Below are 288,358 nucleotides of genomic sequence, written 5' to 3'. Positions count from 1 at the left end.
ATGATCATATGTGAATTTATCGAGAAGAAGTGTTTTTTCTTCATCATTGAATCACAAAAATATTACAATATCAAGGGTAATTTCCTATGTCCAATGAGAAAGAATAGGTTTAAGGTTAAGGTGGAAGGAAGCCACAAATGGCTGCCACAATGGCGCTCACTACTTTCATCTCCCTCTCTCTGCCCTCTGCCCGGTATGCAAAAAAAACAATAATTTTGTGAAACAGTGTGTAGAAAATTATTGTTTTCACACACTTCCCATCAAGTAATATCAACCAAACTCTAATCGATTACTCACAAGATATGAAATTTCCATCCGCCGTCGCAATGTACAATGAAAAACGTCGGCAAACTCGAGCTAGTGCTCTGAAAGTTAAATTTTCATTTATCAATTTTCCGCAATGGTTTTGGTTATATCGGTGAAAGAATCGATATTTTTTCGACACTGATGTTAGACAACATCATCGAAACAGCTATAAAAACCACTCAATAAAATGTTATTCTGTAAAATTATGGTAATATCAATACAATTATTATTTTTACGTTTAATGGGTCTTTAATGTAAGTTTCAGCAACTTTAACATTGGTTAAGAAAATTGTATTGCAGAGCTCGGAATGTTGCCTCTACTGTCAAAAATAATAAACGGAAAAGTATTACATTCAATCAAAATGCCTCGGCCAACGAAGAGGAGGGTTAAAGCTCTCCAACGTGAATATGTGAAAAAAATACGATCAACGTAGGAAAATATTAAAGAATTATCGAGAAACATCAAGTTACTGTGCGGAAGAACTTGTTGATACCAGAAGAGCCCCAAATCGCATTTGTTATAAATTTGCTCATGCTACGTAAATTTATAACACATGCTTGTCTGGCATCGGTGTCGAAAAAATAGCGATGTTTTCAACAATACAAACAAAACCATAGTGGAAAATTAAAAATTGGAAATTTAACTTTCAGTGCACTAGCCCAAGTTTTCCGACGTTTTCACTATACATTGCGACGGCAGATGAAAATTTAATATATTGTGAAAACGATAATTTTCTTCACACTGTTTCGCAAAATTATTGATTTTCGGACGAGAAGTGAGGGAGAGAGATGAAAGAAATGAGCGCCATTGTGGCAGCTCTCTTCCGCCTTCACCTCAAGGGATTTTTCGTGGAATTGGGATTATTCGACTTGAACATTCGTTTGGACGAACTGTTCACTTATTCTAGGACAGGTGAACAGTAATTTTTTAGAATTTCAGCGATTGGTAAGGTTCAATGGGAAAATTTCAAAACCAATATTTGTTACATCCGGAGTTTCTCAAGGCTCTCATTTGGGACCACTTTTGTTCATTTTATTTGTTAGTGAGGTTTGCGTTTTTCTTAACAGTGTTAAGGCACTTATCTACGCAGATGATATGAAGCTGTATATGGAAATAAAGAATGAAGAAGACTCTCAAACATTCCAAAATGAAGTTAACGTAGTTTATAATTGGTGCACTAAGAGTTTATTACAGCTCAATGTTAGGAAATGCACTTTGATGACTTTTACAAGAAGAAGAACACCATTGAACAATGGTGTTAAGCTGGGAAATCAACCCATCAATAGATGTCAACGAGTAAGAGACTTAGGCGTGGTCTTAGATTCAATACTAATTCAAAAAAACATGGCCCTATTTATCGTATGAGGAGCCTCTGTAACGAACACAGTGAAATAATTGATGTAACCATGTCAAGGTCAATGCTTAAAGACTATCTGAATAGAATAAAATATAGTTAAATTTCACTGTAATATTTGGGCAGCATATTTAGTGTACGCTGGTTTTGCGAAATAAATAAATAAATAAATTTAAAAAAAATTATTATGTAACTTGTTAAAATCGTTTTTTGAATTAAACGGATAAATTATCCAGCCAGCTCTCTTTTGTTTTTTTTTTAGTTTTAAGTAGTATTATTGGTCTACAATTTTGATTGATGACAATAAAATTAAAAAAAAACACATTTTAAATAACTTTGTGTTTTTGGGGTAAAATGAGCCAACACTGTTATATTTTCTAAAGCTGATATACAATATCACATGTGGCTCTTCAAGGGATTCCTTTTATTGCTTTGATCCTGGAAAAATATGCCACCCCAACCAAAACCTCTTTAAACCCAGCTTCTTGTGTTTCTTACAGGGTCTTCCAGATGAAACGCTCACGCAACAAATTTTAATAAATATTACAAAAGTGAACCGATTTTCATTTTAAAAAAACGAAAATACAGCTTATTTTAGGACATGTTCGATGTGACCACCCCTTTTTCGATAACGCATTCTAAACAGTGAACAAAATTATTCATGCACAACTCTAACATTACGACTTCTGTTGAAAATCCGTGTTATTTCTTCTTTAAGTTCCTCCAAAATTTATGGCTTATTAACATAGCAACGGTCCTTCACACCCCTCAGAGGAAGTAATCGACGACAAGAAATGTTGAAATTCTTACCATAAGAGGACAAAGAGGACATTAATCTTGACCATCCGTCCAATAATCAAAACCATCCGATCAGACTGAACGAGTAGCTGAATATTATCGTCCCGAAGTAGGGAATGCAGTGTTACCATCGACGAAGCGAGAAATTTTGTTTATAAGGAGCTATTCGATTTTTTTTTACGTGAACGTTTAATCTGAAAGACCCTGTTTAAACAGTCGGAAATTCAACTATATCGTAAAACGCCCGGATACAAACCATGATCTTTTTTTATTTCCTTATTTTGTAACTGTCAGTCCCAGTGATCAACGTCTTCCTAACCAAAAGCTCAATGTCAGTCCCTAAAGACCGACAAGGGGCTCAATATGTTAAGTTAAACGATTTTATTGTGATTAAACATAATAATAAAACAGATAACGAACTAAAAGCTAAAGAATAATTAAGCAAGTAGCAGTTAGCAGTCTGATGAAGCACGGTCATCTGTGTGAGAAGAGTTCGATGCATTGGCTTTGTAAACTTCAAGCCTTACATGATCTAGAAGCTGTTGCAGTAGTTAAACTGAGCGGAACAACATTTGTAAAAACCATGCGACCCTTTACTTTGGAGAAAAAAAAGAAACTCTGTCAATCCTCGGCTCTACGTAATCGTTCTGAAATGACTGTATTCCAGTGACTTCACTGCCATGTGAGCGAATTTTGTCGAATGCAGAACATGTTTGCAGTGAAAGACGGAAAATACTTTTATCAGATAACATAACAAAAACAGAACTACACAGGATGAAGACACGGCACATACCTCCCCACAACACGAACACGAAAATTAACGTCAATTTCACACGAATTACAAAAAGTAATTCGTAGGTCATCTTTAGTTCTCAATCAGTTCAAGTAACCCATTAGGGGTGGTTTCGACCAAGCTGCGACATGTTGTAGTGTGTATCCCGTTCTACGCAGAGGATACTGCTCGTTTAAGCTCTTCAAATCACTCATACTGCTTGTAAGCTGCATCTACTATTCGTACGATCGCTCATAATCGCCTCATAAGTTTTTGATAGGGTTTTAATCTGATAAACAAGCTGACCAGTCCAGCTTGTAAATCCCCTCAAAAAATTGTAATGTATTGCTCTAACTCAAAGTTCATAGCACTAGATACTTTATTGTCAGCATATGAGTATTTAGTTGGTAGTATGTATCAGGATCTAAAAAATTTTATCTTGTAGTAATCGGGCATATATGTTAAGCCTGTTAACATTCTGAATAAATTGAAATTGAAAAAATCATGATTATAAACAAAAATATGATTGTGATGAAAATTTATTAGAGGAAACCTAGAATAAAGTAATATTTTTGTTATTCTATGCAATGCTTTAAACTTATTTTTTTATACTTCCTGCTTTACATATCCGAATAAATCGCTTCTTGAAAATAGCCATCGAGCCGGCTCGTTTCAATGAACGAGTGGCTCTGAGCCGCTCACTGAAATTAACCGTTTGCCCATCTCTTCTTCTGGGCGATTGGTTCCTTTAGACCTGCAATTCTCAAATTAGTACCTGACCCCAAGGGGTCATATCGGTTTCCCAGTGGCCGACATAAAGGAAAACTGGTTTTGGGGTTCGACAAGATCTAAAAATCGACCCTATTGATTAACACAGGTTTTTATTTGAAACTTACAAGATACTGTATAAGTTGTGTTACGTGACATATATACAGTCAAAAACAGAACTACACAGGTTGAAAACACGACACATACTATTTACAGGTTCGTTGTATCCATAATTCGTTCGTGTTGTGGGGAGGTACCAAAAATTTGGGAACGCAGATACCGGCGATTGATGTTGAAATGTATCAACCGGAGGAGCACAGGACAATCAATATTTGATGTGATTAAATCTGATGTGAATAGCGCTTTTGCGACATCTCTTCGAGCAACTAATATGTCTAGCCCTAGCAGCTTGCAACGGTCCTCGTAGCTGGGAAGATTCAGTGGATCAGTCCACGGAAAATTACGTAGGGCGAATCGAATAAATTTTCGCTGAATTGATTCAATTCGCTGAATACTAATTTGGTAATACGGAGACCACACTATGCAAGCATATTCGAGAGTCGAACGAACCAGCGCACAAAAGAGAGCCTTGATGCAGTGTATATGTTTAACATGTTTAGTCACGCGAAAAATAAAACCAAGAGTTTTCGATGCTTTCGAGCAGAGATATGCAGCCCTATTCTGTATTCCGGCGGATTTCCATTTCGTTTGAAACCGTCATTTCGTTCGAGTTATAATTTTGCGTTCCTTATTTCGAACGTTTTGCTCAATTAATGTTCGAAGAGAAACAGATCGAACGAAATGCAAAGACTACTCGAACGGAATACAGAATGGAAATTTATGAACTCGTTCGAAATATTTCGAATCGATCGAAATGCAGAATAGGGGTGATGATATGTGCTCTCGGAATGTTAATTTCGAGTCCAGTATAATGCCGAGATCTTTGACGGGTTCAACACGGTTCAATGTTTGGCCATGTAGCCTATATTCATAGTTTATCAACGTTCGCTTTCGTGAAAATTTTGTAAAAAATTTACCGAACATTTCAATGGACTCAAGTTCATTCTGTTAGTTATGCACCATTCGGCAAAAATATCCAGTTGATCTTGTAGTCTTGCAGCATCACCAATGCAGTTCACTGGGTGGAACAGTTTAAAATCATCTGCATATGACAGTTTGGAGCATCTCATGCAAAAGTTTATTTCGTTTAGATATAGCAGGAAAATGTACGGACCAAGATGACTGAAGTTGACCTTTTAGGCATGAATCCATGTTGTTCCGTATCCATGATATTGCTATTATGTATTTTCAGGCATTATTGTTATTTATTCAAAGAAAAAGATATAATTGAGTGAAGAAACTCCAGAAAATATTTTTTTCTTTAACCTCATTCAGTTTTAATAGGCCACCTCATTGATGCTCGGTCTGTCAGACCTATGCGCAAGTATAGAAAGGTTAAGTAGTTCTCGCCAATAATGCCGACCACACACCGCTCTACCGTCTGTGGCAGCTCACCGCCTTTCTAAATTTGACGTTTTCATGAATGTTTTATGTTTTATCACTAGTGTATTATGTTGTGCTTTAGCAGCGATCCGCAGATATAAAACCGGCCCAAGATCTTTTGGCTTGCCTTAACTCGTGTAGAATTAATACGTCAGCTTCTTTCTCTAGCCAGCTATCTTCAAGTGGTTCTAAACGATTTCTTGTGCAATGTTTCGCTGATGAGCAATAGAAACAGAGCTTACAGGACTCATTCCATTATTGACGTAGGACTACGTCTAACCGGAAGATATAGGTGGTGAAATGGAAATCTAGGCACTGAACAAGTAGGAAAAAATGCAAGATTTGGAACGCTTATAACTCGAGCATTTCTCAATAGATCGCAAAGGTTTTTGCATCAATTGATAGGAAATATATCTACGCATCTATCATAACGAATAACATTTCATTTTTCTTGAGATAAATAATTGAATAATTGTGAAATATCAAGCATTGTCAAAATGCACTATGTGCCCATTTTTGATTGGTCCATTTTGTGCTCCTCAAATCGTACCGACCAAAACGGGCAACCAGAGCAGCAACGAAATAGAATGAAGCACGATTGGAAAGAAAAAGAAAAAAATGAACGAAACATTGGTCGCAGTCTCACACATGCGTAATTCTCGAGCCAGCCAGTCAGCTTAAAAATCCCCGCTCCGCTGCCGTAACGATCATTCTCATTCAAACCGTACACCACATCGGTTCGCATCACAACACATCAACAAACCAACCCAAGCAGCCATGTCTGGACATGGTAAAGGAGGAAAAGTGAAGGGAAAGGCAAAATCCCGCTCGAACCGTGTTGATCTGGAGTTCCCCGCAAGGGTAGTTAGGCCGAGCGCGTTAGTACCAGTGCACCAGTCCACCTAGCCGGCGTTATATAGTTTCGGCCGCCGAAGTGATCGAGTTAGCTGGCAAAGCTGCTCGTGACGATAAGAAAACCCGCATTCGGAACAGAACACATTCGGTTCGGTGGACATCAAGACAACAGGCAGTTGCAGCGAGTGGCGAGTGGCAAACGCAATCGCAAAACGGCATCAGGTAGCAGAAGAAAAAAGTTTGTTCTTTATACAAACTGCTTTGGTGGCAAATCCAGAACAAGGCGGCATCGAGGGCGTTCGAAATGGTTTTTTTCAAAACCACGAGTACTAAGTTTTCTAAATTGGAACCATTCCATAAAACAAGGCGCTTTTCAGGGCCATTAAACCTTCCAAAAAGAGTTTAGGAAATACAGTTCAATGCTTTCTAAAACATTATCCAAAATAATAATAAAACATAAATTGATTTTTTCATCATTTGTTTGCCAGGATCTGATGAGTATGTGAATTTGGCAGTTGTTCTGAGCTTATTGATAGTTGGGGACTTTCCTGATTATTCAATTTTCACCAATTCTTAAATTGTTTCCAGATTGAAAGTACAGTAATTTACAATTAGCTCGACATTTAGCTAATTGGACGGACATGTAATGCGACTTATTTAGTTGGACATTTTTGTAAACATAGAGATCCAAATTATGACCCCACATTGAAAGTCGACACTGTACCACTGTCATCGCAAATGTTCAATTACAGGTTAAAATCGCCTCCAATGCGACACTGAGTGGCGCTTCGGCACGTCGCATTGAATGTAATTTACTGTAAAATATGTCACAAGCTGGATGGGAAGAAATTTTCCAACTGTGAAAGCTGTGGCGAGTGGCAAATGCAATCGCTAAACAGCAAGGTTTAGCCGAACAAGATGGGGATATCGAGTGATAACAAAACAATAAACTCTTTAGATTGAAGATAATTTTGTGATCCTGAAAAGGACCCTTTTTAGCCTGCATGTGAATCCAATGAGCGAATCATAATGAATGTATTTTTTTTGCCATCGCTCCCTTTTAACGCTCATTCGTTCGTCTCGTTGGACTCGCCCCTCTGGCTGAGTCTGCCGATTTGTCTCTATCCTGTGAGTGTGTACCGCTAGAGTATAAAACACGCGGACCCCAAAAAAATATCTTATTTTCTTTCAAACCGTAAACCCGTGTGGTTGTACGGCATCGGCATCGTGGACGTAACAAAGGAGGACAAGTTAAGGGAAAGGCAAAGTCTCACTCGAACCGTGCAAGTCTCCAGTTCCCTGTTGGTCGCATTCACTGATTGCTCGGCAAGGGTAACTAGGCCGAACGGATTGGTGCCGGAGCACCAGTATACCTAACAGCGATTATAGAGTTTCGGCCGTCGGAGTGCTCGAGTTGGCTTGCAAAGCTGCTCACGACAATCAGAAAACCCGCATCAAGAACAGAGCAGCTTCGGTTCGGCGCTCATCAAGGCAACAATTAGTTTCAGTGAGTGGCAAAGTGTTTCTCCGGCACGTCGCATCAAATGTAATTTACTGAACAACATGTCACAAGCTGGATGGGAAGAAATTTTCCAACTGTAAAAGCTGTGGCGAGTGGCAAACGCAATAGCTAAACAGGAAGGTTTAACCGAACAAGATGGGAATATCGAGTGATAACAAAAACACAACACCAAAGGTTCTTTTCAGAACCATCAACATATTCATGAAGAGTAAACAGTAAACTAATCCATTTTTAAGGTAGATAGGTAGGTATTCACGTAGGAGAAGAAAATAGAACAATATATTTAAAATATATATTTAACAAAAGCTGTCCCCTTTGTATAGTCCTACGTCACTCCGGTTATGTCCCCGACATTACCCACCCGCCTTTTTTAACTACACTTAGGTGAACTGCGGGTTATACTGACAGTGTGAGTAATCTGGACAGGTGGTTGTTGTATGGTTTTGTTTGAATTTCAGATTCCTGTTAATGAGAACTCCTTCTACATGTTATTATGTAATATTTAAACCACCCTATTACAATAAATACTGATCAAAAACGGAAAAGGGAAACAATAACTGAAAATCGTATGATTCCGCGCGAGGATGTAATTTTAGCGGCTTCGATAATAAGCATTTTGAGTGGTTTAATACCAAAATTCAATTCGCTGATGGTTATATTTCGGTTTGTTAGGTATGTATGGAATATTAAATTAATATATGAGTGGAAAATTCAAATTATTGGAATAATTGTACTGGTGGGGTGAAAAGGACAGTTGTCAGTTGGAGTGAGATGGACTGTGAAAAGCCTGTTAAATCCTAGGTAGTGCGGACTGAATCAAAACGGCTGTCAAAAAAGATCCAATTGAAATGTCAAAAGAGATCCAACGATCAGGAGTGTTATTTTTCTTATGATAATCAACACTATAAAAGAGGTATTGTTGTCAAGGGCAAAAATAATTAAAATTATAAAATGAACGAACTACATTTTTCCGTCAATTGTTCATTAACCATTGCATCTCTGAAAGAGCATCTCAGCCTTTCACTGAGCAACGCATTTTTAATGTCCCCTCTCTTTGACATAACGTTTTTCCGAACGAAATAAAAACAAACGAAGTCAGAGTCACGTAAATGTTTACTCCTGCGATTTAAAAATATTCTATAAAAAGTGGAAGGAAGAGATGCCAGATGATTTTTAAAAAAAGTCTGTAAAAACATGTGAATGTCTGTTAAAAATGTGGAAAAGTCTGTAAAAGTGTGCAGATCTATAGAAATGTCTTTGAACGTTAATTTTCACATATTCATTAATACTTTGTACATCGCGATGCACGTAAGATTGTATTTTGTATATACATACAACCATTCCATGCCAAACCAATATAGTGGTTCTCAGATCTTCGTCAAAAGTTGTAATTTTGTTCTTTATCGCAAAACATTAGACTCGTATTTTATTTATTTTTTCATTAGGGTGCCCATTTCCATTTTATGGTGATCAAAAAAATCATTTTTTCCATTTTTTCCCAAAATGACTTTTTTCAAAAATTTATAACTTTCGAACCACTTAACCTATTCAGATGAAACACATCAAATTGAAGCCAATGAGCTTTAATTGAGAAATATTGAACTTGCAGATAATATGGATCCTATTTTCGTAACTATTGATTCTAGTCGTTTTTTAATGTTTTCATGGTTTTGGAATAGGGGGCACCATATTTTTTTATATTTTTTCTTGAAAGCTTAGAATTTTTTTCATAAAATATCTTGATATCAGATATGCAATTTTTTCGTTTTTGAAACATGATTTTTCAAAACTAATCGATGGTTCGAAAAACAATTTTTCCCTCTGCAAAAAGTCATAACTTTTGAACTATTGGACCGATTCATACCATCAGTATATCAAATTGAAGCTTATGAGTTCTTTTTCTGTGAAAAAATATTCATTTGCGAAAAAAATGAATTTTTGCTTTTGTAATTATTGATTGAGTTAGTTTTTCATAGTTTTCTCGGTTAAAGATAGGAGCGCTATATTTTTTTATATTTTTTATGGAAAGCTGAGGATTATTTACCTTTTTTGAACCACCGGTTAACTTTGAAAAATCATATCTAAAAAGCGAAAAAATAGCATCTCTGATATCGAGATATGTTATATAAAAAATCCTCAGCTTTCAAGAAAAAATATAAAAAATATAGCGCATAACAAAATATAGTCATAAAAAATAAAAAACGACTGAAATCAATAAATGCTAAAATATAATTATTCTTTTCGCAAGTTGAATATTTTTTAATAAAAGGCTAGGTCATTAGTTTCAATTTTATATGTCGATCATCTAAATCGGTTCAGTGATTCAAAAGTTATTAATTTTCGTTTGTCATTTTTGGGAAAAAGTAGAAAAAAATTATTTTTCGGACCACTTAATAACTTATGTATTGTAAGTGTGTTTAAATGTTTCAACGATCTACACATACATACATACACATACAAACGCGTTGTTAATTTTTATAAAAATCAGTATTTCTTCGTTGATATATTGGACATCCACCAAGGCTGGGGGTCTTGTCGTTGATGAAATTTATAAGAAAATGCAGTGTATATTTTCCATCCGCCATGCAAGGCTATACAAGTTTTAGATCACCACACGGCCATGAACCATGTCTGTGGTAACAATATCGAACAGTAACCCATATTTCGTCATAAGCAGACCCGAAAGCGAATGTAAGTTGTTGAAAATAGAATGAAAATTTTTATTCGATGTTGTTCATATACTTAGAAGACATAGTCCTGACCCTAACTTAACTATCTTCTATCTTCTATCTTATATATATAAAAATGGAGTGATGTCTGTCTGTCTGTCTGATTTTTATAGACTCGGAAACTACTGAACCGATCGACATGATAATTGGTATGTAGGGGTTTTTGGGGGTTTTCGTGATATTTTGAGACCCCTCCCCCCTCTCTAAGGGGGGGGGACTGATATACAAATGAAACACAAATTTCTGCATTACTCGGAAATTAACCAAGCAAACTAAACCAAAGTTGGCATGTGAAAGTTTTAGGGTGCAATAAATATTTCTATGATGGTTAGACAGTCCTTCCCCCACTCAAAGGGGGGGCTGTCATACAAATGAAACACAAATTTCTGCATTACTCGAGAATTAATCAAGCAAATGAAACCAAATTTGGCATGTGGAGGTTTTCATTAATTGTGTATAACCGTATCCTCTCTTTCGTCTGCAATGATGTCAGGGCAAAAGTACTTATGTGTATAAGTTCCAAACTATATACACACCAGATGGGCCAACCAGAAAGACTGCCGGGCCGCAGGTTGAGTATCGCTGGTCTAACGTCATGTGTATTGATATAAACTAAATATAATAACTTTTCTGTATTAAAATTGGGGAAAAATGTCATATGGTGAGTCAAATATCTTTGATGTGATGGATAGAGCCTCTTATTTTTCAAAAACCTGTGAAATATTGTTATATCCAAAAAGTCTACAACAAAAATTGAAAGTGTTTTACAGATATGTCTGTAAATTTACAAACATATTTGTAAATCTGGCATCTCTGGTGGTCTGAGAATTTATTGCAAGAAATCGCTTGAAAACATGCATGAATTTGCTTGAAAATGAAGTGGATTGAGTCCGCACCACTTAGGTTAAATCTATTCCTAAGGAAGACCCTGTGTCAAATCGCCAAAAGGTGGACTGTTTCGAAACTGATTAGAACCAGAAGCAAAATAGTTGAGAGTCTGTCCGTTTACACTGCTGAAATGTTGTACTTTTCGGTCTGTTTTTATTTTTTTTATTTGAAAAACACTTTTGTGTAAAACATTTGGCCGATTATGTCGAAAAACAGTATATTGAATTGTAAGAAACTGCATTAAAGTTTTGGAAAACATGAGTTTCCAAAGATGGGTGGGTGCTCCCGTGGCCGAGTGGTTAGCGTCAAACCTACCGGGGGTTCGGGTTCGGTTTCCCTTCAGGTCGGGGGAATGTTTCGTCGGAGAAAGTTCCTTCGACTTGCACTGAGGTCACGCGTATTCTACAGCTTGCCACTCAGAATACATTCAAAGCGTGTTATCTGGCATAGAAATCTCAACTAAGTACTAATAAAAATTACACAAGTAATACGACGTTGAGACGGCGAAGTTCCTCTAGGAACGTTAGTGCCATTTATGAAGAAGAAGAAGAGTTTCCAAAGATATAATCGAAGTTCTTCTTAACATGTCCACATTACCCCCACCTCCCCTACGACAATTGAACAGCGTGCTATTTTTAAACGGTTTTATTTAGCTCGCCCTGTAATCTGTTTGTATGCTTGTATGTTTGTAAGTTTGTAACATGTTTGTCTGTAACGCTTTACCACATTAATTGGAATTTGAAACCCTTCCTGTTGACCGATTGATCTGAAATTTGGAACACACCTTTATGTCTGTAGTTATTATAAAACTGCGTATTTCATGATCTTGAAAATCCAAGATGGCGGCTGCTACTAAATGTCGGATTACATATTTTCTCAAAACCTTATCAATATGGGTTTTTCCAAAACCCCATCAATATGGGTATCAAATGAAAGGGCTTGACTAGTAGAACAGTTATTTATGAAAAATGCAAATCCAAAATGGTCGCCACTACAAAATGGCGGCATATATGTATTTTTTCAAACTCTATCAATATGGGTATCAAACAAAAGGGCTTCACTAGTAAAACACAGTTATTTATGTAAAATACAAATCCAAGATAACTACCACTACAAAATGGCGGACTACATATTTTCTCAAAACTTCATTAATATGGGTATCAAATGAAAGGGTTTGACTGGTAGAATACGGTTATTGATGAAAAATTCAAATCCAAGATGGCTGCCACTATCAAATGGCGGATTACATATTATGTAAAAACCCCGTTAATATGGGTATCAAATAAAAGGGCTTCACTAGTAGAACACAGTTATTTATGAAAAATACAAACCCAGATGGCTGCCACTACAAAATGGCGGACTACATATTTTCTCAAAACTTCATTAATATGGGTATCAAATGAAAGGGCTTGACTGGTAGAATACGGTTATTTATGAAAAATTCAAATCCAAGATGGCTGCCACTATCAAATGGCGGATTACATATTAAGTAAAAACCCCGTTAATATGGGTATCAAATAAAAGGGCTTCACTAGTAGAACACGGTTATTGATGAAAAATCCAAATCCAAGATGGCTGCCACTACCAAATAACGGACTACATATTATGTAAAAACCTTGTTAATATGGGTATCACATGAAACGGCTTGGCTAGTAGAACACAGTTATTCATGAAAAATGCAAATCCAAGATGGCTGCCACTACAAACGGCTGACCACATATTTTCTCAAAACCCTATTTTTATGGATATCAAATATAATGGCTTGATTAGTAGAACACGGTTATTTATGAAAAATGCAAATCCATCGAAATCCTATGACGGACTACATATTATGTCAAAACCACATTAATATGGGTATCAAATGAAAGTGCTTGACTAGTAGAACACAGTTATTTAAGAAAAATGCAAATCCAAGATGGCTGCCACTACAAAATGGCGGGCTACATATTTTCTCAAAACCCGATCAATAGTAAATCACAGTAGATCATGAAAAATCCAAATCCAAGATGGCCGCAATCACAAAATAGCAAATTACTTTATTAAACGGTTTTATTTAGCTTGAATTGTTTGTATGTCTGTAAGGTTGTCCCACATTAATAGAAATTCGACCAATAGGAACTGACCCAATTTATAAAACACCTTCATCTCTGCTGTCGTTTAAAAACTGCTTATCTTGAAAAATCCAATTTGGCCGCCGCTACAAAATAGTTGATTCCATATCATCTAAAAAAAAGGTTGATTGAGATATGTATATAAAACGAACGAACTTGACTTGGAGAACACACTATGTATTTTCTGCAATCCACTCAATATCGGTATCAAATGAAATTATTTGACTGATAGAATACAGTACAGTGGTTTTATTATAGAAAAATATTCTAATGAAGCAAATAATGTACTAAAAACTAGAAACTAAAATAAGTAAAAAAACTTTTTAAGTTAATCGGTTTAATTGTGATTAAACATAATAATGTACTAAAAGCTAAAAAAAAATTAGGCAAGTAGCAGTTAGCAGTTATCACACCTCTCCTTCATTAGTCTAGGGCATTGACAAGACTAAAATAAAATCGACAATGTTCAATTTCGTTTGAATCATTATTGAGGAAGTAGGTATCCATGAAATAATCTGGGCCTATTCAGCAAGAGTAGTAATTAGAATTTTCTCATACTTACAAAAACGTAGTAAGAAACACATAACGCTTCACATATTGAGGTTTGGTTTTGTTTGGGGTGGCATATTTTCCCAGGGTCAGAGCCACAAAAGGAACACCTTGAAGGGCAACATGTGATAAGGTATATCAGCTCCAGAAAACATAACATTGTAAGTCGTTTTCCGGGGGTGGCGCATTTTGCCCCAAACAACAAAGTAATTTAGAATGCGAATTAATCGCTGAAATCAAACAAAATACACTGGATTATCTTTAACACGATAGATGCGTGCGCGCAAAAAAAATCGCGTTATTTTGAGCAAATCGCGTAAAAAATCGCCTAAAAAAATCCAGTGAATCTGTTTACTTCTAAATTCTAATTCTAATATGTGATCAGTCGTCCAAACTGACAATTTGTTGAAGAACTAGAGTCGAATAACTTAAATTTCACGGAAAATTTCTTAAATACGATGCGCGCAAAATTACATCCGAATGACTACCGTGAGAGAAATTTCTGTTTTATTTTTTTCTTTTCTACATTTGACAGTTTCATGCATAATAGGGTGTCTTGAATACCTTCATATATCCTAAAACTAGGATAATCAAGAAGTATGGATTGGCTTTTGGTTGAATTATTGGAATTTGAGCACCGCTTCATATTACCAACCCTGTTCATTTTAACCTTATTTCCCCTATATTTTGGAATATAATTGCAGGAACGAACGAAACCTAAAATTGCACATGATTGGCTTTTACAGTATCAGAACAATAAATTTCATTTATTCTGTCTTCATTTATCTTCTTGATTCTGCGTTAACGTTAACAGAGTGAGATATGAAAACATGATCCAAACTATCGATACAGCGCGGATTCGATTATATACAGTTTTTAATTTCTTTTCACTGTATATAATCGAATCCTGTATATAATCGAGTCAAAAAAAAAGTTGTGTCATTCGTTTTTTTTTTGCATGTATTTTTTGGTTTTTGAATATTAAAGAGGAATTTGGGTTTTGATTCAACCCCTTAAAGTCAGAAAACACCTTTCTCACATGAAAAAAATAAATTTATCCGGATTCTTTCAGAAGGTGATAGACGATTATATTTGATGAAAAAAACCTTCTACGCATATGTTCGAATTTCAACAATGACAGAGTTATAAAACTTTTTTTTTTGTTTCGGACTCTGTTGCCTCAAACTGGCTCTACATTACAAAGTACGCTACAGAAGACGATTTTGTTGCGTTCATTTGAAAGATGAGAAAATTTAGTACAGGATATAGTAATTTCATCCTAAAAAATTATATTAAACTAGATTGTTTTTATCAATTAAATTGACGCTTTTTAACCGTTCTACAATTTGTTCTTTGACACCGAACTTCTATCGTTCTTAATTTGGCTGCAATATCGATATAAACAATTCTTGGTGAAAATTCAATCAAAATCTTCAAAAATCACGATTTTTAACCCCACTGTACATGTAATAGCCACTTAAATTACACCTTAACGTTGAAAGGTTACATTTCTTCTTGAAATAAGTCATATTTGAAATATAAAAAAAAATATTTTTTTTCCAAACTGTATATAATCGAGTCCAAAATTGTATATAATCGAATCACATACAATCGAGTCTGTATATAATCGAGTCCGACCTGTATGTGGAAATGTTTTAGCATCTACACTTCGCTCCAATTCCTGAATATAACATCAATAACCGTTCCTTTGAATCCGTTCCATACTATACAAATAACGTTCCCATCCCATGCAGATACATATCCGAGTATGAGAAAACATCATCAGGATAGCAACAACATCCTGCTCCTGACTTAGAACCGTTCAATTAGAAGCTCGGATCACAACAGACTTTGTAATTAAGCTATCAACAGCTAACTCCACTCTGTGCTCATCGTAAAAGGCTGCTGGTGTGAAGTGAAGTCTGTTCATTCGTTTATTGTGTATACAGTAGCACTTCTGAACTTCGATTAATCGATTATAGAGCATTTTCTCATTTGAAACTCTCATTACAATTAGAAATAATGTACATACAAATTGTTCACTATCTTCATCAGGTTCTTCTTTCGGAAACACATAAAAAAAAAGACGGGTGGGTAATGTCGGGGACATAACCGGAGTGACGTAGGACTATACAAAGGGGACAGCTTTTGTTAAATATATATTTTAAATATATTGTTTTATTTTCTTCTCCTACGTGAATACCTACCTATCCAACTGAAAAATGGATTAGTTTACTGTTTACTCTTTATGAACATGTTGGTGGTTCTGAAAAGAACATTTGGTGTTTTGTTTTTGTTATTACTCGATATCCCCATCTTGTTCGGTTAAACCTTCCTGTTTAGCTATTGCGTTTGCCATTCGCCACAGCTTTCACAGCTGGAAAATTTCTTCCCATCCAGCTTGTGACATGTTGTACAGTAAGTTACATTCAATGCGACGTGCCGAAGCACTACTCAGTGTCGCATTGGAGCCGATTTTAACCTGTAATTGAACATTTCCGATGACAGTGGTACAGTGTCGACTTTCAATGTGGGGTCATAATTTGGACCCCGAACTCTATGTTTACAAAAATGTTCAACTAAATATGTCGTATTACAGGTCCGTCCAATTAGCTAAATGTCGAGCTAAATATAAATTACTATACTTTCAATCTAGAAGCAATTTAAGAATTGGTGAAAATTGAATAATCGGGAAAGTCCCCAACCATCAATAAGCTCAGAACAACTGCCAAATTCTCATACTCATCATATCCTGGCAAACAATATATAAACAATATATAGACAAACTTTTTCCTTCTTCTACCTGCTGCCGTTTTGCGATTACGTTTGCCACTCGCTGAAACTAGTTGTTGCCTTGATGAGCGCCGAACCGAAGCTGCTCTGTTCCTGATGCGGGTTTTCTGATTGTCGTGAGCAGCTTTGCAAGCCAACTCGAGCACTCCGGCGGCCAAACCTCTCTAATCGCTGTTAGGTATACTGGTGTTCCGGCATCAATCCGTTCGGCCTAGTTACCCTTGCGGAGCAATCAGTGAATGCGACCAACAGGGAACTAACACTCACACACTCACACTCACAGGATGGAGACAAATCGGCAGACTCAGCCAAAGGGGCGATTCCAACGAGACGAACGAATGAGCGTTAAAAGGCAGCGATGGCAAAAAAATACATTAGAGGCGAATGAACTGCAAAGTTTAAAGTCTCTTAAAAACAAAGAAAGAAAGAAAGAAAAAATACATTCATTACGATTTGTTCGCTCGTTGGATTCACATGCAGGCTAAAAAGGGTCCTTTTTCAGGATCACAAAATTATCTTCAATCTAAAGAGTTTATTGTTTTGTTATCACTCGATATCCCCATCTTGTTCGGCTAAACCTTCCTGTTTAGCGATTTGTTGCCACTCGCCACAGCTTTCACAGTTGGAAAATTTCTTCCCATCCAGCTTTGTGACATGTTATACAGTAAATTACATTCAATGCGACGTGCCGAAGCGCTACTCAGTGTCGTATTGGAGGCGATTTTAACCTGTAATTGAACATTTGCGATGACAGTGGTACAGTGTCGACTTTCAATGTGGGGTCATAATTTGGATCTCTATGTTTACAAAAATGTCCAACTAAATAAGTCGCATTACATGTCCGTCCAATTAGCTAAATGTCGAACTAATTGTAGATTACTGTACTTTCAATCTGGAAACAATTTAAGAATTGGTGAAAATTGAATAATCAGGAAAGTCCCCAACTATCAATAAGCTCAGAACAACTGCCAAATTCACATACTCATCAGATCCTGGCAAACAAATTATGAAAACATCAATTTGTGTTTTATTACTATTTTGGATAATGGTTTAGAAAGCATTGAACTTTATTTCCTAAACTCTTTTTTGGAAGGTTTAATGGCCCTGAAAAGCGCCTTGTTTTATGGAATGGTTCCAATTTAGAAAACTTAGTACTTGTGGTTTTGAAAAAAAACCATTTCGAACGCCCTCGATGCCGCCTTGTTCTGGATTTGCCACCAAAGCAGTTTGTATAAAGAACAAACTTTTTTCTTCTACTACCTGATGCCGTTTTGCGATTGCGTTTGCCAATCGCCACTCGCTGCAACTGCCTGTTGTCTTGATGTCCACCGAACCGAATGTGTTCTGTTCCGAATGCGGGTTTTCTTATCGTCGCGAGCAGCTTCGCCAGCTAACTCGATCACTTCGGCGGCCGAAAGTATATAACGCCGACTAGGTGGACTGGTGCACTGGTACTAACGCGCTCGGCCTAGCTACCCTTGCGGGGAACTCCTGATCAACACGGTTCGATCGGGATTTTGCCTTTACCTTCACTTTTCCTCCTTTACCATGTCCAGACATGGCTGCTTTGGTTGGTTTGTTGATGTGTTGTGATGCGAACCGATGCGGTGTACGGTTCGGATGAAAATGATCGTTACGGCAGCGGAGCGGGGATTTTTAAGCTGACTGGCTGGCTCGAGAATTACGCAAGTGTAAGACTGCGACCAATGTTTCGTTCATTTTTTTTCTTTTTCCTTTCCAATCATGCTTCATTGTATTTCGCTGCTGCTCTGGTTGCCCGTTTTGGTCGGTACGATTTGAGGAGCACAAAATGGACCAATCAAAAATGGGCACATAGTGTATTTGGACAATGCTTGATATTTCACAATTATTCAATTATTTATCTCAAGAAAAAAGAAATGTTATTCGTTATGATAGATGCGTAGATATATTTCCTATCAATTGATGCAAAAACCTTTGCGATCTATTGAGAAATGCTCGAGTTATAAGCGTTCCAAATCTTGCATTTTTTCCTACTTGTTCAGTGCCTAGATTTCCATTTCACCCCCTATATCTTCCGGTTAGACGTAGTCCTACGTCAATAGATAGGATTGTGTACGTAGAATAGTGTGCGGATAAATTGCAACAAATAACAGATGCTAATATCAGTATATCGTTGCTTTTAGTCAATTGTCCAAAACCAACGACACAACAACTAGTGAAGGTGTACTTCTGAATGGAGCTATATTCGCTAAGGCCATGGCTTTTCCGCGCCGCCAAGATTGTAAGACAGCATAGCTACCTAGTCCTGCCATTCTTTAATTGACCTTTCTTCGCATTGTTGAACGCTCCATTGATCGGATAAAGTGCCTCGCTCTTTTGTGTTGGCGCGCAATGTTGTAATGCTGGCAGGAAAGCGTTTCGATTATATCTAGAACGAGAACCGTAAGAGAAAGAATGAAAAAAGCGTTTGGAATCAACCGAAACGAGACGAACTTTATTGAATCGCTCCAAGCAGGATTGGGCAATTTAACAGTTTTCCGCGTAATTGCTTTTATTTACTTTGCTGAAACATTATTGCCGACTTGATCGATTGAGCAGTGTTAATGTAGCTTAATAAAATGTGTTGTAACAGTAGAAATGTGCTGCACCGATACAGGCGATTAGTTCCAATGCGCCTATAGTTATACTACAGTATGTATCCAAATCAGTTGCACCGTCGTAAAATGCAAAAAGCATTCCCATCCCAGCTCATTAGGATGAAGCTTTACTCGATGACTTTTGGATTGCGACAGCCAGCGTTGCCAACATTTAAGTTTAAACTGGATTCTTCCAGTTTTTTTGTCGATCTAGTCAAACAGTTAAATCTTAAAATCTTCCAGTTTTTTTAAAATATTATCCAGCTTTATCCAGTATCCACATTAAATGGGTAAAACGGAAGTACACATCAGTTTTACCCATTTAATGTTAAATAAATTCACAATTTATAAATACTATCTCTTCCACACCCTTACTATCCCTGTTGAAACTGTTTAAAGAACTTTTTCTGAATATAACCTGGGTTATTTGATATAAATATAAAACCCAAGTAATTTTGCTTCCGTTTACATCAATGGACTACTAGTTTCTCATCTTCAGTCAAACGAGTTTTAGTTCTAAGTAGCATTTATATTACGCATGATCTATACTCTCGTATTTGACGCATAGTTCGTAATAAAGATAAAGATAATTCATACTTTGCATAGAATGCATAAGCACTATAGTGTTTATTTTGCAAGTGTTCATACTGTGTATATTTTTTTCCTAAAATACTTTCTCGAGCAGAAGGAAATACTTGGGGATATCTCATTTTGATCTTGATACCAAAATCTGGTTTTGACAAGCTTGATATAGGAAATAAAATACCAAAAAAAAAATTAAGAGAAATACCTTTTCAAACCAAAGTTTCATAATTTCAATACTTGAGCAATGTTGTTCTGGTATTGAATGTGCACATTTTACATTCTGTCAAATATATACCGGGAATTTAAATTGAAATACACTTTATAACTGTATTCAGGGATCGCCGTCACAAGATCAACAACATATCAAATCAAAATCATATAAAAAAAGTCATAGAAGGTTGTGTCCGAGACATGACCGCATAGTTGACGTAGGATTACGTTAGGCTATCTGTCGCATGCTGATTTTGGATGTTTGAAAAAATATATTGCTAAACTCTTTGATAATGATCTGATGGCCCTGAAAAGGGCCGTTTGATTTGGTTGTTGCGTATTTTTTGTTCATTTCACCAGTGTTACAATCGAACTTTCGGTATCAGTGATAGAAAGTTGTTTCAGCTCCGATGCACGTTCACGAGATTGGCGCTCATATTGCGTGAACATATATTCCAACATATTTACTCGCGTAAAACATTATGGAGCAACAAAAACAACAATTCACTTCTGTTGTTTTTTGGCAGCGGTAGCTTTTTCGGAGCCGCTGCTGCTTATTTCTGTTTTTATTTTGGTGGTTTTCGTTGACACCATCACGTCGAGCTAAACGGCGAATAGCGAATTTGATACACTGGATATTGTCATGTAGAACCTTGCGATACGCTTCGATCCTCCTTTGCCTTCCTTGCCGCATGAAGTCATGTTGGTTGATGTTGATCTGATGTGACCACACTTAAAACACTAAAAACATATATGTTTACCGATCTGAGCGTCGAACAAAATGAGAAATCTGACTGAGCAGCAGCATCAGCAAAAAGAGAGAACATGCCTGAAACTTTCTGCTCATGATGTTTGCTGTTGCCATCAGTACTGGACCGATGCGGGACACAGCTCGATTGTTGATGTTAGGCCTCGATGTTTACCGCCGCTGCTGCTGCTACTGCCACTTAAGTTCGATATGAGACACAGCTCAATTGTTGGCCGCTCAGATTCGATGCTCGTCTTGAAGTTCACTGCTGCACTTTCACGATTCCAAGAAGCATGTGCTCGCACTTCTGATGGAGAGAGCGTGCCCGAAATGCTCCGCTCGCGATGCTTGCTGCTGCCACTAGTAGAGTAGTAGTAGTTTGTCGCTGCTTATACTGCCATAGAAGCTTGATGTGAGGCACAGCTAGCCCATTGACCACACAGCTTCGATGCTCGTCTATATATTAGCCGCGCCCACTGCTGCTGCTCTCCACTGTTGTCCGTTCCACGTCCGTTGTAAAAATGAATAAAATCCACGAACGCTCCATCCTTTTATATCATTTGGTATGTGTGAAGTAGGCGCCTCCTCCTCGATTGTCATACAGCTTGCCGGTGAACGAACGAATCGGGCGCGAAAAAGAAATGACGTCAATTTCGATCAATCAGGCTTAGGTATCTTCTGTTTGGATAGTGGTTGAGATTTTTTAATTGTTCGATTGTTAGTTACATGATATATATTATTTTATTCAATGTGAAAAATTATTATGGAGTGCCGACAACGTATGATGCAAACAACTCATCAATCCATCATGAAATGAATGAGCAATAAGCGTTTGAAATTGGACGGGTCGCTCATTTATTTTCTAACGATCATTTATTTTCTAACCGGGAAACAGTTGACATACTACGCTGCGCTTTTATGTACATGAAAAACCACTTTTAACATGCGGGGAAAAAATCGTATATGAAAATTACCAGATGTCAATGTAGCCAAGCGTAGTTATTGATGGTTAACCCATCCGTTACGAGCGTCGTCTATAGACGACATCTGCGCGACGTCCTGTGTGTACGAATGTCGTCTATAGACGACATCCACGCGACGAGCTGTGTGTACGAGCGTCGTCTTTAGACGACATGAAATTCATACTGCTCTTCGATCAAACCAGCGCGATGTGCATACTTTTCGGCGCAGTGCTTCGTACAGGGGTAGCACTTCGGCGGAGCACACTGCCGTAATGAAAGGGTTAAACCGACGCCGAACCGAATAGCGATGAACGCACCCATATCACGAACTTCGACATTTGATTTGCTATTATGGTGCTACTCGCCTGTGTAGTTCGCGCAAAGGCATCGGCAAAATATTATTTTAGAAAATTCCTTGAGGCATTTGTCTGAAACGTGCTGTGTATGACCGGAGCCGTTTCTCTATATATATATATATATATATATATATATATATATATATATATATATATATATATATATATATATATATATATGCATACATATGTCATTCGCCTCCCTTACCGCATCCAGTCAGGTTGGTTGATGGAAAGTATGTTTCTGACGTGATAAGATTCCTGTTGGTTGCACATGATCAAAGAAAATGTAAAAGTAAACAGGAAGGAAGGAAGGTATTGTATTATAGAGACTTTAAACTTTTGCAGTTCATTCGTCTCTAGCCTTGAGAAAGGCCCTTTAAAAACTCTACTCTATTCTACTCCAGCGCTACCACCTCTGCCCTCTTGCCTTGAGAAAGGCACTCGATCCCTCGCCGTCCAGCAACGATGTTGTCCAGTCGGTGTCCACACAAAGAATGATGAAAAGTAAACAGTATTTTTGATCCTAGTTTTATATCATTTTTATGATAAGTGGAAAACAATAAATTAAACTCTTTCGTTTCAAAGCAATATCGAAAGTCCTGAAAAGAACTGGAATGGTTAAATGGGTTGTATGGAATCTGCTGCGTGCTAATGTAATGAGGCTTCAGTCGGATGTAGTAGTTGTTAACTTTTTGGCAGCGGTAGTTTTTTCGGAGTCGCTGCTGCTTTCCTTGGCTTTGGCATCTTCGGCTTCTGTGCGTCGGTTTGCAAGGGTTTCGTTGACACCATCACGGTGAGCTAAACAACGGATAGCGGGTTTGATACACTGGATGTTGCCATGTGGAACCGTGCGATACACTATTCCTTAACCGGGTCCTTTGTCTCCTTTAACTCCATAACCGCATCCAATTGTATTGGTTGATGTGAACAGGAGTACCAGCAATGCACACTAGAAACACATATGTTTATCGATCTGAGTGTCCAACAAGAATGAGAAATCTGACTGAGTAGCAGCAGCAGCAGCAGCAGTAGAGAAAGAGAGAATGCCTGAAACTCTCTACTCATGATATTTGTTGTTGCCAACAGTAGTGGACCGATACGAGACACAGCACAACATCGATGCTGAACCTCAACACATTGTTGAAGTTCAGCATCGATGTTTACCGCCGCTGCTGCTGCTACTGCCACTTATGTGAGACACAGCTCAATTGTTGGCCGCTCAGATTCGATGCTGCACTTTCACGATGCCAAGAAACGTTCTCGCACTTCTGACGGAGAGAGCGTGCCTGAAACAATCCGCTCGTGATGCTTGCTGCTGCCACTAGTAGTAGACCGGTTTCGACAACCGTTGCTACTGTTTGCCGCTGCTTATGCTGCCATAGAAGCTCGATGCGAGACACAGCTCGCATTTTGTCCGCTCAACTTCTATGCTCGCCTATATATTAGCCGCTTTCACTTGTTGTTGTCCGTTCCACGTCCGTTGTAAGAATGATTGAGATCCACGAATGCTCCTTGCTTTTATATCATTTGATATGTGTGATGTAGGCGCCTCCTACTCGATTGCCATGCAGCTTGCCGGTGAGAGAACGAATCGGGCGCGAAAAAGAAATGACGTCAATTTCGACCAATCAGGACTGGGTATCACTGTTTGGATAGGGGTTGAATTTTTTCAATTGTTCGATAGTTAGTTATATGATATATACTATTTTATTCAATGTGAAAAATTGTTATGGAGTGCCGTAATCGTTTGATGCAAAAATCTCATCAAACCATCATGAAATGAATGAGTAACAAGCGTTTGAAATTGGACATTTTTCACGATGCGATCGATTTTCATTTTTCAATTTGTACCCCAATATGCTTCCGAAAGACGTAATCCTACGTCAAAAAACACCAAGCAAAAAAAGTTAACTTCTTCTTAATGAATCTGTTGTATAACTGAAATTTGCTATAAATTAAATGACAGATGGAATTACGTTGAACTGTTCTAAACCACACATATACACACCCGACCATATATAAGAGTTGATAAAACTGAAATAAAAAAAAAGTCTTGAATTGAAATTACCTGATGTATATCTTACTTCTCGACGGGAAAGAAAGGAATTATCGGTTGAGTGCGACGAAACATAGCATTTTTGGCGACGAGGAAACCCCTATAATAAAAGTAAATGCCAAAACCAGAAGAAAGCAATAATACACTAGATAAGAGTGTAGTTCTTATTGAACAACAGGAATTGTTGGAAGAAAGCAATTCATCCGAGGAGAGTTATTCTAACGAAAACGCGAGTGTAAACTCGGAACACGAAAATTCCGAAAACGAGAAGGATACCATGGCCATAATACCGGTGGAAGCAATTGAAATTTTCTTCGTAAATTCTGCGGACTGGGATGTGTATAAAAGGCGACAATGCAGCATCTTCACAAACTATGGCGTCACCGATACAAAGAAGATGGCGTCGTATGTTTTAATGAAGCTAGATCAGAAAACGTTCCGACTGCTGAATAATTTAAGCTACCCTGAAGAAATCACCACGAAATCATACGACGACATTGTTAAAATTCTTGACCAGCTATATGGACGAAAAGTATCTGTGTTTGCTGAGCGTGTGAAGTTCTATGAAGTACATCAGATGGAAGGAGAAAATGTTAATGAGTACCACTGTCGTATGAGAGGTGCTGCGGCTACTTTTGAGTTTGGAAATAATTTATTGTTCGCCATAAGAGATAAATTCATCTCTGGACTGCGAAAAGGTGCTATATTGGATCGATTGATGGAGGAAAAAGCTGACATCAAGATTGAGAAGCGGTGGGGATTGCAGAAAGGAAGGAGTTGCAGCAGCAGCAAGAAGTGAAGTCTTTTAACTATGTGGGCCGAAAATCACCCGCAAAAACACGAAGACCACCAATAATAATGAGTAAGGTATGCGGGATGCAGAATCATCGCTCAGAAGATTGTTTCTACAAGGACCGTAAATGTGACATATGTCACTATGAAGGTCATCTGAAAGCTGTATGTCGTAAGAAGCCGAGTGAACGCGGATTTCGAAATAATTTCATCACAGATGACAGCACTAAAGATGAAGAAGATGAAGCGTCTGATAATGGTGAATGCTCAGTGGGGACAGCAACCTTGTGTAATTTGAACATGAAACCTTATATGCTGTCACTAGATAGTAGAGACAAAAACCCAATTGTTCGAGCAGTAAAGCTGAAGGGTCACAATCTGCAATTTGAGCTGGATACAGGAAGTCCGGTGAGCTGCATCTCTATGGAGTTATATAAGAGAGTGTTTGGACATGAGCTGAATCCTACCGATCTTACTTTATTCGGTTACACGGGAGAAAAAATTAAACCAGATGGAAAACTTCAAGTTCAAATGCAGGTGGAAGGAATCACGATGAACCTAGAAATTTATGTAATGACAGGCGGCGGACCAACTCTATTGGGACGGGATTATGTCCGGAAGGCAAATTTGTTACTGAATATGAATACTGATGGAGTTCTAAATAAAATATTGAAAAAGTATTCGGAGCTTTTCAACGACATACCAGGATGTTATCGATATGGAAAAGTGGAGTTGCATTTGAAGTCGAATGTGTGCCCAGTTTTTCATCGACCACGACAGGTTGCTCACAGTTTGAAGGAAAAAGTCGATGCACAGTTAGACTTTCTCGAGAAAAATGGAACCATTACACGAATAACTACGAGTGATTGGGGAACTCCGTTAGTTCCCATACTCAAAGCTGATGGAACGGTGCGAATTTGTGGGGATTATAAGGTCACCCTTAATAGATTCCTCGAGGATTGCAAGCATCCAATTCCCAGAATTGACGAGTTGCTATCCCAGTTACAATGCGGGTACAAATTTTCGAAAATTGATCTACGCGATGCCTATAACCAACTAGAGCTAACTGATGGGTCAAAGCAAATATGTAGTTGGAGTACGCATAGAGGAATCTATCAGGTAAACAAAATGCCATTTGGCATAACCCCAGGTACTTCTATATTTCAAGGGATTATAGAACAACTTCTGCAAGACGTTGAGGATGTCATTGTCTTCATCGACGACATAATGGTGACTGGATAAAAGGGAGCAACTGAAGACGAAAAGTTGGCCAATCACTTAGAGAACATCGAAAAAGTTCTTCAAATACTCTCAGATGCGGGATTGAAGGTAAAAAAGGAGAAATGCGAGTTTCTAAGAGACAAAATCTCATATTTGTGATTCACCATTGACCACAAGGGTCTACATAAATAGTATCAAATGGAGCATGAAATCATTAACCTCAACGAACCGACGAACGTTCATGAAGTGAGGAGGCTTATGGGAATCGTTTCATTCTATTCTCGATTCATCCCGCATATGGCTACAATAATGGCTCCTATATACGCACTTACTCGTACAAAAGCAAATCGAGAAAAATTTCAGTGGACCGAGGAATGTAGGTCAGCTTGGAAGAAAATTGTTAATGTTATAAAAGGGGATCTGGCTTTAGCGCATTTCGATCAACGATTACCTACCATAATCGAAACAGATGCTTCTGATGTTGGAATAGGAGCTGTATTACTGCAGAGACAACCAGATGGGCATGAAAGGCCTTGCTACTTTGTTTCCCGTGCGTTATCGGATTCCGAAAGAGGTTACAGCGTGATAGATAAAGAAGCATTGGGAGTAGTGTATGCTCTAAACAAAATTCTACCCATACGTTTATGGCACAAAATTCGTCATAAGGACAGATCATCGACCTCTGTTGGGAATACTGGGCGAAAATAAGGAAATACCAGTATTTTCGAGTCGGCGTATGCAACGATGGGCACTTTCCATGGCAGCTTTCGAATACAGGTTAGAATACATTAAGGAAAAAAAACTATTTGGCGGATCATTTATCGAGGGCTCCCTATCCGAAACAAGAAATTTTATCAGTTTATGTTCACTATATCGAAGGAGGGATCCGCGTCGTCACTACTGATGAGTTGAAAGTAGCAACTCACAATAATGATCTATTGCGAAAGGTTCGTCAATATATTTTGAACAGGTGGCCAAGAAAATTATCGTCTGGAGGAGAGCTTAAAAGATACTTTGCAGTTCGCGAGAAGTTGTGCTACAGTGATGGGCTGATATTGCATGGTGATAGGTTGGTGGTACCTGCACTTCTTCGGAAGAGGATTTTGGATGAGTTACACCAGTCGCATCAGGGCGAAGTTAAAACAAAAAGCTTTGCTCGCCAATTCGTGTGGTAGCCCACCTTGAATATTGATATTCATCAGCTTCTTGAAAACTGTATGACATGTAGTCAATTTAGATGTTCACCACCTAAAACATCCTCTCCGTGGCCTGAAACTAAATATGCCTTTGAGCGAATACACCTGGATTTTGCCGGTCCAATTCGTGGACGATAACTGCTCATACTCGTAGACTCCTTCACTAAATGGATAGAAGTGTTCGTAATGACTCGGATAACTTCTATCAAATGTTTACGATCAACGTTTGCCCGCTTTGGATTACCTGCGCTTGTGGTTAGTGATAATGGTTCACAATTCACAGCTTCGGAGTTCAAAAGTTTTCTGCATGTTAATGGAATACAGCAAATAACTTCACCTGTAGCTCATCCTCAGTCGAATGGAGCGGCCGAAAATGCCAGTGAAGCTAGCTCTTGAGAAAATTTTGGCCACAGAAGGTGACATAATGATTGAGGATGCTATCGTGAATATCTTGATGGTGTACCGCAACACACCTCACTGCACTACCAATGAGACACCTTCACAACGAATGTTTGGTAGAAGAGTAAACCTGAGATTGGACATTGGTAATGAAGGCTACCAGAAATATTTCTCCTCCGTCTGAGTCTGTGGATGATCATCACATTGAAGCTGTAAGGGAGATAGCTGTAGGTGAAGCGGTATTAGTTTTGGACACGCGTATGCCAAACAAAAAGAGATTCGTTCGAGGCACTGTACAGAAGAGGATCGGGTTGTTTACTTGGTATTAACTGAAGAGCAACAAATATGGAAACGTCATATCAACCAGCTTTACAAACTGTCGTCAGGTAATACGTTCGATTCCACACAACCAGTGTCAATCGATACAAGTGATTCAACGATATTACCCCGAAGATCAAAAAGACTGAAAGAGAGAATGAAATGTTTGAAAGATTGCAAATGATTTGTTGCAATCTTGCAGGAGCCTATGTTGTATAACTGAATTTTGCTATAAATTAAGTGACAGATGGAATTACGTTAAACTGTTCTAAACCACACATATACACACCCGACCTATTATAAGAGTTGATAAAACTGAAATAAAAAAAGACGGGTGGGTAATGTCGGGGACATAACCGGAGTGACGTAGGACTATACAAAGGGGACAGCTTTTGTTAAATATTTATTTTAAATATATTGTTTTATTTTCTTCTCCTACGTGAATACCTACCTATCTACCTGAAAAATGGATTAGTTTACTGTTTACTCTTTATGAATATGTTGATGGTTCTGAAAAGAACCTTTGGTGTTGTGTTTTTGTTATCACTCGATATTCCCATCTTGTTCGGTTAAACCTTCCTGTTTAGCTATTTCGTTTGCCACTCGCCACAGCTTTCACAGTTGGAAAATTTCTTCCCATCCAGCTTGTGACATGTTGTTCAGTAAATTACATTTAATGCGACGTGCCGGAGAATCACTTTGCCACTCACTGAAACTAATTGTTGCCTTGATGAGCGCCGAACCGAAGCTGCTCTGTTCTTGATGCGGGTTTTCTGATTGTCGTGAGCAGCTTTGCAAGCCAACTCGAGCACTCCGACGGCCGAAACTCTATAATCGCTGTTAGGTATACTGGTGCTCCGGCACCAATCCGTTCGGCCTAGTTACCCTTGCGGAGCAATCAGTGAATGCGATCAACAGGGAACTGGAGACCTGCACGGTTCGAGTGAGACTTTGCCTTTCCCTTAACTTGTCCTCCTTTGTTACGTCCACGATGCCGATGCCGTACAACCACACGGGTTTACGGTTTGAAAGAAAATAAGATATTTTTTTGGGGTCCGCGTGTTTTATACTCTGGCGGTACACACTCACAGGATAGAGACAAATCGGCAGACTCAGCCAGAGGGGCGAGTCCAACGAGACGAACGAATGAGCGTTAAAAGGGAGCGATGGCAAAAAAATACATTCTTTACGATTTGTTCGCTCGTTGGATTCACATGCAGGCTAAGTGGAGACGATCTGGCGTAGTGGTAACATCCATGCCCTTCGCGCTAAAGGTCACGAGTTCAATTCTCACTCCCGACATTCTTCCAAAAATGGAAGTAGAAGTGACGAACCAGCCAAATGAGTTGAAAGTCACTATAATACAGATAAAAAAAAGGCTAAAAAGGGTCCTTTTCAGGATCACAAAATTATCTTCAATCTAAAGAGTTTATTGTTTTGTTATCACTCGATATCCCCATCCTGTTCGGCTAAACCTTCCTGTTTAGCGTTTTGTTGCCACTCGCCACAGCTTTCACAGTTGGAAAATTTCTTCCCATCCAGCTTTGTGACATGTTGTACAGTAAATTACATTCAATGCGACGTGCCGAAGCGCCACTCAATGTCGCATTGGAAGCGATTTTAACCTGTAATTGAACATTTGCGATGACAGTGGTACAGTGTCGACTTTCAATGTGGGGTCATAATTTGGATCTCTATGTTTACAAAAATGTCCAACTAAATAAGTCGCATTACATGTCCGTCCAATTAGCTAAATGTCGAACTGATTGTAAATTACTGTTCTTTCAATCTGGAAACAATTTAAGAATTGGTGAAAATTGAATAATCAGGAAAGTCCCCAACTATCAATAAGCTCAGAACAACTGCCAAAATCACATACTCATCAGATCCTGGCAAACAAATTATGAAAAAATCAATTTGTGTTTTATTATTATTTTGGATGTTTTAGAAAGCATTGAACTGTATTTCCTAAACTCTTTTTTGGAAGGTTTAATGGCCCTGAAAAGCGCCTTGTTTTATGGAATGGTTCCAATTTAGAAAACTTAGTACTCTGTGGTTTTGAAAAAAACCATTTCGAACGCCCTCGATGCCGCCTTGTTCTGGATTTGCCACCAAAGCAGTTTGTATAAAGAACAAACTTTTTTCTTCTGCTACCTGATGCCGTTTTGCGATTGCGTTTGCTACTCGCCACTCGCTGCAACTGCCTGTTGTCTTGATGTCCACCGAACCGAATGTGTTCTGTTCCGAATGCGGGTTTTCTTATCGTCGCGAGCAGCTTTGCCAGCTAACTCGATCACTTCGGCGGCCGAAACTATATAACGCCGGCTAGGTGGACTGGTGCACTGGTACTAACGCGCTCGGCCTAGCTACCCTTGCGGGGAACTCCAGATCAACACGGTTTGAGCGGGATTTTGCCTTTCCCTTCACTTTTCCTCCTTTACCATGTCCAGACATGGCTGCTTGGGTTGGTTTGTTGATGTGTTGTGATGCGAACCAATGTGGTTTACGGTTTGAATGAGAATGATCGTTACGGTAGCGGAGCGGGGATTTTTAAGCTGACTGGCTGGCTCGAGAATTACGCATGTGTGAGACTGCGACCAATGTTTCGTTCATTTTTTTTCTTTTTCCTTTCCAATCGTGCTTCATTCTATTTCGCTGCTGCTCTGGTTGCCCGTTTTGGTCGGTACGATTTGAGGAGCACAAAATGGACCAATCAAAAATGGGCACATAGTGCATTTTGACAATGCTTGATATTTCACAATTATTCAATGATTTATCTCAAGAAAAATGAAATGTTATTTGTTATGATAGATGCGTAGATATATTTCCTATTTATTGATGCAAAAACCTTTGCGATCTATTGAGAAATGCTCGAGTTATAAGCATTCCAAATCTTGCATTTTTTCCTACTTGTTCAGTGCCTAGATTTCCATTTCACCCCCTATATCTTCCAGTTAGACGTAGTCCTACGTCAAAACCAGTCTTGAATTGAAATTACCTGATGTATATCTTACTTCACGACGGGAAAGAAAGGAATTATCGGTTGAGTGCGACGAAACATAGCAGAATCTGTAAAAAAAACTAAATGACACATCGAGCTAAAACTTGGCATTAAGTGGAAAGTTTTACGCAAATAAAACCGTATCTTCTAGAGATTCTAGAAAAAAAAATTCTCAAATATTGTTTCACAGCAATGTTCGAGTGGTGGGAAACGTCACTTTGAATAATATGATTAACTAATGGTTTATTTCGTCATTTTATGAATCACATAACTATAAATATCACACGAAGCTTCGAATGAAATTTTATTTTTCAAGTAGGCAGGCAGAAAAGGCAGGAAAATAATTTTAGATAAATAGAAGTCGATCTTCTTAAAATAAAACGGTTTTACAGGATCCAGTTCATTCAAGTTTTTTTTAAGATCAATCTTCCAGTTAAAAAAAAATATTATTGGCACCCTGGCGACAGCTGAAATTATAGTTCGGAATGACAGAGATGTATTAAGGAGTTGGAGCCTAATATACAAATAGGCTATAATGAGAAAACAATTTTATTACCTACCTCACAAAATACGGAACGGTAAAAAAGGTTTGGTGGGTGAGAGCAAACATATTACCACAAAAAGTTAATTATATGACCTACGCTTCAAACTTCTTCCCCCTTTTGGGTGTCAAATTCCATGGCGTGCCAAATTCCAATCGAACTGCATAATTACCGTTACACGCAGAGATGCCAACCTTCCTGATTTTTCAGGATTTCCCAGGCTTTTTGGCATGTTTCCCGATTTCTTGACAAACATTAAATTTTGCCAGATTTTTCTGAAATGATCCTGATTTCTCCTGATTTTTGTACTTTTTATCTATCAGAATAAAAATAAAAATAAAAAAAATAATTGCGATCCCCGCCAAAGTTTTCCTGTTTGGAACTTAATACTGTAATAATATACGACATAAAAATCACTTTCATTACTACAAAGATTTAAGAAATAAAACAAAGATTAGAAAGAGACTGAAAATGGAAAGAAAACGAAAGGAACATTCGAAATTAAACTAAAAAGTAGAACTAAAAATAATGTGCAATTAAATAAAGAAGATACTGGTTCCGTTATATTGTCGCAGCAAATAACATTCAAATATAACAAATCGATTTTAATGAATAAACATATAAGCAAATTTTTAAATAAAATATGTTTGCCATTAGAAAGTGTTCTATTTATTGAAGAGAATACGAGAAAGCTAATATGTTCTGGGAGAAAACTATTTTGAGCTGCGTGAAACTTAGCGAAAGATTGTGGAAGAAAACTGTACATAATATTGAATAAATATATGTCTACTTATAGAAATGATGCTTTTCATTTCCCCAAAAATCGACACGAACTTTCCGGGCAACCCAATATGGGCTATCCTGATTTCTTCCTGATTTTCATTTTCATTCTTTCTGATTTTTGAAAATTTTAGTCGGCAACCCTGATTACACGTCGAACTCGTGTTGAACGTTATTAAATTTCGACTACCTTTTCACACGAAAATCAGCCATTTTCAGCGCAATTAGGCTCTTTTCAAAGAAGAGTAATTTTTGTAGCGATTTTTCATCCTTCGCTTGAGGTTCAGAAAAAATGTTTATTCGTTTTGTTCCCAAAACTTATACGAGAAGATTTTTTCGTGGTACCCCGTAAAGCGTTCGTTACAAATCCACTTTCCCTCGTTTCTTACCAGTTAAGTAGAGGTAGTGTTAGGATAAATATACCAACAATCGCAGAAGCTAAAAATTATATCTGTTGTTAGACTCGGGATGATTTTCAATTTGAATTAACCAACACGATTCCGTTAGTGTGATGGTTAAAAAATCCTTTATTTTATTTTTATTATATTTTATTATAAGATTGCATAACACCCATAGTTACGGTATCCAATGATTTATAGAAGGTATTTTTTCACTGTGGTGAGACTTCAGTGAAAACTGATGAGTAAATTTTGTTGTTTTGTTTCGCCGCCGCCAACGCACTTCCGATTCGTTTCGGACTTTCTGTTGCCGTTATGTGAAAGACGCTGCATAGTCTAATTTGTGAAGTATTTCTTTGGGAAATAATATTTCTAGAAGAGTCGGAGAGAGAGATTGGCGAGCGCTCACGAGCCGCTTATTTGAGCCGGTTCGTCAGAAAAAGCGTACGATCCACGGTTCTTTAAAAATGGCTCGTAAATGAACGGCTTTCCAATGAACGGCTCTTAAATGAACCGCGGTTCATTCAAGAGCCGTTCATTTGAGAACCACGGTTCAAAAAAAAACTGCGGTTCATAAAAGAACCGTCTTTCTTCCTAGAGCCGGCTTATTGGTAAAGAACCGTGGATCGTACGCTCGTCCTGAAGATCCGTGGTCTGCGGCGGTGCTAAAGAAATATGTTTCCCATGCTGGGGTTTTATTTAGCTGTTTGTATGTTTGTAAATTTTGGCGGATTACATATTTTCTCGAAACCTAAATCTAATTTTTTTTGAGAATATTATGTATTTTGGCGACTGGCGACTTCAGTACCTTTTTTTCTCTCTATTATAGTGACTTTCAACACATTTCGGTTGGTTCTTCACTTTGACTTTCATTTTTGGAAGAATATCGGGAGTGAGAATTGAACTCGTGATCTCTGCGTGAGAGGTATGGATGTTACCACTACGCCAGATCGCCTCCACTTCAGTACCATGTGAGCGAGTTTTTTCGAAAGCAGGATAAGTTTGCAGTGAAAGATGTAGTAGACTTTCATCAGATAACATTGAACCGATAATTTTAAAAAATGTAAAGAAGATTATTGTGATGGAAATATATCAGAGAAAACCCTCAGTAGAGTAATATTTTTACTATTTTCTGCACTGATTATTGTGTTAAACCATATTTTTTACGTCTTCCATATCCAAATAAACCAGTTTTTGAAAAGAACCGTCGAGCCGCTCAAATGAGCCGGCTCTTTTCATTGAGCGCACGGCTCTGAGCCGCTCACTGAAATGAACCGTTTTGCCCATCTCTAGCCGGAGATGAAGTTTTGCTAAGGGTACTCATACACTGTTTGATCGAAGCCAAATATTTGACTATTTTTGACAGATAAAATTTTATCAACGTGTACTGATCAAATATTTTCGACACAAAATACGACGAGCAAATATTTAGTACTTGTTTGCTTAAACTTTTTTAGACCAATTTGTCAAACAATGTACTGACGTACGTTAAATATTTCAATCAAAATTTCTGTATTTTTGATGTTTGTCATTGTGATAATTGAAGAGTGGCAAACAAAGTGGCAAGTGGCAAATAAAACTACCGAAAGGGATGCCAGATCTTTTTATTGTAATTTTTATTCATTCATTTCCAAATCAGTGAAAATCTGTGTAATCTGCGTATTTTCTATTTGAATTGTTCAGCCGAGTTTGTCATTCTTTATATTTCATCAACCCCAACGAAATTAATCAATGAATTTCAGGCCTGAGATACATTGAAAAAATGGAGCAACACGGATCAATATGTGCATCTGGCATTCATGCCTGAAAGTAAACATTAGTAAACTTTTCGCAATATGGCCGAAAGGTAAGTTTATTATTTTCTATAAAAGATTATATTCTTATTGAGATTAATTGCTAGGTTTTCGGACACAATAATAATTCAAGATGAGGCGCACAACCTGCAGACAATATGCGAGTAGTATGTATCAACACGGTTCGAATCACCCGACATTGCCTTCTGTATTGATGATATCAACTCGGTGATGCATACCTAACTCACTGCCGATTCCGAACGGCTGTCCAAATAAATTCAATATGCACCAACTGATTTGGTTAAAGGACCTGGTAATCAAGTTTGGAATTGATCTTCTCGAGAAGATTAACGTTAGTTTGTTGTTTTGACGTAGGACTACGTCTAACCGGAAGATATAGGGGGTGAAATGGAAATCTAGGCACTGAACAAGTAGGAAAAAATGCAAGATTTGGAACGCTTATAACTCGAGCATTTCTCAATAGATCGCAAAGGTTTTTGCATCAATTGATAGGAAATATATCTACGCATCTATCATAACGAATAACATTTCATTTTTCTTGAGATAAATAATTGAATAATTGTGAAATATCAAGCATTGTCAAAATGCACCATGTGCCCATTTTTGATTGGTCCATTTTGTGCTCCTCAAATCGAACCGACCAAAACGGGCAACCAGAGCAGCAGCGAAATAGAATGAACCACGATTGGAAAGGAAAAAGAAAAAAATGAACGAAACATTGGTCGCAGTCTCACACATGCGTAATTCTCGAGCCAGCCAGTCAGCTTAAAAATCCCCGCTCCGCTGCCGTAACGATCATTCTCATTCAAACCGTACACCATATCGGTTCGCATCACAACACATCAACAAACCAACCCAAGCATCCATGTCTGGACATGGTAAAGGAGGAAAAGTGAAGGGAAAGGCAAAATCCCGCTCGAACCGTGTTGATCTGGAGTTCCCCGCAAGGGTAGCTAGGCCGAGCGCGTTAGTATCAGTGCACCAGTCCACCTAGCCGGCGTTATATAGTTTCGGCCGCCGAAGTGATCGAGTTAGCTGGTAAAGCTGCTCGCGACGATAAGAAAACCCGCATTCGGAACAGAACACATTCGGTTCGGTGGACATCAAGACAACAGGCAGTTGCAGCGAGTGGCGAGTGGCAAACGCAATCGCAAAACGGCATCAGGTAGCAGAAGAAAAAAGTTTGTTCTTTATACACACTGCTTTGGTGGCAAATCCAGAACAAGGCGGCATCGAAGGCGTTCGAAATGGTTTTTTTCAAAACCACGAGTACTAAGTTTTCTAAATTGGAACCATTCCATAAAACAAGGCGCTTTTCAGGGCCATTAAACCTTCCAAAAAAGAGTTTAGGAAATACAGTTCAATGCTTTCTAAAACAATATCCAAAATAATAATAAAACACAAATTGATTTTTTCATAATTTGTTTGCCAGGATATGATGAGTATGTGAATTTGGCAGTTGTTCTGAGCTTATTGATTTTCACCAATTCTTAAATTGCTTCTAGATTGAAAGTACAGTAATTTACACTTATCTCGACATTTAGCTAATTGGTCGGACCAGTAATGCGACATATTTAGTTGGACATTTTTGTAAACATAGAGTTCGGGGTCCAAATTATGACCCCACATTGAAGGTCGACACTGTACCACTGTCATCGCAAATGTTCAATTACAGGTTAAAATTACCTCCAATCCGATACTGAGTGGTGGTAATGCGACGTGCCATTGAATGTAATTTACTGTAAAATATGTCACAAGCTGGATGGGAAGAAATTTTCCAACTGTGAAAGCTGTGGCGAGTGGCAAATGCAATCGCTAAACAGCAAGGTTTAGCAGAACAAGATGGGGATATCGAGTGATAACAAAACAATAAACTCTTCAGATTGAAAATAATTTTGTGATCCTGAAAAGGACCCTTTTTAGCCTGCATGTGAATCCAACGAGCGAACAAATCGTAATGAATGTATTTTTTCTTCTTCTTTCTTTGTTTTTAAGAGGCTTTAAACTTTGCAGTTCATTCGCCTCTATGTATTTTTTGCCATCGCTCCCTTTTAACGCTCATTCGTTCGTCTCGTTGGACTCGCCCGTCTGGCTGAGTCTGCCGATTTGTCTCTATCCTGTGAGTGTGTACCGCTAGAGTATAAAACACGCGGACCCCAACAAAATATCTTATTTTCTTTCAAACCGTAAACCCGTGTGGTTGTACGGCATCGGCATCGTGAACGTAACAAAGGAGGACAAGTTAAGGTGAAGGTGGAAGCTAGCCATTGTAGTAGTATAGGTAAACCCTCGTGTAAAAATGGGGTAATAGTGTTTGTGAGAGAAGAGCAAAGCACACGTAAATAGATCAATTCACTTATCAGACTGTGTGGCGCTTCATTGACACGAGTCTTTGAACACATTTGAAAAAAAAACAAATAACAATTCAATACTAAAGTAAAATGTATGAACGATATGTTCCGATGAACAATTGCAAATATAAATATATATAGAAGGTGCATTTGCATATGATTCTGATTATACGCGAGCGTAACATGAGCAAATTTATAACACATGCGAATTGGGGCTCTTTTGGTATTAACAAGTTCTTCCGCATAGTAACTCGATGTTGATAATTCCTTAATATTTTCCTTCGTTGATCGTATTGTTTTCACATATTCACGTTGGAAAGCCTTAACCCTTCTCTTCGTTGGCCGAGGCATTTAGATTGAATTTAATACTTTTCCGTTTACTGTTTTTGAAAGCATAGGCAGTCGTGGCAGTCGTGGCAGTGTTCCGAGCTCTGCAATACAATTTTCTTACCCAATGTTAAAGTTGCTAAAACTTACATTATAGACCCATTAAACGTAAAAATAATAATTGTATTGATATCAACACAATTTTATTCTATTAATTTTCATGACATGGGACGCATGGGACGCTACATTTTATTGAGTGGTTTTTATAGCTGTTTCGATGATGTTGTTTGGCATCAGTGTCGAAAAAATAACGATGCTTCCACCAATACAAACAAAACCATTGCTGAAGATTGAAAAACGAAAATTTAACTTTCAGAGCACTTGCTCGAGTTTTCCGACGTTCTTCTCTATACGGTGCGAAAGCAGATGAAAATTTAATATCTTGTGAGTACTCGATTAAAGTTTGGTTGATATTACTTGATGGGAAGTGTGCAAAAACGATCATTTTCTTCACACTGTTTCGCAAAATTATTGATTTTCGGGCGAGGGGTGAGGGAGGGAGATGAAAGAAATGAGCGCCATTGTAGCAGCCATTTGTGGCTAGCTTCCACCTTCACCTTAAGGGAAAGGCAAAGTCTCACTCGAACCGTGCAAGTCTCCAGTTCCCTGTTGGTCGCATTCACTGATTGCTCCGCAAGCGTAACTAGGCCGAACGGATTGGTGCCGGAGCACCAGTATACCTAACAGCGATTATAGAGTTTCGGCCGTCGGAGTGCTCGAGTTGGCTTGCAAAGCTGCTCACGACAATCAGAAAACCCGCATCAAGAACAGAGCAGCTTCGGTTCGGCGCTCATCAAGGCAACAATTAGTTTCAGTGAGTGGCAAAGTGTTTCTCCGGCACGTCGCATCAAATGTAATTTACTGAACAACATGTCACAAGCTGGATGGGAAGAAATTTTCCAACTGTGAAAGCTGTGGCGAGTGGCAAACGCAATAGCTAAACAGGAAGGATTAACCGAACAAGATGGGAATATCGAGTGATAACAAAAACACAACACCAAAGGTTCTTTTCAGAACCATCAACATATTCATGAAGAGTAAACAGTAAACTAATCCATTTTTAAGGTAGATAGGTAGGTATTCACGTAGGAGAAGAAAATAAAACAATATATTTAAAATATATATTTAACAAAAGCTGTCCCCTTTGTATAGTCCTACGTCACTCCGGTTATGTCCCCGACATTACCCACCCTTTTTTTTTAGAGTTTCATAACATTCAATGAATTTCTGTTTTCAGATAAAAGAAATCAACTTTGAAGTTTTAACCGATCTAATATAATTCAACACATGGCGGTAGTTTCCCGGAAGAGCTGGTTTAGGCGTCGCGGGGGTTTGCAAAACTTCGCGGAGTTTCTGGCAATAGATTTTGCCGTAGTCCCCAGTATCGACAATCGATCGATAAATGTTACAAGATGTACATTGACCTCGAGTTTGTGAGTTGCGAGTTTGTCATGGAAGTCGACGATATTCACGAAAGTGTCAAAGTGCTGAAGTCGGTTCTGTTGGTGATACGGTTTTTTGCGGAATGTGCTGTGGCTGGGCGCTCGAGACGTTGGGCAACGTTGAGATGGCTAAAGTGCGATTCACATACAACATCACGACACGTTCACGTCCCATCCCGTCACGTTGCGTCAATTATTCTTCCAAGCATTTCTTATGCAAACATTCGCATACACCGGCAACGGCAACTTCGACTTGCCTTTGCTGGTGTATATGAATGTTTCAATAGGAATTCCATGGAAGAATAATTGACGCAACGTGACGTGACGAAACGTGAACGTGACGTGGATGTTGTATGTGAATCGCACTTAATGCAGAAAAGAAGTTCAACCGCCTTCAAGGCGCGCACAATCACCAGCGGGGAGAATCATGAGCTGTTATCAATTAAACGGAGGTCCGCAGGTGTATGTGTATGTGTATATGTTTACATAGGTGTGCGATATATTTTTTAATAGTATAATCATTTCGATTTGAAAGAACATAATTAAGTGACTTTAATTTGGATAAATAAGAAAAAATTTAAAAATATAAAAAAACATTTCTTGGATTAACGGTTAGTACAAAGTCGGCAGAAATAGAGGTCTCACAACAAGATAAATATATTTTTCACAGACTCATTCTTTAATGCTGTTAAAATAGCATCTAGTACTTTGGGAACAATATGGAACAAAGTTGTGTAACGGGAGGAAGGATATCGAGGACAAGGAGGCGATACAACCTTCACTTAAGCGCCAGGCAAGTTATTACACTTGCCGTGAAGGAGCGAGATTTGTCTCTTCAGTTTCCCGTGCCCGACCGTGAGACCTCAGGGCGAGTTCCTGCCAATGATCTTCAACCCACACTTGAATTGTCTTGGCACTCACCAAGGAATAGAATTCAATCAAATTGGTATTCAAAAACATCCAGGATGGAAAGGTTTCCTTTGAAGGTTTGCCTTCCCAGAGCCTATGCTACCTCGAACCCGAAAACCGAACAATTGAAGAGCCTCCAAACAGCCAAAATTCAATCAACATAAATTATAGTGTGAAATACAGTATCTATACAATTGTTTTCTATTAAATTCAAATTATCCCTAATCACAAATTTGCCTTAACTCTAGTACTTGCAAGTTTTTTTTTTCTGTGGCTCCCTCGGTGGTCGAGAACAAGTGCACTTGCTGCTACGCTGAGTGGTGTCTTCGCTAGATGGTAACGCACGTAATGGTGTATGCGCTTTCTCCGGATTGTAGTTTGACTTTTTCCGGGCTTATCGTGCGCGACACACGGCCTTCCCGGATGCCAAAGGTCGAACCGGCCAAAGTATAGGGATTTCAACACTCCCAGATTGGCACCTTCGCTTGAAGGAATTTCATCTTCAAGCGAAAACTCGATTAGGCCTTATTATAAATTCATACTATTCGTATAGTTACCTTAACTAATACACCACTCAAAATAAAATCATTTTCTCAAATTTTCTCGACTTTCACTGTGATTCTTTTAATTCATCTAGATCTAAATTCAAATTCAAATTTCAATCATTAATCACTTTATACTTGCAGAATTTCTATCACCTTATAACCACTTTCTTTGTGTATGAACTCCTATTGTTTCCTACTAACTCAAACGTAGATCCGTTCTCTAAGCCGGTTGAACTGAAAGAGACCTTTCAATCCTTTTCAAACCCAATATTGACCCATGGCGATCGACCCGAGAATCCCTTTGCGTCACACAGACAACCGCATGTGGATTTAAATCGCTGACAAAACCCTTCTGGCGTCTTTCGGTAAAACAGGATAGAGACCGCGATCTAGTACCTCGTAAAAGTTGTATCGAAGTTATAGCGTTAGTCTACAGTTAATACTTTTTTTTTAACCGTATGGTAAATGTGTGACATCGTTACAGTTGTTTCCGGGATCCTAAAAACAGGAAGTGGGTTATATCTATGGTATAACCGCAATGGTGACGTAGGACTATCGTTGATTCAGTGATCATTTGTTTGAAGTTGAATCTGAATCCATTCTGAATGAAGAATAACTGAATATTCGGGGCACTTCGAAAACGAGAGCGTTACGTTAGAGGTACAAGGTTTTATGAATCCAATATTGGATACGAAAATATCCTACTGATGAGGAAGAATAATCCTCAGAAGCTTTCCTGCTAATTGCCCTTGATTGAAAAATCACAGAACGAAATGTATTTGGTCGCAGTGTTATATGGTTAGAAAATATTAAAATAAACTCTTTCGCTTGCATGTTATTTTCAATGCCAAGGGGAACTGGCAGATTATTTTGCAGCAGCGATATCTTTCCGGATTCTTCTCGAAGTCCATCACCAGTGGTTAATGCTAACTCGATAACCACCTGTTAATTGCACTTGATTGAAACATCACAAAACCAATTGTATTGTATTTTAAACCAATTGTATTTGGTCGCAGTATTATATGGATAGAAAACGTTAAAATAAACTCTTTAGCATGAATGTATTTTTCAATTCCCAGGGGAACTGGCAGATTATTTTTCAGCAACAATAACATCTTCCCAGATTCTCCTCGATACTCGAAGCCCACCAGTGGTTAATGCTAACTCGATAACCACCTGTTAATAGCACTTAATTGAAAAATATTTGGTCGCAGTGTTACATGGATAGAAAACATTAAAATGAACTCTTTTGCATGAATGTATTTTTCAGTTCCCAGAGGAACTGGCAGATTATTTTTCAGCAACGATTGAATCTTTCCGGAATTTTCTCGATGTTGAATGGCATCCAAACGAAGAGTTCCGCGCGTGTATGTGTGTGTGTGTGGCGGCTGCTCCGAACTCTTCCCGGGGAACCGTTTGTGGCATCACTCTCCTCCTGATGGATTCCCTTCTGGCCTAAGGTGCACAAACAGGCTCTTGGTGGCACCGTTCATCCGCGCTTTCATGACAAACGAAGAGCTTCACCACAACAGCGACAACATGCTCCAATCGCTGTTCAATTATAACTGAGTGGATTTCCGAGCGGCGCTCGCTTATATACCGATTGGTGATTTCAATAGCCTGTTTTGAAAGCAATTTTAAGGCTATTGAAACAAGTTTTTGGATCAAAAAGTAACAAGTATATAACGCGTAGACATTTTATCTTTCGAATGTAGTGTTTATCATACCATTTCGCTCAGTTGTTTGGGAGCTATTAACGCTCAAAATCTCGGTCTCCGTCGTAACGCTTTCGAAATGAAAGACGTAGTCCTACGTCAAAAGGTACTGTAGCGACACGAAATTGTCTCCGGTTGCCAAAAATCTTTATGTCAATGCACGTCGCTTTCCGCATTTGTATATTCTCTTTTTCTATTAAGGGTGTAGCGCTCGGGACAGTTTCACGTAAAATCGCGTTTGGGGTTTTTTGATCCACTCGTTCATCTACAGCTGCGGTTAAGGACCTTTTATCGTTTTTTTCTGATTCTCTTCAATTGTCTTAGGTGCAGCGGCTAGGGCAACAGCCTTAGCACATAGCATATGACGTCTTCAGTGGCCGTTGTCATTTACATCATTTTTTTTTGACGTAGGACTACGTCTAACCGGAAGATATAGGGGGTGAAATGGAAATCTAGGCACTGAACAAGTAGGAAAAAATGCAAGATTTGGAACGCTTATAACTCGAGCATTTCTCAATAGATCGCAAAGGTTTTTGCATCAATTGATAGGAAATATATCTACGCATCTATCATAACGAATAACATATCATTTTTCTTGAGGTAAATAATTGAATAATTGTGAAATATCAAGCATTGTCCAAATACACTATGTGCCCATTTTTGATTGGTCCATTTTGTGCTCCTCAAATCGTACCGACCAAAACGGGCAACCAGAGCAGCAGCGAAATAGAATGAAGCACGATTGGAAAGGAAAAAGAAAAAAATGAGGGAAACATTGGTCGCAGTCTCACACATGCGTAATTCTCGAGCCAGCCAGTCAGCTTAAAAATCCCCTCTCCGCTGCCGTAACGATCATTCTCATCCGAACCGTACACCACATCGTTTCGCATCACCTCACATCAACAAACCAACACAAGCAGCCATGGTTGGATATGGCAAAGGAGGAAAAGTGAAGGGAAAGATCAAAATCCCACTCGAACCGTGGTGGTCTGCAATTTCCCGTAGGTGTATCCGCCAATTGCACCGGAAAAGGTAGCTAGGTCGAGCGCGTTAGTACCTGTGTACCAGTCCACCTAGCCGGCGTTATATAGTTTCGGCCGCCGGAGTGATCGAGTTGGCTGGCAAAGCTGCTCGCGACGATAAGAAAACCTGCATTCGGAACATAACACATTCGGTTCGGCGGACATCAAGACAACAGGCAGTTGCAGCGAATGGCGAGTGGCAAACGCAATCGCAAAACGGCATCAGGTAGCAGAAGAAAAAAGTTTGTTCTTTATACAAACTGCTTTGGTGGCAAATCCAGAACAAGGCGGCATCGAGGGCGTTCGAAATGGTTTTTTTCAAAACCACGAGTACTAAGTTTTCTAAATTGGAACCATTCCATAAAACAAGGCGCTTTTCAGGGCCATTAAACCTTCCAAAAAAGAGTTTAGGAAATAAAGTTCAATGCTTTCTAAAACATTATCCAAAATAATAATAAAACACAAATTGATGTTTTCATAATTTGTTTGCCAGGATTTGATGAGAATGTGAATTTGGCAGTTGTTCTGAGCTTATTGATAGTTGGGGACTTTCCTGATTATTCAATTTTCACCAATTCTGTTTCCAGATTGAAAGTACAGTAATCTACAATTAGTTCGACATTTAGCTAATTGGACGGACATGTAATGTGACTTATTTAGTTGGACATTTTTGTAAACATAGAGATCCAAATTATGATCCCACATTGAAAGTCGACACTGTACCACTGTCATCGCAAATGTTCAATTACAGGTTAAAATTACCTCCAATCCGGCACTGAGTGGTGGTAATGCGACGTGCCATTGAATGTAATTTACTGTAAAATATGTCACAAGTTGGATGGGAAGAAATTTTCCAACTGTGAAAGCTGTGGCGAGTGACAACAAATCGCTAAACAGGAAGGTTTAGCCGAACAAGATGGGAATATCGAGTGATAACAAAAACACAACACCAAAGGTTCTTTTCAGAACCATTAACATATTCATAAAGAGTAAACAGTAAACTAATCCATTTTTCAGGTAGATAGGTAGGTATTCACGTAGGTGAAGAAAATAAAACAATATATTTAAAATATATATTTAACAAAAGCTGTCCCCTTTGCATAGTCCTACGTCACTCCGGTTATGTCCCCGACATTACCCACCCGTCTTTTTTCTTTTAAAAATGACAGCGGACGCACACAAAATATTATTCGACTCAACAAACAGTGTTGTTGGCAACACTTGCCTCAACGCACCTTCATTTTTATCACGTCTTGGTCAACACATACAGACAGCGACAAGTAGATCGACATGTCACTGAGTGACTATAATGTAAATAACAATACCACACAAAACCATGGAAATTTAAATAATTGTTATCTACTTATATTCTATTGTACGTAAAACTATAACTTAAATTTAATAGTCAAAAGCATCAAGTATTGGTAAGAGGTTAAATATTTATATATAAAGTCTAAACTAGAACTTGCTGACTAAAAACTACCTAAACTAGGGCTACAACTTATTAAATATTTATGACTACGGCTACGACTATGGACTACAACTATCTAGACTAGAACTAGGACTTATAATTGTCTAAACTAGGATCTACAACTAGATATACCGACGACACCACGCTTAGAATATCATACACTATAAAAAGGGAAACTAAACGTAAGTTCTAAACCTATTTGTTACCTTTGAAACTGTGAACAAATTTTATTTAGTAAATTATTTATTTCTTAGGAAATTATATTCTCGCTACAACCGGATTACACGACTTTTATTCGCTTCCAGTCGAGAATCATAATTTTGGAAACTTCCCGTTGAAATTTATTTGCAACAAGTGTACTATGCTATAACTGTGTTTTTCATTCTCTCCAAATAGCTGTATTTCGCCAAATAGTTTTATGTCAAATTTTTAACAAAAACAAATAGGTGTAATTATGACTATAAAATATTTTAGTCAAATATGGAATTTGTACTAAATTTTGACCAAATTTTATCTGTCAAAAAGTGTCGAATATTTGACCTCGAGTCAAACAGTGTACGGCCACCTTAAGAGATACACAGAAACTACTTGGATATTCAATAACTTCAGTGTTTCAGTTTTGCTCTAGATAGCAAGCAATCAACAGTACATTTTAATGTTGAGAGTTCAGTCATTATTTTTCTCAATTTTATTGTTTTTCGAATCGTTCGCGCCCCAAGTGTAAGCATTCGTTCATCGACCCGTGTCAGCGTCAATAAATATTTGTATTTGTATTTCGTCGAGTCTTGGAAACCACCCTTCTTCTAAGTATGATTACTCCATTAAATTTAATTTTATATTTGACTATGTTAAAAATTTTCAACACTGGAATATTTCAACAAACAAGGCTCTGTTCAAAGCATCAGCTGGAACCATACAAATAACGTTACCTCCTCCATGATATCGCTTTCATTTGTTTTGGATAGTTAAAAGGTAATAAATTATGATAATTATGTGCTGAATGGAAATAAATTACGTTTGCCACCCCAGAGTCGGTGGAGTGGGAATACAATAAATAATTGTCATTGCTTCTAAACCTATGCATTTGACTGAACTCGTGATTTACAGCAAATTGCCGCTGTTGAACCTTTTTTTCATACACCCACTCACAGGAGCTCGTCGCATCATGTACTCTTCTAGCACTAACTAACCGTGTATAATTCATTCCGCGAAATCAAGCTGATGATATTCATGGCGTTTGGCTTTTGAACAAATTTCCCTTCATTAGAAATCACTTCATTGACACACGGACGGGAATAACATATAGTATTACTGATGTATTGTTGTAATTTTTTATCATCAATAATGCTAGCACTCATTAATCCATGGATTATAAATAAAGCATGAAAGGAGTCCCAGTTATTGAAAACCATTGCTTCCTGAAAAGGAAAATTCTCTTTGTTCTCCAGTATATTTTAGTATTTCATTTCAACTGACCTTTCTGAAACTGAAAAAAAAACTGTGAAACATCACAATTTTATCGAGTTTACAATGCAAATACTGAATCGCCATATGAGAGTAATAAATCAATGAATGGAGTTTGAGGTTGCTCGCAGATGTCATTTCATTTTTATCACTCGTCCAACAAAAATCTCAAGTAACATGCACTCAATCGAAGACTACTAAGCCAATTCTCAATAGATATGCGAAATGGATAATATCTAACAATTATTTTCCCCCATTTCAATATTTAGCTTTCAAAACTTCTATAGACAAACGAATAAAATCTTTAAAATTTAAAATTTCAGGTGATTATCACGAACGTTAAGTTGATCTTCATCGCTTTCAGTGAATTTTTATTGAAAACGTGTCACCCTTTGCACATATAAATGGTGGTGTATGCCATTTCCGGGCATTCTTGAGCAGATTCATAAAACGTAGCAAGAGTTATTCTATACATTATATTGCCGAATGCGAGAAAAACATGATTTTTGTGTGATGAATTGCCATTAATCGATTTCACTTTCAATTGGTGACGTTGAATTTTATGCTTTGATTTTCACTAACACGCAATGATCTTCATTTTCGACCATACGAATACCATGACGATAAGGAAGGTGCAAATGAAAAATGAACTTCATGGCAAGCTGATGTTGATGTTTATTCCACTGAGGTTCATTAATAGCGTTGTTTCATATTTATCGACTCTCGCTTGAGCAGTAGGTTATCAATACAAGGAGGGCAGAAATTCGCCGAATTTGAATGTCGTAAACGTGAATATTTTCAGCACTGGTACAAATAGTTATTATTGAATAATTCATCAAAGTTTGATGTGTAAATAGCCATCAAAACACTCCTCAGAAAAAAATCTCATTTCCAGCATTATACAGAAATACTAAAATTGTAAATATTGGATAGAATTATTCTTTAAAATGTTGCCAAATGAGTCACTACTGATTTTTTAACAGCAACATTTTTTTCCATTCGAATTTTCATATTTTCGAAATAATCTCTTTACACTGAGTAGGGGTGAGAATGGGTCAAGCACAAAATTGAATTCCATGCCAAACTGATATAGTGATTGTCGGACTTTCATGAAAATTCGTAGTTTTATTCCTCATCGTAAAATATTAGACCCGTATTTTTATATTTTTTTTCATCAAGGTGGCCATTTCCATTTCATGGTGGTCCAAAAAATCAACTTTTCCTCCTTTTTTTTTTTTCCAAAAATGACCTTTTCCAAGAATTCATAACTTTTGAACTACTGGACCGATTTAGATGATCGATATATCAAATTAAAGCCAATGAGATAGTTTTGTTTGCAAAATATTACACTTGAAAAAAAAACAAGATTTCGTTTTCGTAATTATTGATTGTAATTGCTTTTCATAGCTTCGTGGTTTCGGAACTAAGGTCACCGTATTTTTTATATTTTTTCTTGAAAGCTGAGGTTTTTTTATATAACATATTTGAAAATCAGAGAGATATGTTTTTCGTTTTCGAGGGATTTTGCAAAGTTAACATGTTTTCAATTTTCGTTCAATATTCCTATGCGACTAGACAACATATATGCAAAAAAAAACAATCAATAATTACAAGACCAAAATTGAAAATTTCTGCAAGTATAAAAAAGAAAGAAAATAAACTAGCTACTGGCTTTAATTCGATATGTCGATCATCTGAATCGGTGCAGTGATTCAAATGTTATGAGTTTTTTTAAAAAAAAGGTAATTTTTGGAAACACTGAGAAAACAAATTATCCTTCGGACCACTCTGAAATGGAAATAGTCACCCATTTAATTTGATACACAAATAACCCAAATCGGTACAGTAGCTCAGAAAATATGAATTAAAAAAAGGAAAAAAATGGCAAAAAAATGAAAAATGGCAAAAAATTCCATTGCAACCTTTAAATGGAAATGATCACCCTAATGATAATAAATACGTGTTTTGTGTTTTACTCTAATTTACGATAGTTATTCAACAAAAAGTTCGAAAACTACCTCTTTTGACCCATTTTCACCCCCATCGACGGTATTCAATGTTGAGAAAGCGAGGCTCCTCTAGGAACGTTAGTGGGTTTTAAGATGAAGAAACTATGCACTGTTACACATAACTTCATGATTTCCACTACTACCTCAACTATTCCATACGTTTTGCTAATGGAAGGTTTCCCAAACTTATTAGCATCTATTAGCAGCACACCTCCACTGAAAGGGAAATGCTAATTCAATGTTTCCACGACTTTCCTACAGTAAATGTAGAAATGTCTCAGGAAAGCGGAATACGTCGATTATGCAAATCGGAAATCGAAGTGCAGCAGCAAACAGTTCAAAACAACATTCGGATTCGCACTAACGTTGGAATCATGACGCCCGCTTATTGCAGCATACTGTAGACAAATCTATATACAATCAAAGTGACTGAAGCACGTGCACACAAGGTGTGTGTTACCGAAACGATTACTTTTGAATATTGCTGATTTGTCAATAACGGTTAAGCGTTCTGCTAGCAAAGCGTGGCTACCCACACAAATTTACAACAGATTCTAGCGATATTGCTAAACTGTACTTGACTTCCAAATACATCCCGCCAAGTTTATGTATCGCTACTGATGATCTCAGCGAGATGAAAGAATAACACGTGCTTGTTTGTGCATCCTCGTTTGAAGAGGCTTGACTATGATATGGTGTCTACTATTGACTACGATCGAGCGAACACAAAGGCTGACTCAATCGAAAATGATGGACAGTTCATTGCACTCAACACACTCAACATGATTTCATCATATTGAAATCGAAGTTTATTTTTGAGGACAGCAGAATTAAACTTACGTCCCGTACTGCTCGTTGGATATATTTGGGTGAATGCGAAAAACTATATTATTTTTCCTGTAGACGGGTATAGAGATCGATATTTCATGACGTATCAATCCAACAATTTCAAATTTGTGGAAAGGTAACATTCACCAAGTTATTTTTTTAAGATCGATTCTTTTAAGACTCCGAGAGAATTACCACAAACCACACAGACCATCGCAAATTTTCAAGGCGTTCTGGTATCAGACACCTTCATTCTTACTATTTTGTTGGATATAGGTGAAGATGCGACCCAGGCGGCAGAAAATGTGAACGGTGTTAATGGTTTCGATACTGTAACCAAAGATTGTCATACCAGAGTCATTTTGACAAAGGACTACGTCTTTGATTTCTATATAGGAAGGTCAATCTATGAAAAATGTAACGTTTATGCATATTACGTAGAATCGTTCTCACGATTTATGTTATAATATTTACCATTAGACGGCAAATTTATCCAGCAATTTTTTCGCCTGAGACATCAGCAGTGGAAATAATAAAACAAGTGAGAAACTTAACAAATAAAAGAGCTATGTTTTGAAGCGAATGCGAAGGTAAATAATGTATTATGCATTCTTTCTTTCATGTATGTTGTATTCAACACAAAATTGTGTGCAATAATTCGTTCTATCAAACAAATTAGCAAGACCTTTTTCGAATGTGAACATGTTCAAGTAATCAGGTGCAAGATTTCACACATCACTCAAATTTCATGCAAGATTTCATCAAAGCAACAAGAAAAGTGTCACCCATACGGGGCCGTTAATTGGGCCGGAAAATCAACACAATCATCGAATTTTATTCGGTAAGTGGACTGCCAAACAGCAAAAGCAATATATATGACGCGGTGACTTAAGCATCGAACATCTTCCGGGCTGCGGCAACATGTGTAATTGTAGAGCGAAAAATGATATCAATACTAGAAGGATGGCAGCGATTATCATGCAAGGACTTATTGGGATCAGCATTACATCGCATCACAAAAATCAAACGAAATGAAATATTAATAATCTTTATGACTCATGTTCATAATTCTCAATGATGCAATAACTTCTTTATAGATTGAGCAGTAGAACCAATTCGACTTGATGTGATTTCGCATCACCCAATAAGCTACTGCTCCCAATGCCTTAGAATAAGACTAGTAATAAAAATAAGACAATGGAAAGAAATCACAATACCATGGCTATCCATTAAAAATAAAGCAACTTCATGATTTAATGTGTATTTCACCTCAAAATATCACAAAATCGTAAGTATTTACAACTTCTTTTTTGTTTCTTCCCCATAAACATCATATTCAATGTAATCAATGGCGGTATATTTTTTTTTGTTCACCGAACCACATATACTTCATCTACCATTACACCATATTATGTGCCACACTGATATTCATTAATCATTTTCAGTTAGACAGTTGAACTTCCCGCCAGGAGCTAATTTTCTTTTTTTGTTCATTACAAACCGTTTGACGGTTATGAGGTACAAATAATGAATGGTAAAATTTTTTGACGTAGAACTACGTCTTTCAGAAAGAGTGCAAAATCAGAAAACAGCGTTTTTATGGAATAAAGTTAACTTTAATAAGTATTTTTACTGTCAACGAATTCTCATGATTCGCATAACAATCGAATCGGAAATTCTCTAAGATTTGTTTGATATGTTATACATTACAAATCGCTTATCTCTAAAAGGTTCAAATTCATGAAAACTTGAAGAACTTCCTTTATTCCCATACATTTGTTCTGCCGATTTGTGTGCTAACCTTACCCATATTTCGAATGCTTATAACTCGAACATTTCTTAACAGATCGGAAAGATGTTTGTATCAAGTGATAAGAAATATTTCTGCGCGTCTATCACAATTAATAAAATGTTATTTTTCATGAGATGAACAATTGAATAACTGTAAAATGTCAAGCGTTATTTATACGCCCTAACAGCCAAGTTTTGATTGGCCCGATTTACGGTTTCCCCAACACAGACTTCAAAATCGATTTACCTGTGGAAATCCGCTCTGCAAATATACATGCAAGTCGGAGGTATTTTTGTTCTCATCGATCTGTGTTTTCCTAACATGGACTTCAAAATCAATGTGCCTGGGGGAATCTGCTTTGTCAAAAAATGCAGGTCGGGGATATTTTTGACGTAGGACTACGTCTTTCATTTCTATACCGGGGTGTAAAATCAAAGTTTCGAAAACGAAAGCGTTACGCCGGAGACCGAGATTTTGAGCGTTAATAGCTCCTAAACAACTGAACGAAATGGTATGATAAACACTTCATTCGAAAGATAAAATGTCTACGCGTTATATACTTGTTACTTTTTCATCCAAAAACTTGTTTCAATAGCTTTAAAATAGCTTTCAAAACAGGCTATTGAAATCACAAATCGGTATATAAGCGAGCGCCGCTCGTAAACCCACTCAGTTATGATTGAACAGCGATTGGAGAACATGTCGCTGTTGTTGTGAAGCTAATTTCGTTTATCATGAAAGCGCTAATGAACGGTGTCACCAAGAGCCTGTTTGTGCACCTAAGGCCAGAAGAAAATCCATCAGGAGGAGAGTGATGCCACGGTTCCGCTTGAAACATCGGAGCAGCTGTCGCACAAACATACACGCGCGGAACCCTCGTTGTTATCATCGTTGCTGAAAAATAATCTACCAGTTCCCCTGGGAATTGAAGAATACATTCATGCGAAAGAGTTTATTTTAATGTTTTCTATCCGTACAACACTGCAACCAAATACATTTGGTTTTATGATTTTTCAATCAATCGCAATTGACAGGAAAGCTTCTGAATATTATTTTTCCCCATCAGTAGATAATTTTCGTATCCAATATTGGATGCATAACATGAAAAACGGAAAATTTTTCACATCGCGAAAATCATGTAATTTTCGAGCGATTATTTGCTTCCTACTCATATAATGCTACGACCAAATACATTTCGTTTTGGATTTTTCAATCAAGTGCGATCAAAGTAAGACCACGTCTTTCGGAAATTTATTAGAGGTGCAATGAATCTTAAGGAATTCCCGCTCTACGCGCACTGGCAAACGATGTTTACTCAACAATTTCTCAAACGAGAAATGGGTGTTGTGAGAAAGGATTAGCGAACGCAATAACGATAAACGGGAGAAAGAGATGTTTGGAGGTTGAAGGAAATTGACAGAAAACATCTTCATTTTATCTTTCGAATAATGTGATTCATACCACTTCGTTTTGTCAGAAAGAGATTATTAATGCTCAAAGGAGGAATCGAGTCCTCCGAGGAAATTGCCCAGCGCAAATTAGAGTCGACTATCGATTGCGGCATTCGTAAACAAATAATTTTATAATACAGTTTCATCAAAGTGATTCCTTCGATATGGGGAAATATTCACTACACCATGTCATGTATTTCATACTCTTCACTATCAAATCCATATCCATATGGCCCCTATCGGTATCGAATTATCATCGACATCACGATTTTCGCTAAATGCTCATTCCATCAAATGTGAAGCCCTGAAAAGGGCCGTTGGTTATATGCTAAACTAATATAACACGCTCTCCTCGGATACGATGGGGTTCACATTTCATACTTTTATGGTTTATAATATCACGCTTTCGTTCATTTCTTACTCTACTCTCGCACCGTGAGGACTTGTTTGTTGAGGGACCAAGCAGACAGCTCGTTAGTCTTTCGGTGGTAAGGGACCAAATATTTTTCAATCATGTGCTATTAACAGGTGGTTATCGAGTTAGCATTCCCCACTGATGGGCTTCGAGTATCGAGGAAAATCTGGAAGGAACTAATCGTTGCTGAAAAATAATCTGTCAGTTCCCTGGGAATTGAAAAATACATTGATGCGAAAGAGTTTATTTTAATGTTTTCTATCCATGTAACACTGCGACAAAATATTTTTCAATCAAGTGCTATTAACAGGTGGTTATCGAGTTAGTATTAACCACTGGTGACTTCGAGTATCGAGGAATATCGGGAAAGAACTAATCGTTGCTGAAAAATAATCTGTCAGTTCCCTGGGAATTGAAAAATACATTGATGCGAAAGAGTTTATTCTAATGTTTTCTATCCATATAACACTGCAACCAAATACATTTGGTTTTGTGATTTTTCAATCAATCTGAATTAACAGGAAAGCTTCTGAAAATTATTCTTCCCCATCAGTAGAAAATTTTCGTATCCAATATTGTATGCGCGCGCAACGGAAAATGTTTCGTATCGCGAAAATTATATAATTTTCAATCGATTGCTCAGTCGCTGAAAGTTTCAAATTCAGAGAGTTCATTCTCCTCTAGTTTGCCTTCCAAATTGCCATCGTAAACCACACCTTCTCTCGATTCAATGACGTAAAAAAGGATACTTAAGCGATATTCTGGTGGTGAAACGCATTCATTTTTCGTGAGGACATCGACAAGACAACATCGTTACTAAACGAGCTGGACGAGCTGAACGGCGAGGGATCGAGGGATTCATTACCTGGCCTGACTTGACCTGAAACGCATTCATTCATTCCCTTGGAATTGAAAATTACATTCAAGCGAAAAAGTTTATTATGTTTTCTATCCATATAATACTGCGAACAAATACATTTGGTTTTGTGATCTTTCAATCAAGTGCGATCAATGTAAGACCACGTCTTTCGGCAATTTATTAGAGGTGCAATGAATCCTAAGAAGGAATTCCCGTTCTACGCGCACTGGCAAACGATGTTTACTCAACAATTTCTCAAACGAGAAATGGGTGTTGTGAGAAAGGATGAGCGAACGCAAAAAAATGTGTAGACTGATTTGATGCAACAGTTATTTTGTCTATTGGAAATGGAATACAAATCATATCACAATTATGTATTATGTATTATACAATTTTCGTGTGATTGCTTTTTTTGCTGAATATTGTGCCTTCAACGTAACGCTCTCGTTTTCGAAGTCCCCCAGATATTCATTTATTCATTCATTCAGAATTGATTCAGAAGCAACTAAAAACAAATGATCACTAAATCAAAGATAGTCCTACGTCACCCTTGCGGTTATACCACAGATATAACCCACTTCCTGTTTTTTATGTTGAGTACTTTTGTACTCGCTTGTCGTTGTCTGGTCTGCAGGAATATGTTTCCTTAAAATGTGCTTTTCAACTGTAAATCATTGGGAAAATCCTGGGAAAATCGCCATTTCAGATACTAGAGGTGAATGAACTTTCGCGGTTCGAGATACAAACCCTTACAATTTTTTTGTTCACCGAACCACGTATACTTCATCTACCATTCCACCATGTTATGTGCCACACTGATATTCATTAATCATTTTCAATTAGACAGTTGAACTTCCTGTCAGAAGCTAATTTTCTTTTGACGTAGGACTACGTCTTTCATTTCTATACTGGGGTGTAAGTTCAAAGTTTCGAAAACGAAAGCGTTACACCGGAGAACGAGATTTTGAGCGTTAATAGCTCCCAAACAACTGAACGAAATGGTATGATAAACACTTCATTCGAAAGATAAAATGTCTACGCGTTATATGCTTGTTACTTTCTGATCCAAAAACTTGTTTCAATAGCCCTAAAATTGCTTTCAAAATAGACTATTTACATCACACCAATCGGTATATAAACGAGTGCCGCTCGGTAATCCACTCGGTTGTGATTGCACCACGATTGAGGTACGATCGCTAGAATGGATGGATGTTTCCCTAACACAGACTTCAAAGCCATGGAGCCTGGGGAAATCGAAATGGCGAAATAGATGCAAGCTGCGGGTACTTTTATACTCGTTTGCGTTTCTGGAAATTGGAATGTTTCCCTAACACAGACTCCAAAACTATGGAGCCAGGGGAAATTACCATAGCAAATTAGATGCAAACCGCGGGTATATTTGTACTCGTTTGCGTTTTTGCAAATTAGAATGCTTCCCTAACACAGACTTCAAAATCATGAAGCCTATGGAAATCGGCATTGCAAAATAGATGCGAACTGCGGGTACTTTTGTACTCGTTTGCGTTTCTGCAAATCGGAATGTTTCCCTAGCACAGGCTTCAAAATCATGAAGCCTAGAGAAATCGGCATTGCAAAATAGATGCAAGCTGCGGATACTTTTGTACTCGTTTGCGTTTCTGCAAATCGGAATGTTTCCCTAACACAGACTTCAAAGCCATGGAGCCTGGGGAAATCGAAATGGCGAAATAGATGCAAGCAGCGGGTACTTTTATACTCGTTTGCGTTTCTGGAAATTGGAATGTTTCCCTAACACAGACTCCAAAACTATGGAGCCAGGGGAAATTACCATAGCAAATTAGATGCAAACCGCGGGTATATTTGTACTCGTTTGCGTTTTTGCAAATTAGAATGTTTCCCTAACACAGACTACAAAATCATGAAGCCTATGGAAATCGGCATTGAAAAATAGATGCGAACTGCGGGTACTTTTGTACTCGTTTGCGTTTCTGCAAATCGGAATGTTTCCCTAGCACAGGCTTCAAAATCATGAAGCCTAGAGAAATCAGTATTGCAAAATCGATGCGAGCTGCGGGTACTTTTGTACTCGCTTGCATTTTTGCAAATTGGAATGTTTCCCTAACATAGACTTCAAAATCATGAAGCCTAGAGAAATCGGCATTGCAAAATAGATGCAAGCTGCGGATACTTTTGTACTCGTTTGCGTTTCTGCAAATCGGAATGTTTCTCTAACACAGACTTTAAAATCATGAAGCCTTATTCTTCTTCTTCAATGGCACTAACGTTCCTAGAGGAACTTCCTCGTCTCATCGTAGTATTACTTGCGTCATTTTTATTAGTACTTAGTTGAGATTTCTATGCCAAATAATACGCCTTGAATGCATTCTGAGTGGCAAGCTCTTGAATACGCGTGATCACAGTGCAGGTCGGAGGAAATTTCTTTGAAGAAAAATTCCCCCGACCAGAACGGGAATCGAACCCGAATACCCGGCATGTTAGTTATGACGCTAACCACTCGGCCACGGGAGCACATCATGAAGTCTAGCATTGCAATTGTTTCCCTAACACAGATTTCAAAACCATGAAGCCTGGGAAAATCGGCATTGCAAAATATATGCAAACTACGGGTACTTTTGTATTCGCTTGCATTTTTGCAAACCGGAATGTGTTTTCCCAATACAGATTCCGAAACCAAGAAGTAGTGAAAATCGGCATTCCAGATACATTCAAGTCGGCAATACTTTTATACCCCCATGCATTTTACACTCCGGAATTCGTTTTGCTAACACGGTCTACAAAAGTTTCATTCATTCACTAGTTTAATCAATACACACAAAATATAGCTCTGCGCAGCGGCGATATCGATATACCCAATGAGGAACATCTGAGGCGGAATTATTGCTAATTGAAGAAATACAATTGATTACTAAGCCAACGGCAGTCCTACGTCAACCTTGCTGTTATATCATAGGTATAACCAGGGGTACCAAATGTACTGCATCAGCGTAGAGACGAATGAACTGAAAAAGTTTAAAGTCTCTATAATACAATACCATTACCATTACTGCATCACGACAGTAATCTCATAACTGTCGCCACCATTGTCCCGTGGCAGTCACGCGATTGAATTTTTAACTACAGTCACACAGTGGAAATGTTATGCGACATTTATTGTTACTGTCGTGTACTGTACACGAATACATTCCCATGTGAGAGTATTTTGGTCTTTCGTCTGCGACAGACCCGCTTGCTCATTAGTGATGTTTTTGTAGATTCTGAATGCAATAGTTATACGTTGCTACCGTCGTTGATGGTTTTTTTCCCTCGTGCTGATGATATCGGGTGTCTTAGTATATATTTTTCCAGCACAACGTCATTTTATTTCATTTCATTTTCGCAAACTAAAGAGATTAATCTGCTGTGCAGCGGAGAATTAATAACAATTAATAACTGGCGAATTCTGCAGCATATTCCGATATGGGAAAATTTAATTTGTCGATGACGCGGCTATTCTATGTAGAGAAGTTTTCGGGGGAAATAGTGTGAGCAACAGAAGAGTATTTTTGAAAGAGGTGCGTGGAGAAGTGTCGTGGGTGGAAGTCGTGTGAATGAAAGTTACGCGAATGCAACTGTAGGGCCAGATTAGAATGCGGCTGGGGGAAGTGTTGCGCACTTAGCAATGTAGGTTTGGACATGAAGGAGATTTTATTTTATTTATGAATAAAATATGTTTAGCGCGTAATCTTAATATTATCAACAAAAATGTAAAGTAACATTTTAGTATTATTATCATTATTACTAGCTGACCCGGTAAACGTTATGCTGCCATTTAGATAATTTTTAGTGAATATATTCGTTGTTATATGACAAACAACAAGTGTATTGCAAGTGTGTTTCATATTCATATTGATATACTGAATTTGAAATACAGCCACATTACTGCCCTCATTCACGGACTTGCAAATGTATTTAATGCTTTTCACGGAATTACAGAACTGCAGAACATTAATATATATGTTGCAAGATTTTATTACTCTGTTACATAGAACACATGTTTGATACGGTAGAGTGTGGCTAGGATGCATAGCTCGATTGAACTTGAGTCGTCGAACGGATTACAGAATGCAAAATTGCGATCCGTTCGGGTAATTCTAACTCGATTGTATTTCAGAATACGACGGTATACTTTAACCTGGTGAATTAGGTTTGCCTGGTTGATTCTTGCTTTGAAATATATGATTCATTGACATTCAAAACTATAATTATATCATGATCTGAAGAATTTTCCACATATAGAGATATTTCAGCTATTTTTGAAAGTGTGAGTTAATAAAAGTTAATAAAAAAAAACATTGCCTTTTTTATGTACAAATTTATTTCCATGAGATCTTCTACGTGCGAAAATTTTCGTTATACTTGTTTCATTTGCGATTTTTTCGGGAATCTGTTTAATGGGGGAATCAACTCTGGTAAATCGAAAAAATGGTTTTTATGCAATGTTGTACCGGAAGGATTCTTCGATATTTCATTTCGTTGAAAATCTGCAGTAAAAACTATGGGGTCATCTCAAGAGTAACAGGGCTGTACGAATCTTTAAGTGCATTTTTTTCAGCTGGTGGTACGTTTATCTCAGAATCTAGTGGACCAATTTAGCAGAAGTTTTTTTCTCAGCATGCAAAAATGAATTCTTGTGTGACCTACGAAAAGGACCTATCTGCTTTGATCGATTATCATCATTGATAACTTCTCTGATAACCACGGCCTTACGATTTTTGTTGAATTTTTTTTTATCAAATGGCCGACATTTTGGCAATTTTCATAATTTTCAAAAACCGCTACGTAACAATTCAGATAATAAGATTTTTACATGCTAAAAAAATCAGCCATATCGGTCTACTGGATTATGAGAAAAACGTACAACTAGCAAGAAAATGTTTTAAAGATTTAAAAAAAATATCTTTCAAATGAAAGCAACATAATTGGCTCACGTAGCGTACTTTTTAGTGTAGAGCCAGTTTAGTTCTATAACTCTGTCATTGTTAAAATTCGAACATATGCGTAGGGTTTTTCCCATGAAATATGATCATCTATCACCTCCTGAGAGATTCTGGGAAAATATATTAAATTCTTCTTTTACATTCAATAATCAAAAATTATATGCATGAAAAACAAATTTAAAAAAAACATTTTTTTGACTCGATTATATACAGGATTCGATTATATACAGTGAAAAGAAATCGGAGACTGTATATAATCGAGTTCGCGCTGCATTAGTTTCCAACTTGGAGGATAAATCTAAACACTCCCAACACTGAGTATTTCCGACGTCACCAATATATTATCGAAGAAACTCTCGCCTACAATTATTAAGCTGTGCGTGTTTTTCTCATATGAATTGTTGATCATTTGTGTATCTGGATTCAGGCATCCCAACAGTAAAGCATTCTTATTACAGTCGATATGAAATTAACTCGGCTTCCTATGTGTGCACGCAACTAGTGATCACAGCCATATGTCCGATACACATCTCAAAGCGTACTGGTGAAGAAGCACAAACGCATAAGATACAGGCTAGCATTACGATCGCCAGAAAAATGTCATGACATTTTTCTGGCGACAGTCACGTGTGACAGTAACCCGGGTAAACCGATGAGATTCATCGCTTCGTCAGCGACTGTTACGACGACAGAGCGAACGGAATAGCAGACACGAAAAAATCGGAAACGAACAGTCTCCCCGGCTCACTACGGTCGGGCACGACAAATTAGTTGAATTCGACGAAACACCGACTGTTGCTGTATAGTATTACTTTATGCATTCATGCTTTGTCGCTTGTATGCGAGTGTAGCGTGCTCACAGAGACTGTCGATTCAATTGCATACCGACTGTTATGAAAATGCAGTACTTTTGGGATGCCTGGGTATAACCCATCCATAGTTTTTTTTTGTTCATTACAAACCGTTTGACGGTTATGAGGTACAAATGATGAATGGTAATTTTTTTGTTCAGAGTCCGAAATAAACGTCTGAAATTCGTGAATCTACACTAGAATACCTCCTTAAAATGATACATTTTAACAAACACAAATTTTAAAAAACAATTTTGTTGTTTTTTATCGTTATATAATCTTTAAAGTATTAAATTGACAAAATAATGAAAATATCTTCTTTTTTTTTCAATTAAGATCAATAATCGAGTTCAAAATCGAATAACTTTTTGGGCAAAAACCTACTTCTTTTTTATCTCCATCCACGATAACAATTAGTGGTATGTTCTTCTAAAGAATTTCGCTCTCGCCATCCTCTATCATTCATTTCAGTACACAAACTAAAGAAAGAAATACAGGGCTCATACGGTTTGTATCCAATGGTAAAGTATACTATTCCATTCCATAAAATTTATGTGTTATTAGCTGATCAGCTAACTAATCTGACTAAAATCCCATGCCAATATCCTGCCACGTAGTGAAAGAGAAGGTTAGGCTGTCAAAGGATAGGGCTAATTCAAGGAAAAAAAATGCAATATGATTGATTAATAATTGTCCTATTTCCTCAACCAAGTATAATCTTTTTTTTTTTTTTTTTTATCCAAAATATATATTTTATTAAGGCTCATATGGCGTCAGCCTAACGGGGCCGGGAGTTCAATATTTTGACAATATTTGCTTAGACTATGTTAGTAATATGTAACCGATTACTCGCCCATATCTTGTATAATCGTATAATCTTGCCCATAATTATTCAACCGTCGTGCAATTACACCACTGCCGGAAATTGTTTTCCATTCCCCGAGATATTTCAACCTGGTCGCATCACATTGTTCGCCACGCCAAATGGAAATATCGCCTTGGGGATATAAAGACTCGGGTTTCATTATATATTTTTCCCATTCGAGTGCATTGCGATATTAGACGGAACTTTTTCCTCACAACAAGTTATTGATAAAGTTTCTAGGAAAGCTTCGATCTGAGCAAAGTGAACAGCGCGCGTTCCTGCAAAGTCAACAAACGTTGGTACCATCTGTGGCTCTGTGTACTCTCGTTGCGAATTATTCATGCGGTACAAGAAGGCAAATGCATAATTTGCTCGACGACTTGATGTGGAATTGATGAACAGTTTGAATTACGATTAAAAACTTTCGCTAAGTTATCCAACGCGTAAAGCGGGAGCGGAATAGATGCTGCTGCTGTTTCTTTCAGATTGTTTTACTGTTGATATCCAAAGAATGCTGTTCAAAGTTTCTTCTCTGAATATCAACAAGGGAAATCCCGATTTAACGTATGAATATGAAATTCTCGGTAGTCTAGGGTATACAAAAATTACTTAAATTATTATTATTAACGAACACCTAGCGGAGCCGCGATGCACAATTTGTATATTCCAATACTATTCCGAAGCTAATCATAACTCAGTCAACAGATCAGCAAAGGATTTCAGATTATTAAAACCGAAAAGGAAATTATTTGAATACAAAAAAAAATTTTAATAAAAAACTGAGTCGAACGACAAAACTTGTTAAGAAAACTAATAAAAGCCTCAAAAAATTTTTAAAGTTTTCTAAGAAATAGTTGGAGAATGGAGTTGTTTACAGAGTTTTCGAAGTTTGAAATGTTTTAGTGTTGTAGAACAGCTGAGAAATGTAATGTAAATTAGCTGAATCAAAAATGTTTCCTAATTGCCCACGAACATTCCAAAAGTTCTGAGAAATGCTTATTTTGTGGAATCGAACGAAACCAATCCTGTGAAAGATAATTGGCGTCGAAACGGAACCGAATATTATCATGCAGTTAACACTCAACAAACAACTTTTCGCGAGAAGTTTTAGTCTGCATAATTTACCACACAGAAAACCGTAAATCGTATGAGTGGCAAAGTGACATTGGCTTTATCATTTATGTCGCCTCTCTTGTGCCAAAAATAGTGAATCTTCCAGAGCAAACAGTTACACGCTGGTGTATGAATGAAAACTAGAGCAATCGCTGTGGGACAAGCCGTACTTCCGGGAAGCACAACTTTTTTCGTGAGTGCTCCTGCCACTGCAGCTAACATTAACGTCGTAATTGTTGTCAGCAATTTCGTTGGAAAGTGGCACTGTGAGGCATTTTTGACACACGTTACATTTCTCGGTATAATGAATTATGCAGAAAAATGTGCTCTGTTAATTACATAAATTCAAAAATGATTTCAAATCGAGTGAATTCATACTTATACACCAAATACAACAAAATCAGACACAAAAAAATGAACAAACGTGAAACGATGTGGTTTCGCCGAAATCTCAACGAAGCAATAAAAGTGCCCAGCACTGAGAATGATTCAATTAATTTGTTGTTTTACTTGAGGACAAATTCAGACCAATGATTATCCAGAAACACACCCCATATCAGCGCTAACATGGGACCTATTTACACCATTAATTAATTCAAACAAACTATGGTGCTCTCGTCGTTGAGCTTGCTGGATAAAGCGTCGATATCGTCAGCTGAGCTAGGAGACACCCTTTCGTATCCTACCGAACGCAATTTTCCTATTATCAACAAAGTTATACGAGAACGGAAACATGTTAATCATCCGACAACAGGTACAGGATCCATCATCCTTCTCACCAGTCCGTCTGAACGTTGGCTATTGATTGACTGAATTAGAGTAGAGGTTACCCATGGAATATATAACATTGTGATGTTTTAAATCGCCTTTCAAACGAGGTGTCCGCTTGCAAAACGGTTTGAGAGCTCAATCAATTATAAGCACTTAGTGGCATAATTTACTAATTGGCCCACTACAGGATGAAAAAATGTGGAATGAACAGCTGCTTTTGATAATTACTGTCTAAGTATGTATTTTCCAGTAAATTATGATTGGTTTCGATACTAATTATCTACTTATCTCTGGAGATAAGGTAAGAGGAAAGATAGGAAAGTGAATCTCTGATAACTAGTACCGTTTTTCTAGGAAACGAAAAGATTGACGAACGGAAAATTTCATAAAAAGCTATATTTCAAAAAAAATAAAATTGTATTCGCATTAGAAACAGTCTTTGCCCGTTCTGTATCGCTTTATCATTTTCTGTTTCTTGAAAATGGTATAAAATAATTCTTACTATAAATTATGTTGTTTTTTGACGACATCCCTTCTCAAGTTTTCTTAAAATATGTAAGTTTTTCCCCTATTTGCTCAACGGTCAGAGAGCAACTTCCTCCTTGTCATGCACATTTTCCACTGAGCGATGATAAATTTCCGCCGCTGATGGTTTTATAATGCCTACAAAGCTGCCGGCAATCAGTCTCGTTTGAAAGTTTTGTCATCCGGGGAACTCTTCACGAGTAAGTTTCCGACTGCTGCTGGCATTTCAACTCATGACTTTCGTCGGCTGTGGGAAAGTGTGATGGTGAACCTTGTCAAACACTGCATCGCAGCGTTTTCCCCCACGCTATACTCTCTATTAGTTGTTTTAAACTGACCAACTTTGTTGTTCATTGCTGGTAGAATTTGCCGAAAAATGACCATATGTGTCAATACAGAGACTACAGATTCTAACGTGCTAAAGATCAGGTATACATGCTTAAATACAGATTTTTTTCTATTCAGAATTACAGTACAATCTATTCAAACAATGTTTGGTTAATCGATTTCAGACGAACCGTTGCTCAGTTTCAATGTGATGATTCTCAGGATGTATATTTCTTTTTCAAATTGTCACAGATTAGTACTTACAGATATTTCAATGACGAAATAAAAAAACAAGATTTGAAACTCGATTGGATTTCACAATCCGATCGAGATGGACTTTTGCGTTCTGCAATCCGAACGAGATTCAAACAAAATCGACATATGCCTTGAAGCAAAGCAAACATCAAAATAATTCATTCGTGCAGCTATGTACTACATAGGCTCAAAAGGATTACGCTTGGTATAGCGAGTTTCCAACATTTCGATTCCCTTCCTGTAGTCTAATTCTACGAAATATGGCTCAGTGCTACTCTGAAGACTGCTTATTGGACTCAGGAGTGTGGTAAAGGATCTACGTGTCATCCATTGTCACAAAACGTCGAAAGAAGTCCACTCGATTATGCTTCAACAACGCCAAACCGGCTGTTGAATCATCAACGCGCCGCTGTTTTTGGTCGACGATCAGCAAACGCGGCCCCCATCGCACGAATGGCTTTTCCATGTCCAAAATGACGTGCAAAATGTATCCCACTCGTTCTTTTGAAAGGCCTATGGCCTCAGCTCACTCGCGTAACTTCATTTTACGATCGTTCAAAACTAGTCGATGCACTTATTTTACGATTTCTGGATTCCTCGTAGCCTCTTTTGGCCTTCCAGAGTGAGATGCTTCTGCGATGCTTGTACGGCCCAATTCACTAAACTACCGATAAACTCTTGTTCTCGAAGGAGCAGAGGTGGAATAACATTTCGTCAACCATTGCATTGATTGTTCAGGAGTTTTCCCATCAAAAAACACTGTTTAATCAAAATACGATATTCCTCTTTTTCCATTTTCTATACGAATGTTCAGGTTGTGACACTTAAACAACTGTAGTTTGTGGAATGTCATGAAACTTCACACATAAGCTAGTGACAGATGAACCTCTCGAAATTAATCTTGTTAATTTTTAGTGGCGCCATTTGTTCAAAAATCCCGGGACTTCTCAGCCCATGTAGTATGTGCAGCAAATGTCTCGAAGAAAGATCATTTCGCGTTGCTTCTTTTGGTATTCTGATTCAAATCCATTGCATGCTGGTCGTGCTAATTATTGAATGTACACTAGGATTCAATAGTAAACTATAGAACACATCATTCTTCTTGCCAAAGCGATTGGTCTTTCGAAGTCAATTTGGATAATGTACCCGCTTCTACTTATGATTTTTTGCTCTTAGAATACGATTCAGGAACAGGATTTTATCCTGTACCTTCTGTCAAATGTATACCGAGAATTTGTGTTTTTCATCATCTAAATTTATATTATCGCCTTCAAAATGGACCCCTTACGAAGCAATACACTTTTCCAATTAACAATCCAGTTATCGAAACACTTTCCACAGCTGTATTGTGACTGTTCGTGGAGGTGAACGTGTGAGATACACGAAATTAGCGCGTTTTAGCGCGAATTTTGATGAATCACCGTCGGGAAAAAGCTAAGCGTGGGGTTGCGTGAATTTTCGCCGCTTCACGCCTCACTTGCACCGCCACAACTGGGTACACGGCCCTTAACCGGTGATACCAGCTCCCGCCACCAGATGGCATTGGCATGGGCGACAAATATTAGGCTGTCAAAAAAGTCCTGCTTTATTTTTTTGAATTTTCATTTGTTCATAAAATTAGTTACAATCATCTGTTTTAAGTCAAATATGCGCCGTTTTGTTCGATGACTTGTTCCCAACGAGATGCCAACTTCATAATACCCCTGTTATAGAAGCTCGCATCCTTATTGGCAAAAAACTCTGATAGCCAATTTTCACAGGCCTCTTTTGTGGCTAACTTCTGACTACCTAGCTCGTTCGCCATGGACAAAAACAGGTGGTAGTCACTTGGTGCAAGGTCCGGACTATACGGCGGATGCAAAAGAACCTCCCATCCGAGCTCCCGGAGCTTCTGGCGCGTCACCAAAGAAGTGTGTGGCCTGGCGTTGTCCTGATGGAAGACAATGCGGCCTCTGTTTATCAAAGATGGCCTCTTCTTCATGAGTGCTACCTTCAAGCGGTCCAGTTGTTGGCAGTACAGGTCCGAATTGAGCGTTTGGCCATAGGGAAGCAGCTCATAATAGATTATTCCTTGACAATCCCACCAAACACACAGCAGAACCTTCCTGGCCGTTAATGAGGGCTTGGCCACCGTCTGAGCCGCTTCAGCGGGCTTCGACCACGACCGTTTGCGCTTCACGTTGTCGTAAGTAACCCACTTTTCATCGCCAGTCACCATCCGCTTCAGAAACGGGTCGATTTTGTTGCGATTCAGCAGCGATTCACATGCGTCGATACGGTCAAAAATGTTTTTTTGCGTCAAAGTGTGTGGCACCCATACATCGAGCTTCTTTGTGAATCCAAGCTTCTTCAAATGGTTTATAACGGTTTAATGACTTATCCCCAGCTCTTGGCCGATGCTACGGCTGCTACTATGCCGGTCTTTCTCGGCTAATTCAGCGATTTTGTCGCAATTTTCGACGACAGGCCTTCCGGAGCGTGGCGCATCTTCAACGACCTCTACACCAGAACGAAAACGTTGAAACCATCGTTGTGCGGTGGAAATGGAAACTGTTTCGGGTCCATAAACTGCACAAATTTTATTGGCAGCTTGAGATGCATTTTTGCCTTTGTCATAGTAGTACTGTAAAATATGTCGGATTTTCTCTTTATTTTGCTCCATATTTGCGACACTATAACTCACGAACGACTTAACCAAACAAAACACTGTCAAGGACTATATTATAGCGCGCAAAAATACCTTTCCAACAAGCTACTCGATACAATGAATACAACTAGAACTACGTGCTTACAACGACACCTCGCGGAAATACCGCAGGACTTTTTTGACAGCCTAATATTAAGATAGGTCCGAAAATGGAGATTCGGACCTGTACCTGGGATCATGAGGGTAATGACCGGGTCGAGAGGTTGACGACCAAGCTTGAAAAGGCATAAAGGAGACTTAAAAAGAAACCTTTGGACGGAACGGTCGAGTTTTTAAGAGAAAAAAGGATATTTCACGCGTGAAAAAAAGGCGATTGTTCACGCGAATAAGATCAGTGAAAAGATTGGTGAAAAGGAGGAGATCAATCCGGGGTTTAAGAGGATTGAGATTAAAGGTGCGATCGTGCGTTATCCGCGAGTGCTCGCGGAATTTCCCGGGAGTTCGCGATTTCCCGAAAGACGACGAATGAAGATTGGAGAACTGTCCCTTCTACAACCAGAACATCGAGTCGTCGCAGCCCAGCTTCCAGGTTAGTGTAGGTTAAGGAAGTCGGTGGTAAGGCAACGTAGCCAAACGCGAGGTTTTCCCCCAAGCAAATAATAAAGCGTATGCCGACACTGAGGCATTTTTAAAGGGAGTTTCGTGCGTGCCACCGAGCACCGAAACCCGCAGTACAGTATTCAGAGATTGCCTTCAGTTTACGCAGCGAATTCATTTTTATGTCTTCTGTTCTGCGATTGGACCCATGAAATAAATATTGGGCGGGACGAAGTTTGCCAATCCTCCTTATAAGGAATACAAACTTCAATCAATAAAAAAAAATGTTGGAAATTATAAGCAAATTCATAAAATTTCATGAACATGACGGTATAACACGACAAACATATTAAAAGGGATTATTTACTATAAAAAAAAACAATAAATTTGAAATATTTTCTTAAATATCTCGAGAATGGCTACATTTAGAAGGAGATTGATAATAACCTTTTTTGTTTTAAATCACATCAGGATTCATAATTTGTGATTGAAAATGACTGCTAACATACAAAAACTCGAAGTTTCGAAAATTCCTAAAAATTCGATGTTCCACAAAGTTCGTCAAAAACAGTTTTACCATCTTAGGCCCATTTTTTTAATTTTTTACATGACTTCTATTTTGTATGAAAAAATTAAAAAATATGTATTTTGGATATTGCATTGAATTGAATTTTTATTTTGTAAATAAAAAAAGGAGTATTAATTTTTTTTCTCAGTGTACATTTTTTCAAATATTCAACCATCAATACTCTATAACTCTTTCTAAGATTTCACTATTTCGGTACGACTCATAGTTTTTGAGATATAAATTATCAAAGATTTTTCTTACTAAAATCGATACGCCCTTTTCAAAAGTTACGCTTGAGTCAAAAAATTCCCAATTGCTGTGAAAAACTCATATTTCCTCCAACCCAAACGGAATACACACATTCATTGAAATCAAAAATACAAGTTTTTAAAATCTGCGTTTTTAGGAAGATTTCATTTGGAATTGCTGTTATATAGTTAATAACAGTATACCACAATGGACTGCAACACAATTTTCTCGTGTTGTAGACCGTTTCCAAAAAACTGTAAGAAATGTGCATCTGAAAAACGTCTTAACCATTTGTTACTGCGGGGAGCACCTTTTAACATAGAATTTTGTCTTTTGGGTACATATCGGGGGTACAGATTGAAAATGTCTAGATTCTATCGTTTATTACTCATCAAATTTTCGATGGATTTAAAAAATGGCACTTGAAAAGCTGAAGCTTTTATAAATATATCCAAATTCAATCGCAATTTGGCATATTTGCTCCGCACCCTATATAGTGATGCTCAGGTATTCGTGAAAAAATGTATATTTCCATTTTAGGGTGGTCCGAAAAATCCATTTTTTTTGCCTTTTTTTTCAAAAATAGCCTTTTGGAAAATAATAACTTTTCAACTTCTGGTACGATTGAGATGATCGACATATCAAATTGAAGACAAATGGTTGGTGTTCCTTAGAAAAATATTATACTTGCAAGAATCTAGATTTCTTTCGTAATTATTGATTGTGCCAAGCAAAACGATATTTTGCTTTAATGGCTTTGGACTAGAGGGCGCTATATTTTTTATATTTTTTCTTGAAAGCTGTTGTTTTGATACATAACATACCCAAAAATCAGAGATGTGATTCTTTTTGTGTTTATGTTATGATTTTTTTAAAGTCAACCGATGGTCCGAAACATCATTCTTGCCGCTATAACTTTTTCAAAAATTCTTTACTTTTGAACCACTGAACCGATTTTGATGATCGACACATAAAATTGAAGCCTAGCTAGTTTTTTATGAAAAAAATATTACACTTGTGAAGCTATTGGATTATAGTCGCATAGATCTAATCTAGTTGCATAGGAGCATTGAACGAAGACTCAAAACAAGTTAAATTTGAAAAATCATTACTCAAAAACGAAAAAAAGGACATTTGGATATGTTATGTAAAAAAAGCCTTATATTTCAAAAAATATATATATAAAAAATATAGCCCTCTCTATCTTTAACCGAGAATAGAAGAAGACTAGATCAATATCTTCTATTTGATATATTGATCATATTGATAATCAGCGGTTAACTTTGAAAATTTATAAATAAAACGAAAAAAAATCACATCTCTGAGTTTGGGATATGTTATGTTTAAAATTTTCAGCTTTCAAGAAAAAATATAAAAAAAATTGGTGCCATCTAGTCCAAAGGCATGAAAACAACAACAAAACAATTACAATCAATAATTACGGAAACAAAATCTAAATTTTTGGCAAGCGTAATATTTTTCCAAATTAACCTGAGTAATTGGCTTTGATATCGATCATCCGAATCGGTCCAGTAGTTCGAAAGTTATGAGTTTTCGAAAAAAGTCATTTTCGGGATAAAAGGCGAAAAATAGATTTTCCGGACCACCCTAAAATGAAATGGGCACCATAATGAAAAAATGAAAGCATACGGGTCTAATATTTTGCGATAAAGAACAAATCTACCACTTTTTATGAAAATCTGAGAACCACTATATCGGTTTGGCATGGAATGGATGTATATAGAGATATATATTTTTTATAATTTGCGGATTTGCAGAGGTTGAAAACAAAATCTCTTTTAACCCTTCAACATTCGAACATGTTTTTTATGTTGCTGCTAACATTGGTTGTTCCCCTCGACGTAAATCCCACAATCATTCTACGGCTATCAGGTTTCCAAACATATGCGTCACTAAATTAGCATAGAGCAACAATAAAAAAATCTTTCTCAGCTCATCTCAAACAGGTGTACAATGCAAATGAAATGCATGAATTGCTCAAATTCAGCTTAGCCGTGAAACTGAAACAGCTTACGTGAGAAAAGTTCATCAAATCCTGAAACTAACATGAATGTCCCAAAAGTACTCATTCTTGTCGATGCACCCACACGACTTGCTCTCGTGTCGTTAAATGATAACCTTTCGTGAAAAAAAAACATTCATACATTCTAATTATTTCATTTCTCTACTTTGTGTAGAATAAATACTAGTGGACAGGCAACTTGATTTCGCTTTATAAGCTATCAGTTCATTCTCTGTCGTGGTCAGTGCGGATCGCTGTTAGGAAGTTTTGAGAGATCCTAATAAGTATATCATTTCGACATGAACAGACTTTGTCTAACCGTATTTGCAATTCTACTCAGTTTGGCTTACTGTCAAGCTTACGTAGCATTCTTCCCCAACGCAGTGAATAAAGGTAAAACCGATATCAAATGATATAACTAAGCGTGGCTCGATAAGTGATCGGTTGTTCAATCAGATTTTCCCGGAGAATGTTATGATCCTCAAACCAAAATCCACTTCAAACCCGGTCAGAAACACCAAAGGAAAACGCTTTGCGAAGAGATGATATGTAATGATGATCTCTCATTATCTTATTACGGGTAATTATACATTTGTAATCCATTTTTTATATTTGTTTTAATATTCATTTAGCAATTACAAAACATACCGATGAGAGTACTTGTCACAAATTACCTGACATAACGAATTTAAAATTTCGATAAGATTTTCTGAAACTGCAGATCATAGCTAAAAACATATTCTACATACACTATTTGTTCACTTCGAGGCATAATGTACGCACAAAACGAAAAAAAGGCGCGTGAGCCACGTTTATTATTCAAATGTCAACAGAGAATGAAGGATATACATACAGCAATCTAGAGATGGAAAGAGAGAGATGGAAATAATAAAAATATTTTATTGAAATTAATTATAGCATTGTTGCATCAAAAACTGTACAAGCTTAGAGCAATGTTTATGGTTAGTTTATAATCTTCTTTTGATGCTTTGTGCGTTTAATAAACAACACTAGAGCTAAAACGACTGCTGAAAAAATATGCGGTGAACACTTAGAGGTGCACTTAGAAGACGACTTGTGGAACTATTCCGGAGACGCTCCCACAAGGGAGTCGATAACTAAACGAAAAGCAATATTGGAGGATATTCACGTTGTCCAAAAAAAGAGATATAGCCAAAAAGGTTACACTCTTCACACTCCTTCATTCACAAAATTGATGAATGATGTAAAAATACCTAAAAAGGATTTTGACTCAATTTAATACATTTTTGAGATTTGGCCGATTTCGATATAGGTGGTCATTTTATCGAGTGAAACAGCTTTTTATTCTAATCTGTTTTTCATAAATTTTCAAAATGTAATGATGAAAATGAGATTCACAAAGCACTTAGCTTGGTTGACGCTTCTACAGTTCCTACCCGACCTCATTCACATATTGTTTTAGCAGGGAACTACCGTCGATTTCCATCCTGAACAATTTAGCGAAAGTACTCAAGAAACTAATTGATGACTTGATGACGCGAGAAACTACTATCCTATTCTACATCAGCACGGATTCGTAAAAAACAATCGGCCACCACGAGTCTTATGTTATACACCAATATGTTCATCAACAGAATCGAAAAGCAGCAACAAGCAGATACATGTGGACTTCTCAAAAGCATTTGACATGATGCCTTATGGCTTTGTCATTCTCAAAGTGGGTCACCTGATCCCAGCATCCTGGATAATGGATTGGCTAGCATCACTAGGCTAGGGTAGTACACTATGGAAACTTGAAAAAATATTCGGTGTACCGGTAAGTTTCGTCGGTTTTACAACAGATGGCGTAACATGATCATTATTCCAGTGAATCAAATTTCTAGACATTCGTTGGAAAGCTACTGTCATTGCGCGTCTTTTTCAGTATATGTCAAAAAGTTGAAGCGTAAACAACATAGTTTTTTGCCACTTCGAATATGTCGAATTTCGTACCAACGAAAGTGTTTTTGGGGGAGTATTACTTCATTACTTCAATATGAAGAAAAAAGCTGCGGAAAGTCATCTCATTTTGGTGAAAGTTGATGCTGACCATGCTCCAACTGAGCGAACGTGTCAGACGTGGTTTGCACGGTTTAAAAGCCAGTTCGTCAAAAATCAATATTTTGAAAAAATCCTACGTACGATGACATGAAATATATCCAAGATTACGTAGAAAAATCATTGATTGAAATCAGTCCTCTAGAAAAATTTGTAGAACTCCCATCAGTTTGCAAGGTTTGGGCTGCAAGGGTTCAACAAGCCGGTTGCGGCTATTCAGGGGACAGTCCAATTGACACCAACATATTTTTTTGGTTGTTAAGTAATATATACCTAATAAAACTGTGATTACAGATTAATCATAGTAACTTATTTTCTCGTTGAACAAAATCGTGAAAATCGCTTTTTATGATGTTCATAGTGCACTACCTCCTTAAGTAGCAGCGTTGTACAATTTGAATACTTCAGTGGAGACAATCGTAGCTGTTCACGGTGCATGTCATTCTAAAATAGTAAAAATAAAAAAACGAAGCCACCAGTCAACCTCAGCAGACAACAGTCCTTCATACTGCTGATATTTCGCGTAACTTATGAAAAAGATCTATCTGCATTGATCGATTCTCGTCATCAACATTCTATTCCGGTAATAACACAGCGGTGAAAGCATTTTTTGATGTGTTCGACGGTCAGAAGGGAATCTCGTTGAACATACTAGATGGCAAAACTAATGCAAAATCTATCTGCAAGGTCATCAGAAGAGAAAGTAAATGGAGAGAATCGATTTAAGCAAATAGATTCTTTTCGAAAATTACGCGATGTATCGCATGCAATGATTTTGCTCGATAAGAAGGAAAATTGAAGATAACGCACACTGTTCAGTTCCTGGAAAGAAGTGAGACATTGCATCGCAAGCCTACCACTATGCGACTCTCCTGCCTCAAAAATATCTGCTCACCGAATTCGTTTCCCAAAATGTCCATCGTTTCGTGTGTTGTATGGCTTGTGGCACCCTCTTACTGAAACCACATGTCAACCAGATTTCGTTCGGGCACCGTATGCGTGATAACTTTTGCACCATTGAGCAATGTCAAAATTTAAAAAATTCTCATAAATTTCGGTTCCGATTTTTTTTTAATTATTGAAAAGGGGAACGTTTCTGTGAGTCTTAAACTATGATAATCATCGATCGAGTTTCCACTTGCTGCAATTACGGTCTCCACACGCTTCTGAAACGCACCGCAGGCAGGGTTGCCATAAAAAATCTTTTTATCTGTGTTTTTTCTCAGAAAATCTGTATCGGAATCTGTATAAACCGTTTGCGATAGTTTGTCCACTTTCAGCCACCACAGCAAAGCAGTATACTAATATTATAATTTATGCAACAATGTATCAGTTCACACTTTTTCTAAATTATTTTAACGTCTTGTGAACTTATTCACGAACCAAAACGGTGCTACTATGAATAAAATATAACGGTACTCAGTATTAACAAAAGTTGTCATGCATGCTTGAGGGAAGGATTAATAGAAAACTCCATGTATTGCGGAACTGTGTAGATGTAAAGAACATTGTTCTGTATATTCAAACAAAAATATGAAAGGCGAAAGACGCCAAACTAATTATTTTTGTGATACATGCGAAAGGTATCACACGAAGAATTATAGCAAATATTTTTGATCATAAACATAAAAACATTGTTCAGTAAATCCTTATCAGGAGTTTACAATAAAATTAAGGAATCTTGCTCATTTTTCATAATCTCACAATGTTATATATCACTGCTTTATCATGTAAAAAAAAAGCGACACACATGTCGAAATTTAATACGACCACAAAGAGTTAAATTTATTAGTTCAATCCTGAATCATAATCTTAGCTTATTATAAATTTGACGATGTTGATGGTATCCACGTAAAAATTCGTATTCACTGTGCTTTAGTAGGAAAAAGATAAGCAGTGTTATTTATTTATTGTAAAGCTAGCCGATGACGCAGACTTTATGAAATGTGTAATATGTATCTACGGATTCTTGGTTCCTTGTGTGCAAATTGTGCTCCGTTCATTTTGATATTTTCATTGTGAAATTGTGTGCAAACGTGAAATAAATTGTGTTCAACGTTCAGCTAAATTGATGATTTATCCAGATAAGTAGGGGAAAAGGGGGGAATTTGGACCACCTAAGCAAATCGCCTAATATTTCCAAACCAATACGGTCTAAATAAAAAATGTCACATTGTATACTGAGCTACACTTGTTTCCTCTCAATGTATAATGTTTAATCATTACATAAAGCTTCAATCTACCAAATATATCATAAAATAAAAGAGATGATTTTTGGACATTAAAATTTGATGCGGGGTGATTTGAACCGTCTGTGGGGTGATTTGGTCCAGTGTGTGTTTCATCGAAAAAAACATACTTATGTTTATGTCAAGTATTTTGGGATAATGTTACAATCAGTGTTCTGGGATCGATACCAGGTGTCTTGGCCAGATTCCAGACCAGAGAAATTACATTGAGACCATCTCGAATTCTGTATGGATTTTTTCACTGTTGTTCGAGCATTTTCGAACCCTTACGATGCTTGGTCAAAGAAAATCCGCTCTTGATGGCCTGTGTTGCTCTTTCAAGCTCCTTCTTCTTCCAACGTTGTCTGCCCATTCTTTTTTTATAATTCAATTAATTTCATTTATTGTTATCAAACTTACAGTTTCGGTGCATCAAATTGTTCCTCTTCTGTAGGCGAACAGAACTTTACTGCACAATACACGAAAAGTTTGTTTAATCAGCGGGAAAAACCTTAAAACCACGATCGAAAAACTCACATTTTTTGACTCTCAAAGTACTGGATGTATTTATGCTACCGTTTCCCTATACTTGTGAAGTTTTACCTAAATTATTTTACTTTAGGTACATACGGTTCAACAATAGAAGGAAATGACATTATAGAAAATTCAAGTTGAGCCGTCATTTTTGAGATAAAGGGGTGGTCCAAATCACCCCATATGACCAAATCACCCCGTGTTACCCTAAAAGTGCATGCCTTAATTTACTCTGGTGCTCATCAATTGAATAAATAATAACGCTACGGTCTGCTGTCGGTTTCCAGAGGCGAATGAACTGAAAAGTTTAAAGCCTCTATAAAACAAAGAATGAATGAATGCTATCGGTTTGGTGGCGACTGTAGCGGCATTATTGTTTGAACGTCCTTTTGTGTTTAATGTGTGTTTTTGTCTCGGCTGTTGCTGCCACTTGTACGGGTTATTGCATGCAAGATGAGTGTGTGCAGATCTTGTGAAACCAAAATTTTAATCAATGATGATCCAGTCGCTTGCGGAGGGATTTGCGGTGCTCGATATCACCGACGCTGCACATCTCTTACAAAAGCGGATGCTAAATTGATAACGGAGAATGAAAATATTCAGATTAAATGTAAGGAATGTTTGTTGAATAACAATAATTGTGCGCGAGACGATGTTCTGGACTTCGGAGAGGTGAAGAAAGAGATAGAAAAAATCTCTGCTCTTTCACTTTCTCTCAGCGAGGTTCAAAAGAACATCGATGAGCGGGTAAAGATTGCGACTGAAAAGGGAACGGAGAAACTATTCAGATCTTTCGATGATGGAAAGTATTGAAATCAGTATTTCCCAACATTTGAAGGATTTAAAAAGTTCGTTTAACGAAAAAAAATCATGATGAAAGAAAATTAGCTGGGATTAACAGAAAACGGGCTCTGAGTAGTAGGACGGGTAGTTTTGAACCTGACTGCCCGAGTAGGAAGAAAAAAATTGTAATGAATCAGCGCGAAGAACCGATTCAAGTAGAAATTACCGATACAGAAAATGATGACGATGTTGTGAACGATGAACGCACATACAAGTTTGGTGAAAAGCACAACTATTAAACCAAAACTTTAAAAGAAACGTAAGGCTTGCCCTGTAATAGTGATCAAGCCAGTTGAGTCTTCGCAAAATAATGACGAGACAAGGAAATTTTTGAAAAATAAATTGAATCCAAAAATCCATAAAATTAGTAATTTTAGGAACGGGAAAGACGGCTCGATTATAGTTGAGTGTGCCACAGGGGATGACATTGAAACTGTGAGGAATAGCATTGAAAGCAATCTGGGAGATAAGTTTAACGCTGTTGTTCCCAAACCGGTAAAACCAAAATTTAAAATATTGGGAATGAGTGATCAATATTTCTCAGATATTTTCATTGACCTTTTGAAAACCCAAAATGAAGATATCGCGTTCCGAGAAGTTAGACTTATTGCATAATATGAAAATCCACGTTTTGAATATAACAAATACAATGTAATTATTGAAGTCGACCATGACACTTATGGATGTCTGATGAAGACTCCCAAAGTAAGCATCGGATGGGATAAGTGTATGGTAGTTGAGACCTTTAATGTTCTACGTTGCTTCAAATGCGGACAATTGAACGGGTTACAGAAATCAAATATCTAGGAGTAGTTATTGATGACAAATTAGCCTTCAAGTCTCACATTGATAATGTCATCAAAAAGATTGCTAAAAAGTATGGCATCATATGCCGATTTAAGAATGAGTTAACTATAACTAGTAAAATCAGGTTGTATAAATCACTCGTTTCACCTCACATAGACTTCTGTTCATCCATCTTGTTCCTTGCAAATAGCACACAAGTATTGAGATTGCAGCGATTACAAAATAAGATTATGCGGTTAATATTAAGATGCCATAGATACACTTCCTCTAATTTAATGTTGGACGCGCTACAATGGTTATCTGTTAAGCAACGAATTTATTACTTGACAATGGTGTTCATCTTTGAAATTTTGAATGGTATGTTGCCTCGATACTTGTGTGATCGAATAGAACGAGGAAGTGATTTGCATAGATATAATACAAGAAACGCGAATGATGCAAGAACACCGATTTTTTTAATTATTAGGTCGCATAACTCACTATTATATAAAGGAGTGAATTTCTTTAATTCGATGCCCAGAAAGATTAAGCAAGCGGCAACAATGGCTGAGTTCAAAAAGTTGTGTATCGTACATGTGAAATCTGTGTTATGAATTATTTGCGTGTACATAAGCTTCTATGTTCGTACTGATGATGATGGATTTTTGCATTATTTTTGCTTTTAAATTAGATTTAAAAAATATATATACATGAGTAGTCTACAAACGTTTGAGCCACGCACGCGTTTTAGTAAACATAAATAACCTAGATTTTGGACATTGGCGAAAACCGACATACAATGAAAGTTTGTAGGGTCTACAGTGAAAACCGGATTCGAACTTGGGATAGCCCCGACGGAATACTCGTAAGCTATCGTATTAGCAGATGGTTATAACGAGGTTTTTTCTGTGCTGTGGCAGATCTCAGAGTAAGCATCTAGTGGAAACTTCAAGACATTGGGTTCAATTCCCGATCGGTCAAGGATCTTCCCGGGTTGGAAATTTTCTTGACATGCCTTGGGATAATGTTTTGTTTGACGTGGGACTACGTCTAACCGGAATATATGGAGGGTAAAATGAAAACCTAAACACAGAACATGCAGGAAAAAATGAAAGATTTCGAATGCTTATAGCTCGAACATTTCGTACTGGATAGGAGAGATGTTTGCATTACTTGATAGGGAATATTTCTACGCATCTATCGCAACTAACAAAATGTTGTCTTTGTGATTGTGGCGATGGCTACCACGACATTGAGCATGTTGTCTGGTCGTGTATCCGGTTCCATGCTGCTCGCTCTCAGCTCTCTAGAGCACTGAGAGCAAAAGGCAGACAATCGGATATCCCCGTCCGGGATATCTTAGGTAGCCGCGATCCTGATCTTCTGCTTCATCTATACCTGTTCCTCAGAAACGCCGATGTCAACGTTTAATGATGTTTTCTTCGTTGTGTCCCTGTTTCATATCCCTCCTATCCGATCTATAAACTTTTACTCAGTCGCGGCAATACATACACACACTCTTTACAGATACACGGGCCAAAGGTTGTGCAGTCCACTGATCATTCAACAAGAGCCAAAGGTTGTATCGCTCATGACAACTCTACACGAGCTGATGTTTGCGCCGGCTAGTGACCATCCTATCCTGGATTCCTCGAGTCGAGAAGACGCACCACGCTAGATATGGGGTACAGACTAGGGGGCGTTGCTGATTAATGGTCAGCTGCATCCCAAAAGGAAGTATCCCGTGTCGGGCACAGGTACAGAGCATTGGAGACAGCAACATCACAATTACGAAAACACTTGTAATACTAACCTCGAGCCAACCGCGAGTAATCGGTTACATATTACTAACATAGTTATAAGGCAAACATTGTCGAAATATTGAACTCCCGGCCCCGTCAGGTTGACGCCATATGAGCCTTAATAAAAATATATATTTTGGATAAAAAAAAAAAAAAATGTTGTTTTTCCTTAGATAAACAATTGAATAACTGTAAAATATTAGGCGTTATTTAAACGCCCTAACTGCATCGTTTTGATTGGCCCGATTTACGGTTTCCCTAACACAGCCATCAAAACCAAGCAGCCTTGGGGAAATCGGCATTGCAAATACATGAAAGTAGGGGGACTTTTGTTCTCATCGAAAAATGTTCCCTAACACAGACTTTAAAACCAAGCAGCGAAATCGGCATTGCAAACACACGAAAGAGCCTAGAGGCGAGTGAACTGAAAAGTTTAAACCCTCTTAAAGCCAAAAAGAAGAAGAAGAACACACGAAAGTAGGGGGAGCTTTTGTTCCCACCGAAATGTGTTCCCTAATAGAGATTTCTAAACCAAGGTGCCTGGAGAAATCGGTAGTTCAAATTCATGCAAGTCGGGGGTATTTTTGTTCCGACTGGAATGTGTTTCCCTAACACAGACTTCAAATCCATGGAGCGTGGGGAAATCGGCATTGCGAATTCATACAAATCGGGGGTATTTTTGTTCCGATTGAAATGTGTTTCCCTAACACAGACTTCAAAACCGAGGTTTCTGGGGAAATCGGCTCTGCAAATAAATGCAAACTGCGAGTACTTTTGTCCTCGCTTGCCTTTGTGCAGAGTGGAATATGTCTGTCCTAACATGATCTTCTAAACTTGGGAACCTGGGAAAATCGTGCAGACACTGGAAGCGAATGAACTTCCCAGTTTCAAGCAAATTCGAGATTCGAGAAGTATGTACACTTTTGGGATGTAAACTTCAGAGGGAAATGTAAAATAAAATAATCGTTTGATAATTTTTTTTTGTCTTTATTGGAAAGATTTTCAGCCTTAGGCTGGTTCATCAAATGTTTGATAATTCTTCCGTACATATATTTTGTTCTAGTCATCATACCAAACGTAAAAGGTCCGTCATTAAATTTACTTGTAACGAAGAACAATCAATCACAATAAATGAATTGACTTTACACGGCATTTGTTCATTTTTTTCACTCACAGAGCAAATATATTGAACTCAATTGAATTTGGAAACTGTTTCATTCAATCAAGAATTTAATCAATACAAAAGAATGATTGCTAAGCTAAGGTAGTTCCACGTCAACCTTGCGGTTATATCATAGATATAACCCACTCATTTTTTTAGTTTTCGCCTATTACTTCGATGTTCTTCTAATAGTCAATTTATGTCTGTACCAGTCCGTTTCAGTTGATTTACTGGTTTTCTTATGTAAGGTTAAATTCATAAAATCTTAATGATAAATCGTCCAGCTCAAACCATTGTAGGGGTATGAGGTGGGACCATCATCATCAACGCTAAAAGTCTGAAAAATCTGTATAAATACAGATTATTCTGTAGATATGGTAACCCTGACCGCAGGTCCTAATAATGCAGCGTAGATTCATTTCGCTCCAGGTACGAGTCGTTGTTCGTCCGAGGCTTGCTGCACTCGGATGGTGTTTGAGACTGGTCTTCGGGCTGTACTGCTCTTTGATCCACGGAAAAACATACTTAAAATCCCGATGGAGACCTCCGTGTCTACTTTGTCGCCTTCTAGAATGAACACCAGATTTATTTTTTTGCCACTGGAAGCCGCCAATTCAAACACCATTACGCTAGCATAATACTCCGATACACTGTTTTATGCTCGTCGGTCAATTCTTTCACCAGGTGAGAACTAATAAACATTATTGCTCATACGGTATGTTGGGTAGTAAAAAGTTGGAAGTCATTGTGCGATAGCGATCACCATTTATCCCATCTTCATATTTTATGATTCCTCCGGACCACAAACTGCACCAAACAATACATTTTTCGGGACGCACTTATAGCTACTCAGCGGACCAGATACGGCAATTTTGACGTATCCGTGCAAACAAGAATGTGTTTCATCGCTGAAGGCAACTAATAAAACACATTTTAACAGAGTATTGATTGATAAAAAATGTAATGATTTGTAAGCTTTGTTCGTTTGTAAGTCTTTCCATAATGAAACAACAATGAAAACTACACAACTTTAATCTTGACACATGGTATGAATAACGAGCGAGCACTCTGAAAAAAAACAACTACAAAATCACCCGTTTCAATAAGTACCATGGAAGAAGACGAAGCTTCGAGAAATTTTAACGTACAAAAACTCACAATAGGAACCACCAAATTGTTCTGAAACAACTAATAATGGATTATCAATGATTTGTCATTCTTTGAAATATTAATGTAAATGTGATAATTTAACCAGATATTTGATACATGTATCCGTTTTTAATACATCTACATACATTTTAATACATTTACTTTAAATACATACATTTGAACTTTTTGTTTTGTTTTGTTTTCTAGTTGCGGCGTTGTTGTGATGGATGACCCTCGCTGTGTGAAAGTCGAAAAAGACTTAACTAAAGACTATCCAGCGTGTTGCAGGACATACAAATGTGAAATCGACGGAAACGTGTCGTACCACTGATTTTGACAACCGACGTTACGAAAAATATTCGAACTAGTTTTGTGTTGTGAGGTATTTTCCATCGACACGGCAATAAACCATTGAAATAAAATTCGAAATTGGAGTTATAATAGTTATAATAGTTATAAAGAGTTATAATTCTTCAAAATGAAATGCCCGCAGAAATATGTTTTTATCCAATCCCTCAACGGTCAGTATTTTCTCGCTGTCGTTTCAGCTACCACAATGACACGCAGGATCCTGTGAGTCCGAAAGGACCATAATTATTGTCATTAATAAACATCATACAATGAACAATCAACATAAAAAAAACTATTCTTAATGAGAAGACTGTTTTATTTCGTGCTGCACTTATGTACTTGATGTTACTCGTTTCATAGACACAAACAGAATGAGGAACTATGCGAGTAATTGTAATTGTTTTTCGTGTTTGCACTTAATTTTTAGTTCTTCATCTCGTTATCCGCGATTTTCGTTATGCGCGGTGGCCTAGCCAAACTATTCTACGGATAATCTGGGTTCTACTATGCATAAATGCTACCGCGAAAACAAACGTAGCTCTCCGACATGCATTTCATTCTTAAAACAATGAAAGTCTGAAGAGAAGCGAAAGATTGCATCGTAAGCCCCACCCCTTTGTGATTGTATCGCCAATCAAATCGAATAAATTTCTCAGTTGCTTTCCGAACCGATAATTCGTTTTCTAACCGCGAAGCAGAGTTCATATACTGAGGCCACGCAATGGGTAGCGGTAGCAGCAGCCAACGATTTTTAATCTTTCTGCCATCCAGCGAACAACCGTCATCCATCGCCTTCGTGTAATCGATCAAGCACACAGTAGGGATGATAATGATGCAAAACTGCCTGTGGCTGCATTCAGTTTGTCTAGAACAGCTATACTCAACCTGTGGCCCGCCGGGCTCTTTTGGTTGGCCCATCTGATCCGTTACCATTAAGTAATATTAGTAGATCAAATATTTATTTAATATATTTAATCCGGGCTAATCTTGTAGACATTAGTGAATGAATATGAAATTATTACTTACTAGCTGACCCGGCAAACTTCGTCGCGCCCACAATTGCTTTTCTGATTTATATAATTTCGAACACTCACGTTCCCCGAAAATTATTTCTCTGTGCTCGATCTATATTCGCAGCATATAACTTCTTTTTTGACATATGCATTTGATGCAGACTGAGACACTTCAATGCTGATACTGACTGTTCAAATCCGTTGCTCCGTTCTTGAGTTAAATCGCGAGGAACGGACACCAAATCATTTTTTTTTATATAGATTATTTTACATACAACTATGTTTATCGTTGCTATCAAATCAGAAAGCACGTCACATTTTTATGAAATAGTTTCAACGTTTATAATTATTTTAGCTCTGAACGGATTTTGATGGTTTGCATTCCTATCAAATCGGAAATTCTCTATTTTTTCCGGAACGTAATACATTACGGTTACCTAACCCATATACGTTTAAAGTTTAACGAAAATTGGAAGAATACACTTTTTCCTATCATGTTCCAGTGGTCGAGGTGCAATATTTAAATATCACTGCTAATCGGATGAGCATAAATCTGTCATTCGAAATGCAAATGCAGTATTCGTTCTAAGGACAATGTGGATAGACAAAACATTGCAATCTAAGCTCCACCGTATTCCATTAATTGAGTGAACAAGCCATTCGCGAATTAAAATTACAGTATTCACAAATTATCAGCCATCTAACTAGCGACCAGACAGCAGGGAGGCTTTCAAAATGATTTTTCTTAAGGCCGAGTGTTAAGTTCACTTTTTCAAGTTGAACTTTTTCAAGACTAGAGGCGAATGAACTGATGAATTTTAAAGCCTCTATAATTTGAAACAACAACATCATCAAAGTCATCTCGCTCCAACTATCAGACAGCAGTCTTTCTCAATGCTGATGTCACACAGCGGTTTTGCTCGATTGAAGGAAGAATGAAAGATAGATATCGCTCAGTATGATGCCGTTTTGTTCGGGGGGGACACAACGTCGATTTGTACGCCGTCTGGTGAGAAGTGCCTCTGTTTTTTTCGAATCCCATCACATTTGAATCTGTACTGTGGTGTAGGTTTAAAATTTCTAAAACCAGAACGTTTCGTTTAGGGAGCAACGCACAAAACCGTCAATACTTTTTTGTCGGTTGAACGGATTCGCCTGATAACCACTTCATTCGAAGAATCAAATGTCTACGAGTTACGAGGGCAGTCCAAAGTACTTAGCCACCCAAAAAAAACAAAAATTTTGGAAAAGTGACTATTTATTTCTCAACATAGTCTCCTTTTAGCTCGATACACTTGAAAAAAGTCACACGGGGCCAAATCTGGAGAATACGGAGAATAGGGAAGCAGTTCGTAGTGCAATTCGACCAATTTGGCCGTGGCGACAGCGAAATTTCCACGGTTGAAACAAAACTACGAGTGCGATTCGGCTGAAATTTGGACGGTAGCCGTTTACGAGAATGTACTACACGATAAGTAATCTCTCTTGCGATACTGACACCATCGGGCGAAGAGCTCTGTACTTATCGGACCGCCCTCGTATATGCTGGTTGCTTAATGACCCAAAAGTTTGTTACAATAGAACTATTTAAATCACCAAAATCCATAAATATGGGTCCTTCGTAGTCGAGATTTGTTGATGCATGTCGTTGGCTATCAGTGAATGTTCTCTATATATTATGCTCGCTCTAACCAATCTCAATTTCAATTTTGATACTATGTTGAAACATTTTTTCACTGCAGAATGGATCTTCAGAATATGCAAGAAACAAGCATAATGTAGAGCAAAATTAAAGCAGAAAAGAAATTCGAATTTCCTGTTGCCGTTCTACGTCTTCTGAGATGCTCCATTCTGCGTTAAAGATGTAATTTTGCTAAGAGATACTGAAAAACTACCTGGAAATTCAAGAAGATCAGTATTTCATTTTCAGTTCTCCAGACAGCGAGCAATCAACAGTACATTTCAATGCTTGGAATCAATTTGACAATCTTCTCAAATTGCTTCGCGAAAAGTTCGCGCTCTTCACTCAGTGAAAGCATTTATTTATCGGCCCTTGTCATTGCTATCAAATATTTGTATCAAATTTTTTTATTAATAAATTACTTTGATGTTTCTACTCTCCGGCAATGATTTTGTAGTTCTAAGTTAACAATGCGGTCGTGGCTCGTGGTCGTGGAGATTATTCTTCTTTATTTATTTATTTGCGGCCCGCGACACAATAATAATACGTGTTTGTGGCCCCTATGAAAAAAAAAGGTTGAGTACCGCTGGTCTAGAAGAATGTATTGGCAAAATAAGCACTCAAATTTTAACATATGGCCAGTACGCTCTCGCGAGAACAAGAGAGAATCCATTGACGCTTTTCAGGGCCACCGAGCCTTTCACTAAAAAGTTATTTCAATAGCGGTCAATGCAACTATTCGACGCATTCTAAAGTAATATCTGAAATAATAAAAAGTAGACCGATTTTTGTTTGTATAGGAGAGCTTGTGTAAGTTTATCAGTATTTTTAGGCTTATTGGTTGTTGGCGACTTTCTGACCGAAAATTCGATTTCCACGAATTCGTGCATTGTTTCCGAATAAAAAGCGGCGGAAAATTACAACACATTGCAAGCCAGATGGGAAGAATAAATTTTCCAAATGTGAGAGCTATGTTGATCGATTGAAAACTGAGGTGAATATTCGTTCCATTGCGATTGCCGCAAACAATCGATTTCGGATGTTCTGTTTTTTACTGTTTTGATGGAGAAACAAAATAGCATATTTTCACCGCTCTTCTGTGTACGTTCGACAGAAAAATAGTAAACATAAGCATTTAAGTGACGGTCGTATTCGCGACTGTGCATTCATTTCTTATGTGATAACTACAGCCAAGGCAAGGCATTCATGGTCACGTTCACAGTATATATTGAGTCATAACTTTCACACAAGGGCAATGAGTGAACGACACCAAAAATATCTACCGTTTACAAGACTGCCCCAATGCAGTTCACTCGGTAGGCCAGCTTAACAATCCTATACACGCGCATAGGTCTGTCAGACCGAGACATCAATAATTCGTTCATTTCTCAGAAAATATTAACACTACGACTTTGCGATTCTCTCGAGCTTCGTTATTCGTTATTCGTCTTTCGTCATTGTTTAGCGTATTACATGTGTTGGTGCGAAGGGGACGTGTGTCACTTTTTTAACACTTTCGGTCACTTTCGGACACCGACGCGAGTATAGTACAGGGCAACTTCGATATAACGTAAATTTCGCTTTCAAAATTGGACGTTGTATCGAATTGTACGTTATATCGAAGCATAATAAAGAACTCACAAACATAGTCTATAATACATTATTGTATTGCTATTTTAGTAAAGTTAATGAATAAATTAAATCAGAAAACGAAGCCAGCCTTTCTCATGTTGTTTCCTTTCGTACTGTTGATTAAAGCTTGATTCATTTAGATTTCGAAATCACAAAACCAGCTGTATTTCGGGATTGATTAAAAGTACAAAACATGTATTAGCATCACAATACAAATAATTCATTGTTCTTTCATAAAAAAATATTCTATTTTTTTCCTTTACACTTTGAAAATATGTACGTTATATCGAGGGTACGTTATAACGAGAGTACGTTATATCGAAGTTTCTCTGTAGTAACTTTTTTGGACAAGTGCCTTTTTTCATATTCTAGAATATTGTTGAATGAAATGTATAAATTAATGTTAGTGGTGTGGAATATTTATTGAATATAATGAATAAGATCATTACCGAACTATTCTTATTTAATTTTAGTCCTTTTTGTCGGATTGAACACATTCATATACTATCAACTATTCGTCGATATATTCGTCGTTAGATTCATACGTGCAAAAGCAAAATAGAAATGTTTGACTTTCGTATAGTTATTCGCTTAATACAATGGTCACACATATACACACTTGTGAATGAATTGCACATGTGGAAGAATAGTAAACAATAAATTAATCACTAATGGGTGGCTTATGATTATTTCTTACAGTTACAGTTTCGGAGATATTTTTTTAAGATGAGTACGAATTGTACAGTCTACCCAAGCTCAAGCTCGAGCTCAAGCGAGTACAGGAGGGATAAAGGTAAAGCACTTCTGGTTTCGAATATTACAGATTATCGTTGAAATATAGCAGAACGACGTGTGAACCAAGATGACTACTGTCTTGATACCACAGATCACATCTCAGTTTTGCATCCCAGTTAGCGAGAGGAATTCGATAATTTAGCTGAATTTCCAACGAGCGAGTTAGCGAACGAGTACTGTAAATGTCGTTCCCGTTAATCCAGTTTGTAGCCTACCTTGATTTCCGTAATATTTTTTTTTGTTGGTTTTTCGGTTTTTGGAGTCAATAAGTTTTTAGTAATGATCGTCCATGACGGGGCTACCATCTTGAGTGTAGTACCGGGGAAAAGCATTGAGTTTTAGTTTAGCATAAGCATTAGCATTAGCAGTGAGCAAGTTACACAATATCATAGGTAGTTATATTATTATTACTATTACTATTACTAGTTATATTATTATTACTATTACTATTACTATTACTATTACTATTACTATTACTATTACTATTACTATTACTATTACTATTACTATTACTATTACTATTACTATTACTATTACTATTACTATTACTATTACTATTACTATTACTATTACTATTACTATTACTATTACTATTACTATTGCTATTACTATTACTATTACTATTACTATTACTATCACTATTACTATTACTATTACTATTACTATTACTATTACTATTACTATTACTATTACTATTACTATTACTATTACTATTACTATTACTATTACTATTACTATTACTACACATTACCGCTCATAGATATCATTCTCTATTGCGACAATTTTCAATGTCACTTCATTCACAGTGTTGTAATAATAAGCTGAACTGAACTTAGTTGGGGATAGGGGGGGGAATTTGGACCCTCTTAACAAATCGCCTAATATTTCCAAACCAATATGGTCTAAATAAAAAATTTCACATTGTACACTTAGCCACACTTGTTTTCTCACAATCAATAAAGTTTGATAATTATATCAAGCTTCAAACTACCAAATATATCATAAAATAAAAGAGATTCGACATTTTTAGGCATAGAAAACCTGTAAACTGTTGGAAGCAAGGGAAAGCTTATTGAAACAAATCAGTTGAAACATTGTTGTTGTACGAGAACCCCGTTCTTGAGAAAATAAAGTATTTGCATTGAACCTAAAAAGGAAAGTATTGCCCGCGCAACATGGTAAGCCTTCTAAATCTAACTCACGCAACAGTTTGAAGTACAGTTTGTTATACTCTAAATTTCCAGTTCCAAAAGAAATCTTTAACGCTAAAAAATAAGTGGGATATAATTGAGAAATTAGAAAAAGGCATTAAAAAAACATTATCCAGTGAATTTCATGTGCTCAACACGATTTCATCCATAATCAAAAATAAGAACCAAATTCTTGAAAAGGTAAAAATAAGGATTTATTTTTTGTTTTTTGTTTGAAAAACTTGTTGGGACAAATGAGCTGAATTTTGTGTCTATTGTTTCATTTTTTTCAATAAATTACCTTTGTTAATATTATAATTGATTGTTTCGTGTGGACTTGAGCGTTTCTCTCTTTATAACGACATCCGAATTCTCTATAGCGACAATTTTCTAAAACGACTGTCCCTTGCGATGTCGCTATAGAGAGCTTTCACTGTAATCAAATAATTCGATGAAAATCAATAACTGCAATAGTTTTGTTCGTCATGATCAATTGCAGTTATTCCATTTTAATCTATGTTTAGATGAAACAGGAAGTGGCTTATATCTGTGGTATAATCGCAAGGTTGACGTAGTACTATCTTTGGTTTAGTGATCATTTATTTGAAGTTGAATTCTCAATGAATGGATGAATGAATATTTGAGGGAATTCAAAAACGAGAGCATTACGTTGGAGGCACAAAATTTCACACAACATCGAACACAAAAATTGACTGAAATATTTAAGGTAACCTAACCACGTACCAACAGGTTTGATGAACATACCGAAAAAATATTTTAGGCATCCTATAACTGTCGTGTTTTGGGTGGAATATGTTTGATCAGTTTGATCAGTGTATCCTCATCCCTACTACCGTGTGCTGAGCGATCTCTGAACTGGTACAACATTGATCGAGGATAAGATTATTTATGTTGAGGATGTCATTCCTTACAATATACCAGCGGAGCTGAAACTAACAAGCCGACGTACTTTAAAGTGGTCTGTGGATGGATTGGATTAAAATACATACGGATATTGTAAGGAACACGCGACAGGACTCTTACTTCTAAAACTTTCAATACATCTTCTCAGGACGCACAGTGAAAAATTAACGAATGACGGTTTATGGCTATCATTCCTTTCGAATAGAAAAACGAGAAGTTTATTAATTTCAAATGATCTTGTCGAACATCGAATGGACTATGAATTGACCATTAACGTCATATTGATCCATGGAAACTCAGAATTGAAACAATTGACAAATTAAAAAAAAACTAACCACTTATGAATAGATCCCACTCTTGCGTAAGCGTCAATCCATTGTAGCTCACTGAGTCACCCACGTTAAATTTTCTACAGTACGCAATTACAATCACTCGTACAGAGAATGAATGAAGAAAAAACTAGAAAGCACTTATTCTTTCCCAAATATGTCTCGCATGACGCGTGCGTTCAAAATAAATTAAAAACCTGTATTTCTAGTATGCTGTCTATATTTATACCTATCTAAGGACCGGAATAAAAAAAAGCTGAGATGAAATACCAATAACCACCTGATAACGGTCGAAATAAAGCTTAGACAATGTACACACAATGTACTCGCACATCCCAACTTGTTTCTGCTCCATACCATTTAAATAAGATCGCCAGTGATCGCCAGTGTTTCATTCAAGTTCTAGCTATCGTGTGATTCACCCAGTGGTTGAGTGTTTGTTTTTTTTTTATTTCAAAAATGAAACTCTGCAGTGTTATCTTAGTGATTAGTTGTGCATTCGCTGTCAGTCAGGCGGCCCAAGCAGTGCTACCAAATGCCGTCCACCCTGGTTAGTGGTATCTCTATTTGGTTCATATCATACCTAATGGAAGCACGTTGCATATTGTAGATCACCCAGGAAAGTGTTACGACGAGGATACGAAAACAGCTCTCGCTCCAGGGAAGACCAAATCCCTTCCAGGAAGATGCATGGAAGTGTACTGCTCTGATAACTTCACACTGACCTACACAAGGTATTGCCATATAGTTTGTACCACAACAATTAAGCTTCCTGCACAATCGTAATCGGCTCTACTATCATTTTGAAAGGAACAATCTCAAACGAAAACTGGCAGGAGTCTTTTACTGTGATGTTTATATGATTGGGATTGATGCAAAAATTAATTTTAAAATTTCGCGAATCATGTGAGATCGATCACTTGTTGATGGATCACTTGTTTATAACATTTGTTGGCATTCGTTGCCATTGGAAAGAGTATTTTGATTACAGCTTATTTTCTGCCACCACGATCATTCACCCCCTTTTTGGGAATTACTTCTGCCCTAGCCTAGCCCTTCCATTCAAAGGATTGCGGACAAAAACGGCTACCAAGGACACCCTGAATTAGTCAACATTCGATTGATAATCGGTACTGATTTCCAGAGCTCGGCAAGGTCATATTCAACTCAGGATAGTCAGGGGACTATGAAGAAATTCGCCTTCGCGTTCAATTGGAAATGAGTTTTGACTTTTTCCAGCAGTTTCTCCGTCAACATGACTCAACAGTCATTCGGGCGTTTAGTTGCTGTCTCACTCCACGACTCGACTATCTCATGCCATTCTTCCCCGTCAAATGGACTTCATTGTATATTGAAGTGACTCCTTCCAAAATGAATTAGTTTCTCTCACTCATGTATTACGTATGCATGTATCGATGTTTGAGCTCAACGTGGTTTGACATATACTACATTTTATTGTATCGTACACGAAAATTACTCATACATATAAAATAGCGTGCAGTTTTGTGTTCGGAAACTCTGACAAATTTGTGAATTTTGTTGATATAAACCCGTTATTCTGTCTTTTTTTCACTGCGATTATCTGCAGCAGTTTACTGAAATGATAGCAATCAGTGCTGACCACAGATCGTTCTTTTCAAACATAAAAGTCGGAATGTTCAGAGATCTTCAAACTACAGAGCTGCAGAGTATAACTTTTTTTTTATTTAAAGTTGAAATATTTTGCTAAATGTCAAAACAAGGCAATGTTTCCAATGCAATTTGCATTTTGAGGATTACATTGACAGTGCACTTTGCTGACAAATTGCGGTTTCTTATTTATATGCCTGGTATATAAACTATAATCTTTTGACGTAACACTACGTCTAACCGGGATCAATAGGGGGTAAAATGAAAATCTAAACAGTGAACATGTAGGAAAAATTTAAAGTTCTCGAATGCTTATAGCTTAAGCATTTCATAATGTATCGCAAAGATGTTTGCATCAATTGACAAGGAAATATTTCTACGCTACTATCACAATGTATCAAATTTTATTTTTCTTGAGATAATCATTGAATAATTGTGAAACGTCAAACATTATCCAAACGCATTAAATGCCACGTTTTGATTGGTCCGATTTGTGCTCCTCAAATGGTACTGACCAAAAGGAGCAGTCATAGTAACAGCGGAATACGGTATCCCCAACACAAACTTTAAAACCCAAGGGGAAGTACATGCAAACCGGTGGCATTTCTGTTCCTTATGCATATATAAATAAAGGCATGGATGAGTTTTCCTAACACGAACTTCAGAACAAAGGAGTCTGGGGAAATCAGCGTTGCAAATAAATGCAAGCTGTATTTGTACAGACCGGAATGTGTTTCCCCAACATGGACTACAACTGAAGAGCCAAGGAAAACCGTCTTTACAGATACTAAAAGCGAATGAACTTTAAGTTTGAAGCCTCTATAGAAAAAAAATGAAGTTGAAGTTATTGATTCATGCAAGCAACATTGTTGTACTCCGGAATGTGTTTTCTAAACACAAACTACAAAAGCGGGTACGAACACAACACTCATTCGATCAATAATTAATTCAGTAGTCCTACGTCAACCTTGCGGTTATATCATAGATATAACCCACCCATTTTTTGTAAGCGTTCATTTATAATTAGATTCTATTATTGTAAACATTCATTCGTTATGAATCACCTAATTGTTGATTTCAATTGATATGTCACTAATTCAAAAATATTAAAATAATGTCATAAAAATTATGTTCTTTTCCAATCGTTTAAGATTTAAAAATAAAAAATAACAAAATGCTCCTTTTATTTCTAGTTGTGGCGCTGTTGTGATGGACGACCCCCACTGTGTAAAAATGGAACAAGATCTCACCAAAGACTATCCGGAGTGCTGCAAGAAATACAAGTGCGTAATTGACGGACAAGTCTCGTATTTCTGATTGCGACAAGTGAAGGCACGAAAAGTTTCCAAACTAGCAATACTATCCTCCGTTGGAAGCCATTTTCCATTAATATGACAATAAAATTAATGAAATGGTACCATTTGAAAAGGATGTTTGTAGTCGTTTTTTCAGGGGATTGAATTTACGGGTTACATACCCGTGAAACATATAGTGGGACTGGTGTGAATGACACCTCTGCGATATCACAACCAGGGTTGCCAATAATATTTTTCAAAAAACTGGAAGATTGCTCTTAAAAAACTGGAAGAAAACTGGATCCTGAAAAATCATCTTATTTCAAGAAGTTCGGCTTTGATTTATTTAAAATCTTTTTTAACCTACTTTTTTTTAACCTGAACCTACTTTCGAAGCTTCGTGAAGTAGTTATATGTAAAGTGGAATCCGATGTCATTATATCGAAAGGAGTAATAATAAGCGGATGTCATGTAATTACGTGTAATTACGTATGAATAGGCGGTAGGTCAGTATAAGCGGAGCCATAATAAACGGATTCTACTGTAGTTCATAATATAGCGAAATAAACCATTGATTAACCATTCGAGCAGATCAAAATAACGTTTCCCACCACTCGAACATTACTGTAAAACAATATTTAACAATATTTATTGCTCGACAATGTGATTAATTGAGGTGCTTGAGGACACGGTTTCTGATTCTAGATCACTGCACAAATCTAATCTCAATCCTCTATCCTTTTTCTCGAGTTTTGATATTTTTGTAGCGCTTCTTTTGACCATCTTCGGTCCATTAACCATTTTTCATAAGATATCTTGTTATGAACATTGTACCATTCGATGTTGAAATGGTAAATCAATTGATCTTGACTTTAGAATGTTTTGGAGAACCTATAACATATAATATAAACTCAAAGACAAAGTAGCGCGTTGTTGCCTGCGAAGTCACCACACGCACTACGCGCTGACCGTATGGAATTCGGAAGTTTAAGCAGAAGAAAAATAACATTGAGAGTATGTAAGAAAATAAAGATCGATCCAAAGTAAATACACCTTGGATCGATCGAACGTTAATCAAAAATGTCAAAAAACAAAATTAATCAAGGAAAAGGAAAGGTGAAGGCGGAATAATATTTATGCATTGTGAATTTATTTTGCATGAAATTGGTGAAACTGAAGCACACGCATAAAAAAACTGGATGAAACTGGAAAGTATTCTAAAAAACTGGAAGATGTTAGGGTTTAACTGTTTGACTGGATCGATAAAAAAAAACTGGAAGAATCCAGTTCAAACTGGAACATTGGCAACGCTGATCACAACTACTTGTATCTCATAGCAGTTTCCTATGTGAATAACTATGTTTACATTTAGTCAGTACATTTCGACGTAGGACTACGTCTTTCATTTCTGTACCGGAGTGTAAGTTCAACGTTTCGAAAGTGAGAGAGTGACGCTGGACTGCAAGGTTTTCAACGTTAATACTTCTTTACCGGCTGAATGGAGTTGTATAATAATCACTTCATCCGAAAGATAAAATGTCAACGAGTTATATGATGGTCACTTATTGGTCCAAGAAATCGTTTCAATAGTTTAAAAATTGCTTTGAAACCAAGCTATTGAAGTCATAATAATCTAGCTCATTGATGATGATTGGTGATCGCAATGTGTTCCCGAACACGGACGCAAAATCTAGGCACCTGGAGAAAGCGTCATAGTGTTTGTAAAACCATAGCGGAAACATGCAAGGCGTGATTACTTCTACTCGCATCAGTTTCTGTTCTGCTTTCGCATGGAACAGTCATGAAAAATTGTTTGCGTGTGAATGCGTCCTGGCGGAGGAATATTCGCACCCATTTCCGCATTCGACTTGATGTTCCCGTGATGCAATCCAATAGCATTAGTTTCTATTCTGCTTCCGTGTGGAACAGTCGTGAAAAATTGTTTGCGTGTGAATGCGTCGGAGCGAAGGAATATTCGCACCCATGACTTGGTGTCAATGTTGCCATATTGAAAGCTGTATTTCCGAGCTAAAAAATCTTTTTTATCTGTAGAGAACATAGAAAATCAGTATTGGAATCTGTATTCCGGATGTTGCACCTGATAAAACTTTTGCGTTAGATTTAAGTACGAAGTACGAATTGCATACTTGTAGTAAAGTGTATACATTCTGCTTAGCCATATTTTGAAGCTCGTGATCACTGGTATAGCTTGCCAATAGTTTTCTGAATAAGACTATTTTTTTCAGGCATATGCAAAAAGTTTGATCGAAAATGTGTGATATCTCAGATTGAGAGTTTTAGATACATAGAGAATTATGCCAAATAAAAAAATTAAAATGTATTTTTAGGGAAACCCGACGGAGAGAGCTGTTTAATTTAGTTTCGCGTTATAAACATTGATTTAATACTCACTTTCCTAGTGGTGTTTATACATGGTTTTGCAGAATTTAGCGTTGATGTCATTTGACAACTGTCCTGAGGCGCCTCCCCTCGGATTTTTGCAAATATTTTAGTAGATAATTGCATTCACAGTTTTTGTAGCGAGACGGTTCATAACTTTTGTTTTGTTCGCATTATATTGCGAAAAATACGATTTCTATCACTGCTATATTTAACACATTTGACAGTAGCAAAAATAGATTGAGTTTGTTAATTGTTGCGAAAAATGATCAAATATTTAAAAATAAGTTTATCTTGTTACAAAATCTGTATAAAATATGCATGGATATCTAGTAATCTGTATATACAGATTTTTGGTCAAAAAACATGCTGAAAACCTGTATCATTACAGAAAAATCGGTATATGTAGCAACACTGCTTGGTGTACCCGTGATGCAATCTAATAGCATCAGTTTATGTTCTGCTCTCGCATGGAATAGACATGAAAAATGATTTGCGTGAGAATGCGTCCGAGCCAAGGAATATTCGCACCCGTTTACAAATTCGACTGGGTGTTCCCGTGATACAATCCAATACCATCAGTTTCTGTTCTGCTTTCGCATGGAACAGTCATGAAAAAATTTGCCGCATCATGATAAAAACGAAATTAATTTTATGCAAGGTTATATAGCCTTTTTTTCGTTTTCACTGTGAAATGCCCTCAGTTTCTATTCTGCGTATGGAGTGATAATGAAAAATCTCGTGTTATTCTCACGTGCTTTTACAAGCCCACTCAAATTCCATCGGTTCGTTTCGGGACCATCAACAATTTCGAAAGAGTTGAATTAGGGTAAATGATCTTGGTTTGTCCAATTTGGGGTGTTTTTACGCAACTAGTGAATGCAAATCGATTTTTCTTCATGAAAATCACACATAATCGATACGAGTTTGGGTTTGTTGAAAAGCCCCAAGTATCTAGTTGCTAATACTACCATACGGTGTTGAAATTATTCAAATTTTTATGTTTTTCAACAATTTTCCTTAAAGAAGAATTATGATCATGGTTTGACCACTTCTGATCATGGTTTGCCCAAAAAAATGATCATGGTTTGTCCGGTTTTAGAAATCTCCATTTTTGAATGAAAACATTCGAATTCACAATTAGATGTTGCATTTATCATTGCTTGAGTTTACTGTCATCATATTGATTCATTCATAATTTAGGCTTTCTTCAGAATATTGCCTTTTCTTGGGCATTTTAGAAGTGTTCACCTCAACACAATCAACACAGAAAAACCATACTTCTGCTATGTGCGAAGCACACCATAAACAAACATAAACAAACTGCAGCGCGCCAAGCAGTTGCCATAGAAATCATGTGGACAAAACAACATTATTGAATCGGACAACTCATGATCAGAATTAAGTTCATCAAAATGCGTTAACTTAATGGTTTAGCTATGTAAATCCGATACTAATGGTGAGCAAGCATGATGTTTACAATATTTATAAGTGTTGTAATCCAGAAAAGGTCTGAATACGTGCCAAATAATCATCTGGTGATCGATTAAAAGTTAGCTCGAATGAGGGGCGCATTGACACAAATAGAAGGTGTATTTTAAAATCCTTTAAAACATGTGATTTCGTAAAAATATACTATCAAACTACTATAAATCATGTAAAAGGCAATTTCATTTATATGTTTCGAAACATTCGAAGGCCTTATTTGACACAGGAGCGCTGAATTAGAGCATTCAAAAAAGTGGGCAAACCATGATCATATTTTCGACTGGACAAACCAAGATCATTTACCCTATATGTTAATAACAATTCCATACCCACACACTAAAAAGCAAAACTTTCAGCAATCTTTCACAATAATTATTCATTCATTAATTAAGAATTGATTCAATTGCAATTTCAAATAAATGATTACCGAGCCAATGATAGTCCTACGTCTACCTAGCGGTTATATCACATATATAATCCACTTCTTGTTTTTAATTAATTGCAAAAAGAAAAAAAACTTATTGTAGCGAAGCCAAGATGATATTTTGCATAATATGACTCCACCAGTAAGTGCTGGTCGAATTCGACATACAGTCAATCCCAAAATTGAGTATACACATGCTACTTGACGAAACTCTCCATTTATTTGGTACAAAATATTTTGAATACATTTTTTCTTTTGATGCAAATTAATAACACACACATTCAACTAACTATGCGCGCAAGAAAATTTCGCGAGAAGTTTTTTGCTAATCATTTATTCCAAAAAATTGAAAACAATCTCCATTCTAAGCATCGCAAAATTGAGTGTACCCCTTAAATTTCTCCAAACGAATTAATCTTTTAGTGAGATCTTTGCGAATTAGCGTACTTTTTTTACGTCAGTTTGTGACGTCAACACCAAACCACTGCTTGGGCAGTGTTGGTTTTTGTTTTTTGTAGATTTTCGAAAAAGTTTTTATTGAAATGGCAAGTAAAAGGAATGAAATAGATATTGTTACACGTACAATGATAATAAGTAAGACTTGTCGAGAAAAAACATTGCGGGAAATAGCAGCTGCTGTCGGAAGAACCCACTATACAGTAAAGAAAATCATAAACGAGTCGAAATACGAAGGAACCATGGAAAATCCCCCGGGTGGAGGACGCAAACGGATCCCACCTTCTGATGATGAACGAGTAATTGTGTGAACATTGCGAAAGAACCCTATAACAAACATTCCTAAATTGACTTCCGAAGTAGCCGGCATCATTGGAAGACCTGTCAGCGCAGACACTGTCCGGAGAACAGCATACAGGAACAATCTGAGAGGTCGTGTTGGCCGTGAACATTATTTCATCTCGAAGGTAAATATTAAAAAAAAACGACTACAGTTTGCTAATGCATGTGTAAACAGACCTAAGGAATTCTGGATCAATCCCGTTCTGGTAATCTGCAGTCTCCCGTTCAGAAATTGAGTCTCCATCGTGATTATTACTTTCAACCCGAAGCAAACTGTCTTCATGATGAGGATATGCCTGATTTATAATATCCCAATCAACTCAAAATACCTCCGCAATCACCGGGCCTGAACATTATATTTAGAGTATCTATAGTGGGAAAACAAGAACCATCTGAAGAATAAAAATCCAGGGAACGAAGCGGAACTCAAAACGACGATTACGGAGATCTGGGGCACTTTCATCTACAGTGAACAGAAATCTCACCTCGGCGCTAGTAAAAAATGCTGGGCGCCAAAAGGGGGCCATACCAAACACTAGGGGATTGATTTTTGTTAGCATTTCTGAACTGATTTCATTTTTCTTTTTACGAAAAACTTGAACTGTACATTCAATTTGTCATGTCTCAATTGGAGATTTTATGTTTTTTATTTTAAACATGAAGTAGAAATGTGATCACTTTATTTTTTTTCTTATCACTAGAGTAGTGCGGGACACCTAACTGCGTGCGTGCGCACCTAACTGTTGTCGTCCAATAACTCTTGAAATGAAAACAAATGAAATTCAGTTTGCTTACCAAATTGTAACCATATATATTATCTTCGAAACTTAATACAAGAATTTCTCGAGTTTTGTTTGTAGTTAGACACATCCTATTTTAATACAAAATGGCAAATGCGTACTTTTGCCCCATAGTGGGGAAAAGGTGCGCACCCTACGGGGCAAAACTTGAATTGTACTTATGAGGTAACTTGTAACAAAAATAAATTCTTTATCATTATCAGCGGAAGAAGCATCATTACCAGAGTGTGTAGGCACCATCCAGTGGAGAGGAGGGGGGGTGCTGTATGATGTTTTAAGGGTAGAGATGAGTTGGTGTTATGGTCGAACATACCACGTGGAAATTTTTGAGAGGGAGGAGACTGACAATATAAGATATCTGAAAATGTCCAACATTTGAAACAGAATTCGTTTTTATTAACAAACTAGCTAAATCATGAGGAACGGACACCGAATCATTTTTAATAATATAGATCAAGTTTATAAATACATAGTTACCTTCACTTAATTTATTTGAAACTCATTGTTGAAAAAAAACACAATATTTATTTGAAGTTCCTTGTGAAAACATAAATGAAACATAACCGTTATTGAATTGAATGCATGGTGAAAATAAAAATATTTTAGATTTGAAATTCATTTTGAATTATTTTTGAGCAATTGTTTATTTTTCTTCCTCATCTTGGATTTCAGTTCTGAGGATTCCGACGCTTTGCCTTGGAGCACTGTTGCTTCGTAGCGATGTTGTATGATTCGAAGAGACAGACGAGGGTTCCTCGTTAAGCTAAAATCCCAAACTCTTTCTGCCTGTTTTACAACTCGGTTGAATTCGTGCTGGAGGATCTTGGCTCCCGCAAAATCAAACGTCAGACGACGTAAATCTTTGATAGTCATACCATAGAAAGCTTTGTCCAGTGCTTTGCAATGGCCCGCCAGATCCTCAGACTGTTCACTCGTAAATATTTGTCTGAACCGCCCTAGGTGCTCGTTGGCACAATCCAGCAGAAGCAGAAATGTCAATAAAAGAAGGTTCAAGTCATAAATCACTCACTGACATAAGCCTCTGCCTCAGAGTTGATTCAGAAATATCGAGAACTGCCGCAATCCGACGCTTCGAGACTCCCTCCCGAAGCCTCCGTCGGTCCGACAGCATCAAATCAGTTTTTTTTCTTGTGGGTCCCGTTAAAAATTTGATTGAAAACATTTTATAATTTTTTTCAGAGCAAAACTCTGGTGCGAGCTTTTGCCCCACAGCAACTGCGCACCTTTGCCCCACAAGCAATTATTGAACTAATCCAATTTTTGAAAAAGCTCTTGAACTTTTTCACAAAAACGAATACGCACTATCATCTACTATAGACTGAAAGTTTCCTTGACAGTGTAGTTTCGAACTTTTCAGTTATTTGAGGTAAGTAAATCGTCATCTCCGAAACTGAAAAAATTAGATCCAAACATCAATAATGTATCAAACGAATACACTGTTGTGGAAATTTTATGCTCGTTTGCTTCAAAAAGGCCAATGCACACTTTTGCCCCGGGCGTACCTTTGCCCCGCACTACTCTACATAAGAGTAAAATGGATCGATTTTACGATGAATACGAGGTCTGTTTAAAAAAGTATCGCGACTTTCGAATTTACGCAGGTTAAGTGTTTAGGTTCATCTTCGATTTTTGTCTATTGCCTATATTTAGAGAAATCCCTTCGTAGTGCTGAAACAAATTCGGCTATGGCTGTGGGAATGCTTAATGGAATGAGATAGAGTGGACCACCCTATCTACAAGAGCTGTTCTAAAAGTATCACGATTTTTGTATGCCCACGGATTACTTATATTCGATGTCAGTTGTTGACGTGCTCGGGCATCCGGCACGCTTTGCGTCGTTCACATCTTTTCGATCCTCCGAGAACATTTTTTCGAACTCCAATAAACGTTGTTTCGCTCCAAGGTAGGTTCACCAGATGTCACAATCAACATTCGGAATGTGTTCGCGCACTTTATTTATTTATAATGATACTACATCCCATTGAGAGATTAGATCTTCTTCACAATTTTTCGCCAATAATCCCGATCCATGGCTGCAGTTCTCCAACTCCCGGCTGCACCGATTCTTGCCAAGTCCTGCTCCACCTGGTCCAACCACCTCGCTCGCTGGGCTCCTCTCCTTTTTGTTTCTACCGGATTCGATGCGAACACCATCTTTGCAGGGCTGCTGTCCGGCAATCTTGCAACATACCCTGCCCATCGCACTCGTCCAGCCTTGGCGACTTTCTGAATGCTGGGTTCACCGTAGAGTTGCGCCAGTTCGTGGTTCATTCTCCTTCTCCATACTGGTGCGCCTGTACACCACCGTATATTATTTATTCTGAGCACTCGGCGTTCGAAAACTCCAAGCGCTTGTGAGTCCTCTTCAAGCATCGTCCATGCTTCGTGCCCATAGAGAACAACCGGTCGAATTAGGGATTTGTACATGGTACACTTCGTACGGGGTCGGAGTTTGTTGGACCTCAAGGATTTGCGGTGCCCATAGTCACGACTTCCATTGACAATGCGTCTTCGAATTTCACGGCTGTTGTTGTTGTCAGTTGTTATCAACGAGCCAAGGTAGACAAATTCCTCTACCACCTCGAGCTCGTCGCCGTCGATCACAACACTACTACCAAGAAGAACTCTGTTGCAATCAGTCCCTCCAGCTAGTATGTATTTAGTCTTAGACGCATTGATCCCAAGCCCAATCAGCCCTACTTCGTGTTTCAGTCGGGTATACAAGTCGGCTACCGTCGCATGTGTTCTTCCGATTATGTTCGCGCACTTAATTTTTGTTTTTCACACAAAGTTCGATACAGATTCTTTAATCCATTTTTGTAATAGGCAAAAATCGAAGACCAAAACACGTGTAAGAAAAGCAGTTGTCATAATTAACTGAACATTCAAAATAGCCGTACTTGTCAGCGTAAGTGAGAGACATGAGTACCAACATAATGCCACAAAAAATCTAGAATCTAATTAACATAACCCGCGTAAATTCGAAAATCACGATACTTTTCGAACAGACATCCTATGAGTCGCATTTAATGATTTACTTTTAACCCCGAAAAACTCAAAAATAACAAAGCAGCTCGAGGTGCATACTCAATTGTGAGATTGACTGTACATATCCGAAATCGTGGACCATGAACATGAAGTTATGAACCAAACTCAGACATATGTAAAATAAACTGCTTTGACACGTTAGTGTTTTTGTTTTGGCATCATATACTTTTGGTTATGTGAACATTTGTGATTGTGTGCTAAATAAGGTAAATGATGTTGGTTTGTCCATTTTGGATGTTTTCACGCATCTAGTAAATGTAAATCGATTTTTCTTCATGAAAATCACATGTAATCAAGACGATTTTGGGTTTGTTGAAAAGCCCCAAGTATCTAGTTTCTAATAATACCATAAGGCATTCAAATTGTTCATTTTCCAAAGTTTCTTTACGATTTTCTTCAAAGAGAAAATATGATCATGGTTTGCCTGGTTTTATTACCATTTTTGAATGAAAAAAAAAAATTTTCAAGTAGCTGTTGCATTCGTTTGCTTGAGTTTCTTGTCATCATATTGATCCATCAATAATTAAGGCTATCTTCAGAATAATGCATTTTCTTTGGCATTTCAAGGGTGAACAGCACTTAACACAGAAACTTTATTGCTGTTTCGCGCGATGGAGAACTTAACAAAACAAAACAAACAAACTGCAGCGCGCCAAGCGGTTGCCATAGTAATCATGTGTACAAACCAACATCAGCGAGTCGGGCAAACCATGATCAGAATTGAGGTCATCGAGATCCATTAATTACATGATTTAGATCTATCTAGATCAACATGTCAAAATGTCTATCTTCTTTGATCGTTTCTCTTCATCTACATCCTCTTTCATTAATAACTCAGCAGTAACAGGATTTCCTGATGTGTTCGACGGCAAGGAGTGTGAAAAGGGGACCTCGTTTATCAAACTACATGGCAAAACTGGAGCAAAATCTGTCTGAAAGGTCGTGGTTATCGAAAGAGAAAGACGATGAAGAGAATCGATCAAAGAAGATAGACCCTTTTGACATGTTGATCTAGATATATTGGGTTGGGGCAAAAGAAATGTCGTATACACTTATCCCTCTATTTACACGGTACCTGTTTTACACGATTTCGCTTTTGCACGGTTTATGGAATAACAAATTTTGAAAAACTTGAAGAATGTATATATGTAGTTCATATGAAAACAAATAAAAAGGATGATAGTTTTGACTACGACTGCGATTTTATGTTCCAGAATTGGCAAAAAAAAACAAAAAAACAAGAAAACAAAAAAAATAGAATGATAGTTTTGACTACGAGTGCGATTTTATGTTCCAGAATTGGCAAGTTATCAATTTACTAGCTTTTTTGGAGTTTTGATGTGTGATTTGTGTCAATTTTTCAAACTCTTAGAATACCAGGAATATCTACAAAAATGAAAAGTAAAAGAAAGTTATATCTTCGGCTTTCGGCTGAAAATCTTTTTAATAGATTTAATGATAAATAAAGCAAAACAAATCTACGCAGCTGTTAATTGAATCTTTTATCACTAAGTCTGAGGTCGAATCTGAGATCTTCCTGAATTCGTCGACTGAACCAGAATCGCATCAGGAATGCTCAAGTGATAAGGATGACTTTATACTAATCAGAATAAAAAGACTGGAGATTTCTAAAAGTGGTAATAGCGAATAAACTCATTACAATTTAGTTTCTTGAAGAATTCTTTGTTTTATTTGTATCTAGAATTCATAATGAATTCCATATAATAATGAAGTTACCTTCTAAATAGCAACAAGTTTGCGAACAAAACGGCGTATATTTGACTTAAATTAGATAATTTTAAGTATGTTAAATAAAGCGTCAAATTTCGATCAGAAATACGACATTTCTTTTTCCCCAACCCTACCCTTAGAAAAATCCTCGGTCGAAAACTACTAAATACATTTGGTAATGCAAAATTAGTAGAATGTACAAATTTTTTGTACATATTGTCAACAAACCCGCATCCCTACCAGAGATTAGTATATTTTACTCGATAACATTAGTAAGCTTGGATATTGTCCTATCTGAAAATTGGTGAGAAAAGCGCGTATTAACCATTTTCATTGTTCCCATAAGGCAATACGGAGGTATAATAAGGATATAATTCTGATACGTGCATCTTCGGCGAGAAAATGTAGCCGATATTGGGCTTCCGATCATGGTTCTGCTTGACATATGTGTTTATTAGTACGGTCGAAAATGACTATAGATTGGTAGTATTTACCAGAAAATTCGTTATATTTACTAATTATTTCTCTCAGTGTATATATCTGATACAAATCGTGTGCAAGCATGATTTTTACACTATTTGTATGTGTTATAATCCATAAAAGGTCTGAATACGTACCAAATAATCATCTGATGGTTAATTAAAAATTTGCTCAAATGAGGGGCGTATTGACACCAATAGAAAGTGGATGTTATAAACCTTTAAAACATGTGAATCCGTAAAAAATACCCTATGAAACTACTGAAAAAACAATTTTATTTATATTTTTTGAAACATTTGAATAATTGATTTGACACAGGTGCCCTGAATTAGAGTATTCAAAAAAGTGGACGAACCATGATCATATTTTCGACTGGACAAACCAACATCATTTACATTAATCGCCATTTGCGGCGATTAAGATGATTTTTTCTTTTGTTTGAATAAAACGGCGACCTTGAGTGAAACAACTTGTCAAGATTGTAAGGAGGGGAATTTTGATATGTACGACCGTCCGCGTGAAGGAAGACCCAAAACCTTCGAAGACGCCAAATTTGGGGAATTGTCCATGGTCCAAACACAACAAGAGCTTACTTATGAGGATTGCATGCGTTGCGAATGAAACAATAAACTTGGGTTCATTACGATTTAAAAGCAAGGTACCGCCGTTCCTTGTCGCTGCTCATGGCAAGGTACCGTTGTACCGCTGCCCCAGCAGCAAAAAAATTAAAGGTATTCTTCATGACAGCGCGACCGTTGATGAAAACTGGATCCATTATGTTCTAATATGAATTTTAGAATTGGATGATCTCGAACCGATTTTAAAGAAATCGATTTTTGTCTATACCGATTTCCATTTTTTTATCGATTCTTTGTACTCGGAAAAATTGTGAAGATCTTTTTTTTTCGATCTTAGCAAAACTTGGATGGAAAAACGGATAACGTAGGAGGGGTTGTCAATAACAGCAATTTGAAATTCATAATGTAACTATACAAATCAACCACCTGTCCATTTTACATCCACTGTCCGCCTTACCCGCACCTACCCTATATCCGATAGCTCGAAAATATCTCAGCTGGATAGTGGCATCAGTTCCAGCCGAAAAGATGTTTTCTAGAACTAGCGCTACAACCAGGAATCGGCTTCGACTGAATTGGTTGTAAGCTGAGTTCTGGGCCGATACCAGTTGTTCGATTTCTAATAATTCTTTCTCGACTAATTTATTTAAATCAATGATCACCAAACTCAAGTGTACGGAATCGCTCCCTGAAAGCAAGTGATTTATTCTTACAAAATTCGGAATATATATACAATGCTTATCCTAAACAACACATACCAATAACCAATATAGCGTTGGTTATCGCCTTCTCTCGTGGCATCTTCAAATTCCCAGCATCCTTCGCTAACATAACAACCGAACACATGTCATTTTCTGGTATTTTAATTTTAATTGCCGTGCGTTGTCTGCATGAGCCGACCGACAAGCGATCCTGAAACGCATCACGAATCGTAAACACATGTTATCGCCATTTCTTCGCTTCGTTGCCTCACACGCAACGTGGGAGGGATTTCTTGGGCACTTATCTTAAAAGAAACATTTCGCCCTCGTGATTCTAAAATTCTTTTCCTGTTTACTTCATTCTATGTTACTTCGTAAAATCTGTCTCCTACTTCCAAGACATGTTTGCATTTACAGATAGGCGCATATCTGTTCCACATTTTCTGTTGATTATTGTTTAGTTATTCTTTTCCCTATAGAAATTCATGTATCAGACAGACATCAAATAGCAAATATATCGCAGATCCTGCTTTGGAGTTTGTTTATTTTGTGTTTATTGTTTATTTTATGTTTATTTTTCCCTTACAAATACACCAAGAAGTATTTTACGGTTACGGTGGGCTGTAAGGAAAGCTTTAGAGCGGAAGACGAGTTAAGTTTGATTCACATACAACATCCACGTCATTCATTCATACTGCTTGTAAACTACATCTACTATTCGTAACATCACTCCTCATAAGTTCTTGACAGGGTTTTGATTTGGAAATGATTTCTAACTTTTTTTCATATGTAAATTAACACGGGGTGATTTGGACCACCCCTTTATCTCAAAAAGTACGGCTCAACTTGGATTTTTTATAATGTCATCTCCTTTTATTGTTAAACCGTATGTACCTAACGTAAAAAAAACTGGTAAAATTCGATAGGTGGAAGGAACACAGCAAGCACATTGATTGCCAAAAAATGTGAGTTTTCCGATCATGGTTTTAAGGCAGGAGACCGGAGACAGTCCGTAATGCTTTGTTGTAGATCGGTGCCAGATATTTTGGGAGCTTGTCTCCAGCCAAACACGTCAGTTCAAGGCCATAGGTGAGGCGGCTGCTGATGATGGTTTTGGCCACCCGTAGCCGAATATTTCTGTTGTTGCTCCGGTGCGGTTTGGAAATGGTTTTCAACAGATTCAACCGGGTGGCACAGCTCTTCTTAACTTCTTCGAAATGGCGGAGGAAGCTAAGTTTGTGGTCAACAAACACTCCAAGGATCTTTAGCGTTTTTCGGCGGGAATGTTGTTTTTGTATAGCTGGACCCTGAAGTTGCGAGTGTAAGGACGTGGCCGGCGTCGTTATTGGCTATTTGAAGCTCGATTCACCAAAACTTGAGAGTGATTTGCTACTCCCAAGCGTCATTTGGTGTGTTCTTTGTGAAATTTCGCTGGTTCAGGTAAATCACGGAGAGCAACTACGAAGTGCACAGTCTACCCAAGCTCAAGCTCAAAAAATATTTTACAACAACGCGACAACTTCCTCTGAATTGAGACTTTTTGAAAAAATTATCCTACGACAAAAAGAAGCCCACACTTGACGGTATTCATCAAATTTTCAAGAAGAAAATCTGCATTGTTGTGTTTCATTTTCAAAGTAAACCTAAATATTAAAAACACCAACAATGTGATCAAACGTTCATTTTCGGATAAAATGAAACAAATTTTTCATTGAGACATCTAGCAAATTCAAATTTAATCGTGGGAATACCGAACATTACATACCATACATGCTTTCTACTAACTATATCGCATAATTAATGCAATAAACCTCAGTCACTTCAACTGTCCCGGTTGTTTTTGAACCGGATCAACAACTCATTATCCGAATCTGAATCGAATTCAGAACTCGATTTAACTTCTTTTTTCGTGACCACTCTCATAGCGCTTGTACGCTTGATACGTTTTCGTTCCGGTCTCCAATCGTCGTCATCGTCATCGTCATCATCAGTATCCGAAGTAACGATTTTCTTAATTTTCCGCTGTCGCCCCCGTTTGTGTTGCTGATTGTTCCCCACAGTTTCCGCCACTTTCGCCAGTAGATATACTTGCTCGGTAATCTGTGCCACTTTGTCTTCGGAAAGATTCTCCAGCTGCAGAACCATTGTTGGCTGGCGCTCGAGGAACTTTTTACACTGCACTTGTACGATTTTCCCCTCATCATCTTCATAGTGCAGAGGCATCAGAATCGCCCGGTTATACATTACTTCAGTCATTTCTTCGTCGTTGGCACTTCGGACATAGTTGAGAATGTCTTCGACGGAACCACATACAGTGCGATGTGCATCCACCTTACTCAGTAGTAGACCATTCGGGAATAGCATCTTTATTTTCAGGAAGAACGATCGATATTGATCCAGATCCTTTAGCGAGAAATCGTTATCATAGGCGTTGTGAAGTAAAATTTGATGTTCATTCAGGTGTGTCAGCTGCTTGAACTCGCGCTTACAATAACGACAATTGTATTGTGCCAAATGAGTTCGCATATGCTTTGCGATGCTGTATTCACTGCTGAATAAATCATTGCAGCAACTACAAATGTATCGTATTCTCACCGATTTGGTCGTCAAACTGAAGCTACTAGGCAGTCCAGCGAACGCACAGGTATCGATATGATTCTCATAAGTAAAGCGACTGTCGAATGTCAACTCGCAATGGTTGCATGTATACATACTGTTGTTTTGCTCCAGCATTCTGTGGAGGAAATCATCGTCAATATAATCACACGGGTCTTCATTCTTACTTGCGTGGTGATATATCTTGAAGTGTTTAAGTAGGTCGACTTTCTCGCCTGTGAGAACGAACGGACATTCGCCACATTTGAACACGTTTTGGTAATCAACGCAGGCAAATGTTTGCGCGGGATGGCTTACCAACGCGTGCGATTTGATGTTATAGTATGAGGAAATTTGATCACAATAAAAACATTGTACCAGCTTGAATAACTTGAACATCAGCGGTTTCGCACCGTCCTCGTCCTTGTGCTGTTTGTTCCAATGCTCCACGATATCATCGACTGTGTCGCACTGTACCTGGCAATAGTTGCATACGTATCTCACGAAATAATCGAACCTCTTTCGCTTTTCCTTCTCTGTGATTGAATCGTCAAACACAACCAGTGTTTGATCCGGGTGGCTCGCTAGAAAATGTTCTTTTGTGCACGGGAGATCGTTCGACGAGAAGGAACAAGATTCAGTGCCACACGAATATCTGCTCCTTTTGCTCCTATCATCATGTGCTGTTTCGCTGCCACCGGTCGTCACCATGGCCGATTCGTTGGCTATCGCTATGAGCTGCTTTGGGGGAAGCTCGTGAAATAATGAAATAATTAATATTCCGCTAGCGGGATGATTGGAAGCGAAATGTGCTTTGAAAGCATCGTTTTCGGAAGATTTAAACGAACAGAGCGAACACTTGTATTGATTGTCCGTTAGCTTGTGATCAGCTGTCATATGGTCTACCATTTCAGCACGGGTTTGACGAATCGTTTCGCAGAGATCGCATTGCCATTCTGGTTGGGTTGTAACAACAATAGCCTCCCGTATTACCGCCACTGGCACTGAAGGATCGTGGTTCTGCTGGATATGCGCCGTGATCAAATATTGTTCGTCCCGGTAGTAATCACATTCGCTGCACTTGTACAGGTTATTCCCATGCAGTTTCAGATGATTTGTGATGCTGTCCACACAGAAGATACCTTCATTAATAAGCTGGTTACAATGCAAACACTTGTACTGTTTTTCATTTCGGTGGTTTAGATACATATGAGCTCTGAAGTCTGCTAATGCTGGAGGGCACTCAAATTTGCATATACCACACTGGTACAGCTTGATTGGATCGATCTTCTCTGGGATAGCCATTTCACTAGTTGTCGTCGTGGACACAGTGCTTCTATCAGTTGATGCAGAGTTATCTGTCAGTAACAATTCACCTAGATGCTTCTCCAGGTGACGCTTCATATTCTTCTTTATCTTGGTCCGGTAATTACAGCTTGCACAAAATACGTCTTCCGAGAAAATATCCTTTTCCGGCAGTTGATCAATCTCATCGGGAGTGAAACGATTTTTTATCAAAGTGGCATCTTCTTTTAAAATATTCTCAACGTAATCCCGCAGCTGAACGCCCGTGACATCCTGCGGACATATCACTACTAGATCATTGTGGATGTCCCGCTTTTTCGGATGCAAATAGGAGAGGATAACATCGGTACTATTGTGATCGTGCTGCACATGAAGTATCATCATCTTTAGGAAATGACTTTTCCGATCACACAAAAAACAGAGATACCGATGCCACCCGTGCGTTTTGATGTGTGTAATCAGCTCATGTGCGGTTTTGAACCGATCAGAGCAATGGTAGCACTTGTAGTTGGCAACATTGTGATGCTTCAAAAGATGCAAGTTAAGTTTAACAGGATCACTGAATCTGCCGTTACATTTCTCCACTCCACAAATATTCAAATCCAACCCGGAAAATCCGGTATGCTTTATCGTCATGTTCACCTTTCTCTCCAGACGATCAAACTTTTCGATACTACCATTGAATAGAAAATCGATCCGAATCTGGGTGGTACTGGAAAATTTTTTCAATCCTGTTGTGTCTTTCGAGCTGCCGGGTTGTGATACATCGGATGGAGCTGGAGATTCAGATTTGTCGTCATTTGCTCCAACATCTTCTTCATATTCCTGATTCTCTCCGGATACCGTGCAAGATTGGGTATCTGCTTCCGCTACCGTGGTCGTGTACATATCGGTTTTCGGTTTAGGAACAAGCGTACATGCACTGTTTTCCACAATCTGAACAGTGAGATTAGAAGCAGTGGAAATCGATGCAGTCGAACTGGATGTTGTCGTGGATGTTACGATCGCTGGTTTAGCAGTGATGGTGGTACCGGGTATGTTCGGTAGTATTACCAACCCTTCAGGAGAAATGGTAACTGAGGGTGACTTTAGTGGTGCTGCCAAAGACTGGTCCGGAGGCAAATGGGCAACGCTTTGTACGCTGCTTATTATCGGTAAACCATCGCTACGCTGAATCGCGGTGAGTGGCGGAAGAGATACCATTCCTTGCACACTGCTTATCACAGGGAGTGGTGTTGATGGTGGCGATGGAGGAATGTTTTGAACACCTCCCTGAACCGTACTGATCATTGGCATTTGAATCTGTGGCATGGCTGGTGATGGAGCACTTGCTGGCTGACTGCAACTAGGAGCCGCAGGGCCTTGCACCGTTGGGTTGTTTGAACTATTTTGCACAGGAATTGATATAATTAAAGGGCGTCCTGCTTCGTCCGTTATTTGAATTTGAATGTTGGCTGCAGGAGTAGGTGCATTGGTACTAAAAGTAGCAACTGTACTGGGAGGAATTTTAGTAACGGTAGATACCTTTTTCTGAAATTCTATCGAATCATTTACGTTGAGACTGACTGGCTTATTATTTAGCTGATCTGTCGAATAACTACATCGTTTGAACAAATCAGGCGAGACGGTACAGCTCATCGTCTTCAATTCCATCGATTCAACTTTATTAGGCGGATATTCAACGCCATCAGGCCTCTGTAAAAAGAAAAAAACATTACTTTGCTTTTGTTTTGCTAACATGTATAAAACTTTACCTTTTTATTATATCGCACACAGCAATACAAGGGTTTAGAGCTATGTGCATTGCTAACGTGTAGCGCCATCGTGGATTTTGTGTTCGCCCCGAACAAACAATACACACATTCGTACAATCCGATGGAATGCAGCAGCAAATGTCGGGCCATGCTTTTCTTCTCGATGTTCAAATTACACACCTGGCAACAAATGAAATTCTGCTCATGGCTAGCGAGATGGGTCATGTAGGCCGACAGAATATAGTACGAGTCCTTGCAAACTATAAAGAGAAGAAAATTTCAGTTGAGATAATGTTGCTTCGTTGCAAGATTTTTTTGACGTGGGACTACGTCTAACCGGAATATATAGGGGGTAAAGTGAAAACCCAAACACAGAACATGCGGGAAAAAATGCAAGATTTCGAATGCTTATAACTCAAACATTTCTTACTGGATCGGAAAGATGTTTGCATCAATCGATAGGGAATATTTCTACACATCTATCGCAATTAATAACATGTTATTATTCAATAGATAAACAATTTAATAATTGTAAAATGGTCAGTGTTATCTAAACTAACTGCCTCGTTTTGATTGACCCGATTTACGGTTTCCCCAGCACAGCCATCAAAACCAAGCAGCCTTGGGAAAATAGGCATTGAAAATACATGCAAGTAGTGGGACTTCCAGCAAATTCGCGGTTTGAGAAGTACGTACACTTGAGAGATGCAAACTTCAGAGGGAAATGTAAAATAAAATAATCGTTTGATAATTCTGCCGTTCATATATTTTGTCCTAGAAATCATACCACACGTAAAAGGACTGTCATTAAATTTTCTTGTACATAATCTATCACAATGTATGGATTGACCTTACATGGCATTTATTTAGCCTTTTACTCACACAGTAAATAAATTGAATTCAGTTGAATTCGGAAATTGTTTCATTCAATCAAAAACTCAATCAATACAAACGAATGATTGCTAAGCTAAGGTAGTTCCACGTCAACCTTGCGGTTATATCATAGTTATAACAAACCCATTTTTTTTGTCTTGCAAATATCTCCATAATGCATCATTAAACTAAAAACAGTAGAACCCCGATTATCTACGTAATTAAGTGATAAGGTCACCACGGATAACGCAGAAATCTCGCGTAACTTTTGAAAAGGTCCAATGTAACATTTTCGCCAACTCGAGAGAAACGAAGACCCGAACATTATTTCGCGAATTGTCCTAAATGCTATCGATCTTTATCACTGTTTTCACCACTAGCTGTCAAGAATAACTCCATAAAACCAATCGTAACTGTTGTTCCGTGATTTGAGATTAAGGTTGAAGCCTCGCACCAAAATATGTTACATTGGACGTTTTGACTGCCCGCGTTTGCACATTGGACATATTATGTTGCACTATATAAATTTGAAACTAACTAATAAACAACAATCCAAATATCAGCATTTCGTCCTGAAGACTTATTATTATTATTATTACTCGTTGAATTGCACTGAAATCGAAAACAACACCTGTAAGAAACAAATTCCAAAACGACTTAGGTACGACTGCGTGTTGTTTTGACTGCTTTGTTACTTCGGACGTTTCGGCCGTCGGAGGAAAGTGGTGTCCAAACAGCCGGTTGCTTAAAATCCGAATCTGTACATTGGATATTTTTTGTATCGGCGACAAAAAGATGAAAAAGATAGATACGTGAACGATTGTTTTTGTAATACATTCAATGATTGAAAACTAATAGCGTGCATCCATCAACTCGATTTGTTTACATTTGTTACATAGGACCTTTTCAAAAGTTACGCGAGAAATCATTAAATTATATAACTGTAGGGTCGTGTGTACCGTTCAGAATCATATTTCCGACACTTTGTTCTAATATATTGAAATGCTTAAGGTGAAGGTGGAAGCAAGCCTTTGTAGTAGTATAGGTAAAACCACGTTTGAAAATGGGGTAATAGTGTTTGTTAAGGAAGAGTAATTTGTCTCATTTTTTTATCTTTAGTAAATAGATCAATTCACTTATCAGACTGTGTGGCGCTTCACTGACACGAGTCTGAGAATACATTTGAAAAAAAAACTATACAATACTGAAGTTGAATATATGAACAATTGCAAACAAAAATATACATGTTTTCCAAAACTTAAAAGAAGTTTCTTACAGTTCAATATACTGGTTTTAGAAATAATTGGCCAAATGTTTCATAAAAATGTGTTTTTCCATGTTTTTTACTGAAATTAAAACAAGCCGAAAAGTAGAACGTTTTATTGGTGCGAGTATAATGGACATGTAGTGGGGGGAATAAGGACAGGTTCATAATATACGAAGCGTACACTGGAGACAAAGTTTAGTAAATGCAGTTACCAAATCTTTAGTAGTCAGAACATTGGTAAAATACACAAATGTTTTGTATATATTACAAAAAACGTGTAAAATCAATGTCAGATGCAATGAACATCCCTACTAGAGATTCGTACATTTTACTCGATACCATTAGTAATCTTGTTCTTTTTATCATACCTAGCATCTGTGATGTGTGCATTTTGCCATCGCCATTTTTGTTTTGGAAACGAAGCGATTCGGAGGTAAGCATTCTGCTCTTGTTTTAATTTTTTTTGTAAATATCTATTTTTCGCTTTCCTTTCAGCTTATTATTTTACCCAAACAACAACTTGGTATATATATATATATATATATATATATATATATATATATATATATATATATATATATATATATATATTTTATTTCTTTATTTTATTAGTGGTACTAATATGAACTGCTTCATATGTGGTCAAATGTTCGACACTTTGCGTTACATGACGAAACATTTTCGCTTAGTTCATAATAGGACTGAAAAGGACACATATGTATGTACCCTCCAACACGGTTGCAGCATCACGTTCTCGAGCTTAAGTAGTTTTGTTCGACACTGCAAGAACCATACGAATTCAACTGAGAATGAAACTAATATACAACCTTCGATTACATCCACGGACAATAATGCAACAATGACAAATGATGAAACATTTTCGGACACCTCACATATTCTCAGATCTATGGACGATGAATTTTCATTGGAAAAGGGTGGTGTATCATTCACTTTGAAACAACACAATAATATCAACTTTTCAAGGAAAAATGTTGTTGGAATTCAAAACGATGTGCTCAAGGATATAATAGAGCCCATGGTAACTTCAATTCTGGATTCTCTTGAACAACATTTTCATGAATGTTTGTCGGATGAATTGAGCAAGAAGATGGTCGCCTCTTCTTTGAAGCATCGAATTTCCGACCCTTTTGGGCATTGCCGAACTGAGCACACACTGTTAGACTGGTTGAAGAGAAACGATTATGTGTGTGACTTTGAAAAGTTCACCATCGATGAGAAAATAGAAGAAAAACATCATCAAGGAGAAATAATATATGATGCACACAATATAACCGGTGTGTTACTTCCGTTAACATTCCAGTTTCGTAAGATTGTTGAAAAATTCGATCTACCTGAAATATTGCGTGGAATAGGACGGATTGAAGCCGTTTCAGATAGCAATGCACATTTCCTTCACGGGTCACTGTGGCGTGAAAAAAAATGATTGGAGCTGGAAAAAATATCATACCCTTCCATTTATACATAGACGACACGGAGATTAACAATCCTCTTGGACCACATACCGATCCGATTACTTTTTTATACTACTCTTTTCCAGGAAATTTATTTAGCCGCAGTGATTAAATCTATACATTACAAAGAATTTGGAAACGAAAAATGTTTGAAGGCTGTTGTTCGAGAAATTAAAAATTTGGAAGAGCACGGACTCACAGTTTCAACTTCAGAAGGTTCAAAAAAAGTTTATTTCGTATTGGCGCTTCTAATTGGAGACAACCTAGGCCTGAACAAAATTCTTGGATTCACGTCTTCATTCAGCCATAACTTTTTCTGTCGCTTTTGTAAAGCTAAGAAGCCAGTAACCCAAACAATGCAAGTCGAAATACCGCAATTAGCTAGAAATTTGCAGAATTACGAGGCCGATGTTAGTATGAGTACCGCTGATTCAACGGGAATAAAGGAAAGCACGATTTTCAATGAAATTGACACCAACATCATCACCAACAGATTTATACACCATTAGTTCATCGTTTATCAAGATTAATTCAAAAATATGTTCGAAAAATATATCCAACTTCTGAAATATTTGTAGAAAAATATGGAGACAAATCCGAATTCTGATCTCAGCCAAACTATAATGGATGTGGAGAATGAAAATATCATCGAAACATTCGTAACTCAGGGATCGGAATCTCTAGAAATTGATGAATTACGTTCACTTTTGTGCGAATGGGAGATGATGAATTTGTTGGATTATTTTATAGGTAGGTATTTCATTCCCCGGTCCAAAGAACTATACTATATCTGTTTTTATCTTTTTTTGCAGAACAAAAAATTTTTGTCAGAATTCTGAAGCGTTTGACGCCTGAAATGTCTACAACATTATTTCAGGGTACGAATATATTAATTAGCGATCGCATTAATTTCCATTATCATTGGTCAAAATGGATCAAAAGAACAAATAAAATAAATTATCATCCAGAGTATGACACTAGCGAAGAACAATCTCACTATCTTAAATTGAATGGAAATGATGAGAAAGCTACCCCATCAACGAAGAAAATTGATTTGAATCGGATATTGAAATCTAACTCATACGGAAAAAATTTAATAGATGAATTTCGTTGCGACAAAGTCATGAATGAAAATTTACGAAAGCTTTTATGTGAAAGCGTTTTGCAATATTGTATCGAATACAATCATCACTTGTCTGTAAAAGATTGTGCATCATTAGCGAAGCAGATTTGCGAAATATTCCCAGGAGAAATACAGGTACCTAAAATATAATTAAAATATTTATTTGATTTTATTGTATTATTTACCGTTCAAGGAATACTATTTTATACAACAGAAGAACTGTTCTCCACTGGGAAAACTATATCACAAATATAGGAACTGGAAGAAAAATTGGAAAATAAGTAACAGAACAGAAGAAGATTGTTCCGAATCCAGAAACAAAAAACGGAAGATTACTCAGTTTCCTGTCGGACTTAACGAATAAGAGCGTATTAGAGCACTTTCGTATGAATATGAAAATATGAATTATAAAGAAAAAATGGAACGTTGGACAGCGTGTGCCGGATCGAGGATTAATACAATCAGAAATTACGGACGTGATTGTATGGAGCACATATTCAATGAATGGCCTCATTATAAATTTCCTGATGGATATCGTTTGGTACCATTTGTTAATATTAGTTTAAAATTCTATAAAGTAACGCTATTTGAATTGTTCACAGTTGGAGGCAGACTTCATATTCATTCATGGGCAGAAAAACGAACTCCTTGACAATATGGAGAAATTTTTGAACATAATGATTGAGAAAATATTACCTGATCAGTCGGAAAAATTTTTCTCCGCCGAAGATTCCGAAATGTGGAAACAATTGGTGGATAAAAATAACAATCTCACAAGAAGTAAGCATTTTTCATGTTTATATAAACAATTTTCACTTTAAGATTAACTACACACAAAATTATACCCCATGCATTAATTATTTATATATTTTTAATTATAAATAATTGTTTATTTATTGTTTATACTTGCTTTACAGGTGCAACATGCTTGCTGGTGTTTAGACTGATTCAGTCTTTGTTATCTCCATGCAGAATTTCCTCAAAAATTCTCCAAGATGTGGAAAATACTAAAAACGTTTCAAAAAAATTTTATAGTCTACGGGAGTCAAGGGATGCCTTTTTAATAAAGTGCACCAATGAAACTGACTTGAATGAGAAAGTCTCCATTAAATTAGCTAAAGAATCGTCAGTATCTCCTTATATCTTCATTGTTGGATCTTTGAACCAAGCACAAGCGTTCATAGTAAACTTTGAGAACATTACCTACAAATTTCACAGTCTGACGAAAGCTATAGATATTTGCTTCAAGGCATACACGTTGTTCAACATAGCATATCCAGAAGCATGTTCATCTGTTTGGGATATAATTAATCGTGTGTTTTATAAGTTGCCGGACGACAACACGAACACGAAGCCGTCAACGTATTTGTTGATAAACGAAATAAGAAGTATGTTATGAGTTTATCGCAATATGTTAAAAATGCATTTTCAAATTTCTTTTTACCAACAGCTGCTATGGAGCAATAAATACCAGGAAGGGATACTTCGATGCAGCTATTTTAATGAATTTTCGATATTAATGAAAATGTAAAATGAAATTGGACTAGATAAAAGTATAGAAACATCATTTAATTGTCATGTACATAAAATGTTTAGAGAAAAGAATTCAACTTGAAATAAATTCAATGGAGAAATTATTGAAAAAAATAAATGGGGATTTGGTTTAGACAAAAACGAAACGATTCTCTACATTGAAACAGCATAGTAAACACCATTAAGATATATCACATATTGGACTTGAAATTTGCAATACTTAACCTATCCTAGAAAATTTCAGGTAAATACACATATTTTATAATGAAAACATTCGTCGCTTAGAATTAACATATTTGTATTTCTCTTTTTCAGATGAGAACGAAAAAAGGATAACCGAGCTAGTGGATTGAAACCGCCCAGAAAATTATTGCAATATTGGACATTTGTGATTTATATTAAAATTTGATATATTTAAATATTTGTCACTGATCATTAACAATTTTGTATTTTTCTTTTCCAACTTCAGACTAAATGTATGGAGCACTTTGCCATGTTTCCTGTAGAAGCAAAGCGATTCGGAGGTAAACATTTCGTATTTTCGTGATTCGTCGTATATAAATATCTTGTTTTCAGCTTTCAACCGTGGAAAATTACTCAGAGCATTATTATTTTATAGAAGCATTTTGCACTTTTTGTACTTTGTGTTTATTGGATTTAAATGTGTTCGTTTGCTCGGTAGAGTAACTTTCCATACTTCCGCCAGAGAGAACAATAAGTTTGATTTGATAAGAATCAAAATAATTCACCACTTTTTTCTCTTCTTTTGTAGCTGGCCTTGAAAATACCGTGTCATTCCGAAGGCTCAGAATACATATTCATATAATTAATCTATTATAAATACATATATATCGTGTATCATTACAATATTTATGTTTCTCTTATTTTGTACAGGTAAATATTAAGAAATGGATGAATCAGGCGACTGGATTAAAAGACAGTACAATTTTGGAATACTGGGCTAAACATTTGTCACACTTATGCTATCCAGAAAAAATCTCGGGTAAATATGCAAATTTAAATTGGAATGAATTCATCACTTGTCACTAACATATCTGTATTTATTTTTATTTATCAGGTAACGGGAGGACACAAAATAAGACACAAAGTGCTGTTTTCTGATGCCTTCGATTGCCGACCAATCAGTAAGGAAAAGCATTGTGGTCTAGCAGGAAAAAGAATATGAATTGAATTATAATGAATCTGTTATTAGTAATTAGTTATTAGAAAATTATTATTAGTAATGTATAAATAATATGAGTATTTGTATCATAATGTGTAATTAAACACAACAATTTCAATAAAAACTAATTATCAATAATATCATAAGTGATAATTACGATCCCTGATTATTATCCCTTACAAATGAGCAACCAAATTTTGAATGACATTGAACCAATGGTGGGTCCCCAAATTTGCCAATATTGAACCGACGAATCGCTTTTATTGAATCGATGTTGGATCAACACTGAACTGACAAACCATCGTTCTGCTTGACATGTTTGCCTACAAATATGTTTTCGTAAGATGTACCAATAATTAGTACGGTAGAAAACGACTAGCGAATTGGTAATATTTACCAAAAAATTGGTAATATTTACTAAATTTTCCTCTCAGTGTAGAGGTTTATCGCTCGCGTGAGGAATAATTTCGCTCTCTCTCTCGGTGTTTGTGTGTCCAGTAACTGAAATTCGCGTTGACAGCGGAAAGGTGTCGACATCTGGATACGACATTAGTTTGTATGAGGCCAACTATTCTCTATCAGATTGGTCGGTCCTAAGACAGTTTTAAATTGCTAAAATTTATATGAAATTTTTTCTTTGCATTTTTTATCTACTAGAAGTGTCTTGTTCTGACCCTCATTTAAACTTTTTTCTATGCATTTCCAGATATTCTGACCAAAACTAACCATTATAATATAAAATTATCTTTAGACACGTTTTTTGTATGACATTTTTTCCCTACTTGCAACAGTGATTTTCATTTACATAAAGTACTAATTTGATATGAGAAAAATAATTTTAATTCATAATTTTTATTTTAAAATTGTGTTCATTCCTTCTGCAAATCCATATTGTCATGCCTACTCCCCCATTTCGTAATACGAAGCACAATGCCGTCAACGCGGATAGAACTAACAGAGAAAGCAATAGAAAAAAGAGTTGAAGATTCTTCTCTTCACTTTCTCTCATGCATTAGATGTGATTATGGATGTGACCAGAGATGCCAACCTTCCTGTTTTTTCAGGATTTCCCACACTTTTTAGCACGCTCCCTGATATCCTGACGAACCAGATTTTTTCTGAAATGATCCTGATTTTTCCTCATTTTTGTACTCTTTACATTATTCGTAATAAATATACTGATTTCCATGTCAAAGTTTCCTGTCATGATAGTTCTCCGGTTCGCACTTGTACATATCTTACATTAAGTTCAATTCTCTAGACGCTGTACTTATTTTTTTATTCTCTACCCTCGATTGTTTCGTGGCTTTCCAAAACAGTGCTAGAAAATTTAATGAAGCCAGGTTGTCTGACATATACAGGGTTTTCCATTTCGGGCTTCCGAAAGTATACAGCCCTGCGCTGACAACCGTTTGGCATAGCTGTCAACCAAAGCGTCATATCGTTAGTTGAATGTCTGCCATTTTACAATATGGATCGTTTTAGCATCGCACAACGTGTTAATTTTGTTAAATTATACTATAAAAATGATGAAAAACCGGTAAATGTTTTTCGAGCATAACGGACGGATTTTGGTCGTCATGGACGGCCTACAGAGCACACAATCGCTAATGTACTGCGTAAATTCGAACAAACTGGATCCGTAGCGGATATTGTGAAACCTGTGCATCATCGTAATGTGCGTTCGGCCGAAAATATTGCTGCTGTTGCTCCCAGTGTGGAGGATGACCCGAATGTTTCGATTCCACGGCGTGCTCAGCAATTGGGCTTGTCAAACACATCATTGTGGCGAATTTTGCATTTGGATTTGCACCTACATCCATATAAAGTCCAACTGGTACAAAAATTAGAGCGTGGTGACCATGAAATGCGTCGGGCATACGTCGATTGGGTGAACGAACAACAGCAGCAAAATGCTGAATTTTCGCATCAAATTTTCTTCAGCGATGAGGCACATTTCGAACTCGGTGGCTATGTGAACACCCAAAATTTCCGTATATGGGGCTCAGAAAATACACACGTGATTGTTGAGAGGCCATTGCATCCGCCAAAAAACACTGTTTGGTGCGCATTATGGTCTGGTGGAGTCATCGGGCCGTATTTTTTTGAAAATGAGGACGGCGAGACGGTAACTGTGAATGGTGAGCGCTATGGCAGCATGTCAACCATTTTTTTTTGCCACAAATTGAAGATATGGATACGGATGACATGGGGTTTCAGCAGCACGGCGACACGTGCCACACATCACGACCGAACATGGCCATATTTCGAACGAAATTTGAGGGACGCATAATTTCGCGTTTTAGTGATGCCAATTGGCCGTCCAGATCATGCGATTTGAACCCGCTAGACTTTTTTTTGTGGGGTTATGCGAAAGACCGTGTCTATGCAAACTCTCTGCAAACTCTTGAACATTTGAAAGACAACATTCGTGAAGTTATGACCGAGATACCGCCCCATATGTGCCGAAAAGTCATCGAAAATTACCTGTTCCGGATCAAAGTGTGCGGGGAAGCCCTAGATGGACATTTGAATGATATTGTATTTCACACATAATGGCATAAACCAAACTTTAATTTGAAATAAAAGTTTCATCGAAATTCGAATTCTAAGTGTGTTTTATTTCAATTTACCTTCGGAATTTAAAGTTGTAAAACCCTGTATATGAAATTAATAAGAACGAGATTACGTTTGAGGAACAACATTGCGGATAATGTGTATGTAGATTTATCCCCAGAGTAATTCATGTAGGAATACGTTTCAGAGTGTAAATTCAATTATTTCTACTTTTTCCCAAAAATGACTTTTTTTTAAATTCATTAAATTTGAACCACTGAACCGTTTTAGATGATCGACATATCCAATCGGCTAACCTTTTATTCAGACTTCCTGTGTGCGCGCTTTATTTTCGAGAGACGAGTATCGATTTTCTCTTCCTCACAACCCTTCCATGTGCAAGCGATGAGATCGGGCTTTAGCACGCGAGCTTGGGATTGGCTCTATTTTCTTTCGTAAAATATTGAGAGGTTTTCAGACTTCCTGTGCGCGCGGCTGTATTTGGAGATACGAGTATTGATTTTCTCCTCCTCACAACCCCTTCATGTGCAAGCGATGAGACCGGGCTTTAGCACACGAGCCTGGGTTCGGCTCCTTCTCTTCTCTTTCGTAAAATATTGAGATGTGCTCAAGAATCTCCGTTGCACCTCAACATGAGTGATGCACATGTGTTGGTGTTCGCGAGACTTTCTCGTGTGCCTGCCTTAAAGTGATATTTGGTGTTGTCGGGGGAAGTTGTGCTTCTGGTATTAAAAATTTAATCTTCGTAATACGGCACACAGAACAATTAGTGATGAAGAAATGTTTCACATAAATATAGTCATCCAATCAATTCATTCATTTGTTGCATACAGCTCGCAATGATTGTGTGAGAAATGAGGATGAATAGGGGAAAGCACATTGTCTCTTCTACGTGCTGTGCGAGATCTCAGAAGGCCTAACCAAATGTCACTTTGATGCAGGTACACGAGAAAATCTCGCGAGCACTAATGCACGAGCATCTCTTCGTGTACACAACACATGCGCATCGTTCGCATCGAAACGCGACGAGGCATTTCCTGAACACATCCTAAAATTTTACGTAAGAGAAGAGAAAGAGCCAACCCCAAGCTCGCGTGCTAAAGGCCGGTCTCATCGCTTGCACATGGAAGGGCTGTGAGGAAGAGAAAATCGATACTCGTCTCTCGGAATTTCAGCGCGCACAGGAAGTCTGCTCGCTCGGCTGCTTTCTACCTCGCTCATTCGTTGCAGATAGCTCCAAATGACTTTCTGAGATGCGAGACTGGATAACGCAAAGCACACTGTCTCTTTTGCGTGCTGTGCGAGATCTCGGAAAGTCTACTTTTACAAAATATTGAACCAGCAAAAACTGGATGTTGTTTTCATGGCTAGAGGGTGCTATATTTTTTTATATTTTTTCTTGAAGCTGAGGATTTTTTACCACTCTAAAATGAAAATGGGCACCCTAACGGAAATATCTTAAAAAATACGGATCTAATGTTTCGCAATAAAGAACAAAACTACCACTTTTCATGGAAATCTGAGAACCACTATATCGGTTTGGCATGGAATGGCTGTATAACCGTACTTAATTCTGCTGATATGCTTTCCACATTTGTTGAGTAAAAATTCATTCATGGACGATGAATTCAGTGAAAATTTGAATGTTAATTTCTCTGCAATTGACTGTAGTGATGCTGTAGGTTTATTTTTCGAAAAATATAAAATATAAATGATCAAAAGGTTAGGCGAAACACTAGCATTTCCGCTTATTATTAATTCTTTTACATATCCTGTCCGAAAGAAGGATATACTCCCACCAGAATTTGGAATGGATTCTGTACTACGAGCTACTACCAAGCAACCTGTTTCTCACATGTATGGCTTGCAGCAGTTCTCGACGAGGAAGCAAGCATGTTCTGGGAGGATAGAATATTTAAGCTGTGTGAAAGATGGCGAAAGAACAGAACTATGGATATAAAATTAAATTATAATGATTTGATTGAAAATTATTTTTTTGTTTTCCCAAAAATCGACATTCATTTAGAGAACTTTTCGGACGACCTATCTATGAGCTATCCTGATTTTTATTTTCATTGTTCCTGATTTTTTAAAATTATAGTTGGCAACCCTGGTGTGACTGTCCATTTTAACCTCACCAGCGCAATTATTCCAATAATTTAAACTTACCACTTACGAATGAATTTACTTTTCCGTACACACCTAATGTCGCTTCTCTGTCAACTTACAAACCGAAATAAAACCATCAACGAATTCAATTTTGCAATTAAACCACTCAAAATGCTTAATCTCGAAGCCGCAAAAGTTACATCTACACGCGGAATAATTTTCGGTTTTTATTTCCCTATTCCACTTTTGATCAGTATTCATTGTCATAGGATGGTTTTAATATTATAGAATAGCATGTAGAAGGGTTTCCCATCAACAGAAATTTGAAATTCATAATGGAACTATACAAATCAACCACCTGTTCATTATACCCCCACTGTCCGTCTTACCCGCGGTTCCCTTATTTAAATTTCTCCCGTGTTTCATCACTTCTCATCATCGTTAATAGTTTACTGTGACTGCTTGGTAAGTGTTTCGCAGTTGACTATAAAATATAATCAATATAATCAAATATAATCAAAAATTACATTACATTTTCGTCCAAAAAACTACAAAATAAAGTTTCCGAAATTTGAATTCAATCTGTCCGAAATTTGATTTTTTTTACAAATAGTGTCCGCAGTTTCATTCTTATTCGCTTCATTTAAAAAGCATTTTATTCGATGATTTTTTTAAAGTTTTCAATCAAATAGGTACCAAAGTAGAAAGAGCTTAAAAGCATATTGAACTAATTTATTAAAAATATCAACCAAATAATACCTGTGCATACAGCAGAGGCGCCTCGTCCGCCTGTTCAAACTGTTTATAGGACAGGTAGACAATCTCAGAATAAAATGTATATTATTTCACAGAAATTATCGAAGTTAATTTTTTGTGATTTCCATATTATCCTGAATATCCTTATTTTATTTTCTATTTTGCTATTTTGGTGGAACTCAACCGCACCGTGTAGAATACAATCTGATAATTACAGCAATCCGCGCGCAACACAGCCTTAACGCTACGAAATAAGCAGTAACGACTACCGGGTTCAAACCATTCATCCGAACCCGCCGTCATCCAAACACAAGGCAAACATAGTCAACTACGTATGAAACGATCACTACTACTAATGCGCCGCCTTGCGTAAAAATGACGTTTACGGTTCAATATTTCTGCTGAACGAAATCGACGAAAACGATGGAAAATACACACCACCACCAGTGTTTGTTCGTGGTTATCATCGTTTCCCTTTCAGTTTCTCTTCCTATTCCTGACGAGAGGGCACGAATACTAATCCCCGATTCTTAGAATTAATTGTTCATCAGCTAATCGAATACTTTTCAGCAGTTTGCTATTCGATACGATTAATCGCCCCAAATAATCGATTAATCGATGATTCGTCACACTGAGAGAAATAATTAGTTAGACTAATATTTCTCATTTGCTAGAAAGTCATATGAAATCAAAAAAGTGTTCATTCCGCCTGTAAATCAATTATCATCTTCTACGCTCCCCCAAACTCGCAAAAGATGCTCAATTCGTGTTGACTGCATTGAGCTTCGTTTACGAGTCTAGGGAAGCGCCAAAGATTTCAGGATAAAACTGCTTTTTTTTCTCTGGGTTTGGATCGATTAATCGACATAAATTATTGGTTCGCTTCGATTATTGGTTGCGCAGTATTCGTTCGATTAATAATCGATTTCTTTAGGGAATATTTGATTAATAGATTAATCGAACGATTATCGGGGATCACTAGGCACGAGACCGCGAGAGTACACAACACCAAACACCCCGAGCGAACATGATGCAAAAAAAACCAACAAATTCATTCATGATTTCTGTGGATGTAGTGGTATTCTTTCGTTGATGTGTGGTTCTAATTCGAGTGTTTTTATCGATTTTGTTCATTCGACAACTTGAACCCGGCATATATAGTGCACGTTTGTCTGCTTACGTTTCAAAACCTCCGCTGCATTGGCCGGACATGTGGATGAAATAGCTGCGTACTTTGGTCTTAAAATTGTGGCCCAGAGCTATAATGACGCTACTGTAATGTCCAGAGATAAATCTGGTGCGCAAATATTGGTGAAACAACGGTTATTTACTGGATATATTCACTGTCGCGCACACGTATTGAACTTGGTTTTCCTTCACTCGTGCACAAACAACAAGAAAACGTAAAGGTTTTTCAATACGATCATCTCTTGTGGCATTTTTCTTGCAGTCGTCAAAAAGAAACAAGACATATTGAAGCAATTTATGGAGACCAAAATACCAAATGTTTGCAAAAATAGATTATTTGAATTATGCACCTATCAATGAATCTAAAACAAAAATTCGCAAAAAATGTTTTTGCACATAAGGACGTTCTTTATCAAATTTTGCAAAAAAAAAGAAATTAGACGTAGTAGAACTTGCGCGTAACGTCAAGGCTTGCCTTCTAGTTGCCACATTTAAATATGTAAAATTTTCTGAGAAAATCTGTATATCTGTATATTTAGCAGAAAAAATCTGTATGGAAGAAATAAGGGAAAAAATGAAAATTTAGCTTTATTCTGAATTAATTTTTCTTATTTATGACTTTTCGTATCAATACAACAAAATGAATCATAAAAAGGTTTCTCATAATCCTCTGAATTGTATGATGTTTATACATGGCTTTATTGAGCCTTGCCTTCAAATTTTTCATCAATCCTTGAAGCTTCCTCTTTGAGCCGATACGTAGGTCTTCGCTTTCAAAATAGAGGCTTTAATTGTGGGTGCCAACCGATTTCCGGATTTCTTTAGTTGGCATTGTAAAGCGAAAAGATTCGCTCAACACAACCTGATAAATGTTATCGAAAAGTGTCTTACAAACGACCTATGCATTGAATACAAAATTTTCTCATCACGTCCTTTGGCATCCAACAGCTGGGATCAAGTTATATCTGAGTCACTCAATTTTTGAGCAAGAAGATTCGTCTTGAGTAGCCTAAATTCGTTGTTCAAGTCTTACAATACAAAGGATTATTATTACCTCCTTTGACGAATTGAGAAAACTGGCGCATCAAATCATTAAGATTTAGTAGCTTGACGAAATTTTGAGGGTTTATAAAAGCCGTGGTTTTGATAACCGGATTGCTGAAATCAAATCGCTTTGACATCTGTTTCATGAGTTCAATATAGAAGTCACGACAAATCGATTTGAAGATCAGATTCCTAGCTACATCCAATCTTCTTTCAGCTTCTTCCGCATCAATACTAACGTAAACATCCTCAGGCTTCTACTGAGAGTCTTCACAATCTTTCACATCAATATCAGCATCAGCGAATGGTTGCACGTAGCTCTCCAAACATAAGTTACCCAACATGATCAGCAATATCATTTAAGTCTCATTACAAAGTTCGCAAAATTGAGATTTCTGATTGAAAAGTGTAATTGTCGTTATCGATGAGCGGTAGAACAATGTTTAGAAACAGCATAATCAGTATACCATTGGCGTATTGATTATGGTCATACATAACTTGAAACGAATAGAATAGCTCTTAAAATCGATTAAGATTTCGCTTAAAAACTGCCTCCAACGAAAGCCATCTCGTTACGTTGCGTTCAACATTGTTATAAATCAAGGTGTATGCACTGTAATAAATTCAATATTTAAAAATGAATTTCAAAAAATCTGTAAATTCTGTATTTTTGCTGAAAATCTGTTATTCTGTATATACAGATTCTTTATCTAAAATTTGGCGAAAAATCTGTAAAATACAGAATATTCTGTAGCAGGCTTGCCGTGCTTCTATAGAGGAGCTCAAAGCAGATCATCATTTCGATAGTACGCTCAAAAATGCAGTTGATGTATCATGCGAAACTATGAATGGCAGTAACGTCATCAGTTGTCGTTTATATGAATCGATTATAGACAAAATTATTGACGAAATGGTTTAAGGAACTAGATAATTACAAATTCGTCGCTTTGTTGAATAAAGAAAAAATTGCCGACTTCGATGTCGCATTACTTACTGAGAATTTGAAAATGCTTATTTCATACCACTCGGATCAAGAATTATTTACGGTGAGATCTGATAAGAAACGGTTATTCGGAATTATAATGATGACTGTGGGAAAAGATTTCCATTATTGAGATAATGCAGATGCCTTTATTTTATGAGGAAATCATCGATAAGTTTGCGCTCATAGTTGACCGTAGTATTCTTTTGTTATGAAGGCAAACCTGTTTTTTGTGCGGGTGATAGGGACCGCACAAAAAAAAAGTGTACACTAAACAATTTGAAAAAAAAAACTTTTTGTTATGTAATTGATAGGGACCGCATAAAAAAGTTTCCTTAAGAAAACAACCCAAATCCTAATGATCCCATTCGTGATCAGCATTGGATTTCCTTTCTTCACTTTCATAAGCGGTCTACTCACGCAGATCATAAAATCAACTCTTTGCTCCTGTCAATAAGCTCCTACTGACACCTTAAAACAAACAAAACAAAACATAAGAATGGAAATTAACTGACACAGTCACTATGTAGAGCGATGAAATACATATCAAAGATAGAAAAACAATTACCGATGACTTCATTTTTTTCGAATACCGCACAAAAAAGCCGCACCAAATAATCGCACAAAAAACAGGAAGTGGGTTATATCTATGGTATAACCGCAAGGGTGACGTAGGACTATCGTTGATTTAGAGATCATTTGTATGAAGTTGAATCTGAATTCATTCTGAATGAATGAATATTTGGAGAACTTCGAAAACGAGAGCGTTACGTTGGAGGCACAAGGTTTTATGCATCCAATATTGGATACGGAAATATCCTACTGATGGGGAAGAATAATCTTCAGAAGCTATCCTGTTGATTGCGATTGATTGAAAAACCACAAAACCAAATGTATTTGGTCACAGTGTTACATGGATAGAAAACATTCAATTAAACTCTTTCACATGAATATATTTTGAAAATTCCCAAAGGAACTGGCAGATTATTTTCAGTAACGATTAGATATTTCCACATTTTCCTCGATACTGGAAGCCCACCAGTGGTTAATACCAACTCGATAACCACCTGTTAATAGCACTTGATTGGAACATATTTGGTCACAGTGTTACATGGATAGAAAACATTCAATTAAACTCTTTCACATGAATATATTTTGAAAATTCCCAGAGGAACTGGCAGATTATTTTCAGTAACGATTAGTTATTTCCAAATTTTCCTCGATACTGGAAGCCCACCAGTGGTTAATGCCAACTCGATAACCACCTGTTAATAGCACTTGATTGAAACATATTTGGTCACAGTGTTACATGGATAGAAAACATTCAATTAAACTCTTTCACATGAATATATTTTGAAAATTCCCAGAGGAACTGGCAGATTATTTTCAGTAACGATTAGTTATTTCCACATTTTCCTCGATACTGGAAGCCCACCAGTGGTTAATACCAACTCGATAACCACCTGTTAATAGCACTTGATTGAAACATATTTGGTCACAGTGTTACATGGATAGAAAACATTCAATTAAACTCTTTCACATGAATATATTTTGAAAATTCCCAGAGGAACTGGCAGATTATTTTCAGTAACGATTAGTTATTTCCACATTTTCCTCGATACTGGAAGCCCACCAGTGGTTAATGCCAACTCGATAACCACCTGTTAATAGCACTTGATTGAAACATATTTGGTCACAGTGTTACATGGATAGAAAACATTCAATTAAACTCTTTCACATGAATATATTTTGAAAATTCCCAAAGGAACTGGCAGATTATTTTCCAGCAATGATTAGATCTTTCCGGAACTTTCTCGATGCTGAATGGCATCCTAACGGAAAGAGTTCTGCGCGTGTATGTGTCGATCCTTCGCCGTCCACCTCCTCCAGCACGTTAGGCAACGATGTTGTCTTGTCGATGTCCTCACGAAAAATGAATGTGTCTCACCACCAGAATATCGCTTAAGTATGCTTTTTGTGTGTGATTGAATCGAGAGAAGGTGTGGTTTACGATGGCAATTTGGAAGGCAAACTAGAGGGGAATGAACTCTCTGAGCTCGGAACTTTCGGCGACTGAGCAATAATCGATTGCGGGCGCATACAATATTGAATACGGAAATATCCTACTGATGGGGAAGAATAATCTTCTGAAGCTATCCTGTTAATTGCGATTGATTGAAAAACCACAAAACCAAATGTATTTGGTCACAGTGTTACATGGATAGAAAACATTCAATTAAACTCTTTCACATGAATATATTTTGAAAATTCCCAAAGGAACTGGCAGATTATTTTCAGTAACGATTAGATATTTCCACATTTTCCTCGATACTGGAAGCCCACCATTGGTTAATGCCAACTCGATAACCACCTGTTAATAGCACTTGATTGAAACATATTTGGTCACAGTGTAACATGGATAGAAAACATTCAATTAAACTCTTTCACATGAATATATTTTGAAAATTCCCAGAGGAACTGGCAGATTATTTTCAGTAACGATTAGATATTTCCACATTTTCCTCGATACTGGAAGCCCACCAGTGGTTAATGCCAACTCGATAACCACCTGTTAATAGCCGCGCGTGTATGTGTGTGTAGCGATGTCTTCCCAAGGAACCGTTTGTGGCATCACTCTCCTCCTGATAGATTCCCTTCTGGCCTAGGGTGCACAAACAGGCTCTTGGTGACACCGTTCATCCGCGCTTTCATGATAAATAAAGAGCTTCACCGCAACAGCGACAACATGCTCCAATCGCTGTTCAATTTGAACTGAGTGGATTTCCGAGCGCCGCTCGCTTATATACCGATTGGTGATTTCAATAGCCTGTTTTGAAAGCAATTTTAAGACTATTGAAACAAGTTTTTGGATCAAAAAGTAACAAGTATATAACGCGTAGACATTTTATCTTTCGAATGAAGTGTTTATAATACCATTTCGTTCAGTTGTTTAGGAGCTATTAACGCTCAAAATCTCGGTCTCCGGCGTAACGCTTTCGTTTTCGAAACTTTAATTTTACACCCCGGTATAGAAATGAAAGACGTAGTCCTACGTCAAAAACCGCACAAAAACTGGTTTTACTGTATAGATAAATGTTGAAAAATAAAAATGTTAAAATCTGTCATCGCAATACTGTTGCTTTAATGTTGCAAATGAATTTGAACAGGTAGCTCAGTTCGTCACGCGTACCTCTGGCATAAAGTTTAGATCCGTCATATGCATCATATGCCTTAAGCGTCCGAAATATGATTCAGAACGGTACCAGTGGTTAGGTAATGTGAAAGCCATGATCAAAGCAGAAGAGGCTATCACTCACTGTAAGTTTTCATGAAAGTGTATTACTGTGGAACTTGTTTTCGTGTTCAATCCGCACCGCAGTTAATCGTGGTTTTGTTGTAATTCTTCGTTTGTTTACTAATGCCGAATTTCGCGCCAACTAGGGCTATGGGACTGGCAGCGCAGGATTCATTCAAACAGGATTCATTCAAACTTTATGGATGTGTGGATATCAGCTAATCAAACCCTCTTGCATAATCAATTTATCCTAAGTTAGTATAGACTAGAAACGACGGAACTTGTACTTTTTGACGTAGGACTACTTCTTTCATTTCCGTACAGGGGAGTAAGTTCAAAGTTCAAAGTTGCACGTTAATACCTTTTTACCGGCTGAATGGAGCTGTATAACAATCACTTCATCCGAAAGGTAAAATGTCAACGAGTTATATGATTGTCACTTATTGGTCCAAAAATCGTTTCAAAAGCTTAAAAATTGCTTCGAAAGCAAGCTATTGAAATCATCATTGCTCATTGATGATGATTGGTGATAACAATGTGTTCCCGAACACGGACGCAAAATCTAGGCACCTAGAGAAACCGTCAAAGCGAATACATGCAAGCTGCGACTTTTTTTGCTCGCTTGCATTAGTGTTTGGGAAACCATAGCGGACACATGCAAGGCGTGAATACTTTTATTCGCATTCAGTTTTTGTTCTACTTTCGCATGGAACAGTCATGAAAAATTGTTTGCGTATGAATGCGTTCGAGCGAAGGAATATTCGCATTTACGCATTCGACTTGGTGTTGGTTCCCGTGATGCAATCCACTTGACGAATTTACGCAAAGCTGAATCAGCTCATGCGACACCTACATTAGAGTTCAGATCCACAAAAGTGATGATGTTTGTTTATTCTACGCACTGAAAAGCAAAATTCGGCCGTGATTATTCACTTTATTTCAATTTAGATTCATTTCAACCATTAAATGTATTCAGTATATAGTAAGAAAGTTAGAGCTTTGTATATTTACGATGATTTCAACACGCGATTGGACCAAAATCATTGATAATCTTCGAAAATTTTGAGTTTGATAATGCATACAGGTTATGAATACTGTGGATAATGGTGATGAAATCGATATCATATTAAGTTGGATTATATCATTGATAATGTAAGGGCCGATACAAGAAGGATTTGCAGTATTTTTAGCGCAACACATGCTACTCATTGTTTATCTAGTTGAAAAAAAATAAAGTTACAACACTTATACCAAGCTATTCTTCAAAATATACATACCATATTGTATAATGGCGATTTGCTAACCTTTTTAGCGTAGAAAGAATACGTAAAACCGGGAAATTTGAAGATAAATTCTGATTTTTCTAAAAAAATTGAACGACCAAAAAAACAAAACATCATCATTTTTCCCACTTTTTCCCAGATGGCGTAAATCTAACGTAAATTCGTCAATAGCATCAATTTCTGTTCTGCTTTCGCATGGAACAATCATGAAAAATTGCCACATCACGATAAAAACGAAATGAATTTTATGCAAGGTTATATAGAATTTATTTCGTTTTCACCGTGAAGTGGCGCCCTCAGTTTCTATTCTGCACATGGAGTGATCATGAAAAATCTCGTGTAATTCTCACGAAAACAAAAATGAATCATGTATCAAACATCTTCAGTTGCTTTTACAAGGCCACCCAAATTCCATCGGTTCGTTTCGGGACCACCAACAAGTTCTAAAGAGTTGAATTCTATGTTAATAACAATTCCATACTTATACTCATAAAACCACACACTAACATGAAAAACTGTCAGCAATCTTTCAAAATATTCATTCATTCATTCATGCAGAATTGATTCAGATGTACTTTCTAATAAATGATTACCGAGCCAACGGTATTCCTACGTCTACCTTGCGGTTATATCACAGATATAACCCACTTCTTGTTTTTTTTTTAAATCGATATAACCCAAAAACGGCAGCTGCTACTGAAATGCATTCTATGAGTGGCTTGTAAGAAATTATCTGAAAACTCATGTTCATTTGCCATGAACAACCTATTCAAGGTCCTGCAGAGGGAAGTTTTCATAGTTGCGGACGACATTCTCCTGGTGGTCAGAGACACGCCCAAAATCCCACCCATCAAGATGCAGGCAGCGACTAAAGCTGAAAGAAGGTTTGAAGTTTAAAGCACAAAGGTCCCAACTCTAAGATAGAACTGTATAACGACTTCATCCCGCACCATAAAACACTAAAGAGGTCAGGTTGCGATTTTTATTGCATATCTAAAGGCAGACCAATTCCTAGTTTTGTCCGCCACAGATCCGAATGGTCGTAACAAGGTCCGTGTAGGCAAAAAATCACTCGACTGTTAATAAAAAAAATATCACTCGACTGTTAAGAAAAAACAATATCACTCGACTGTTAATAAAATACAGCTTTAACCTGTGAAAAACAATCGAGTGAAAAATGACATCGAGTTGAAAACATTTATTCCTTTGAAGCACAACGGATTTTGTGAAGCATTTGACAAGAACTGGGGTTTTCTTAATTGTTTTTGCGTTGCTAATACTAGAATGAATCTATGAAAGTATTGAGTTGTCCGAAAAGTAATTGCTGATTTCACACATAAATTGCATTAGTGGTATTTGTGAAGGTCTTATGTCAATAGTACTATTCAAAAAGAATCGCGACTTTCGAATTTACGCGGGTTGATACAAATTTTTTGATCCATTTTTGCAATAGGCGAAAATCAAAGATGAACCAAAACACGTGTAAGAAAAGCAGTTGTAAAAAATTAACTGAACATTCAAAATAGCCGTACTTGTCAGCATAAGTGAAAGACATGAGTACCAACATAATGCCATAAAACAACCTAGAATCGAACAAACGTAACCCGCGTTAATTCGAAAGTCACGATACTTTTTGAACAAATAATACAATATAATTGAATTTTTTTTTCGATGATAGAAATGATAATTAACTTGTTAAACCGTTGATTAAGTGAATATCCCTCCTATTCTTCCACAAAAACTGAACTGTGAGAAGTGTTCTATTAAGGTAACATGTACAAAGATTGAAATGCCAAGAAAAATAGAATGAAAGACTCATTTGTCAAACATTTTTCATAAATAGCTCAATTTATTAACTTTTCTTTAAGTTTTTAAGTTTTGCTTGTAACTCAAACCATATCCACAAAACTAATCATTAAAACGATATGGAACCGGAAATCCTTCTATTTGTGGAGTGACCGTGGAAAAAGCGAGTGAATGATACCGAGACAAGCGTCTCAATTGATTACTTATTCGTTTTTGTTCAGTTTCAACCCCAGTGCCGCACTAACTGCTGTCAAAACGTTTTTTTATTCACTCAGTTTCAACCAAGGAAAGTGAAGTGGAAGGTAAAACGTAATGTCAGAATTGCCGTTCGGACCTATCCCGTAAGTTTGAATTTATTTACATAGATGATATCCAAACATCACTAAACATTGACTACAGTTTCACCGGCACGGTTGATTGCCGTTATGAACCAGCACAAAAAACAAAGCTGCAAATTATGCGCACGATCAAAGCCATCCCCTGAATAAATCATATCACATTAGCCGAGCCAGCTGGCGGAAGCATATGCATAAAGGTTACTAGGTTACTATTTTCAACGACAACTGTTTATTTATTATACTGCTTCAAATACCTTCGACGAAATCAAATGTAACCATACCAACGTAAGTAATAACATAAACAAATCCAAACTTTTTTTCTTGCCATTCCTCATACGTCTTTTCTAAATAGTGTAAATTACGAGCCACCTGTTAACTCCACCATCTTGGTTTCAACCTAGTGTCGCACTAGGTTCGCCCCGAAAGTTGTTAGTTTCGCACTGAGATGTTTCACAGGTTGGCACTCGGGTTCACCAATACAACTATACTGAACTGTCAAGTTACGAGTATTATTTTGGAAAATCTAAAAATAAAGACTATGAAAAAAGGGAAAACCTGCTGCTTTTGTATTATTGGAATGGTAATCCAATTCGGATTCTGATTTAGAAGAGTATATTCACGTAGACGGCATCAAGCTACGTGTGCTTTCATTGGGAGGCGAAAATAATGATGGATATTCAGGTGGAATAAACATGCTTTCAAAATCAAAATTATGAATGAAAATTTACTTTAACGTATGGACTATTTATTTTATATGATGAAATAAGAGGTTTTTCCTGTTATCGCAGAAACATATTGAACGAAAACTGTGTCTATTTATGATTTTATATTATAATAGTAATTATTTGTGGAACAAACAGGAAATGCATCGACAAATGGTTATGTGAGTGTCAGAACTACACGTGTTAGGTAATCAAACAATATGAAGTAAAAATTTTCATTCAAACTTTTATATTTTTACACTGCACTTGAACCTTCTGATCTGATAGAGAATAATTTAGGAATATATATGAATAGGGTATAATTGAGAGGATGAAAAAACTCCAGAAAATATGTTTTCTTCGTCTATACTAATCTAATTCAGCCTCCTCAGAACAGAATATAATTCATGAAATTTAAAGAGCTAGAAAATAACATAAAAACATATTAAGCGATTGTGGTTTCATTGGTGTGAAAATCAGAACATACCATAACTGCATGCTCGAGACAAACATATTGCTACATTTTGCAGTTGTAGCGTGTTTTTTCGGATCTTTTTTCGAAAAGAAGAATGTATAACGACCTTCTAGATAGTTACCAGATGATAAAGGCTCTGGAATTTCAAGTTTTCATATTTCTAATATTCTTTGTCTCTGAGTTCTTGGTACACTAAAAATTAATGCCTGTTTTTTATGGGGCACAAAAATATAATATAGAAGGATTTCTAGGAACTTCCTGCGGAACTTGTTTTCTTGTAGATATTGTTCAGCTCATATACACTCGATAAAAAAAATAGAGGAAGAGAGTGCGAAGTCGGAAATTTTAAGTGATTTTTGACATGCTGTAACTTCGTAAAAAAATCAACGGACATCGATTGGATGCGCATCGTTTTGAAGCTACAACTTTAAGGTATTAGAATATTTTACGTACATATTTTCATCTTGGTGTATGTAGGTGTAGTGGGCAACAATACAGGGAAGAGATGAAAAATCAATTTTTCTTTGTTTTTTTTCAAGAATATTCTGGACTAACACAATTTTTTGCTACCCAAATCAATAAAAAATCAAATTAACCTTATCAACCAGCTTTTATTTGGTTCAAAGAACGTTCCTGTAGGACCTTCCCACACAGAAATATTTCAATTTGAACGAAAAATCACCCCTTCGTTTTGATGATTAATATTTCAATAACCAACCATCGCACTGCAAATCGAAAAGCAGTTTTGAAAACTCAAATAAATTCTGCAAAAGGATAATTTGTTACTTCGTCGAAAAAAAAAATTAATTTTTTTTGCATCGATTTCAAAAAAGTGCTAAAAACAGGATTTTTATAGTGCTTTACAAAATCCACTGTGATTTTGCAAATATCGCAGCAAGTTCTAATGTTTGCAGGCAAATTTTTAGCCTAGTGTATTCCCTAAACATCTGTGACCGTTTCATATTGATAGTCTCAGCCGTTTTTCTAGCCGATTTTTCAAAGTTTGGGGTAAATTAGACGAGCATTAATATGTTCGTCGCCCTATCAGCCATAGACATATGGGTGACACTTTCATCGTTGCTTTGATGAATTCTTGCATGAAATTTGAATGATGCATGAAATCTTGGCATCGATTATTTCGACATTTATATGTTCGGAAAAGTCTCGTTAGACCGGCCGTCGATTGATGCATGGCCGGGGTAGTCATACGTTGCCCGACGTTTAGGATTGTTGTAATGGACCCACTTTTTATCGCCAGTAACGATTCGATGCAAAAACCCCTTTCTTTTAAACCGTTGGAGCAGTTGTTCGCACGTGAAAAAACGGCTTTCGACGACTCGTGGCTTCAATTCATACGGCACCCAATATCCTGTCTTTCGGATCATTCCCATTGCTTTTAAACGATCGGATATGGTTTGCTGAGCTACTCCAAGTGTATCTGCAAGTTCTTGTTGCGTTTGTGACGAATCTTGATCGAGTAAAGCATCCAATTCTTCATCTTCAAACTTTTTTGGCGACCCGGAACGTTCTTCGGATTCTAAGTCAAAATTACCACTTTTAAATCGTGCAAGCCACGTCTGACACGTTCGCTCAGTTGGAGCATGGTCACCGTAAACTTCCACCAAAATTCAATGACTTTCCGCAGCTTTTTTCTTCATATTGAAGTAATGAAGTAACACTCCCCGCAAAAACGCTCTCGTTGGTACGAAATTAGACATATTCGAAGTGGCAATGTGTTGTTTACGCTTCAACTTTTTGACATATACTGAGAAAGACGCTCAATGACAGTAGCTTTCCAACGAATGTCTAGAAATTTGATTCACTGGACTAATAATCAAGTTACGTCATCTGTTGTAAAACCGAAGAAACTCACCGGTACACCTAGTATCCAATTTTGGGAATATTTCGGTGCGATTCTGTAGGAATCGTGTCAGGTTCATTAAGCGAGGTATCCACTGCAGCTGAATTCCTTTGTGCATTAATTAAAAAACCTGAATAAAACATCGAATCCAATTTCTCGTCAGTTATTTTTTCGAGATACCCATTTGCATTTTGTCTCAATTCATCCATCCTGATCTTTTGATCTCAGGCCTAATTTTTAATATGTAAAGATACTTAATTAGCTAATATCTCCTCCACCTCCACAAAGTTTGAATGGGTTCTGAGAGGATACTGCCAGCCCCATAGATCGAAGTCAGCGCGAAATTCGTCATATGTCGAAACGATAATTGTTTGGTATGGCGGCGATCAGGCCAAAATCCAGAATTGGCGCTTGATTCAAATGCTTTATGCCGAAACGTGAAAGTTCTGACAACAAGCACGGGCGTCCTTTGCCCAAGCAGATACTTTGTGATCGTCTCAGAGTCGTTCGTAAGTTATGACTAAATGTGTAAAACAGGGATTCTCAAACTATTTTGGCCAGAGACCCCTTTTACAGGTTTTACAAGTGATACCATCGACCCCTATAGCCACTCGACGTAATCTTCTCATCAAGAAATAGACGTAAAATTCAGTAAATATCAGGTGTAATTAATAATTATTAAAACAAATTACAAAAACAATACTCTCTACTATTATATTAGTCATTGTTATAGCAAGTTGGTTCACGTAACACAACTTATGCAGTATCTTGAATATTTCAAATATGAACTTGTGTTAATTAATAGGGATCGATCTATAGATCTCATCGACCCCTGGGAAACCGATATTGACCCCATGGGGTCGATATCGACCACTTTGAGAACCCCTGGTGTAGAAAGATAATCAACCACATAAATTGTTGGACTAGCGATATTTGTGCGAAGTCAATTTTTACCATAGTTTACAATGGATGCTATGGATGTAATAAAACATAGCGTATAAAGCGAACCAACATATGTACCTAACCAAGGATGGAAATTATCCGACCATGTTTCGATTCACGATTAATCATTTACTAAAATGATTGCGATCTGTTACAAACTGCGACTAACGATGAATCGCCTCTCTTTTTAACAAAATTATGTTCTCTTGGTTACTCTGAGTTGATCGATGCACAGCAAGACTAAATCTAGATCGGTACATATTCCGCATAACTTCTAATCCTCTACGGCTCAAACTGAGATTAATCGTTTGTAACGTGCCCCAACGATAAACAATGCGTAGTGTAAGCAATGCCTCAGGAGTGCAGGCAGTAGTGATTTCACTTCCATGTGCTTTTTTGGAGATTTTGGAAGCTCACCGTTCAAAGTATTCTCCCTGTGTAAATATAAAGAATGAAGGAGTATCGCTAGCTGATGGTGATGTTAATACACTAGTGAGATATACAGATTTATTGATCGTTAGAAACAATTTTTCACCATCACTATACCTAACCGAAGGATTGTCTCCTATGCTAGTTGAAAGCCGAAAGAACTCGAAGCTTCCGATGAAGGATTGGATCACTTATTTTCTTTAGGTAAATTACTTTACCGAGTTATTATAACATCTTGATCATTTAACTTAGAAATTTGATGAAATTATAATTACTTCATTTTCGCCTTGCATCATATGTATCAGAGGATTCTTCAACTAATTCGAATATCGAATAACAAACGTCAACTTGCCTACTCAGATGCCTAAGAATACACTTTCTGGCCAAAGACCTAACTAATCGTATCTTTTCAGCTCGAAACAGAAATAACATGTAATAAAAAATGAATGCACTCAATAGAATAATTTTACAGTACACATTGTGTTATTTATTTCGCTTTTTTTAATCACAACTGAATGATTTTTCTTTTGAACAATAATCACTAACTTACAGATAGAAATGGAACAGAAGTTGCTAATGCTGCATTGTTGCAATGACCGTATCGGCTGGTAAAAATAAGATTAGGATCTTCGGAAGTACACATCCTAGGCATCTCTGTCGCAGGTATAAACATTTTCACTGAAGATATTCGCTTTCTACGCTTGTGTACGAAAATGTTCCACTATTATCTATGGATAAACAAAATGGCCGAAAGTTAGAAGAACATCGAAAAACTTGTTGAAGGGAATTATTAATATCTATAATCATTTCACCAACTTTGGCGTTTGAAAAACGTAGAAAAGTCAGTTCCACGAAAATACAAAGTGGCAAGTTATGTTGACCCTTCCCTACTCTGACTCATGTAATTAACAAAAACATACTCACTGGTACATTGCAGCGGCAATACATTCTTTCTCAGAGATTCCTGCATCGATCTCCATTCATCGTCCCCGAAACTTTTCAAATTCTCCGGCATGATCAGAATCTTCTTTGCCACACCACTGTTTGGATGATAGGTTTTCTGATGTACAACCACATTGGTGGGATCGCGACTCCGATAGAAGCAAAGGTTGCATTGAAATCCGCAAGCGGCGTGCTCGGAGTCAATGTGAGTGAGCAGGACAATGTTGTTGGGAGCTATCAGATCACAGTAGGCACACTCTAGCCAGCATTTACGGGTAGCATGTGTTGCCAGTGAGGAATACATAGCCTCATGCAGCGACATATGTTGTTCCATGAAGAATCGGTTGTTGGTAGTGAAAGCGCACGTGCGAGCCATGCACTTGTACAAACACAGCAAACTAGTCTCCTCGAGCATACTGAGGCAGTGCTCTTGATTCTTCGTAGTTATCATATTGGTCCAGGGCTTCAAACGCGCCGAATTCAATATCAGGCCAGCCATGGACACGTTATTACCACCACCACTGCTTGATTGAACAGATGCAAGAGGAGGCGGTACATTGGGAATCATCGTTGCCGCGGGTGGTGGATTCGCTATTATTGGTCTTATTTGAGCAGGAATTGTGTGTGTTGGAGTCATCATAGGACTGTTGTTACCCATTGGCACAGGAGATATCGTTGCTGCCGATTGAATTATTAGCGGACTCTGTCCGAAACAAAATGAGGACGATACTGGAGTTATGGACGTAGAAGGTGGTAGTAGTGGTGCCAATGGCGGAGGAACATTAGAGTCTACTGCAGACAGTGTATCTCCCGGCATTTTGCGTATACGAAGAGTACTTGGTGCAGTGGAAATTGCAGATATTTCAAGTGTGGGCGTTTTTCTCCTAGCATGAACGTCTAACAAATGTTGCAATTCGTTCGCTATCAAGCAGTTCTCCATTATCATAATTTGTGACTGACATGGATGACAATACCCATCCCATGTCACACTTTCGTGCTTTTTCGAAACATGATTTTTAAAATCATCAATTTTTTTCGTAACAAGCCTGCATCCAGGCATGAGACAGAGGTATAATATTTCCGATTTTTGCTCCACAAAAGCGACATGTTCGATGCGTGTGCTGTCCAAGACGAGCTCGACGAAGTCTAATCCCTCTCCATCTACTTCTTGTTGTGATCGATGATCCCGGTAACCGTCATCTTTTTTCTCACTTTTTATTACTACGGTTTTCACTTCAATTTTATCCTTTTCCTCTCCCTTTTTTTCTTCCGTTTCCTTTTCCATTTTTTCTTCCTTTTCCTTTTTATTTTTCTCTTCCTTCTCCTGTTTGATATTCAATGGGAGTGGGAATTTCTCTTTCTTGCGATTGTCGTCATCATCTCCACCGGACCCTGATCCTCCTCCTCCTGTGCCAGAATTGACAGCTCCGCCTACAGAAGGTAGCGTGCCACTATTAGTTCCGCTAGTCGACGCTCTTGAGTTTCCACCGTTTGTCGCCCCATCTTTAGCTCCATTGTCGTTCGAATTTCCATCGGTTTTCTGTTCTCCATCACACAAACTCTCCGGTGCCTCATCGGTGTCGAACATGTCGAAGTCAGTTGTTTTATCACTGGCATCCGAATCATACTCCATCTCTTTGTCTTCTCGCTTGACAAAGCACCTCTCCGCATCAAATCCGCCTTGAATCGATTGTATCTGCATCACTGGTATGATAGACTGTGCCTCGGCTGCATCGTCTTCCGTCGGGACAGGTGACATTGGCGATTCATAGAAACCGGAGCTCGAGCTAATTTGATCGCCTTGCAGTTCTTGTTCAAATTTGATCGAAAACGGTTTGTGACTGAGTTGGCTGCACACACCAGCAGGGCCAATATGGATCGAATCGAGTCTATAATCTCTCCGTCGCGAAACAGATGACTGTTGTTGTTCAGCTTCAGATTCCTGCATTTCTTCATCTTCCGTGAACGGCTGATTGACGATGTCGCACGGTTCGAGTGGCTCTGCCTTTGGGAGTAGTGGAATACTAACCGTAGGAACATGCGAAGCGCTTGAATCTTTCATCTCTTGATCCTCGTCGATTATTGGTTTTGTGTCAATCTTATAATTGACTATGCTGAATCGAATGCAGCCGACATCCGCAGATGGATGTTCCCTTTTCAAGTGCCGCTCCATATTAACCCGCCGAACTTGAATGTAATTACATGCATTACAAATGAAACCGTACAAATGATTGTCTTCGAATTCGATGTTGTTATACACGGCAAGCGACGGTTTCAGGCAGGACTTCTCGTGGAAAAAGGAGCTATCCAGTTCCTCTGCTTGAGACATAACCGGGCAGCTCGTACATCGATAGCGATATTCACCTGTGTGGGAAGCTAAATGTTTGCACCACTCGGAACGCGTCAATTCTTTAGAAGCCAGACAGAAAAAGCATTTGAAATTAATGCTCTCATTGCCACTTTCCTCGTTCGCAAGAGTTCCATTGGTGAGGAAGGGATCGGCTCGAATGATTTCTGCCATTTTGGGTGAAACGCGACTGACAAAGACTTCATACTGCTTGTGATCATACACATAGTGGTTGACAATCGCCGAGCCGTTGAATGAGCAGAGAGCACAGTTACTAGCATAGTTGCTGTTGAAATGCACCGTCTTTTTGTCATTGTAAACGAATGTAGCTTCCTTCTGTTTCTGTTTTCCTTTGGTCGGTGGAGACTTTGCTATCGTTAGCAATGAATCTTCTTCTACTGCAGTCTTTGGAAGTTTTTCAGGAGAACTATACATTATTTCCTCATCTGAATCCGAACTCGAATCTTGCAAACGAGCTTGCTTCGTGGCTGGTTTGGAATGGGTCTGAGTACCACTTGTGCCTCTTCGTCTTGTGTGCGATATTTCGCCGCCCTTTCCTATCCATTCAAAGTTCAATAATCCGATCACCTCGCGGCTTCCGCTAGATGAATGCTTCGTGGTTTTAGCCTTTCCTTTCTTGGCGTTATCTTTCTTGGACGCATCGTCTTCAGACGAAGACTCATCCGTTTTGGTACGAATGCGTTTAAACTTCTTAGCTTTCTTCTCCTGGACACATTTGTTCTCAGACGTTTGCTGTTTTTCCGATTCGTCATCGGAATGCTTGCTCATTACGTCTAAAATTTGTTTGACCTTACTCTCGTCGGCTATTCCCTTTAGTAAACTCAACAAATTCTTGTCGAGTGGAGAACCATCGGCATTCCGTTCATCTGTCTTCGTTTGATCGACTGGAGTTTTACTTTGTTCGTTCTTTTCTGACACTTCTTTTTTCTTATTCTCAACAACGGGTTCAGTAACCTTCTGGACCACAGGCTTAGACTTTTGTTTGTCTGTTTTCTCAGCGTCGGGTGTAGAGTTGATGTTTTGTGAACTTTTCTCTGCTGTATCCGCACTTTTCTCAACATTTGTGGTAGTTTTCACGGAACATGAAATCTTCTTCACATTTTCTTTGCTCCCTAGAGGTATGAGATCATCCTTAGAAAATACTGGATTGATTGTTTTCTCAGGCCGAATGACGGGTTTTGCAGCCGCTTTACGAGCGGCCGGTTTTGTGTTGGCAAGGGGTGCAGCCGGTGACACAAATCTCGCTCTAACAGCCGGCGGATTATTCGGCCTTGTCGGTGAAACATTCGGTCTTGTCGGTGGAACTGGAGCGGGAACCGCAAACTGATAAGCAGCTGCGGCTGGTCTGTTAGGAGGAACCTGAAAATGATGCCTTGGAACCTGCTGATGATGATGATGACCCTCGTATGGTAATCGATTCTGCCCGGTGTACATATATCGGTTATAATGTGCGTGATGAGTACGCGGATCTCTATTGTTGTCATACAATGGTTTTGCTGGAGGTAATTGATGACGTCGTTGGAACAGTGGTCGCTGATGATCCTCTGATGTTGAAGGAGGAATTGGAAATGGTTTCTTAAATTGCTCATTCCCGCTAGGCTTTATATCGCAAGTCGGCCGCTTCTTTGTTTTATATCTTAGCGCGAATCTTTCCGGTTCATGTGTCGATTTTTTCGTCGATGAAACCGACTTTGTCACAGTCTTTGTTTCGTTTTTTACTGCGCTCAGAGGTTCCAATCGAGTCGGTGTTCGCCATGGTATCTGTGGCTTTTGCTTCAATTTGGCTTCCTCAGAAATTACTTCTCGTAGCAGAATCGATCGCTTCTGCTTTCCATCAACTTCCTCTGTAGTTATCACAGATTTTGTCGGTGATTCGATAGCCTTTGTTGGGGATGAAATAGAACATACTTCGAGGGATGGAGTAATTTTTTGCACATCAGTCTCCGATGAAATTGGTTTGACAGTATCTGATGCCTTAGATTCAACAGTGGTGGACTGTGAAGAACTGCAATCCGTGGAAGAATCTACGCTACTGTCCGATCGTTCCACTGGCTCTGATTTTATTTTAACTTTGTTGACTAAAATCTGAATACTTTCAATAAACTTTCGAAGCGTGTCTGACTTCAATCTGAAAAAAAGACAAAAGAAAACATTCGGTTATTCATCATTGACTAAATTATTCATAATGTGAGTTTACCTCTTGTTCCGATCGCTGATCAGCCCTTCAAACTTAGAATACTGTGTTTTCAGAAGTTTTTTGTGATCTTCATTGCCTGAGAACTTATCCAAGAGATCTCGAGCAACTTCCAACTGCTCGTGAGCCTTCTCGCGAAGCTCTTTGTTGATTCTCTCGCGTTCCGCTAGCTCTGTCATTATCTGTAAAGGTAATATAGAAACGAGAATTTAGTTTTGTAAATCAATACTCTTGTGAAATTGAGAGAGCTAATTGAGCGGTTTTTCCACTAGAATGGAATTAATCTCCTGTATTTCTCGGTCAATTGGTGAAAAACAGACTCATAATTAGGTAGGGGAAAAAATTTCTGTCAAACATGTTCCTTCACAACCTTCACAGCGAATCGTTCGTCACTAAATTGTATTTTTGTGTCTATATTTTCTCCTTCTCCACCCTTATATAGCACTTGAACTTTATTAAGATTATGCGTTCGCAAATATCGAAAAATGTACTGCGTCTACTATCGGTGTTCTAATTTTTTTTATCATAGATACCCCGCCTCATACCCATACACATCTTTTAGAGTGTGTAAGGTTTACGATCTTTCCATAACTTTTTTTCTCAATTCTGAAAAATTCCTTTTCATCTTGCTTCACTTCTGTGTACTTCATCTTTGTTACTCAATCCAAGGTTCGTTGTGATACAAACACTTTACAGATATCTTTGAATTCTCTTAAACATGGTTTAAGAAGGCTTCTGGAAGCTGGTTAAACAAATTGTAACCCAACTAAGAATTTTGTTTGCACGTCTGTTTCAAAATCTGCAATCAGAGAGCTACAGCTTGTCTTGTTTCATAGCGTTGCACATCCCCTCCATACACTACCATACTTCTCAAGTATTGTGGTACCATTCATTTTGTTACTTTCTGTGTATTAGAGATAGGAATTTGCGTCACGTAGAGGGGAGGAGGGGGTTCCAAAATCCGAGCGGTGCGTCATTTGTGCACGACGCCTTATTCTTGGTGTTAGCCGATCACAACATAAAATTAATCGCATCATCTTATTCTAGAGGATTTGCATTCGGTTTTTTCCTAATGCGCTGCAGAAATGTTGGGTAATGCACCAAAGAGTGACTGAGTGATGTTGCTGCTGTTGGTTTTCTCTGCTATCCTTACTTTTTTCTGCATCGGTCGGATCATTTCGGCTTCGGTTGTCGTTCGTATCTCGGTTGTCGAATGAAACTGTATGAATATGCGTGAGTCGCGCTGGTCTTATTGAAAAGGCGTTTGATGTTATTTCTTCGTTCGTGATTTTTGATTGGAAGAGCAAAACTACAATCTCTTTTCCGTTGAAGACGGAACATATGTATTGTACGTATTGTATGTTTTATGTTTATGTAATGTATGTATTTTTGACTTAAATGAAATAAATTTAAATTAATTTAATTTTTGATTGAAATGAAATAAAAAAAAAAAGATAAAATGCATTTTGAATGATAAACCATGTTACATATTTGACAAATTTGGAACCGATCTGATTACAAATTGAATCAGATGAATTTGTATTAGAATAAATGATTCCTTATACGACTTTTCGCTTTGTGGCCAAATTTCGTGGAACGTATCTAAGTCGTAAAGCAAGGTATGGGTGTAATTCATAGTTTTCGAATCTTTCGTCAAGAAGCGATTGACTCTGCACAGTATACCAAACTTTCGAGCGACCTTGCGTATTATATCGTTAATGTGCTCGTTTAAATTCAATTTATCACAAAATTGAACAGGATTTCACAAACAACTATGTAATATTCCTTAGACACAAAATACAACGAACTGCAATCTTCGCCATTACAAAAAGCTGTCTGAACAACCTCACCGTCAATTTGAATTATTTTGTCCGCATCAGTACTCAACCGTTTGGTAACAACCATGAATTTTGTCTTGGTAACGTTCAGCTTGAGGAGGCGATCTGGCGTAGTGGTAACATTCATGCCTCTCACGCTAAAGGTCACGAGTTCAATTCTCACTCCCAACATTCTTCCAAAAATGGAAGTAAAAAGTGACGAACCAGCCAAATGAGTTGAAAGTCACTATAATACAGATAAAAAAAAAACGTTCAGCTTAAGACTCCTCCATTTTAATCACAATAAAAACATGTTCAGCTCATAATTCATCTTATTGAAGTACTCGTCGAAACTGTCTGCAACGACAAACAGTACTATAGCGTTGGTATCAATGGTTTCGAAAGCTCGTTGATTTTGAATATATTAAAATAATTAGAATTATTATTTAAAATATACTTAAATATTCACTATATTTACTAATTTACATTAATTATTTAAGTTAATTAATTGAGTAAATTAGTAATTCAAGTAAATATTCAAGATCTACAAAAGCAGCAAGAATTATTTTTCCTTGCCATATTTAGTACTTCCACTTTAAGAACAATAAGTTCAAAGCTTATTCACAGGAGCGATGTTTCCAAAATCCGAATTGTTCTTCCAATAGAATTTCGATTCATTCCACATATGTCAACTGTTCCTTCACAATCGTCTCCTTTTCGTAAAGCGGTAAAATATTTATCCGCCTATGGTCTCCTGGCTTAGTCAATTTCGGTATTCTTGGTATTGGAATTACCACTGTCTTCTTCCATGTCTCCGGAAACATATCATGCTCAAGAGAACTTTACAACTGTTCTACTCTTGCCACATGTCTCACCGAAATCTTAGGGACTATTTACCATTGGGTTAAAGTTCCTTAAAAACAATAAGAGAACCACCGAAACCTTTCAAAACAAAGTAACTTATCCCAACGATTTTTGAAATACTGTAAAATATTTGTGTGTTCAGGTAGAATCGGAATATTTTTTTTTGTTTGTTTTTATTGGAAAAACGTTTGTATTTTATAGTAAATCAACGATCTAAAATAATGTCAATATTAATCAGATCACTACATGAAAGAGACTAACTATTTAAAGTCCGTTATATATAGGGCCTGATTCTCGAATACACTTCACAGTGGAAACGGAATGAAACGTATTCGCGATGACAACGGTACGGTGTCGACATCTGGATACGAGATTAGTTTCCAACTGAACTTATCATCATAATATCAAATTATCTTCAGATGAAATTTTTGTATGAGATTATTATACCACACGAAGAAAACAAAGTTTTCCACTCACATTGAATACCAGTTTGATACGAAGAAGTTAATTTTCATTAATGATATTTTATTTGAAAAGTGCTCATTCTGCCTGAAAACTCATCATTATCTTCGACACTTCACTAACTCGTAAAACGTAGTTCTATGGCGTGCCGTTTATTTCGTTTCCACCGTGAAGTGTATTCGAGAATCAGGCCCATAGTGCCAACTTTTGACAAACAGTTCACTAGAAAAAAATAATCCAACCGCGTATCAAATGATTACTTAAAAACTGATGATACTCACAATTATCATTGAAAAATATAGTAACAAATTCTAATCCTTATTCTTAGCTTTGACTAAAAACTTCACTATTATTTTTAATAATATGATTTGAATAAAAACACTGATTACTTGCTAACAAAAAAAACACAACCAATAAGGTGAACGAATAGGAACGAATGAAGTCCGCGTGCTGCAATGCGCAATCCTAGTAATGAAACGATTGCGCATAAACGGATAAACAAACTGAAAAGTTATTCCTTTTCAGTTTGTTTATCCGTTTAAAAAAAAAGGAACAAACCATGTATCCCCATCTTTCTCAAAGTGTCTACCACTACAGACACTGCATTGAACGTCGATATTGACAAAACTCAGCAATAAATTTCTGTCACACGATCCCAATATGGTATTACTTGTGAACCATTTCTTCTCTTTCGTCAACATGTTTTTATCTATGCTTTTTGTTTATATTTCCGTAAGCGCATGTGTCGTATAACGAAGCCAGTGCTGACTCGATAGCCACACAAAAGCACGCTGTTTTTAGGGTCCCTACATAAAAATTAATAAACGGCATTGTTTATGAACCGATGACATTTTGTTTTGTCAGGAGTTTGTGAGTGAGTGATACAAAAACCAAAACACAGTAAGGCCCTCGGATTCAATTCTTAACAACCATGGTGAAAACACGAGCGAATAAAATAACGCACTGGTAGCGCTATTTGGTGCGGATAAAGTGCGGAACTTTTGCTGATATTAGGCATCGAAATTGAATATGAAGTCTTCTTGATTCAATGGTCATTGTACTCGCACTACTCGACGAATACAACCAGAAAAAATATATAGACCGCGCAACAACTCGAAATGACCACGTTTACGAAGTGGTCATAAAATTCCGTTGAAAAGATTTTTTTTCGAATGAATCACCAACCGACTAATACACATTTTTATAGGATAGTTAGCACAACAAGCTATATTTATAAAGCTATGTATATAAAAACTATAAATAAATTTTGCATTTATTTACTGGTTAGTTGATGGGATTTTGTGGAGAAAATTTATCTAGAAATATAAGAAATTTTAAATCGTTGCAAAAATATGAATGAAATCAAAAATTCTACTATTCTCGTTGTTATGCTATCGATGCGAATATTATCGTTACTTTTTTTTCTCGCTAGTTGACTGCGATCATAAAATGCTAAGACATAAAATGTTGCTACTCGGTACATTACTATATTTCGTCAACACGTGTGCTTTTTGTTCGTATTGCCGTCAGCATATGTGTGCTACATAACGATTTTTAGTGCATACTGAACGATCACAAATGCACTGTATGCACTGGAGGAGCTAACATTTATTCATGGATTGGTCGGGTTGAGTTTCGATATGTTAAAATTTATAAACAGTATGCTCCTGTGGCCGAGTGGTTAGCGTCCCACATTATAATGCCGGGAGTTCGGATTCAATTCCCGTTTTGGCCGGGGGATTTTTCGTCAAAGAAATTTCTTCCGACTTGCACTGTGGTCACGCGTATTCTAGAGCTTTTGCAACTCCAGAATACATTCAAGGCGTATTATTCGGCATAGAAATCTCAACTAAGCGCTACTAATAAAATTGACCCAGGTAATACCTACGTTGAAAAGGCAAAAGTTCTACTGGGAACGTTAGTGCCATCCAGGAAGAAAATGCTCCTGTGGCCGAGTGGTTTGCATTAAACGTTATCATGCCGGAGGTTCCGGTACGGTTTTTCGGCAAAGGAATTTCTTCCGATGTAGTAGCCTGGGCCGGAGTCTGCCATCTAAAAATGTTGTACGTGGTGACACCAGATGATGATGAAGACGATATTATTATTGCAACAAAAGCTGAAGAGCATTGCGAATGGAATTACCAATTGGATATAGATGATGAAGAAGACGCAGAGTTTTAGATCCCAAAAGGCAAGCCATCAGCTGATATTCACTCTCGCTCTTCGAACCAAGATGTTGAGGACATCATTCGAATTCCGGTATCAGTTGATCCTGAAGATGAAAATCTCAACGTATCCGACGAATCTGCTTTGAATGGAGCCGATATTTACGTTAGAGAATAAGTTTGGTCTCTTAATTCTCATTGTGCTTTGCGAAAAATGAATATAACATATTCAGGGAAGGTTATCACCCCGATTCTAAATTTCGATCGACGTGATAAAATTCCATTCTGCATTACGTTCGAGTGGTTTTTGCATTTCATTCGATCTGCTTCTCTTCGAACATTAAATGAGCAAAACGTTCGGAATAAGGAATGCGAAATTATAACTCGAACAAAATGCAAATCTGGCGAAATGCACAATCGGGGTGTATGTTTCCGATTATCATTTTTATGAATTGGTGTCAAAAATTCTCAAAGAAAACTGTTTCACTTTTCTGAAATTCTCGCGTAACTTTTGAAAGGGTCCTATGTAGTGTCTTACAATATCAACAAATATTCACGAGTAACGAATATGATTTTATTTCAGTGAATGACTTTTTTTTCAGCTCGAAACACACTGCCCTCATTATATTGATGACAATAACAAACGAGTTCATTTTGTTCATATCGCTGATGCATGAACAAATTTGCTATAATAAATGAATGCGGCATTGAGTGGGATTCATAACTTCGCTGTTATTTATACTTTGAGTAACGAAAGCAACAAATTGATATTTCTCACATTCGAAACGATATTCGTTCTGGCGTTCTGGCAAAAATAAAATAAAATTAGTCAGGCTGGATCATTTAGAAAACAAAAACGCCAGAGCTCGATGAAACGATCTTTGCAAGAAATCGCGCAGGATTTTGTTTGGCGAGACGGTAACAACGACATTGCGAACGATCCCTAAACACCGTATTGCAATTGAAATCTAGGAGCAATAGACTCGATGGTCAAATGGATTACAACATATCATAATCTTCTTGTTGCCTGCGTTGATTTGGAAGGACTTAAGCATCAGTACAATCCGACCTACATAAAAACCAGCCGCACACAGCTACCTCTGGTTAAAAGTAAACAACAGCTGATATTCATTTGGTTAAAATGAAATTATGTTCTGACATTCTGAATAATCAAGATGAAAATTACATTGGGTGGAAAAATAAACATCAAAACATATTGATCAACAAAAATTCATTTGCTCATATTCACTGGTTGCTTGGATCTGTCATTTTGATTTTCGTTTGGAGTATATAGGTTTTCGATGCAAGCTAGCCCGAAATTATATGCTTTTGAGCTAAACGAAGATGATTTTTTCCAACACTGGTCCTATGTAACATTCACATAAACTCGAGAAAAACGAAGTTGAAGACCGGAACATTATTCCGCGAATTCTTTCAAAAGGAATCGATCTTTATCAATGCATTCATCACTAGCAGTCATTAATAACTCTGAAAATCCAAGCGTAACTGTTGTTCCGTGATTTTAGTTTTAAATTGAAGCCTCCGAGCGAAAAATGTTACATTGGACGCTTTGACTGACCGCGTTTGTACATTGGACAAATTACGTTGCGCGATGATAATTTCAAAATAACTACTGAACAATGATCCAAATACGTGCACTTCGTGCTGAAGGCAGATCTAGAGACGTCGGTGATGCGTTCGATTAATTCAAATAATCGAATATCTGCAATTATAATCGAGTAATTTGGTATCGAATAATAAAAAATCAAAATATGGATACATCGAATAGTTATCACAGTAATCGCGATTAATAGAAAAAGGAACCATTTTCAAGATTAATACATTTTTAGGTCAAGAGTTAGGCTATGATTTTTTTAATTCAACAGCGACCATCCGATAGACAACCGTGATACAAAAAATCATGAAATGGTAAATTTATCAATATACTGAAATATCATGTCATTCAAAAACCGAGATGCTACTCCATGTTTATTTTACAATTATATTTAATGCAACTTTTAAAATTATAATATCATATTTTTTTAAATTATGCAATTTCTGTTCATAATTATTACAAGAAAAAAAAATTCGCTCGATTAATCGAATACTGAAAGACAATTATTTGAATGAATAGAATATTTAAAAATGATCCGACGATTAATCGATAATCGAATAAACGAAAAATTTAGACATCTCTAGGCAGATCTTTACTGTTATCACTCGTTGGATTGCACTTAAAACGATAACAATACCCGAAAGTAACAAAAACTCAAAACGACCGAAGTACGACTTCGTGTTGTTTTGATTGTTTTGTTACTTCGGACGTATAGAGCGTCGATAATACGCTTGTGCGCAAGCTCGCTCGTGATCAGTATATGGTATTTTAGAAAAGTAAATATTCCGGAATCTCAATTCACACTGTTCTATGAATACATATTGCAAACAGTAGTTTGATGGGGATCAAGAACCACCATATACACCACTATTCTTGTTTTTGTTCGCTCGAAAGTTTTGTTCGTATTCGTATTGCTGTTTTCGTTCGAAGCACGAATAATTGTTCGTTCGAACAAATGGTCTAATTCCAGGTTTCGTTCGAATGCGTTAAGGTACGAAAAATGTAATTGCTGACGTCGATTTGGTGTACTTGATTGCAACAAGATTTTTAAGTCCGAAAAAAGTCTCACTCGAAAACGAGAACGTCTTTTTCGAAAATGTTCACAACCATGAACTTTCCTTATGGCGCCCCGCATTTTTTATTTATTGTATCATCTTTTGTTGACAAAAAATCAAATGACCCAGTGGTTTCAATGAAGTCAATACATATGCTCGCAAATGCTCGATGACGTGAATTTTGAAACACTAAAACATATAAAAAAGGCACCCAAAATTGCGATTTGTTTGAACATGCAAATTTTAGAGAATGAATTTTACCAGTGAATGTGACAGAGTACTCTTTCGCAAAATTAGAGGCGAATGGACTGAAAAGTTTAAAGCCACTTTAATCCAAAATCATCATCATCTTTCGCATTGTGGAGGCGATCTGGCGTAGTGGTAACATCCATGCCTCTCACGCTAAAGGTCACGAGTTCAATTCTCACTCCCGACATTCTTCCAAAAATGGAAGTAGAAGTGACGAACCAGCCAAATGAGTTGAAAGTCACTATAATACAGATAAAAAAAAAAAAAAAATCTTTCGCATTGGTGTTCTGATTGGAAAACTCAAAATCTTTTACGGAGATCTTACTTTAAATACATAATGATTAGACACATATTTATCAAGCAGTTTGACTATGTATGAATAATGACGCCACGATTTGAGTATCCGAATATTTGAACTTCGAAGCGCTTGCGTGAGCAGAATCGTTCGCATAGAAGAAACTCGCGTTAAGCGTTCTGTGGAAAACGCATTAGCATAGGGCCTGAACTATATGTGTTATAAATGACACAACAATGGAAGTCTCGTATCAACTGTTTCCACTAATCGGCCTAACGGAATAGTGGAACAAAGGGAATACTCTTACGCCGAAAAGGCAACCTTTTTTAGTTCACCATATTAATCGACAAGATCAACATGTACACGATTTAGCAATTCAACTGTAACAGAGCCGGATTTATTCGTATAACGAGCAGACAAGCGCTCGTCTCGTTTGTTTTCATATTCCAGAAGCCGAGCTCGACCAAAAAGTCATAGGAGGGTTGTGTTCGAGACACGACCGCATAGTTGACGTAGGATTCCGTTAGGCTATCTGTTGTATGCTGATTTTGGATATGTTTGAAGAATAACATTGTTAAACTCTTCGATAATGATTTGGTAGCCCAAAAAAGAGCGGTTTTGTCTGGTTGCTAGGTATTGTTTGTTCACTCCACCAGTGTTCACAACCGACTGATGATAGAAGGATGGTGATTAGTCATTGGGTGACGCTTATCACGAGAGAACACACTCATCAATTTTTCTCACCAGAAAAAAAACCTGTTACTTTATTACAGAGAAAAAATTTTTATATGAAATTTCACGAAGTAACCAATAGAAAAGTTCCAAATTAAAACTTCATTTATATTCTATCAAACATAAGTTCTATTCAGTTCATTGAAACACCATTCTTTAATTTTCTTACTATTCTCCAATATTCTTAAACACTAAAAAACAGGAAGTGGGTTATATCTATGGTATAACCGCAAGGGTGACGTAGGACTCTCGTTGATATAGAGATCATTTGTATGAAGTTGAATCTGAATTCATTCTGAATGAATGAATATTTGGAGAACTTCGAAAACGAGAGCGTTACGTTGGAGGCACAAGGTTTTATGCATCCAATATTGGATACGGAAATATCCTACTGATGGGGAAGAATAATCTTCAGAAGCTATCCTGTTGATTGCGATTGATTGAAAAACCACAAAACCAAATGTATTTGGTCACAGTGTTACATGGATAGAAAACATTCAATTAAACTCTTTCACATGAATATATTTTGAAAATTCCCAAAGGAACTGGCAGATTATTTTCAGTAACGATTAGATATTTCCACATTTTCCTCGATACTGGAAGCCCACCAGTGGTTAATGCCAACTCGATAACCACCTGTTAATAGCACTTGATTGAAACATATTTGGTCACAGTGTAACATAGATAGAAAACATTCAATTAAACTCTTTCACATGAATATATTTTGAAAATTCCCAGAGGAACTGGCAGATTATTTTCAGTAACGATTAGTTATTTCCACATTTTCCTCGATACTGGAAGCCCACCATTGGTTAATGCCAACTCGATAACCACCTGTTAATAGCACTTGATTGAAACATATTTGGTCACAGAGTTACATGGATAGAAAACATTCAATTAAACTCTTTCACATGAATATATTTTGAAAATTCCCAAAGGAACTGGCAGATTATTTTCCAGCAATGATTAGATCTTTCCGGAACTTTCTCGATGCTGAATGGCATCCTAACGAAAAGAGTTCTGCGCGTGTATGTGTTCTCCTTCGCCGTCCACCTCCTCCAGCACGTTAGGCAACGATGTTGTCTTGTCGATGTCCTCACGAAAAATGAATGTGTCTCACCACCAGAATATCGCTTAAGTATGCTTTTTGTGTGTGATTGAATCGAGAGAAGGTGTGGTTTACAATGGCAATTTGGAAGGCAAACTAGAGGGGAATGAACTCTCTGAGCTCGGAACTTTCGGCGACTGAGCAATAATCGATTGCGGGCGCATACAATATTGGATACGGAAATATCCTACTGATGGGGAAGAATAATCTTCTGAAGCTATCCTGTTAATTGCGATTGATTGAAAAACCACAAAACCAAATGTATTTGGTCACAGTGTTACATGGATAGAAAACATTCAATTAAACTCTTTCACATGAATATATTTTGAAAATTCCCAGAGGAACTGGCAGATTATTTTCAGTAACGATTAGTTATTTCCACATTTTCCTCGATACTGGAAGCCCACCATTGGTTAATGCCAACTCGATAACCACCTGTTAATAGCACTTGATTGAAACATATTTGGTCACAGTGTAACATGGATAGAAAACATTCAATTAAACTCTTTCACATGAATATATTTTGAAAATTCCCAGAGGAACTGGCAGATTATTTTCAGTAACGATTAGTTATTTCCACATTTTCCTCGATACTGGAAGCCCACCAGTGGTTAATGCCAACTCGATAACCACCTGTTAATAGCACTTGATTGAAACATTTTTTTTTTCTCTATTATAGTGATTTTCAGCACATTTCGGCTGGTTCGTCACTTTTACTTCCATTTTTGGAAGAATGTCGGGAGTGAGAATTGAACTCGTGATCTCTGCGTGAGAGGTATGGATGTTACCACTACGCCAGATCGCCTCCCCTGATTGAAACATATTTGGTCACAGTGTTACATGGATAGAAAACATTCAATTAAACTCTTTCACATGAATATATTTTGAAAATTCCCAAAGGAACTGGCAGATTATTTTCAGTAACGATTAGATATTTCCACATTTTCCTCGATACTGGAAGCCCACCAGTGGTTAATGCCAACTCGATAACCACCTGTTAATAGCACTTGATTGAAACATATTTGGTCACAGAGTTACATGGATAGAAAACATTCAATTAAACTCTTTCACATGAATATATTTTGAAAATTCCCAAAGGAACTGGCAGATTATTTTCCAGCAATGATTAGATCTTTCCGGAACTTTCTCGATGCTGAATGGCATCCTAACGAAAAGAGTTCTGCGCGTGTATGTGTTCTCCTTCGCCGTCCACCTCCTCCAGCACGTTAGGCAACGATGTTGTCTTGTCGATGTCCTCACGAAAAATGAATGTGTCTCACCACCAGAATATCGCTTAAGTATGCTTTTTGTGTGTGATTGAATCGAGAGAAGGTGTGGTTTACAATGGCAATTTGGAAGGCAAACTAGAGGGGAATGAACTCTCTGAGCTCGGAACTTTCGGCGACTGAGCAATAATCGATTGCGGGCGCATACAATATTGGATACGGAAATATCCTACTGATGGGGAAGAATAATCTTCTGAAGCTATCCTGTTAATTGCGATTGATTGAAAAACCACAAAACCAAATGTATTTGGTCACAGTGTTACATGGATAGAAAACATTCAATTAAACTCTTTCACATGAATATATTTTGAAAATTCCCAAAGGAACTGGCAGATTATTTTCAGTAACGATTAGATATTTCCACATTTTCCTCGATACTGGAGCCCACCAGTGGTTAATGCCAACTCGATAACCACCTGTTAATAGCACTTGATTGAAACATATTTGGTCACAGTGTAACATAGATAGAAAACATTCAATTAAACTCTTTCACATGAATATATTTTGAAAATTCCCAGAGGAACTGGCAGATTATTTTCAGTAACGATTAGTTATTTCCACATTTTCCTCGATACTGGAAGCCCACCATTGGTTAATGCCAACTCGATAACCACCTGTTAATAGCACTTGATTGAAACATATTTGGTCACAGTGTAACATGGATAGAAAACATTCAATTAAACTCTTTCACATGAATATATTTTGAAAATTCCCAGAGGAACTGGCAGATTATTTTCAGTAACGATTAGTTATTTCCACATTTTCCTCGATACTGGAAGCCCACCAGTGGTTAATGCCAACTCGATAACCACCTGTTAATAGCACTTGATTGAAACATTTTTTTTTCTCTATTATAGTGATTTTCAGCACATTTCGGCTGGTTCGTCACTTTTACTTCCATTTTTGGAAGAATGTCGGGAGTGAGAATTGAACTCGTGATCTCTGCGTGAGAGGTATGGATGTTACCACTACGCCAGATCGCCTCCCCTGATTGAAACATATTTGGTCACAGTGTTACATGGATAGAAAACATTCAATTAAACTCTTTCACATGAATATATTTTGAAAATTCCCAGAGGAACTGGCAGATTATTTTCAGTAACGATTAGATATTTCCACATTTTCCTCGATACTGGAAGCCCACCAGTGGTTAATGCCAACTCGATAACCACCTGTTAATAGCACTTGGTTGAAACATATTTGGTCACAGTGTAACATGGATAGAAAACATTCAATTAAACTCTTTCACATGAATATATTTTGAAAATTCCCAAAGGAACTGGCAGATTATTTTACAGCAATGATTAGATCTTTCCGGAACTTTCTCGATGCTGAATGGCATCCTAACGGAAAGAGTTCTGCGCGTGTATGTGTCGATCCTTCGCCGTCCACCTCCTCCAGCACGTTAGGCAACGATGTTGTCTTGTCGATGTCCTCACGAAAAATGAATGTGTCTCACCACCAGAATATCGCTTAAGTATGCTTTTTGTATGTGATTGAATCGAGAGAAGGTGTGGTTTACGATGGCAATTTGGAAGGCAAACTAGAGGGGAATGAACTCTCTGAGCTCGGAACGTTCGGCGACTGAGCAATAATCGATTGCGGGCGCATACAATATTGGATACGGAAATATCCTACTGATGGGAAAGAATAATCTTCTGAAGCTATCCTGTTAATTGCGATTGATTGAAAAACCACAAAACCAAATGTATTTGGTCACAGTGTTACATGGATAGAAAACATTCAATTAAACTCTTTCACATGAATATATTTTGAAAATTCCCAAAGGAACTGGCAGATTATTTTCAGTAACGATTAGATATTTCCACATTTTCCTCGATACTGGAGCCCACCAGTGGTTAATGCCAACTCGATAACCACCTGTTAATAGCACTTGATTGAAACATATTTGGTCACAGTGTAACATAGATAGAAAACATTCAATTAAACTCTTTCACATGAATATATTTTGAAAATTCCCAGAGGAACTGGCAGATTATTTTCAGTAACGATTAGTTATTTCCACATTTTCCTCGATACTGGAAGCCCACCATTGGTTAATGCCAACTCGATAACCACCTGTTAATAGCACTTGATTGAAACATATTTGGTCACAGTGTAACATGGATAGAAAACATTCAATTAAACTCTTTCACATGAATATATTTTGAAAATTCCCAAAGGAACTGGCAGATTATTTTAAGTAACGATTAGATATTTCCACATTTTCCTCGATACTGGAAGCCCACCAGTGGTTAATGCCAACTCGATAACCACCTGTTAATAGCACTTGATTGAAACATATTTGGTCACAGTGTTACATGGATAGAAAACATTCAATTAAACTCTTTCACATGAATATATTTTGAAAATTCCCAAAGGAACTGGCAGATTATTTTAAGTAACGATTAGATATTTCCACATTTTCCTCGATACTGGAAGCCCACCAGTGGTTAATGCCAACTCGATAACCACCTGTTAATAGCACTTGATTGAAACATATTTGGTCACAGTGTTACATGGATAGAAAACATTCAATTAAACTCTTTCACATGAATATATTTTGAAAATTCCCAAAGGAACTGGCAGATAATTTTCCAGCAATGATTAGATCTTTCCGGAACATTCTCGATGCTGAATGGCATCCTAACGAGAGTTCTGCGCGTGTATGTGTCGATCCTTCGCCGTCCACCTCCTCCAGCACGTTAGGCAACGATGTTGTCTTGTCGATGTCCTCACAAAAAATGAATGTGTCTCACCACCAGAATATCGCTTAAGTATGCTTTTTGTGTGTGATTGAACCGAGAGAAGGTGTGGTTTACGATGGCAATTTGGAAGGCAAACTAGAGGGGAATGAACTCTCTGAGCTCGGAACTTTCGGCGACTGAGCAATAATCGATTGCGGGCGCATACAATATTGGATACGGAAATATCCTACTGATGGGGAAGAATAATCTTCTGAAGCTATCCTGTTAATTGCGATTGATTGAAAAACCACAAAACCAAATGTATTTGGTCACAGTGTTACATGGATAGAAAACATTCAATTAAACTCTTTCACATGAATATATTTTGAAAATTCCCAAAGGAACTGGCAGATTATTTTCAGTAACGATTAGATATTTCCACATTTTCCTCGATACTGGAAGCCCACCATTGGTTAATGCCAACTCGATAACCACCTGTTAATAGCACTTGATTGAAACATATTTGGTCACAGTGTAACATGGATAGAAAACATTCAATTAAACTCTTTCACATGAATATATTTTGAAAATTCTCAAAGGAACTGGCAGATTATTTTCAGTAACGATTGGATATTTCCACATTTTCCTCGATACTGGAAGCCCACCAGTGGTTAATGCCAACTCGATAACCACCTGTTAATAGCACTTGATTGAAACATATTTGGTCACAGTGTTACATGGATAGAAAACATTCAATTAAACTCTTTCACATGAATATATTTTGAAAATTCCCAAAGGAACTGGCAGATTATTCTCAGTAACGATTAGATATTTCCACATTTTCCTCGATACTGGAAGCCCACCAGTGGTTAATGCCAACTCGATAACCACCTGTTAATAGCCGCGCGTGTATGTGTGTGTAGCGATGTCTTCCCAGGGAACCGTTTGTGGCATCACTCTCCTCTTGATAGATTCCCTTCTGGCCTAGGGTGCACAAACAGGCTCTTGGTGACACCGTTCATCCGCGCTTTCATGATAAATAAAGAGCTTCACCGCAACAGCGACAACATGCTCCAATCGCTGTTCAATTAGAACTGAGTGGATTTCCGAGCGCCGCTCGCTTATATACCGATTGGTGATTTCAATAGCCTGTTTTGAAAGCAATTTTAAGACTATTGAAACAAGTTTTTGGATCAAAAAGTAACAAGTATATAACGCGTAGACATTTTATCTTTCGAATGAAGTGTTAATCATACCATTTCGTTCAGTTGTTTAGGAGCTATTAACGCTCAAAATCTCGGTCTCCGGCGTAACGCTTTCGTTTTCGAAACTTTGATTTTACACCCCGGTATAGAAATGAAAGACGTAGTCCTACGTTAAAACACTCGTTCATCGCCCCCAACTTATTTGTCAGCACGTATGAAATCAGCAATGTCCACGCTAGTTATAATGAGCACTATCCATTTGTGCGCGCCATTTGTTAAACTATCGACCACGAGGGTATTAACATGCTGATTTTCCCCAGGTACCTTGAATTTGAAATCTCTGTTAGGGAACAAAAGTTTTCCCTACTTTCATGTATTTGCTATGCCGATTTCCCCCAGGCAGCTTGTTTTTGATGTCTCTGTTAGGGAATACATTTCGGTGGGAGCAAAAGTCCCCCCTACTTTCATGCATTTGCAATGCCGATTTCCCCCAGGCAGCTTGGTTTTGATGTCTCTGTTAGTGAACCGTCGCATGTGTCGTCAATTTCGACCAATTAGAAGTGGGTATTTCCGTTAGGATAGGGGTTGAGATTTTTTAACTGTTCGATAATTAGTTTCAAGTCATATATTATTTTCTTCAATATCAAAAATTGTTATGGAGTGCAGAAATCGATTGACGCAAAAATCTCATCAATCCATCGTCAAATGACTGAGCAATAAGCGTTTGAAATTGGACAATTTTCACGATGTGCTCGTTTTTCGATTTTCAATTTGTACCCCAATATGTTCCCGAAATACGTAATCCTACGTCAAAACAGATGAGTAGCTCGTCTGACTCGACAATCGTTTGGCCGCGCTCGTCGATGAATCAGTCGAATCGTTTAGTTTGTTTGATGTGTTCGTTCACCTTGTCAATTTAAAGCATCGATATTCATCTGGTCCGCCTTTATCTTCGAAAATTGTTTCATGGCTAAACTAGTATTGCATAAGCAATGTATGTTCTCAACTGCAATAATCAAATTCAATTCAGTAATTGCAAGATTTTGCAGATTTTCAAATGGGCCTTCTCGAAACAACACAACCAAATGTAAACATTGAACTCATATCCAGGGATGCCAGATGATTGTTTTGATATATTAACACGGCGCGAAAAGCGTTTTCACATCATATTGAACGAGAATGAGTAAATCAAAACAACTATTTTATTGGAAATACATGCATATAGATTTAAAACTTTTCTTGATAAATCGATGATTAGGTGAACAAATATATGAAATTGAAAATATATAGCGAGTATACATCAACGGAATAAACCCCGAGTTATATGCGTTTTGCTTGTAAATGACATTATCATTTTATTTTTCTTTCAAGCGTTCTCGTTATATTTATCCATTCCGTCCAGCGCAAATCAGTTCAGCTGCACTCGTTCGTTCGCAAACAGTTCGCCCGCAAACACTTCGTTCTCAAAAGTTCATTCCCATACAGTTCACTCGCAAACAGTTCGATCACAAACAGTTCATTCTCAATCAGTTCGCTCTCAAACAGTTCACTCGCAAACCGTTCTTTCGGAATCAGTTCGTGGGGAGAACTACCGTTCATTGAAACGGAACGACCGTTCGTTCACTTTTTTTGGAGAACTAGTTCTTTCGTACCGTTCGTGAACGGTTTGCCCATCTCTACTCCCGACATTCTTCCAAAAATGGAAGGAAAGAGACGAACAGCTACATGTGTTTGAATGTCACTATAATACAGAAAAAAATAATAATTTAAATCAGGCTCAAATTTTAAGATGGGTGGAAAGGGTAGATTATTTAAATACAGCGAACGCGAACAATGCGAGCAGTAGAACGTACATTTGCTCGCTTGCGTTTTCAGACATAAGTGAGCATAATGGAGACGAAGTCCCACTCTAACGAGAATAAGGATCTGAGGCAGCCTCTAACTGCCGAGATTTCGTTATTCAATTCGGCAGCCGACACACCGTCGGGAGCAGCGACCACTCGCAAGCAAACCTTCATTTCACCGAATGCTCGATTAGTTTCAAACATTAGAGACGATCCTTTAGTTAAGTCCGACAGTGTTAGCGAGCGCCGGACGACATACGTTTGCCTGCAGAAATGCAAACGTGAATTTTTGCTTTGAAAATTGAATGAACTATTTCAAAGCAAAAAGCGTGATGCACCAGGCAAACGTTTGTTTTACTAAAGGATCGTCTCTTAAGTTTCAAACTAAACGTACAATCGGTGAAACACAGGTTTATATGCGAGAGGCCGCCGCTTCCGACATCAGGTCGGCGGCCGACGCTTATTCCATCACCTAGGCGGCTTGGAGCCGTCTCGGTACCTTATTTTTGTTAGATGGTAACTTCGCCTCCATTATATCGAATAAATTTCATAATAAAAATTGCGCTGCGGTGGCATTAATATGTTAGTGCCATTCTTCCGTGTAGGTAGTGATGATGGAGCACTTGAAATGTGCTTTCATTCTGTCGTAACGTTTTTCAATGCACCGGTTCCTTTCGGCGTAGTAAACAATTCTTTGACCAGCGGAAGTTTGTTTTCTGTCAACGAACAAGTGTCACTCGATTCACTATTTCCGGCAAATGTTTCGGACATTTTTCCACGTTCGATTTTTTTCGCACCGCGTCTTGTATTTATTCTGATTTACTCACAACTCACAAAAAATCACCCACAGCTAATTCGGTTAAAGTCTCTTAAAAAATAAGAACAAAACAGCTAATTCGCACTTTTTCACCCAGAAATTTTCTCCGTGAAGTTCCTCTTGCACCGCACTGATCACGAGTCAATTCAAAATGCTGGCACAAATAAGTCTGTCAGATTTACAGCACGAAACCGTTTTAATTTGTCTAAATTTTACATGAAAATTGTCCCTTCATGTTATTTGAACACGTTAAACATAGCATCCTGACTCTTACTTATTCATTTGTTGATGCATATCGTTAAACTTTCACTAAAACACTTCATTATATAATAAACTTTATCAAACATAGTTTATAATCATTTAATATTTTTTCATAATTTGCGAAAAACGTGTTATTCTATTACATAGAATACATATTCGACACAGAAAAGTTAATTTTCATTCATAATTTTTATTTTAAAAATGTATTCTTTCCACCTGAAAACCAATTATTATCATTATTGTTGCTTTACACTTGCACGTTTGAAATACAATAAAGACCTCCGAATACAACCCTGAGTACATTGATAATGCTATTGTGGTGATAACAACACTACACAAATTGCTTACGGATTCTATTACACTACCGACAATCACTCAAATTGATTAGAGTTTTCGCAAAACATTTCAAACAGCATTGTTTTCATGAGTTAAATTGGTATAATCTAAACCAAATGCCATTGATGTATAAAACTGAAAGAAACAACATCAGATAGTTTGTATCATTTTATTCTTCAAAAAATACTGTTTTCTGTAAGAAAGGTACATACTGATCATGTTAAAAATCTCTAGAAGGGCCCGCAAACCCTATTCGATTGAAGACTTTGCATTCACTCTAAAGAGTCATACAATTAGTGTTTTCAAAGAAAAAAGCACAATACTCTAGAAATCTATCGTTTGAATCCCTGAGTCCATATTCAGGAAAAACTCTGAATTATCCCAATGGGTGTTTTGAAAAAAGGAATGTCTGAATTATCCCAATGGGTGTTTAGAAAAAATGAATCTCTGAAACAAATCTCCAGAAATCAACAACTACAGTTTCGAATCTCCCAAAACCCAGTGCGGTAATCTATAACCATCAAAGTTAAGTAAAATGCGATCAGAGTCGCTCAATTCCTCTCACGGAAAATGGGTGAAAATTGTGAAATTCAAAACAAATTCAAAATACAGTAGAACCCCGATTTTCCGCAAAATAGTCGGGCTAGATCACCGCGTATAACGAAATTAGCGGATAACGCAATAAAGACTAAAAAAACACAGAAAAAAAGATATTTTAGCATGAAAGCTATGTTTTATCTATACATAAATTATTGAACTCTGTAAGGTCGTGTACATCAGCGATCAGATAATGTAAAAGCTATGACCAAAACAAAATAGCCGGACTCTACCACTCACTGACAAATTTCGCGACGATTTATAGAATTACTAGGGACCTCGCATTCGCGGATAATCGAGGTACTACTATAGTTCATCAAAGCATCAATTTTTGGCTCCTTACGATTTCATATACCGCTATAGAAATAGATAGTTCTATGGAATATATAACACGTAGAGCCCCGGATTGTTCTTGCTGCACTTTCCATTCAATCAGCATCAAGAGTGTTTGCACAATATCAGTGTCGGTCCCCGCTCCCAAAGATATTTGTTGTATAAAAAAAAGTCATAAAATAGACTAAAAACAAAAAACATCGTAAAACAAACCATGTTCTTATTTATTTTCATATCTAGTAACTGTCAGTCCAAGTGATCTGAGAATGCTAAATGTCAGCCCCTAGCAACCGACACGGGGCTCAACGTGTTAATAAAAACAAAAGCGTCTATTTTTCGTTGAAACAATGCATTGTTCGCCACCATATTGATAGTTACGGTTATTGCATTCACGAAACAACCAATTGAATCGCAGTGCGAACAATTAAAAAAAATGGTATATAAAAACATGAAACCTTGATCGCATAACACATCTACCACATTTTGAATGTATCCATTTTTTCGGATTTGATAGAAAAATGTTTGGTGTCAGCCATTTTATTGCTTTTATATATTATTCAATACAAAATAGGAAATAATTGAAATTTCAAAAAGGATCAATAAAGTTTACATCCGATCGATAGAATCGTGATTCCATCGGATAAGAACAAATTTATCATATGAAAAATGTTCTTCGATTGCTTGAAAGAGAACCAACAAAAACTATACGAACAGGATTGAACATGAAGGCCTACGCCATCTTGATAAAACAAAATTCCACGAAATTATTCACCGTCCATATGTCATGGACACAATTTCCCCCCACTATGTAGCAGTTGTAGTGAATTCATCACATGCGCATTGAAATTTTTCTATCTTTTCTAAATTTATTCCATCGGATGATAATTCGTAATCTTTTTTCGTAATCAGTTTTGATTCACCGGAAAATTTGTGCCACTATCTCGTACATTCACAGCATCCACTTCTGTTCCTCTATTTGCGAAACAGTATAGAGGACAACACTATATCATAAGCACATAGATTGAGGAAATGTCTGCCGAAATAACATGTACAACTTCGTTCAAAACGACCACAAAATATCACGTACCGTCATAACAAACGCTTCCCTACTCTCTGCTCAATGCTAGCTCGAGCCACACTGAGCGCAAGCACCCAACTCAGTGTGCATTATATAGCAGACCGCTCAATATACCCGGGCGAGGTCATGACGACTCTTATTTATATTGTTCATTCCATTCTCTTATCTTCGTGAAACAGAAACATAAAATACGTCGGCGCGATCGTTTCCTCAGGCTAAATAGAAAATACAACACGACACAGATGCGTCTTTTTTTTGTGTGAACATGTAAATATATTTCAACTTGTTTATTCTTTAATGAGAAAGGACCCATTATTGTCACTAAATGTAATTTAGTGTGGAAATTGAAAATACTAATTGAAACTAATAGAAAACGTTTTTTGTCTTGGGTGTGCTTTTGTGTATAATGTATTGAACTCAATTGTTCAATATTATATCGTATATTGTTATGTACAAAGGGTGAATAAAGGGGAAAAATTTCGTTCGTGTTGGATAGCCCACAATGAAGCTATCGGCAAGAATAAACCAGAAATCTGCTCAAGAACGTGCTGCGGGCCCAGCGGGAGAGCTGGTAAATTTTGAGCCGGAACTGTATTGCACACTGAAGCATACCACGATAGGGAAACACAAAGTAGAATATAACCAAGATAGATTCAAGACACAGTGTGAATACGCATTTGAGAATAGAATAGGAGGAAAACAGCAACACAAACCTAAACAGGGTCAGTAAATAATATAAATCCGATAGTCGTATTCTCTCGTACCTATCTGGAGAAAATTCTGACTAGTTTAGAGCATGCTGTTATCTTTAACTCTATTTTACTCAGGGCCCGTTTCGCTCGCGCGATCCAGCAACTCAAGATGATGTTTATCAGGGAAGCATTTTATGGGTAGAAACGCGTCGCTACCTGTGAGGGCCCAAGTTGACAATTTGTCATGACTCATTGGGTTCGTTTTCCGAAAATATTATCGAATGTTGTGAATTAATTGCACGGAACGCATTTATTTCAAATTTATTTCATATAAATCTTGTTTTTGATGCGAATGATGTCATTTTTTGTATTAACCAAGTGGAATTAGTGTTTTCACTAAATTCCGTCGTCCAAGGCAGTGATGATTAGAATAATGAACACATTCCTATCGTTAGCAGTTTTCTCTATTTGCGCTTCGTTTGATAAGCTGGATGCTGTGAAAATACTTTTTAGCGATTTGTATTATTCGAACGAGGAACAGACACAGAAGATTTTTTTTTTTGTCAGTGACTATAGAATAGTATTGCGGATACTGTTTTATGGATAGCGAAGAAAAATATTGAAAGATTATACTTTTGGATATACAGTAGAACCCCGATAATCCGCGGAATAGTCTGGCAGTCATCAGCGGGCCGGGTTATCCGTGAAAGCAAGTTTCATAGTAACTCTATAGAGTTTCCCGAAATTTGTCAGTGGGAGATAGGTACTTGGTCTTTTTTTTTGGTCATGGCTTTCACATTATCTGACCACTGGTGTAAACGACCTCACAGATAGATAGTTTAATGTTTTCTGTAATGCTAAAACATAGTTTTCATACTTTATTCGTGTGTGTACCTCATTTTTAGCCCATTAACGCGTTATCCGCGATTTTGCTTAGACTACTTCGCGCATAATCGGAGTTTTTGTACAATTTTCCATAAATCTGTTCCATTTTTCGGATGATATTTTACAACCTCTTCTTTAATAAAATTCTTTGGGTTCATCAAGGAATTAAAACATACAATACAAGGCTTGCCAATTCTACACTCAAAAAAATAACACAAACAGAGTGCGGAGTTTTTAGGAAATTTTTTAAATACTGTAACTTTGTGACAAGCATGAAAATGGAAAAATAACTTTCAAGGCATGAAAATGGGATATACAGTCAATCCCAAAATTGAGTATAGACCTCGCGCTGCTTTGTCATTTTTGAGTTTTTCAGGGCTAAAAAGTGAATAATTCAATTCGGCTCATATTCATGGTAAAATCGATCCATTTTACACTCATGTAGTAATAAAAAAATTGTCACATTTCTACTTCATGTTTATTTGATATGGCTCCCCTTTGGCGTCCAGCACTTCCTGCAAGCGCCGAGGTGAGATTTCTGGTCACTGTAGACGGAAATGCCTACCAGATCTCCGTAATCGTCGTTTTAAGTTCCGCTTTGTTCCCTGGATTTATATTCTTCAAATGGTTCTTAATTTTCCACCATAGATACTCAATAGTGTTCAAGTCCGGTGATTGCGGAGGTGTTTTGTGTTGGTTGGTACATTATAGAGCAGATATTCCCGCACAATGAGGTCAGTTTGCTTCGAATCATTATTCTGTTGAAGTAGTAATCACAAGGGAGACCCAATTTCTGAACAAGAGACTGCAGGTTACGTTTCAGGAAGATCAATTAAGCCATCTTGTCCATCGCCGAACCGATAAACTCCATTGTTCGAGTTCCAGAAGCCATCAATGTAACAAACATCAACTGACTACCGCCGCCGTGTTTTTCTGTGTGAACCAAATGCTGAACCTGGGGCACCAATCTTGGTTGATCTGTCTACCATCCGATTCAATGAGATTGGATTTCAGTTCATCCGTACAGAAGACCTTGTTTCAGAACTTCTTAAGTCTGTTTACATATGCATCAGCAAACTCTAGTCGTTTTTTCATATTCACATTCGAGATGAAAGACTTTTCAAGGTCAACACGACCTCTCAGATTGTTCCTGTATGCTACTCTCCAGACAGTGTCTGCGCTGAAAGGTCTTTCAATGATGCCGGCTACTTCGGTAGCCGGAATGTTTGTTTTAAGGTAATTTCGCAATGCTCGCACAATTACTCGTTCATCATAGTTATATGTGTTATTAATATGTATCAAAAGAAGAAATGTATTCAAAATATTTTATGCCAAATGAATAGAGTATCGTCAAGTATTATGTGTATACTCAATTTTGGGATTTACTGTACAACGTTTTGAAGTTTCAAGTTTCGTGATATTATCGAACACATTTTTATCTTGGCTTGTAAAGGTGTAGTAGACAAAAATATGGAGAAGAAATAAAAAAAATCGATTCCATCCTGTTTCTTCAAAGTTTTTGTGGACTCACAGAATTTTTTATTAACTAAGGTTCAATTGCAATCGACCTCATCAGCCACTATTTATTCACAGAGTCGGACAAAACATTAAGACCACTGCTCAATCAAAAAAGAAAATGACGAAATTTTGAGAAAAAAACAATCCAATCCAGTGCTTCAATTCATTTATAATAATTTATTTGCATTGTTCAAAGAAATTTATAACACCTACAGTTAAAACAATAGTCATTCATTAAAAAAGTGTTTTAAGCATACTTAACAGCTAAAATGACGCGACAAAAATTAAGACCGGGTTTAAAATTCATAGTAAAAAAATAAAAAACAAGAAAAGTCATACCGTGGAAGATTTGTAGGGTGTAGTACTTGGTCATGTAACCTTTGTTACCATTGAGGAAGTGGCCGAGCCTGGACTACGATAGCTCAGGATTTTGGAATGTGGCTTGCACTGGAGAATTAAAGAACACTTGGAAACTTCTAACTAAACAAAGGTTGGATTTGGAATGAATGAATATGGGTAGTGATCGATTGTATGCACATATTCGTTTGTGTGCGTTCTTCTTGTTATGCTGTGTATCGGTTTATTGTGCTGGTTGTAGATGTGTCATTCATTGCATTTTTAATGGGAGGGAAGGATTTGGATGGGGATGGGGACAGGGTGAAAAAAGGGAAGCTATTTCATTTCACACTTGCTCAACATTCGCGCTGTTGGTCGCGAACAATGACTGTTGTTTTAACTACAGATTTTATAAACCTTTTCGAACAATGCAAACAAATTATTACAAATGGATGCAAATGAATTATAAATGGATCGAAGCACTCGATTGGATTATTTTTTCTCACTTTGTCACCATCATTTTTTCTGCTTGAGCAGTGGTCTTAATGTTTTGTACGACACTGTAAACAAACAAACAATCTACTAAATTAGATGTTCAACTACTATATCCTGTACCAATGTTGAAAAAAATCATCTTCGCTAAGCTCAAATGCATAGATTTTAGGGCTAGGTTGCATCGAAAACCTATATTAGGATGGCAGCGAAAATGGTCATGTCAAATTTCAAAAACCGACCATGTACATTTTGTTTATTGGCCCAAAAAAAAGGACCTGTGCAAAGTTTCAGCTTAATCGGACATGATTTAGGGGTGCCTCAAAGCTCTCAAAGTTGTGATTTTTTTTCCTCGAAAACCTTCCAAGGGAAGAGTAAAGAAAATTTTATAAATCGATTTTTTTTTCGATGACCGTCGAACGTCGAGATTTGGTGTCATCTAGAAAAAAAAAACTTGGTGGTCCCGAAACGAACCGATGAAATTCGAGTGGCCTTGTAAATGCAACTGAAGATGTTTGATACGTGATTCATTTTTGTTTTCGTGAGAATAACGAGATTTTTCATGATCACTCCATGCGCAGAATAGAAACCTAGGGCGCCATTTCATGCTGAAAACGAAATAAAGTCTATATAACCTTGCATAAAATTTATTTCGATTTTATCATGATGTGGCAATTTTTCATGACTGTTCCATGCGAAAACAGAACAGAAAATGATGCTATTGGATTGCATCACGGGAACACCAAATCGAGTGCGTAAATGATTGTAAATATTCCTTCGCTCGGCCGCATTCACACGCAAACAAATTTTCACGACTGTTCCATGCGAAAGCAGAACAAAAACTGATGCGAGTAAAAGTACTCACGCCTTGCATGTGTCCGCTATGGTTCCCCAAAACCAATGCAAGCGAGCAAAATAAATAACAGCTTGCATGTATTCGCTATGACGGGTTCTCCAGGTGCCTAGATTTTGCGTACGTATTCGAGAACACATTGCGATCACCAATCATCATCAATGAGTTGGATTGTTATGACTTCAATAGCTTGCTTTCAAAGTAATTTTTAAGCTATTGAAATTTTTGAAATTGAAATTTTTTGAACCAATAAGTGACAATCATATAACTCGTTGACATTTTATCTTTAGGATGAAGTGATTATTATACCACTCCATTCAGCCTGTATAGAGGTATTAACGTTCAAAATCTTGCAGTCCAGCGTCACTCTCTCGCTTTTGAATCTCTGAACTTGCACCCCGGTGCAGAAATGAAAGACGTAGTCCTACGTCAAAATGACCTGTGCAAAATTTCAGCCTCAAAGCATGATCGGTTTTTGAAATTCGATGATGAAATTTTTTCCATACATCCATTGCCACCCTAACCTATATATTCCAAACGTAAATCAAAATGACAGATCCAGACAACCAGTGAATATGAGCAAATGAACTTTTGTTCTTCAATATGTTTTGAAGCTTAGTTTTCCACCCAGTGTCATTTTCATCTTGATTATTTAAGATGCCACAATTGAATTTCATTTTAGCCAAATGAATATCAGCTGTTGTTTACTTTTAACCTCAGGCAGCTGTGTGTGGTTGGTTCTTATTTATGCCGTTGTTACCGTGTCGCCAAACAAAATCCTGCGCGATTTCTTGCAAAGTTCGTTTCATCGAACTCTGGCGTTTTTGTTCTCTAAATGGTCCAGCCTGACTAATTGTTTTATTTTAAAATTTTGACTCAAAATCAATGCCAGAAAGAATATCGTTTCGAACGTGCTGAATATCAATTTGTTGCTTTTGATATTCAAAGTATGAAAAAATGAATAACCCTACTCAATGCCCTATTCATTCATTATAGCAAATTTGATCATGCATCAGCGATATGAACAAAATGAACTCGTTTGTTATCGTCATCAATACAATGAGGACAGCGTGTTTCAAGCTGAAAAAAGTCCTTTACACTGAAATGAAACCATATTCGTTACTCGTGGATATTTTTTGATATTCTAAGACACTGTCCTGTACTAAATTATCTCATCTTTCAAATTAAAGCAAACGAATCGTCTTACGTAGCGTACTTTTTAATGTAGAGCTAGTTTCAGATAACAGAGTTCGAAACAGAACAAAAAGTTCTATAACTCTGTCATTGTTGAAATTCGAACATATGCGTAGAAAGATATTTTCATCATATATAATCGTTAGGGTGTCAATGAAAATGATTATCTCGAACTTCAAAAAGTTACCCCATAAAAAATGTTCACCACCTCGGACTTAACGGAGAGTGGAGCAAAGCGGTCAAATTTATTTTTTATTGAAAATCGAAAATTAACCCAAGGGTGGAGGAAATCGGGGTTTTAAAAAAAAATATGCCAAATGTTTTAACACATTAAGGACTGAAAAGAAATCTGTAAGACATACGCCTGGGACCGCACGTTTTAGGGCAAACATGTACGCTTCATTTGTTCTGTTCGGATTCCACGAATGAGATCGTTTCCTTCGGTGTGGATGAGACGAAGGCTAAATCCTTGGAAGACCAAGAATTTAGCCATAAGTGCAGAAAACACGAGTTATTTTCTGATACATCCGTAACAAACCGAACGCGAAACACGAGAAAATTCGTGCGTGGTTCTTAATATGTTAAAATTGCATGAAACATCGAGATTTACTGTCATCTCTAAAAAAAATTTTTTTTAAATCGACGCTCTGCGATGTATTTTTTTTTCGGAATACGAGATAAGACGTACGCGTTTGGGTGCCTATAAAAATAGTTATCTCGTTTTTTTCATTCGGAGCTTAACGTTGATTTGTACGATAACATTATTATTGAATCGCGTTAACCTTTTCTTATGAAACTTTTGCCGTCTCAATGTATGCTTTAACTAGCGTCATTTATTAATACATTATAGGGGCAAGCTCTCGAAGGAAAATTCTTTGACGAAAAATCCCCCGGCCAGAACGGGAATCGAACCCGAACACCGGGAATGATAATGTGAGACGCTAACCACTCGGCCACGGGTTGTACGATAACATACCCAATGCAAAATATCAGCTCAATTAGACTTTATTTTTGACAATTTTTGACGTAGGACTACGTCTTTGATTTCTATATAGGGGGGTCACTCTACGAAAAATGTAACGTTTATTAAGAGTTTTCAAATGCATATTACACAGAATCGTTTTTACGATATATGTTTTAAAATATACCATTAGACGACAAATTTATTCAACATGTTTTTCGCCTGACATCAACGGTGGAAATAATAAAACAAGTGAGCAATTTAACAAATAAAAGAGGTAGGTTTCGCGAGCGAATACGAAGATAAATCATGTATTATGCATTCTTTCTTCCAACTTCGTTCCCACGAATGTTGTATGTAACACAAAATTGCGTGCAATAATTCGTTCTATCTAACAAATTAGCAAGGTGTTAAAGTAATCAGATGCAATATTTCATGCATCACTGAACTTCATGCAAGATTTAATCAAAGTAACGAGGAAAGTGTCACCCATGCATTGATCGTTCATCAATTAGGAGGCAGCGATTATCAGGCGAAGACTTATTGAGTTCGGCATTACATCGCATCACAAAATGAAACGAAATGAAATATTAATATTCTTCATGACTCATATTCATATTTCTCAATGACTCAATTCCTTCTATGATAGATTGAGCAGTAGAACCAATACAACTCGATTGTGATAGTCTGCAAAGGAACATTATTTCATCGCAATAGCTACTGCCCCTAATGCCTTAGAATAAGACTAATAATAAGAATAACACAACAGAAAGAAAATACAATACCATAGCTATCCATGAAAAATGAAGCAACTTCATGATTTCATGTGTATTTTACCTTAAAATATCACGAAATTGTAAGGGTGGTCAACTTGTTTTTTTTTGTTTCTTCCCCATAAACTTCATATTCAATGTAATCAATGACGATATCATTTTTATACCATTCCATCCTGTTATGTGTCACATTGATATTCATTAATCATTTTCAGTTGGACAGATTAACTTCCTGTCAGAAACTTAATTTCTTTTTTTTTTTGTTCGTTACAAACCGTTTGACGGTTATGAGTACGTATAACAAACGGCCCTTTTTAGGGCTACTATATGGAGTTTCAAAAAAGTTAAACTAAGAGATTTCTCAAAAATGACAAGAATTACATTTAAAATAACCAATTGTTCTGAACAATCACAGTCCTACGTCAAACTTCCGTCCATGCCCCAACGCTCAAACCCCTCAATTTTTTTATAACATCGAGACATTTGACTTCAAAAAAAAATTTTGAAAACCCCGATTTCGATGATTTTTCGTTTTTAAAAAACTCGAATTTTGAAGTCTGTGGCAAAAGAAGTCCAATTGAGATAATATTTTGCATTGGATATATTATCGTGCAAATCGACGTTTCGCAAAAAGTTCCGAATGAAAAATCGAAATAACTATTTTCATTCGCACCCAAAACCATACCTTTTGTCCCCTATTCAAAAAAAAAACACTACGTCCCAGAGCGTCGATTTTTGACAAAAAAAAACCGAGATGACAGTAGATCAGTGTTTGGATTTCGATTAAAATCGAATGATACACAATGTGTCATGCAAGTAAACTCTCACGAACATATAACCAAATATGAGAGGATCATTCAGATACTTGTATGAATGTCAGTAATCACTTGTGTAATATTTAGTGATTAAACTGAGAGAGAAACGAAGACTGTTGATTACATATCCGATCTGTATCAAACATCGCATACCATTTTCGAAGCCTGCATACAAGTTTGAACCGCATATATCGTCCCATTTTACTATAGCGAAACCCACTGCACAGACAAGTGCAAAGCAATAAATGATACAAGAAAAATTACGTCATCAATCTTTGTGATTGTGGCGATGGCTACCACGACATCGAGCATATTGTCTGGTCGTGTATCCGGTTCCATGCTGCTCGCTCTCAGCTCTCTAGAGCACTGAGAGCAAAAGGCAGACAATCGGATATCCCCGTCCGGGATATCTTAGGTAGCCGTGATCCTGATCTTCTGCTTCATCTATACCTGTTCCTCAGAAACGCCGATGTCAACTTTTAATGATGTTTCCTTCGATGTGTCCCTGTTTCGTATCCCTCCTATCCGATCTATAAACTTTTACTTAGTCGCGGCAATACATACACACACTCTTTACAGATACACGGGCCAAAGGTTGCGCAGTCCACTGATGATTCAACAAAAGCCAAAGGTTGTACCTAGTGATCCCCGATAATCGTTCGATTAATCGATTAATCGAATACTTCCTACAGAAATCGATTATTAATCGAACGAATACTGCGCAACCAATAATCGAAGCGAACGAATAATTAACGTCGATTAATCGATTCAAACCCAGAGAATAAAAAAACGTACGGCCGCTACAGTTTTATCCTGCAATTCAATCATTATCTTTGACGCTCCCCTAAACCCGTAAAAGCAGCTCAACGCCGTCAACGCGAATTGAACTTCGTTTACGCGTTCCAGGCGGAATGACACTTTTTTGATTTTACATGGCTCTCTAGCAAATGAGAAATATTAGTCTAACTAATTATTTCTCTCAGTGTGACGATTAATCGATTAATCGATTATTTGGGGCGATTAATCGTATCGAATAACGAACTGCTGAAAATTATTCGATTAGCTGATGAACGATTAATTTCAAAAATCGGGGATCACTAGTTGTACCGCTCATGACAACTCTACACGAGCTGATGATTGCGCCGGCTAGTGACCATTCTATCCTGGATTCCTCGAGAAGACGCACCACGCTAGATATGGGGTACAGACTAGGGGGGCGTTGCTGATTAATGGTCAGCTGCATCCCAATAGGAAGTATCCCGTGTCGGGCACAGGTACAGATCATTGAAGACAGCAACATCACAATTACGAAAACACTTGTAATACTAACCTCGAGCCAACCGCGAGTAATCGGTTACATATTACTGACATAGTTATAAGGCAAACATTGTCGAAATATTGAACTCCCGGCCCCGTCAGGTTGACGCCATATGAGCCTTAATAAAAATATATATTTTGGATTACGTCACCATTTGCGGAGAGCAGCGAATGGGAAAAGAGATAAAACGCGAGAGTTTTTGCTTCTCACTGGAGCGGTGTTGCTAGTAAAACTATGCGGTCTATATGAATATACACATTTCAAGGGATAGAGGCGTTAAAAATGGAAAATATAATCTGACTACCCTTCCCTTAGCCTCTATCGAGCTAAATAATCATATAGTTTGCACTCTCTGAGACTTAAAAATCAGGATCTGCTACATTAGCTGAATTTGAATCTTTCGCTTTGCGTTGTCCGTACGATCCTGCTGTTTCATGATGCATGGAGAGGTCGGTATGCATATGTTAGAGGCAAAGAAGAAAATAAGCTTTCTGCACCGAAAGCGTATATGATAGCTTTGCTTGCATGCTGGTGTGAAATGAAGTGCGAGTCGATGCAGAGATGTCTCGTTCTCTTTTGTGTCGTGATTTGCAGCACATAACAACAATAGAATACCGCTGGGGGAAATGTTTCCTGAAAGATCATATTTGAACGAACGAAAGCGATTTTTTCAATGAGTGGATCATTTGGCAAACACTGCAGTAGATCTCGACATTTGTCATCAAAATTTTTTTTGGATAACCCCGATTTCCTTTACTTCCCCCTTGAGTGATTATTCGATTTTAAAGAAACTCAATCTTTGATCGCTTTGTGCCACTCTCCCTTAAATCCGTTTGAGCTGAAATTTCGAGTATTTTTTTCAGGATCGATTTTTTTCCCATACATTCATTGGCACCCTAATAATTGTCTATCACCTTCTGAGCGATTTTGGATGAATTTTTTTTTTTTCCTGTGAGAAAGGTATTTTCTCAGTCAGCTCGCGCAGTCCGAAGCCGCCGGACGCAAAGTTGTTCGTGTCCGTTATTGTGTTGGAACAATACCGTTATCGGTTTCGCTGAAGTGATTGTGTCGCTCTAACGGTGTTTTCTTTATTGCGAGAGTGAAGTGATAAGTAATCACAACCAGCGGGAGGGAGAAGTCCTCCACTGCGGGCGCTGTGAGCGTGTGCCGTTCCTCGTCATCGTATTGTGGTGCGATACACCATTGCTGTTGTGCCAAGCGATCATCACGTGGTTCGATTGGAGCACCGTTACAAATCATCCGCACCGTGCGCTTCAAGTATTTTAGTTTATATATATATATTAGGTTAAGGATTTAAAAAAAAAAAAAGAAAAAGTATAATTGTATATCTGCCATAATGGCAGAGTGCGATCCTCTTGATATGGACATTGAATCTGATGTTTCCTCCTCACTAACTACTGGGAAGTCGCTTAAACGCGTTCCCCCCTCAGACGATGTCTTTTCAGAGGAAGAGTTAATCAACCTCAACAAGCCCCCTTCAAGAAAATTGGCAAACTTTTCCACTTCGCCCCCTCAATCTCCCGCTACCGCTTCCGATTATCTCCCGAACTTGCCTCCCAGCCCAACAGTTCCCGCTCCCGCTCAACAATCGACCTCGTCCTCCCCCGCAGTTGTCCCCTCTCCGCGTGTCAAGGTCTATCCAGAAGATGCATCTGGATCTGGCCCATGGGTTGTTTTCTTCCGGCCAAAACCCAACGGGAAATCGCTCAACGTCATTCAGATCATGAAAGATCTGACAAAAAATTATTCCTCCGTGGTCGAAATTAGAAAGGTTCGACCGAACAAACTGCGTGTTGTCGTGGCTGATCGGAAGCAAGCTAACGAGATTGTTGTCGACAATAGGTTCGTACTAGAATATCGCGTCTATGTGCCCTGCCATAACGTAGAAATTTCGGGGGTGATCACAGAAACGGGTCTGACGAGCGCATTAATAAAAGAGGGAGATGGCAGATTTAAAAAGCTCCCTTTGACGAAAGTTAAAATTTTGGACTGCCATCAATTAGGAAAAGTGTCCCAGGAAGAGGGAAAAACAAAATTCACGCCGTCCGACTCGTTTCGAGTAACTTTTGCTGGTTCCGCCCTCCCTGACTACGTTATGGTGGACAAATTGAGGCTTCCGCTGCGTCTCTTCGTGCCAAAGCCCATGACTTGCAACAAATGCAAGTCAGTTGGTCACACAGCAGACTACTGCGCCAACAAGGAGCGCTGTGCCACTTGCGGAGAGCAACATGTGGGCAAATCCTGCAGTGCGACTGAGCATAAGTGTCCATATTGCGGGGGGACCCCACATGAGCTCTCAGCTTGTGAAAATTACAAGAGTCGCTGGGAGAAACAGAAGCGCTCTTTAAAGGAACGCTCGAAACGCACTTTTGCGGAAATTTTAAAGGGCGCTTCTCCACAGGCCCAACAACAACAACATCCAATCTCCTCACACAATATCTTTTCCACGTTGCCAGTTGACGAAATGGAAGCGGACACAGCTCACGGGGGTACACCGTTTATTTCCCAAGGGAATCCCCGGCGCAAAAATGTGACCACTCCCAAAATTCAATCACAAGTCCCTCCGGTGATATCCCCTGTTAGCTTGCCTAAAAAAACGAGTGCAGCGGACAAGCAAAATCAGGTTCCTCCTGGCTTCCGTGGGAATAGTTCACCTTCGAACGACCCAGCACTCGAGGGGACATCAAAAACCCCAACTGTCCCTATTTTTCCGTCCAGCTCAACTTCCCAATCGGGATTTATAAAGTTGTCTGACCTTTTGGATCAAATCTTCAAGTGTTTTAACGTTTCCGACTCCATCAGAACCATTGTCATTTCAATGCTTCCAGTATTAAAGACAATTTTGCAACAATTGATGCAAACATGGCCCCTCCTTGCAATGATTATCTCTCTTGATGTCTAATTCAAATAGAGAGGTCGGAGATATCACTGTTTTACAGTGGAATTGTCGTAGTCTTATCCCTAAATTGGATACATTCAAATTTTTAATTCATAAGTTCAATTGTGATGTTTTTGCTCTGTCCGAAACTTGGCTTTCTTCGCGAGATGATCTCTCTTTCCATGATTTCAATATTGTACGCTTGGACCGTGATGACAGATACGGAGGGGTGCTATTGGGGATCAATAAGTGCCACTCATTTTTTCGAATTGACCTTCCACCTATTGGAGGGATCGAAGCTGTTGCTTGTCATGCAAACATCAGAGGCAAAGACCTCTGTATTGTCAGCTTGTATTGGCCTCCGAGAGCTGCGGTTAGCCGCAATCAACTTGTTGACATGTGCTCACTCCTTCCTGAGCCACGATTGATCTTGGGAGACTTCAACTCTCACGGAACTGCCTGGGGGGAACAGTACGACGACAATCGTTCATTGTTGATATATGACCTTTGTAACAGCTTCAATATGACCGTTTTGAACACTGGGGAAACAACACGTGTACCTAAACCTCCTGCTAACCCAAGTGCTCTTGACCTCTCGCTTTGCTCGAATTCACTATCGTTAGATTGCAAGTGGGATGTAATCCAGGACCCCAACGGTAGTGATCACTTGCCAATCAAAATTTCCATCACCATTGGGTCGAATTCTTCTGAATCTATAAACATGGCATATGACCTCACAAGACACATTGACTGGAAAAAATATGCGGACGCGATTACTCTAGCCATCAATTCCAGAGATGGTTTACCTCCATTGGAGGAGTATAACTTCCTTTCTCGTTTGATCTATGACAGCGCAGTTCGCGCTCAAACGAAACCCAATCCAGGTTCCACCATTTTCCGAAGGCCTCCCAATCTATGGTGGGATAGCCAATGTTCCAAGCTTTATGTAGAAAAATCGAATGCATTTAAAGCTTTTCGGAAACGTGGTACTCCTGAAAATTTTCAAACGTATTTAGCCCTTGAGAATCAGTTCAAAAATTTGATCAAAGGGAAAAAACGTGCTTATTGGCGAAATTTCGTGGGAGGTTTGTCACGAGAAACGTCAATGAAAAAATTATGGAAAGTGGCTCGAAACATGAGAAATCGCTCTTCATCCAATGAAAGCGAGGAATATTCACATCGATGGATCTTTAATTTTGCACGAAAGGTTTGTCCTGATTCAGCTCCTGTGCAAAAATTTGTTCGAGATATACCACAAGATAGGTGCGATCTTGATTCCGAGTTTTCGATGGTAGAATTCTCTCTTGCTCTCCTTTCATGTAACAATTCTGCTCCGGGATCGGATAGAATTAAGTTCAACTTGCTGAAAAATCTCCCTGATGTGGCGAAACATCGCTTGTTGAACTTATTCAATCGGTTTCTGGAGCATAATATTGTTCCAGATGATTGGAGACAAGTACGAGTTATAGCTATCCAAAAACCCGGAAAACCCGCGTCCGACTTCAATTCGTACCGCCCAATAGCAATGCTGTCTTGTATACGGAAATTGTTGGAGAAAATGATCTTGTTTCGCCTTGATCGATGGGTTGAAACGAATGGCCTACTCTCAGATACACAATATGGGTTCCGCAGGGGCAAGGGGACGAATGATTGTCTTGCGTTGCTTTCTTCAGAAATTCAATTGGCTTACGCCGAAAAAAAACAAATGGCTTCAGTATTCTTGGACATAAAGGGGGCCTTTGATTCTGTTTCAATAGAGGTCCTGTCAGACAAATTACACTCTCGGGGTCTGCCGCCTCTATTGAATAATATGTTATATTTGAATTTGAATTTTTCTCACGGGGATTTGACAGTAAGTCGGGTCTCCTACATGGGACTCCCCCAGGGCTCATGTTTAAGCCCCCTTTTGTACAACTTCTATGTAAGCGACATCGACAATTGCCTTACACAAAATTGCAACCTAAGACAACTTGCAGATGATGGAGTGGTGTCTGTCGTAGGATCAAACGAATCCGAACTGCAAGGACCCTTACAAGATACTTTGAACAATTTTTCAACCTGGGCCATTGGGCTAGGGATCGAATTCTCCACGGAGAAAACAGAGATGGTGGTTTTTTCTAGGAAGCATAGACCAGCAAAACCAAAGCTTCAACTTTTGGGTAAACCGATCACTCATGCTATGTCTTTCAAGTATCTTGGGGTCTGGTTCGACTCCAAATGTACTTGGGGGGCCCATATTAGGTATCTGAGTAAAAAATGCCAACAAAGAATAAACTTTCTCCGGCACCTGGTGGGGAGCCCATCCAGAAGATCTTATAATGTTGTATCGAACAACTATTCTCTCAGTGATGGAGTATGGCAGTTTCTGTTTTCAATCAGCTGCCAAAACACACCTCATTAAACTCGAGCGAATTCAGTATCTTTGTCTCCGTATTGCGTTGGGATGTATGCCCTCAACGCATACCATGAGTCTCGAGGTTTTGGCAGGCGTACTCCCACTAAAAGATCGCTTCAATTTATTATCTCTTCGGTTCTTCATTCGGTGTAAGGTTATGAACCCATTGGTGATCGGAAATTTTGAGCAGCTGATCGAGCTAAATTTTCATTCTGGATTCATGAGCTCATATCATGAATTCGTCTCCATGCAGGTTGATCCTTCTTCGTATATTCCCAACCGTGTTTGTTTTCCTGACTACATCAATTCCTCTGTGCATTTTGATCTGTCCATGATGCAGGATATCCATGGAATTCCAGATTATCATCGATCGGGGATCGTTCCTACGATTTTCGAAGCAAAGTATGGGCGTGTCAATTGTGATAATATGTACTTTACTGATGGGTCCTCTATGAATGAGTCCACAGGATTTGGAGTGTTCAACAAATTTTTTAGCACCTCACACAGTCTTCAGTATCCTTGCTCAGTGTATATTGCTGAATTGGCAGCAATACACTGGGCGCTGGACAGCGTCGCCTCACGACCTGTTGAACACTATCACATTGTAACGGATAGTCTTAGCTCTGTCGAAGCTATCCGTTCAGTGAGGCCGGAAAAGCACTCGCCGTACTTCCTTGAGAGAATACGAGAAATTTTGAGTGTTTTATCCAGACGCTGTTATGTCATTACCTTTGTCTGGGTCCCTTCACATTGCTCAATTCCGGGTAATGAGAGGGCTGACTCATTGGCAAAGGTAGGTGCAATTGAAGGCGAAATTTATCAGCGTCAAATCGCCTTCAATGAATTTTATTCTTTAGTTCGTAAAAATACCATCGTTAACTGGCAACGCAAATGGAACGAAGATGAATTGGGCCGGTGGCTCCACTCAATTATCCCTAAGGTTAGCCTCAATCCGTGGTTCAAAAGTCTGGAATTGAGTCGGGACTTTATTCGCACCTTCTCCCGACTCATGTCCAATCACTGTTCGTTAGACGCGCTGCTTTTTCGTTTTAATCTTGCCGACAGCAATCTCTGCGATTGTGGCCATGGTTACCACGATATCGAACACGTTGTTTGGTCGTGCGAGTTGTATCTTGTCGCCAGATCGAATTTAGAAAACTCCCTTCGGGCTGGAGGAAAGCAGTCCAATGTGCCGGTGAGAGATGTGTTGGCTCGGTTAGACCTTGATTACATGTCCCAAATATATGTTTTCCTTAAAGCTATCGATCTTCGAGTGTGATTGTTTATACATCCTTTTCCCCTCCTTTTCGTCCTTCGCGAGCTATCGGTTCCCTTCCTACTAACATTAGAATAAGTTAAATTGTAAATACATATTAGATGTAAGGATAGTTTTAAGAATTGAGTGTGAAGTGTCAGTGTGAATGAGAATGTGAATGTGAATGTGAGTGCGAGTGTAAACACACATCTCCTTACATCCCATCCTTTTCCTAATGAAAATGTGTCACCCTTCTAAACTCGAGTCGACCGCGAGTAATCGGTTTCCTATTTCATTAACCATAGAATTAAGGAAACAACATGTTGATATATGCTAGTTGAAATATAGTTAAGAGTTTGGCTCCATTAAACTTATGTAACTGAGCCTGTAAAAATAAACGGATTAATAAAAAAAAAAAAAGGTATTTTCTGACTTTAAGAGGATGAATCAGAAATTAAATTCTTCTTTTATGTTCAATAAACGAAAAATATATGCATGAAAAACGAATATTTTTTTTTAACTCGATTATATATAGCATTCGATTAAATATAGTGAAAAAAAATCTGAGACTGTATATAATCGAGTCTGCCCTGTATTAGAGATGGGCAAACCGTTCACGAACGGTACGAAAGAACTAATTCGCCGAAAAGAGTGAACGAGCGGTCGTTCTTTTTCAAAGAACGGTAGTGCTCCCCACGAACTGATTGCGAGCGAACGGTTTGTGAACGAACAGATTCCGTAAGAACGGTTTGCGAGTGAACTGTTTGAGAGTGAACTGTTGGAGAGTGAACTGTTTGTGAACGAACTGATTCCGTAAGAACGGTTTGCGAGTGAACTGTTTGTGAACGAACTGTTTGCGAGTGAACTGTATGGGAAAGATCTGATTGAGAGTGAACTGTTTGGGAACGAACTGTTTGAGAACGAAGTGTTTGCGAACGAACTAGCGCAGCTGAACTGATTTGCGCTGGACGGAATGGATAAATATTATGTTATCGTGATTGTTTGTATGATTGATTGTTAGTGAAAATCGCTGCTGATTTTTTCCCTGAATGAACATTATGAAATATGATCTTACATGGAACCTGCGTGTTGTCCAAAAAGAGAATATGAAAAATTGCACACATTTTGTGCGCATCAAATTATTACATAAACTTTTGTCGACCGATAAACATATTTTCACACACAGTTTGCGACTTTTCATGAAGCAGCTTATCTTTCCCCACTAAATTTCAAAAATATAATCCCCATACGTACACTATCCAATCCAACGATATCAATTAATAGCTGTCTATTGATGTTGGGTTCCAGCCAACATTCTATGTTGTTCTGAATACCGCTGAACTAAAGAGCGAAATAACGATTCAAAAGAACTGATTCACTTGAATGAACGGTTAGTGAGTGAACCGTTCATCAAAGTGAACTGTTTCGCCCATCTCTACCCTGTACACCCAGGTTTTTTGACGTAGGACTACGTCTTTCATTTCTATACCGGGGTGTAAAATCAAAGTTTCGAAAACGAAAGCGTTACGCCGGAGACCGAGATTTTGAGCATTAATAACTCCTAAACAACTGAACGAAATGGTATGATGAACACTTCATTCGAAAGATAAAATGTCTACGCGTTATATACCTGTTACTTTTTGATCCAAAAACTTGTTTCAATAGTCTTAAAATTGCCTTCAAAACAGGCTATTGAAATCACCAATCGGTATATAAGCGAGCGCCACTCGGAAATCCACTCAGTTCTAGTTGAACAGCGATTGGAGCATGTTGTCGCTGTTGTGGTGAAGCTCTCCGTTTATCATAAAAGCGCGAATGAACGGTGTCACCAAGAGCCTGTTTGTGCATCTTAGGCCAGAAGGGAATCCATCAGGAGGAGAGTGATGCCGTAAATGGTTCCCCGGGATGCCATTCAGCATCGAGAAAATTCCGGAAAGATTCAATCGTTGCTGAAAAATAATCTGCCAGTTCCCCTGGGAACTGAAAAATACATTCATGCGAAAGAGTTCATTTTAATGTTTTTTATCCATGTAACATTGCGACCATATATTTTTCAATTAAGTGCCATTAACAGGTGGTTATCGAGTTAGCATTACCCACTGGTGGGCTTCGAGTATCGAGGAAAATCGGGAAAAATCTAATCGTTGCTGAATAATAATCTGCCAGTTCCCCTGGGAATTGAAAAATACATTGATGCGAAAGAGTTTATTGGAATGTTTTCTATCCATGTAACACTGTGACCAAATATGTTTCAATCAAGTGTTATTAACAGATGGTTATCGAATTAGCATTAACCACTGGTGGGCTTCCAGTATCGAGGAAAATGTGGAAATATCTAATCGTTGCTGGAAAATAATCTGCCAGTTCCCCTTGGAATTGAAAATTACTTTCAAGCGAAAGAGTTTATTTTAATGTTTTCTATTCATAAAATATCCATATAATACATTTGGGTTTGTGATTTGTCAATCAAGTACAGTTAGCAGGAAAGCTTCTGAAGATTATTCTTCAGAACAAGGTTTTTCGTATCCTATATTGGATGCATAAAACCTTGTGCCTCCAACGTAACGCTCTCGTTTTCGAAGTCCCCCAAATATTCATTTATTCATTCATTCAGAATGGATTTAGATTCAACTTCAAACAAATGATCTCTATATCAACGATAGTCCTACGTCACCCTTGCGGTTATGCCATAGATATAACCCTAGGTAGTGCGGACTGAATCAAAACGGCTGTCAAAAAAGATCCAATTGAAATGTCAAAAGAGATCCAACGATCAGGAGTGTTATTTTTCTTATGATAATCAACACTATAAAAGAGGTATTGTTGTCAAGGGCAAAAATAAGTAAAATTATAAAATGAACGAACTACATTTTTCCGTCATTTGTTTAATTAACCATTGCATCTCTGAAAGAGCATCTCAGCCTTTCACTGAGCAACGCATTTTTAATGTCCCCTCTCTTTGTCATAACGTTTTCCCGAACGAAATAAAAACAAACAAAGTCAAAGTCACGTAAATGTTTACTCCTGCGATTTGGAAATATTCGATAAAAAGTGGAAGGAAGAGTTGCCAGATGATTTTTAAAAAAAAGTCTGTAAAAACATGTGAATGTCTGTTAAAAATGTGGAAAAGTCTGTTAAAGTGTGCAGATCTATAGAAATGTCTTTAAACGTTAATTTTCACATATTCCTTAATACTTTGTACATCACGATGTACGTAAGATTGTATTTTGTATATATATACAGCCATTCCATGCCTAACCAATATAGTGGTTCTCAGATCTTCGTCAAAAGTGGTAATTTTGTTCTTTATCGCAAAACATTAGACTCGTATTTTTCTATTTTGTCATTGGGGTGCCCATTTACATTTTAGGGTGATCCCAAAAATCATTTTTCCGCTTTTTCCCAAAATGACTTTTTTCAAAAATTTATAACTTTCGAACCACTTAACCGATTTAGATGATCGACATATCAAATTGAAGCCAATGAGCTTTAATTGAGAAATATGGAACTTGCAGATAATATGGATCCTATTTTTAATATGGATTGAAAGCTGAGAATTTTTTACATAAAATAGCTTGATAACAGAGATGCTATTTTTTTCGTTTTTGACATATGATTTTTCAAAATCAATCGATGGTTCGAAAAAAAAATTTTCCCCTTTTTTCCCACTACAAAAAGTCAGAACTTTCGAACTATTGGACCGATTCATATCATCAACATATCAAATTGAAGCTTACGAGTTATTTTTCTTTGAAAAAATATTACTTTTGCGAAAAAATTGATTTTTTTCTGTAATTATTGATTGAGTTAGTTTTTCATAGATTTCTCGGTTAAAGATAGGAGCGCTATATTTTTTTATATTTTTTATGGAAAGCGGAGAATTATTTACCTAACATATCTCGATATCAGATATGCTATAATTATCGTTTTTAAGTTAGAATTTTGTAAATTTAACATGTTTTAAGTCTTCGATCAATATTCATATGTAACAGAACTAGACCTATGCTACTAGAATCCAATCTTCCCGCAAGTGTGATATTTTTTCAAATTTTGCTTATTGGATTCAATTTAATATATCGATCATCTAAATCGGTTCAGTAGTTCAAATGGTATGATTTTTTCACAGAAAGTTGTTTTTGGACAATTGGGAAAAAATGATTTTTTTTGAAAAATAATATCTAAAAAACGAAAAAATAGCAACTCTGATATCGAGATATGTTATGTAAACAATCCTCAGCTTTCAAGAAAAAAAAAATAAAAAATATAGCGCCCTCTAGTCCAAACTCATAAAAAAATAAAAAACGACTACAATCAATAATTACTAAAATATAAATTTTTTTTCGCAAGTTAAATATTGTTTAATAAAAGGCTAGGTCAATTTTATATGTCGATCATCTAAATCGATTCAGTGATTCAAAAGTTATTAATTTTCTTTTGTCATTTTTGGGAAAAAGTGGAAAAAAACGATTTTTCGGACCACTTAATAACGTATGTGCTGTAAGTGTATTTTAATGTTTCAACGATCTACACATACATACATACACATAAATACACATACATACGCGTTGTTAATTTTTATAAAAATCAGTATTTCTTCGTTGATATATTGGACATCCACCAAGACTTGCGGTCTCGTTGATGAAATTTATAAAAAAAATGCAGTGTATATTTTCCATCCGCCATGCAAGGCTATACAAGTTTTAGATCACCACACGGCCATGAACCATGTCTGTGGTAACAATATCGTACAGTAACCCATATTCCGTCATAAGCAGACCCGAAAGCAAATGTAAGTTGTTGAAAATAGAATGAAAATGACATAGTCCTGACCCTAACTTAACTATTTTTCAATAAATCTCCTTGCATTTCAGCAAAACAATCTTATCTAGAACAGAAAATAATTATCAGAAACAATTTTCGTTCAAGATTTTTCCTTACCTGCAGAGAATGCAATTTTTCATTAATTGTGAATAACCGTATCCTCTCTTTCGTCTGCAATGATGTCAAGGCAAAAGTACTTATGTGTATGAGTTCCAAACTTCATACACACCAGATGGGCCAACCAGAAAGACTGCCTGGCCGCAGGTTGAGTATCGCTGGTCTAACGTCATTTGTATTGATATAAACTAAATATAATAACTTTTCTGTATTAAAACTATGGAAAAATATCATATGGTTAGTCAAATATCTTTGATGTGATGAATAGAGCCTCTTATTTTTCAAAAACCTGTGAAATATTGTTATATCCAAAAAGTCAACAAAAATAAAAAGTATTTTACAGATACGTCTGTAAGTTTACAAACATATTTGTAAATCTGGCATCTCTGGTGGTCTGAGAATTTATTGCAAGAAATCGCTTAAAAATATGCATGAATTTGCTTGAAAATGAAGTGGATTGAGTCCGCACCACTTAGATATAACCCACTTCCTGTTTTTTACGCGGTTTTTTTACGAGGTTTTTTTACGCGAATTTTCGAATTAACGCGGTTTTTTTTACGCGGATTTTCCAATTAACGCGGTTTTTTTACGCGGATTTTCCAATTAACGCGGTTTTTTTAACGCGGTCACCGCGTAAAAAAACTGAGCAATATCAAATCTGTTCCTCATGCTTCCTGAGACCATATGACGGAACTTAGTGCTATTGACGGATATTAGTGCCGCACCTATGTGCCAGGTTCGATGCATCTGTAGCGAACACAGATTCAATTTGCCCGCGTTGTTCACCACCGCCTATGCCAGTTTCGATGGGAACGACCACGTCAAGTCGGAGGACAGATTTTGCAACGCAAATGCCTGACAGAACAGAAAGAATTAGAGCAGAAGCAGTTAGAGTTGGAACAGAGGCAATTAGCGCTGCAGAGAAAGCATTTCCAGGAGAAATACAAGCTGGGTCGCTAGCTGATGAATCTGCAAGTGCAAGAAGAAGTATCTCGAGATAGCATAAAGCTTGTGCAAGAATGGGTTGATGAGCACACCACTGCGAAGCAGAAATCCTCCGTACGACCTTCGTGTGCAACGAAGTTTCATCCAACCCCACATAACGGCTGGGGGAAGAAAGATTCGTGTACATGTATTTAAGTCCGCTCGTCGAGAGCCACACACAATGAAATTCATGCATAGCATCAATCCCATTTAGGAATGAAATAAGCGCGATTTTTGCGCGTAAACCTGAGCAACATCACTTCTCTCTCTCTCTCAGTTCATATCTCTCCCTTTCAAGCTCCCTCAGAGCGTATGCCGCACCCCATCACGATTCTCAAGAGGATTTTGACGTAGGACTACGTCTTTCATTTCTATACCGGGGTGTAAAATCAAAGTTTCGAAAACGAAAGCGTTACGCCGGAGACCGAGATTTTGAGTGTTAATAGCTCCTAAACAACTGAACGAAATGGTATAATAAACACTTCATTCGAAAGATAAAATGTCTACGCGTTCTATACTTGTTACTTTCTGATCCAAAAACTTATTTCAATAGTCTTAAATTTGCTTTCAAAATAGGCTATTGAAATCACCAATCGGTATATAAGCGAGCGCCGCTCGGAAATCCACTCAGTTCTAATTGAACAGCGATTGGAGCATGTTGTCGCTGTTGTGGTGAAGCTCTTCATTTATCATGAAAGCGCGGATGAACGGTGTCACCAAGAGCCTGTTTGTGCACCTTAGGCCAGAAGGGAATCCATCAGGAGGAGAGTGATGCTACAAACGGTTCCCCGGGAAGATCTCGAAGCAGCCACTACACACACACACATACACATACACGCACGGAATTCTTTCCGTTTGGATCGAGAAAGATCCGGAAAATAATCTGCCAGTTCCTCTAGGAATTTAAAAATACATTCATGTGAAAGAGTTTATTTGAATGTTTTCTATCCATGTAACACTGTGACCAAATATGTTTCAATCAAGTGCTATTAACAGATGGTTATCGAGTTAGCATTAACCACTGGTGGGCTTCCAGTATCGAGGAAAATGTGGAAATATCTAATCGTTACTGAAAATTATCTGCCAGTTCCTCTGGGAATTTAAAATTACATTCATATGAAAGAGTTTATTTTAATGTTTTCTATCCATGTAACACTGTGACCAAATACATTAGGTTTTGTGATTTTTCAATCAATCGCAATCAACAGGATAGCTTCTGAAGATTATTCTTCCCCATCAGTAGGATATTTCCGTATCCAATATTGGATGCATAAAACCTTGTGCCTCCAACGTAACGCTCTCGTTTTCGAAGTTCTCCAAATATTCATTCATACAGAATGAATTCAGATTCAACTTCATACAAATGATCTCTAAATCAACGATAGTCCTACGTCACCCTTGCGGTTATACCATAGATATAACCCACTTTCTGTTTTTATGTGACCTTTTTTTCTTTACGGGGAGTTTCCAATTAACGCGGATTTTCCAATTTACACGGTTTTTTTACGCGGATTTTCGAATTAATGCGTTTTTTTTACGCGGATTTTCCAATTAACGCGGTTTTTGACGTGGGACTACGTCTAACCGGAGTATATGGGGGGTAAAATGAAAACCTAACCATAGAACATGCAGGAAAAAATGAAAGATTCCGAATTCTTATAACTCGAACATTTCTTACTGGATCGGAAAGATGTTTGCATCAATCGATAGGAAATATTTCTACGCTTCTATCGCAATTAATAAAATGTTATTTTTCATTAGATAATCAATTGAATAACTGTAAAATGTCAAGCGTTATCTAAACGCCCTAACTAGCTCGTTTTGATTGGCCCGATTTACGGTTTCCCCAACACAGCCATCATAACCAAGCAGCCTTGGTGAAATCGGCATTGCAAACACATGAAAGTATGGGGACATTTGTTCGCACCGAAATGTGTTCCCTAACACAGACTTCAAAAACAAGCAGCGTTAGAGAAATCGGCATTGCAAATACATGAAAGTTGAGTATTTTTGTTCTGACTGGAATGTGTTTCCCTAACACAGACTTCAAATCCATGGAGCGTGAGGAAATTGGCATTGCAAATACATGCAAGTCGGGGGCATTTTTGTTCCGACTGAAATGTATTTCCCCAACACAGTCTTCAGAACTAAGGTGTCTGAGGAAATTGGCATTGCAAATTCATGCAGGTCAGGGGTATTTTTGTTCCGACTGAAATGTGTTTACCTAATAAAGACTTCTAAACCAAGGTGTCTGGGGTGGAGGTGGACAAAACAAATCACTTTAATGAACCGTTCAGTGACCAACCGTTCACCTAAATGAACTAGTTCTTTTGAGCAGTTCACTTACTCTTTTGTACAGTGGCGGGATATGTCAAAGGAAGTATAAAAAGTGTGGGATGTAATGTTGGACTGTTCATTCATAAAATGCCGTTTTAATCATTATTCGTCCGATATTTGTTAGAAATAACTTAGCACAATAGAAAATCAAACTTTGATTTCGAAATTTTGGTTTTGTTTGAGTCGTTACTCATTATTTTCAGCATAAACTAGCATTGTGCTGCTTTACTTACGATGTATTGCAATAAATGCTATAGCAAAACTGTACCCAAACCGAGAACGTCCATCTCAAAATTATCGAGCACAATATGATATAATATAAAACACATTTCATATTAGCGACGCTAATTTTACTGTTTAGCAAGACTGTTTAAATATTTCCGCTTTCAACTATATTTTCTAAGTGAGGTAAATTTGCATATCAACTTTCTGAAATATTTACCCTGAACTCCAAGATATGAAATTTGATACATAATTAAACAATCTAATTTAAAACCATCGTAACTTGAATTGTTGCGTTTCTTATGTGACAATACCGACATATTATTTTTGTTGTTTCATGGGGCTATCGTTTGTTTCCATTCGTTAATTTGAGAACTATTTACCTTGCAGCACCATTCATCTATCACTCGCTCGTTGCTTTCCTTTTATGTATTATCAGTTCATCGTTCACCGTACACATTTCGTTCTGAACTGGGTATACAGTTCAAATGAACTGTTGCCCAGCAAAAAAGAACGGCAGTTCGTTCACTCTTTTCGGTGAACTAGTTCTTTTGACCAGTTCATGAACGGTTTGCCCATCTCTAGTCTAGGCAAATCAGGGACATTTTTGTTCTGACTGAAATGTGTTTGCCTAACACAGACATCAAAACCAAGATGTGATCATACCAAACGTAAAAGGATTGTCATTAAATTTACTTGTAACGAAGAACATAATCTACTGCATGAATTGATGAAATATATTGAATTCAATTGGATTCGGAAATTGTTTCATTCAATCAAAATTTTTATCAATACTATCAAATAATTGCTAAGCTAAGGTAGTCCCACGTCAACCTTGCGGTTATATCATACATATAACCCACCCATTTTTTTTTTACGCAGATTTTCCAATTAACGCGGTTTTTTTTACACGGTTTTTTTTTACGAGGTACGTATCCCCCGCGTAAAAAAAACCTGGGTGTATATATTTCTAAAATTTCGGGACTAAAAATATTATTTATGAAGACACTGGTGCTTGTGAGCGTATGAGACCTTGAAATGTCGGTACCTCGCTGGCGGAACATTTATCTCGTACTATAATTGGCTAGAATACGTAAAAATATAGGTTTTCCAATATTTAAAAATTTGTCAAAATGAGGGTTGTATGATTTTGTCTCAAATTTGATAGCAAAAATCGTCACGTAAAATGCTCGTATAAAATCGAAAAATCAAAGCATCGAAAAACCGCTATGCTAGGTGATACAAAATTCATTTTGCTGTAATCTTGTCAAATTTTAGCTTTATTGATCGCATGATTCCTGAACTAAATGTGCCGCATGGTGGAAAAACAAGACTTTCTAGAAAAACACGTCACTAATACTGCGCTGTGTTGTTATGGATGAAACATATTTATCAAAAAAATAAATGTAAAAATAAAAAAAATCGAATTTTGAAATTTTCCATGTCGGAGTTCCTTATAAACGCAAATTGTTAACAAGATGATAAAAACACTAAAAAAACAGCATATTCTAGAAAAAAATTGAAAAAGGTGATTTTTTTTCGTTTATCATCAAGTGATCTTTTTAAACCAGAGAAAAGCTAACAAGCAATAAGTTATAGAACAAGAACAACGAATATACCACATATACAACTTTATTTCCCTTATCGTGCGAATAGAAAACTTCCGAAAATGTTTCCCATCAGTATTTTTGTTTTGTTCGAATCAATTCTAACTACGCGAACTTTCAAAAATCTTTCGGATTTCCTTGGAAAATTTTCTATACATACGAAAACAAAAATATCATAAATTTACTTGAATGTTTTTTGTTTTGCAATTCAAAATTACATAAATAAAGTTTTATATTTGATGATATTGAAATATTTTCTGTAATTCTAACAATTTTGAATGACAAAAATAAACCGATGTTCCCAGTCATTATAATTTAATACATAAAAAAATATGTGAAATAGTTTCAGGTAATACGAAGCATTACTCACCAATACATTCAATTGCTCACAATAAGAATCAAGTCGATCGAACAATTCGTTGCGATCGACACGGCTTTCATTGAGTTGGTTTTGTGTTCGTGAACGCTTTGTATTTCGGCTAAATATTCGTCTCTGCTTTATCGACCCTTGAGTCTGTCTCGATAATGATGATGCATTGAAGTTTACGCCAAACGCAGGATTGAGAGTTACTGCAGTCATCGCTATAGAAAAAGAAAAACGAAAAGCAAATAGAATATTTAAAACATTGTGGATGCGACTTATTATAGTAAACAAACTAATTTCTAGTTAATTATAATGGAATATATCAGAAATTACCTAAACATTTCCAAAACGCGTGGTTTTTTCGTATGCAAAAAGAATGCTTCTACCATTTACTACTCCTCAGAAAAGACTAACTCACACGACCCAATACTGAAACGCCCGTAAAACGAAGATTGTAGTAGTGACATTTTCTTCCTATGAAATCAATAATATACAGCACAAAATAAATTCAGAGTTCTATATAAACTCTGAGCACAGCAACCGCATACGAAAAGAATGTAACGAAAAGTAACCCAGCATGCGTTGCTCGCGCTGCTACCGTCGCCCGGCCCATATGCCATGCCGAACAGCGTGTAAAACGACAGAAACGACAAACGGTATCTTTTTCGCAGGCATGATTTTTACGTTTTGCTTGCGCCTCTTATATACGGGGTATATAGAGAGAAAACAACAACTCAGAAAAAGGGTCGCGAGAGAGAGAGGGAAATAAAAGCTCTGATGTGTTTTGTTTGACTGAGCGCAATTATGTGAATCGCGCTCGTTCCACAGCTGCAACGAACGAAATATAAATGGATATAAGTGTATGGAGCGTTTGCTCCGACGAAAAAGGTTTCACGCTCAACTCAATACAATGACGGAATAAGTGAGTTTTCTCTTGGCGCCGAGAAATGTATTTTAGATTCTTCTCGAACATGAGCGTGACGATGATATAGAGTTATTATACCACTACATACACAAATTATCGACATTTTTATAACATCAACACTCATTTATATTTGATTGAACTTTTCAATACATGTGTTAACTTTTCCAGTGCTTAAGATTTCGTTTGAAAAATTTGTTTTCATTCTTGTTCGAATGATTTTTAAATCATCCCATAAATCTTTTTACATTTAAAAACGATTTATAATAATAATATTGCGAGAAAAAAATTCTAATTATGTTTAAAGAAAATAAATTATTAGGTAAATAAATATAAAATCACTACGAATAAGACAAGAAAAACTCACAGAGCAACGTATCGGTAAAAAAAAGTTTAGGATTCATAAAACGAAAAATACGAGAAAAACAAGAACAAAGACTTTAAACGCATTTCACAAAAAAACGTTATTGCGATATATGTTGTTAAATATACCATTTTACGATAAATTTAACGGGCCATTTTAGCGTAAATAGAAATACTTGCAAGAGTTAAGAAATGTGAGGGATAAAACAGAAAAAATATTAGTTCTCCCTCGGAATCCCCTCATAATGTCACAAGTAGAAAATCGTATACAACACGCGCATTAGATTACATTGTATGGTTGCTTTCTCAGTTTTTATAGGAGAAGTGTATAATACGCTCATCCTAAAATAAAGTGGAAGTATTTTGACTGTGCCCTTCTAAATGCAGCTTTTATTTGCACACAGATTAGCTGAATGTAGGTCAACTGTAACAATAAAACATTTTGAAACTCTTTGCATTGATCTATTAACAATCTAAAACTGTATTTTTCCATAGTAATGTCCATGGCTTATGCTTGATTCATTACCATTAAATACCATCGTAGATGTCGACACCGTATCTTACCCATGTGCTTCACTAGATACATGAGTGAAATAAATGTCGACACTATACCATCGCCGTCGCGAATAAACATTATAATCAACGTTTAATCGTTGTGAATAGTGATCCCCGATAATCGTTCGATTGATCGATTAATCGAATACTTCATACAGAAATCGATTATTAATCGAACGAATACTGCGCCACCAATAATCGAAGCGAACGAATAATTTACTTCGATTAATCGATCCAAACCAAGAGAAAAAAAAAAATACGTACGGCCGCTGCAGTTTTATCCTGAAAATCAATCATTATCATTGACGCTCCCCTAAACTCGTAAACGAAGCTCAATGCCGATGTCAACGCGAACCGAGCTTCGTTTTCGAGTTTAGGAGAGTGTAAAATATAATAATTGATTTTCAGGCGAAATGAACACTTTTTGGATTTCAGATGGATTTCTAGCAAGTGAGAAATATTAGTCTAACTAATATCGAATATTTGAGACGATTAATCGTATCGAATAATAAACTGCGGAAAAGTATTCGATTAGCTGATGAAAAATTTTTTCAAATCGGGGATCACTAGTTGTGAAGTGAAAATGTGAACGGATTTTCAGGTGGAATGAACAGACTTTTAAAATCAAAAAATATAAATGGAAATCATTTCTGTGCATCAAATATGATGCTCTATGCAATCGAGTAGCATGTTTCTCCGCAAATGGTGTAAAAATCTTGAACTAAAATAATGTCTGGTGGTAATTTTATTTTATAATAATGGATTTTAGTAAGGATTCCATATAAATTATTGAACATTCATCAAATAAGGTTCAATGCTACATGTAGAGACGTCGGTTAATCGTTCGATTAATTCAAATAATCGAATATCTGCAATTATAATCGAGTAATTTGGTATCGAATAACGAAAAATCAAAATATGAATACATCGAATAGTTATCACAGTAATCGCGATTAATAAAAAAAGGAACCATTTTCAAGGTTAATACATTTTTAGGTCAAGAGTTAGGCTAGGGTTTTTTTTAATCCGACAGCGACCATCTGACATCGGCAACCCGATAGACAACGTGATACAAAAAAACATGAAATTTTATCAATTTAATATATTTATCCATATACTGAAATATCATTTCATTCAAAAACCATGATTCTACTCCATGTTTATTTTACAATTCTATTTAATGTAACTTGTAAAATTATAATATCATAATCTTTTTTTATTATGCAATGCCTGTTCATTATTATTACAAGAAAAAAATATTCGCTCGATTAAACGAATACTGACAATTATTCGAATGAATCGAATATTTAAAAATGATCCGATGATTAATCGATAATCGAATAAACTAAAAATTTAGACATCTCTAGCTACATGTTTTATATACTTTAGTAACAGCAAATAATAACTTTCACTCAAATTTTAAGAATTTGAAATCACCTTTGGACCCACTAACCTTCACAAACATAGATTTTAACACAAGATGTCGCACAGTATCCTAGACACCTCGAATGATAGTGTCCCTGCCCTATTACAGTAATGATGAAGCGCGATCAGAAAATCCGGATTTTCATCATTATTGCCCGTCATATCAATTTTGTCAACCTTACACAATCATTATTACTGTCATTCTGAAGAAGTAATGTCATTATTATTTATCGTGTAAGAGGCCCTTTACATTTCTCGTTAGAATAAATATTCTATATTAATATCCTATCTAGTTTTCTAGCAATGGTAAAGCGGCCCTTACACGATCAGTAGCATTGACATTATCAGTAATGGCAATACTAGCAAGACACACTCCATTCACCATTCACCCACTCATTTTGGCAAAAGATGTCGACACTGCACCGTCGCTATCGCGAATTACCATTTTAAGCTTCGTGCTCCATCGTTGTGAAGCGAAAATGATAACGGGTTTCAGGTAGAAGAAACAAACTTTTAAAATCAAAAAGTATAAATGAAAATCATTTTTTTCGCATCGAATATGTTGCCCAAAGGATATTCTATACAAATGTAACACAAATTTCTGCATAACTCGAGAATTAATCAAGCTAACGAAACCGAATTTGGCATGTGGAAGTTTTGGGGTGCAGCATCTTCAATGCTTCAAAATCTGTTCGATTTTTGTTTGTTTCAGATAACCAGAAGGGCTGGAATCGTGTACGCCATGGCACAACTTTTTTTAACCCTCTCATTGCATCAGCTTGTAACTATTCTAATTATGATTTTTTTGCGTTGACTACGTCTTATATTAAGGGTGTCAAATCAGAAAACAGGTCACGTTTTTATGAAATAAAGTTAACGTTAATAACTATTTTTACTGCGAACGGATTTAAAAGATTTGCATACCGATCGATTCGGAAATTTTCTAAGATTTGTTTTATATGCTATACATTACAATCACATAGTCTGTATATGGTTTAAATTGATGAAAATTGGTGGCATTCCCATTTTCCCATACATTTGTTCTGTCCATTTGTATGCTTTCCCGAACGGAGCTGTCAATAACGGGGAACCTATGCAGCCGCTAGAACAGAAACAACGAAGGGGAGGATTCTCAGAATTATTCTGTGCCCGAAACAACAAAGGTCGCTTAGTCAGTTCGCTTTGTGTTTTATGTTTCCCCTCGAGTTGTGAACGCTAACGAATATTTCACTTGAAGTGCATCTGGCATTGCAATTAACACAACCATCCAAGCGTGCATCTGTGCGGGTTTGATGCTTGTTGAATGGCAATGCACGAAAGATGCCTCTCGTTTAATACTTAGTGCAATGCGTGCATTGATATAAAGAAACAAATTGACATATGACCAATAAGTGTATTGTTCTCGCAAAGACAAGAAAGGATCGTTGCTTCTCGAAATGATTCTACAAAACCACGCAAGCTTAAACCTTTTTAGAGTACCCGGAACATTTTACTAAAGAGGTATCTATGAAATTTCGACGCATTCGCAAATAATACCAGAAATGATAAACCAATCAATTTCAAAAGAAAAAGATTGCCTACGTTCTAAGCGGTCGTGTCTCGGATACAACCCTTCGAATTTTTCTTTCAATTTTGGTTTTGTTGTTAAAGGATAGATAAACAAATAGTGGTATAATGGATGGTAAAATATTCTTTGTTCTATTTTTTCGGAGCTCGAAAAAACGTCCGAAATTCGTGCCTGTACACTAGAGCACCCCCTTGATTTGACCTTGTTTTGGTCATACCTCCCTTTGTTTTCCTTAAAATATATAACGTTTTTTTTGAACCTTTACGAGACTCGTTGAAAGAGCTTGAGAATTTCTAAACGAATGTCGTAAAATCCGAACACAATTAATTTGAGCATTAATTTGCTATTAAAACAAATATAAGCGTCGAGTAAAACAACGCGACATTCTGATCTAAGCTTAAGTCAGCATGTCCCCGCGGTTTTTTTACGCGGATTTCAACATTTACGCGATTTTTTTACGCAGCACGTATCAACCACGTACAAATTCAATGTGTTAATTGATGTGACTTTTCACAAAATAAGTTTATATTGTATCACTGATTAGTAGCTGAGAAATGAAAGGAGGTACAGATATCGTGATTGCAGCATACAAAAAAAAAATCAGTTAATCAATTGTTAAAATATGAGTTGAATTTTTAATTAATAATTTACTGTTTGTTAGATTTTGATACGGATTTTGAAATTCATCCGGTTTATTTTTACGCGGATTGTGGAATTTACGCGGTTTTATTTTACGCAGAATTTGGAATTTACGCGATTTTTTATACGCTGATTTTGGAATTTACACGGTTTTTGTTTACGCGGCACGTATCCCCCGCGTAAAAAGCGACTCCAGTGTATCCATATTCGATTCCCTACACCCAGAAGACAGATTACTACAATAAGCTACCAAATCTTTGGTAAGCCAAACATTAGTAGAATGTACATATTTTCTGTAAATATTACCGATCGTTAGTAAAATAAATGTCAGATGCAATACACATCCCTACCAACGATTGGTATATTTTACTGTGCGTTATCGGTAGCTTTGACAATTGTCATCCCTGGCAACCGCGAAAAACTATCTGTCATCATTTCAATTTTTCCGTGCTGATAACAATAATAAAGGTAAGTTCTTTTGAATAATTTTCCAACATTGCATATTACAGTTTGTTTTATAGCTTATTATTTCATTTCGTTGCTGTATTGTAGGTTTTTACATATAGTCCACCTAATCGTGCATAGCGCAGAGCGCAGAGAAACCGATTCACAGCGGTGGTACTTTTCGAACCACTAGTGGAGATGGAGGTATTGTGCTGGAATTAACCGGCGAAGATGGTGATAACTTGGTCGATAAACACCCGCATGATTTGGTGGACCATTCTTTTTCTAAGCTGGTTAAATGTGATATGTGTCAGCAGAACTTGCGGGGCTGATACATCAGGGATTGCTATGCGAGCAATTTAATCTCATAGTGCATCGGCAGTGCGGGGCGGGAAGGGACTTGAATCGTGCGCAGCGGAAACTGGCAGTCGGACGGTACAGTTGACCAACCGTAGTCAGCAGGTCTTTGTCAGCAGTTTAACGTGGTCAAGCTGCCGGCGCCGCAGATTATCATAATACTTTGCAACGAGATCGAACAGAAAGCGATGTGTTACTTGAACCTGGATCTGTACAAGCTGTATCGAACGACGCCACCGAACTACGACAAGATTAACAAACTGCGTGACTCACGTGACAAACTCGCGGACATCTGCCAGGTCTTCTCGGCCGAAGTGGCCGGCATCTTCGAGGCAACTACAACTTCATCTTCAACGGCTTGTTGGTCGTCTCCGATTCGGCAAGCGCCATTGATGCCATCGGTGCGACCAGGTCCAAACATCCATGGGTACAGGCCATAAGGACGAACATATTGCCCGATTCTGTGCTCATGTGGGTCCCCGGACACCACGGCATCGCAGGGAATGAAGCGGCCGACCGGTTTGCCGGAATCGGTCACACCAGACCGTTCTTCACTCGGGATGTGCCGCTTGACGATGTGAAGTTGTGGATCATCAACTCTTTCCGCACCTTTTGGACCGAAAGGTGGTTTGCAGAGAGGGGGCAGTTCCTCAGAAAAGTCAAGGGCACGATTGTCAGGTTTGACGATGTTAAAGGAATGAGAGAATAACGAATCCTGTCCAGATTGAGGACCGGTCACTGCTCGGTCTCACACGGATTCAATAGAGGACCCTTCCATCTACTCTGCGACCTCTGCCAAATCCACAACTCCGTCGAGCACTTCTTGTGTGGTTGCCCGAAATTCGATGATCTGCGAAACCTGCATGGAATCAGCGGAAGTGTAAGAGACATCTTGAAGGACGATCCAGCAAGAGTAGCAGCGCTTGTCTGCTACCTAAAAGATGCCGAACTATTTTTTAAGATCTAGCGTCTGAACAATGGATCAGACAAGAAGATCCTTGTTCCTTCCCCTCCACGATGAAGGGGAATAAGAACACGTCGGCATCTACAACGGCACGGCTTCCTCTCCACTAGCTTGGAGCCATGGTCCGAGGACATCCATGCCATCTGGTCCAACAAGCAAACAGCAAGTTCTTTGTTAAGTCATGTCTCGCAAAAGGATTTATATGTGTTTAATTTTTGTGATAATTTTATGTGCAATCTGTTCCTAACGAAACCTTGCGGCAATGCCGTCGATAAAAAGGCGAACCAGCCCAGGAGGCTGAAAACCTCTCAAATAATGAATAAAAAAAAAAAAGCGAAAATCTAATCAACACCGATCTGAGCAGCTACTCGCCGGAGTGTGTAGCCACGGTGCTAAAGAAGTTCTTACGGGAGCTGCCCGATCCGATCATTCCGGTTATGTTTTACGACAAATTCGTCGTAGCCTCAAATAGGATATTCGATATTTGTTTCATATAACTTTTTACTAACTATCCATGTATCTGTCCACACAGAAATTACCAGTGATGCGGTAGCAGTAGCTTTGCATGGCGCTCAAGTACATCATGATCCATCTGATACGAATATGCCGAAAGTAGTATCAGCGGGGACTGAAAGAGGAGCCGATAATACTGATACAAGTGGTGCCATATTCTAATGCGTCCTCCTTGGGAGAAAATTATGTAAGTATACGTGCCAGCATTGCCTGACTGATACATGTTAAGGAGTTTGTTTATTTTTTCCAGTCAAGTCGTGTATAACACGGAAAACCACTTGCGAATAATGGAACTGTTGCTCTATAAGCTGGACTGGAACAAAAAACTACCAGAATTTCTATCTGCTCCTGCAGTACCACCACGGAAACTCTCCCGATGTACGGCTGTGTTACAGCAGCAGCAGGAGCAACAAAAAGTACCCGGTTCATCCACTGCTTTACCAGCAGCATAGGCTGCTGAAAACCGGGGGACAGCGTTGATACGAGTAGTTGGTGATGCAAACACATCAGCTGACCTGACGGATCAAATCGACCGATTCCTTCCTCGAGTTCCAATTTTATTTGTATAGAAAAATATATATTTATTATTTTTATTTTTTTTTATCCCATTTATTTATTTATCAGGCTCATTAGCATTTTATCTGTAACAGAGCCGGGTTTTTATCGTGTACATGTACATATGTTTATGTTTCTATAAATTGTAAATTACACAGTAATTTACAACGCCATTTAGGCGTTACGTTTCTCTGTTCCATTACATTATGGTAAATTACACTGTAGTAGCCATTTAGGCGTAAGGGTATTCTATCTGTTCTTCCATTGTTCAGCAGACCGGACAGCAGAGACAGTTGATATTGATCATTGTTGGGTTATTTATAGAACAGCAGCCGGATGTTTCTTGCAGAGCAGAGCAGTTGTATGGATGAATCGATCTTTGTTCCACCGTGGATCGATCTCCATAGCTGATGATGGTTGCGTGGACATAGTTATTCTATAACAACACAAAGATGGTCAATTGAGAGCCCTGAGTTTGAACTCACGATCGATCGCTTAGTAAGCGAACGCGTAACCAAGTGGCTACGAAGACCCCCTTATTATTTTTATTGATTACAAGAAATAAAAAAAATGTTTGTTTTCAATATAATTGAAAAGAAAACATGACGATTCTAAACCTGATCAAAATACCATTGAACCACAGCAGTGGAACTCCATACAATTCACTGACTAAAAAGTGTCCACATTTTCATCGCTTGTTTACGTGAAGAATATATTTTTTTCAGGCACACTTGATTTGAGAGTGTATGGATTTCTAGCTGTCTTGACGCAAGGTCTTTAATGAAGAATGAGAAGATGGGAAGGTTTATATAAACATGTTTATAATTACATAAGTTTATTCCAATATTAATATTGCTCTTATTTAACTATTCAGTGCAATTTTATCAAAATTTGAAAGAGAAATTAAAAAAGGAATGTTTTTTTCAATATTTTTCTTTTTTTTTTTCTATTAAAAATCCATGATTAATATTGCTTTATTATTTACCCTCCATTATTTGTTAATCTCTCCTGCTTTTCGTTCTTTGACCTCTCATTTTAACAATTCAATTTGAGAGGTTTAAAATTGCGACAAGAAAAAAATTTGGTGTGAAAGAGCGAATTGTGGAAAATTAAGTCGCAAATTCTCTAAGCGTTATAATTAAAGTTTTTCTGTAGTATTTAATTTTTGAGTTTGTGTGAATGACAGATTAAAGTTGATTCATAAAAGAATAAGATTTCATTTGATATGACGATTTTTGAAATCGACTCAATGGTTGTAAAGTTATGACGTTTTGTAAGAAATCTTACTTACTTAATCAGCAAGAGGCCCTAGTGGCATGTGCAAATCAACATATCATATCTTTCCGTTATCCGCAAACATGCCAAGCAGTAACTTAAAAAAAACAAACTCTTAAACGACAAAAAGAGTCTTAGATTGTATATTTTTTATATATTTTTCACAGTTTTACAGTACCATTTGCTTATTGGCGTTTTTTTAGTTGGAGTGCCTTTTAGTTGGCGGTTCACCAGTTGGAGCACGCGCCAATCAAAAAGCAATCATCTGTCATAATTGTATGTCAGTTTTACTGTGTTGTTCCAATGCCATTTTTATTGAAGGGTCTTTGAACGTTAAACTCAAAAAATGAAGGCACAGTATAAAAGTATTTAGTTTTGCAGTTTGTTCGACAAATGTATTCGTTTGAAAACATTTATTAATATATATACATATATAAAGTGAATTATATCACATCCACTATTCAAGGAAGTTAATGATATTTTGTAGCATCAATCCAAATGCAGTAATTCTAATTATTATTATGGCCGCACTAAAAGACATGAAAAACAACAGGAAAAACGCGAACTTTGAAATTTGTGAACTATTGCGGTATTAATTCAGCCATTCCATGCCAAACTGATATATTGGTTTTCAGATTTTTGGAAAATTGGTAGCTTGTTTTCGTTATGGTAAAACATTGAACCTGTATTATTATTTTTTTGGGTGATTTGATTTTTTCACATTTTCCCAAAATGACTTCTATCAAAAACTCATAACTTTTGAACCACTAAGCCGATTCAGATGATCGATACATCAAATTGAAGTAAATTAGCTAGTCTTTTTGGAAAAATATCAAACTTCCAAGAAATTTGAATTTTGTTTTCGTAATTCTTGATTGTATCCGTTTTTATAGTTTATATGGTTTCGGGACCAACGGCGCTATATTTTTCTATATTTTTTCTTGAAAACTGAGGATTTTTTTATATTTTTATATTTTTTACTCAGAATTAGATATATTCTTTTTCCTTTTTTGAGTTATAATTTTTTAGAGTTTACCCGATAGTTCGGAATATTAATTTCTTCCCCTTTTTCCTATTTTCAAAAATTCATTACATTTGAACTGCTAGAGCGATTCAGCTGATCGATATATCAAATTAAAGCCAAGAATTCAGAGTTGTTCGAGAAATAATAACACGAAAAATAAATTTTGGAAAAATATTGCACTTGCGTAAAAATTATTTTTGTTTTCGTGATTAATAATTGTATCTGTTTTTCATAAATCAAAAAAAAAATTTTTTTGCACGTGTGAAATTATTAACTTAAATTAACTATGTCGATTATATGAATCGATTCAGTAGATAAAAGTTATGAATTTTTAAAAAACGTCATTTTTGGAAAAAAGGAGAAAAATGATTTTTTGAACCATCGGTTAATTTTGAACAATCATAATTTAAAAGCGAAGAACACATTTTTGGATATGTTATCTAAAAAATCCTCAGCTTTCGAGAAAAAATATAAAAAACATAGCGCCCTTGAATGAAAACTATAAAGAACAATTACGATCAATAATCAAGAAAACAAAATTTTTTTTTGCAAGTATAGTATTTAAAAAAAACTGGCTAACTGGCCAATTTGATATGTCGATCATGTGAATCGGTTTAGTAGTTCAAAAGATATGAATCTAAAAAAAAATATTTTTTGGAAAAAAGGAGAAAACTAGATTTTTTGAACCACCCTAAAATGGAATGGGATCTAATATTTAACAAAAAGGAACAAAACTACCAATTTACACGAAAATCTGAGAACCACTATGTCAGTTTGGCATGGAATCTATATATAATACAAAAAAAAAAATATAGTTTGGTGTTAATTTCCCCTGCAACTAAAAAACTGATTACTAGAAACTAATTGACGTTAACGTTTTATTACCTTGTAAATTCTAGATACAATACCAACAGAGGGTATTTAAAAAAATAAAAATAGCTTTTTATGGGGTGTGTTCAAAACTGAAAAAAAATATTCAGAATTCATATTTTTATGTTGTTTTTTAAGCTCCATTATTTAGTCGTATAATTATTGTATCATTCAATTTATTCCGATGAGAATGCTTTAAAATATTTCAACTGATGCTCTTTCCACATTTTAATTTTTTTTATTCAATGTTCAGTTTCTATGGCGAAGCTTCATTCGTAAATTACACATTTGTCATCATTGGTGGAATACGATCATAAATGTTGTTATGAATACCACAGCAAGTTATGATTACAATACATATGGATTTATTTTGATAATGCATTATACATAAACCGATAAAAATGCATTATAATATCTATCCACTGCGTTTTAGCGTCTATATGTATATTTTATTCAATTTCAGTTCGTAATTTCTATCCCATTCGCCGTGTTTATCATGGTGATGCTAACATTAATAACATTATATACGATTCTCCCACTTTATATATGATGTCTCCCACCCTTTTAGAGATATCTTAACATTATGTTCAATTTTTAGAGCGTAAACTATCTGTCAATTTTTTCACTGTTTACATTTTCTTGCCACAAATCGTTGCCACTTTTTTCTCTCAACCCTTAGAAAAATCCTCGGTCGAAAACTACTAAATACATTTGGTAATGAAAAATTAGTAGAATGTACAAATTTTTTGTACATATTGTCAACAAACCCGCATCCCTACAGCCGGGTTCAGACGGTGCGAGTAAGCATACGAGTCGATCTAGTCAGTTACTGCAGTGCAGCTACTCACACCGTGTGAACACATCATGCCAGTTAGTGTCATGTGTGATTCGGCGTGCGAGCTACTTCAAAGTTTTTTGAATTTACTCGCACTCGCATCCCTCAAAACGTCAAAAAACAGAATTTAGCGTTCGAATCAGGGATGCCAAATGTAAACAAATGTCTCTATTTTTAAGATATTTGAAAATATGCGAAGATATTTATAGACTTGAAAAATATTGGAAAAACAAATAAAACCCTAATAGTTTCTAAACGGAATCGTTGTTATTTTGTTTGGCACACTGGCGGGGCACGTTTTCTTATTGAGACAGTTTTATTGGGAATCTAAATATAAAATCATCATCGGGCACAATTTTCATTCAAAATTCACTCACAACTTGCAAAAAAAAGTATTGTTCTAAGAAACAGAATACATATTCGATTTGAAAAAAAGTATATTTTCATTCATTATTTTAGTTTTTGAGACGTATTTATTCCTCCGGCGAATCTACTATCATTTTCATTTCACAAATTGGTACACGAAGCTGCTGTCAACGCGAAGTAAATCAAATTTTGAAAAATCTTTTAGACTGCCATTTGTAGCACCACATACTTTCGGAATTAATTAAGCTATGGATGCTTTCGAGGTTCTAAAAAATAGCGACAATAATCTGATATATATTCCATATTCCAGAAGAAAGGCACATCATTTCTAGTTTCACTCATGAGTGTATATTGGCGTTGTATTTGTGGAGCAATTAAATCCAACAGTTTTTTCACTTTTTCAGGTGTTATTTCCAACACTGCTCTGTACTCTCGGGGATCATCATCGTGGAGTTACTCCAGTATTGTATTTGTTACTCCTTTTCTTTGCATCCAATTCCTGGCCCGAATCCTTTTTTCTTTCTGCTTTTTTCGGATAGTACCCTCAGTTCAAAGAAATTCAGCACAAAGTATTTGTAAACACGGCCAGCGTGTGTCTCGCGATAAAATTTAAAATTGTGTAATGATAAATTCAACTGAAAACCTAAGCCGAAAACAGCCAATAAATAAGTTGATTTCGGATCAATCATCTGTCAAATTCGGACCTGATTGCTGTTTCTGACTATTTGATGGACATTTGAAAAATCGTCTGGCATCTCTGGTAAACCCGTACTTAGTATCTAGTTTCTTGTCAGCAGCTCACATTGTGTGAACGGACAAGGCGAGTCAACCATTTGTCAAGCGAGTTCACCGGGTCAGTAGCTGCTCGTTGTGAAGTCAGCTACTAGCAACGTATAAATGGGCCTTACCAGATATTAGATATTTTACCCGATAACATTAGTAAGCTTGGATATTGTCATATCTGAAAGTTGGTGAGAAAAGCGCGTATTAACCATTTTCATTGTTCCTATAAGGCAATACGGAGGTATAATAAGGATATAATTCTGATACGTGCATTTTCCGCGAGAAAATGTAGCCGATATTGGGCTTCCGAATCATTGTTCTGCTTGACATATGTGTTTATTAGTACGGTCGAAAATGACTATAGATTGGTAGTATTTACCAAAAAATTCGTTATATTTACTAATTATTTCTCTCAGTGAAGTTCCACTTCTCTTCTCTGATTGAACCCACTTTGGGCTGACAAATGACCCCGTGTTGAACAAATTACATATATGTTTAGGGTATATGTTAAACCAACGTTGAACTGACCGCTTATAGTGGGTCATACTGGCTGGTTTGACATTTGTTTACCATTGTTATTGTGTAATATGTACGAATAATTCGTATTGCAAAAATTTACTAATCATTGGTAATATTTACCAAAAAATTCGTCATATATACCAATTTTTTTGGTCAGTGTACCATTTACACAATCAAGGCGCCTAGAAGTATATCCTAAGGTGGGCCAACTTGCTAAAAGCACTCTTCAACCATCTTGGAAGTCTACTGTGTTTTGTTTGTAAACAGAACACAAAACGCTAGTGCCGAAGCCACCCGAGTGACGTCTTTAGAGAACCCCTATTGAACTGACAGAAGCCAACATATCGCTTCTGTCATTGTCATTGACATTTTCTCTATGTTTTCACATGGATTGGGAATACCAATGATAGTTCTGCTTGAGATTTTGCTAACAATCCTAGCATCAATCATAGTACCCGGCTGACCGATGCTCGCTCCAAGACGGGTCTATGGTACTAGGTGAGGCCGTTTCGTCACTAAGTTGGTTAGGGGAGCGGTATATGAAAACAGTACGGAAGAAAGCAGAAGGGGAATTATTTGCTTGTAGCGTGAAAGAGACAGACTGATCACGAGCGAGCTTCGCCATTAGCGTATTGTGTATTGTTTACAAACAAATCACAGTAGACTTCCAAGATGGCTGAAGAGTCGTTTTAGCAAGTTGGCCCACCTTAAGCCGGGTTCAGACGGTGCGAGTAAGCATACGAGTCGGTCTAGTCAGTTACTGCAGTGGAGCTACTCACACCGTGTGAACACATCATGCCAGTTAGTGTCATGTGTAATCCGGCGTGCGAGCTACTTCAAAGTTTTTTGAATTTACTTGCACTCGCATCCCTCAAAACGTCAAAAACAGAATTTAGCGTTCGAATCATGGATGCCAAATATAAAGAAATGTCTCTATTTTTAAGATATTTGAAAATATGCGAAGATATTTAAAGACTTGAGAATTATTGGAAAAACAAATAAAACCCTCATAGTTTCTAAATGAAATCGTTGTTATTTCGTTTTGCACGCTGGCGGGGCACGCTTTCTTTTTGAGATAGTTTTCTTGAGAATCTCTAATATAGAATCATTATCAGGCACAATTTTCATTCAAAATTCACTCATAACTTGCAAAAAAAAGTATTGTTCTAAGAAACAGAATACTTACTCGATTTAAAAAAGTACATTTTCATTCATTATTTTAATTTTTGATGAATATTTATTCCAACTGCAAATCTACTATCATTTTCATTTCACAAATTGGTATACGAAGCTGCTGGCAAGGCGAAATAAATAAAAAAAAAAAAATTTAAAAAAATCTTTCAGACTGCCATTTATAGCATCACATACCTCCGGAATTATCTTAGCTATGGATGCTTTCGAGATTCTAAAAAAATATCAATAACAATCTGAACGATATTCCAGAAAAAAGGCACATCAATGTCATTTCTAATTTCACTCTTGCAGGTACAGCATCCCTCATGAGTGTATCTTGGCGTTGTATTTGTGGAGCAATTAAACCCAATAGTTTTTCCACCTGTTCAGGTGTTATTCTCAACACTGCTTTGTAATCTCGGGGATCCTCATCGCAGAGTTCCTTCAATATTGTATTTGTTGTTCCTTTTCTTTGCATCCAATTCCTGGCCCGAATCCCTTTTTTCTTTCTGTTTTTTCGGATAGTACCTTCAGTTCAAAGAAATTCAGCACAAAGTATGTATTTTTAATCACGATCAGCTTCTGTTTCGCTATAAAATTGTGTAATGATACATTCAACTGAAAACCTAAGAAGAAAACTGCCAATAGAGAAATAGATTTCGGATCAATCATCTGACAAATTCGGACCTGATTGCTGTTTCTGACTATTTGATGGACTTTTGAAAAATCGCCTGGCATCCCTGGTAAACCCGTGCCGTCATATCTAGTTTCTCGCCAACAGCTCACACTGTGTGAACGGACAAGGCGAATAAACCAATTGTCAAGCGAGTTCACCGGGTCAGTAGCTGCTCATTGACAAGTCAGCTACTAGCAACGTATAAATGGGCCTTTAGGATATACTTCTAGGCGCCTTGGCTCGCTCCTGATCAGTCTGTCTCTTTCACGCTTCAAGCAAATAATTTCCCTTCCGCTTTCTTCCGTACTGTTTTCATATACCGCTCCACTAACCAACTTAGTGACAAAACCGCCTCACCTTAGGATATACTTCTAGGCGCCTTGTACACGATTGCATCATTTGACCGTGTTGTGACAATTCCCATCCATAGTGATAATTTGTGTATTCTCGAGTTGTGAAAATGTCTTCATCGGAGGAGAAAAACAAAACAGTTGTTTCGCTGAACGAGATGGATTCCAGGACCAGAGATAAACTGCTTGACGAGATTACGGAAATGAAAGGTCTTCCAACACCAACGTTTGGCCTTACTGCTCTTGGTTTACACCCGGTAGGGATGAAATTTCCTGCTGAAGCTTCACCGACGGAATCGATACAGATGTTGAATGCTCGCGGGATGCCTGCCCGAATTAGGAAGAAAAACAAGTTGTTCTTTGATGATGACTTCGTAATCGACGACGATGTTTCTATCGAAGGTAGCCCAACAGCTTCTTTCCAGAAAGGATTAGTTGCGCCGGGAAAGAAAATGAGGACTTCACAATGCGTTGAAATAAAGGATGGCCTGAAAAAACGGAAGGTATATCCGGACGAGGACCTAACCGCGTTGTTGGACAAAAAAACCAGTCAGGAGATCGGGCTCAGGTTACGGAATTTATTGAAGCTACCGAAAGCGCACAAGTTTGTCGGTTTCGAATGGTTTTACAGCAATATTGACCGGGTTTTACTGGATGGGGAAAATGATTTTCAGGTGTGTCTCACTGATATGTATCCAGTTTTGACAAAGCGGTTTTTGATAAGGTGAGATTTGCTTTTCTTCATTTTGGAGAATTTTAATAAAGTTGCTTTTTTCAGGCCTGTATGGAACAAAATCCGGAAAACGATGGGTAAAGCAAGACGATGTTCGACTGTTTTCTTTCAAAAGGAGAGGAAAGAGTTGGGACGGAAGAGACACAAAATTCGTCTATTGCAGACTAAGCGCACGGGAGATATTTCATTTGTCCGTGATTTACCGAAGGAGATTCCACAACCTCTTTCCGTCGGTACAAAGGTGACTGCTAGGCTTCGCGCACCTCAGGATGGGTTATTCACTGGGACAGTTGAGGCGATCAATATTATATTGAGTTCATATAGAATCAGCTTTGACCGGCCCGGTTTGGGATCACGCACTATTCCCGATTTTGAGGTCGCTGCTAATGATATTCCGATGAAAATTGTGCTCAAAACAATAACAAAGGACTTTCGGTCAAGATATCAAAAGGCTTCGTACTATGTTACCTCGTTTGCGCAACAAAATCCGTCAAACGGGATCAAGAACAATCCGTTGCTCGCAGGGGACTGTTTTCCCAAGATACCCGGAACGTCGAAGAGTAAGATACTTCTCCCGAAAGACAATACCGACCGGTTTTCGATTAAAATGCTCGAGCTAATTGTTCGAACAAAAAATATGCTTTCCGCTAAACAAATGAAGTTACAACGGTTACAAAATATGAACTCGGAGGGGGAAATTTACAAATCTTGTGGCAATCCATACCCAGAAGAATTTCAAAAGCGTTACTTATCGTCGATTACAGCGATAGAGAATCTCAACCGAAATATTTACGAGCTGCTCAATCAATTACAGACTAGTTGTAGAAACTTAACCCGGGACCAGTACGCGATTGCGATGATAGCTCCTGATCGTTTGAGAGAACAATGTCGACTGCAGGCCGAAGAAACCTTTAACAGCAACAATAATGGACAGTTGATGAATGGCAGAATTATCCAGCTGATTAAAAACCTTACCACAATCATGTACGTAGCATCCAATCTGGGGACAAACGATCAGACTGAGCATTGTATAGAAGTACTCAAAAAAAGTATGGAAGAAACAAAAAGTCGATTAGATTTCGACAATATGGTTTCTTTTCAGCGAAGAGTTCATCATAATATGGAGCTTTTTACGGCGGGATTTACAGCGGCTCACAAACAAACCTGAATACGAATCAAACGATCAAGACCTCTATGAATATTTTGCCTAGACATCTATTTTTCCAGAACTGTTTGTTCCGAATTATCGAATATTTTTTTCTATATTAAATTTATACTGAATACGCAGCAGTAAATAATCCAAAAAACTACATTGTGTAAATCTTATTCTACTAGAAGTTCTGAAAAGATCACCCAGTAGAGGGGAGTTTTGTTCTCGTTAAATTAAAAACGTTAAATTGTTTGTGACGCTTATTTGAAAATTGTATTGCTTGGTGTGGACCTGTGAAGCGATTTGTGATCGGGGCGCGTTTAAATGCAATTAAAGTCAATGCCCCACGGAAGGATTTCTATGAAAACTGGATAACAGTTGTCTGTTAAGATTGAAAATTTGGGAAGGTTAATAACATAAACAAAATCTGTGAAGTGACGATTTCGCACTCTAATCCGCACCCAAAGTTCAAAAAGTTTCTCCAAACTCCAAAAATAATAGACATTACAATACTTATTCTAATATAAGTACAAATCAAAGAAAAACTAAAATATTTTGGATTGTGACATGTTCTGTTTTAGATAAACCATAGGTAAATGTAATGCGAAAAATATTTGTTTTATAAGCCATTCCATACTAAACCGATATAGTGGTTCTCCGATTTCCGTGAAAAACGGTAATTTTGTTCTTCATCACAAAATATTAGACCCGGGTTTTTCATTTTTTCATTAGGGTGACCATTTCCACTTTAGCGTAGTCCGAAAAATCAATTTTTCCCTTTTTCCCCCATTCAAAAATTCACAACTTTTCAACTACTGGACCGATTTAGATGATCAGTATATCAAATTTAAGCCAATTGCCAAAAGATTGGATCTTGTATTGGTAGTTATTGCTTGTATTTGTTTTTCATAGTTTACATGGTCTCGGGACCAAAGGCGCCATATTTTTTTAATGTTTTTTTCTGGACAGCTGAGGCTTTTTTACATAATATATCCAAAATTCAGAGGCGTTTTTTGTTTTTGAGTTATGATTTATCAAAACTAATAAGTAGTTCGAAAATCATTTTTCCGCTTTTTTTTCAAAAATGACTATTTTCAAAAACTCACAACTTTTAAACTACTGGGCCGATTCAGATGGTCAATATATCAATCTGAAGCCAATGAATAGATCTTCTTTGAAATCCAACTTGCTTAAAAAGCTGGGTTATAGTCGCACAGATGTAGTTTTGTCGCATAGGAATATTCTACAAAAACTAAAAACATGTTAACTTTGAAAAATCATAATTCAAAAACGAAAACATACAACTCTCTGATATTCGAATAAGTTATAGAAAAAACTTCAGCTTTAAAGGAAAATGGAAAAATATGGCGTCCTTGACAAAAAAAAATCTGATTTTTTCTCAAATGTAATATTTATAGAGTAGTTCATTGGCTTTAGTTTGATACGATCATCTGAATCGGTCCAGTAGTTCAAAAGTTATGAATTTTTGTGGTGGAAAAAGGGATAAAAAAATATTTTTCGGACCATCGATTAATTTTGAAAAATCATTACTCACGAACAAATAATACCTCTTAGATTTTTGGATATGTTATGTAACAAAAAACTCAGCTTTCCAGAAAAAATATGAAAAATATAGATTCTGTATACCCTCTCTTTCAACGTTTTGCGTTGAAACATTCAATTTTGTACCATTTGAGTAACTGACTAGGGGGTCTTCGTAGCCACTTGGTTACGCGTTCGCTTACTAAGCGATCAATCGTGAGTTCAAACTCAGGGCCTTCAATTGACCATCTTTGTGTTGTTATAGAATAACTACGTCCACGCAACCATCATCCGCGATGGAGAACGATCCACGGTCGAAATAAGATCGATTCATCCATACAACTGCTCTGCTCTGCAAGAAACATCGGGCTGCTGTTCTATAAATAACCCAACAATGATCAATATCAACTGTATCCGCTGTCCGGTCTGCTGAACAATGGAAGAACAGATAGAATACCCTTACTCCTAAATGGCTCCTACAGTGTAATTTACCATAATGTAATGGAACAAAAAAACCTAACGCCTAAATGGCTACTACTACTACTGTGTAATTTACAATTTATAGAAACATAAAACACGATAAAAACCCGGCTCTGTTACAGATAAAATGCTAATCAGCCTAAGAAATAAATAAACGGGATAAAAAAATTGTCTAGAATGCCTGGTATGTGAACTGCCTATCTGTCAAATAACTACTAGTACAATCAAAGCACACAAGCAAAACTCGCGAGATGGAAAATAAAAGGTGGGAGGATTTTTTACATAAACAAAATCTATGATGTCAAAGAATTTTAATATTTCGAATAAAAGTTTTCTGAATTTTCAATACCTTAGTCTCTCAGCTGAGTGTAGCAGGAATCTAACGTCACAATGTAATGAAAGATTTCTGCAGAAATGTAATCTTTCTTGGGTGAAACTCTGGCTTGAGCCAATACTTAAACAAACAAAGTTCAAGTCACAAGGTCGGAGATTGATTGATGATCGGAGAAACATTTGACAGAGAGTGCATGGGAAGAAAATGTTTTTTTTCCATGCAAATACATTTGCAAAATAGGTTCGATTGACTCCGCATGACCTGGGTTGAGATTAAAAGACATTGTAGACAAGAGATAAACTTCCATAAAGCTCCTCTAAAATCCAAAAATAATAGACATTAGAATACTAATTCTGATATAAATTTAAAAAAAACATTTCAGTTCGCTGGTTCTGGTCAATCACAGAGAGCAACTATGAAGTGTACAGTCTACCCAAGCTCAAGCTCATTCTACTAGAAACTCAAGAGACTCATATAACGCGTACGTTCTTCGATCTCATAAAGCTCATCTTGTAATTTTTCTCGTTCAAATAATGAATATGTTGCTCGATTTTGACCAGAATCAATTCTGTTCGAAAACAAAACAGTTCGAACGGAAGATGTTCTATCTTTTTTCGCTCTTTTGCAAGAGATCCGCGCTTCGTTCTGATTGGTTGGCGAAAAAAAGTTCGTAAAAATTCGCGGAAATTTATCGTCAGTGTGAAAGGTTGAAAAACAAACTTAAACATATTTTTTGACATTAACCTTACTTACTTAGGAATGATGCACAATTACGTAACGCTAAAAATTCGGATTTTGCTACGGTTCGCTACGGGTAGCTCACGAATGAACAGAAAAAAAATTAGAAAATAGAAATGCTTCTAGTCTTCTATTATTTAAACAATTTACACACCAGGGGACTGTAATGTATAGCATATCAAACAAATCTTAGGGAACATTCAATTCATTTGGTATAAAATCGCAAAAATCCGTTCGCAGCAAGAATGCGTACTTTAAATTACAAAAACGTGACCTGTTTTCTGACTTGGCACCCTAAATAAGAAAACGTAGCTCAGGTTAGTATTGGGCGATTTTGGATCGATATTCAGAAGATCTTTTTTTCCATTTCTATTTCCAATTTTTGGATAGATTCTTTGTACTCGAAATAATGGAGAAAATCGATATTTTTTATCATTGAAATGTTTTTGGTTAATTTGTTTTTTAGTGTTTGTGAGTGTGCTCGAGTGTCAGCGGTGGTGTTGAAATGTTTTGAAACGGGTTTGAAATGTTTCACAAACCACTATAGAAAGGATGTCAAATCTTTTTTTGCTATGAAAAGTTATAGCGAATTCGTTTTTGTTCAGTTTCAACCCCAGTGCCACACTAACTGCTGTCAAAACGTTTTTTTATTCACTCAGTTTCGCACTCAGTGTCGCACTAGTTCGCCCCGAAAGCTGTTAGTTTCGCACTGAGATGTTTCACGGGTTGGCACTCGGGTTCACCAATACAACTATACTGAACTGTCAAGTTCCGAATATTGTTTTGGAAAATCTAAAAATAAAGACTATGAAAATGGAAAACCTGCTGCTTTTGCTTTTGTATTATTGGAATCGTAATCCAATTCGGATTCTGATTTTGAAGAGTAGAGTAGACGGCATTAAGCTACGTGTGCTTTCATTGGAAGGAGAAAATAATGATGGATATTCAGGTGGAATAAATTTCAAAAGCAAAATTATGAATGAAAATTTACTTTAACGTATCGAATATTTATTTTATGTGATTAAATAAAAGTTTTTTTCCGATATCGCAGAATATTGAACGAAAACTGTGTCTAATGATGGTTTTATATTATAATAGTAATTATTTGTGGAACAAACAGGAAATGCATCGACAAATGGTTAAGTGAGTGTCAAAACTACATGTGTTAGGTAATCAAACAATACTAAGTAAAAATTTTCATTCAAACTTTTATATGTTTACACTGCACTTGGCCCTTCTGATCTGATGGAGAACAATTTACCTCCCAAGCACTAATATCACCACCAGACGTCGACACTGTACATTTGCCGTCGTAAATATAAACAAATCAGACTATATAACGCACACCAACAAACCACCGCATTCGTGAAACTGAAAACGTTTTTTTATTACAGAGTCAGTTTGGCACTGACTCAGTTTTAAAAACGAATTCGCTATTAAAATATCTGTATTTCCAGAAGTATTAATATGGTTATGTTTCGGAGAAAACTGATATTCCTTCAACGAATGAAGCTTATTAGGCGTAAGACATGCATTGTTTCATGTGTAATAAAAATGACATTCACGAATGAATTTCACTTTTTTTAGCAAAACAATTTTTTGTATGTAATCTTTTAATTCATTCTAGCATGGAATAAAGAGTGGTTAGAGCTCAGGACTAGCATGTGTGGACAAGATTCAATCAGATTTTCACTCACTGCTCTATGATATATTACGTCATTTTGCGTAATAACATTCTTTGGGAAATTGGTGATAGAGTATTTGAAGTATAAACGACATTCCGTATAAAGGATCAGAATTGAGTACTGTTTTATTTGAAAAAAATAGTTACAATCAATTTTTAAGATATATATATATATATATATATATATATATATATATATATATATATATATATATATATATATATATATATATATATATATATATATATATATTTATATTACAGTCTTATATATATTGACATCTAGCTAATTGAACAGACCTGTAATGCGACACGAATAATTGGACATTTTTGTAAACATCTAGTTTGCGACCCAAATTATGGCCCCAGATTGAGGGTTGACACTTTATCAGTGTCATCACGAATGCCCAATTACAGGTTAATATATCGTCTCTAATGCGACACTAAGTGGTGCCTCGGTATGTCGAATAGATAACTTACTGTTTGTATCAAAGATGAAACACTTACTTTCTACAATTCGGAACCAAGAGGCATGCGGTGTTTGTAATTCAATCAAAAGCAAGTATCCTACAGAATATCTAATAACTCGAGAATACGTCAGCCGGATGGTGGCTTCAGTTCCAACCAAATTGTTGTTTTCTAGAACTGGCGCTACAACGAAGAATCGGTTTCGACTGAACGCTAGACGCTTTTATGGGATCGTTGTCAGCTATGTTCTGGGTGCATACCATTGTTAAATATCTAATAATGATTTATTAATTTATTTAATTAAATGACTCCTTGACTGTTAAAGAGTAGTTACATGAAAAATGCTTTTTTGGACTTCGTTTTTTGTGGACTCCGTGCTAAGAAAGCTTTTGATGTCAGAATAGGAATCTTTAATTTGTCTTCTTCTTCTTATATGGCACTAACGTTCCTAGAGGAACTCCGCCGTCTCAACGTAGTATTACTTGCGTCATTTTCATTAGTACTTAGTTGAGATTTCTATGCCAAATAACACGCCTTGAATGCATTCTGAGTGGCAAGCTCTAGAATACGCGTGACCACAGTGCAAGTCAGAGGAAATTTCTTTGAAGAAAAATTTCCCCGACCAGAACGGGAATCGAACCCGAACCCCCGCCATGTTAGGTTTGACGCTAACCACTCGGCCACGGGAGCACAACAAGAAATACAAATCTTTAATTTGTATTTCATGTTTAAAGGCAGCACTCATATAGAATGTGCAGAAAAAAGGCATTTGACTTTCCAAACATCAGTTCTCATTTCAGCCGATTCGGTCGAGCCAACAGCAGCTTGCGCTGTGTAAAAAGGCAATAAAACTGCTCACTCACACGCTATTGTAGCAGTTTTTTATTATTATTCTATATCAGTGGTGGCCAAACTTTTGAGCATTACGGGCGACTAAAGGGTGTGTCACATCAAATTGCATCACGGAAAAAACGCTGTAGAAATTCGCACAGTAGACCTATCCTTTTGATTTTAGACAGTAAAATAAAAACTATTAAACAACTTTTGGCATTTTCTTTTTATTCATACTTCGAGCTCAAGCCCGTATGCTCGCACCTTCCTCTTTACCCCGTCCATAAGGTTCTGTACAACGTCAGGTTGTAGTTTTTTTGAACAGAAATCCATTTTCTCTTGAAGTCCGCCTCCGATTTGACAACTTTTGAGTTCTTCCGGAGGGCCTGCTTCAAAATCGCCCAATATTTCTCTATTGGGCGAAGCTCCGGCGCGTTGGGCGGGTTCATTTCCTTTGGCACGAAGGTGACCCCGTTGGCTTCGTACCACTCCAACACGTCCTTTGAATAGTGACACGAAGCGAGATCCGGCCAGAAGATGGTCGGGCCCTCGTGCTGCTTCAATAGTGGTAGTAAGCGCTTCTGTAGGCACTCCTTAAGGTAAACCTGCCCGTTTACCGTGCCGGTCATCACGAAGGGGGCGCTCCGCTTTCCGCAAGAGCAGATCGCTTGCCACACCATGTACTTTTTGGCAAACTTGGATAGTTTCTGCTTGCGAATCTCCTCCGGAACGCTGAATTTGTCCTCTGCGGAGAAGAACAACAGGCCCGGCAGCTGACGAAAGTCCGCTTTGACGTAGGTTTCGTCGTCCATTACCAGGCAATGCGGCTTCGTCAGCATTTCGGTGTACAGCTTCCGGGCTCGCGTCTTCCCCACCATGTTTTGCCTTTCGTCGCGGTTAGGAGCCTTCTGAACCTTGTATGTACGCAGGCCCTCCCGCTGCTTGGTCCGCTGGACGAATGAACTTGACAAATTCAGCTTATTGGTGACATCCCGGACCGAACTTCTCGGATCACGTCTAAACTGCTTAACTACGCGCTTGTGATCTTTTTCACTGACGCAGCATCCATTTTTGCCGTTCTTCACCTTCCGGTCGATGGTTAGGTTCTCGAAGTATCGTTTTAGTACTCTGTTGACCGTGGATTGGACGATTCCCAGCATCTTACCGATGTCCCGATGTGACAACTCCGGATTCTCGAATGAGTGCGCAGGATTAATTCACGACGCTCTTTTTCGTTCGACGACATTTTTCCAAATTTACGAAAAATTTACAGTGAAGCATGGCCAACGTGATCTATACACTCTTATCTGATTATAAGCGAGAGCTGAAGATATAATTCCTAAAAATTAAATTTCTACAGCGTTTTTTCCGTGATGCAATTTGATGTGACACACCCTTTAAATTGCGCTGCACATACAGCGTCACCGTCACCGTCCCGTCAACCATTCTCTTGGACTTATTTTGCCGACGTCGAAGTTGCCGGTGACTGTGTATGTGAATACTACCATACAATTTCCATGGGAGAATATTTGACATTTCATTCCTTTACGTTGACCTCACGGTGACGAGACGTTGTATGTGTAGCGCACTTAATTGTTCAAATGTTAGGCTGCGGGTTACCAACGTTGACTGTATCAAAAAGTCATTAGAAAATGATTTTAATACTAGACAATAAAACAAAGTTTGAACTAGGATTGGGCGATCATGCATCGATATTTAGAAGATCGATCTTTTCCTTTCCGATTTTCCGATTTTTTGAACCGATCCTTTGTACTGCAAAAAATTGCAAAAATCGATATTTTCTCTTCGATCTTTTCGATATTTTTGTTCGTAGAAATCGTTTAGATTTTTTTTTTAATGAACATTGATTTTGACCGCTCCTATAGGGATCGCCTTTCAACAATCGATTTCGTCTTTCGGGGATATAAACTGAAAAAATCTAGATACTATCACTGAATGCTCATCCATTTTTCGATGGATTTAGGAAATGCTTTCAAGTGTCCCTTTTAGCTGAAGTTTTTATAAATATACTCAAACTCATCCACATTTTCGGCATATTCTCATTAAATTTGATTCGCCATCTAACGATTAATCTCATTAAAAACCAGCTGACAAGCAGCAGTTTGTAAGCATTTTTATAAGTTTGAACCCTCCTGTACTTGAGTAAAATCATAACTCGTATACTGGTGCACATTGTCACAGTCTGTGCGTGTCTCTGTAATTTTGGTATTGTTTTTTTGCTGATGCAATTTTTAGGCATTATTTGTATTTATTTAAAGCAGAAAAAGATATAGTGATTTACCTCTAATGGGTCATACCGAGGCACCACTCAATGTTGCATTAGAGGCGATTGTTACCTGTAATTGGACTTATCAACAAACACAACGCAATTTGAAAAATAAGTTAAAACAGGAAAACCATTGAAAATCTAAAAAATAATCAATGGAGTGTGCTAAATATATATGGTCGAAAACATTCCTAAAAATGTATCATGTTGTGGAAACATATACAGAGGAGGTATACAAAAACATCCAATTGGAGAATCATATCAAAATATCCAATTATTCGTGTCGCATTACAGGTCTACCGAATTAGCTAGATGTCCAGTTAGAGGCGAATCACTTTTCCCAATTAAATGAAAATTATTGATTCTCGGTCTGTGAGACCAATTAACCAATTAAATAGAAGTGTAAGAACTATTTAACGACAATGTTAGCCCCTATTATGTAAATTGGATCGAACGATCAATTCGATCCCTATAACTATCGCTATCATTTTATAAATTGATAGAATCTTATCACATCGATTTTTTTCTCGAGCGTCGGCGAGTTGCATATTTCGAAACTTTACCGCAATGTTTCCTAAAGCAATGCATCAGGAATGCAACAACCAAACCAAATAGCTCGGAAAATTATGCCGACAGCTTTCACCCGACTGTATCTTTAACAGTAAAATAGAGCTAATAAGCAAATTTCTGTTCAACTTGAATTACATAACAGTGTCCAATATTTAATTTTAGAAATTTAATTTATTTCTCATTCATCACTGTTGTTCTATTCATGACTATGTTTCCTGAAAAAAATAATCTGCAAATTCAATTCTCATTACTTAGAATTTTCTTTTGGAATTAAAATAACAATACTTCTTGAAACTCGCGAACGCAGTCTTCAAAAGCGCAGTTTTCTTCGAAAATTTGGTTTTTATAGATTTTCAAAACCTTATGCCGGATGTTTCCAACATTTTCAATTAATCGTTTAACAAATTATTGAAATTATTCCTAGTGACAATTATTTACTTCATTACAAGTGGTCGACCAACCGGATGTATTAATATTAGAGAACTAACAACCTGAAAAAAATTAAAACCGAAATTTTAATGAAGAAATATCTACTGAGGTTAGCATAATTAGCACCTTATAAAATGATCGAATCAAAAGGTGGAGAGATATTTATGCCATTGCATTTGGAGGTGACACTATACTAGACCAGCTGGTGGACGCCTAGGAATACCTACGCGGGTGACCGGTGGACCGCGGACTACCGTTTGGCCATCCCTGTTCTATATCATAGAGATTTTCAGCCGTAGGCTGGTTCGTCTCTTCTAAGATTGTAGCATAATAATCTTCACAATTGAACTGCTATCCTTTCTTCTCTATGAACAATCATTTGTTTAACATAAATCCATCCATGCGTAAGCATGACTAATAAGTAATAGGATCGAGTGTATAAAATACGAGGATAAGCATAATGATTAGAATTGCTTTCTTCACAAATCATTCTTTATCCCATGAACAACCAGCACGCATGTGCCAGAGGAATAAGTAAATTCTGATGTCACCCGCACGCAGCTAACAGCATTTAGTTCAACTCAAAACAAACCTAATTTTCTACCGTTGGGCCGAATATATGTGAAACTAAGCCAGTTACACATTACGCTTTCCCATGAATTCGATATGCTCGCCTGGGAGCAGAATAAGCATTTTTCCATCGTGGCCCGTTCACATCTATCGAACACTGTATCCGATTGATCATTAGATAAAGTGCGCTACACATATAACGTCCCGTCACCATAAAGTCAACTAGCGAATTAGTTTTTATTCAGTTTCAACCCCAGTTCCAACATAACTGCTGTCAAAACGTTTTTGACTTAGGACTGCGTCTTTCATTTCTATACCGGGGTGTAAAATCAAAGTTTCGAAAACGAAAGCGTTACGCCGGAGACCGAGATTTTAAGTGTTAATAGCTCCTAAACAACTGAACGAAATGGTATGATAAACACTTCATTCGAAAGATAAAATGTCTACGCGTTATATACTTGTTACTTTCTGATCCAAAAACTTGTTTCAATAGTCTTAAATTTGCTTTCAAAACAGGCTATTGAAATCACTAATCGGTATATAAGCGAGCGCCGCTTGGAAATCCGCTCAGTTCTAATTGAACAGCGATTGGAGCATGTTGTCGCTGTTGTGGTGAAGCTCTTCATTTATCATGAAAGCGCGGATGAACGGTGTCACCAAGAGCCTGTTTGTGCACCTTAGGCCAGAAGGGAATCCATCAGGAGGAGAGTGATGCCACAAACGGTTCCCCGGGAAGATCTCGAAACAGCCGCTACACACACACACACACGCGGAATTCTTTCCGTTTGGATACCATTCAGCATCGAGAAAGATCCGGAAAATAATCTGCCAGTTCCTCTGGGAATTCAAAAATACATTCATGTGAAAGAGTTCATTTGAATGTTTTGTATCCATGTAACACTGTGACCAAATATTTTTCAATCAAGTGCTATTAACAGATGGTTATCGAGTTAGCATTAACCACTGGTGGACTTCCAGTATCGAGGAAACTGTGGAAATATCTAATCGTTACTGAAAATAATCTGTCAGTTCCTCTGGGAATTTAAAAATACATTCATGTGAAAGAGTTTATTTTAATGTTTTCTATCCATGTAACACTGTGACCAAATACATTTGGTTTTGTGATTTTTCAATCAATCGCAATTAACAGGATAGCTTCTGAAGATTATTCTTCCCTATCAGTAGGATATTTCCGTATCCAATATTGGATGCATAAAACCTTGTGCCTCCAACGTAACGCTCTCGTTTTCGAAGTTCTCCAAATATTCATTCATTCAGAATGAATTCAGATTCAACTTCAAACAAATGATCTCTAAATCAACGATAGTCCTACGTCACCCTTGCGGTTATACCATAGATATAACCCACTTCCTGTTTTTTATTCACTCAATTTCAACCTAGTTTCACACTAGGTTCAACCTAAAAGTTGTTGGGTTCGCACTCGGGTTCAGCAATACAATTATACTGAACTGTCAAGTTTAGTATAATTGGGGAAAATTTAAAAATAGAACTCAAAAACAAATCACGTATATTTTACTTCCGGACTTTCCAAGGTAGTTCTCACATGCAGGAACCGTGCATTTTTCAATTTATTTTTGGTTGTGCTCTCGAGTTTTCTTTTGACGTAGGACTACGCCTAACCGGAAGATATAGGGGGTGAAATGAAAATCTAGGCACTGAACAAGTAGGAAAAAATGCAAGATTTGGAACGCTTATAACTCGAGCATTTCTCAATAGATCGCAAAGGTTTTTGCATCAATTGATAGGAAATATATCTACGCATCTATCATAACGAATAACATTTAATCTTTCTTAAGATAAATAATTGAATAATTGTGAAATATCAAGCATTGTCCAAATGCACTATGTGCCCATTTTTTATTGGTCCATTTTGTGCTCCTCAAATCCTACCGACCAAAACGGGCAACCAGAGCAACAGCGAAATACAATGAAGCACGATTGGAAAGGAAAAAGAAAAAAATATGAACGAAGCATTGGTCGCCGTCTCACACATGCGTAATTCTAGAGCCAGCCAGTCAGCTTAAAAATTCCCGCTCCGCTACCGTAACGATCAACACCAGACTTCTCCGGCACACAGAGGAAAGCAACATTCTGCTCGACGAACAGTTCGGATTTCGTCGAGGTCACTCTACAGTACACCAACTCCAGAGGGTAGTCAACATGGTCAAGCGATCGAAGGAGCTTTCAAAAACCACCGTCATGACCCTGATGGACATCGAGGAGGCATTCGATAATATCTGGCATGACGGACTGGTATTCAAGCTTCAGAGATTCAACTTCCCAGTATACCTGGTGAAAACGGTCCAAAATTATCTCCGTGGAAGATCATCTAGAGTCTACATTGCTGGGGCACTTTCTGAGCCATACCCAATTGCAGCTGGTGTCCCCCAAGGGAGTATTCTGGGTCCTCTACTGTACAACCTGTACACTTCAGACATTCTACCTCTACCCGGAGGCGGAAATCTATCACTATTTGCCGATGATTCGGCTATCACCTACAACGGACGTGTCATCAATGCTCTCGTAGCTAAACTCCAAACCGGTCTCAATGAATACGTCAAATATCTTTACACCTGGAAGATCCGGGTGAATGCGGCAAAAACTCAAACGGTTGTTTTTCCACATCGCAACACGGAACGACTGAAGCCGACGAGGAAAGTAAAGATATTGGAAAGCGAGATCGAGTGGTCGTCCGAGACTCGCTACCTTGGTGTAATTCTCGATAGCAAACTCATCTTCAGTTCACACGTAACCGATCGAGTAAACAAAGCCATCATCATGCTCCGTAACCTCGCCGATGCTAGAATAAGGCTCCCCGGTCTGGAGGGGATGCGCCAGTTCACACCTCAATAAGCTCCAGGTAATCCAAAACCGTTTTCTGAAGATAATTCACAATCTTCCGTGGCACACGAGAACCACTGATGTCCACCGGCTAGCGTGTTTTGACCCAATAAGGACTAGAATCGAGCAGTTCGAACAACGACATATAAACAGAGTTCGACAGTCGGAATGGCAAAACATCAGGGACCTTTATCCCTAAAAACATTATAAATATATGTATATAGTAGATTTAGGGTGTGTATATTGACGAATTTACGTTGGATTTACAACCAGATGACGCAGCGAGTAAAATGAGGATGTTTTGTTTTTTTGGTATGAAATTCGTTCAAATTTTCTAGAAAAATCAGAATTTATCCTCAAATTTCCCGGTTTCATGTATTCTTTCCACTCTGAAACATGATCATTTTACAATGTGCTATGTGTATTACGAGGAATGGCTTGGTATAAGTATCATAACTTTATTATTTTTCAACTAAGTAAACGATGAATAGAGTGTTTTGCGCTAAAAATACTGCAAATCCTTCTCGTATCGGCACGTATCGGCCATACAAATTAAACACAAATTTCTACATTAATCGAGAATTAATCAAGCAAATGGAACCAAATTTTGCATGTGGAGGTTTTAAGGTGCAATAAATGTTTTTACGGTGGTTAGACACTCCATCCCTCCTTTCTAAGGGGGAGCTGCCATACAAAATTAAACGAGGTCGATTAGAAGATCAATCAATGAACAGTTCTGCGATTGGACCCATTAACTTGATCATAGTATGAAAACGTGAATGTTTGAAAGTATTGATAACAAGAAACAAATTTTGGGCGGGACGAAGTTTGCCGGGTCAGCTAGTTTTTTCATAATTTGTTTGCCAGGATATGATGAGTATGGGAATTTGGCAGTTGTTCTGAGCTTAATGATGGTTGGGGACTTTCCCGATTAATTTTCATCAATTCTTAAATTGCTTCTAGATTGAAAGTACAGTAATTTACATTTAATTCGACATTTAGCTAATTGGACGGACCTGTAATGCGACATATTTAGTTGGACATTTTTGTAAACATAGAGTTCGGGATCCAAATTATGACCCAACATGTCCCAAGCTGGATGGGAAGAAATTTTCCAACTATGAAACCTGTACCACTGTCATCGCAAACGTTCAATTACAGGTTAAAATCGCCTCCAATGCGCTACTGAGTGGTGCTTCGGCTCGTCGCATTAAATATAATTTACTGTACAACATGTCACAAGCTTGATGGGAAGAAATTTTCCAACTGTGAAAGCTGTGGCGAGTGGCAAACGCAATCGCTAAACAGGAAGGTTTAGCCGAACGAGATGGGGATATCGAGTGATAACAAAACAATAAACTCTCTAGATTAAAGATGATTTTGTGGTCCTGAAAAGGACCCTTTTTAGGGTTTGCTTCCGAATCAGCAGTCGGAAAACGCTCTTTATTTGGAGCTGGTATACTTCTTCTCCGCGCTTTGGTACCTTCAGAAACCGCATGCAAGTTCACCGGGCAGCAACAGACTGATTGCGATCTGAATTTCCCACGCCGTAATGGTTGACCGCTTATTGTAGTGGGTCAGACGCGGGGCTTCCGCTACGATACGCTCAAAGATGCATTTACGAAGCTCATGACGATCATCGCCTTCGATGAGAAACCGGTGTCGGATTGATCCTGATTCAGCACCTTATGATGTAGATAGCATATGATTACTTCTTCTTCTTCTTGTCAGTTTCCGAGATATTCTTCAGCGCCGTGCCGAACTTTTTGCGGCTTTTCCACTATTCCACCATTCTTCGGTGCCTTCGTGTTTGTTGGAAACAACTGCATGTGAATCCAACGAGCGAACAAATCGTAATGAATATATTTTTTTGCCATCGCTGCCTTTTAACGCTCATTCGTTCGTCTCGTTGGATTCGCCCCTTTGGCTGAGTTTGCTGATTTGTCTCATCCTGTGAGCGTGTACCGCTAGAGTAAAGGGCGAACACGAAATTATTGCGACACATTCAACAGGGCATAACTTTTTTACCATTGGGTAAAAATCAACCAAATTTTGCACACTTTCTCATTGATGTGTATTGTCTACATGCTGTCAAACTCGAAGTCGTGTTTTTCGATTCAACGAAAATGGAGGTGAACCAACGCGTGTCGAGAGAACAAATTATTTCCAAACACCTGGAATTTCCTGACCTGTCACACCGGCAGTTGGGAAAAATGTTGAACATTCACCATTCAACCGTCTCCAGAGTGTTGAAGCGGTTCCAGGAGCGGTTGACGTTGGACCACGGCAAAGGAGCTGGAAGAAAACCGGAACCGGAGAACAAAAAGACGGAGGGAAAGGTGAAGCGGATGATTAAAGCAAATCCCAACGTCTCAAGCCGTGATTTGGCTAAAAAGATCGGCATGTCGCAGAGCTACGTCCAGAATGCAAAGAAGAGAGCTGGACTACATACATACAAGGTACAGAACTTCCCAAACCGCGACGGCTAAAACTCGGGCACGGAAGCTCTACGAGAAGATGCTGACAAAATATGACAGCTGTATGATGGACGACGAAACGTATATAGAAGCCGATTTTAAGCAAATTCCGGGGTTGGAGTTTTTCACCGGCAAGAGCAAGTTCGATGTGAACGACAAATTTAAGAAGAAGAAAATGTCGAAGTTCGCCTCCAAATATCTCGTTTGGCAGGCCATCTGCTCTTGCGGAGTGAGGAGTGAGCCTTTCGTGACAAAGGGCACAGTAAATGGGAAGATCTACAAATCTGAGTGCCTCGAGAAGCGCCTTTTGCTGTTCTTGCAGCAGCACGACGAAGCTCCGCTATTTTGGCCAGATTTGGCATCATGCTACTATTCTAAAAGTGTATATTTTTCAGCGGGTCCACGCGTTTTGTAAAGGGCGAACACGAAATTATTGCGACACCGAAAATGTCATGCCAATTTTCTTATAATGTTTAGAATCAAACCAAAATTTTAGGGTAGTTTTATACATATATTTACTTCAAAAATCAAAAGAAAAGTATATCGATGGAGCCTTGAGTGTAAAATTGAACGCATTTTCGCTTGATGCCCTCTATCAAAGTCTTTACAGTGTCATCCGATACCAGTTTCTCAGTTTTTTTTCCATTTTCTTAACATGTCTTCCTCGTCTTTGACTGTCTTCTTACTCTTCCGAAGTTCCCGCTTCATTATTGCCCAGTACTGCTCCACCGGGCGCAGCTCCGGACAGTTTGGCGGGTTCATGTCCTTTGGAACAAAATGGACAGAATTGGCCTCATACCACTCCAGGACACTTTTAGAATAGTGGCATGATGTCAAATCTGGCCAAAATAGCGGAGCTTCGTCGTGCTACTGCAAGAACGGCAAGAGGCGCTTCTCGAGGCACTCAGATTTGTAGATCTCCCCATTTACTGTGCCCTTTGTCACGAAAGGCTCACTCCTCAGTCCGCAAGAGCAAATGGTCTGCCAAACGAGATATTTGGATGCGAACTTCGACATTTTCTTCTTCTTAAATTTGTCGTTCACATCGAACTTGCTCTTGCCGGTGAAAAACTCCAACCCCGGAATTTGCTTAAAATCGGCTTCTCCTTTCCCTCCGTCTTTTTGTTCTCCGGTTCCGGTTTTCTTCCAGCTCCTTTGCCGTGGTCCAATGTCAACCGCTCCTGGAACCGCTTCAACACTTTGGAGACGGTTGAATGGTGAACGTTCAACATTTTTCCCAACTGCCGGTGTGACAGGTCAGGAAATTCCAGGTGTTTGGAAATAATTTGTTCTCTCGACTCGCGTTGGTATACCTCCATTTTCGTTGAATCGAAAAACACGACTTCGAGTTTGACAGCATGTAGACAATACACATCAATGAGAAAGTGTGCAAAATTTGGTTGATTTTTACCCAATGGTAAAAAAGTTATGCCCTGTTGAATGTGTCGCAATAATTTCGTGTTCACCCTTTATCATTCTCTTCCGAACCGTAAATCAGTGTGGTTGTATGGCATCGTTTCACATCACATCGCATCACATCAACAAAGCAACACAAGCAGCAACGTGGACGTGTGGACGTGACAAAGGAGGACAAGTTAGGTGAAAGGCAATGTCCCATTCGAACCGTGCAGGTTTGCAGTTCCCTGTTGGTCACATTCACTGATTGCTCCGCAAGGGTAACTAGGCCGAACGGATTGGTGCCGGAGCACCAGTATACCTAACAGCGGTTATAGAGTTTCGGCCGCCGGAGTGCTCAAGTTGGCTTGCAAAGCTGCTCACGACAATAAGAAAACCCGCCTACAGAACAGAGCACATTCGGTTCGGTGGCAACAACTAGTTTCAGCGAGTGGCAAACGCAATCGCAAAACGACAGCAGTTAGAAGAAGGAAAACGTTTGTTTATACAGACTGCTTTGGTGGCAAAACCAGCCACCGTAAAACACGGCGCTTTTCAGGGCCATTAAACCATTCAAAGAAAAGTTATTAAAAATTATTCACAATACCAATGCATTCTAAAGTGACATAGGGCCTGATTCTCGAATACACTACGAATACACTTCACGGTGGAAACGGTATGAAACGCATTCGCGATGACAACGGTACGGTGTCGACATCTGGATGCGAGATTAGTTTCCCACTAAATTTATCATTATAATATCAAATTATCTTCAGATGAAATTTTTGTATGGGATTATTATACCACATGAAGAAAACAAAGTTTTCCACTCACATTGAATACCAGTTTGATACGAAGAAGATAATTTTCATTAATGATTTTTTATTTGAAAAGTGCTCATTCTGCCTGAAAACTCATCACTATCTTCGACACTTCACTAACTCGTAAAACGTAGTTCAATGGCGTGCCGTTTATTTCGTTTCCACCGTGAAGTGTATTCGAGAATCAGGGCCATAATATGACATATAATATGAACTGAATTATTTAGTTTATGCTTGTTTTTGAACTTATTGGTGGTTGAGGTCTTTTAAATTGATCATTCAGTTAACATAACTAAGGAGCAATATGATGAGCTATGCATTTCCTGCTGCTCTGTTCTTATTATAAAGGACTTCAATCCGAAGGTCATCCGTCCCTGTATTTACTGTTGGTTTTTCATCTATTCCTCGACAGATCGTACAGTTCGTCTCCAAAACCTCAATACTTTTTCATTTTTATTTACTTTGTTTGCGGAGACTACAAAGCTTACAATTCATTCGTCTCCGAAACCACAGTTTAAGGTACGGTAATGTGCTCAATAGTGAAATATATGATAGTGAAAGAGCTGATGACCACTTATGCATTCCCTATCACAGCCATCATTTTGATTGTACGATATGTGTATACGCCAAAAGATGCCCGGCGTTGAACATTTAATAAGTACAAAGCCTTCAGAAAAAAATCAAGAATCAAATATAAGACAGTGAGAAGAAAAAGAATAGAAAATTTGTAAAAAAAACGCAAAAACACAACACCAAAGATTCATTTCAGAACTCCCAACATATTCATAAAAAGTAAACAGTAAACTAATCCATATTTCAGGTAGATAGGTAGGTATTCACTAGGGTGCCATTGAAAATGGTCATCTTTCAAAAAGTTACCCCATAAAAAAATGTTCACCACCTCGAAAAAACACCTTATGCAAAATATCAGCTCAATCGAACTTAAGGGAGAGTGGCGCAAAGCGGTCAAAGTTTGAGTTTTTTTGAAAAACGAAAAATCACCCAAGGGGTGATATATTTGAAATATATAAATATTTAAAATATATATATATTTTAAATATATATTTAGAAAAAGCTGTCCGTTTGTATAGTCCTACGTCATTCCGGTTATGTCCCCGACATTACCCACCCGTCTTTTTTTATTCAACCATTGCCAACATTTACACAGTTTTCATTTCTGAAAGAGGTAAGAAAATAACATGTTGTATATAAAATTGCGTAGAATTAATTTTCTTCCAAACTCATCGCAATCAAATAATCTTTTATGTCTACAACATTGTAATTGATGGAAAGAACTACAAACCCTTCCATAAGCTCACATTGCAAAATTTAAAACCAGCATCACTTTTACCGCAGCGCCGCCTAGGTGTAGATGTGTACATTAGATCGCCAATATAACGTCCTCATCCTGTGATTGACGCTATAACTGTTCACAACGCCTGCTCGATGCTGAAAGCATCATCTCGCCTTGGTCCTGATGGAATTCCATCCATTGTTTTGAAACGCTGCGCTGATAGTTTGCTTTCAACGTTATCAACATTGTTCAACCGCTATATACAATGCGGAGTTTTCCCCAACGCATGGAAACAGTCCTATGTTTTTCCTGTGTTTAACCCTTCAACGGGTACCGGCATCTATATTGCCACCAACGATTTTATTTTTTTCTCTTCTTTAACAATAAATTATCACTTCTGACCTTATGTGGTAACTTGTTCTGATGTCTAGCAACATGCCTGATTTTTTTGAGCGCGAAGAAATCAAAAACTATTCATTTTTGAACCATTTTTGTGTTAATAACTACCAATTTAGAGCAGCCAGAGCAAATTTCCCGTAAAGTCATCAAAAAACATTCATCCTGGTGAAGTTTCCAATACATATGAGTTGGTTAGGACCTGCTGAATCTGATAATGAGTTTTATTAGTTATTTTTGTGTAAACTAACATCAAAAATTCAAATACAAAAAAATCATTTTCACCATCAAGTGTTTTTCGCTAGACTGCCAGGTAGCAAATATACTGCCACCCACATTTTACACTAGTCGGGCAGGTGACAACTATATTGCCACCAATTTTTTCAATGTTTTTGATTGTTTTACGTATTGAAAAACATTATTTTGTGTATTTTAGCATGTAAACATGTCGTTGTATTGGAATTTGCGTTGATTATATGCCTAGTTTTCACGGCCTGTTAAAGGGTTAAGAAAGGGAGCAAGAAACTTGTCAAAAATTACCGTGGCATGGCTTGCTTATGTGCCATTTCCATACTCTTCCAAGTAATTGTCCTCGATTTCATCCAACACTCATGTAAAAGTTACACAGTCGAAGAACAACATGGATTTTTCCCTAAACGCTCAACTTCAACAAATATGATGCTATATACGTAATTCATATATAAAGCACTTGAATCTAAATATCGAGTCGACGCAATATACACTTACACCCAGGTTTTTCTTTTACGCGGGGATACATACCTCGTAAAAAAACCGCGTTAATTTGAAAATCCATGTAAAAAAAATGGGTGGGTTATATCTGTGATATAACCGCAAGGTTGACGTGGGCTACCTTAGCTTAGCAATCATTTGTTTGTATTAATTAAATTTTTGATGGAATGAAACAATTCCCGAATTCAATTGAATTCAATATATTTGCTTTGTGAGTAAAAAGATTGTATAATGCCATGTAAGGTCAATTCATGCATTGTGATAGATAATGTTCTCCGTTACAATTAAATTTAATGACAGTCCTTTTACGTTTGACATGATGCCTAGGACAAAATATGTGAACGGAAGAATTATCAAAAGATTATTCAATTTTACGTTTCCTTCTGAAGTTTGCATCTCTCAAGTGTACGTACTTCTCGAACCGCGAATTTGCTTGATTTTTTATGAACTTCAGGCACTCAGTTTCGATTTTGACATGTACGTCGAACGCATACACCCATACCTCGCTATACGGCTGCTCTTTATACGGCATTTCGCTATAACAGCCCTCTTCAATTAAGGCACATTTGGATATTACGGCTTAAAATGATTCGCTAGAGCGGCAAGAATTTTGTTTTCGAAGTCGATATACAGCCATTCCATGCCGAACCAATATAGCGATTCTATATTTTCGTGGAAAGTGTTAGTTTTGATCTTTGGCACCATTATATTGGTTTGACATGGAATTGCTGTATACATACATATTTTATGTAACATGAAGTTGTTTCATTTTTGTTTATGGGTTATTGTTGGTTTTTAGAGTCTGTTATTATTTTATGTTCAAATATATGTACTTGTTATGTATGTATTTTTAAAAGAAATGAAAAGATAAACTGTATTTTGAATGATAAACATATTCAAGAAATTTGGAACCAATCGTATTGAATTTGTATGGATTTGTATTAGAATAATTGATTCTTTAAACGACTTTTCGCTTTGCGGCCATGTTTCGTGGAACGAATCTAGGCCGTAAAGCGAGGTATGGGTGTATTTCTTAATCAAAAGGCGTTATCGCAGCAAATGGTTAACAACATTTTGCCTAATCATCAAATGGTATGCGTAGAAATTCAGTGAGCACAAGATATGAAGACATTAAATTCAATAATGGATAACCGAGTCAACGCGTTTTGTTCGTACCCGCTTTTGTAATTCGTGTTAGGAAAACACTTGCAGAAGTACCCTCGGCTTGCATGAATCAACAGCTTCAACTTCTACTTTTTATACTATAGAGGCTTTAAACTTGAAAGTTCATTCGTCTCTAGTGTCTGTACGATTTTCCCAGGTTCCTAAGTTTAGGAGACCGTGTTAAGGAAACATATTCTAGTTTGCACAAAGGCAAGCGAGTACAAAAGTACTCGAAGTTTGCATTTATTTGCAGAGCACAGACATCTTGGTTTTGAAGTCTGTGTTAGGCAAATACATTTTAGTCGGAACAAAAAGGCTCCCGACTTACATGTATTTGGAATGCCAATTTCCCCACGCTCCTTGGATTTAAAGTCTGTGTTAGGGAAACACATTTCAGTCGGAAATAAAAATACCCCCGACTTTCATGTATATGCAATGCCGATCTCTGCAACGCTCCTTGGTTTTGAAATCTGTGTTAGGGAACACATTTTGGTGAGAACAAAAGTCCCCATACTTTCATGTATTCGCAATGCCGATTTCCCCCAGGGCTGCTTGGTTTTGATGGTTGTGTTAGGGAAACTGTAGATCGGACCAATCAAAATGAGGCAGTAAGGGCGTTTAGATTTTTTTTTTTTTTATTTAAATCGTTTATTTTTACAGGCTCAGTTACATAGGTTTAAAGGAGCCGAACTCCTTACTGTATTGTTACTAGTATATATACATTTTTCCTTAATTCTAATGTTAATAATATAGGAAACCGATTACTCGCGGTCAACTCGAGTTTAGAAGGGTGACATATTTTCTTCAGGAAAAGGAGGGGATATGAGGATATGTTGACAATGATCACACTCACACTCTCAATCACACTCTCAATCACACTCATCACACTCAATTCTTAAACCTATCTTATATCTAATATGTATTTACATCTCATCTTATTCTTAAGAAGGGATCCGATCTCTCACAAAGGAAAAGGAAAAGGAAAAACTAAGGGTATAAGGACAATCACACACGAAGATCTATAGCTTTAAGGAAAACATATATATGGGACATGTAATCAAGGTCTAACCGAGCCAACACGTCTCTCACCGGCACATTGGGCTGCCTTCCTCGGGCCCGAAGGGTGACGGGCGTTTAGATAACGCTTAACATTTTACAGTTATTCAATTGTTTATCTAATGAAAAATAATATTTTATTAATTGCGATAAAAGCGTAGAAATATCCCTTATCAATTGATGGAAACATCTTTCCGATCCAGTAAGATATGTTCTGTGTTTAGGTTTTCATTTTACCCCCCATATACTCCGGTTAGACGTAGTCCCACGTCAAAAACGCGTTAATTGGAAAATCCGCGTAAAAAAAACCCGTTAATTGGAAAATCCGCGTAAAAAACCGCGTTAATTGGAAAATCCGCGTAAAAAAACCGCTAACTAACTATGCTTACCATGAGCCCGTAGCAAGCAAGCATGTAGCTCGCGTATTTAATGATCAAATCGAACTTATTGACTTCAATTTAACGAGAGAATCTATAAAAAGCCGCCTCCTCCGTAACCGATAGTGTAAGATAGATTAAGATAATTTTTGTATCATTTGGGTTGTAATTGAACCTGTTGATAAATGTAAATGTAAATAAAATAAATAAATAAATTCAAACACCAACAAACCGCCTCATTCGTGAACCCGAGAACGTTTTTTATTACAGTCAGTTTGGAACTTACCCAGTTTCAAAAACGAATTCGCTAAACGTAAACGAATGAAATGTCAAATATTCTCCCATGGAATTCGTATGGTCTCATTCACATACACAAGCAACGGCAGCTTCGACGTCGACAAAATAAGTTCAAGAGAATAGTTTACGCGACGATGACGGGACGTTGTATGTGTAGCGCACTTGATTCTTTATACAGTAGAACCGCAAAATAGTCTGGCTAGGCCACCGCGCATAACGAAAATAGCGGATAATGCGATAAAGAACTAAAAACGAAGTGCAAACATAAAATGAAGATAGTCTAACGCGAAAACTATGTTTTATATATATATAGAAATAATTAAACTATCCATCTGTAAGGTTTTGTGCACCAGTTGTCAGATAATGTGTAAGCCACGACCAAAATAAGAGAGCAAGTGCCTACATCTCACTGACAAATTTCGGGAAGCTTTATAGAATTACTATAGAGAACAGTGAAGCTACTCCGTTCAGAAGTGTGCGTGATCAAAAGACGGGTGGGTAATGTCGGGGACATAACCGGAGTGACGTAGGACTTTTGCTAAATATATATTTCAAATATATTGTTTTCTACCTGAAAAATGGATTAGTTTACTGTTTATTCTTTATGAACATGTTGGGGGTTCTGAAAGGAACCTTTGGTGTTGTGTTTTTGCCTTTTTTTTTACAAACTTGATTCTTGAGTTTTTATCTGAAGGCTTTGTACTTATTAAATGTTCAACGCCGGGCATCTTTCGGCGTATGCACATATCGTACAATCAAAATGATGGCGTCACTATCATATATTTCATTATTGAGCATATTATCGTACCTTTTTTTTTATCCCTTTTGTTTATTTTAGACTCATTAGCATTTTAGCTGTAACAGAGCCGAATTTTAATCGTGTACATGTCACATATTTATCATATCTATAATTAGCACATTACACAGTTGCCATTTTTCGGCGTTAGAGTATTCCCTTCTATACCATTGCAATGGTACACATTTACACAGTAGCCATTTAGGCGTAAGAGTTTTCTATCTGTTCTTCCATTATCCAGTTAAGACTGGACAGCGGAGACAGTCGTTGATCCATTGTTGAGTTATTTATAGAACAGCAGCCCGATGTTTCTTGCAGAGCAGAGCAGTTGTATGGATGAATCGATCTTATTTCGACCGTGGATCGATCTCCATCGCTGATGATTGTTGCGTGGACGTAGTTATTCTGTAACAACACAAAGATGGTCAATGGGGGCCCTGAGTTTTGAACTCACGATCGATCGCTTACTAAGCGAACGCGCAACCAATGTGGCTACGGAGGCCCCCCATTATTATCGTACCTTAAACTGTGGTTTCGGAGACGGAGAACTGAGGTCTTGGAGACGAACTCTACGATTTTTCGAGAAATAAACGAGCTATAAGCGTTCTGAAAAACCAACAGTAAATACAGGGACGGATGACCTTCGGATTAAAGCCCTTTAAAATAAGAACAGAGCAGCAGGAAATACATAGCTCATCATATTGCTCCTTAGTTATTTTTCTATACAATGCAGATGTAACGTCCGTCAATTTTCAACATCAGTTATCAACCAAAGAAAGCAGTTCTTGCTACCGAGAAATTTCGTTAATGCCATCCTGCATACAATGTGTTGTAATTTGAAACCACTTTCAATTCGGAAACCATGTATGGGTTTGTGAAAACTGAATGATCAGTTTAAAAGACCTCAGCCACCAATAAGCTCAAGAACAAGCATAAACAAGATAAATCGGTTTATATTATATGTCATATTATGTCACTTTAGAATGCATTGTGAAATGTATTGTGAAAAACTTTTAATAACTCTTCTTTGAAAGGTTTAATGGCCCTGAAAAGCGCCGTGGTTATGGTGGCTGGTTTTGCCACCAAAGCAGTCTGTATAAACAAACTTTTTCCTTCTTCTACCTGTTGCCGTTTTGCGATTGCGTTTGCCACTCGCTGAAACTAGTTGTTGCCACCGAACCGAATGTGCTCTGTTCTGTAGGCGGGTTTTCTTATTGTCGTGAGCAGTTTTGCAAGCCACCTCGAGCACTCCGGCGGCCGAAATTCTATAACCGCTGTTAGGTATACTGGTGCTCCGGCACCAATCCGTTGATGCGATGTGATGTGAAACGATGCCATACAACCACACTGATTTACGGTTTGAAAGAGAAGGATATATTTTTCAGCGGGTCCGCGCGTTTGATACTTGGCACCAGGGCCTGACAATTTCACTTCAATTAGCACTTCGTCACTCAATAATGTGTCTATCGCTTCTCAGAACAGAACCAGAACCATGCAAGCTAAAAATATATCTATTCTCTTTTCACGCACAATAAGAAAAATATCTCGTCTCTTTCGTACATATTCCTTTCATTTCACGTTGATTCCTTTCATTCTGCAAACAAAAGCGACGTTAGAAATCGTCACTTGGAAATTAATTTGAAGCATCCATGTATTCTGGCAGTTTGTATAGAAATGAATGTTTCCTTGTTGCATTCGAAACTTATTCACTGAAACTAATGAAAGCGGTGCAGTGAGGGTTGTGTAGTATGCCTGCAGGAGTAATTATTTACCGGCGCTAGTTGTCAGCGTGAAATTAGTGATGAAACGGATAGTGGTTTGGTCGGATACTGGATACCGGTTAGCTTCGAGTCCGGATAGCCGAGTATTCGACAGCCCGATATTTGTGTTTTGCTTGTTTGTGTGCGTGCACGTGTATTTCTGTGGGTGTTTGTGTATGTTCGCGCGTTTTTTGGGTGTTTGTGCGCGTGCGTTTGCGCGTGTTTTTTTTGCTTGCATGCAGGTGTGCGCTTTTTTTTATGCGCGGGCATGTGTAGGCGTGTTTGTGCGCATTTGTGCGTGTTTGTGTACGTGCGTTTGCGCGTTTTTTTCTTGCTTGCGTGCAGGTGTGCACGTATTTGTGCTTATTTGTGTGCGTGTGTGCACGTGCACGTGCTCGTTTCTTTCCGTGCGTGCGTCTGTGCGTGTGCACGTTTGTGCGCGTGTATGTGCTTGTGTGTGCGCGTTTGTGCGCACCTGTGCGTCCATTTGTATGTTTGTGTTCGCTCGCGTTTTTGTGCACATGTTTGTACATGTTTGCGCGTGTGTGTGCGTGTTTGTGCACGCATTTGGTATGTGCGTGCGCGTGCTTCCGGCGTTGTGTATGCGTTTGTGCGTGCGCTCGCAATTCTGCGTGGGCACGCTGAAAGCGCAGACCTAGTCAAAAATCGCGTAATTTCGAGCAAATCGTGTAAAAAAATCGCGTAATTTCAAGCAAATCACATAAAAAAATCGCGTAATTTTGAGCGAATAGCGTAAAAAATATCACGCAAAACGCATAAAAAAGAATCCATTGTACTTGCAAATAACATGCTTCTTCGTAACATGGAATACATGTTTGATACAGGAAATATAATAAAATAAAGACAGCTCAAATCGGACTATTCCTTTCACCCTTAGAGAGGGTAGAAATCATAGAAATATTTCTTGCCCCCTAAACTCGAGAAAGGAATAGTCCGATCTGTGCCGTCTTTCATTTTATTATATTTTATGTAACAAACATGTATTCCAAATAACAGAGAAACATGTTATTTACAAGTGATTGAAGAATTTTGATCACGGTCCGCGACGATCCATTTTGGTAAAATAAAACTTACGTTTGAAAGCAGCAAGCATCCTCTAACATGCGAAATGAAAATAAATATAACCCGTTCAAGCAGTTTTAATCGTCAGTGAAAGCTTCTGCTTTTATACTTGTAATAGAACGAAAGAGGAAAGGAACGAAACAAAAGAATCAATGTTACTGTATGCGTAGAGAATATTTCGTTTCCACTTCACTCCGATACACTGAAATTAATCCACCGAAAATGACTGTAGTGGAAGTGAGAGCTGTGTGAATAAAATTCAATCACATTTATTAGCTTCGAAAATAACTAGCCCTGCTTGGCACACTCACAGGATAGAGATAAATCAGCAGACTCAGCCAAAGGGGCGAGTCCAACGAGACGAACGAATTGCGATTTGTTCGCTCGTTGGATTCACATGCAGTTGTTTCTAACAAGGTACCGAAGACTAGTGGAATAATGGAAAAGCCGCCAAAAAGTTCGGCACGGCGCAGAAGAATATCTCGGAAACCGACAAGAAGTAGGAGAAGGAATCATATGCTATCTACATCATAAGGTGCTGAATCAGGATCATTCTGACACCGGTTTCTCATCGAAGGCGATGATCGTCATGAGCTTCGTCAATGCATCTTTGAGCGTATCATAGCGGAAGCCCCGGGTCTGACCCACTACAATAAGCGGTCAATCATTACGGCGTGGGAAACTCAGATCGCAATCAGTCTGTTGCTGCCCGGTGAACTTCCATGCGGTTTCCGAAGGTACCAAAGCGATGAAGAAGTATACCAGCTCCAAATAAAGAGCGTTTTCCGACTGCTGATTCGGAAGCAAACACTAGAAAGGGTCCTTTTCAGGACCGCAAAATCATCTTTAATCTAAAGAGTTTATTGATTTGTTATCACTCGATATACCCATCTTGTTCGGCTAAACCTTCCTGTTTAGCGATTGCGTTTGTCACTCGCCACAGGATTCACAGTTGGAAAATGTAAATTAATGTACTTTCAATCTGGAAGCAATTTAAGAATTGGTGAAAATTGAATAATCGAGAAAGTCCCCAACCATCAATAAGCTCAGAACAACTGCCAAATTCACATACTCATCATATTCTGGCAAACAAATTATGAAAAATTCAATTTGTGTTTTATTATTATTCTGGACAATATTTTAGAATGCATTGAACTGTATTTCGTAAACTCTTTTTTGAAAGGTTTAATGGCCCTGATAAGCGCCGTGTTTTATGGAATGGTTCCAATTTAGAAAGCTTAATACTCGTGGTTTTGAAAAAAAAAACCATTTCGAACGCCCTCGATGCCGCCTTGTTCTGGATTTGCCACCAAAGCAGTTTGTATAAAGAACAAACTTTTTTCTTCTGCTACCTGCTGTCGTTTTGCGATTGCGTTTGCCACTCGCTGCAACTGCCTGTTGTTGTCTTGATGTCCACCGAACCGAATGTGGTTTGTTCTGAATGCGGGTCTTCTTATCGTCGCGAGCAGCTTTGCCAGCCAACTCGATCATACGGCGGCCGAAACTATATAACGCCGGCTAGGTGGACTGGTGCACTGGTACTAACGCGCTCGGCCCGGCTACCCTTGCGGAGCAATTGGCGGATACACATACGGGGAACTGGAGACCAACACTGTTCGAGCGGGATTTTGCCTTTCCCTTCACTTTTCCCTCTTTGCCATGTCCAGACATGGCTGCTTGTGTTGGTTTGTTGATGTGATGCGAAACGATGTGGTGTACGGTTTGGATGAGAATGATCGTTACGGCAGCGGAGCGGGGATTTTTAAGCTGACTTGCTGGCTCGAGAATTACGCATGTGTGAGACTGCGACCAATGTTTCGTTCATATTTTTTCTTTTTCCTTTCCAATCGTGCTTCATTGTATTTCGCTGCCGCTCTGGTTGCCCGTTTCGGTCGGTACGATTTGAGGAGCACAAAATGGACCAATCAAAAATGGGCACATAGTGCATTTGGACAATGCTTGTTATTTCACAATTATTCAATTATTTATCTCAAGAAAAATTAAATGTTATTCGTTATGATAGATGCGTAGATATATTTCCTATCAATTGATGCAAAAACTTTTGCGATCTATTGAGAAATGCTCGAGTTGTAAGCGTTCCAAATCTTGCATTTTTTCCTACTTGTTCAGTGCCTAGATTTTCATTTCACACCCTATATCTTCCGGTTAGACGTAGTCCTACGTCAAAAACGGTATCCGCCACGTCGAAAACTGACATCATGCGGCACTTTGTGGACGCCCGTTCCGACATCTACAACATCTTGGCACTATCAACAATCAGAGCATCGAAAGAAAGCCCGGTTCCGGACGGCCGACGACCCTGAGCGACTTAGTCTTAGTTTTATTTATCACCATCCGAAAAAAGTCCATTTTTTTCAATGCAAAGTTAAAATAACCTGCGTTGAGCTGTTTGCAAATTATAATACAGTCATACATAGAGCAAATAATATGTTGAGCTCTATTAAACGCTTTAGCTACCATTTCCAGAATCCTTACAGAAAATCAATTTTCGAATATTGTAGTATAATATGGTCCCTACTAGAGTGCCAATGAAAATGGTCATCTCGAATTTTCAAAGGGAACTTAATTAAAAATGTTGATTACCACGAAAAACTACCCTATGCAAAATATCAGCTCAATCGGACTTCATTTACTAGTGTCGCACAGCCGTCAAAGTTTGAGTTTTTTGAAAACTGAAAAATCACCCAAGGGGGTAGTAAAGGAAATCGGGGTTTTCGTAAAAAAAATTTTGATGCCAAATGTCTTAACTTTGATCGCCCCGTCACTCAGATCTGGGTGACTAGTAGGACACAGTTATTTATGGAAATCCAAATTCAAAATTACCACCATCACAAAATGGCGAATTTTTTGACGTCTGGGTACCAAATCTGAAAACAGGTCACGTTTTTATGAAATAAAGTTAACGTTAATAACTATTTTTGCCGCGGATTTTGGCGATTTACATACCAAACGAATCGGAAATTCCCTAAGATTTGTTTAATATGCTATACATTAGAATCCCTTGGTTTGTAAATGGTTAAAATTCATGAAAACTTGAAAGCGTTTCCATTTTCCCATACATTTGTTCTGTCCATTTGTGTGCTTACCCGAACAGAGTTGTCTATAACGAGCAACTTATCGACGACCAACGGAGGGGAAATCATAGGATTTAAAGTCTCCGTGAACAAAGGAAAAGAAGAAGAATGAAGGGGAATACTTGCCTAAAGTATAAACAGTGGATCTCGCTGAGGCAAACTTTCAGGGACGAATGACCTTCGGGTTAAAGTCCCTTAAAAATAAGAACAGAACAGAACTGAGGCAAACTTTCATTCGGCATTGGACTGTTGAGCAATCCAGTTCACTTTGTTTTCGCTGCGCTTCGATCTAAGATTGGACCCCACCAGTGGTAATTCATCTTGTATATCGTCTTGTGGTTTTTCCAGTTCGTTTTTCGCTTTATTCGTATCGTGTGTTTTTCTTTCCGCGTCATAAATTGGATGCTTTGCATAGTGTGTGATGAGCAAGAAGAAGAGGAAGGCTGGCTCGAGCCCTTCAAAAAGCGAACGCATTGCCAGGGGCTAGTGATTCCCAATTTTTGGAATTAATCGTTCATCAGCTAATCGAATAGTTTTCAGCAGTTTGTTATTCGATACGATTAATCGACCCAAATAATCGATTAATCGATTAATCGCAACACTGAGAGAAATAATCCGTTAGGCTAATATTTCTCATTTGCTAGAAAGTCATATGGGTTCAAAAAAATGTTCATTCCGCCTGAAAATCAATTATTATCCTTTGCGCTCCCCTAAAGTCGTAAAGAAAGCTCAATTCGCGTTGACGGCAGTGAGCTTCGTTTATGAACTTAAGGGAGCGTCAAAGATAATGATTGATTTTCAGGATAAAACTGCAGCGGTCGTACGTTTTTTTCTCTCTGCGTTTGGATCGATTAATCGACGTAAATTATTCGTTCGCTTCGATTATTGGTTGTGCAGTATTCGTTCGATTAATAATCGATTTCTGTAGGAAGTATTTGATTAATCGATTAATCCAACGATTATCAGGGATCACTACCAGGGGCAATAAAATTTCGAGGCAAGCGTCATCTAATGATGCACGCGATGTTGGTGCAGTGAAAAGCGCTCGCACTGAACCGAGCCTTCGCATCGAACAACAGGGAAGTAGGCGACTTCGGCACGTCGGTCGAAAATGTAAACGCCGTTACCCAGGCAGCAAACAAAATCAAGCTCCCCCCGCTGGTGGTGAAGGCTTTCGCTCTTGACAAACTCATCAGCGAATTCGCATCGATGGGTGTTACAGCAGAGTACAAGCTGTGTGCAGGTGTATGACACGATTATCGCTATCTCACTCTACCTACCGTCATCGCATATTTCACTACCACCCTCTGCTGTAAAAGTTCATCATCGACATCACTATATGTCAGATGGTGGCAAATTGGTAATTCGCGATGGTGTCGACGTCTGGTGGCGACTTCAAATTAGGGTCATAATTTGTGTCCCAAACTCATTAGTGTGATCTCCAGCCGTATGGCACCCGCCATGTTTTTGGTGCCAACATCTCACACGTCAGAAGTATTTGTTTTTTTTCAAAACAGCGATCCGCGTTGACGGCAGTGAGCTTCGTTTACTAGTTTAGGGGAGCGTCAAAGAACAGCTGATTTTCAGACGGAGTGAACGTTTTCAAAATTAAAGTTATGAATGAAAATTAGCTTTTCCATATCAAATTAGTATTCTGTTTAAATTGAAAACATTTTTGGGGAAAAAGTCTCATACGAAAATTGTTTATGAAGACAATTTTATATTATAGAGAAAAAAATCAGCAACAATGTTGGAATTGTATGACCATATGGATAAATGAAAGTCAGAAATACGTGTTTCTAATAATTAAATAACATAATGTGAAAATTTTCATTCAAATTTTCAAATTTGAAAACCGGCTCCGTGTCTTCTAATCTGGTAGAGATTACACTAACGATTTTGGGACCCAAATGATGGCTCTAACTTGAAGTCGCCACCAGACGTCGACGTCATCGCGAATTACCAATTTACCACCATCTGGCATATCGTGATGTCGATGATGAACTTTTACAGCAGAGGGATAGTGTGATAGGCGGTGACGGTAGGTAGAGTGAGATAGCGATAATCGTGTCATGCACCTGGTAATCTCTATCAGATTAGAAGACACGAAGCCGGTTTTTAAATTTTTAATGAAAATTTTCACATCATGTTATTTAATTACTTGAAACACGTATTTCTGACTTTCAATTCAATTCAATCATATTGCTATACAATTCCAAAATTGTTGATGAATTTTTTCATTATAATATAAAATTGTCTTCATAAACAATTTTCGCATGAGACTTTTTCACCAATTGAAAAAAACTAAAAAAATTTAATTCAAATAGAATACTAATTTCATATGGAAAAGCTAATTTTCATTCATAATTTTAGTTTTGAAAAACGTTCATTCCGACTACAAATCAGCTATTCGTTGACGCTCCCCTAAACTGGTAAACGAAGCACAATGCCGCCAACGCGGTTTGCTGTTTTGAAGAAAATAAATGCTTTTGACGTTTGAGATGTTGGCATCAAAAACATGGCGGGTGTCATACAGCTGGCTGTTTGGCATAATTCAGTCTTTTTCCAAGCAGTTAACATTGTTTGTTTTCCGTCATAATAAGGGCTTCGTTGGTGCCTTTGAGAATGCATCAATGCATTAAATTGACGTTATGGCGAAGCAGGTGTTAAGGTTGTCTGCAAAAAAATTATTTGGGGAATACCAAGCATCTTGAATGTCTTACTGGAATGTTATAAGTTATTTGGGTTCGCGTGCCAGTCGCAAAACTGCCTTCAACTAGGGTTGCATTTGCGCTAATATTGATCATAATGAAGCATTGCTACTGTCGAGGTTGTTATTAACAAAAAGAGTTTATTTAGCTTGTTTAGCAGAGATGGGCAAGCCGTTCATGAACTGATCAAAAAAACGAGTTCGCCCAAAAGAGTGAACGAACTGCCGTTCTTTTTTGCTGGGCAACAGTTCATATGAACTGTATACCCAGTTCAGAACGAACTGTGTACGGTGAATGATGAACTGATAATACAGTTCAGAACGAACTGACCGCCAACTGAACTGTGTATACAGTTCAGAACGAAGTGACCGCTGGCAGAACTGTGCATGCAGTTCAGAACGAACTGTGTACGGTAAGCGGTGCGTAAGAGGAAAGAAAACGAACGAGTGATAGATGAATGGTGCTGCAAGGTAAAAAGTTCTCAAATTAACGAATGGAAACAAACGATAGCCCCATGAAACAACAAAAATAATATGTCGGTATTGTCGCTTCATAAAAAACGCTTGTTGCGTTCAGGATACAATGGTTTTAAATTGGATTGTTAAATTATTTATCAAATTTCATATTTTGGAGTTCAGGGTAAATATTTCAGTAAGTTGTTATACCAATCTACCTCACTTATAAAATATAGTTGAAAGCTGAAAGTTGATTTAAACAGTCTTGTTAAACAGTAAAATTCGCGTCGCTAATATGAAATATATTTTATATTATATCATATTGTGCTCGATAATTTTGAGATGTACGTTCGCGGTTTGGGTACAGTTTTGCTATAGCATTTATTGCAATACATCGTAAGCAAAGCAGCACAATGCTAGTTTATGCTGAAAATAATGAATAACGACTCAAACAAAATTAAAATTTCAAAATCAAAGTTTGATTTTCTATTGTGCTAAGTTATTTCTAACAAATATCGGACGTATCCCGCCACTGTACAAAAGAGTGAGTGAACTGCTCAAAAGAACTAGTTCACTTAAGTGAACGGTTGGTCACTGAACGGTTCATTAAAGTGAACCGTTTTTCCCACCTCTATTGTTTAGTCACCAAGAAAGTAAATGTCGTTATGGAATTTTATATGTGACTAGCTAACCCGGCAAACTTTGTCCCGCCCATTTACTTGATTAATTCTCGAGTAATGCAGAAATTTGTGTTTTATTTGTATGGCAGCCACCCCTAAGAGAGGGGGGAGGGGTATCTAACCACCATAGAAACATTCATTGCACCCTAAAGTTTCCATATGCCTAATTTGGTTTAATTTGCTTGATTAATTCTCGGGTAATGCAAAAAATTGTGTTTCATTTGTATGGCAGCCCCCTCTAAGAGAGGGGGAAGGAGTATCTTATCACCATAGAAACATTTATTGCATCCTAAAACCTCCACATGCCAAATTTGGTTTCATTTGCTTGATTAATTCTCGAGTAATGCAGAAATTTGTGTTTCATTTGTATGGCAGCCCCCCCCTTTAAGTGGGGGAAGGACTGTCTAACCATCATAGAAACATTTATTGCACCCTAAAACTTTCACATGCCAACTTTGGTTTCGTTTGCTTGGTTAATTTCCGAGTAATGCAGAAATTTGTGTTTCATTTGTATGGCAGCCCCCCCCCCCCTTAGAGAGGGGGGAGGGGTCTCAAAATATCACGAAAACCTTCCCCGGCCCCAAAAACCCCTACATACCAATTTTCATGTCGATCGGTTCAGTAGTTTCCGAGTCTATAAGAATCAGACAGACAGACAGACATCACTCCATTTTTATATATATAGATCTAGGTAGTGCGAACTGAATCAAAACGGCTGTCAAAAAAGATCCAATTGAAATGTCAAAAGAGATCCAACGATCAGGAGTGTTATTTTTCTTATGATAATCAACACTATAAAAGAGGTATTGTTGTCAGGGGCAAAAAAAATTAAAATAACAAAATGAACGAACTACATTTTTCCGTCAATTGTTTGATTAACCATTGTATCTCTGAAAGAGCATCTCAGCCTTTCACTGAGCTACGCCTTTTTAATGTCCCCTCTCTTTGACATAACGTTTTTCCGAACGAAATAAAAACAAACGAAGTCAGAGTCACGTAAATGTTTACTCCTGCGATTTGAAAATATTCGATAAAAAGTGGAAGGAAGAGATGCCAGATTATTTTTAAAAAAAGTCTGTAAAAACATGTGAATGTCTGTTAAAAATGTGGAAAAGTCTGTAAAAGTGTGCAGATCTATAGAAATGTCTTTTAACGTTAATTTTCACATATTCATGAATACTTTGTACATCGTGATGCACGTAAGATTGTATTTTGTTCTCAGATCTTCGTCAAAAGTGGTAATATTGTTCTTTATCGCAAAACATTAGACTCGTATTTTTTTATTTTTTCATTGGGGTGCCCATTTCCATTTTAGGGTGATCCAAAAAATCATTTTTTTTCCACTTTTTCCCAAAATGACTTTTTTCTAAAATTTATAACTTTCGAGCTTGAGCTTGAGCTTGGGTAGACTGTACAATCCGTAGTTGCTCTCCGTGATTGACCTGAACCAACCAAACTGCACAAAGAACACACAGAATGACGCTTGGGACTAGCAAATCATTCTCGTTGTGCAGTTCTCGGTGATTCGAGCTTTAAATGGTCAATAACGACGCCGGCCACGTCCTTACAGTCACCAGGGGAAGGGAAGGAATGTTAGTATGATATTCGCCGCCCGAAGGCCAGAAGGGTCGCCTCTATAGCGTGGTTCCCTAGCGTTTATCATGGAAGGGATACTTGTTAGTGGGAATGGTTGAGAAAAATCAGGATTCACTGCGGTAAGTGATGTGATTCTGTAAACGCTAACTCTAAACTGCTCGACGAAAAAAATCTCAAAAAATCGAAGGTATTTAAGGTAATACACTGCCGGACGTACGACTCTATACATTCTAGAATATTGTAACGATGAATATGATACGATTATATATGATTTCGACACCCGACAACGAAGGTTATCTATGAGAAACCTGAGAAGGTCACCAAGAAACCCCTCTACAGTAAGAAGGATCTACAATACATATCTCTATTATTTATCGCAAGTAATTTGTATCTAAATTCCAATTGCTATGACGGATTGCAGAAAGCTGAAAGGGTAACCGGAAAAAATCTTTATATTCTATTATTTATCGTACGTACTATTCGTCGAAATTACTCTCCGCGTTATCTTTTGGAATGATGAAAGAATGAAAGAATTCTAAAGCCAAAGAATAAAAGAATTGAAAGAAGAATTGAATAATCAATGAATTAAAGAATTGAAGAATTAAAGAATGAATACAAATATAAAATGGAGCTTGAGCTTGGGTAGACTGTACTCTTCGTAGCTGCTCTCCGTGATTGACCTGAACCAGTGAAATTGCACAAAGAACACACTGAATGATGTTTGGGAGTAGTAAATCATTCTCATTGTGCAAGTTTCGGTGATTCTAGCTTTAAAAAGTCAATAACGACGCTAGCCACGTCCTTACAGTCACCAGGGGAAGCGAAGGATTGTTAGTACGATAATCGCCGCCCGAAGGCCAGAAGGATCGCCTCTATAGCTTGGTTCCCTAGCGATTATCATGGGAGGGATAATTCTTAGTGGGCAGAGGTATGAATCAGGATTCACTGATGTAAGTGATGTGATAATAGAGACGTTCTAGAAACAATCGTTAATATGTTCCGTCATTCATTGTGTACGTGTACTTTATTGCGCGACGGTGAAGAATTATCTTTGAGAAACCTGAGAAGGTAACCAAGAGAACTCCTCTAGAAACAATCGTCCCGGCGGAATACTCCGTTACTCCGGGCGTATCCTGTATCAAGTTTCAATTGCGACGGCGGAAATTTAACAGTGAGAAACCTGATAAGGTAACCAATTGAACCCTTTTAGAGTCGGTCGACCCGGCGATAGGTTCTGTTATTGATTGATAAATACAATATTTAAACAATGAAATAATCAAATAATTAAAGAATTGGAGAAAACTACCAGAGCTGTAAATAACTAGTGACAGATATCTCACACTCATAATTCTATCTGTAAACACAATCCAGATATTCGAATTATTGAACTTGGAGGCAAAAATTTAAAATAATTAGTGACGTAGAGCGCAACAAACGTAACCACACATCACGGTCATGCAAGATCTAAAAGGAGCCCTACACGTCACCATACAACATGCAGTGAATGACGGAACGTCGGAATGGAAAGAAGCACACACACAAACTAAAATGAATGAGAGTACAAAACAGTCTTAATAGACTTCACTCTTTAACGCATGCATGCGCTCAGTACAAAGGCAAACGGAAATACAAACACATATACATATGGCACTTATCTTTCAAAACACGTTCTGTCTCTGTTTACTTGACAGCGTTGTAAGACATCACCAATGCATGTGATATGCTGTCTCTTCCTCCGGGATAGCAACACACCAACAAATTAGCATACGTAAAACCACTACCACTACTTGTAGGTAATCTTTAGGAGAGAACCACTGCACCACACTGAACTTAAGAGAGTTGCGTTTCTCTCATTTCACTTTTCTACTACATATACACACACATGAATCGAGGAAGATAGAGCGGGCGAGAGAGAGTCCCAGTGTACACGTTCGTACATGCTTATGAAACTCGAATAACCGAGCACACAATTCGAAAATAATTATCACCGTGTGCTAGAATCTAATCCATCACATTCAAAGCACACTAATTTAACCGGAATCCTTGATCTCCTAAGCCGTACATTTAGTACCATTAGGAGCATCATCCACCCTCATCCTCAAAAGTTCACCAGCAACCACCATAACCGAAACAAACGATCTAGCACAAAAATAATTTCTAAATTAATATGAAACCGTTTATAACCGACACAATTGCCAAACGTCGCCGAAATGATTTCGGAATGTTTTAGAAACATCACTTTTTCACTACACGGACGCTTTGTAGCCATAGTCATGGAAAAGAACACGAAATAAAATTGAGCAGGGTAAGAACGAAAAAAAATGCGTCTACACTCGACGACTGCTCGCGCGAGACCTCTTTCTAAAATTTATAACTTTCGAACCACTTAACCGATTTAGATGATCGACATATCAAATTGAAGCCAATGAGCTTTAATTGAGAAATATTGAACTTGCAGATAATATGGATCCTATTTTCGTAATTATTGATTGTAGTCATTTTTTAATGTTTTCATGGCTTTGGACTAGGGGGCGCTATGTTTTTTTTATATTTTTTTCTTGGAAGCTGAGAATTTTTTACATAAAATATCTCGATATCAGAGATGCTATTTTTTTCGTTTTTGAAATATGATTTTTCAAAACTAATCGATGGTTCGAAAAACAAATTTTCCCCATTTTTCCCACTACAAAAACATAACTCTTGAACTATTGGACCGACTCATATCATCGACATATCAAATTGAAGCTTACGAGCTATTTTTCTTTGGACAAATGTTACTTTTGCGAAAAAATTGAATTCTTGTTTTTGTAATTATTGATTGATTTATTTTTTCATAGTTTTCTCGTTTAAAGATAGGAGCGCTATATTTTTTTTATATTTTTTATGGAAAGCTGAGGATTATTTACCTAACATATCTCGATATCAGAGATGTTATAATTATCGTTTTTAAGTTATAAATTTGTAAATTTAACATGTTTTAAGTCTTCGATCAATATTCATATGTGACTAAACTAGAACTATGCTACTAGAATCCTTCCCGCAAGTGTGATATTTTTTCAAATTTTGCTTATTGGCTTCAATTTAATACATCGATCATCAAAACCAGTTCAGTAGTTCAAATGTTATGATTTTTTGCAGAAAGTTATTGGACAAAGGGGGAAAAATGATTTTTCGAACCACCATTACTTTGAAACATCATATCTAAAAAACATAAAAATAGCATCTCTGATATCGAGATATGTTATGCAAAAACCCTCAGCTTTCAAGAAAAAATATAAAAATATAGCGCCCTCTAGTCCAAAGTCATAAAAAAAATAAAAAACGACTACGATCAATAATTACTAAAATATAATAATTTTTTTTCGCATGTTAAATATTTTTTAATAAAAGGCTACGTTAATACTTTCAATTTTATATGTCGATCATCTAAATCGATTCAGTGATTCAAAAGTTATTAATTTTCATTTGTCAATTTTGGGAAAAAGTGGAAAAAATGTATATTTCGGACCACTTAATAACTTATGTGTCGTAAGTGTGTTTAAATGTTTCAATGGTCTACACATACATACGCGTTGTTAATTTTTACAAAAATCAGTATTTCTTCGTTGATATATTGGACATCCACCAAGGCTTGCAGTCTTGTCGTTGATGAAATTTATAAGAAAATACAGTGTATATTTTCCATCCGCCATGCAAGGCTATACAAGTTTTAGATCCCCACACGGCCATGAACCATGTCTGTGGTAACAATAACGAACAGTAACCCATATTTCGTCATAAGCAGACCCGAAAGCGAATGTAAATTGTTGAGAATAGAATGAAAATTTTTATTCGATTTTGTTTTAATACTTAGAAGACAAAGTCCTGACCCTAGCTTAACTATTTTTCAATAAATCTCCTTGCATTTCAGTAAAACAATCTTATCTAGAACAAAAAATAATTATCAGAGACAATTTTCGTTCAAGGTTTTTCGTTACCTGCAGAGAATGCAATTTTTCATTAATTGTGAATAACCGTATCCTCTCTTTCGTCTGCAATGATGTCAGGGCAAAAGTACTTATGTGTATGAGTTCCAAACTTCATACACACCAGATGGGCCAACCAGAAAGACTGCCGGGCCGCAGGTTGAGTATCGCTGGTCTAACGTCATGTGTATTGATATAAACTAAATATAATAACTTTTCTGTATTAAAACTATGGAAAAATGGCATATGGTGAGTCAAATATCTTTGATGTGATGAATAGAGCCCTTTTATTTTTCAAAAACCTGTGAAATATTGTTATATCCAAAGTCTACAACAAAAATAAAAAGTGTTTTACAGATATATCTGTAAATTCACAAACATATTTGTAAATCTGGCATCTCTGGTGGTCTAAGAATTTATTGCAAGAAATCGCTTGAAAACATGCATGAATTTGCTTGAAAATGAAGTGGATTGAGTCCGCACCACTTAGATATAGATTAGGTTTCGCTTGCCAGTAGCAAAACTTCATCCACTAAGGGTGACAGCTGCGCTTCTCTCGAGCATGAGAAAGTAATGCAACTTTTTTCGAGGCCAGTAATATTAACAGAAGCGTTTCTTTTGAGAATAGCGCAAAATGATGAGAAGTATTTATATTCCTAGTAGTTTCAAGCCACCAATATATGGTTCTGTATGCATGCTATGGCGAACGCTTGTTTGACGCTTGGTTTACATTGTACAAACGATGCCTAGAGGTGCGATTCCTTTGAGGCATTACTAAATAACATGTAGCATGATATTTGATACTTGCAAGTGTTGTCATTGTTGTTGTTTCCATGTGGTGCCAAAGATATATTGATGTAGTTATGAAATGTGGAGTAATGTCTGCTGGTGCAACATGTATATAATCGACTGCAGCCGAGTCTATGTCAATTGCGAAAAAGGCCACGGGAATAGCGTTCGAGGTAAATTTTCAATGCATTGACATGAAATAAATTGCTACATACGACCAGCTAGTGTATTGTTCTGCGAAGGCAAGAATGAATCATCAATCAATTATCGTCAACTGATTCTACAATGAAAAAACCATTTCAGAGATTATTCTACTAAGCAGTTGTTTCTAAAAATTCACAGCATTATAGAATAATATCCGAAGGCATAAACAAGCGACTGATATAAAATAACAGCGTAGTTCTACGTTAACAACTTGGACACAACCACCTATAATTTTTTTTCAATTCATCTATATGGGTATCGAACGAAAAGGGTTTGACTAGTAGAACATACTTATTTGTGAACATGCAAATCCAAAATGACAATGTATGTTTTATTTCAAAATCCCATCAATGTGGATATCAAATGAAAAGACCTGACTGTGACATTATATCATGAAAAATCCAACTTCAAAATGGCCAATTACTTTTATTTATACAATTTCCGTATAGAGCGATTTCACCCCAAATCAGTCGGCTGATGACCCGGCCCTCTACGATTTTTTTGAAACTTGGTACAAATGGTGGACACTACCTGAAATTACAATTTTCATTATTATATGACTAAATTGAATTACGAATGATTCTTTAAAAGGGCGTAATTAAAATTATTGCCCTTTCTATCAAAAAATTATAACTCAAAATCCAGATGTCTGATCAAAATATGATGTTTGACAACGTTATTGGATAATCAATTAACCGTTACATTTTAAATATAGAAAATCATTCTCAAAAATTAAACTTAGTACTAAAATCTTTTATATCTGTATGTCGTCTGAGTATATTTTTTCTAACATATCGTCCAGGTCTTCACTTGCGTATAGTTCCTCAATATTCGAATCAGAGTTCGATGAGATGATACCCGAAACTTTTCTTCTAGCGCTAAGCACTATTTCGTCGTCACTGCTTCCCTCGCTTTCAGATTTACTATTACGCCGTCCGGTGAACATTTTGAGGATGGAAAAACACATGGCGCCTGAGGAAAAACTTTTTGGAATGAACAGGGGCCTATCCGAGTTGCGCAATTATTTTTCTCATTGCCTCTTCTTTTTGCTTTTTATCTACCAAGCGCAAAGAACAATGAAAACGAATCACATGAAAAGTCGGAATTGCCAAATGTGATATAGTTTATGACGATTATTTTCGCACAAAAGTGACATATGTTCTTGATATGATATATTCACAGAATTTTCGCAGGCGATTGAACAGAATATTCCATATTCTCCAATAAAATTGTAGTTATTCATCGTCATCGAATATCTATATATATGTATATATAAAAATGGAGTGATGTCTGTCTGTCTGTCTGATTCTTATAGACTCGGAAACTACTGAACCGATCGACATGAAAATTGGTATGTAGGGGTTTTTGGGGCCGGGGAAGGTTTTCGTGATAGTTTGAGACCCCTCCCCCCTCTCTAAGGGGGGGCTGCCATACAAATGAAACACAAATTTCTGCATTACTCGGAAATTAACCAAGCAAACGAAACCAAAGTTGGCATGTGAAAGTTTTAGGGTGCAATAAATGTTTCTATGATGGTTAGACAGTCCTTCCCCCATTCAAAGGGGGGGCTGCCATACAAATGAAACACAAATTTCTGCATTACTCGAGAATTAATCAAGCAAATGAAACCAAATTAGGCATATGGAAACTTTAGGGTGCAATGAATGTTTCTATGGCTCTCTTAGGGGTGGCTGCCATACAAATAAAACACAAATTTCTGCATTACTCGAGAATTAATCAAGTAAATGGGCGGGACGAAGTTTGCCGGGTTAGCTAGTAGTATATAAAGCAAGTACGCTCGGTTGAATTTATTTCATTTTTTATGGTCATTGGCAAGTTTTCTAATCAGCAGTCGGTTGATTTCATTCGGATTCAACAGAAAAGTAATCCTGAATCGAACCCGTATTCATTATTATCGTTGCCCTCTTATATCTCTAGCGCACCGACAGTTGAATTTGGGCCCCGCAAGAAACTCGACCGAATCGCTCTGGGCGACAAAAAGTGTTGAACGTCGAGATTCACTGTTATCTCGAAAAAAATTTCGTCAAAAATCTACTTTTGAGACGAAAAAAATCGATATATCTATCATCTGAATCGGTCCAGTAGTTCAAAAGTTATGAATTTTCGAAAAAAAATCATTTTTGAAAAAAATGCGAAAAAAATGGATTTTTCGCATCACCCTGGAATAGAAATGGGCATCCTAATGCAAAAATAAAAAAATACAGGTCTAATGAGTTGCGATAAAGAACAAAACTACCACTTTTCACTAAAATCTGAGAACCACCATATCGGTTTGGCATGGAATGGCTGTATGATGTACGTTGCTCGCTAATCAATATGAAAAGCTCGAAAGAACGTTGTAACTCTGCCATGTTTCTATTTATTGTTGACATCATATCATAACGAGTGGACTCAGAAGAAATATTATAAAATCTAAATTTTGACGCAGCAATTAGGTATCTGAGAAACTCTAATATTTTGTTCTTAGATTACCGAAAAACAAATTACGCCAAATAGACCCCCATAGTAATGATGTGATAATATGATATGATGATCTTTGTACGAAATAAATGAATAATACAATAAGAAAATTCTGAATTCTTACCACCTACGATAATGTGCAACCCGTACGATGCTAATGTAAATATTATCAAGTCATAAAAAGTGTAACAAAACTATATTTTTGTTACGTCTTAATTTGTTTATATATTTATTTCATTTAGTAAACATGTAAATACGTATAATAATTTTGCGTCTGTTGCTATAAAACTAAATTTAGCATTTCACTCTAAGATCGATTTCGTTTTTATAAAAATGAATCTTGCAATTCATATCCTCCCTATGCGTCTCAAAATTGTAGGTGAGGAACGTGTGAATAAAAACATATGAATATAATCATATACTGCACGCTCGTTTTATTTATATATACGCGGGTAAAAGCACATACCACTCGAACGATTCCAGTCACGTAAGGAGAGGAGCGAGGGAAGTACATACTAAAACTACCTTGACTGCTTCGATCGAGGGTTCTCTCTTATTTCTCTCTCGTACTCTCAAATTTATCCGTGTGTAGAGACTTGTACAAAACAATGAAGGAAAAACGAATTGATACCTTGGCCTTTCTAAGTGCGTAAAACGATGCTAGCTAGATTCGTTGGAACCTCGGTGTTAGTGAATTTTCTTCACTCAGTCACTGCTATTTATTATTATATATTTTTGAATATTATTTTAACTAACTGTGGGGATAATTAGAGAAACTGTACGTAAGACTGATAAAATTATAATTTTCATACATGTTTAATTATTCGTTTGTTTCAAACCCCGTATAGTGTCGATTTTTTCACTATATATGTGTGTTTTTTGTTATTGTGTATAAATAGATACAATGAACATTGGAAGCTGAACACTTTTTTCATATGGTCGTTGATAAGTCAGACCGGACCATGTGACATTTTTATGATTTCGAGAAAAAATAGTTTGATGCTCGGTGCTATAAGCGGTTTTCATTGAAAACAACTTCGATAAATTATTCCTGCTGTACGCGTAAATCTGATGAATGGGGAATGTAGCTTACAAAATGTTTAACCTACTGCAATCAATTACTCGAATTTTTTGATTATGCGACTTGGTCCGCTGTGACTTAACACCGACCATATGTCAGGCAATTCACGAATGCCTCGCAAAAAAAATTGTTTTTTGAGCAAATCTTGTCATTAGCCATTTTGGTACGTTTTCGTAAGACCTGAAGCGTTGCTCATCGAGTGAGTATCCCATTGATGAAAGAAAATTGTATTCGGAGGGAGTCAAGTCTGGTGAGTAAGTCGCATGTGGAAGTCGATCCCAATTGAATAGTTCATCCATTTCTTTGGTCGGCCTTGTTCAATGTAACGGGGTATTGTAATTATGAAGAATCATTTTGTGTTACCTTTGCTTTGCAAGCCGCACCAGATACACAGCCGACGATCGGTACACAAGAAAATTTGTAAAAATCAGATTCGATGAAAATAAAATCCTTGTACGCAAATGGTCGAATCTCAACTATGACAGAGTTATTGAACTTTCTCTATTGACGTAGAACTACGTAGAACTGTGTACGGTGTAAGGTATACGGACACAATTTGTCCGGAGGTCATATTTGACACTTTTTGACAGATAAAGTTTGGTTTGAAATTTGTAAACGTTCAGTATCGTTCTAGATACGAAGCAATGAACATCGCTTGTTTTGACATAGGATTATGTCTTTGATTTCTATATAGGGAATTTACGAAAAAAGGTAACGATTCATTAAAAGTTTTCAAGCGCATATTACTCAAAATCGTTATGTTGTATAATGTACCATTAGACGGGAAATTTATCCAGCAATATCTTTGCTTAAACATGAACAGTGAATATAGTAAAAATAGTTAACAATTTGACGATTAAAATGGGTACGTTTTCTTTCGATTACCCGCTCGCTTTCCTCCCGGACGCAACGAGCAATCGTTCTGCCTAAATTCGAGCGTTAGCTCATAATGTGAATTGATGCGTATAATGAATGATTCTCCATTTACCGATATTAGGCATTTATCAGTTATTGTATTGTATGCTGCGAGCATGTTGTTTGGTTATGTAAAAAATGCAATTAATGAATTTAACTGACTGCTGATTTAGAATATCGAAAGAGTCTACTCACGCATATCAGATTACTTCCATTTGATGTAGCAAAAGAGAAAAAACCTACAAATTTTGAACAATGGAAAAACTCAATTCAAATGCAATTACTACACACAATCACAGTCCTATGTCAAGATCCCGCCCGTGCCCCTAGGCTCACACCCATCTACTTTTTCCTTGTTTTACGCCATTACGTGTCTTCGTTTCGAACAGAGCTGTGGACGTGACCAAGTAACTCATTAGCTGATGTCTCTGGCATTGCAATCATTGCATCAAACTGACGCCATTGCATTAATGTTATGAGCTACACAATTGTGTGGGAAATCATCAAGCTAGGCTATCGTCGGCTCACAAAGAACATCATTGTTCTGGAATTCTGTCTGTGATTTGATTTCGCATGGCGGTAGCCAAACTCTTTCCACCAAGGATAACAGGTAAGCTAATCTAGACAGGCAATATTAATAGGAAAGGCTTCTGTTGAGAACAGTGCAAAACGGAGATAAGTGTGTGTATATTTAGTTGCTTCAAGTCATCGATTTATGGATATTTGTGTGCGTAAGTGCGTGCTTCATAACCCGTACGTAAAAATAGTGCATCTTCGCTACGCTGAAACCCAATTTGTATCTGCTCTCGTTTGCATTGGTGATGCAAATTATGCAGCCGTAACGATAACAGGGTGTCGACTCAAATACCAAAATAAAATTCCCTGACTTTCCCTGATTTTGCAGTAATTTTTCATAAAAATTCCAGATGTAGACTAGTGATCAAATTTTCTACTACTTCTGTAATTGTAGTTCTCAAAACAAAATACAATGACATTTGTTAAAGTGTGTCGATATCTTCGGATAAATTAATTGTTCGTGATTGTTGATATTGAGTTAAACAACGACTTGGAAGCGTCGTAAAAATACGCAATTCAATTTTTAAATACAGTTCAAAGATACAGAACGAGTCGTTTTTATTTTGACTTGGATAACTTCACGAAACTGTTAAGTTGGGACCAGAATGCCGCGCTATGCGTCGCGTTGCGACAATTGTGCTTTGACACATCATTTGAAATATATAGATTCAGCAAAGATCGATTCTCTGGTACCGAATTAATCATTAAATCGATCCTTACGTCAGAATTTCATTTCTTCCAGATTGGTGACGAAATTCCCTGATATTCCCTGATTTTCCATGACATTGTTTGAAATCCCTGATATTCCCTGATTTTCAAGGTTTTTCAAGGTAGTCGACATCCTGGATAAATCTAAACAAGCGAGAGGACGTGAGATAAATATTTGCGCCAGAGTATTAGTAATGAATCTCTGCTGAGGTAAATATTCAGACTTTTTCCAAGCAGTTAACATTGTTTGTTTTCCGTCATCATAAAAGCTTCGTTGTCGCCTTTGACATTGCATCAATGCATTGAGCTGACGCTATGGCGAAGCAGGCGTTAAGGATGTGCGCCAAAACATTATTTGGGGAATACGAAGGATCTTGAATGTCGTGCTGGAATGTTATAAGTTATTTGGGATCACGTGCCAATTGCAAAACTGCCTTCAACTACGATTGTATTTGCGCTAATCTTGATCATAATGAATCAATGCTACTCTTTTCAAGATTGTTGAGATTAACAGAAAGAAAGGATTTCGTTTATTTAGTCACCATGAAAGTAAATGTCGTTATGGAATTTTGCATGTGATTTGGTTTCGCTCACCAGTAGCAAAACTTTCTCCACTAAGAGTGACAGCTGTGCTTATCTTGAACATGAGAAAGTAATGCAACCAGTAATATTAACAGAAGTGTTTTTTTTTTAGAATAGCCCAAAATGATGAGTAGTGTTTATATTTCTAATAGCTTTGAGCCACCAATGTATGGCTCTGTATGCATGCTATGGCAAACGCTTGGTTAACATTGTACGAATGATGCCTAGAGGTGTGGTTCCACTGAGGCAATACTAAATAACAGGAAGCATGATATTGTATACATGCAAATATTGTCTTTGTTTTTGTTTCCATATGATGCCAAAGATATATTGATGTAGTTATAAAATGTGGGATAATGGTTCTGATGCAACAAGTATATAATCGAAGGCCACCGGAATAGCATTCGAGGTAAATTTTCAATGCATTGACATAAAACAAATTACAACATACGATAGGGCTAGTGTATTGTTTGCGAGGGCGAAAATGAATCATCAATAAATTATCGACAATTGATTATACAATAAAAAAAACACTACAGAGCGATCAAACCATTCTACTAAACATTTATTTCTAAAATTCCACAGCATTATAGAATAATATCCGAAGTTATAAACAAGCGACAAATATAAAATAACAGCGTAGTTCTACGTCAACAATGCGGTCGTGCCTTGGACACAACCTCCTATATTTTTTTAACAGAGAAACAAAAACTGAATGGAAAAAACAGGAAGTGGATTATATCTGTGGTATAACCACAAGGTTGGCGTAGGACTATCGTTGGTTTAGTGATCATTTATTTGAAGTTGAATCTGAATCAATTCTCAATCAATGGATGAATGATTATTTCGGGGAATTCGAAAACGAGAGCGTTACGTCGGACGCACAAGGTTTTGAGCATCAATACATCTGTCGACTGAACGAAGTACCATGACTATCGCCTCATTCGAAAAATGTCCACGAGTTATATGCCTTGCCAACTATTGATAGAGTCGAATGAACTGAAGAAGTTTTACGTCTCTATAACTTAAGACAACAACAAATTATTGAAATCACAAAAATCTATTGTTGCGACGAAGAACAAACTAAAACCTTTTCTTTACTTTCACGCACATACATTTTATTAGATTAAATTAAATTATACGTTAAATAAAACTTTCTACGGCCCATGTTGTACGCTGCCGGAGGCTCAACCGAGACTAAACTAACGACTAATTTTGATTGACTGATCAGTGCCAAAACACTTTATAGAAACACTTTATAGCAGACAATTGTTTGAATTTTCGTTGTGCCATTGTGTGTTATTTTCATTGCGGGGACAATCACGCCCTATCCATGTAGCTGCCAGCGCTATTATAAAGGAGCGTGATAATATTACACATCATCATAAAATGAAGTTGGAAGGTGTTTTCTAAGACGATGAAGAAGAACATGAACGAGAATATATCTTTCTCTGTCTGGGCCGTTTATTTGGCAAACTATACGAAAAGCTTTCATATGCTTTCATTTAAATGTGTCTCCTGTTTCGCTCCCTCATATTCGCTATATTCGCTATATATATTATACAAATGATATACATGCATTGGGGAGTAGAACATTTTATGTTATCTTTCAGCTCATTTAATGTAATAAATCGGGATGCCAGAACATGTGCTAAAAATTAACTTTGGGTGTAGTGCTTGGCTTTGTGTGTGTTGCAAGTTTTAGTTGAGCGAAACTTAAAACTTGTTCATCTCCTGTACATGTGAATAACTACCATGGGACATTGTTTAGCGTATGTTTTCTTTATAGACAGAAAGGTAAAAAAATAAACGAACTGTGTTTGTAATTATATACAAATTGAGATTGATAGACTAGTAATATAATATGCAACAAATACTGAATACAAAAATTCAACTTTGGAGATGCTGAATTTAAACAAACGAAGAACCAGGAGTAACCAAGCTAAACCGTTTAAGAATATTAGTATTCAAGATTTGTGGTTTTCCTCACATTCGTCTGTCTCATATGTTCTCCTTTCCATACTTTGTTCCTATCATTTCCTTCTTTTTCTATTTTCCTTTGAAATGTAGACCGAAACAACATTTTTAGATAAAACTACAGACAAAAATCTTTTTTCCATCCACACTCGCAAGGATAATATAAAAATGTTTTCACTAATAGGTGCAACGCGCTATGACAAATGTCACAAAGAGACAGCCACCCTCCATCTCTATCAGATTAGCAAATGAATAGATTGAATGAAAGATGAAAATGAAAGATAGAATGAATAAATGTAAATGTAAACAGTCATGTTTAAATAAAATATAATATATTAATTTCATTTACAAACAGTTATTAATATAATAATGATTTTTATTTTGTAATACGTTGTATGGAAAATATAATTAAAAAACGAGCGATTTAATATCTTCAAATTAAAAAACTTTTTCTATCCGGCATCTCTCTCACAACTAAAGAACGGAGGGGGACAAACGAAAACAAACTGACGTCATATCACGAAGAGCGGGAAACAGATAATTCTTTCGCATCTCTCTCTGCAGCTCTGCCGCTCAGCATCTCATCAGCTCCTTAGCTCCGATGTGAGCTGGAGAGCTGCGTTTTTTTTAGTTGCGAGCCGACCCGAATCCGCTCAGTATGATGAAGCGGATGAACAGCTCATTAGCGAATGGCACATCTCTAATCGGAATGTTTCCCTGACAGACTTCAAAACTATGGAGCCTGGAGAAATTGGCATCGCAAAATAGATGCAAGCTGCGGGTACTTTCGTATGAAATGACCGAGGCATCATGTCATACGTAAAAACATAACGGAGGGTCAGACTTAGTCATTAGATTCACTAGCTACGAAGAATGTCTATCACAATGTTTGAATTTACCTAAATTGAGATTAATTTGAAATCGAATTCGTAAATTGTTTCACTCATTCTCTAGTTTAATCAATAATTCAATCAGTACACACAAAAGTTAACTTTGGTGCAGTGGCGACATCGTAACCAATGAGCTACATCCGAGATGCGATTTAGAGATAGGCAAATCAGCTCACTATGGTGAGCGGCTCAGAGCCGTTCAGCTCATACAAGTGAGCTGCTCATTTGGAACAGCTCTTCAGCTCAGTTGAATTTTGCGGTTGTCCACACAATGGCATTACTACCATGGGACATTTTTAATTTGTAATTGGAACGAATTTAATTTGTAATTGTACACAAACTAAAACTAATATGAATTCTAATAACATAATATACAACAAATATTGAATGCTGAAATCTATTATAGAAGATGCTTAGGATATGCTGAACTTAAACAACAGAAGAACCAGCAGTAGCCAAATAAAATGCCTGGCCGAGACAACGTTTTTGATAAAACTACCGAGATATGTTTTTGCATCCAAGGGTATAAAAATAAATCTACTAATAGGCGTAACGAGAAATAATTCTTCGCGATGACAAAGGACCATTATCAATCATCAGCATTTATGCCGGGTGGTTTTCTGAATTGTTTTGATTCAGCACGCGGAAATAAATTTATGTATGTCAACAGTCATGTTTAAATAACAATATAACATAGTAATTTCATTTACAAGCATATAATAATGTTTATTATTTTGTTTGGCGATATAAGAAAAATTTAATGAAGTAACGAACGATTGAATATCTTCAAAACAAAAACCTTTTCCATATCTGGCATCTCTGCTGAAGCTAAAGAACGAAGAGGGACAGCTCAACAGCTCAGCAGCTCAACAGCTCATCAGCTCTCCAGCTCCGTAATGAGCTGATGAGCTGCGTTATTTTGTTTGCGAGCCGATCCGAATCCGCTCACCATGATGAAGCGATTCGAATGAACAGCTCATGAGCGGATGGCACATCTCTAATGCGATTATTGTTAGTTGAAAGAGAGAATACTAAGCCAACGGCAGTCCCACGTCAAGAAAGCTTTCACATCCTTTAAAATGAATATTTTCCTTACCTTACGGTCACCAGAGGGAGGGAAGGAAAGTTAGTACGATATTTGCCATCCGAAAGGGTCACCTCTATAGCGTGGTTCCCTAACGATTATCATGGAAAGGATAGTTGTTAATGGTAAAGGTAAAAATCAGGTTGCATTATGGCAAGTGACGGAGGAGATTTATCTTAAGGAAACCTGAAGAAGTAACCGAGAAGACTTTCTTGTAAAACCAGCGTAGTCTTTATTTAACTCGAATTGTGACGACGAAAGAATATTTTTGGGGGAATCTGAGAAGAATTTCTCTAAAACCAATAAGATCGGCGATACATTCCATTATCTATCGGGCACACTTTGTACCGAATTCCAATCGCGACGGTGGGCAAAGGCATGCCGTCCGAAAAATGTACGATTTCTGCATGTGAGAACTACCTTGGAAAGCCCGGAAGTAAAATATACGTGTTTTGTTTTTGAGTTTTAGGTTACATTAGCATCATTTTCTTAGTTCAAAAACAAAATCCAGATGTCTCACCGATCGTTTACGTTTTGCGTTAGATCGCCAATTGGATTGCGATTGCATTTTTCTACTTGTGTTTGATTGTGCTCTCGAATTTCCTTCTTTAATTCAACCATTGTCAACATTTTTATAGTTTTCACTACTGAAAGAGGTAAATAAATAACATGTTATATATAAAATTGCGCAGAATTAAATTTCTTACAAACTCATCGCAATCAAATAATCTTTTATGATTATAACATTGTAATTTATGGAAAGAACTACAAACCTTCCATAAGCTGACATGGCAAAATTTAAAACCATCATCACTTTCACCGCAGCGCCGCCTAGGTGTAGATTTGTACGTTAGATCGCCAATAGCAAGGCCAGATTCTTTTTTATGTATAATTTGTATTCCGGAAACATTTTGTCAGCAGCATTTCTTTGAGAAATTAGTTATTGATTTTTGTAGAGCTTATTATTTCATTGTTATTCTATTATAATCTTAAACCAAACATCAATAATGAACAAAAGTTATGAAATTTATTTCATGATTATTTTATGTTTCATGTTTCTTTGTTTTTAAGAGGCTTTAAACTTTGCAGTTCATTCGCCTCCAATTATTATTTTATGAACACATTCTTATGCGACTCCCTTGATAAGAAATTGAATTGTTAACTTTTGATCCGTCCGGATTTCAAATCATATTCTGAATGTACTTTTTATTCTGGACATGGGTTTGTGAAACAAAAATATTTCTATTCATTTTTGACATTTTTTGTCAACAGCTAGGTACAATGCTTGACACTACACTAAATTGATACAATAGTAACTACCAGTCACATTAATTCAACATACGAAAGTTGTTATGGTTTTGGTATAATGAAAAAGTATATATCAAAAACAGTATACACAAAACTATCACATTTCGAAAACATTTTCCAAGTTCTCGTTTTGGATTGTCAGTTTTCTTTTCAATTCCTAAATATTTAATAGATGAAAATGGTACCAGAATCCTGAACATGGAAGAATCCAGCCGGGTGACGTGACAAATGGACTAAAGTTCCACGCGAAATTCCACTAACCAACGTTTTACCTACATCACAAGTAGCTCTGTTTACATCTAGAAAAGTCTGTCACTAACACAACCAGCTTTCTCATACATAGCATTGACTCCCCACGACGCGAATTCTGATGAACTTTAGAAATATGAAACATAAAACCAAACACCATAAAACATATCTCAATGAATGCGAAACACATTCGGAAAAAATTGTTTGATATCGGACTTACCATTTTATTTTCAACACACAAAAACAACACACGATACAAAAATCTGAAACATCAAAACCACGTAACCTCAGAGGCGGTTAGATTGAAACTAAAAAATCTATCGTTTCTCTTGTCTATGTATGCGAAGAGAGAAAAGTCGCTATGCACGAGAGAAAAGCGAGAAAAACATAAACTTCAAGATTATTAGCATTTGATCGATTCTCGAGTGAACGAAAAAGTGGAAAAAGTGCTCACATGGCGGCGTTGCGATCGTTAAAATGACTAATTCAAATGTCAATTTTCTCGACGTGAGGTCAACTAAAATCATAGGTATTTTCATATATACACACATTGCTTATCTATTATTGAGATTATTTCTTGATATCGTCGCTTCGAAGTAAATCAATAAACGTACAGCTACTTTGTCCATCTTGTCATTTTGTTACGTTTTCATACATTGTTTTTTTGTCGTAGAAATACGTCTACCTTTGAGTGTGCCAGATTAGAAAACACGTCTCACTTTTATGGAATAGATTTAACACGACTGTTTTTGCTGCGAACGAATTTTGATTTGTTAGTTTGGTGTAGAAAAATTCCCATTTTAGAGTACCCGAAGTATTTTTGTCAAAAATGGATATAAAACCTGTTCATCTTCTTCATCAACAAAAGGAAAATCTAACCTGTTTTATCTTAAATCCCGAGACCTTAAAACTAGACTAGACTAGACTCTGTCCAAACACTCCCCCGAACTTAAGGCTGATTTAGACGGTACCAGTCAACGCGCTAGTAGAAGAATCCAATCACTAGAGTCTAGTTATTAGAGCCATGTAAACCATGTAAACACCCGGCTCCAGTTACTTGCGCAAGTATCGCACAAGTCAGCCACGCCAGCGAATAGAAAATTTTCTAGATACTGGCGCCAATAGATAAATGACAATTGCTTCCAAACAGTGCGTCATATTAGACATTTGTGTGAAATCGAAATGCCAGGTAGTTTCAGTGTTGCCACATATTTATTTGTACTGGAAGGGGAAAAATCTTTTTCGGCTATGGTGAAAACAATTATTAAACGGTGTTATTTGGCTTGCTCTGTAATTTGTATGTTTGTATGTTTGTAACATGTTTGTTTGTAGCGCTTTACCACATTAAAAGAAATTTAACCCCCTTCCTGTTGACCGATTGATCTGAAATTTGGAACACACCTTTATCTCTGCAGTCATTATAAAACTGGGTATTTCATTATTTTAAAAATCGGCTGCTACAAAATGGCGGATTACATATTTTCTCAAAACCCCCATCAACATGGGTATCAAATCAAAGGGCTTGACTAGTAGAACACATTTATGCATGAGGAATGCAAATCCAAAATGGCCGCCTCCACAAAACGGTGATTCACATATTTTCTCAAAACCCGGTCAATATTGGTATCAAATGAAAGGGCTTGACTAGTAGAACACAGTTATGTATGAGGAATGCAAATCCAAAATGGCCGCCTCCACAAAAGTGTGATTCACATATTTTCTCAAAATCCCATCAACATGAGTATCAGAGGAAAGGGCTTGACTAGTAGAACACAGTTTTTCATGAGAAATGCAAATCCAAAATGGCCGCCACCACAAAGTGGGGGATCACATATTTTCTCAAAACCCGGTCAATATGGGTATCAAATGAAAGGGATTGACTAGTAGAACACAGTTATTCAAGAGAAATGCAAATCCAAAATGGCCGCCATCCCAAAACGGTCGTTCTCATATTTTCTCAAAACCCTTTTAATATGGGTATCAAATGAAAGGGCTTGACTAGTAGAATACTGTTATTTATGAAAAATGCAAATCTAAAATGGCGGCCACTACAAAATGGCGGATTACATATTTTCAGAAATTTATCAAATTTCAAATTATGAAAAATGAAAATCCAAAATGACCGCCATCATAAAATGGCGCCATGTTTTTTCGAAGCCCATCAATATGGGTATCAAATGAAGGTGCTCGACTGGTAGAACACAGTAGATCATGAAAAACAAACATCGAAACATACTTTTATTTCTACTGTCATTATAAAACTGCGTATTCCATGTTCATGGAAAATTTTATTTGGCCGCCGCTAAAAGATGTCATTTTGGATTTGCATTTCTCATGAATAATTGTGTTCTACTAGGCAAGCCCTTTGATTTGATACCCATGTTGATGGGGGTTTTGAGAAAATATGTAATCCGCCATTTTGTTGCGGCAGCCATCTTGGAGTTTTAAAATCATGAAATACCCAGTTTTATAATGACTGCAGAGATAAAGGTGTGTTCCAAATTTCAATCGGTCAACAGGAAGGGGCTCAAATTTCTATTCATGTGGTAAAGCGCTACAGACAAACATGTTACAAACATATCAACGTACAAACATACATGTAGTATTCAACTGGTCGATCGAAGAGAGAGGAAATAAAACCGTGAATCCTGGTCGTTGGTCAAAGTACGAATGCCGTTTATTGTTCCTTCGAGTTAGTGTGTGTGTATCGTTTATAAAGGTAAATTATTATGTAAGGTACTCTAAAGCCAAGATGATTACATTGAGAGGTGAGTAGTGTGACTGCGGATACTACATTCACTTTCTTTTTTCCTATGATTTTTTTTTATCTATTAACACTCCTTCATGAAACCTAATCAAACATAAATCGCTTGTATGTAGTCTCGCATGTATGATGGTTGTCGGATGGCTCTTCTAGTTCCCGATCCACCATCGTCTGGGCTCCTATCTTTTTCACATGTTGTATCATTGGATGAAACAGATGTTAATGACTTGTCTCCTTCATTGAAGCGCAAGGACGATTTGGTCTCAACACTTTCTGGAACTCGCTGTAGATGGGACACATGTCTTCGGTATTTAACGCCTGTTTCTTTCGAAGCAACTATGACGTCTCCACCTTTTCTTTTAATAACTTCAAATATTTTTGGGTCGAAATTAGATGACAACTTGTTCGTCTTCACCATTCTCTTCACCAGTACATCATCACCCACAGAAATAATGTTCGGCTTAGCGTTTCGCCGCTTGTCAGCGTATAGTTTACCTCTCATCTTCAAGTCCTTGTCTCGATCAATAATTTCTTCATCAACATCCTTCGGCTGGTATATACTTGGGAGTCGGTCACGAATATTGTAGCCCAAAAGCATCTCTGAAGGTGTCCTTTTCGTAGTCGAGTACGGAGATGAACGATACATTAATAAATATTTGTTTAGCTCATTAATCCAATCAGTATTAATTCCTTGACTGATGATCAATCTTTTTAAAATTGATCGATTTTGCCGCTCGACTTCCCCATTCTGTTGTGGCCAGTACGTTGTTGTGGTGATTAGCTTAATATTGTTTGAGTCACAAAATCCTCGAAATTCTTCACTAGAAAATTGAGGTCCGTTGTCTGCTGTTATCGACAACGGCAAGCCAAAGCGCGCAAAAATGGAATCTAATCGCTTTATGGTTTCACTTGAATCCGTCTTGGTCATTATTTCCACTTCTATATAGCGACTGAAGTAATCAACAACAACGAATAGATAATGGCCCGAGGGAAGCGGACCAAGAAAATCAATAGCCACATGTTGCCATGGTCCTGACGGTAATTCTCTGCGTTCCATCGGTTGCGGTGCAGAGGGTGCTGCCACTAGCATACATCCCCGGCAATTCTTAACGTATCTTTCGACATGTGTATCAAGTTTCGGCCACCACACCTTAGCTCTCAATCTCTGTTTCATTATTGTCATACCAGGGTGACCCTCGTGTGCAAGGTCTAAAACTTTCATTCTCAAAGCATCTGGTATAACTATTCGTGTTCCCCGTAACAAGATCGTGCCCACGAAACACAATTCCAAAGCGAATATTTTAAACGGTATGGCATCTTCTGACCATACGTCTTGTTCTAAACCATCTCTGACGGATTGAATCGACTTATCTATCTCGGATGCTTGCTCAATTTCCGTAATCTTCAGCGCGACTGGCCTTGCATTCGAGACAACCCAATGGATATAGTATTCCGCACACTCATCGAACGTCTTGCCAGAGATATTATCCTTAATAGCCAACTGTGATAGAGGATCAGCTATATTCGATTTACCGGGTCGATATACCACTTTTGCTTTATATGCTTGCAGCCTGACCACCCATCTTTCGATTCGTGCGCAAGGCTTGGACTTTGGATTAAAAATTGCTTCTAAAGGCTTATGATCGGTAATAAGTTCAAATGATCGACCATATAAGTAATAATGGAAGCGTTCAACAGCCCATACGAGAGCCAAAGACTCTTTTTCTATCTGCGCATAGAGCATTTCCACATCCGATAAGCTCTTACTGGCGTAAGCTATGATTCTAGCGCCTAGTTTATTGACCTGCATCCGCCACCAGTTGGGTTCGATCGTCTATATCGAAATAACCCAACGTTGTTGGACAAAGCATATAATTCTTCAATTTTTCAAACGCTTCCTGCTGTTCGGATCCCCAAACAAAATTCTGCCTCTGTTTCGTTAGTTGACGAAGTGGGTGAGTCAATGTCGCCAAGTTGGGAATAAATTTTCCAACGTAATTCACTAGCCCCAAAAAACTTCTAACTTCTTCTCCGGTTTTTGGCTCCCGAAAACTACGGATTGATTCCAATTTATCTGTGTCTGGCTTAATGCCTTTCGCTGACAAAACGTGTCCTAAAAACTTAATCTCGGTTACGCCATAAACGCATTTGCTTTCATTTAGTGCAACATTGCTCTTCTGCAACCTCTGAAGAACTTTTTCCAGTCGCGAATTATGTTCAGTTTCATTAGCTCCAAACACCATGACGTCATCAATAAAAACTACACATCCGTCGCATCAACTCAGAACCTGTTCCATCGTTTTCTGGAACAATTCAGGTGCGCAGTTTATACCGAACATCAATCGAGTATATCGAAACAATCCTCTTCTTGTGATGAAAGTAGTGATCTCTCGGGACTTCTGTGAAATTTCTACCTGATGAAAAGCACTTTCTATATCCAATCGAGAGAAAACCTTTGCTTTTGCTAGATGCGGTAGAAAATCTTCAAAAGTTGGTAGTGGGTGATTTTCTCTCTCGACCGCCTCGTTCGCCCGTCGCATATCCACGCATATACGCACGTCACTACCATCGCCTTTGGGTACAACAACTACTGGAGATATCCATTTGGCTGGTTCGTTAACTGGCTCAATAATGCCTTTGCTAAGTAAATCATCGATTTTTCTATCAACCAGTTTTTCTAGTGCCACCGGTATACGCCGGTATGGTTGAGCAACCGGTACAATGTCGGTTCTGATAGGGATGTCCACGACAATATCTTTGATTGTTCCAAGTTTACAGGATCCGTTGGCTTCAATTTCATTCACAGGAACGCTTATTCTTAACACTCCCATGTACGTTGCAGTGTCACGACCTATCAAAATTTTACCGTTCCCTTTTATCACATAGAAATTGGTCTCGTCGCTCACATTACCTAACTTGAGCGTTGCACTAAATGCGCCAACCAATAAAAGTGGTTGTCCCCCATAGGCCTTGAATACCTTGGATATTTCACGCCGTTGGTTTGATACGATGACAGAAACGCCACCGATCTCACACTGTAGTTCGTTGTCTTCATCACAGGGAGATACATGAAAAATATACTCTGTTTTGTTGCCAATTGAACTATCATCTACATGCTTCACGATATGTGAGTCACCATCCTTGCCATCTGTCTTGGAAGTTCTCCAGTTTTCTGGACGTCGGAATCTATCCACTCTATTCAGTTGCTTGCTACGGCACTTTATTGCAAAGTGGTTTCTACCACCGCATTTGTTGCACGCTTTCCCTTTTGCTGGACACTTGTCATCTTTAGCCAGATGACCCATGTAGCCACAGCGATAGCATCCAGACTGTCTTGATTCAGAAAAACGAGCCCTCTTGCCAAAATGAGGTACAACATTGACTTCATTGACATCGCTGACGTGTGGTTTAATTGTAGCTTCATTTGTAAACGACTTTTCTTTTTGAGCCACAGTTTCGAAGATCTTGGCCATACTCAGTACTTCTTCGAGGCTAACATCACCTCGCTTTAGCAAGTCACGGCGTAGAATTGCTGATTGGCAGTTTTGTATGATTTGATCTTTAATATTCTCATCCACTTTGTCTTCGAAACCACAACGTTCTGCTTGAACCCGCAACCTAATTGTGAATGCATCCATATTTTCACCCCCTTTCTGTTTCATAAATGACGCTCGTACGTCGAATTTTCCTTAGGTAAAAAAAATCGTTCAGCTTTGCTTTAGCCTCGTCGAAGCTAGTCATGTTTGGTGTATAGTGGTCTACGTTGAGCAGCGGCCCACGCATGTCCGCTTCTGGTAATTCCGGTAATGTCTCGAATAATTGTTGGACCCCTGGTCCCGCATAATGGAGTAATAAATCCTTTTTCCAGTCCTCATCAGTTATGCGGCTGGCTCGCATCATCGTTTCGAATGCTCTGAGCCACCTACGCCATTGGATACCAACATCATCGGTGTAAGAAGCATAGTCGAATGCTTGCAACTGCAATCCCAGCGTTCGAATCATTTCTGTAAAAATATGCAACAAAATAACTGTTACCATTCAGTCTTCAATTTATTGACCTCGAAAATTTTCTTATTCACAGAATATGAAATAATCACGTAATCACCTAATGCTATACTTCTTTCAAATGTTACAATTTTTTTCACAGTGTATTCTGTCTAATAAATTTGAGGAAAAAAACAAAACTATTTACACGATTCAAATACGGTACATATCATTCTAACAAGTTTAATTTTCTGTTTATCACTCTCACATTGTATCCAATTGTCAAACTCATGTCAGTGAATCTTATTGGATTAATACCGAATTTCACGCACACATTCTGCCTTCTTATGTATTATCCTCCTACGTATCATTCTAACAAGTTTAGTTTTCTGTTTATCACTCTCACATCGTATCCAATTGTCAAACTCATGTCAGTGTGTCTTATTGGATTAATATCGAATTTCACGCACACATTCTGCCTTCTTGAGCACCGTCGTTTTCGCCTTCTGAGAATAGTATTATTTTTTTTGACGTAGGATTACGTCTTTCGGGAACATATTGGGGTACAAATTGAAAAATGAAAATCGATCGCATCGTGAAAAATGTCCAATTTCAAACGCTTGTTACTCATTCATTTCATGATGGATTGATGAGATTTTTGCATCAAACGATTACGGCCATAACAATTTTTCACATTGAATAAAATAGTATATATCATATAACTAACTATCGAACAATTGAAAAAATTCAACCCCTATTCAAACAGAGATACCCAGTCCTTATTGGTCGAAATTGACGTCATTTCTTTTTCGCGCCCGATTCGTTCTCTCACCGGCAAGCTGCATGGCAATTTAGTAGGAGGCGCCTACTTCACACATACCGAATGATATAAAAGGAAGGAGCATTCGTGGATCTCATTCATTCCTATAACGGACGTGGAACGGACAACAACGAGTGGAGAGCAGCAACAGTGAAAGCGGCTAATATATAGGCGAGCATAGAAGTTGAGCGGTCAAAATGCGAGCTGTGTCTCACATCGCACTTCTATGGCAGCATAAACAGCGGCAAACAGTAGCAACGGTTGTTGAAACCGGTCTACTACTAGTGGCAGCAGCAAGCATCACGAGCGGATCGTTTCAGGCACGCTCTCTCCGTCAGAAGTGCGAGAACGTTTCTTGGTATCGTGAAAGTACAGTATCGAATCTGAGTGGCCAACAATTGAGCTGTGTCTCACATAAGTGGTAGTAGTAGCAGCAGCAGCGGCGGTAAACGTCGAGGCTCAACCTCAACAATCGAGCTGTGTCTCGCATCGGTCCACTACTGTTGGCAACAACAAACATCATGGGTAGAGAGTTTCAGGCATGCTCTCTTTCTCTACTGCTGCTGCTGCTGCTCAGTCAGATTTCTCATTCTTGTTGGACGCTCAGATCGATAAACATATGTGTTTCTAGTGTGCATTGCTGGTACTCCTGTTCACATCAACCAATACAATTGGATGCGGTTATGGAGGTAAAGGAGACAAAGGATTCGGTTGAGGAAGAGTGTATCGCAAGGTTCCACATGACAACATCCAGTGTATCAAACCCGCTATCCGTTGTTTAGCTCACCGTGATGGTGTCAACGAAACCCTTGCAAACCGACGCACAGAAGCCGAAGATGCCAAAGCCAAGGAAAGCACCAGCGACTCGGAAAAAACTACCGCTGCCAAAAAGTTAACAACTGCTACATCCGACTGAAACCTCACATTAGCACGCAGCAGATTCCGTACAACCCATTTAACCATTCCAGTCCTTTTCAGGACTTTCGATATTGCTTTGAAACGAAAGAGTTTAATTTATTGTTTTCCACTTATCATAAAAATGATATAAAACTACGATCAAAAATACTGTTTACTTTTATATTTTCTTTGATCATGTGCAACTAACAGGAAACTTATCACGTCAGAAACATACTTTCCATCAACCAGCCTGACTGGATGCGGTAAGGAAGGCGAATGACATATTTATGCATATATATATATAGCGAAACGGCTCCGGTCATGCCTCAAGGAATTTTCTAAAATAATATTTTGCCGATGCCTTTGCGCGAACTACACGGGCGAGTAGCACCATAATAGCAAATCAAATGTCGAAGTTCGTGATATGGGTGCGTTCATCGCTATTCGGTTCGGCGTCGGTTTAACCCTTTCATTACGGCAGTGTGCTCCGCCGAAGTGCTACTCCTGTACGGAGCACTGCGTCGAAAAGTATGCACATCGCGCTGGTGTGATCGAAGAGCAGTATGAATTTCATGTCGTCTAAAGACGCTCGTACACACAGCTCGTCGCGCGGATGTCGTCTATAGACGACGCTCGTAACGGAAGGGTTAACCATCAATAACTACGCTTGGCAACATTGACATCTGGCAATTTTCATATAAGATTTTTCGCCCGCATGTTAAAAGTGGTTTTTCATGTACATAAAAGCGCAGCGTAGTATGTCAACTGCTTCCCGGTTAGAAAATAAATGATCATTAGAAAATAAATGAGCTACCCGTCCAATTTCAAACGCTTATTGCTCATTCATTTCATGATGGATTGATGAGATGTTTGTATCATACGTTGTCGGCACTCCATAATAATTTTTCACATTGAATAAAATAATATATATCATGTAACTAACAATCGAACAATTAAAAAATCTCAACCACTATCCAAACAAGAAGATACCTAGGCCTGATTGATCGAAATTGACGTCATTTCTTTTTCGCGCCCGATTCGTTCGTTCACCGGCAAGCTGCATGACAATCGAGTAGGAGGCGCCTACTTCACACATACCAAATGATATAAAAGGATGGAGCGTTCGTGGATTTTATTCATTTTTACAACGGACGTGGAACGGACAACAGTGGAGAGCAGCAGCAGTGGACGCGGCTAGCAGCAAGCATCGCGAGCGGAGCATTTCGGGCACGCTCTCTCCATCAGAAGTGCGAGCACACGCTTCTTGGAATCGTGAAAGTGCAGCAGTGAACTTCAAGACATCGAAGCATCGAATCTGAGTGGCCAACAATTGAGCTGTGTCTCATATCGAACTTAAGTGGCAGTAGCAGCAGCAGCGGCGGTAAACATCGAGGCCTAACATCAAAAATCGAGCTGTGTCCCGCATCGGTCCAGTACTGATGGCAACAGCAAAAATCATGAGCAGAAAGTTTCAGGCATGTTCTCTCTTTCTGCTGATGCTGCTGCTCAGTCATATTTCTCATTTTGTTCGACGCTCAGATCGGTAAACATATATGTTTTTAGTGTTTTAAGTGTGGTCACATCACCAGCAAACATTAAATCGTATAACAAGCGTATATATAACATCATATGCCCTAAAATTTGGTTGGCATATAATGCGTCTAACTGGCATATGCGTGCAAAAGTGGAGGCCATATACATACATGGCAAATTCTTACCGAATTTGTTTGGATGAATATGCAACTTTGACCGGATATAATAGCGATTATGTTGAAATCGAATTGCGATCTAATATGAATATATTCATGAATTGTCGAAGCACCAAATACGACTTTTGCCACACTCATATACGATTTATTACAGACATAGAAAAAAAAAAAAAGGTTCACGTGGAACTACCTTAGCTTAGCAATCATTCGTTTGTATTGATTAAATTCTTGATTGAATGAAACAGTTTCCAAATTCAATTGAGTTCAATATATTTGCTCTGTGAGTGAAAAAAATGAACAAATGCCGTGTAAAGTCAATTCATTTATTGTGATTGATTGTTCTTCGTTACAAGTAAATTTAATGACGGACCTTTTACGTTTGGTATGATGACTAGAACAAAATATATGTACGGAAGAATTATCAAACGTTTGATGAACCAGCCTAAGGCTGAAAATCTTTCCAATAAAGACAAAAAAAAAAAATTATCAAACGATTATTTTATTTTACATTTCCCTCTGAAGTTTACATCCCAAAAGTGTACATACTTCTCGAATCTCGAATTTGCTTGAAACTGGGAAGTTCATTCGCTTCTAGTGGCTGCACGATTTTCCCAGGTTCCTAAGTTTAGAAGATCATGTTAGGACAGACATATTCCACTCTGCACAAAGGCAAGCGAGGACAAAAGTACTCGCAGTTTGCATTTATTTGCAGAGCCGATTTCCCCAGAAACCTCGGTTTTGAAGTCTGTGTTAGGGAAACACATTTCAATCGGAACAAAAATACCCCCGATTTGTATGAATTCGCAATGCCGATTTCCCCACGCTTCATGGATTTGAAGTCTGTGTTAGGGAAACACATTCCAGTCGGAACAAAAATACCCCCGACTTGCATGAATTTGAAATACCGATTTCTCCAGGCACCTTGGTTCAGAAATCTCTATTAGGGAACACATTTCGGTGGGAACAAAAGCTCCCCCTACTTTCGTGTGTTCTTTTTCTTCTTTTTGGCTTTAAGAGGGTTTAAACTTTTCAGTTCACTCGCCTCTAGGCTCTTTCGTGTGCTTGCAATGCCGATTTCGCTGCTTGGTTTTAAAGTCTGTGTTAGGGAACATTTTTCGATGAGAACAAAAGTCCCCCTACTTTCATGTATTTGCAATGCCGATTTCCCCAAGGCTGCTTGGTTTTGATGGTTGTGTTAGGGAAACCGTAAATCGGGCCAATCAAAACGATGCAGTTAGGGCGTTTAGATAACGCCTAATATTTTACAGTTATTCAATTGTTTATCTAATGAAAAACAACATTTTGTTAGTTGCGATAGATGCGTAGAAATATTCCCTATCAAGTGATGCAAACATCTCTCCTATCCAGTACGAAATGTTCGAGCTATAAGCATTCGAAATCTTTCATTTTTTCCTGCATGTTCTGTGTTTAGGTTTTCATTTTACCCTCCATATATTCCGGTTAGACGTAGTCCCACGTCAAAAAAAACAAATGGCGCAAAATATTTTCGTGAAATGTTTATTATAGCCTCACGAATCGCCATTTTTATATATGAGTATTTATGTTTGTAGAAATAATAATTGTTTGATTGACTTGTGTTGGGAGTGGAATATGAATGTTTAAAATGGCACAGATTGATGTTTGGTGAAAACTGCTCCGATGTGCGTTCGAACTCCGGTCGTCTGGATTATCATCCACCTCTCGCGCGGCTATCTGAAATTTAATTCAACAGCGGTTAAAACTTTCGAGTGCATCAGCATTTCAATGACATTTCAATATGATGTAATATGTTCTTTATTAGGATTTAATATGATTTACTGTTTCATGATTTTCTTCAGCATGCAACACGATTTACTGCAGTACTGAATCGATTTAAATTATACGCTTATACGACAAACAAACTGCATCAGCGTAATATACGCATATGATGCGGATTAAATATATTTTACGACAATGTACATCATAAAATTGAACTTAATTATACCGAATTGCGACTTAATTTGATAATGGTATATAAAATCGAGTTTTTACATTTTATGCGATTTCAAATATACACGATACATACTTTGATTGATATTATATGCGATTATGATTTATTCGGATTTCTTGTAAGACTTGGCACGTGCAAAATTATACGATTTAATGTTTGCTGGGTCAGATCAACATCAACCAACATGACCTCATGCGGCAAGGAAGGCAAAGGAGGATCGAAGCGTATCGCAAGGTTCTACATGACAATATCCAGTGTATCAAACTCGCTATTCGCCGTTTAGCTCGACGTGATGGTGTCAACGAAAACCACCAAAATAAAAACAGAAATAGGCAGCAGCCCCAGCAAACATTAAATCGTATAATTTTGCACGTGCCAAGTCTTACAAGAAATCCGAATAAATCATAATCGCATATAATATCAATCAAAGTATGTATCGTGTATATTTGAAATCGCATAAAATGTAAAAACTCGATTTTATATACCATTATCAAATTAAGTCGTATATCGGTATAATAAACATCAATTTTATGATGTACATTGTCGTAAAATATATTTAATCTGCATCATATGCGTATATTACGCTGATGCAGTTTGTGTGTCGTATAAGCGTATAATTTAAATCGATTCAGTACTGTAGAAAATCGTGTTGCATGCTGAAGAAAATCATGAAACAGTAAATCATATTAGATCCTAATAAAGGACATATTACATCATATTGAAATGTCAATGAAATGCTGATGCACTCGGAAGTTTTAACCGCTGTTGAATTAAATTGCAGATAGCCGCGCGAGATAGCTGGTGGATGATAATCCAGACGACCGGAGTTCGAACCCATATCGGAGCAGTTTTCACCAAACATCAATCTGTGTCATTTTAAACATTCATATTCCACTCCCAACACAAGTCAATCAAACAATTATTATTTCTACAAACATAAATACTCATATATAAAAATGGCGATTCGTGAGGCTATAATAAACATTTCACGAAAGTATTTTGCGCCATTTGTTTTTTTTTCTATGTCTGTAATAAATCGTATATGAGTATGGTAAAAGTCGCTATTACAGCCGGTCAAAGTTGCATATTCATCCAAACAAATTCGGTAAGCATTTGCCATGTATGTATATGGCCTCCACTTTTGCATGCATATGCCAGTTAGGCGCATTATATGCCAACCAAATTTTAGGGCATATGATGTTATATATACGCTTGTTATGCGATTTAATGTTTGCTGGGGCGGCTCCGAAAAAGCTACCGCTGCCAAAAAACAAAAAATACCCATCAACCAAACTAAACGGCCCTTTTCAGGGCCATCAGATCATTATCAAAGAGTTTAACAATATATTTTTTCAAACATCCAAAATCAGCATGCGACAGATAGCCTAACGTAATCCTACGTCAACTATGCGGTCGTGTCTCGGACACAACCTTCTGTGACTTTTTCACCTACACAACAATAAGATAACATAACCAATCTTCCGCATTGAAGCGTGCATTCGTATACAAAACCTTTTCCTGCTCTTTGGCAGAAATGGAATCAGACATTATAACTCCGCATTCAAGCGACTGATCCATTGCAAGTTTTGTTTTTTTTCACAGCAATTCCTTCTCCTGCTCTTTCGCAGAAAATCAGACATTCAAACTCCGCATTTAAGCGACTGACTCATTTCAAAATTCTACATCACATACTTTCTCCTGCTCTTTCGCAGAAGACATTTTACGTCCGCATTTAAGCGACTGATCCATCCCAATTTTGATTTCAACGCACAAATTGGCTTCGGGCTGATTTGTTACCTTTTCTATGTGAAATACTCACCCATTGGACTTGCCATTTTCCTCGTCGCCAAAATGTAGTATTCAACTGGTCGATCGGAGAGAGAGGAAATAAAACCGTGAATCCTGGTCGTTGGTCAAAGTACGAATGCCGTTTATTGTTCCTTCGAGTTAGTGTGTGTGTATCGTTTATAAAGGTAAATTATTATGTAAGGTACTCTAAAGCCAAGATGATTACATTGAGAGGTGAGTAGTGTGACTGCGGATACTACAATACAAACATACAAATTACAGGGCAAGCTAAATAAAACCGTTTAAAAACAATTCCTATCGGTGCTTTATGAGAAAAATCTGTGTTCTTACTGTACAAAACAAAACAAAAAAACTGAATAAATATACATTTCCGGATAAATTTGTACATTTGCCAACACTGGATGGTTCGATGGTAAAGGGAACATCAAATTCAATTCCCTCAACGTATACATGGAAGAATCTCCATTCGCGTTGACGGCATTGTTCTTCATGTGTTCGATTTGTGAAGCGAAATGATAATAGACAATGAAATCATGGAAATATCAGGAAATTTATATAAAAACAGCTGATGAAGGTTCAGTACGACGTGTTTTAATTAGTAAATTAACAAGAAGTAAAATTTTTCATTCAAATTTTGACAATTTAAAACTGCCTTCGGGCCTACAAAACCGATAAAGATTAATTTGCCTCACAAAATGATTATCGCCACCAGACGTCGCCACTGTCATTCGTCATCGAGAATAAAGTGACAGCCAAGCTGCCCAGTTGCTGAAAATGTGTATGAACGCACAGCACCAGTCAACTGATGATCTAAATATGGCGTGCCGTTGACGTGCCGTGCTGTACAGATTTATTGGGAACGGTATATTTTTTCAGTTTTTTTTTGTTTTGTTCTGTACAGTAAAAACACAGATTTTTCTCATAAAGCACCGATAGGAACTGTTTTTAAACGGTTTTATTTAGCTTGCCCTGTAATTTGTATGTTTGTATGTTTGTACGTTTATATGTTTGTATCATGTTTGTCTGTAGCGCATTACCACATCGATAGAAATTTGAGCCCCTTCCTGTTGACCGATTGATCTGAAATTTGGAACACACCTTTATCTCTGTAGTCATTATAAAACTGGGAATTTCATGATTTTAAAACTCCAAGATGGCTGCCGCTACAAAATGGCGGATTACATATTCTCCCAAACTCCTTCAATATGGGTATCAAATGAAAGGGCTTGGCTAGTAGAACACAATTATTCATGAGGAATGCAAATCTAAAATGGCCGCTACCACAAAATGACGGATTACATATTTTCTCAAAACCCCATCAATATGGGTATCAAATGAAAGGGCTTGACTAGTAGAACACAGTTATTCATGAAAATGCAAATCCAAAATGGCCGCCACCACAAAATGACGGATTACATATTTTCTTTAAACCCGATCAATGTGGGTATCAAATGAAAGGGATTGACAGTTATTTATGAAAAATGCGAATCAAAAATGGTCGCCACCACAAAATGGCGGATTACATATTTTCTTTAAACCCGATCAATATGGATATCAAATGAAAGGGATTGACTAGTAGGACACAGTTATTTATGAAAAATGCGAATCAAAAATGGCCGCCACCACAAAATGACTGATTACACGTTGTCTCAAAATCCCATCAATATGGGTATCAGATAAAAGAACTTAACTAGTAGAACACAGTTATACATGAGAAAAGCAAATCCAAGATGGCGACCACTACAAAATGGCGGATTACACATTTTATCAGAACCCCATCAATATGTATATCAAATGAAAGGGATTGACTAGTAGAAGACAGTAATTTATGAAAAATGCAAATCCGAAATGACCGCAGTCCCCAAAACAACTAATTACTTTTTAAATGGTTTCATTCAGCTTGACCTGTTTGTATGTATGTTTGAATGTTTGTAGGGTTGTCCCATATTAATAAAAAATTGCCCCGTTCCTATTGACTGATTGATCTGAAATATGGAACATACTTTCAATTCTACTGCCATTATCAAACTACGTATTTTATGACCTTGAAAAATTTATTTTGGCCTTCGCTAAAAATGGCTGAATGACTTGGCATGAAGAACACGAAACATAATAAACAACATAAATTCAAAAAGGTCGCCGCCACTAAATGGTCGACTATGTATTTTTCGCAATTCCCTCAATATCGGTATCAAATAAAATGATTTGACTAATAGAATACAATACATCATGAGAATATTCCGAAGAAAATTAGGTAAGAAATAAACGTTGGATTTCCATTATCCACAGTTAGTTGTTTCATCATATACCCCACGATGTAATTTTAGTCTCATCATTGCCCTAGATCAATGAAAGAACGGATGTGATAATTACTAACAGCTACTTGTCAAATTATTTTCTAGCTCTTAGTATATTAAACCGTTTAACTTAAAAAGGTTTTTTTTTTACTTATTTTATTTCCTAGTTTCTCTACATTAAAACCATTCAAAAAATTTGTGTTTTTTCAATTTTTGTTTCTTACCTAACTTTCTTCGGAATATTTCGATGGTGTACTGTATTCTATTAGTGAAATCATTTCATTTGATACTAATATTGAGGGGATTACAAAAAATACATAGTGGACCATTTTATGGCGGTGACCTTTTCGAAATTATGTTGTTCATAGTGTAGTGTATTCTCCAAGTCAAGCCATTCACCCATTTTTTAGCGGCGGCCAAATAAAATTTTCCATGAACATGGAATACGCAGTTTTATAATGACAGTAGAATTAAAAGTATGTTTCGATGTTTGTTGGGATTTTTCATGATCTACTGTGTTCTACCAGTCGAGCATCTTCATTTAATACCCATATTGATGGGCTTTGAGAAAAACATGGCGCCATTTTATGATGGCGGTCATTTTGGATTTGCATTTTTCATAATTTTCCATAAATTTCTGAAAATATGTAATCCACCATTTTGTAGTGGCCGCCATTTTAGATTAGCATTTTTCATAAATAACTGTGTTCTACTAGTCAAGCCCTTTCATTTGATACCCATATTAAAAGGATTTTGAGAAAATATGTGATCCGTCATTTTGTGGTGGCGGCCATTTTGCATTTGCATTTCTCATGGATAACTGTGTTCTACTAGTCAAGCCCTTTCATTTGATACCAATATTGACCGGGTTTTGAGAAAATATGTGAATCACCGTTTTGTGGAGGCGGCCATTTTGGATTTGCATTCCTCATGCATAAATGTGTTCTACTAGTCAAGCCCTTTGATTTGATACCCATGTTGATGGGGGTTTTGAGAAAATATGTAATCCGCCATTTTGTAACAGCCGCCATCTTGGATTTTTAAAATAATGAAATACCCAGTTTTATAATGACTGCAGAGATAAAGGTGTGTTCCAAATTTCAGACCAATCGGTCAACAGGAAGGGGGTTAAATTTCTTTTAATGTGGTAAAGCGCTACAAACAAACATGTTACAAACATACAAATTACAGAGCAAGCCAAATAACACCGTTTAATAATTGTTTTCACCATAGCCGAAAAAGATTTTTCCCCTTCCAGTACAAATAAATATATGGCACCATTGAAACTGCCTGGCATTTCGATTTCACACAAATGTCTAATATGACGCACTGTTTGGAAGAAATTGTCATTTATCTATTGGCGCCAGTATCTAGAAAATTTTCTATTCGCTGGCGTGGCCAATTACTTGTGCGAGCCGGGTGTTTACATGGCTCTAATAACTAGACTCTAGTAATTGGATTCTTCTACTAGCGCGTTGACTGGCACCGTCTAAATCAGCCTTTATTGACATGACGAGATAAGTGATAATCGAAAACATGATAGAAGCATTATAGCTATAATGAGTACGAATTCGATCAAACTCATGGGTTCTAAGAGTACGGCAACAAATATTGATATTCTGTTTATTTATTTTTTTTTTTATTCTTTATTTGAGAGGTTTTCATCCTCCTGGGCTGGTTCGCCTCTTTATCGACGGCATTGCCGCAAGGTTTCGTTGGGAACAGATTGCACATAAAATTATCACATAAAAATTGGACGTAAAAATTAAACACATATAAATCCTTTTGCGAGACATGACTTAACAAAGAACTTGCTGTTTGCTTGTTGGACCAGATGGCATGGATGTCCTCGGACCATGGCTCCAGGCCAGTGGAGAGGAAGCCGTGCCATTGAAGATGCCGACGTGTTCTTATTCCCCTTCATCGTGTAGGGGAAGGAACAAGGATCTTCTTGACTGATCCATTCTTCAGACGCTAGATCTTAAAAAATAGTTCGGCATCTTTTAGGTAGCAGACAAGCGCTGCTACTCTTGCTGGATCGTCCTTCAAGATGTCTCTTACACTTCCGCTGATTCCATGCAGGTTTCGCAGATCATCGAATTTCGGGCAGCCACACAAGAAGTGCTCGACCGAGTTGTGGATTTGGCAGAGGTCGCAGAGTAGATGGAAGGGTCCTCTATTAAATCCGTGTGAGACCGAGCAGTGACCGGTCCTCAATCTGGACAGGATTCGTTGTTCTCTCATTTCTTTAACATCGTCAAACCTGACAATCGTGCCCTTGACTTTTCTGAGGAACTGCCCCCTCTCTGCAAACCACCTTTCGGTCCAAACGGTGCGGAAAGATTTGGTGATCCACAACTTCACATCGTCAAGCGGCACATCCCGAGTGAAGAACGGTCTGGTGTGACCGATTCCGGCAAACCGGTCGGCCGCTTCATTCCCTGCGATGCCATTGTGTCCGGGGACCCACATGAGCACAGTGTCGGGCAATATGTTCTTCCTGATGGCCTGTACCCATGGATGTTTGGACCTGGTCGCACCGATGGCATCAATGGCGCTTGCCGTATCGGAGACGACCAACAACGGCTTGGAAGATGAAGTTGTAGTTGCCTCGAAGATGCCGGCCACTTCGGCTGAGAAGACCTGGTAGATGTCCGCGAGTTTCTTGCTGGAAATCAGACTATTATTATTATCGCTTACCCCAAATCACACTCCCGATGGTCCTTTTGAGCCGTCCGAGTATCTGATCTCGTGGAGACGGTATTTTTCTGCTATGATGGCCTTGAAATATTCTAGCAGACCGATCGAGCTCGCCCCGGCTCGAAAGTTGTCCGTTCTCGACGAGAACAGTTGGGAACCTCCAGTCGTTCGCACCAAACCAGGATTGTTTTGCTACTGTGGGAGGTTGGCGTGCGCCACCCGCTGCAGGATCGTGTTGCTAAGGGCGGTCAGGTGGGTCTCCCCTCTACCGCTGGTTTTCGACAATAAACTGGCAGTCCTGGCTACGATCGCCGAGTCTATGATCAGATCGAAAGGAGGTTCTCCAATTTCGGCGCAGACAGAGGCAGCTGGTGTTGATGGCAGGAGACCGGAGACAGTCCGTAGTGCTTTGTTGTAGATCGGTGCCAGAGATTTTGGGAGCTTGTCTCCAGCCAAACACGTCAGTTCAAGGCCATAGGTGAGGCGGCTGCTGATGATGGCTTTGGCCACCCGTAGCCGAATATTTCTGTTGTTGCTCCTGTGCTGTTTGGAAATGGTTTTCAACAGATTCAACCGGGTGGCACAGCTCTTCTTAACTTCCTCGAAATGGCGGAGGAAGCTAAGTTTGTGGTCAACAAACACTCCAAGGATCTTTAGCGTTTTTCGGCGGGGAATGTTGTTTTTGTATAGCTGGACCCTGGAGTTGGGACCCTGATGTCTATCGCTGCAAATCACCATATGGCCGCTCTTCTGCGCTTTATTTATCACAGCAGGGTAATTTTCGGTTCTGTTCTTGTTTTTTAGGGGGCTTTCACCCAAAGGTCATTCGTCCCTAAGCAGGATAATGTATAATAATGTATCCTATATAGCCTTATGAAATGAGACTTGAATCTAAGAGCACATTCAAATCCCTAACCTTATCTGTTCTGTAACTGTTCAACAAAATACGGAACACTTGCGAACGAATGATATCGCTGATCATAAGTCAACATTCAAACTCATACGGTATGTTGCGCACCAACTGGAGAAGTTATCAAATTTCTGCTGCAGGAACTATGCGTCTTCTGGATACGTGATAAAGTTTGAAGTCATCTGCGTACGAAGGTTTTAAACATTCGAGTGTAAAATCATTCAAATACAACGGTTTCAGTGTGACTACCGTTTGGAACAACGGATATGACAAAGAAAAGTTATAAAGATATAATTTATCATCATTTAATACATCGTCCAGCAAGATATGAACTTATCCAGAGAAACTAGGAAACTGTGTGATTTTAGCCACCAAAAAAGACCAGCCATTTCGGAGATGCTTTATGCTTTGGCCGCAGAGAACACGTCTTGCCCTCACCGCTGACAGAATGCCGGAGGCCAATAGCCCGTGCTGCGTGGTTGGGTTGGGCGATGCAGGGTTGGAGCAAACCGCAAAGCGGGCGAAATATGGGCGGCAGGGATGCGTCGCATCGGCACGGTATGTATAAAAGGGAATACAACGCATTGCAAGCGAAATACACTGGATGTAATAAGAGGATCACATTCACCCTCTACACAGAAACCGAGACGTTTGAGTTTTGCGATTAGGATTTCGTAATTAATTCTCTATCTAAATCTATCTGCTTGTTGACTTCTATAGCTCTGATGATGAAAGGCGTATAGCTGATCGGTTAGTACAAGTAGATCTCTTCGGCATGAATCCGTGTTGTATGGTGCAAACGTATTCGAGACAATTGTGCTTGAGAGAATCAAAAACAAACAACTCAAAAAATTTAGAAGAGGCACGTCCTAGTTTCGGCTAATCATATACTAAAATTGGAACGATACAGAGAAGATTAACATGGCCCCTGCGCAAGGATGACACGCAAAATCGTGAAGCGTTCCACATTTTTGGACGACTCCCAAAGCGTATAGATCTGTTAAGGTGAAGGTGGAAGCTAGCCATAAATGGCTGCCACAATGGCGCTCATTTCTTTCATCTCCCTCCCTCACCTCTTGCCCGAAAATCAATAATTTTGCGAAACAGTGTGAAGAAAATGATCGTTTACACACACTTTCCATCAAGTAATATCAACCAAACTCTAATCGATTACTCACAAGATATTAAATTTTCATCTGCTTTCGCACCGTATAGTGAAGAACGTCGGAAAACTCGAGCAAGTGTTCTGAAATTAAATTTTCGTTTTTCAATCTTCTGCAAGGGTTTTGTTTGTATTGGTGGAAGCATCGTTATTTTTTCGACACTGATGCCAAACAACATCATCGAAACAGCTATAAAAACCACTCAATAAAATGTTATTCCGGAGTCATAGCGTCCCATGTCATGAAAATCAATAGAATAAAATTGTGTTGATATCAATACAATTATTATTTTTACGTTTAATGGGTCTATAATGTAAGTTTTAGCAACTTTAACATTGGGTAAGAAAATTGTATTGCAGAGCTCGGAACACTGCCACGGCTGCCTATGCTTTCAAAAACAGTAAACGGAAAAGTATCAAATTCAATCTAAATGCCTCGGCCAACGAAGAGAAGGGTTAAGGCTTTCCAACGTGAATATGTGAAAACAATACGATCAACGAAGGAAAATATTAAGGAATTATCAACATCGAGTTACTATGCGGAAGAACTTGTTAATACCAAAAGTGCCCCAATTCGCATGTGTTATAAATTTGCTCATGTTACGCTCGCGTATAATCAGAATCATATGCAAATGCACCTTCTATATATATTTATATTTACAATTGTTCATCGGAACATATCGTTCATACATTTTACTTTAGTATTGAATTGTTATTTGTTTTTTTTTCAAATGTATTCAAAGACTCGTGTCAATGAAGCGCCACACAGTCTGATAAGTGAATTGATCTATTTACGTGTGCTTTGCTCTTCTCTCACAAACACTATTACCTCATTTTTACACGAGGGTTTACCTATACTACTACAATGGCTAGCTTCCACCTTCACCTTAAGGTGGCCGTACACTGTTTGACCGGAGGTCAAATATTTGACACTTTTTGACATAAAAAAAATGATCAAAATTTAGTAAAATTTGATGGTTGACAGAAATATTTTACAACCATAATTACACGTAATTGTTTTTGTCAAAAAAATTACATAAAACTATTTGGCGAAATACAGTTATTTGGAATGAATGACAAACACGGTTATCACTTTGTTATCATATCACGGTTATCATATTGTTGATTCGGATACTATTTTTTATGCGTCCACTGTCATTTTTTAATGAAGAAAATATTTATAGATGAATATAGCTTCATGGCTAAAGTGACCAGACGTCCCGCGTTACGTGGGACAGTCCCGCATTTCAACAAAATGTCCCGCGGAAGATTACGTCCCGCATTTGGCAAAAGACACGAAAATGTCCCGCGATATCAGTATATTTCAACATCTCAATTTGATCATGTTGATTTTCTTAAATGGATGAACTTAAAAAAAAATATTATTTGGCAGACTGTTCAAGAGCGCTTCTAATGCATCCTAAGACTAATACGTTGAGCTGGTTTCATCGCACCGACAGTGGGCTTTTTGTTTAGAGAGTGTCAACTGGAAGCGACAGCAAAAAAAAATGGAAAATTATTTTTATAATTTTTAATGATCCGCAGGGACCAAAGCGAGTCAGACGAAAAGATCTTCTTTGGTCCCCTAACTCGGCCAGGGCCTAACGTTTTAAATAAACCGGAAGAACTAGTGTACACTCGACAGGAAGAGGGAGGGTTGTTTGATGAAGTATCCTGAATAAAGCGCTGGGCGGTCTAACGGAAGTTGACCGGAACCTCAACAATGGCCGATGAAAAGATGTGTGTCGGCGTGTTCTTTTACATTTTCGTGGCTTTGGTGGTCGACTGTCTCTTCATTTTGGCCATTTGCCCAAAAGTTTTTAACGGTTGCAGCTGGGGAGTGTTGAGAAGGTTGGCGGTCTTCGCGACAATGTTTATCTCCAGCCGATCCATCCATCTTTTGGCATAATGGGCTGATCCCAGGTTCGGCATAAATACCACATCACCTTCGCAACTTCCGGCAATCACTTCGTACTATATATCTCCCCGTTCACCATATGACTCGATAGAGGAGAGGTTTGGACATTCGCTTCACATCTGTCAGAGAAGGACCTTCTTCGAGAACTTGATGTGGATGATATATTCGAAGTCATCGCTTACCTGGGGAACGTGAAGTACCCGATCCCCTGCCATTCGTTAAATTCTAGCATCAAGTACGTCTCGTCTTTCATTATAAGCACGGAAAGAAGTTTTTCACTTCTTTCGCCGGAAAGAAGTTTTTCACCAGCACCTCAAGCTACTTCTTGGGTGATTGCTTGCTGCTCAGATACGGCCGGTCTCGTCTGATGCTTCCACATAAAAATGTCCAGTTTGGCCAGATTCTCCTTCACCATTTGGCCGGTTTGGCTTCGATCTCCCGGCTTAAGGAACAGCAGGGAGATGATGTTGTAAATACCAGATCGGCTATATCTGGCGGACACAATGTGCTTCAGGATGCCCAACTCCTTCGCTGGGGGGTGGAGCTTGCAGTATGAAAAAATCATCAAGTTGCTTTACAGTGCTGCTACTGCGAATCAACAGCCTTGAATCATTTTTGTTGTAGGCTTAATAAACGTAAGATTTAAGAAAAATTTCGAGCATTCCATTCGGTAATACTCGTAATTTTTTTTTTCAAAGAAAATTGGAGAATTCGAATCGTGCTTGCCAGGCGTAAATGTTCTGATTGAGCGAGTGATTTTCAGGCGTAAACAAAATCTAAACCACCGAAAAATCACAACTGAGTGCCGATACTTAGAAAGAAATAATACATATAAGTTCAGACTCGCTAAACTATGGTTTATGTTCACATAACGTATATACATAACGTTTTGTTAATTGTGTCCCGCGTTAGACCTCTGACCATCTGGTCACTTTATTCATGGCTGGTACAGTATCGACGTCTGGTGGCGACATTTTATTTGGGGCCATAATTTGGATCCCAAACTTGATAGCGTAATATCTATCAGATTAGAAAGCACGAAACCTGTTTTAAAATGTTAAAATTTAAATGAAAATTTCTATATCATGTTATTTGATTAATTGAAACACGTATTCCTGACACTTATTTAACCATCTGTTTTCTTCTTCTTCTTCTTTGTTTTGAAGAGGCTTTAAACTCCCCAGTTCATTCGCCTCTAACCATCTGTCTATACATTTCCAACATTTTATTGAAATTTCTCATTATAATGTAACATTTTCTTCAACAACAACTTTCGTATGAATTTTTTTCATTAACTGCAGCAAAAGTGTTTTGACGTAGAACTACGTCTTTCAGGAAGGATACCAAATCAGAAAACAGGTCACGTTTTTATGAAATGAAGTAAACGTTAATAACTATTTTCACTGTGAACGAGTTCTCAATCGAATCGGAAATTCTCTAAGATTTGTTTGATATGCTATACATTACAGCCCCCTGGTGTTTAAATGGTTTAGATTGATGAAAACTAGAAACATTTCCATTTTTCCATACATTTGTTCTGCCGATTTGTGTGCTAACCCTACTCGTATTTCGAATGCTTATAACTCGAACATTTCTTAACAGATCGGAAAGATGTTAGCATCAATTGATAGGGAATATTTCTACGCGTCTATCACAATTAATAAAATGTTATTTTCATGAGATGAACAGTTGAATAACTGTAAAACGTCAAGCGTTATCTAAACGCCCTAACTGCCAAGTTTCGATTGGCCTGATTTACGGTTTCCCCAACACAGACTTCAAAATGGATGTACCTGTGGAAATCCGCATTGAAAATATACATGCAAGTCGGGGCTATTTTTTTCCACTGAGCTGTGTTTCCCTAACACGGACCTCAAAATTAAAGCGCCTGGGGGAAGCAGCTTTGCAAAAACATGCAAGTCGGAGGTATTTTTTGGTGTTGAGTACTTTTGTACTCGCTTGTCGTGGTGCAGACCGGAATATGTCTCGCTAAAACGTGCTTTTAAACTGAGAAGCCTGGGAAAATCGTCATTTCAGATACTAGAGGTGAATGAACTTTCGCGGTTCGAGAACTACGTAAACATGAGCTGTGCAATAATTTCAGAGGGAAATGTAAAATACCATGATCGTTTGACAATTCTTCCGTTCACATATTTGGTAGTCCGAGGTATCATATCTAACGTAAAAGGACGTTCATCAGATTTGTTTGTAACGAAGAACATAATCTATTACAAAAATTTCGATGCATTCTAAAATAATATTCGAAGTGGTGAACAAGTGGATTGCATAATGTAATTGCGTAGTTCTACGTCGAAAATATGCCGTCGTGTCCTAAATACAACCCCTTAGAATGAAAGGGGTGTAAGTGATTTGATCGACTCTCTCTTTTGGTTATAACTTAGTTGCAAATACATTCCCAGCTGTATTCGACAATGTGAAAGATAGGTCAGAACCTCCTCTATCGGATTCTATAGCAAACTTAAATTGAAACGTGTTTGCAGTTGAGTTATTAACTAAATAAAAAGTAGATGAAGAGAAATCGTTCAAGTCACTTACACCCCTTGCAATCTGAGTCCCTCACTTTTTAATTTAAATGAGGGACTTAGAATGAAAGGGGTGTATATGATTTGATCGGTTTGAGAAGTGACAGCTCGGAAAAATTGCCTCACTCAATTCCCCAAGGCGACTGTGGTGAGATTTTTACCTTGAATGAACTCTCATGAACACTCACTCAATTCTCGTGGGCGATTGCAGTGGAAAAACATGCCACTTTGTGACTTTTGAAGTCGTATCCTCATTTGTTATTGACTAGTACCAGCAATGGTAGCCAAAAATAGGATTTGGCATTTCCAAAGGATTTGAACGATCTCTAATAATTCGCCGTTCCAAACGGGCAATTGCTACTCCAGATTCAAAGATGAATTCTCGCGTAACTTTTGAAAAGGTCCAATGTAACATTTTCGTCAACTCGAGAAAAACGAAGTTGAAGACCCAAACATTATTCCGCGAATTGTCTTAAAAGCTTTCGATCTTTATCGCTACTTTCACCACTAGCAGTCAAGAATAACTCTGAAAAACCAATCGTAACTGTTGTTCCGTGATTTGAGATTAAAGTTGAAGACTAGGAGCGAAAAATTTTACATTGGACGTTTTGACTACCCGCATTTGCACATTGGACATATTACGTTGCACGATAAGGATTTGAATCTAACTACTAAACAACAATCCAAATAACATCATATCATTCTAAAGGCAGATTATTATTGTTATCACTCGTTGAACTGCACTGAAATCGGTAACAACACCTGTAAGAAACAAAAACTCGAAACGACCGAAGTACGACTTCGTATTGTTTTGACTGCTTTTTACTTCGGAAGTTTCGGGCGTCGGAGGAAGGAAGCGTCCGAAGTAACAACCGGGCGCTTATAATCCGAATCTGTACATTGGATATTTTTTGTATCGGCGATAAAATGATGAAGAAGATAGATACGTGAACGATTGTTTTTGTAATACATTCAATGATTGAAAACTAATAGCGTGCATCCATTAACTCGATTTGTTTAAATTTGTTACATAGGACCTTTTCAAAAGTTACGCGAGAATTCATCATCTACTTTGTGAAAATTTTCGGAAGAAATAGGCAATTTCGAATGCAATCCAGTTAAATTGTGAATTTTGAAATAATTTATATTTATTATTAACATGTAGTCAGTTCAAGTATTTGGTATGCTATTACTAATGACAAGAATATACATCTTCTGCAGCCACTATAACGCGGTACAAAATTAAAACGTAAGTTTACAATTGGCGATCTAACGCAAAACGTAAACGATCAGTGAGACATCTGGATTTTGTTTTTGAACTAAGAAAATGATGACAAGGTAACCTAAAACTCAAAAACAAATCACGTATATTTTACTTCCGGTATTTCGAAGGTTGTTCTCACATGTAGGAAACATGCATTTTTCAACTTGTTTTTGATTTAGCTCTGGAATTTTCTTTTTTGATTCAACCATTGTCAACATTTATACAATTTTCACTACTGAAAGAGGTAAGAAAATAACATGTTATATAATATAAAAAATTGCGCAGAATTAAATTTCTTACAAACTAATCGCAATCAAATAATCTTTTATGACTATAACATTGTGATTTATGGAAATAACTATAAGCCTTCCATAAACTCACATTGCAAAATTTAAAACCATCATCACTTTCACCGCAGCGCCGCCTAGGTGTAGATTTGTACGTTAGATCGCCAATAGTTGACCCTAACTGATACGAGAAACTCAATTCAGCACACCGTTTCCTTTCTCCAAAAACACAAATCAGACTTCCAAAAATTACGAAAAGCTACTTAAGTAGTATTGTTCGAAAGTTCACAGCAGGACCGTACACGGTGGGACAGTTGATATGAGGCTTCCATTGTTGTGTTATAAATAGTACCAATCTATATATTAGGCCATTACATGCCAAACCGGTACAGTGGTTTTAAATTTTTCGTGAAAAGTGGTAGTTTTGTTCCTTACAGCAAAATATAAGACCCGTATTTGTTTATTTTTCTATTAGGGTGCTCGTTTCCATTTTAGGGTTGTACGAAAAAAAAATTCACTTGGGAAAAAAATGGATTTTGTTTTTGAATTTATTGATTGTAATTGTTTTTGATAACATTCGTGGTTTCGGAACCAAGGGCGCCATATTTTTTTAATATTAGGCTGTCAAAAAAGTCCTGCGGTATTTTTTTTAAATTTTCATTTGTTCATAAAATTAGTTACAATCATCTGTTTTAAGTCAAATATGCGCCGTTTTGTTCGATGACTTGTTCCCAACGAGATGCCAACTTCATAATACCCCTGTTATAGAAGTTCGCAAAAAACAGGAAGTGGGTTATATCTATGGTATAACCGCAAGGGTGACGTAGGACTATCGTTGATTTAGAGATCATTTGTTTGAAGTTGAATCTAAATCCATCCTGAATGAATGAATAAATAAATATTTGGGTGACTTCAAAAACGAGAGTGTTACTTTGAAGACTCAAGGTTTTATGCATCCAATATTGGATACAAAAAACCGTGTTCTGAAGAATAATCTTCAGAAGCTTTCCTGTTAACTGCACTTGATTTACAAATCACAAAACCAAATGTATGTGGTCGCAGTATTATATGAATAGAAAACATTAAAATAAACTCGCTTGAATGTAATTTTCAATTCCAAGGGGAACTGACAGATTATTTTTCAGCAACGATCATTTCTTTCCAGGTTTCCTCTCGATAACCAGCAAACGAAAAGAGTTGCGCGCGTGTATGTGTGTGTGTGTGGCGGCTGCTTCTATGTCTTCCCGAGGAACCGTATTTCGATGCTGATACTCTCTTGGTCACCTTCTCTTCTCCTTCTGATCGATCGACTTTTCTGCGCTCCCTCACAGTTAAAACAAACTGATTGCATTTCAGGTCAGGTCAAGTCAGGTAATGAATACCTCGATCCCTCGCCGTTCAGCTCGTTCAGTAACGATGTTGTCTTGTCGATGTCCTCAGGCGTCGTGCACAAATTACGTAACGCAAAAATCCGGATTTTGAACCTCCCCCCCTTTCGTAACGCAATTTCCTATGTCTAATAAACAGAAAGTAACGCAACATCTAACCCCTCCCCCCTTATCGCGTTACGTAATTTGTGCACGACGCCTCACGAAAAATGAATGGGTTTCACCACCAGAATATCATTTCAGTATGCTTTTCGTGCGTGATTGAATCGAGAGAAGGTGTGGTTTACGATGGCAATTTGGAAGGCAAACTAGAGGAGAATGAACTCTCTGAGTATGAAAATTTCGGCGACTGAGCAATAATCGATTAAAAATTATATAATTTTGGCGATACGAAACATTTTCCGTTTTTCATGTTATGCATCCATTATTGGATACGAAAATATCCTACTGATGGGAAAGAATAATCTTCAGAAGCTTTCCAGCTAATTACACTTGATTGAAAAATTACGAAATCAAATGTATTTGGTCGCTGTGTTCGCCATATAATTACAAAACATTAAAATAAACTCTTTCGCATGGATGTATTCTTCAATTCCCAGGGAACTGGCAGATTATTTTTCAGCAACGATTAGATATTTCCGGAATTTTCTCGATGCTGTATGGCATCCAAACGAAAATTCTCGTTTCAGTTTGGCCTGCAAAAAACTTTTCTGAACTCTAATCCATCAAATTTGGAGCCCTGAAAA

The 288,358-nt window shown here is 37.6% G+C and overlaps 6 protein-coding genes, 1 long non-coding RNA gene and 1 other non-coding gene across 13 annotated transcripts; 6 read left to right on the top strand and 2 right to left on the bottom strand.

The window, feature by feature from the left end:
* Positions 1-69,576: 69,576 nt before the first annotated feature.
* LOC129768709 (uncharacterized) lies at positions 69,577-80,410 on the top strand. The gene is made up of 3 exons (XM_055770513.1): positions 69,577-69,768; positions 69,832-69,955; positions 80,166-80,410. The coding sequence occupies exons 1-3, from the start codon at positions 69,675-69,677 to the stop codon at positions 80,287-80,289; spliced, it is 342 nt and encodes a 113-aa protein (XP_055626488.1). The 5' UTR covers positions 69,577-69,674; the 3' UTR covers positions 80,290-80,410.
* A 7,843-nt stretch (positions 80,411-88,253) lies between these two features.
* Positions 88,254-90,930, top strand: LOC129768710 (uncharacterized). Its single transcript, XM_055770514.1, has 3 exons — positions 88,254-88,423; positions 88,484-88,607; positions 90,696-90,930. The coding sequence occupies exons 1-3, from the start codon at positions 88,333-88,335 to the stop codon at positions 90,817-90,819; spliced, it is 339 nt and encodes a 112-aa protein (XP_055626489.1). The 5' UTR covers positions 88,254-88,332; the 3' UTR covers positions 90,820-90,930.
* A 14,030-nt stretch (positions 90,931-104,960) lies between these two features.
* On the bottom strand, positions 104,961-259,531 carry LOC129771950 (uncharacterized). Of its 4 annotated transcripts, none has more exons than XM_055776109.1 (6): positions 259,391-259,531; positions 189,312-189,523; positions 141,665-141,843; positions 137,082-141,595; positions 108,921-109,180; positions 104,961-108,861 (listed from the first exon to the last, which is right to left on the bottom strand). In XM_055776109.1, the coding sequence occupies exons 2-6, from the start codon at positions 189,519-189,521 to the stop codon at positions 105,088-105,090; spliced, it is 8,937 nt and encodes a 2,978-aa protein (XP_055632084.1). In that variant the 5' UTR covers positions 189,522-189,523; positions 259,391-259,531; the 3' UTR covers positions 104,961-105,087. The 4 variants fall into 4 exon arrangements, with proteins under 4 accessions (XP_055632084.1, XP_055632085.1, XP_055632087.1 ...); XM_055776110.1 differs by lacking the exon at positions 259,391-259,531 and adding an exon at positions 189,639-189,852; XM_055776112.1 differs by lacking the exons at positions 189,312-189,523; positions 259,391-259,531 and adding an exon at positions 162,477-162,542.
* On the top strand, positions 113,637-114,291 carry LOC129771954 (uncharacterized). The gene is made up of 3 exons (XR_008742512.1): positions 113,637-113,790; positions 113,849-114,196; positions 114,258-114,291. It is a non-coding gene; the product is annotated as an uncharacterized LOC129771954 (long non-coding RNA).
* LOC129771953 (uncharacterized) lies at positions 114,296-116,439 on the top strand. 2 transcript variants are annotated; one of them, XM_055776115.1, is made up of 4 exons: positions 114,296-114,435; positions 114,573-115,043; positions 115,106-116,191; positions 116,267-116,439. In XM_055776115.1, exons 1-3 carry the CDS (start codon positions 114,312-114,314, stop codon positions 115,120-115,122), a joined length of 612 nt encoding a protein of 203 aa, XP_055632090.1. In that variant the 5' UTR covers positions 114,296-114,311; the 3' UTR covers positions 115,123-116,191; positions 116,267-116,439. The 2 variants fall into 2 exon arrangements, 1 of the variants encoding a protein (XP_055632090.1); XR_008742511.1 differs by lacking the exon at positions 114,296-114,435 and having other exon boundaries at positions 114,589-115,432; positions 115,504-116,191.
* Positions 203,999-207,775, top strand: LOC129771952 (protein lin-9 homolog). Of its 2 annotated transcripts, XM_055776114.1 has the most exons (3): positions 203,999-206,204; positions 206,259-207,262; positions 207,316-207,775. In XM_055776114.1, exons 1-3 carry the CDS (start codon positions 205,591-205,593, stop codon positions 207,330-207,332), a joined length of 1,635 nt encoding a protein of 544 aa, XP_055632089.1. In that variant the 5' UTR covers positions 203,999-205,590; the 3' UTR covers positions 207,333-207,775. The 2 variants fall into 2 exon arrangements, with proteins under 2 accessions (XP_055632089.1, XP_055632088.1); XM_055776113.1 differs by having other exon boundaries at positions 206,259-207,775.
* A 4,679-nt stretch (positions 259,532-264,210) lies between the features above and the next one.
* LOC129766263 (uncharacterized protein K02A2.6-like) lies at positions 264,211-265,572 on the bottom strand. Its single transcript, XM_055766780.1, has one exon. It carries the CDS (start codon positions 265,570-265,572, stop codon positions 264,211-264,213), a length of 1,362 nt encoding a protein of 453 aa, XP_055622755.1.
* A 14,346-nt stretch (positions 265,573-279,918) lies between these two features.
* On the top strand, positions 279,919-280,023 carry LOC129772422 (U6 spliceosomal RNA). Its single transcript, XR_008742619.1, has one exon. It is a non-coding gene; the product is annotated as a U6 spliceosomal RNA (small nuclear RNA).
* Positions 280,024-288,358: the final 8,335 nt, after the last annotated feature.

Source organism: Toxorhynchites rutilus, chromosome 2, assembly GCF_029784135.1.
Source record: "Toxorhynchites rutilus septentrionalis strain SRP chromosome 2, ASM2978413v1, whole genome shotgun sequence".
Classification (NCBI taxonomy): domain Eukaryota; kingdom Metazoa; phylum Arthropoda; class Insecta; order Diptera; family Culicidae; genus Toxorhynchites; species Toxorhynchites rutilus.
This window is presented reverse-complemented; position numbering and strand designations above follow the sequence as displayed.

Excerpts from the sequence above, each read along its gene's own strand:
- LOC129771952 (XM_055776113.1), top strand. The coding sequence starts at position 205,591 with ATGTCTTCATCGGAGGAGAAAAACAAAACAGTTGTTTCGCTGAACGAG. Across the intron at positions 206,205-206,258 it reads ACAAAGCGGTTTTTGATAAG|GCCTGTATGGAACAAAATCC; the intron begins GTGAGATTTGCT and ends TGCTTTTTTCAG.
- LOC129766263 (XM_055766780.1), bottom strand. The coding sequence starts at position 265,572 with ATGGATGCATTCACAATTAGGTTGCGGGTTCAAGCAGAACGTTGTGGT.
- LOC129771953 (XM_055776115.1), top strand. The coding sequence starts at position 114,312 with ATGGAGAAATTTTTGAACATAATGATTGAGAAAATATTACCTGATCAG. Across the intron at positions 114,436-114,572 it reads AAATAACAATCTCACAAGAA|GTGCAACATGCTTGCTGGTG; the intron begins GTAAGCATTTTT and ends CTTGCTTTACAG.
- LOC129768710 (XM_055770514.1), top strand. The coding sequence starts at position 88,333 with ATGAAACTCTGCAGTGTTATCTTAGTGATTAGTTGTGCATTCGCTGTC. Across the intron at positions 88,424-88,483 it reads ACCAAATGCCGTCCACCCTG|ATCACCCAGGAAAGTGTTAC; the intron begins GTTAGTGGTATC and ends TGCATATTGTAG. Across the intron at positions 88,608-90,695 it reads TTCACACTGACCTACACAAG|TTGTGGCGCTGTTGTGATGG; the intron begins GTATTGCCATAT and ends TTTTATTTCTAG.
- LOC129771950 (XM_055776109.1), bottom strand. The coding sequence starts at position 189,521 with ATGACTGCAGTAACTCTCAATCCTGCGTTTGGCGTAAACTTCAATGCA. Across the intron at positions 141,844-189,311 it reads GTGAGCAATTGAATGTATTG|ATAATGACAGAGCTAGCGGA; the intron begins GTGAGTAATGCT and ends TTACCTTTACAG. Across the intron at positions 141,596-141,664 it reads ATCAGCGATCGGAACAAGAG|ATTGAAGTCAGACACGCTTC; the intron begins GTAAACTCACAT and ends TCTTTTTTTCAG.
- LOC129768709 (XM_055770513.1), top strand. The coding sequence starts at position 69,675 with ATGAACAGACTTTGTCTAACCGTATTTGCAATTCTACTCAGTTTGGCT. Across the intron at positions 69,769-69,831 it reads CCCCAACGCAGTGAATAAAG|ATTTTCCCGGAGAATGTTAT; the intron begins GTAAAACCGATA and ends TTGTTCAATCAG. Across the intron at positions 69,956-80,165 it reads CTCTCATTATCTTATTACGG|TTGCGGCGTTGTTGTGATGG; the intron begins GTAATTATACAT and ends TTTGTTTTCTAG.